Consider the following 257,156-nt stretch of genomic DNA (forward strand, 5'->3'; position numbering starts at 1 on the left):
TTACATTCTTTTAAAAAGAGAAATGTATAAGTCTCACTCTCCTAAACTCAAACATACTGGACTGAATATTATTTTATTAGTGTTCTTTAATAGTATATTTACACGGCTTATATATGACAAGTCATTTCTTAAAGAATTTGCAACCCCTGAGATATGGTGACATTGAAGACATTCTCTGTCAATATTTTATTTCCTCTAGCCCACAGTTTCAATAAAAATTCAGCCCAAGAGTAAGTGGAAATGAAGAATTAATTAGAATAAATACTTGAAAAAATTCATGGTATATTCTGTCAGGCACCTTAGATAGAAATGAGGCTCATTTGCCTTAGCTTTCTGCCTACCTATCTATAAAAAGACTCTTCAATATTTACTGATTCTCCAATAACATAAAAGGATGCCAAAATTGAATAAGGCATAAGTCCTCGGGGAACATACCATATCTAGTAGGATAAATACCTACTTTATTCAAATTCTAAAATGAGAATGTAAGTGCTACATGACAATTAAAGAGCTTATGGAAATTTAAAGGAGGGATAGATTTTACTGAGTAGGAGAAATCAAGAAGTCTAAATTTTGGAAGTGAAACATGTAGGAGCAGAGTTTCCAGAGTAGGGTCTTCTAAGGAAGGGTATAGACTAAATAAACGAGCGGAAAATAAAAATAAGGGATGACCGTTTTTTGACAACTTTAAGAGAACCAGTTTCTCTGTAAGGCAAAGGAGTAAGGGTAATCAATGGATCAGTGCATCCACTAAGCTATTTTTTCCTGTTTCTTTTTTACCACGTATTTTACCCTGGCAAAACACCTACCACTTATATGCACTTTTCTATGACTTTCACTTGTAACCCTTTAAAGCGGCGCCTCTCAAACTTTTGTGGTCATAGAAATCACGTGAGGTTCCCGCTAAACTAGAGATTCTGATTGAGTAGTTTTGTGTGCACCAGAGAAGCTGCATCTCTAGAGCTCCTGAGGCGATGCCTACGCTGGACCACATTTTAGCATCCAGACAGCCGTGTAAGCATCCCTTGGGAACTTGAAATGAGAATTCTCGGGGCCACTGTATCAGAAACACCGGAGCGAGGCAGGGCACTCAGCTACAGCTGGCCAGCGAACAGCTCAAGATCCTCTGCTAAATCACGGCTTTCCCACCGTGACCGCACAGAGTCACCTGCGGCTCTTCAAACACCAATAAGGCCGAATTTCGCTCCCTCACCCCCCACCCAGATGACGTGGTGTGGGCTGGGCAGTGACCTTTAAAAGCTGTCCCAGCAGCTTCTCATCCGCAGTAAAACTGAGAACTTCGTGAGGTAAGTGCTTCGATCCCACGGGCCTCGCTTTCCTACCATATAAAAAGTGGCCACGTCCGGGCGGCCCCCGACTTCGCTTCCGCCGGCGGCCTAGCCCGGTCTGGGGAGCGTCCCAGAGCGTCCGGCGGCGTGGGCTCGCGGGGGCTCCCTGACGGCGCCCCCAGGCACGCATGCGCGGGACCCGCCGACTAACCGACTCGCACTCCTCCCGCCGGAAGTGGGCGGGCACGCGCCGGGAGGAGCCGGCTGTGGCGTGGCTGCAGTGGGCGCGGGTCCGAGGGGCTCGGGCTTGCCTCTGCGCGCCATGACGCCGGCGAAGACTGCGACCGCGGTGCGGCTGCTCCTGGGCTCGGTGCTGTGGCTCTGGCTGCTGGGCGCCGGCACGGCCTCTGCGTCCAAGGCGGTGACGGCTCACTTGGCCGCCAAGTGGCCCGAGACGCCGCTGCTGCTCGAGGCGAGGTGGGTGCGGGCCGGGGGCCTCGGCCGAGCCCTGCTCGGGGGCGGGCGGGGGAGCGCGCCGGGCCGTCACGGCCCCACTGACCCGGCGCCTTCGAGCAGGCGGCCGCGTTTCCCGCTCGGCGCCTCGCTTCTCCCGGCGCCCTGATGCCTAGCGTCCGGAGCATCCACGCCTCTCCCGCGCCACCTCAGTACTCCCCGGCAACTCCTTTCTCGCTCAGGGCGTAGTCAATTTGTAGTTCTTAAAAATTTGGTTTAATTCATGTGGCTTTTATTAGCATCTACGAAAGAGGAAAAGATAGAGCGGTGGAATGTGGCATTTACTGCAGCACTTGGACAGAGGCGACAGTTAGATCCTACTGAAAAGCATCTAGTTTATAATTGATCCTTTTGTCCGCTCCTAGTTCCTAGGTTCGCTGTTGGGAAGACAATGGCTACAGAATTTTTCCATCTCTTCCACTGGAATCAATTCTTAGTTATCAGTTGCTGTGCAAGAACTTAACGACTAGATTTTTGCCCCTTAATACTCCAGTAAAACTCTTTTCCTTTTGTATGTTCACCAGAGCAGCAGTGTGTGGCCCCTTCGTTGCACTTAGTTTTTATTGGGTAAATGAGTCTATCTTAAAATATGCCCCTTCTCTCCTTTCCCCAGTTTCTCCCAGAACTTGGGCCTGGATTTGATCCCGCACCTGGTCACAAATCATTCTGACTTCTTCCAACCTTAGATTGCTAATTGCAATGCCTACTTGTCTCAAAGAGTCTGATTTGGAATTCCTGAAGCCTGTAGGATATCCTGAACATCCTTCACTATCTAGATCTAGTCAGATTTACTACCCTCTTTGCTTGTAGTGGGTTGAAGGATGGTTCTCAAAAAAGATATGTTAATGTCCTCACAAATGCACGTCACCTGGTTTGGATAAGAGGTTTTTGCAGTTGTAATTAGGGGTCAGAATGGGTTATCTGATGGGCCTCAAATCCAATGTCATTATAAACAGATGAATTTGGAGAAAGGCCATGTGAAGATGAAGTCAGATTGGAGTTCTGTACCCTCAAGCCATAGAGCACCTGAAACCACTAACCTTGAAGCAAGGAGACTATCTCCCCTAGAGTCTTCAGAGGGAATGAAGCCCTGCCAACACCTTGATTTTGGACATCTGATCCCCTGAATCTTGAACACATTGTTTTAGGCAACTGAGTTTTTGGTAACTTGTTACAGCAGCTCAAAGAAACTAATATAGATTTTGGTACACAAAAGTGGGTTGTTGCTGTAACAAATTACCTAAAAAATGTAGAAGGAATTGGGCAGTGGACATATTACACATACGTGGAGTGTAACTTCCCATTCTTGTGGTTGTACATCATGTGGAGTTATACTGTGTATCCATATATGAACACAAAAATTATGAAAAATTGTTTTAATAAACATGATATGAAAGTAATTTTCTATTTTATTTAAATACTTATTTACATGGATTTTAAAAAAAGGAAACTGATATATTGCACTAGGTCTTTAGCCTTAAAGCCTAAACATGATTCACTTTTTATGGAGTAGAAGAAATTTTGAGCAACATGCTAGACAAGTTTAAACAGCCTGTTTGCCAAAACATGAACAGTAAGGGTGATTCTGGTTGATATCTTAGAAAATGAGTAAGAAGCATGGTAGAACTAAGTACTCTCATCTCAGTCTATGATTTGAACAGGAGGTTAGTAGAAATATGAACATTGAAGGCAGTCCTGGCAAGGGCTCAGAAGAGGTGGTACATGTTGAAACTAGAATAAAGGAGAGAGGTGACACTTTTTACATAGTGACAATACTGGCTAACTTAAGTTCTGTAGTTTGCAGGATAACAGCGTGAAAGCAATGAACTTGATTATGATGATTTTCAAGCAGGGTGTTGAAGGTGCAACCTGGTTTCTGTCTTGCTGCTGTGAAAGATATGAAATTATAAGAAAAATTTAAGGCAAAAGGAGCCAACACTTGATCTGGAAGTTTCTCAGCCCTTTCATATTGTAAAGGATGTTCAAATTAGAAAATTCAGTGTGTTCTGGAGAGGCCAAGAGCATGACTTGACAACCTTGTGCTGTGATCACTCAACCATTTCAACTTAAACCTGGCATAGAGAAAGAAATTCCAGAAGTACGTAAGAGTGGTGGTATGTTGAGAGAACAAGTGTGAGTACTTAAGTGAACACTTTGAAGAATAATACTCTTATCTGTGGTTGAACAGTACAAGTCAAGTATCCCAAATCTGAAATCCAAGGTGCTTAACAATCCAGAAGTTTTTGAATTCTGACATGACTTCACAAGTGGAAAGTTAACATATCTGACTTAGGGACAGGTTGCAATAAAAATACAGGTAGACTAAAAATGATGTAAAATTGCCCTCAGGTTATGTGTATATAAAATGTGTGCTTAGTCTTGGGTCCCATCCACAAGATATAATATTCTGTATATGCAAATATTCCAAAATCTGGAAAAATTCAAAATACTTATGTTCCCAGCATTTCACATAAAGGATAAACAACCTATATATGAGTATATTTAAGGTGTTTGATCAAGTCAGTTGAATATTAAGCGTTGCTCCCTATTTAAGATTTTGTGTCTTTTCAGGTCTGGTCTTAATGTTTCTTTTAGATTTTTTTTTAAGTCATTGAATTGAACATCATTAATAGCAATAGTGGTTTTGCAGTTCCTTATTACTTTAAATTGCTGTCCTTGTCATATTTATGTTGATAAATTAATAGGTCTTTGTCACCTCCTTTTCCTATTCCTTACTCACAAGAAAGTCTTGGATGTCCTTAGTATCCCCCACAAGAATGAGAAGTTACACTCCATATATGTATAATATGTCTAAATACATTCTACTATCATGTGTAACTAAAAAGAAAAAAGCACTCCAAAAAACAATTGATGAAAAACAGGTGATCTCTGTGTGTATGTATTAGTATTTTCCTTTATATAATTCTCTCTTCATTGCCATTGTTAGTGGTATTTCTTATGGAATGATAAATTATCCATTTTTTTAGTTGCCTACTGAAGAAAAGCCAAAAGTAATCTTTTATACAATCATTTTTTCCTATGATTTTGTGTCTAATTGAGAATGATTCCTCAGGTAAGAATCATCAGTTCATTTTGTTACAATAAATGGAAATTAGTAATTTGACATTAGTTTTTAGAGAATTGTCATAGAATGATTTTTGTTCTAAATTGTAGTTTATAGTTTCTAAATTATTTTTCTTTTTCACTTATTAACTGATTACTTTTTTTAATAGTGAATTTATGGCAGAAGAAAGTAACGAAAAATTTTGGCAGTTTTTGGAAACTGTACAAGAATTAGCAATTTATAAGAAAACAGGTAGGTGATGTGCAAATATTGCCTTAACGAAATTTGTGTTTATGTGCCCACATTGGATATGTTTTTATTTAGTGGTAACAATTAAGTGTGAGTGCCTAATTGGGCTAGTAAATCTGAACATTAAATTTGGATAGGTGTTTTAATGGAACTATTCCTATCGTTCATTTCTAAAAATATAAAGCTTATTACTTTTTATAAGAAAACTCAGTAAAATTTGGATATTGCATTATATTCAAGAAGAAATCAGAATTGAGTTATGCTTTTATCTACTTTCTTTGAAATACTGTTAATTTTGCATCTACTAATATTTGTTGATACCTTATTTTTTTAGAGCAGTTTTAAGTTCCTGGCAAAAGTGAGCACAAAGTAGATTTCCTGTATGCTTCCAACCCTCACACATGTATAGTCAGCATCCCCCACCAATGTACATCAATTATACATTTGTTAGAATTCATGAACCTATTAAAGCACATGATTATTATCCAGAGTCCATAATTTACATAAAGCTCCACTATTGATGGTGTACATTGTGTGAATTTGGACAAATCTATACTGAACTGTAATACTGCATTTTTATTTCTGGAGTATTTTTTCCTTAAACACCTAAAGAGATTTTTTTAATTCTTGCTCTCAAAAAATCAGGGAATCAGTATTTTCATTATAAAATAGTAGTTTTTACATTTATCAGAGTACATCTGCAAACTTGTCCTTCTCAGAATTAAGAAGTGTTTATTGTGCTTCTTAGGGAAGGTCAAAAGATTAAAGATACTGAATTTGGGTTTTAGCAGAAGCTAAAGGTTCATTATTCAAAAGAAAAATTATTCTCAGATGGCATGAACGTGGAATCCCTTAAGAGTAAAATGTTTAGCCAATATGACAGAAGACATTTTGTGACTAAAAAGTTTATGAATTTTATTCCTGAATATATATATATAAAAGATAGTTTCAAATGTTTTAAATGTTCATTTGCTGAAGCCTGTTTTGCTCAAGCAGACTTGAAGCTTAACAATTTTATGGTTTAATAATATCTTTAAAATGGATCAAACATGCCTTTAATGATATTTGAAACTGAAATATTTTAAAAACAAGTAATTTTCCCTTTCAAAATGTTTTCCTGAAAAACTTCATTATTTAATCCTTATTTTAGTCATAAAAGATGCCAGACAGTGTCAGTTATACAGAGATGAGTAAATATGGTCTTGTTCTTCAGACAACAAAAATGTGAAGTGTACTCTTAGGTGATAAGAGCTTTAATAGGGGTATGCATAAAATGAGAGCACATTTTAAAAAACGCACTTGCTGATATTTCTGAGAAAGCAGGACATTTCCAGTGGTGAATGCTGGAGTTGAGTTGAATGATTTAGTCAGCTTTCTCACTGCTGTGACTAGAAGATCTGACCAGAACAATTTTAAAGGAAGAAAAGTTTACTTGGGGATCATGGTTTCAAAAGTCTCAGCTCATAGTCGCTCCATTCCTTAGGGCTCAAGGTGAGGCTGAACAAAATGGCGGAAGAGTGTGGAGGAGGGAAAATGCTCACATGATCAGGAAGCAGAAAGAAGAGACTCCCACTCACCACATAGGAGCGGCTTCCAAGTACATATTTTCTAAGTGACCCACCACTTCCAGCCACACCCAACCTACAGTACCACTCATTTCCATCAGGAGCTTAATTTACTGATTGGGTTAAGTCTGTCATAACCCAATCATTTCTCCTCTAAACCTCCTTGCATTGTCTCACATGAGACATCCAAACTATAACAATGATAAGTAGAGTTAGCCAGGTGGTAGGGATCATAAGAGTACTAGAAATGAAATAGAATGTGTGTGTGTGGGGGGGGATATTGACTACTTGGTAATCTTTCAGATCATGTGGAAAATTTTTGTTTTTGCATTTGTTGTAGTAAATTTAGTTGTAATCAGGTAAAAATAGACTAGATTTATGTGCCAGGTTTTCACAATAGTTTTCTCTCACCTAAAATCCTTAGTATACATATATCCTAGATCTGTTCTCAATACATGCTTTGACTTTATCCAGTGCTATTTTTTAATTGGAGAACCAATCTTAATTTGTCACTTTTGAGCTCTTCAATTGCTTAGCTATGTCAGCATATTTTTATACCTAAACAAAGAGAAACACTTGACAGTTTGATGGCAGATCATTAAGATAAATGGGAACCTGAATTCTTATTTCAAACATATATGCATTATTGATGCCTTAAGATTCAAGAGGCAAGATACTAGATAACCTTTATAGTTTTGTGTGGCGAGTTAGAAATGTCAGCCAAGATTTATCTGACTTCAAAGGCCCTGTTTATTTTTACTTCTCTATGCTCAGTATTTAAGAGTACAGTTGTTAAAGTCCTTGAAGATTTTAATGGTTTCTATACAAGTAAAGTGATCATATATGCCGCACCCAGCTGGGCACAGAAACACAAGCCACTCAAGCAGGAACAAAGCTTTATTTAAAAAAGCCGCCAGTGTCCCGTGTGCGCCCTGCTAGCAAGCCGGTCCACACACGTGTGTGTCTCCACCGGAACCCGGGGCCTGGACCTCCCCCGGAAATTCCCTCCTACTATCCTTCCCCAACCAATGGGAACTCTCCGGGAGTCCCGTAACAGGCGGAGGTGAACAGCAGGAGTCCAATTTCCATATGAATGTAAATCTTAACATAATCATATCATCTCAATGGCTAGCTGGCAGTCACCTAAACCAAAGGTGCCATGTATCATAATACTTTTGCTGTGGCTCCTAGCACATATATTTGGGGGAGAGGGTTCAGAAATTGTTACAACTTCTTCAGTTACTTGTGCACAAAAACCAGGTTTGGGATAGGAAGATGACTGCAGTTTGGATGTGTCCTATTTTAATTACTTTTGGAATGTTCAGGGGAGGTATTCAGTAAGCTGTCCTATGAGACAGAATTAGGTAAAAAAAAAGTACCTAAGATAAAATTTGCGAGTTGTCAATGTAAAGAGGTAATTGAAGTTATAGGTAGGAGGCATAGAATGAAAATAAAATGGGAACCGGAATCAGGATCCTGAAGAGCACCAATGTTGATGGGATGGTGAGGAAGAATATATTTAAGACTAAAGGACAGTACCTGTGGAGGTAGGTGGATACTTAAATGTGATGCCATGAAAGCCAGGAGAATATTAAATGGAAAGTGATCAATTATCAAATTTACTTAGCAGATAAAATATATGAATATTAAGTACTTCCAGCTTTTAAAAAATTAATGACTTTGAGAACCATTTCACTGGTATGGTAATCGATATTACAATAGGATAAGGTGTGAGTTGAGATTGAGAAAGTAGAGGTAACTTTTGAGTCCTTCAAGATACTTTATCGAAAGGAATAAGATGAGTTAGGAGTTAACTGTGTAGGCTGCTGCTTTTTTTTTTTTTTTTTAAGTATGAGCATGATTTTTGTGTACTAGGTGCCAGTAGAAAGCAATCAAGTAAAAGGTGAGGTTGAAGAGAAAGGAAAATAATATTGAAAAGGCAAAATAATTATCAGCAGGTTAGTTGGTGAACATGAATTTATTTAAAAACTTCTCTAAAATAGCCCAAGGCATTTGTTTCATTACAGATGATTTTACTATTTAAAGTACAGAATTGCACTTTCTAAAACTGTTAGATTCTATAACCATCACTATGTTAGGGACAACCTTGACAAATTTAATGTCTGCGGTCAGTCACTACATTTGTTTCTGTTGACTCTTGTCTGTGTCCAAGTCTTTTTGATTGATATAGCCATACTTTAGTTACATTATTTTTTGGCCTCCTAGCTATTATCTTTTAAGATCATTTTAAAATAACATTTCTGATCTGTTATGTGTTGCTTTTACTAGAAGGTTAATCTATCTTGCATTTTTTCCAGATTCTAAAGGGGAAAACTCACTACAACTCCTTAGTTCTCAGAGTTCACCTATAATTTGCTAAAGAAGTAGGAGTGAAAGAGTACACCTATTTTCATTTGTCTACTATTTAAAATTACTGGACTGTCTATGATGAAGAAACCCTATTCACTTATGAAATATAAAAGAAATTTATTAAATACATATTCTGTGTGTCAGGAGTGGAAATGGAGTTGAAAGGCTACAGAAGATCCCTGCTTTCAGTTGATAGCATAAATTGTTTACAGAATTAAACACCTGTGTAAAATTTTATAGTTTTGAGTAGTGATCTAAAGATGGTATAAAGTTCTATCAGAGTGTATAACATGAGCTACATGTGGAGATTAGTGGAAAATCTTTCCAAACAATTGATATTTAAGCAAACACTTGATGAGCAGGGTTTGACCAAATATGTATCTCCCCTTCCCTCCTGCATTTTATACCAAAGGAATGATATTATGTAGACCTGAGCCCTTGCTGCCTCTTTAATTTGTTGGTCCCCTACTGTAAGCAGTAATTAAATGACTAGTGACCCTTTATTCCCTTTGTCGATGTGATTTGGTTCACAATATCTTCTGTCTTTGTTATTCTTAAGTATATGTATGTGTCTACTACTTTGTTGACTTCAGTGATAGTCTTTTTCTCTGCTAATTATGAGGAATCACTGAGTTTATTTTAATTTCCTCTTTATTGCATTTTTGCCACTGGTATTTTTCTGCATAATGAGAACATACATTTACAGTTAGTCTTCTGTCATCATTAACCTCTTAATCTAGTCTTTTATTTCTGTAGTTAAGTATATTTAAAATTCACCCTTAGACTTTATGGTACAGTTTCTTTATTCCTTATGTATATGAAGTTTACTCTTATTTAGTCTCATGATAATGGCCCTTGAGTTCTTCACATACATACATAACTGCTCACGTATGAATAATACACTTTTATGTATACATTATAGGATTTTAAACTTCAGAGTCCCACAGTTTTATTAGGGAATGTTGCAATGCTGACATTCCATGTCTATTTTGTGTGTGTGTGTGCGCGCATTTGTAGGTATATAGATTCATTCTGTTTAATTTGGGAGACTGCTTGTATTATATATTTATTTCATTCTGTTTTATTCTCTTTATTTTTTGCTTTAGGGACTACAAGTATACATAATGTACATCTCCTTTGCTTAACTACTGTGTCTATCAGTTAGTCCACAATATTTTTCCCTTCTCCTTTTGTTTCATTATTCTTACTTTTCCCTTGTGTGTTGCTCTATTTTTTCCTGCAATTTTTATTGGTATTTACTCTTATGTTATCATATAATTCAGTTTAGCATTTTTTTCTATTTCTTCCATAACTGCTTTCCTATCCCCTTTTTTTGTCTCATTGTTGAGAAAGATATTATCTGCTGTTATAATCTGGTTTTAGCCACCCCCATTTGTGATCTTTCTTTGTTCCAGGGAACCATGATCCATAGGAACTTCTGTGAACTGCCTTAGCTCTGCTTTTTTAACATAAGTTTCTATCAGTTGGTAACTAGGCTGCATGAGTCTGAAATGGATGGCGTCTCTCAAATAGATTTTAATGGAAAGATTTACAGCCTGGTCTTTATTGATTCATTGGAAATCACTGAAAGATTCAAAATAAAATTAATAGAATAGAGAGCTTGATTCCCCCCCCCCCCGTTTTCCTCTAAGATCATCCAAACTTAAAATGTGACTGATGTTGATTAAGTTAACTATACAATGAGGAATGTGCAATGCATTGGGTTGGATATAAAAATATTAACTTTTTTTTTCTTTTTGTAGAATCAGATTATTCTTATTACAACTTAATCCTGAAGAAAGCTGGACAGTTTTTAGACAATTTACACATCAATCTCTTAAAGTTTGCTTTCTCTATAAGGGCATACTCTCCAACTATTCAGATGTTTCAACAGGTATGTAAAAATACCCAGACTTATGTTTAACAGAGAGGCATGTTACCAGTGTACATAAAGCTATATAATGTAAACATATTTAGCATGAAATTATCGAAAACTTAAAATACTTGGTTCAATAATCTATCATTGATTATATTAATGTTGATTATAATATATGTATAATTTTATGGTTTTGGAATAAGGAAATTATAAAGACACATTACAAATGAAGTTTTCTTTTTAGCAGATGGATGCAATACCTCTATTTTTATGTGGTACTGAGGATCAAACACAGTACCTCAAATGTGCTAGGGTCTACCACTGAGCTACAACTCCAGCCCTCTAATAAAATCTTACTTTTTTTTAAAGAGATAATTTTAATATTTATTTTTTAGTTTTCAGCGGACACAACATCTTTGTTTGTATGTGGTGCTGAGGATCGGACCCATGCCGCACGCATGCCTGGCGAGCGCGCTTCTGCTTGAGCCACATCCCCAGCCCATAAAATCTTAATATAATCTTTTTAATAACTTTGAAACATTTTTATTTCCTACAGCAAAATTGATTTTTATTAAAATATTTTAGAGTCTACTTACGTATGGCTGTTTTTTACTTTAATTAGACCAATAATTTAATAGTAGTTGATGGGTTATTTTAATCAAAGTAATGTGAGTTTTTAAAATCATATTGTAATTAACTACTGAAGCTAAATATCATCTTTGAAATCTTAGATTGCTGCTGATGAGTCACCACCAGATGGTTGTAATGCATTTGTGGTTATCCATGAGAAGCACACCTGTAAAGTTAATGAGATTAAAAAGCTGCTGAAGAAGGTTACTTCAAGGTAAAATAATAGCCAAAAGTGAAAGAAGTAGTTTATAAAGTAGCGAGTTGAAATAGCAGAAATTTTATTATAAGATGTTGTGATATACTTAAGAATGTGATATATGTTGAGAAATGAGATAATTTTGTCTGGATTACCTTTTATTTTGGAATACAGATTATACCAAAATATCATAACATATACAATGTGTGTTTTATATGAACATTTTTTTGAAGTAAATGTTAAACAATTTATTTGGAATATCTCTGTATATAAACTGAAGGCTTGGAAATAAAAAAATAATTTTAAAAATAATATAAATGAGATTGCTTTTGTAATGCATTATTCAAGACTTTTTACTTTTTGTATTAAAAGTGATAAATTAGAAGGAAATTACTAATTTATTAGTTTTTTAAACAAAGTAACACCTAGCAGTATGTTTTTTAAAAATTTCTTTTGAAATAGCTTCTCATAGTCATATTTAGTAACTCATGTTAATACCTATTTGTTACAAACCTTTTCTTATATTTTCCTATAATTCATATTGATTTTAATATACAGAAGGCCTTTATTAAATAGCCAAATTTTCCTGTGTATGAATTTTACATTGTTTTTATATTTATTTCTCTGAATTGGTTTTGTGAAAAACTAATATTTTCCAGTGGTTTTCTTTTTCCTGTTTTTTTAAAATTTTAATTCATCTAATTTATTTTCACCAAAAGATAAAGATCCAATAAAATTTTTTCCCGAAGATAATAGTCAATTATTATTTATTACGTTCATTATTTATTTCTTAGCTATTTGTTCTTTCCATTTATTCCTTTATTCCCCTGAGAATTAAATTCAGGGCCTTGCACATGCTAAGCATTTGTTCTATCACTATATCTCCAGCTCCACTTCCCCCAGTTTTGAGACAGATGTCACTAAATAGCCCCCAGTATACTCAAACTTGGAATCCTTCTCCCTCAGCCTCCTGGGCAGCTGGGATTACAGGTATGCACCACCGTGCTCAGCTCCAATTATGTATTTCTTTTGTTGTTGTTCTTGTTTTTTTAGTTTGTAGATGGACACAATGCCTTCTTTTTTTTATGTGGTGCTGAGGATTGAACCCAGTCCCTCACATATGCTAGGCAGGTACTCTACCACTGAGCTACAACCCTAGCTCCCAATTATGTTTCTTATAGCAATGCCATACTTGTTTAGTATTTATTGCTTTATAATAAAGTATCTGATAGAGCAATTTGTTTCATTTCTGCTGTCTTGTTTTTCCAAAACTTTCTTAGTACTTTGCATATATTGATGTTCTTGAATTAACATTCACATTCTTCCCTGTATCTCCCCCGCAAAATCCTAGCAGGGTTTAATTTGAATTATGTGAAATCTATTGGTTAAATTTGTATTATCTCTTTTGTCAGATAACATGGTATGTCTCTAATCATACCATCTTTTAAAATTTCTAAATAATCACTTTATCAGTATTTTCATCTATTAAGATGAATATAAAGTTTTTCCTCACTGGACATATTGATGTATTAGGTTATATTTTAAATGTTATACTTTGCATTTCTAAGAATTGCTCATTAATGTGTGGTATTTTAAATTCCTTTCTAATTAGGATTGCTTTGTTCTCATGTGTCTGTTTTACTGAATGAGATTAGCCATACATTTACTTAAATTATGACATATTTAATTTTTTATTAGATTCATTCTAGCTTTATAGAGAGAATTAGGTAACCACATTATTCTTATTCTGGTCAAGTTGATTGATATAGGAGTTATATATTCTTTTATAGTATTAATAGATACTATAAAATTGTTAGTATTAGTGCATTTTTTCTTGAATTTTTTAAAGGAAATGTTAATAATGTATAAAGTTTATTGTCATTGATTTCTGGTTTTATTTTTTTTGTCAGATTTTAGTTTTTTGTGGTGCTGGGGATCAAACCAGGGCCTGGCGCATGCAAGGCAAGCAATCTACCAACTGAGCTATATCCCCACCCCAGATTTTAGTTTTTTGATAGAAACTAATATATCCTGTCAATTAAAAAAAAAATCAAGCTGTTAGGAGAGGCCATCTGCCATTGGCCTTCTGAATCCTTGCATGTTCTTTCTTGACCTAACCAACAAAACATGCAAGGCCCTTTACCTGGGTCATTTCTCAGAATTGTCCTTGTAGCAAGCAGCTTTGAAGAATGAGATATTTCTGTTTTAGGAATGGGGAAGCAGTTTTACTGCTTACTGTAAAACAGTGGTTCCCCAAGTTCAGTATTCCTCAGGTGAGGCATTCACCCACTATTTGTGGTATGTAATAGCCAACTAGGTCCATATTTTGTCACTCTCTGGATCTTAGGAGGCAGACATGCTCATACTGCTTTCTGTGTCCTGAGCAATGAAGTCTTTTGTCTTTGCACAGGTCTTATCATGTCTTCTGCCAAAATCCCATGAATGTTACAAGGCTAACTTAAGTTTGCAGGTTGAGTAAAATCAATCTTTAGACTCGTAGAGCTCTTTTCAGTTTTGGAAAGCAGGATGGGATGTCAGTAGACACATAGCTTTCTAGGAGAGAAAAGATAAGGGACCCAGGGGCTGAAGAGAAAAACGGTCTATACTTTCATCACCACTGCCCACCACTCTCCCTCTGCTCTGATAACTGATAGGAGTCTTTAGATTACTGTCATAACTCCTGACCCACATTTTGTGACACATATGCATGTTTTTTGGAAAAGGTGCCCAAACTTACTCAATGTACATTGTTTTAGCTCCCACATTTTAATACGAATTTGGTATTTTAATTTTAGGTGCTTATTTGTGAGTGATCATGAAGGCTAGAGGGAGACTCTCAGGGACTAGCACATGGAGTATTCCTGGTAGTTCAGAAATAACAAAGAATCCCAAGAGGAACATGGATAATCACAACTTTAGTTATATGCTTAATAACTGCTGGACTATCAGAGAGGATGTTTCCAAGTACAATGTCACCACCTGCCTGAATCTGCCACCAAATACACCCTTAAAAGCTTTTTTTTTTAACTTCCTCTAAGTCTTAAGGAAACTGAACACCTGACCTCTGGTAGCCTCATGATTCTGTATCTGACTTTTAAATTTGGATATAGGTCAACTAGAATTTAATGACAAGGGACACTAAAAGATTCTCCTTTGTCAAATGTGTATTTAAGAGCACAGTTGCTTGGCTCTAACATGGTCTCAGGTGTAAGTGAAAATGTAGCAACGCCTTTGGAGCAAACCAAATGCCCCATTCCACTACTTGAAGTAAAGTGGCTCATTCAGAGGGACCCTCAGTTTACAGTATCTTCCCCCAAATACCTGAGATAGGCTACTGATATATTCAGCTAAGTTAAAGGCTGGTGATGTCTTTGGACTGCTGCAGCTGTCTTTCAGCCAAGCATCAGCTATGTAAAACCAAATGTTTATGTGGCCACTCCACTGGTCAAAATTCAAGCCAGTCTTCTTCTTCCTGACCCCTTAATGAAGCTTCCTAGATTTATACTGACTCTTGGGCTGTTGTTGCCTACGTTGTCTAGTCTGCCACTTGGAAGACAATTAAAGGCATCACTCTTTAGGATTATACACCATAAAAATAAATTGCAATTACCATTCTAGCAGTGTGGTTTACTCCTGTAGAGGCACACATGTGGGCCTATTTTCTAATAAATCTGAATAGAGGCAAGCTATCTAGCAAGATGGCAACAATCAGACTAGTGCTCTTGCTACCTTAATCTACTGTTAGACAGCAGCACAGCAGAGGACCATATGTTTGTGAAAGCTATCACAGTATACCCTACCTGTGACTTCTGTTTAGAGATGATTGATTTGTCCTATGGTAAAGGAGACCCCTCCCACTCATAGCAAACTGTCAGACCTTTGAACTTGATTTGGTGCTACCATTGGTACCACAGCACTGTCGTTGCTTTTTTAGGTTATACTTTCACCGCCTAAATCTAGACTGCTAATTCTGGCCACATACTGTGGCCCTTGAAACAGTAAACTGACATTTGTGGTTTTCCAGATCATCTACAAGCTGATAATCACGTACCTGAAATCACTGAGACCACCGACATTGGGTCAATAATTAAGTGTTGTTTGAATATTCCATGTTGTCCGTGATTCAGAAGTCTGAATTTTATGACACTGGAATGTTTTCCTTGAATATAAATGAAAGATTTGACTCTACCTTGCTCACCTCTTTCTGCTCCATATATTTTAGTAGAGCAGTTTGATATCTGAATTGATCACCCTCAGTTTTTCTCTTGTCTGCCTCCTATGAAATGATCAGGATGAATGGGGTGGGAGGTTACATAGTATAGTCCTAGCTTGAAAATTCAAGTTTCCACCCTGACCATTGCTGGGCATAATGCATCTTTCCTTCCCCCAATAGCAACCTCAATTTGGCCTGGTTGGTATATTGGTATAGCACTCATGTGGATGCCCACCCAAAAGAGCTTAATTAAGGATCCAAACTTTTGTTGTAGTCTACCCCTAAATTGTTTTGTTGGAAAAACATAGTTCTAGATCATGTACATAGCCGCTTGGTTGAGATTACTTGCCAAATCCACCTATAGTGGTTCACACAGGCCAAGGTAGGGAACATAATGGATCTTTGTAAGTTTTTGTTTTAATGCCCTTGTCCTACCTGAATCTAATTCTTCCCAGAAAGTATGTGTGCAAGTAGAGACTGGTTAGAAAATAGGTAAAATTACGTTGGTGTTAGGAAGAGAGACATTGATTTCATGGCTGTTGAAGACGACCTCAATCCTAGTACCTGGTGAGGGAATAGCTTAGACTTTGGAAAGTACAGGAGGGATCTGTAGCCCCAGATGCAGCACAGCAGCCTCTCAAAACCATCATGTGGTCTTTCCAAATCGGCTAGTAACTGCGACTAAAGATCTCACCTGTTGCTGGTTTGTCCTCATCTCTCTGATACGTGAACATGGCTGGTTCTGATCCATTATTTGTACCTGACTCCTGTCATTGACAGCTCCTGAGCCCATATTCCCTCTCCACTGAACCCATGTGTATACATGGCCTAGCACAAATTTGTTTAATCTTACCAGTACAAATTAATGTTTCTTCTGTTTCTTGAGCAACCTTGGGTTATGCCATAATGTTGGTTGAGGCTAGAGTTACCTAGATGATTCAAATCTAGTTTAATAGCAGTTTTCCTACTGAAGTGATGTGTACCACCTTGGGGTTAAATGTTTGTGTTTGGGCAAAGTGGGCCCAGAATGTTTCTACTAAGGATGAAGATTGCTTTGGGGCTCATCTGTTGGTCTTGGTAAATATTTTCAGTAACAGTGAAGTTTGGCAGGTTGGTTTAAACTTTTATGCAGGTTATAATGGATACTCTACTGGCCTTACACTATATCCTCTCTGTCAGAAATAGGATGTACTGACTTACTCATAGTTAGCTGTTTCTGGGACCCTAGGAGTGTGGTCAGGTCAGCACTGCAGATTGACTATCTCCTGCAGCCTGGATTCCTGATGGTAGTAGTCATAGTTAAATGCTAACAAATTCAATAGATTTATCCCCAGCAAATAAGATGTCAAATGGCCCTTATGATAAGGGTTACAAACATAGATCACAGGACTCCTGTTTCTTAGGTTATTCTTTTTTTTTAAATTTATTTGAAAGAGAGAGAAAGAGAATTTTTTAATATTTATTTTTTTTTTTTAGTTATTGGCGGACACAACATCTTTGTATGTGGTGCTGAGGATCAAACCTGGGCTGCACGCATGCCAGGCGAGCGCGCTACCGCTTGAGCCACATCTCCAGCCCCTCTTAGATTATTCTTAAGGATTTTATTACTAGTTGTTTATACTTAGTACTGTTAATCTTTGTAGAAATAGTGCCTTTGTATTTTTAAACAAATATTTGGAAACTTTTGTTGGGAAATGTGAGCTATAATGAAAAGTTATTCTAGTTAAATTTAATTTCATTGAAAATTGTGTTGTCATTGTGTTGTTATTTAAAGATGACCTTATTGAATACTCTCATACATTGTTGGTGGGACTGTGAATTGGTGCAACCACTATGGAAAGCAGTATGGAGATTCTTAGAAAACTTGAAATAGAACCACTGTTTGACCCATTTATCCCATTCCTCAGTCTATTCCCAAAGGACTTAAAAACAGCATACTACAGTGATGCAGCCACATGCATGTTTATAGCAGCTCAACTTACAATAGCCAAGTTATGGAAACAACCTAGGTGTCTTTCAGTGGATGAATGGATGAATAAAATGTGGCATATGTGCACAATGGAATATTACTTGGCCATAAAGGAGAATTTGCCAGTAAATGGATGGAACTGGAGAATATCATGCTAAGTGAAATAAGCCAATCTCAAAAAACCAAAGGCTGAATGTTCTCTCTGATTTGTGGATGTTATCCCAAAACAAGGGAGGTTGGAGAGGGGAATAATAGAAATAGATCAGACTAGACAAAGGGAAGGGGAGGAGAATAGGAAAGATAGTAGAATAAATTGATTTTAACTTTCCTAGCCTTGTATTTGTATACACAACCAGGGTAACTCCCCATCAGGTATGACCACAAGAGTGGGAACCTAATAGAATAAGTTATACTTTAAGTATGTATATTCTGCCAAATACCTTCTACCGTCATATATAACTAAATATAAAAAAACTAAAACGGTAACCTTATTGAGAAAGCATTTTTAGTCTTTAGTAGTGGTCACAGGAAATTTGTTTTCCTGTGATCATGTATATTATGAATCATTTGATAAGCAGAAGTTATAGTTATAATTCTATGTGTCTGATATGCTATTGACTTTCTTTTAAAAATTTGTGTTTGTTTTCATTTTAGGCCCAGACCTTATCTATTTAAAGGAGATCATAAATTTCCTACCAACAATGAGAACTTACCAGTGATTATTCTCTATGCAGAAATAGGTACCAAAGCATTTGTTGAATTTCACAAAGTATTGACTCAAAAAGCTCAAAATGGTAAAATTCTATATGTTCTTCGCCATTATATTCAGGTACATGCTTGTTTTTAGAATACTATTTTTGCTAAGTAAGCAGTTTTATTGATAATTTTCTTACTGGATTTACATAGTAATTTTCTCCAGAATAGCTGTTTTAGATTTTAAAGTATAATACAAATAGATATCCTTTGATTTCTTTTCAGTATTTTTTTTTTTTCCAATCTGTATATTTGGTTTTGTCCTTATTGGGACTTTCGGCTCAATGTTGAGTAGGAGTGATGAGAAAATAGCCTTGCTTTTATCATGATCTTTAGGGAAAGTGTGTGATTTTTTACTCTTACATGTTAGATGTAGGGGTTTTTTTTTCTTATAACATTAAGTTTAGGGAATTTCCTTCTAAATTTGCTGAGTTTTAAAATTAGTAATGTATGTTAATTAATAATGTATGTCAAAGGTTATCGAATGTGTTTTTCCTGCATTTACTGGTAATCATATAATTTTACTTGTTCACTGTTTACATGGTACGTTACTTTGAATCATTCAAATGTTCTAACAGCCTGGTGTTCTTTGGATGAATCTCATTTAGTTGTGATATAATATGCTTTTTTATGTATTGCTGGGTTAATTTGCTTGTACTTTGCTCGGGATTTTGTATGTGTTTCTAAAGGGTATTGATTTCTAGTTTTATTTTCTTATAATGTGCTTTTTAAAATATTGGTATTAGGTTATTGCAGGCCTTGTAAAATGATTTGGGAAGCATTACCTCTTCTGTTCTCAGGAAGAAATTGTGCAAACTTTGTATTACTTGTTCTTTAAGTGTCAGGTAGAAGTAAAACCATCTAGATCTGAAGTTGAGTTTACTTTTTAAAAAATATTTTTAACTAAAATTTCTTTAATAAATACCAATTGTTGAGGCTGTTTCTTCTTTGGTAGTTTAACTTCCGTGGACTTTCTCCATTACATTTAGATTGTCAGATTTATGGATAGAAAATTAGTATATTTTTATTTAATGTCTGATGGATCAGTACCATTTTTTTTTTCTGATTTTAGTAATTTATGTCACCTCTTTCCTCCCCCACCCCAAATTTTAGTAATCTCTGTCTTCTCTTTTCTTACTCTGGCTAGAGGTTAATTGATTTTACTGATCTTATACAAGAAATAGCTTTAGTTTCATTGTTTTCATTTTCACATAATATATTTCTTTTTTTTTTTTCCTTGTGGTGCTAGGGATTAGAACCAGGGCCTTACGCATGCAAGGCAAGCGCTCTACCAACTGATATCCCCAGCCCCATCATTACGTATTTCTATTCCAATATTTCTTGTTGGCTTAGGATTTAATTTCCTCATGTATATTTAGTTTCTTCAAGTGGAACTAGATTACCAGTTAGATCTTTTTTCTAGTCTTAGTATTTATTGTTTTATATTTCCCTGTAAGAACTATTTTTAGTTGCATCCTATTTTAATATATTTTACGTATTTTAATGTTTATGTGAATAATTTAAGTTTCTCTTGAAACTTTCTAACTCATGGGTTATTTAGAAGTGTTAAATATCAAATATTTGGTAAATCTTCCAGGTTTTGTTAAGGATGTAGTTTAATTTTATTATGATCTAATATCATGGTTTGTATTATGTTTGACAAAAGTTTGGCTTAGAATATGATTGTTTTGTGATATGTTCCATGTGCACATGAGAAGAATGAATATTTTTGTTTGGATTTTTTTTTGTAAATATTAGGTCATGTTGACTCATACATCATTTACTTCCTTAGAGATTTTCTATTTTGTCAATTACTGAGATAAGAGTGTTAATCTCTAACTATAATATAGATTTTTCTATTTTTCCTTTCATACCTGTCAGTTTGTCTTATTTCAAAGTTCTTTTTTAATGCTTACATATTTACATTGTACATCCAGATATAGAATAGAGCCCTTCATAACTATTTACTTCTTTGTTCCTGATATTCTGTTAGAAAATCTGTTTTATCTGAAATTAATATCTATTCCTACTTTCTTTCTTTCAGTTAGTGTTTTTATGGAATATATTTTTTATCCTTTACTTTGACCAAGTTTAAGGGTTAAAAAAATATAAATTACCAGTATTTATGAGAAAACATCAATAGTCTTTGAATTAGAAATTTGTGAAGAATAAGTCATCTCTTCTTCCTTCACTCTTTACACATTTATCAGAAATGTGTTTCTGAATTGCTGGGTTTTTTTTTTTTTTTATAAACAAAAAAACTTCTCAACTTGTGGCTAAGGCAGTAATTACTTCTACGGATTAACAGGCTAGGTATTTTTTTTCTGTAAGTATCACTCAGAGTGGTAGTCATTCAACACTGGATTAGGGTTCAAGGTTCAGGTTATCCTCATCCACCTGTCTGGCTTATGACTGGAGTTTCTTGGTTCTCTTCCATATAGCATCTTACCTTCTAATAGATTTGACTGCCATTCTTCACATAATGGAGGTTTATGATCCCCAAAGAGTATAAGTTGCAATGCTTCACAAGTGCTAGCCCAAGAACTCAGACACTTCTGCCACGTTATTTTTGTCAAGGCAAGTCACAAGGCCAGCTAGATTCAAAGATTGGAGAAACACTTGATTTATTGGTGGAAAGTGGCAAGGCACATTGCAAGAAGGTGTGACATGGGAAAGGGTTGTTCATTGGGGCGATATGCCACAAACAAGTTGGGTACTATGTTCAATATTAGTAATGGAACACGACCAGCTCATTTTAGTGTCTTAATTTTGTTTTCTATATTTTGATAATTTGTGAAGCAGGCTTATTGTGCACCAGGGGAGGACTATAAACAATCCCAGGGGAGGACTGTAAACACCTTGTCAATACTATGCACCAGCGTCAGTTTCCTTGTATGAGTCTAATGAGGCAGAAATTCAATAGGTTAAGTGAAATAACTTTATTATTCACACATTTATGGACAGAAAAGAACAATAGATGTTTAGGATTCATGTCTAACCATTCCCCTCAGGATCAGAAAAGCTGCCCAGGATGGATGGAGTCTGTTGTACATGTATTCCATGTCACACTGCAGCTGAGGGACTATGAAAGGGAACTTTGCTCTGGGTTTTATACTTGGGGGTGGGGGCACTGGACAAACTGGGCTAAGTAATTGCAGGACATGCTGTTCTAGGGGAGTTGAACAGAACCTGGGCTATCCCAGACTTACATCTGTGGCAGATGTAAGTATATGTTTATTTTTTTAAATGTCCTATCCTCCTTACCTCAAGATGTTGTGCTTCTGAGAACTACAAGTGAGAACCGAGAAAGAACTGAGTCACCAAGGCCATGTGGAGACTTGTCCTGCAATAATATCATATAAAATAGTAGTGATTTGGGGTATTCAGCAGTAGTGGGAAAATCTTAGTAACTATTCTTGAGTGTATTGGCAAAGTAGAATATAGGTATTTGCACAATCTACATAATGATTATAAAGTAAATAGAGAATGTGTAGGTGTTATATATTTGTAAGGTTTGTAAATATTTACATATCTAAATCATTAGTTTCATAAATATTTGAATACCTTTGTGCCAGACACTGTTCACATAACAGTGAATAAGAGAAACATTCTTTGTTCTCAGAGAACTTCAATTTTAGTAACAAGAGGTGTAAAACAAATAGATTTGTGGTAGATGATAAAGTGTTACAAGAAAAAAATGAATCTGAAGAAAATAAGGGGATCAAGATTGATGGGGCTAAAGTATGCAGTAAAACATTTTATATATTTTAAATCAATAATTCTTCATCTTTTTCTGAGTTTGCTAGTATAGATAAACTCCCATAAGTGGCATACTAAAGCTGTGATTCTCTACTGGGCAGGGCACAGCAGAAAGGCAAATTAGAAAAGGAATAGGAGAGTATATGTTCATTTTTTTTAAACATCCCCAAGTGTTGTAATGTGCCCCATAGAGGATATGCCTATCTTTTGAGAATCCGTCTCAAATTTTTGTTTGGAGAATGTGACTATATACTGTGAAATCATATTAACCAACTATTAGGGTATTTTGTTGCATCAAATTATAGCCTTCTGTTTTATGAAATCATGTTCATAGTTGCTATAATGTAAATTTAGTCAACATAAAATTCTGATAAAAATACTTTATCCTACCTTTGAAACAGGTGCTTTTTTGTGGAGGAAATAATAAATAGGAAAAGGGATATTTTTTTCTTAGCAGTCATGAACATTTTAGTTTGCAAATCCAAGCTTATTAAACTACAATTCAAATTTTATAATTATACACTTTGAAAGAAAAAAGTAAATATGAACTTAATAAACACTTTTCTTTTTATTATTGAGGCACAAATAACTTTCTAGAACTAATAATAGAAATTGGTTATGTAGAATTACATTTCTTTTATGAACTGTGACAAGATTTGTGGCCTTATAGCTTCAATTTACTAAGCTACCAGTTGATTGTCAGATTCTGAGTGGATATTCAAAATGTGTCTTTAAATTGAGCTGTATGAAATTGAAAATTCTTTTAAAGGTTTTCAGTTTTGTCAGATTAGTTTAATTATAAATAACCCAGTTTCCACATGCTATCTTTCTTTACAGTTTGGCCTGAGACAAATGAAATTTTAACGTGGGCGGCAATGTTAAATAATTTGTATATCTGGAACTAATTCTTAACATACTCTTGTTTGGAAATAGAAGAAGCCAAGGAGAGTAGTCATTGTGGTCATTTATTTGAGTCTTAGAGAAAGTTCAGAGAGGAAAGAGAATAAAAAGAATACACAATTTTCATTCCCTCCTCTCTTTACCCCTACAACCTCTGTCATGTTTAGGATTGCAGAACTGCTCCATGCCAACCTGAATTAAGCAAAGACACAGTATCTTCTGAGAGTTTGCTAAGGAGTGGTTTAAGTGGTTTCTTAACCTCTCACATAATTTGTCAAAGATACTGGTTACAGCACAACTGATAAGAATTCAGTGTCGGGCTGGGGATGTGGCTCAAGTGGTAGTGCTCTCGCCTAGCTTGTGTGAGGCACTGGGTTCAATTATCAGCACCACATAAAAATAAAATAAAGACATTGTGTCCACGTTTTAAAAAAAAGAACACTTTTTAAAAAAGAATTTCAGTCTGGAAGCTGGAAAGAACCTTAGAAATCTTTTAAAATATTGTGTATATTTATCTTGATTGCTTCCTTTTGAACAAAATTATTTTTCTTGCTTGAAGGAGTAATCTCTAGATGTACGTTTTATATTTGTAGACAGAGGAAAACTTAGGTACCAAAATTCTGATCATAAGTACTTAAGACAACTCACTTTTAGTCGATTATGGCCCCTCATTTAAAAAACAAATATTAATTTAATTTTATAAAATGTGTTTAAACAGAAACCAAGCTCACGGAAAATGTACTTATCTGGATATGGTGTGGAGCTAGCAATTAAGAGTACAGAATACAAAGCATTGGATGATACCCAAATTAAAAGTAAGTTTTTTTTGTTTGTTTTCTGATTTCTGCATTTGAGTAGAATGAGAATATGGAGGCTTACATAGTTTTGTTTTTAAAAAGATTATCCTATGTGTGTCACTTGAGGCTGGAGGTGAGATAAACGTGTTCTTCCTTAGTTTTGAATTTAATTTTAAGCTGAAAGAAAGGTATTTAATATTACTGGATACTCAAAACTTCTTTAAAAATAGTAAATTGTGTATTATACCCAGTAGCTTCCCAACCATTTTTGGCACCACTTAACAAATGGTAGTATATGTAAGGTACATTGAGGCAGCTAAGATTAGGCTGCTTTATGGCTAGCGATGACTGACTGGCCCAGGAATTCTGTGAAATGGAATTTCATATTGAACTCTAATTTTTTATTACTTGTTATTTTCCCTGTCTGAAAATATTTTTGTTTTGTTTTTCTTTCCAAAATGTAGCCATGACTAGTACTATAGAAGATGAAACTAAAGCAAATGAAGTTCAAGGATTTCTTTTTGGGAAACTAAAGTAAGCCTGAATTGGAATGAAACTGGTATTATTATAACCCTTTGTTTCTAAAGGAATTAATTCCATGTACTGTGTTGGCACATGTTCTTTTTATATATATACATTCCTTGTTACTATAAAAATAACACAGAGCTAATGTGAGAAATCTAGGGAAAGCAGAAGAGCACAAAACTAAAAAAATAATGACCCTAATTCTACAACTGAGAGATAATTGTTATTTTCAATGTTTTAGTGTCTATCTTTGCAACCTTTCTGTGTGGGTCTTTATAGCTATAAATAAATGCATGAATAGCATATTGTTTTGCATAGTACAACAGTATCATGTAACTGCTTTTTTCACATCCTGTGGAATATTCCATCATTTGGAAAAGTCCCACAATATAGGACTTTAGATTCTTTCCCTACTATTTAATTGAATATTTTTTGTATCAATTCATGTGCGTCTCAGATTTTCTTTAGCACAAATTCTAGGGGAAAAATTGATAAATCAAGGTATGTATATTTTTTAAAGCTTTGATGTCTAAATTTCCTTCATTGAATTGTACTAATAATACTTTTACTGTTTTATATGAATGTGTCCATTTCCCAAAACTTTACTAACCACTGATACTGTTTTAAAAATCTTGGCCAATTTAATAAGTGATATGATATTTCTCCTAAATTCTACACTTATTTCACTGGACTGAATCATTTTGTAATTTAAATTTAGAACAATCAACTATTATCAATTTATTATTTTAAGGGCTTAATATTTAAGGATTTAATTTTTTATGTAAGTTTACTGGTCTTTTGAATTTCTTATATAAATCGCTTATTTCTGACCTTTGCTTTTGTTTTTCTTGATGGGTTTACTGTTTTTGCTAATTTATAATAGCTCTTTATATACTAAAATTGTGAGTCTTTCACAATTATTTATGTTAGTTTATTTTCATATTAATCTTAAAGGTGGAAATTTATTCATTGGTTAGATATAACCGTTTCAATTGAGTAGAGATTCTATTTCTAATACTAATATAGCATCCCTGGAATAAGTAGGAAAACAGAAATTTAGAACTTTGGATAACCTGTGTTAAGGTCACTGTTAAATGTGAATTTCTTTCTATTTACCCAGTAAAAAAGTCCACAAACAAAGGCTTGGCATTTATAAAATTGTCTAAACCTTGAAAATATGAACCAGTGAACATAAGCCAACAAATAAATTGCCAAGAATTTATTAGCCTTGTAGCATTTTTTATTCCTTATTTGTACCATGTGATGCCATTCCATACTTGAAAGTAGTAACTTGTTTTGCTTAATTTTATTCTAACACTGTTGCCATAATAGGCAAAAAATACTTGGTTAGAAAGTTTTTAAGTTTTGAAGAGAATAAAATAATGTACTTTGTTATTTGCTAATAAGTGTTACAGCAGTTCATGACACTTAAGATATATAACTGTTAACTATAATTTTCATTTGTTTTATTTACTTTTATGAAGTTATTATTAATGTAATTTCTTTAAATAATACTAAAAAAAAGCCAGGAACAATGGTGCGTGCCTATTCCCAGAGACTCGGGAAGCAGAGGCAGAAGGATCATAAGTTCAAGACCAGCTTCAGCAACTTAGTGAGACCTTGTCTCAAAATAAAAAAGACTAGGGATGTATCTCAGCACGAGTATAATGCCACTGTGTTTAATCCCCATTACTACTATTACTACTACTACTACTACTAATAGGAATGCCAAAAAGAGGATACTGCCTGAAATTTTCTTTTTTTTCTTCATGATGCTGGGCATGAAACCTAGGGCCTTGAACATGTTAGACAAGCACTCTACCAACTGAGTCATATCCCCAGCCCCTGAATCGAATCTTTATTTAAAAAAATAAAAATATCACTGACTTTCAAAATAGTATTATTTTTATAATATTTTAAAAAATAATCTTAGTTTACTAAGCTGTGGAAAATGCTTCAAAGGAAGTTCTAATAGTGAAAATATCAGATAAAAAATTTTAATAACTATATAAATTTGATTTAGTGTGCTTAGAAAAACACAATTGAAAAAATAAAACTTATCTCGATCAGAAAATTTCAAAATTTATTGTATCTAAAACTTTATAGATATGTTACAAAAATCATGAAAACTATTGGATCTTTAGCTTAAAGAGATTTATGCCCCACCAGAAAGAAATATTTCCTTTAATTTCTTTGTCACAGATGGACATTGAAAATCTTTTAACATCTGGTCTTAATTTTATATACTCATATATACCTTTCAAATTAAAGTTGTGTCCTTTTTTTCTGCCATGCCGACTGAAGACAAGGAATAGGATGGTGAGTCTTCTCTGAGTACTAGTGAATGGGGGTGGTTGTGATTTTATATACATTTTAACATTTTATGAGAAGGGAAATTTGGATTCCTTTACACAGGCAAAAATAAAAATGTTCATTAACTCCTCTAGTTCTTTGTAATTTACATTTATAATATTAACTAAGGACACTGAGTTAGGTTTTCTTGGCAAATGCATAACTGTATATACAGAGAGTGACATTGTTGGGAACTATGCTTATGCAGATAAATTAATTAAAATTTTTAAAGCTTATTGGCCAAACAGTATACTAGTGGCCTTAAAAAGTTAATGCACCTTACAAATTTGTCCTTATTCAGTTGTTTCAATGTCTTGAAGAAATGTATAATTTTTTTCCTATTTTTAAATACAAATTTTTGCAGGAATAATGGCAGGCCTCCAAAACTCCCTTGGAATTCTGGGTTGTTTTTAAAAGGAATACTTAGTTCTTCCATGGTGACTCGGTGGCTTATTTAAAGCAAAGATTATTTGCTTTGAGGTGTATTGTATGAATAATATACATATTGCCTGAATTATGTAAAACTCAGTAAAAAAAAATTATGATTTTTACTCAATATAAAGCATGGTATGGTAGCTCTTACATTATTCTGTAACATTAAATATTCATAGTGAACTTTAGGAAGAAATTGTTTTTTTTTTTTTTTTTTACCTTGAAAGCTGTCTTCATTAGTCTTGATTTATTTTCAAACCTTGGTCCCACGTAGTAGTAAAGTTAGAAAATATTGACAGTGTACTATGTATTTTTATCTTTAACTATAAAATTAATGCATTTCTATATACATCTGTACATTTTTCACTTCACTTTTTAAATCTTCAATTTACTGTTGAAAATGTGTTTAGTAAGTTTTGCTGAAAATGTCTTATAAATTAGCTGAAGTTGTTTTAATTTTTACTTTGAAAAACCATCTTTTTTTGTTTTATATTTTAATGGACCTGGAGATAAAATCCAGGGCCTCATGTATACTAGGCAAACACTGTATCACTGAGTCACATACCTAGCTAAAGTTATATTTTTAAAAGAATTCTATTTAATATGAAATGACATCTTTTTTTTTTTTTTTGGTACCAGGGATTAAACCCAGATGTGCTTTACCACTGAGCCACATCCCCAGCCCTTTCTTATATTTTATTTAGAGAGTCTCACTGAGTTGGCTAGGGCCTCAGTAGGGCCTCAGTAAGGTACTGAGGCTGCCTTTGAACTTGAGATCCTCCTGCTTCAGTCTCCCCAGTTGCTGAGATTACAGATGTGTGCCACTGTGTCCAGCAAAATGACACCATTTTTGCTTTCATGAGTGATAGAGGAAATAAGATTATAGTTTAAATGATATATATAGTAAAATGCTATTCTGCTTCATTATTTGTCTTTCTCTTTAAAATGCCTAGATATGTTTAATATTGGGCAGAATTATCCTATTAATTTTTTATGAGAGTCAGAACTTTTCAGAAATAAAACAAACTCTGATTCTTTAAGAAGAATCTTTTTAGCCTTTTGGCTGAGATCAAGTGAAGATTGTATAAAAAGCAGTTTTTACTTTCCTTAAAAAATAGTTATTATTTTAAATTATAAAAGCAATACTTAAAATTTTAAAAGTTGTTGAAACATAAAAACTCAATAATTCTGCCCTCATTCTGCATCCCTAATAGGTAATATTAACAGTTGAGAGAGTACATCCTTCCAGATTTTGTTTTATATAACAAAGGAGGCATATATATGTGTATACATATGTGTCTATATAGCCCTCATTTTAAATTCTATAAATATAGCTGTATCAATTTATTAATGATCCATTATTAGTTTGTGTTGAACTGTTTTGAAGACAATTTCAAAATCATACTGGTTGTTTAATTTGTAGTAGATTATTAACTTTAATTACTATTTGATTCAGAGAAATATATTCAGATCTTAAAGATAATCTGACAGTATTCCAAAAATACCTGATTGAGAGCAACAAAGAAATGATGCCTTTGAAAGTCTGGGAACTACAAGGTATAGTATTTTAAGCTACCTGAACATAACACTTTGATAACCAATTACTTTTTTATTAAATAAGCTTTTATAAAATGATAAATTGTGAAAATAATTACTGTGAATAACATAAATTACATTTTGTAGGAAAACATATTTGAGTAAAAGATTATCATGAAAGTCATAATTTTGTTAGACTTAAAATTCTGAGGTAGTTATTTTATATTGTCTTATCATTTTCAAAGTATATAATGATTTATGGTTTCGTTTCAAGTGTTAAATCACATTTCAGAGAATCTATTAAAATTGCTTAAAAATCTTGACCAAGAAGTCAGGATAAATCAGCACTAAACCTTAGTTTTCTTGATTAAAATTTTTACCTTGTTAGTCCTTTGCATATTTCCTTGATAAAGTCTTAGAGAATACATAGTTCCAAATTTAGAGCAGCTTCTATGTGAATAACCTATAAGCGATTTTTGTGACTGTAAGTCCTTTTCAATTTTCCTTATTTAAAATAATTTAGTAGGTCATGGGGACATATCATTTTTCTACATGATTCTTAACTTTAATTATATCTTCATCAACCTTTTTAATAAATACATTTTATTAAGATATAATTCACACATTATTTACCTGTTTAAACTATAAGGTTCATTTGCTTTTAGTATATTTTCACAGTTCTGCAATTCTTACCAATTTTAGAACATTTTCATCACCCCAAAAAGCAAAACATTAGCAGTCATTTCCCACTTATGCTAGCTTCCCAGCTGTGAGCAACTACTAATCAGTTTTTAATTTTTGAAATAATAGGGTATTTATCAGTATTCTATTGCCAGAATAACTTGCATATAGTGTACAAAAATATTTTGCATTTCATCTGGATTAGCATTTACATGATCCTTTAATATAAATTATCTTATTTGACTCTCAGTGATATTCTGAAAGTGCATGCCCCCTCCCTTGTCACTTTGTAAATAAGAAGAGCGAGAGTTACTGGTTTGGTGCAGTCATTAAAATTGTTATGATTTGGATATGAGTTGCCACCAAAAGCTCCTGTTAATAGGAATATTCAGAGGTTACATTATTGGATTGAGAGCTATAATCTAATCAGCCCACCTTAGTTTGAATGGACTGACTGGGTGACTAACAGTAGGCAGCTGTGGTGTGACCAGAGGAGGAAGGTCACTAGGGCTGTGTCCTGGATGGATATATCTTCCCTTTGGCCCCTTATTCCCTCTTTGCTCTCTGCTTCCTGACTTCCACCATGAGCTATGCAGCTTTCCTACGCCAGACCCTTCCTTCATGATGTACTGCCTCACCTTGGGCCCAAAGTAATGGAGTCAGCCATCTGTGGACTGAGAAGTCTGAAAACATGAGCCCCAAATAAACTTTAACTCTTCAAAGTTCTTTTCATATTTTGGTCACAGTGACAATGATGCAAGTTAATCAACACATCCACGTAGCTAATAAATGAAGGTTTTTCAGTCCAAGTTCTTTTTTTCTTTTTCATACTCGTGAAAACATTTTTTATGGATCATTTATTAAAGTTGAAAGAGGGCCTTTGTCATCTTAGGTTGTTTTATGTAGTAATGGCCACTCAAGCTTTTGATCTTGTTCTGTTTTTTAAATTTAATTTATTATATATGAGAGCAGAATTACAATTCATATTACACATACAGAGCACAATTTTTCATATCTCTGGTTGTACACACAATAGTCACACCATTTATGTCTTCATACATGTCTTTAGGGTCCAACTTCTTTATGCTCTACCATATGGTATCTAAGTGAACTTTATTTATACTTAACAGATCTTTGGTCGTATTTTAAAATTATAGTGCAATGTGCATTATAACTTATGTTGATATGTTCTATCAATTCAGTACTATATCATTGAGTATCATATTTGATAGAATATCATATTTGATAGAATATCATTTAAAATAAAAAATTAGATGTTTAAGAACACTGTTAGGATAAATTCACTTTGAAGAATCCTCTTTGAACTGACAGAATCTATTCTCCCTGGACTATTATGCTAGTACTTCAGTACTTTTTCTTTCCAGAAGTTTATGCTAGTACTTCAGTACTTTTTCTTTCCAGAAGTTTTCCCATCACAAAAGGATCCTAAGAGACTTGAAATATACCTATTGTGTTTGGTAATTAGGACACATTAGTGAGCACTGGTAGTTTCATTGCAGTACTTGGGCTGGAAACACTTGAGTCCATTGAGGAAATCATAATTTCAGTTAATTTAGCTAGTAAATGATTCAGCTGGAATTTGAACCCTAGTCTGTTAGCCTCTGCAATCCCATGGGAGGCCATCCTAAAAGCATTTTAGGCTATGCCTTCAGGCTGATTCACCACTTTGCATTGAGAACATGGAAGCAAAACTAGCAGTGTTATGTCAAATTGGTTATTTTAGTATTCCAACTCTGGTGAAGTCTTAATGTATTTTCCTGTTAAGTAATGACTAAATTTGACTTTAAAATATATAGTAACTCTTGACAAAGTAGTGCGATTAATAATGCTTCTGAGATATTTGAGACTGACTATAGTTAGCCCCTCACATTTTTTAATAGAATTATAATTTCAAAAAATACTTTTATTTCAGCATGAAGGCAAAACAATATTGGAAAAAAATGAATATTTCTTACTGAGTTAAAGATGTTGGGTTTCTTTTTAAGCTGTTTTCAGAATTAGCTTTTCAAAACTTTTTTCAGATTTATTTTTTTCATCAAAGCTTTTTGTCACATTTCATTTAACCTAAGTATAGGGGAAAAAACTGTCAGTGATTCTTTTTGTATCTCTCTTTAGGATGAAATTCTATAATTTGTAGATAACAGATAATAAATAGTAAATGATAATTACTCATTCATAAAAGTATAAGACTACCTTATTTGAACATAAGTCAAAACTTTCCATTTAAACTTAAAATTGTTAAATATGAGTGTTGACATGTTTACATATTAATATGTGGTATAGGTTGAGAAAAATATTTAAATTTCATGGAAATATCTGAAGATCTAACATTCCAAATTCCTAAATGTTGGGTTTTTTTTCCTTACAGATCTTAGTTTTCAAGCAGCTTCTCAAATAATGTCCACTCCAGTATATGACACCATAAAATTAATGAAAGACATCTCACAGAACTTCCCCATAAAAGCCAGGTACTTTAAAGTGCATTGGTTTGTTTGTAACTAGAACTCTTTTCATTAAGTAAATTTTATGGGAGTAGCTGATTTCATTTAACATGAGGATGTCAATTCTAATATCTGTAGCTTTTTGAAATTGGAAATTTTCATCATTTATGGTTTTGTTTTTTAATAACTAAGCACATGTATTCACACTACAAAAGAAAACTATTGAATTAGAGGCTTATGAAAAGGGAAAAAATTAAGAGTTTAACAAAACATAATCTAAGAAAAAACATTTATGCAATAAATAGTAAGGGTAGTTTTCTCTTTCCTTTATGGAAGATAATGAAAAATATTATTCTGCATAGAAGATCTATACTTGGAGTGTTGTCAAATCATGTTCTTGCCTTTTAGATTTCACTTAATGACATCTCAAATGTATGGAGTTTTTTGTATAATACTTTTTTTTTTCATTTTTCAAGTAAAACATCTAATTAAATTGCTTCCAGAATATTGATGTTATCTTTATTTCAATAGATAATACTTTTTGCATATCTGAAAGTGACCAATAGGTACATTTTAGATTTTTAGGATTTACAACATAATGTGACTTGTATTCATTTATAATTTGGTTAGAAATAGCAGTATAAAATTATAAGCAACAAAATATCAACAAAGTTAGCTTGTATTGGAGAGACACCACATGTGACAAGTTAGAGGTGCATATACAACAATAGTATTTTGAGGGACATTGGAGAGAAACTTAAGCTCTCAGCACATATTAAGCATCCAATGATTGTTAAGTCTCTTTTTGTCAAACGCTATTTTATACATTTATCCACAGTACAAACTACAGAATTTTAAATCTAGGTATTCTTTACCTTTGAAAGATAAATACAGCAGCAGTAAGATATAAAATATCTTTTAAAGGTACCCTGAAAATAGAAGTGTTTGTAGCTTTACCTACAGAATAATGAATATGTTGATATGACTTCTTTCACCAAATTTATAGTCAGGAATTAAATAGTCAAGAAAAAATACTGAGAAATCAGTATTTATATATTAAAACATGAAATATGTTTGGGTGTATATAAATACATATATTTAGCCTCATGATTCTTAATTAACAGCTTTTGAAATTATTAAGTCAAATTTAAATTAAAACAATGTTAGTTTTAATGATAGTTAATCAGTATGACTTTTTAAGAATTATACTAAATTCTGCTCTTATCTGTGGTTGATCATTAAGAAAAATTTGCAGAATATGCTAGCATTGCTTAATGGCTAAATTGTAGGTTTAAACATGTCTGAAGTCAGACATTTAGTAAATGACTGTTAAAATGAAATATTTGTTAAATTAATGGAAAATTTACATTATTAAATTTTGTTATAATTTCTCTTAATGCTGCCAAACTTTATGAGATGATACACATTTGTGGGTTTCTTCTTGAACTTTCCTTAAAGCAGAACTTTGAATTAACCATATAAATTTTTATACCATTTTTAAATGGATAGATGTTATAACTAAGCATTCTTGGGAGCTTTCAAGTTAAATATAGTCCACAGGAAATATATTTTAAAATTGTATTTAAATTATGAGGAAATTTAAAACTCTTCGAGTGAATAATGTAATGTCAGTACAGTTATTCCCCCTGCAAATGTATGTATCACATTCACAAATTCAACCAACCATAGATGGAAAATATTCAGAAAAGAATTGTCTGTACCAAACATATACAAACATTTTTGTCATTATTCTTTAAACAATATGGTATCATTTCCATAGCATTATGTATATTAGGTATCCAAAGTAATCTAGAGATGTATTCAGGAGGATGCGTGTAGATTATATGCAAATATTGTACCCTTCTATATAAGGGACTTGAACATCCAGGGATTTTGTTATCTGGGGTTGAGGGGATCCTGGAACCAATGCTGTACGTACTGAAGGAAGACTATATCATCTATTTTAGAATGTACGTACTGTAATAAGATCCCAGGTTAACAAATTCTTTATGTATAGCTAATTCTACAACTTGCCTGTTTGCGTTTACACATATGATATTGGTAATTTCATACAAAATATCTGTATGAAAGATATCTGTGTATGGGCAAACCAATACAAAATAGCCTTTTTCAGCCTAATATATTTGAAAACATAATTATTCAATAATCTGTGACTTTATGCAGTTAAGACATTAGAATTTTGAGTCTCTGTTCCACCTAAATCAGATACTATGTTGAGTAAAAACTATAGTATCATTGTCCAATTAGGCAATATGGAAATGTACATTCTTGAAGCATTGGGTTTTTAGTTTCTTTTCCAAAGTATTATATTAACAATTAATTATTGGTCCTAAAAATTTAAGGAAGAATGAATTACATCAGTATTGATTTTTCCCAGATCTCTGACCAGAATTGCTGTAAATCAACGAATGAAGGAAGAGATACAGGAAAATCAAAAGGTTTGTTGGAATTCCTTTCTTGAAAATTTACCACACTAATATCACTGTTTCACACTTTGGATCTTCAGTTTTCATAAAAGTTGATTTATTCTTTTCTGACTATGTAAATGAGTTAAAAGTTTTATTTTTTTATTATCTACTAAATATAGCATAAAATATAATTCTGGCCAATTTTTCCTGAAATATTTTCTACTTATTTCACCCTGTGCTCTAGATTTTATGTCTTTATAGGGTAAATTTAATGATTTTTTTTATATCTGGTTTCTTAAATTCTTATGAGGACCCTGTTTTAGTCAGCCTTTTCACTGCTGTGACTAAAATATCTGACCAGAACAATTGTAGAGGAGGAAAAGTTTATTTGAGTGCTCACAGTTTCAGAGTTCTCAGCCCATATATAGCCAGTTCCATTCCCCAAGAGCTCTGGTGAGAGTGAACATCATGGCAAAAGACTGACAGAAGGAAGCAGTTCACATTATGATAAGGAAGCAGAGAGAGAGCTCCATATACAAATTGCCAAAGCCACACCTCTTATGCCCCACCTCCTCCAGCCGTACACCTGCTGCCTTCAGTTATCACTCAGTCCCATCAGATGATTAATTCACTAATGGGTTAAAAGTCTCATAACCCAATCATGTCTACTCTAAGCCTTCTTACTTTGTCTCACACATGAACTTTTGGGGGACACCACATCCAAACCATAACAGACCCAATCAGTGTTAAACTGCTAAAGCATCGTAAGAATCCTATGGCAAACAGGATACAATTGATCAGATGTTTGATAAAATCCTGCCAGAGGGCCTCTTAAGTTACCTTTAGAACCAAAAAAACCCTAATAGTTATAAAGTGTTCACACTGGCAATGACCTCACTGTAGTTCATAGGACTGGTTTGGCTTTAAGTAATTAAATACCAGATTCGTAGGGCTGTAAAGAGTATGAGTTTATTTTTCTTACATAAAAAGTCTGAAAGTAAATGTCTATGGACATTATGATTCTGGTGCTCTAAAAGTTTCAGGGAGCATTCATGAAAACACCTTGGTCCGTCTTTTATGATTTCAAGTGGCAACCTTATCTACAGTCTTATTCAAAAGAGGCAGGAAGAATGGAAACAACTATATTCATCCTTAGTAAAGCCTTCTTGAACCACTTTAACAGACTTTGATTTCCATCCCATGACCAAGATTTTCATGTGGCCATTCATAGCTGCAGGGTAGAGTTTGCTTTTCTAGAAATCATGGTAAGCAGAGATCTGGACAAGGTGTAAAGCAGAGTTAGCAAGCCAACAGTATGTGTTATACTTGGACAGAGTCAGCTGTCTTATCAGCTGTTTTGATGAAGGTAACCAATTATGATTATGATGATAATGAGGAAAATGATGCACAGTTCTTTGGAACATAGGTGTTAGGAAAAAGAACACATCCTCCTACCTCAGACAGTTCTTTATCTCATTGACCATTTTAGAAATTTTTATTTTTCAAAACTGAGTTGTATAATTGTTCCTCTGTATTATTTTTATGATTGCTAACACCATTATTCAAGCAGAATTTTTTTATGACAGTTCCTGCATTTGTTTTTTTTACAATGCCACCTGCAATAAGAAGGAAGAGGGGGTGGGAAAGAAGAGGAAAATGAAAGGAATCCAAGGGTGTTAGTGGCTTTACCCAATCAAGATTGTTTTCTCTGCTCACTTAACAGTCCAGAGTGGATAATCTTTAGAGCTTTCCTTCAATTTGGGTCAAGAAGCCGAAGAATTTCATGAGGTTAAAGAGGAGATATTGGGGGAATAAAGGATAATTGGAAGGGATGAAGACTCTGAATCACTAAATGGAGTGAGTTCAGAGGAAGTATTTGAAAAACTGGGTAGTAACCCTTGGGGACAAAGTGACTGGTGATTAGAACCCCTGAACCAGTCTGGTGTTTGAAAATCAGAGGACTGATTATATTAGGTGATTCAGCTTTTAAACTTTTGATCACTATAAGGAGTATTCAAGCTGAGAAACCTGGTAAGCCAATTTTGACTTTTGCACCCCAAAACAATCTAATGTCTCTCAAGAAAGTGTAACTTGTATGATAACTAATCAAGAAGGTAAAACTGATACCTACTTAAAAGATTTACTGTATAATAGGGAAAGCAGCAAAACCACTGGATAGGTGAGGGAACCTCATTAAGTGGAAAATTGCCATACAGAATTCAGACATGAACTTACACTTACATTATTGAAGCTAAAAAGCAACACAAGTTTTGAAAGGCAATAACTCAAAGGTGGACAAATACTGTGATATCCAAACAAAAGGATGTAAAACCCCAACCAGAAGAATTTTGCAAAGGTATAGAAAATAGAGATAAAACAATTCAGAAATAAAAGCTATATTACCAATAAAAGGGGAAGTGACTTTATAGAAAACATGGTAGATGACAGTGGATTAAAAATAAGTGAAACACCACCAGTAGATTAGACTCCCACATTGAAGACAGATTTTTTTCAGTTCTCGAAGGCAAAGTATATAATCTTAGAAATAAAGTTGACCATAAAGAAAAGATGTTTAGAGATCAGGAACAGAATATTCAAGAAATCTGGGATAACATTACAAGGAAAAATTTTAAGATTCATTGGGATAGGGCTGGGGACGGGGCTTAAGCAGTAGCGTTCTCGTCTGGCATGCGTGCAGCCCGGGTTCAATCCTCAGCACCACATACAAAGATGTGTCCGCCAAAAACTAAAAAATATTAACATTCTCTCTTTCTCTCTTTCTCTCTCTCTCTCTCTCTCTCTCTCTCTAAAAAAAAAAAAAAGATTCATTGGGATAGATAAAGGCTCTGAAATCCAAGCTAGAGAACTGCACATAATATTGTCAATGAAATGATATCCCCAAATATTCGAGACTTTTAGAATGAAGTGGTAATTCCAACACAGGTGGCATATAGGACTATAGATATACAAAAATCACAGTAGATATAATCTAAAACATATTGTTATGAAAGTCCCTAACATACAGAATAAGTATAGTATTTTAGAAGAGAAGGAAAAACTGATCACATTTTGAGATAAAACAATCTGTATTTCAACTGATTTCTCAACCCAAAACCTACAAGCCAGGAGGATTTGGAATAATATGTACCAAGCTCTGAAAGAAAATGGATGCCAGCCACAAATACTATGTCCAGTAAAACTGAGATTTAAAATTGAAGATGAAACAAAAACTTATCAAAAAATGTTAAAAGAATTTATAATTGGAAATCTTTATTATAAAACATATTTCACAAAAAAATGAAAATTAAAGTGAAAATCAGCATAGAGAGGAATTACACTAGAATAGTCAACTGAAGGAGAATCAAGTCCAATTTAAGCATTTGAAATATATCAGAATGGCAGGAAATGAAAATCATTTCTTATTATCATTGAATGTAAATGGTGTAATCTCTTCAGTTAAAAGATAGGTTGGCAGATTGGATCTTTCATTCTTCAAATGAATTTTAGGACTGTTTTTTTCTAGTTATGTCCAGAATCTCATTGGTATTTTGATGGGGATTGTATTAAATCTGTCTGTTGCTTTTGGTATAGCTATTTTGATAATTTTGTCTATCCATGAACATGGGATCTCTTTACATCTTCTAAAGTCTTTTTCAGTTTCTTCAGTATGCTATAATTTTTATTATAGAGATCTTTTACCTCCTTGATTAGATTAATTCCCAAGGTGGTGTTTTTGTTCTGAGGTTATTGTGAATGGAGTGGTTTTCTTGATTTCTTAACTGAGTTAGTGTTGGAGTATAGGAGAGCTGTTGACTTTATGGGAGTTGTACTTGTATTCTGCTACTTGACTGAACTCATTTGTAAGCTCTATAAGTATTCTGGTGGAAATTTCTGGGACTTGTAGATGTAAAATCTTTTCATGGGTCAACATGTTCCTTTTTTTTTTTTTTAGAGAGAGAATTTTTAATATTTTTTTTAGTTTTTGGCGGACACAACATCTTTGTATGTGGTGCTGAGGATTGAACCCGGGCCGCACTCATGCCAGGCGAGCGCGCTACCGCTTGAGCCACATCCCCAGCATATTCCTTTTCTTGCCTGATGTCTTTTATACAGAGGACAGCCCTGTCTTGTTCCTGATTTTAGAGCAAATGCTTTTGGGTTTTCCCCAATACATTCCACATTGTGTGGAATTATTTGCAAAATATGTGGCAAAGGATTAATGTCCACAATGTATGAGAGTTCTGCAAATCAATAAGAAAAAATAGTGATCCATTTAAAAAAGCAGCAAAGGACATGAACAATTACCAATGAAGAAATAAAAAAGGATTATATTAGTCCACTCATGTTACCATAACAAAATAGAGTAGACTGGATAGCTTAAATAACAGAAATGTGTTTTCTCACAATTCTGATGTATGATGTTGACTTTGGGATTCTCATAAATAGCCTTTAAAATGTTGACGTAAGTTCATTCCATCCTCAGCTTCTCCTACATTTTTAACATGAATGGGTGCTGGATTTTATCAAAAGCCTTTTCATATCTATTAAGATGATTCTTGTCCTTAATTCTATTTAAGTGGTGAATTAAGTTTATTGATTTGCATATGTTGAATCAACTTTGCATTCTTGGAGTGAAACCTACCTGATCATGGTATATTATCTTTTTTTAATTTATTTTTCAGTTGTACACAATACCTTTTGTTTTGTTTGTTTTTATGTGGTGCTGAGGATCAAACCCAGGGCCTCACACGTGTCAGGTAAGCGCTCTTCCGCTGAGCCACAACTCCAGCCCTATCTTTTTGATGGGTTTTGAATGCAGCTTGTTAATATTAAGGATTTTTGTTTCTTTTCCTCAGGATATTGGTCTGTAGTTTTCTTTCCTTGATGCATCTTTGTTAATGGTTTTTGGTGTCAGGTTATACTGGCTTCATATAATGTATTTGGGAGTGTTTCTTCCCTTTCAATTACATGGAGTAATTTGAGAGGGACTAGTGTTTTTCTATAAAGGTCTGGTAGAACTTTGCTATAAATCCATCTGGTCCTGGGTTTTGGGGAAGATTTTGAGTGAACTTTCAATTTTATTACTTGATATTGGTGTGTTTAGGTTTTCTATATTTTCTGATTCACTTTGAGCAGGTCATATGTCCAGAAGTTTTTCAGTGTCTTCTAGATATTCTAGTTTATTGGAGTATAAATTTTCAAAATAGGTTTTCATAATCCTCTGAGTTTCAGAAGAGTCTATGGTGATCTTTTTTTCATCTCTAATTTTATTGATTTGGGTCTTTTATTCTTTTGGTTAGTTTGGCTAAGGAATTATATATAATTTTAAAGAAGCAATTTTGTTGCATTGATCCTGTGTAATTTTTTTTATCCTCAATTACATTGATTTTGGCTCTCATCTTAATTATTTTTCTATCTTATTTTGGAATTCTTTTTCTAAGGCCTTGAGGTAGAGCATGTTTATTTGGGATTTTTTTTTTTTAAATATGGCACTGAGTACTTTAGATTTTCCTCTTAAAACTACATACTGTTCCAGAGATATATTATATCTCTTTTTTGTTTATATTAATTTCTTGATTTCTTCTTTGATCCATTCTTCATTTTAAGAGTATTATTGTTAGAAGCCACATAAACACATGGAGATTTATTTTTCTTGCAGTTGATTTCCAGTTTCATTCTATTATAATCTGATAGAATGCATTTTTTGCTAAGATTTGCTTTGTGACTAGAATATGGTCTATTTTCAAAAAAGTTCCATTGCTGAGAAGATAAATTCAGCTCTTTTGGGATGAAATATTCTGTAAATACTTGTTAGGTTCGTTTGATTTATAGTATTATTTAGGTTGGCAATATCTTCATAGGTTTTATGTTTTGATGACCTGTCTGTTGGTGATAAGGGTATGTTGCAGTAACTTACTATGATAGAGTTGGAGTCTGTCTGGGATTTAATGTCAGTATTTTTTTTTTCCTTTGTAATTTGGTGCATTGACATTTGGAGCATGAATTTTTTTTTTTTTTATCGTTATATCATCTTGTTCTCTTTACCGGGATGTAGTATCCTTCTTTGTTTCTTCTGATTAATTTTTGCTTGAAATCTGCTTTGTCAAATATGAGAATAACTGTTCTTGCTTGTTTTCAGGGATCATATGCCTGGGATATTTTTTTGTCATCCTTTTACCTTCAGCCTTTTTGACTTTGCCTATGAGATGAGTCCTGTAAACAACATGGTTGGATTTTGTTTTTTGATTCATTCTGCTTATTATGTTTTTTAATTGGAGAGTTAAGACCATTAATATTCAGTTTTAGTATGGATATGTGTTTGTGGTTTCCTGCCATATCAATTTTTTTGTTAGATTTAATACCATGTTGATTCTCATTCATGGATTACTTGTCTTTTGATCTTTCTATACTTGAGAGCTTTGGGATTTGTTTTTAGTTCCTATGTTACGGTTTAGCTATTAGATATCCCCAAAACCTTATGTGAGAGCCAATGCAAGAGGGTTTAGAGGTGAGATGACTGGATTATGACAACCTTAACACAACTGGTGAATAAACCCCCTGATAGGAATTAACTGAGTGGTAGCTGTAGGCTGGTAAGGTGTGGCTGAGGAGGTGGTGACTGGGGACAAGTTTTGGGTATGTGTTAAGCTGAGCTTCATCTGTCTGCATGTCCTGTGCCGCTCTCCTCCACCACATTCTTCCATCATAATATTCTGCCCTACCTCAAGCCCTTGAGGAATGGAGCCTTCTGTATATGGACTGATACCTCTGAAACCAAAAGCCCCAAATAAACTTTTCCTCCTCTAAAATTATTTGTCAGGTCTTTTAGTCACAACAGCAAAAAAGCTGACTAAAACATTCTGTGAGCAGTTTATGTTTCAGATTCTTTGTAGTGCTGGCTTGGTGATCATGAATTCTTTGTTCCTTCTTAGGAAAGATTTCTATTTACTCCTCAAATTTGAAATAGCTTTGCTGAGTATAGTAATCTTGCCTGACAGTTTTTTTTCTTTTAGTGCTTGAAATACCTCAATCCAGGCCCTCCTTGATTTTAGGGTCTGAATTGAGAAATCAGAAGTGAGCTTCTAAATTGATTCTAAATGTGACCTGATGTTTCTCTCTTGTAGCTTTTAACATTTTTCTTATGTTCTATGTTACACATTTTTGGTTATGATATGTCTTAGCTTCTCATTAGAGTAGGTCTATTTGGGGTTCCATAAGTCTCCTGAATGTGGATGTCTCTCATTTCTGATGGGAAAAGTTTCTGCTCTTTATGCCTTTATCTTGTATCTCCATGTTCTCTTCTATCTCACTGATTCTCAGATTTGATCTTTTGAAGTTGTTCAAGATTTCTTGTATATTTTAATCATGTACTATTATTTTTTTTTCACTTTATTGCATTTGGTGTACTCAAGATCATGTGCATTGTCTTGAAGACCCAAAGTCTTGTCCTCAAGGGCTGAGGTTCTATTTTTTTTTATGCAATCTAATCTCTGGTACATTCAAGGAAAGTTTTAATTTGATTGCCTTTCATTTCCAAGAATTCTGATTGGTTTCTTTTCACTGTTTCTTTTTCTTGAAGTAGTCTTTCATCTGCTGTATTTGCTTTTTTAATCTATTCCTTAGATTTTCTTTTAGTTAATCAGTTTTTTATAATCTTTCTCTGGGATTTTGTCCACATAAATTGGGGTCCTTTATTGGGGGATCATGAATTTTTAGAGGAGAGTTTGCTGGTTTCCTTACGTTTTAGGAGGTCTTGGACTTGGTCATCAAATGAAATGGTTCCTCTTGCTCTTTTTTATGTCTGTTCTTTTTTATGTGTGATTATTTTATTTGTTCTGAGACTTCTGTTTTTGATGAGTAGATGTGAAGGGTTAGGAACCATGGTCTCTCTCTGATGGTTCTTCTTGGATCCTTGTTGTTGGTTTGGAGTTTTTGCCTCCTTATTCTTCAAGTTGGAGTAATGTTAGGGCTCAGAAGGGATTAGATTGTGAGTAGGATGAAATTCACTGTTGCTTGATTGAGATGTGATTGTTTTCTCAGCTGCAGAATCTCTATTCTGTGATCTCAAAGAATCCCAGTCTCTTTCCAGCACCTCTTAAGAGGGAGTGGGGAGCCAGGAATGGCACTAATGTCAGCAACATATGTAAGTTTTAATATAAATATCTGGTATCTACTTTTCTATAACCCTAATTGTCGCCTATGTAGGAATGGTGGGGTCAGCATTTAATGATAGTGCCAACAATAAAAAATTATGAACTAGGTATCTACTGTGTTTTCCTCTATATTAATAATCATAACAACTTGAATGGGGTAGTAATTTTATAGTCTTTATAGGTTGTATTTAGTGGGATACCATTTGTTAAGAAAAAATAGGGGGAAAGACAAGAGAAAGTTTGATATGATCAAGAAAATGATCAAAGGAGAGGCATAAGATAGAGAGCAGGTGTCAGCTATAAAGATAGAGAAATAATAAAGTAACTGAACATAATAGAAAAGGAAGGAATAGGAGATTCTGGCTATTACTGGGGAAAGAGGAAGGGAGAGGAGATGGGAGGGGTTAGAATCTAGATATAAAATAACCAACAAATGTAAGATCAAAACATTTTGAACCCTTGTATAATTGTTCCTCACCTAAGTCTAATCTAGGCTATAATGAACACATGCAGGAGAGAGCTATTAATGTGTAGGGAAAGTTATGAGTATATATGTTCAAACCTATCCATACATGGAGAGTACACAAAATCATGCATAATTTTAAAAAGTAAAGAATAATAGAGTATAATAAAATGGTTGGGAAAAAGAGTTTGAAAAGTAAACAATGGGAATATGGAGAAAAAAAAGAAATAGGAAAAGAAAAAGGAAAATGAAAAATATATGGAGGATAAAAGAAATAGGAATAGAAAAACGAAAATGAAAAAAAATCTTAATGAGAGATAAAGTTCTTGTTTCTGCTGTGGTGGTCAAATCTTCTAGCAGGAATAGATTTTCAGTCTTTGTTTTAGTTCTGTATTTCTGGCCACTGTCCTTGTGATCCTTGCTTAGCTGCCAGCTAGGCTTAGTAGCTTTTAGATTCTAGTCTCCCAGGGTTGGGTGGGATAGACTGAGGAGTGCTGATGAATTGTGGAACTGGGTATCCACAAGGGAGTGTAGATGGCTTGCCTGGCAGTGAGCATCTCCATAGTAGCTCCTATGGGGTGCCAGCCACCATAAATCCCTTTATCCCTTAGAATCCAGATGCTAAATGGTCCAGGCAAAATATTCCTTGTGCCTGTTTCAGTTTCTCCACTATAGGCACCCTGGGGGTGGGTGGTAAACTATTGGTAACTTTCTGCACAAGTTCCCATTTCCCCCATCTGCAGTTGCATGAGCTGTGTGGGGACAGCTTTCAGCTTGTAGGCTGACAGATGAGGAAAATATTCCTATTTCACATTTGGGGAGGGCTACCTTGCAGGTGGAGTCTTTCCACACCATCCTCTGGGAGGGCTTGCTGCCCCTAATGCACACTTTCACCTGAGCGGACCACATTGGATTTGTTTTCACTGAGGGGCTTGCTGTATCAGCTGTGTGTGCATTAAAATCAGCCCTCCTCTATAAACCCCAGGCTTCCCTAGGTTGATTTCTCTTTATTTTTTAATTTCTTTACCTGCCAGCCACATGTTTCTTTGTCCATGGTCCCTGCTCTGCTATGATGGCAGCCAGAGCTAGTGTGTCTCTAAGGTAGTTCTTATGCTCAAGTTACCCACTTTTCTGTAGCTCTATGAATTTTTTTTTTAATTACAGTTCAATGTTGTGTTTCAGTGAGGTTCCTTTGCCACTTACCTTGTTGAGAAGAAGCCTTCCTGTTTTATAAGTGGGGTACTGCTGAGCCAAGCTTCCTTTCTCTGCTCTACTATCTTCCCTCCCTCTGGATCCCTCCCTCATCTTCAACCAGTCTTTTGATATTCACTCAGTTGGAATTTTCTTAGCTTCAAGTGATATAGTTCAGTTTTATGATTGTTGAAACATATTGGACTAAGCAATTCCCTATTTTTTAAAAATAAGTTTATATTTCTTTATGGGGATTTGGATTTATTTCCACTTAACACTCAAGAATGCTACCAGTTTAATTTCATTTTAAATAAGAAGTCTGAGTTTATATATTTTTTTGGACCATAAACTGTGAAATCAAAACCCAAACCCAGTGAAGCTAAGCCTGTGGGCATGAATTTGTTTGGAAGACAACTTCTTCCACCAGCAGGCAAGGTTGAGAGATAAGTTTCTAGCTGTTTCTGTAGGACATTAGGTTCACCTTTTCCTTGTGAGTATAGCACTTCTTTATATGGGCATGAAGAGATCTCTGATCCTACTCCACATCCTTTGCAGCTCTAAGGCTTTGTTCATCCTTCAAAACCCAAGCCTTGGGCTATCTAGGAAATTGTGGATTTCCTCAGAACAGGGCCTTCACTGTTGGTTTACATCTTTGAATTCATATTTTCCTTTTTCTCTGCTCTCAGATGAATTCTTTAATTTCTTGAAAACAAAACCAAGGTTGGAAGACATTTTTAATATTTCATCTAGGTGTATTTTTGCGCTTTCTTTTAATAAGAGAATTGTAGGATCTTTCGTTTGTCACATTACTAAAACTTGAATTCTTACCCCTTATTTATGAAAGGCCACTTTGAGTGTTAGACTAATTTGTCAGGATTTAAGGGTAGCCTTGTGGGGCAGAGGGGAATATAGCAGGCAATATGAATTTACTGGCATTTGTAGATTTTGAGGTTGAAATATAGATTCTTAAATTAATTTTTTGATAGAAAGGACCAGAAGTAACTAAAGACAAATCAAGTTCCCCTTTGAACCTTGTATTAGGGTTTACTTTCTTTCCAATATTCTGTGTGAAACAGTGTAAATATTTTGTTCTTTTACAAGTTTTATTCTTCCTCTCCCTTCTCTGTATGTAGCTTACCTGTCATGTTGACCAGTAATCATATAAAATATTCATCTTTGTCAATCTTTCTCTGAATTTTTTCAAATCAGTTATTTCATTTGCCTTTTGAGAATATTTTTACACATTGCTATTATGTCACAATATTGAAATGAAATGTTTAAAATTGATTTTCCTCCTAAACTGGTTAACCTATTGCAATAATAGTAAATAAAAGCTTTCGTGGTACATGTGAAAAGGCACATATATATCGGTAGCCATATATAATATAGTTAACCTGTGAGATAGGTAGAATCATTCCCATATTATAAATTAGGAAATTGAGGATTATTAAAGCTAATTGGATTTGTCCAGATTTTATAATAAGGAGCCAGACCAGGATTTAAACCAGGTGTGATTACTCTAGGAATTGGCCTGTGCTTGGAAGAATGTTACCTTTCCTTTCTTTTGTTATTACTGTAGTGCCAAGAGTTGTTTCTTTTTTTTTTAATTATTAAAGTGTTTGTTTATTGTTTTATAAATCACTTTGACTAAATTCTTTTTTTTTTCCAGTTGTATACAAAGTATATTCACACCAATTCGTGTCTTCATACATGTACTTTGGATAATAATGTCCACCCATTCCACCATCATTTATAACCCATTCCCCCTTCCTTCCCCTCCCACCCTTCTGCCCTATCTAGAGTTTGTCTATTCCTCCCATGCTCCCTCTCTCTATCCCACTATGAATCAACCTCCTTATATCAGAGGAAATATTCGGCATTTGGTTATTCAGGATTGGCTAACTTCACTTAGCATTATCTTCTCTAACTGCATCCATTTTCCTGCAAATGCCATGATTTTATTCTTTTATTGCTGAGTAATATTCCATTGTGTATATATGCCACGTTTTTTATCCATTTGTCTGTTGAAGGGCATCTAGGTTGGTTCCTAGTTCATGGCACACAGGAAATGCTTACTGAAAGGCATGAAAATTCGAACATTTCTTTAGTAGAAACTTCATGAATTTAAAATGAGATTCAAATATTTACAAATATACATCGAAGTTTTACTTGGGATATCATTGTATCAAGGAACAGGAATGTGCCACCTATTAAGTTGTGTGTGTGAACATACACTCACTATGTAAAACATATAAGAACTTTAATGTCATCCATTGCAAAATCAAAATGTTCTGGTATTGAATTCTAACCTATCAAAAAGTTTCATCACTTAGATCAGGAGAGGCTAAATCTAACTTGCCAACTGTTTATTATAAATGGGTTTTATCATAGCATAATCATGACCATTTGTTTACGTATTGTCTAAGGCTGCTTTTGTGCTACAAAGGCAAAGTTAAGTAGTCACAGAGACTGTATGTCTTACAATGCATGAAGTATTTACTAGAAATAGTTTGACCCCTGACATAGATGACTCATCTTGTAGCATTTGTTTAACTGTTTTGCTCTATTTCAAGGATCTCCAAGATAGATTTGAAATTCAGCCAGGTGATGCTCATCTATTTATAAATGGCCTTCGTGTTGACATGGATGTTTATGATCCTTTTAGGTAAGTGTTAATATTATTAATACAAACTATGGTTTATGTGAAGGTAAAAATTGTCCTGAATTTAGTATGTCAAAATGCCAAGAATGGCTTTAAATATAAGTGCATTTTAAAAAATTTTAATTGGCAATAATTGTACATATTTATGGAATACAAAATACAGTATTTTGATATGTATGTACAATGTGTAATAATAAAATGAGGGTAGTTATCATTTCCATGACATATGTTTATCATTTCATTGTATTGGGAACATTCAAAATCATCTCTTCTAGCTATTTTGAAATACACAGTAAGTTATTCTTAGCTGTCATCATTCAACTGTACTGTAGAACAGTAGCACTTATTCCTTCTATCTGCTTTACTCATATCCTTCCTCTTTTCTTCCTCTCCATCAAATGCATGTTTTTGATTGTGTAACACAACTCTGTTATTTTGGTAGAATATTTTACCAAAATATACAAGCCCAAAGCATAATAAACTGTGAATAGTTGTGAGAAACCTTGGAGATAATTGTTCCAGTGAATACTAGACCTGTACTCATCCCACTATTCTAAACTGTCTTTCAATGAAAAGTAGGTTGTTAACTTAGCAGTCAAGTTCTTGGGGACTAGACTGAGCAGCCAGAGACATATACCCTCCAGAAAGAAACTGAAAGCAACACAAGGTGTTTTCCCAGAAGAGAGAAATTAACAAGGATAATTTAAAGTGCTATGTCAGGAAATTTGAAATTATGGAATTTTGAAATTATGAAATTATGTGCCTAGTGCATGGCACACACTTAGGAAATGCTTACTGAATGAAAGGTATGAAAATTCGAACATTTCTTTAGTAGAAACTTCATGAATTTAAAATGAGATTCAAATATTTACAAATATACATCAAAGTTTTACTTGGGATATCATTGTATCAATGTGCTATCTTGTGCCTTAGGTCAAAAATTCTTCAAGTGCTCTAAGGCAGAAAGAATTAGGAATTCTTTTGTTAATCAACGGCCTCTCACCCATAAATCTAAATTTACGAGTGAAAAAGAAGAGAAAAAATGGAATTTGTTTTACTCTTGTAGAGAAGTTTAAAACTGATTTAAAAGTTAATGTCTGCACCATAAATTAATTGTTTGTTTTGCTTCTATATGGGATGATTGATCCTGAGCCCACCAGCGGCAAGCTGGCCCCGGACTTCTCCAAATCCACATTTCTTTTTCCTTTCATTCAAAGATCCATTTTCTTACCAGTTTGGAAATGTAGAAAAATGCAAGAGAGATATAGAAATAGGATAGTTCATTTGGAATTTTTGCCATTTTATAATTTTTATCTCAAGCTGGCTTTTCTCTATATTTAATTGAATCCTTGGACCTAACAACCCGAGATACATAGCATAAACATTATCGATAGAAAGAATAGCAGCTGTGTACTGTAGTTCTGTTCCCTAGTGATGTGATGCCTACCATGATTCCCTTAAAAGAGAAATAGCAAATATATAAGGATAATTGTATTTTCTGATATTTTTCAGGTAACATAATCAAAGAGATTTTCTGAAAAAGATGACAGGATATAGAATAAAATCAATGAAAAACAGGTGAATGAAAGAAAATTACATGGAAAAATAGAGAAATGAAAATGTTCTATTACAGAGACATTACATAGGGAGAGTTTGTTTTTGCTACTAGTACTCAGAATTGTCCATTTGAGGAAGAAAGGAAATGAATTATTTTTTTCCCCATCCTCTGTCAATAATTGCATTTCTGGATTGTGGAGAATCAATATTATATCTCAGATATGGCCCCATCTTTCTTCCAAGTCACAGAAGGAGCTTAAAGTCTCGGGTTCAGGGTCAGGACAGTGTTGGTCTCATTCCCAGAGAGGCTGAGACGGTGAGAACCACGAGACTGTGGCTGGGGGAAAGGCATCCAAGATATAAATGAGGCTTTGTTTCTCTACCTTAGAATATACTATCCTAGTCCATCAGGAAGGCATTATTGCTTGTCTGCCTCAGCCACAGACTTGCCCAGTGAGAAATTGACTCTAATACAAATTAGGTATCACATTTTGATAGACAGTCTCTTCCTACTTTAGCAGTGCCACTACCACCAGAAAGATGTGACAAAGTGGTCTTGATATCACCACTTTTATAGTTTTTCTGTATTTTCATAAAATTATGTGCTTACAATTCTTTTGAGTTCTTGCAAAATATGTATTTTAATGCATGAAGTATTGAAATCCAATATTATAAAATCAATTTAATATTAAAATGCAATTCATGTATCTGAATCCTGCTATGTTGTTGGAACTGCTGCATGTTGGGGATATAGTGGTGAACAAGACAAAATAGGTCTTGCCTAAGTGATGTTTTCAGTCTAGATGGGAAATACACTAAGTAAATAAGAACAGTGTGATAAGGCTTGTAAAAGGTTAGCTACAGTGTTTGGGATTTATAACCCCAGAGATTTATACTATTTTTTGATGGAACTTTGGGACTTCAAAGAAGTGTTTTATTTAAGCTAGGCTTTAAAGGATGAATTGGACAAAGGGGAAATGGAGGTTGTTTTGAATGAAGGCATGTTTTGAGAACTGTAGAGAATGAGGAGGAGCTAGAATTAGTCAAGGTCACACAGATAGGCAAAGATCAGATTGTAAAAACAAGTTATAGATTTGGCCTTTTGTCTCTAAGGCAGGAGAAGCCATCAAGACAAGTCCAAAGATAGTTTCTGATGCTTCCTTTTTAAATACTATTTGTAAACCCTAAGATACAGGAAGTTTCCTGATAGATAAATCAAGTGTACTTAGTTTTTATTTATCATCCAAAATTCAAGATTTAGGAAGATCAAGGAACAAACTAGTGCTTATTAAAGACAGCTGTGTGCCTGATCATCAGTTCATTCAGCCTTAATTCTCTGGAAAGGGATTATTGGTTTTTCTTTTTTAAGTAGATATGAAAACTGAGACTTAGATTTTATACAAAACTAAAGACACAAATAGTAAATAATGGTAGTTTCAAAATCCCACACCCTTTCCAATGTACTGTGCTGTGGGTCTGATTTTCCTTGAAAACAAGTTTGAGAAGAAATAGCTATGAGAAATATTGAAATTCTACCATACCAAAAAAATGGGTCTGATCAGTGAGCATCACCAAATTTTTGGAATGGAAAATATGTTTACAGGGTACTCTGAAATTCTTATTTTACAAATTAGGGAACTTAGACTAAAAAGTTGAAATACTTTAGGAAGCCACACATGTATTTTTTGCATGTCTGAGTATATTTTTATTACATATATTAATAGAATTATAAATAAGCACATTTTTTGAATCTCAGGAGTGGAACCTGATCTAAACATGAAAGTCATTTATGTTCATGTATACCTTATATATTTATATATACTATACATGAATTATATTTTAAAATTTATTTTACATTTTAACATGCCTGCCCTATTTTGAGCATACTCTGAGCTTCTGTATTTTTAACATGCCTGAGTTTTTACTACAACCCATCCCATAAGATCAGGTGTGAAATTTTCCATTTGTCCTATCATGTCAAACTACATCTTATTTTTAAATTGGTGATTTGGGATATTCAAGCTAGTATTATTTATAGTGCCTATTTTCTCGTAGATTTTTGTTATCCTGGTAATAAAGCTTTCTTTTTGTGTTTAAATCTGTCTGGGATATAGACATGAAAAGCCAAAGTCATACATACAGATCAGCTTGAAATTATATAACAGCCTTACTAAGAGTTTTGGTATTAGATCTCCCCGCTGTGGATCTCACTAGTTTCCCTGAGAACTGTATACTAAAATCCATACTTTGCTTTTCTCTTACTCAGTTTACTTGTTGAAAGGGAAAATGATTTCTGTGACTGAATTTTTTGAATGAAGCCCTTAGGTTAAATATAATAAATATCAATTTTAGCAGTTCCTTTAAAAAGTAAAAGTTCTTTCTTGCCTAGAAAACTTATCGTTTTTAAAAAACAAGTACTCTAAAGTCTTGACATTACAGACAAGGCCAGACAAGCAGAAACAGGGAAGCACTGCCTTCCTCTAGCATTTCTGGGCCAGCTCTGAGCTCCACTAGCTGAGCAGCCATGGGCAGGACACATTGCCTGTGAGCCTCAGTTGAATCATCTGAAACTTCCTATGGTGGTGGTTTTGAGGCTCTGAGGAGCTCTTTTCAGAAAGTACTTGGCACTTTTCTGGCATACACAGCTTGACAAAGAGTAGTTTAAAGATTCAGATTACCCAAACTTTTTGTGAATAGGGTTACTTACTATTAATATTGTATGAATAGTAATACTCTCATATTTTGAGAATATTTGAATTTATTTATATTGATTTCCTCTTCTCCAGAATGCTTAGGACTAAGTGTGTCAGATTTCAGATTTTTTTTTTTAATGCTTACATGCACAAAATGAAATCTCGGGAGTGGAACCCAGTGTAAACATGAAAGTCATTTATGTTCATGTATACCTTTCACATATAGCCTGTAGAGTTGTGAATTTGGAGCATTTTGGATTTTCATATTAGAACTGTTCAACCTGCATATACAATAAGACATTTTAATTTGTATTCTAAACAGATATGAACTTTCACACACTTTAATGGGGTTTTCTGTATACTAAAATTTTATTTTTATGTCTATCTGATCTTTTATAGTATGTTTTTCAAGAGTAACCTAATGATTTTTTTTCCTTATTTGTTTTATATGGCTAATCTGATCTGCACTACTTTGGTAAAGAGTACAATATTGTTGCTATCTTTTAAATGATAGGATTGTTATCACCCCCCTCCGACAAAAGTATATATCCTGGATAACTAATTAGAACTGTTTATGAATAATATATTTTTCCACTATAAATAAAAGTAGGAATGGAACTTATATTTTTAATGCTTTGAGAAATCTATAACACTTTAAAAGATTCTTAAAATTTTGGCAAAACAAAATAAAACATTTCTTTTTTTTTAAATATCAAGTATTTTGGATATGCTGAAATTAGAAGGAAAAGTGATGAATGGCCTTCGCAATCTTGGGATCAATGGGGAAAATTTGAGCAAATTTTTAAAACTAAATTCACATGTCTGGGAATCTGCCTACATACTAGATATTCGGCATTCTTCTATAGTGGTAAGTGCATATTATTTATTGTTGTAAAACTTTAATATATTTAAGGCTTAACATGAAACCAAATACTGGCAGACTTTAGAAAAAATTTAAGCATTTTGGAAGAGTATTCAGTGAAAAAAAAGACATTAGACCTACCTTCTCCCATTTGGTAGCTTCTTATAATACCCACTTATCCAGTATCCTTTTAGCTTCAAAGATAGTAAAAACAGAATAATCACATGACAAATAGCAGAAATAAAACACTAAACAGTTGAGAGCTGAGGAATTAAGAATATTGTCTTAACATAATGAAAATCTTGCCTAGACAACTTACAATGAACTCGTAACATTCTGGTGTGTGTGTGGGGGGGGGTGTGTGGAGGGGAGCAGCCTAGATGAGTTTTTTCAGAAATCTGATCTCATCTCCCTCCTTTGCTTAAGCACAAAAGTGATTGTTAGTATGATTTGTAGGCTGCAAACAGCCTGTTCTCTTCCCACCTCCTTTCTCCCCTTTCTGTTCTTTAACTGAGGTATTCTTATCACTCTACTTGTCTCATCTTGGAAATTTCTTTTCTCTGTCCTCTTACCTCCTATTTTTGCTTTCAGAGTTCAGTTCAAACAGTCCTTACTGAGAGAAACTTTCCTTAATAATCCATATTATCATATTTTTGTAAACCATGCTCATGTTCAGTGGTTTTTCCAGCAGGACTCAGGAGGCCCAGAAGTTGTTACAGTCATGGTTATGGATTTTTAGAACAAAAGAATACAAAATAGAATCATCAGGGATGAAATTCAGGTGAAACCAGCTGCAGGTTTTCAAGAGTTTTCTTCTGGTATATTCGGCAGAATGTGGTTAATTTGGTATATGGCAATATATGCAAGGTGCTTCCAACTAAGGAAGCTCAAGGCACCTAGGAGTTCAGGGTTGTGAAGGGGGATCCATCACATGGGCATACAACATTCTGTACCTGCCCTCAGTTTCTGAAGTCCCAGACTCTCAGAGGAAAAGCAGAAGTTCATTATAAATATAAATTCCATTGTTTGTATAAATTTCTCTAGACAAAACTGTTAGGCTCAAGGCCCTAAGCATGTGAAACAGCATTCCAAGAGCTCAGTTCCCAGAAGAGACAGAAAAAGACACCCTTCTTGAGAATGTATAAGGTGTGAGCACTCAGAATTGTTGAGTTAACCTCTTCATATACACACTTGTGTTTTGTATGTTCTTTATAAGCACACATGTATATGTACATATATGGATATATTATGTCAGAACTGTCCCTTGTCAGTTATAATTTTACAGTTATCTTGCGATTTTAGTTTAGTTTAAAAAATTTTGATTGACAGTTATACTTTATGGGGTACAATGTGATGATTCAATACATGTGTATAATATATGACAGTGAAATCAGCATATTTAGCATTTTACTCTTTTTTTGAGAGAGAATGAGAGAGGGGGAGAGAGAGAATTTTAATTATTTTTTAGTTATCGGTGGACACAACATCTTTGTTTTTTTGTATGTGGTGCTGGGGATCGAACCCGGGCTGCACGCATGCCAGGCAAGCGTGCTACCGCTTGAGCCACACCCCCAGCCCGCATTTTATTCTTTAAACATTTGTTGTTGGGAATCTTTGAACTCCTATCTTCTAGCCCTTTATAAACCATATAATTTTTGTAAACTCTACTTAACATATTATGCTGTGGAACTAGAACTTATTCCTCCTAACTGTATTGTGTTAGCTGTTATCCAGCGTCTCTCCCTCATCTCTACCCTGCACCTTTTCTGGACTTTAGCAACAAGTATTCTACTGTATACTTCAGTTAAATCAACTTTTTTCCACATGAGTGAATACATACTGTTTGTCTTTTTCTGTGTCTGGCACATTTTATTTTATGTCTTCCAATTCTAGTCATGTGGGTATAAATTAGGGTTTTACTCTTTTCGTGGCTAAATAGTATCTTTAGCAATTCATCTGTTAGACACTTTGATTCCATATCTTGACTATTGTGAATAGTGCTGCAGTGAACATGGGAGTGCAGGTATCTTTATTTCCTTTGAGTACATGCCCAGTAGTGGGGTAGCTGGAACACACAGATTAGTGTGAGAAAATTCCATATCATTTGCCGTAATGACTATACTAATTTATCCTCTCATCAGTTGCATATAATAATTCCCCTTTCTCTGAATTCTTGCCAGCATTTACTTTTTTGTCTTCTTTATTATAGCTATTCTAGCTGGAATGTGATGATATCTCTTGGTGAATTTGATTTCCCTGGTGATCAAAAACATTTATGTCATATCTGTTACTAGAATATAAAAACTTCTTGCTGGTGCATAAAAATATTACTGAATGTTTGTTAGTCCCAGTGGGATTTTTGAGCATTATTTTGAATTTTCTATGTGTAAGATTGTCATCTGTAAATAAAGATAATTTTCTTTCTTTCTAGTCTTACTGTTTATTTCACACTTGTGGAAATGTTCCACCTAGAATTTCCTTACAGTGTTGAATAGAGTAGCAAGAACTTACCTTGTTTTCATTCTTTAGTCAAAGCTTTTAGTCTTAACAAAGTATCATGTTATCAATTGTAAGATTAAAGCATTCTATTCTTAGTGAGTTTTTTTTTTTTGGGGGGGGGGGTGTCATGGGTAAAGGGGATTGAACCCAGGCATGCTCTACCACTGAGCTATATCCCAATCCCTTTTTATTTTGAGACAGGGTCTCACTAGGTTGATGCTGAGACTGGCCTCAAACTTGGCAATCTCCTTTACTTGGCTTCCTGAGATTACAGGTGTGCACCACTGTACATGTATTGGGTACTTTTATCATGCAATGGAATTAGACTTTTATTGAAAGCATTTTTTTTTTGCATCTGTTGAGATGATAATAGGATTTCTTTTTTTTTATTGTTGGTCGTTCAAAACATTACATAGTTCTTAATACATCATATTTCACAGTTTGATTCAAGTGGGTTATGAACTCCCAATTTTACCCCGTTGGTTGTTCAAAACATTACATAGTTCTTTTTTTTTTTTTAACATTACAAAGCTCATGACATATCATATTTCATACATTAGATTGAAGTGGGTTATGAACTCCCAATTTTACCCCAAATGCAGATTGCAGAATCACGTCGGTTACACATCCACAATTTTACATAATGCCCAATTAGTAATTATTGTGTTCTGCTACTTTTCCTATCCCCTAATATCCCCCCTCCCCTCCCCTCCCATCTTCTCTCTCTACCCCATCTATTGTAATTCATTTCTCTCCTTGTTAATTTTCCCATTCCCCTCACAACCTCTTATATGTAATATTGTATAGCAATGAGGGTCTCCCTTCATTTCCATGCAATTTCCCTTTTCTCTCCCTTTCCCTCCAATCTCATGTCTCTGTTTAATGTTAATCTTTTCTTCCTGCTCTTCCTCCGTGCTCTGTTCATAGTTGCTCTCATTATATCAAAGAAGACATTTGGTATTTGTTTTTTAGGGATTGACTAGCTTCACTAAGCATAATCTGCTCTAGTGCCATCCATTTCCCTGCAAATTCTATGATTTTGTCATTTTTTATTGCTGCATAGTACTCCATTGTGTATAGATGCCACATTTTTTTTATCCATTCATCTATTGAAGGGCATCTGGGTTGGTTCCACAGTCTAGCTATTGTGAATTGTGCTGCTATGAACATCGATGTGGCAGCATCCCTGTAGCATGCTCTTTTAAGGTCTTCAGGGAAGAGTCCGAGAAGGGCAATAGCAGGGTCAAATGGTGGTTCCATTCCCAACTTTCCCAGGAATCTCCAAACTGCTTTCCAAATTGGCACCACCAATTTGTAGTCCCACCAGCAATGTACAAGAGTACCCTTTTCTCCACATCCTCGCCAGCACTTGTTGTTGTTTGACTTCATAGTGGCTGCCAATCTTACTGGAGTGAGATGGTATCTTAGGGTGGTTTTGATTTGCATTTCTCTGACTGCTAGAGATGGTGAGCATTTTTTCATGTACTTGTTGATTGATTGTATATCCTCCTCTGAGAAGTGTCTGTTCAGGTCCTTGGCCCATTTGTTGATTGGGTTATTTGCTATCTTATTGTCTAATTTTTTGAGTTCTTTGTATACTCTGGATATTAGGGCTCTATCTGAAGTGTGAGGAGTAAAAATTTGTTCCCAGGATGTAGGCTCCCTATTTACCTCTCTTATTGTTTCTCTTGCTGAGAAAAAACTTTTTAGTTTAAGTAAGTCCCATTTGTTGATTCTTGTTATTAACTCTTGTGCTATGGGTGTCCTATTAAGGAATTTGGAGCCCGACCCCACAATATGTAAATCATAGCCAACTTTTTCTTCTATCAGGCAAAGAGTCTCTGATTTGATATCAAGCTCCTTGATCCATTTTGAGTTAACTTTTGTGCATGGCGAGAGAAAGGGATTCAGTTTCATTTTGTTGCATATGGATTTCCAGTTTTCCCAACACCATTTGTTGAAGATGCTATCCTTCCTCCATTGCAAAACATTACATAGTTCTTGATATATCATATTTCACATTTTGATTCAAGCGGGTTATGAACTCCCATTTTACCCCGTATACAGCTTGCAGAATCACATCAGTTACACTTCATTGCTTTACATATTGATAAACTCATGTCTGTTGTATTCTGCTGCCTTTCCTATCCTCTACTATCCCCCCTCCCCTCCCCTCCCCTCTTCTCTCTCTACGCCCTCTACTGTAATTCATTCCTCCCCCTTGTACTGTTTTTCCCTTTCCCCTCACTTCCTCTTGTGTGTAATTTTGTATAACCCTGAGGGTCTCCTTCCATTTCCATGCAATTTCCCTTCTCTCTCCCTTTCCCTCCCACCTCTCATCCTTGTTTAATGTTGGTCGTCTTCTCGTGCTCTTCTTCCCTAGTCTGTTCTTAGTTACTCTCCTTATATCAAAGGAGACATTTGGCATTTGTTTTTTAGGGCTTGGCTAGCTTCACTTAGCATCATCTGCTCTAATGCCATCCATTTCCCACCAAATTCTATGATTTTGTCATTTTTTACTGCAGAGTAATACTCCATTGTGTATAAATGCCACATTTTTTTTATCCATTCGTCTATTGAAGGGCATCTAGGTTGGTTCCACAGTCTTGCTATTGTGAATTGTGCTGCTATGAACATCGATGTAGCAGTGTCCCTGTAGCATGCTCTTTTTAGGTCTTTAGGGAATAGACCGAAAAGGGGAATGGCTGGGTCAAATGGTGGTTCCATTCCCAGCTTTCCAAGAAATCTCCATACCGCTTTCCAAATTGGCTGCACCAATTTGCAGTCCCACCAACAATGTACAATTGTACCCTTTTCCCCACAACCTCGCCAGCACTTATTGTTGTTCGACTTCATAATGGCTGCCAATCTTACTGGAGTGAGATGGTATCTTAGGGTGGTTTTGATTTGCGTTTCTCTGACTGCTAGAGATGGTGAGCATTTTTTCATGTACTTATTGATTGATTGTATATCCTCCTCTGAGAAGTGTCTATTCAAGTCCTTGGCCCATTTGTTGATTGGGTTATTTGTTATCTTATTGTCTAATTTTCTGAGTTCTGTATATATTCTGGATATTAGGGCTCTATCTGAAGTGTGAGGAGTAAAGATTTGTTCCCATGATGTAGGCTCCCTATTTACCTCTCTTATTGTTTCTTTTGCTGAGAAAAAACTTTTTAGTTTAAGTAAGTCCCATTTGTTGATTCTAAATGTTAACTCTTGTGTTATGGGTGTCCTATTGAGGAATTTGGAGCCCGACCCCACAGCATGTAGGTCATAGCCAACTTTTTCTTCTATCAGATGCCGTGTCTCTGATTTGATATCAAGCTCCTTGATCCATTTTGAGTTAACTTTTGTGCTTGGCGAGAGAAAGGGATTCAGATTCATTTTGTTGCATATGGATTTCCAGTTTTCCCAGCACCATTTGTTGAAGATGCTATCCTTCCTCCATTGCATGCTTTTAGCCCCTTTATCAAGTATAAGAAAGTTGTAGTTTTGTGGGTTGGTTTCTGTGTCCTCTATTCTGTACCATTGGTCCACCCGCCTGTTTTGGTACCAGTACCATGCTGTTTTTGTTACTATTCCTCTGTAGTATAGTTTGAGATCTGGAATCGCTATACCACCTGATTCACACTTCCTGCTTAGTATTGTTTTTGCTATTCTGGGTCTTTTATTCTTCCATATGAATTTCATGATTCCTTTCTCCATTTCTACAAGAAATGCCGTTGGGATTTTGATTGGCATTGCATTAAACCTATAGAGAACTTTTGGTAATATCGCCATTTTGATGATGTTAGTTCTGCCTATCCATGAACAGGGTATGTTTTTCCATCTTCTAAGGTCTTCTTCAATTTCTCTTTTTAGGGTTCTGTAGTTTTCATTGTATAAGTCTTTCACCTCTTTTGTTACGTTGATTCCCAAGTATTTTATTCTTTTTGAGGATATTGTGAACGGCGTGGTTGTCCTCGTTTCCATTTCAGAGGATTTGTCGCTGATATACAGGAATGCCTTTGATTTATGCGTGTTGATTTTATAACCTGCCACTTTGCTGAATTCATTTATTATCTCTAATAGTTTCTTTGTAGACCCTTTTGGGTCTGCTAGGTATAGAATCATGTCATCTGCAAATAGTGATAATTTAAGTTCTTCTTTTCCTATTTTTATGCCTTTAATTTCTTTCATCTGTCTAATTGCTCTGGCCAGTGTTTCGAGAACTATGTTGAACAGAAGTGGTGAAAGAGGGCATCCCTGTCTTGTTCCAGATCTTAGAGGGAATGCCTTCAATTTTTCTGCATTCAGAATTATGCTAGCCTGAGGCTTAGCATAAATTGCTTTTACAATGTTGAGGTATGTTCCTGTTATCCCTAGTTTTTCAAGAGTTTTGAACATAAAGGGATGCTGTACTTTGTCGAATGCTTTTTCCGCATCTATCGAGATGATCATATGGTTCTTATCTTTAAGTCTATTGATGTGGTGAATAACATTTATTGATTTCCGTATATTGAAGCAACCTTGCATACCAGGGATGAATCCTACTTGATCATGGTGCACAATTTTTTTGATATGTTTTTGTATCCGATTCACCAGAATTTTATTGAGGATTTTTGCATCTAGGTTCATTAGAGATATTGGTCTGTAGTTTTCTTTCTTTGAAGTGTCTTTGTCTGGTTTCGGAATCAGGGTGATGTTAGCCTCGTAGAATGAATTTGGTAGTTCTCCCTCTTTTTCTATTTCCTGAAATAGCTTGAAAAGTATTGGTATTAGTTCCTCTTTAAAGGTTTTGTAAAACTCTGCTGTATACCCGTCCGATCCTGGGCTTTTCTTAGATGGTAATCTTTTGATGGTTTCTTCTATTTCCTCAATTGATATTGGTCTGTTTAGGTTGTCTATATCCTCCTGACTCAATCTGGGCAGACTATATGACTTAAGAAATTTATCGATGCCTTCACTATCTTCTATTTTATTGGAGTATAAGGATTCAAAATAATTTCTGATTATCTTCTGTATTTCTGAAGTGTCTGTTGTGATATTGCCTCTTTCATCCCGTATGCTAGTAATTTGGGTTCTCTCTCTTCTTCTCTTCGTTAGCATGGCTAAGGGTCTGTCAATTTTATTTATTTTTTTCAAAGAACCGGCTTTTAGTTTTGTCAATTTTTTCAATTGTTTCTTTTGTTTCTATTTCATTAATTTCAGCTCTGATTTTAATTATTTCTTGCCTTCTACTTCTTTTGCTATTGTTTTGCTCTTCTTTTTCTACGATTTTGAGATGAAGTATGAGATCATTTATTTGTTGGTTTTTTCTTTTTTTAAGGAATGCACTCCAAGCAATGAATTTTCCTCTTAGAACTGCTTTCAAGGTGTCCCATAGATTCCGATATGTTGTGTCTGTGTTTTCATTTAACTCTAGGAATTTTTTAATTTCCTCCTTGATGTCTTCTAAAACCCATTGATCATTCAGTAACCTATTGTTCATTCTCCAAGTGATGCATGATTTTTCCTTCCTTCTTTTATCGTTGATTTTCAGTTTCATTCCATTGTGATCAGATAAGATGCATGGTATTATCTCTACACCTTTATATTGACTAAGAGTTTCCTTGTGACATAATATATGATCTATTTTTGAGAAGGATCCATGTGCTGCTGAGAAAAAAGTGTAGCTGCTTGATGTTGGGTGGTATATTCTATATGTGTCAATTAAGTCTAGGTTGTTAATTGTGTTATTGAGTTCTATAGTTTCCTTATTCAGCTTTTGTTTGGAAGATCTGTCCAGTGGTGAGAGAGGTGTGTTAAAGTCTCCCATGATTATTGTATGGTGGTCTATTAGATTCTTGAACTTGAGAAGAGTTTGCTTGATGAACGTAGTAGCCCCGTTGTTTGGGGCATATATATTTATGATTGTTATGTCTTGTTGGTGTATGGGTCCCTTGAGCAGTATGAAGTGTCCTTCTTTATCCCTTTTGATTAACTTTGGCTTGAAATCTATTTTATTTCATATGAGTATGGACACTCCTGCTTATTTCCGCAGTCCATATGAGTGATATGATTTTTCCCAACCTTTCACCTTCAGTCTATGTATATCTTTTCCTATCAAATGCGTCTCCTGCAGGCAGCATATTGTTGGGTCTTGTTTTCTGATCCATTCAACTAGCCTGTGTCTCTTAATTGGTGAGTTTAAGCCATTAACATTTAGGGTTATTATTGAGATATGGTTTGTTCTTCCAGCCATACTTTGTGTATTAATGCTATTAAACCTGATTTGTTTTCCTCTTTGATTATTTTCCCCCCTTTACTGTCCTACCTCCCACTGTTGGTTTTCATTGTTGTTTTCCATTTCCTCTTCCTGTAATGTTTTGCCAAGGATTTTTTGAAGAGATGGTTTTCTAGCTGCAAATTCTTTTAACTTTTGTTTGTCGTGGAATGTTTTAATTTCATCTTCCATCCTGAAGCTTAATTTCGCGGGATACCCGATTCTTGGTTGGAATCCATTTTCTTTTAGCGTTTGGAATATGTTATTCCAGGATCTTCTAGCTTTTAGAGTCTGTGTTGAGAGATCAGCTGTTATCCTGATTGGTTTACCCCTAAATGTAATCTGCTTCCTTTCCCTTGTAGCTTTTAAAATTCTCTCCTTATTCTGTATGTTGGACATCTTCATTATAATGTGTCTAGGTGTGGATCTCTTATGATTTTGCACATTCGGCGTCCTGTAGGCTTCTAGGATTTGGGATTCTGTCTCATTCTTCAAGTCTGGGAAGTTTTCTTGTATTATTTCACTGAATAGATTGCTTAATCCTTTGGTTTGGAGCTCTGTGCCTTCCTGTATCCCAATGACTCTTAAGTTTGGTCTTTTGATATTATCCCATAGCTCTTGAATGTTCTGCTCATGGTTTCTTAGTAGACTTGCTGAGCTATCTATGTTCTTTTCAAGTTGAAATACTCTGTCTTCATTGTCTGATGTTCTATCTTCTAAGTGATCCACTCTGCTGGTAGTATTCTCAATTGAGTTTTTAAGTTGGTTTATTGTTTCCTGCATTTCTAGTATTTCTATTTGTTTGTTTTTTATTACCTCTATCTCCCTGTGAAATTGATCTTTTACTTCCTGGATTTGTTTGTCAATGTGATCTTTCATTGTCTGATTTTGCTGTCTCATGTCTTCCTTGAGACTCCAGATCATCTGAAGCATGTATGTCCTGAGCTCTCTATCTGACATTCCATCTGTTGCAGCTATTACCTCTTCTAAAGTTGAGTTGACCTGCATTGCCTGTGGTCCTTTCTTTCCTTGTCGTTTCATACCGCTGGCGTTTCTTTCTGCTTGGTGAAATTGTTGTGTCTTTGATATTTTCCCTCTATTTATTTATATTGCTCTTGTATAGTTGAAAAATCACCCTTGCAGGGCAGGTACTGGCTGTGATCCTCCTCCAATTAGTGTGATCCGTCTACCATGCTGGCAGGCCCTAGGTCTGCTTTGCTGGTCGGTCAAAGGTCCACCTACCCAGCAGGCGCCAGGGGCACCTGTGTCACTCCGTAGGTTGCTGGGCCTAACCTCCCGATGGGTTGCAGGTTCGCCTCGCTTGCAGGCACTGGGGGAGGGGCCAGTTCCGCCCCTCAGCAGGCTTTGGGCCCGCTCTGCTGGTGTTCACAGTCCCCCGCCTACCTGCAGACACTGGGGGAGGGTACGGGCCTAGCCCTCAGCCGTCCGCCGGACCTGTCCTTGTGGGTCCGGTCTGCGTTCCCCGCCGGCGCGTGTAGCTGCTGTCACTTGGCTGGTTGTTGGTCCTGACCCGCCCGCCCGTGGCTTGCCATAATAGGATTTCTTAAAAAATTCTATTTATATGGTGTATTTTATTGGTTGCTTTCCCTTTTTTTTTTTTAACTGATCTTGAATTTCAGGGATAAATTCTACTTGGTCATGAATTATTGTTTTACGTGTGCTGAATTCAATTTATTTTTGCATGTATTTTGTCTGTATTTTTAATGGATATTGGTCTACATTTTTCTCATCTGTCTGGCTTTGCTATCAGTTAATGATGATCTCTGAGTTAGTATTCTCTATTTTTTTGGTACAGTTTGAGGTTGGGTGTTACTTCTTCAAATATTTGGTAGAAATAATCAGTGAAACCATCTGTTCCTGGACTTTCTCTCTTGGGAGGCATTTAACTATGGTTCAACCTCTATTCAGATGTCCTATTCTTTTAAAATATTTTTAGTTGCAGATGGACACAATACCTTTATTCATTTTTATGTGGTGCAGAGGATTAAACCCAATGCCTCACGTGTGCTAGGCAAGCACTCTATCACTGAGCTACATCCCCAGTCCCAGATGTCGTATTTTTTAATATTTATTTTTTAGTTATAGTTGGACACAATATATTTTGTTTTTATGTGGTGCTGAGGATCAAACCCAGCTCCTTGCATGTGCTAGGTGAGCACTCTACCACTGAGCCACAACCCCACCCCCAGATGTCCCATTTTTGAGTCAGTTTTGGGAATTTGTTAAATGATCCAATTTGTTAGCATATAGTTGTTCATAATATAAGGTTGGTACAAGTGATAGTATCCCTGCTTTAATTATTTTGATTATTTTAGTTATTTGAGTCTTTTCTTTCTCTGTTTTGGTCTAGCTAAACTTTTGCAGTTTTATTATTGAACAACTGCTTCCTTTGCATTTCTCTTTCATTTGTCTTTAACCCACATTATTTCTTCTTTTTTGCATTTAGTTTTACTCTTCAAGTTACTTCAGGTATAAAGTTGTTATTTTGAGATCTTTTTCTTGTAAGATATTTTTTACTGGGGAGGTTCCTTAAGTTTTGATGTTTTTTAAAAATTTCAGTGTTTTCTTATTTTCCTGATTATTTTTTCTTTTACCCATTGCTTACTTAAGATTACATTGTCTAGTTCCACATATTTTTAAGTTCTCTAAATTTCTTTTTCTGATTTTAAATTTATTTCATTGCAGTCAGAGAGCTACTCTGTACAGTTTCAATCTTTTGCATTTGTTAAGACTGTGTGCTAGTATATCATCTATCCCAGAAAATGTTCCATGAGCACTGGAGAAGAATATGTATTCTGGTATTGGTTAAAATATTCTTTTACTGCCTATCAGTTATAGTGTTATTCAAATCTTGTTTCCTTGCTGGTGTTCTCTAGTTCTTTCCATTATTAAAGTGAAATATTGAAGTCACTGCTTATCTGTTATATATTAAACTTAGTGGTCTGCTAACAATTGGACAGAGATTAATTTAAATTTTTGGAACTAGGAAACCTCCAGTCTCTGCAGAGAGGCTTCCTGTAGCAGGTGGGAGGAAGGGGAGAGTAGCACATAAACATTCAGCCAGGAGTTTACATGTTTGCTTTAGCTCCCACTTCTTGCCTGATTAGAGTGTCAAGGTCAGCCAGGTAAGAGGGCTTTCTCAGGTTGTTCCCAAGTATGTACAAATTCCAGGACATGCATGTAGCCTTCAAGATTTCAAGGAATTGTCAGAATTTTTCAAAGTCCTATTTCCCAAAGCAGTCCCCAGAGTTTCCTTACTAGCTTTTTGGTTTGTCTCTTATTGTCCCAACTGTTTTCTACTTCCTCAGGCAGTAGTGACTAAAACATTTGCCTGTAAATGTTTTCCACAAATTGGGGTAGCAACTTTTCTAAGACTAGAAAAGTCATGAGTTAGGCAAGGTGTAAGATAGGCCTTTTAAGCAGATTCTCCAGGCAGTCATTGGACAGTTCAAAAAAGGTAATTACAGTTCTTTCAGAATGTAGTTCATTTTACTCCCTCCAGTTTCAATATTGAAAATGCAAGCTCTTATTTTCAAGGTTACTGGTGAACTTGGGAGCAGGAGATGGAGATAAAGTAAATTATATAACAACACATCTCTTGCCAAAATTCAGCTGTTTTTCATAAATAAGCATCCATGAGTTTCCCGCAAGCTTCTGTTTAATTTTCACATTTTTGAAAGAAGTTAATCCTACATATTTGCCAATTTTTTATTGCTAAATTTTAGAGGATGAAGATTTGGAGTTTCTTAGCCATCTTACCTGATTTCAATCTCTAAAGAAAATCTAGAAAACATGATATTTTATGTTCTTTGCTTCTCCCAAAAAGAGTCATGCATTAACACCATGACCAATTTTGTGTTAATTTGTTTTTGTCCTTGAACATTGAGGAGATAATCTAATACCTTGTAATTTATAAGCAATACTTTCTTTTACTCAATGTGTTGGGAACTCAATGGCTATGATAGCCAGGGTTATAACCAACAGAACTAATGGAATCCCGTGCTAGTTCTTCATGCAACTTTTGTGAAGCTGATTTTCCGTGGTGTTGCTCCTTCTGTATATTTACCTGAGACCAAAGAAGTGGTCCAGTTGGTATAAATTGACTCCATTTGGTACTGAAAGTCTGTAAGATGCCTATTCCAAGTGGTTTTCAGTGTTCTCAGGAAATTTCCAAGATGAATTAGACTATCACCTGTGATTACTCATACTTGGTTTTATATATTATTTCTTTTTCTGTGTTCTTTAGTTGGTATAGGTGCTATTGACTTGTTATCTAGTTTACTAGATCTTTTTTTTCCTTCTATGTCCAGTCTGCAATTAATCTCTCCTAATAATCTCCTACAATTCATAATTTTAAAAATTGTGTTTTTTGTTTTTTTGTTTTTGGTACTAGTGATTGAACCCAGAGGTGTTTAACTACTGAGCTACATCCCCAGCCCTTTAGAGATGGTCTCACTGAGTTGTTTAAGGCCTTACTAAGTTGCTTAGACTGGCTTTGAACTCGTGATTTTCCTGCCTCAGCCTCCCCAGCCACTGGGATTACTTGCATACACCACTGCACCCGACTACATTTGTTTTTGATGCTGAGAATTGAACCTAAATCCTTGTGCCTGAAAAGCATACAGTTTACCTTTGTGCTCCATCCCCAGCCTACACGTTACATTTTTAAATTCTCAATTATCCCTTTGATTCTTCTTTAATAGATTTTAGTTTTATTAAACTTTCCATCTTTCTACCTATTTCTGTTCTTTTTAAAAATATGTTAATCAAACTGGGCATAGTGATGTTTGCCTGTAGTCCCAGATATTTGGGAGGCAAAGGTAGGAAAATCACTTGACCCCAGGACTTCAAAGTTAGATCAGGCAGCACAGGGATACTTCATCTCAAAAAAATTTGGAAAAATGTGTGTGTGTGTGTGTGTGTGGATATATACTTATACATATATATAAATCAGTTATTTGACCACTTTTGGTAAGAGCAAGAAATTGGCAAAAAGCTCTAGAAGCAAAAAGTATTTAGGTTTTCTCTGGAAACCCAAGTATCAGATGCTCGCTTACTTCTGGTGAGGCTTGTTTTTAGGCTTTGCAAGTTCTCTTCTGTTTTATCTTTTTTTTAAAACAAGTATTTCAATTTTTTTAAATTCGGAAGAATTTATTCAAATGTTATATTTATTTAAAATAGGTGTGGAAGAACTTACAAGCTTTGTCAAAGTTTTGTTAATAAGTACATTTACCAGGGAAACATTAGGGCCTATGTTAGCAAGACTTCTTCAAGAATCAGGGTAGCGCTTTTTTTTTCTTTTATTTTTATTTTTTGCATTACAATTCCTAATACACCTTTATACCACAATTATCATATCTCTGATTGTATTATGTTGACACCAAATTCACATCTTCATACATGTATTTTGTATAATGATGAGGGTCTCCTTCCACCATCCATGCTATTCCCCTTCTCCCACCCTCTCCCTCCCACCCCTGTTACCTATCTAGAGGTAATCTTCCTTCCTTGCTCTCCCTTCCAACCCTTCAGTGGATGAATGTATAAAAAAAAATGTGGCATTTATACACAATGGAATATTATTCAGCAATAAAAAGAATAAGATCATAGCATTTGCAGGGAAATGGATGGCATTAGAGAACATTATGCTAAGTGAAGTTGGCCAGTCCCAAAAAAACAAATGCCGAATGTCTTGTCGTCGTCTTGTTTTATCTTTCTTCTATCATCTGGTCCTTACCCAATTTCAAATGAAAATCTGTAGTGTTTAGCACATGAACTCTAGTTTGAATCTGGCCTCTGTTTTTTCAGTACCATATAATCCTCTGGTTTCAACCTCCTGGTTTCCCTGTTCTCCTGGCTTTTTGGAGGGTGTTGTTAGTGCAGATTACAAGTCAGCAAATGACTTCAGAAGATTTTGTGTGGAGATGTTTTTAGTCTTCTCAGATTTCTGCTTTCTTGCTTTAGATCCCAACATTTTGACAGCCTTAACTTTAACTTCTGCTTTCCAGCCCAATGCGACTATCCTTTGTATTTGAACTCTGTGCTTCTAAGCTGCAGTTTTAAGAGTGCATACCAGGACAAAACTGAAGTGAAAGCAGAACTTGCCTCTTATGACTCCTGCTTTTGGAATGTTGCTTGATGCCCCAACCACATGTCCCTAAACAATGGTCGATATGTTTTCTTCAGCTTTTATAGTTCTTCAGGCAGGATAGCTAGTTTAACACAGGCTCTCCACTGTCTTCAGTAATAATAATGATTGTCCACAGTTTCCTAAATTTTTGTGGTAGTTTGTCCTTTTTACTGTTTTTTAAATTTCTAGTGGTCCCTCCCCCCCACATTTGCAATAGCTTTTTCATTTATATCAAATTTGCATTGGGATTCTCTTCCATGGTAAAAATGAAGTCCATCTTGATTGGAATTGGAAGTCTAAGGTGTTGATTATAACTTAACTTCTATAAGCCATTTTCTTTTCCTTATGCCCAGCCCTTTAAGAAAATTACTGTTGATAATTAAGATTTAATATTCATCTCACTTAATAATTTATGGGGTCCATTTTTATAGTTTTATGAGATGAAAATGTGAAAGGAATCAATTTTTAGGGCAAGTTTAATGTAAAAAAATATAGAAATATGTATATATAATGTGATTCTTAATTTAGGAAATATTGAACTGGAGTTTTATATTTAATCAAAAATATAGGAAATCTGTGTTTTTACTTGTCATTTGATATGGTAAAACTGACTTTGAAATTATTTAAATGTTAATATAGCTTTTATAGACTTCTGGATTCTTTTCTAGTGGATTAATGATTTAGAAAATGATGGTTTATATGTTACATGGCCTACAAGTTGCCAGGAGCTTCTGAAGCCAGTATTCCCTGGAACTATACCTTCTATAAGGCGTAATTTTCATAATTTGGTGAGTTTTACATTTTGATAGTTATATACAGCTTATAAAACATTCTTTTTGAATTACCCTTCTGTTAGTATATAGGTATCTCAGTTGTGGAAGTATTGGCCTGATGCAACCAGCTTCAGGTGCCATGGCTGACTTGGTATCCAAAGCTAGTAATGTCACATAATCTGCCTCTTATTTAGTCCTCATGGAATTTTATGGTACAAAAATTGTTACATTTGCTCAAAGGGATTTATAATAGAATTTTTCTTCTATATTATGAAGAACTAATGATTAAAGGTTAGTGTATTTCAGAGAAAAATGCATAAATACTATGTCTTCAACTGTGCATATAGGTTCATCCTTATTGGAACTTTGAAAGGTGGGGAAAAAAACACCCAAGGCTTTACCCTTTGTTTTTCACATTGGAAGTGATTATCTTATTTCCTGTAAGAATCTTGAGCAAGAAGATATGTTAATGCTATTTTTTGTAGAAATTTAATATCTAATTCTTTAAAAAAAATAATTTCTCAGAAAATCTGTGGATGTTGGCAATAAGGTATCTGACTTCATATAAAAACTATATGTTGTGCTTCCAAAAAAGATGAGTAATCTCATCATATTAAATTCCATTCATAATCATATTTGGAAGCTTTAAAAATCTTTTATAAATGGTGAAATTCTTATATATTCCTCAAAATTCTTTAGAATTGCTAGGAATTTCTTTAACAACTATAATTTCATACTGTAAGCTGCAAAAATTACACTTAATTTGAAATTTGTGGAAATTCAAAAGTGTTAAAATGGTGATTATGTAATTTCTTCCTTATAGGTTCTGTTTATTGATCCGGCTCAAGAATATACCTCGGATTTTATAAAAGTTGCTGAACTTTTCTATTATAATAAAATTCCTCTTCGGTAATTGTAAATTTATGTTATTAGGATATCCAGCGATGTTTACAATATGTTACACAGAATATTAATGTGGAATTCAGAACATCAGGTAGCTCCCATGCCTGGCACAGCATGGCTTTGTTGTGAAGTATGGTATACCTTTACAATAGACTCTTGTAATCAAAGCTGCCTAATAATCTCGTATACCTTGTTACCTTCCCAAGAAAATAATCTGGTCATTCTGGAAATTTATAGAAGGGCCCAGCTCTATGCAATTGTATTGAATTCATTTACCTTTTTTTTTGCCAGAAAAATGTCATTTGATGTCACCATCAGAGAGTATCTAACATTTTGCAGGAATTCAGTAGCTGTGGGAATTTTGGTGGTAGACATGACAATCAGACCTTCAAATAATTTTCCTTTTTCCCTTATCTACTAATGCATTTCCTCCATTTAGAGGTTGTAGCCCAGTACTTTTAAATAGTAGTTTATTTTAGTTCAAAGGTAGTTGTGACATTGCTTATTCATCTTCTTTTCCCAGAATTGGATTTGTGTTCATTCTTAATACAGATGATAAAGTTGACGGAACAAATGATGCTGGAGTTGCTCTTTGGAGAGCTTTCAACTATATTGCAGGAGAGAAAGGTTTATCAGAAGCATTTGCTTCCATAGTACATGTGAGTTTATGCGCTAGATAAAAATTCTTCAGAATGTATAATTTTCTTATATTATTAAAACACTTCAAATTCTTGAAAACTGAAAATACAATGATAAATTTAATCCCTGCAACTAACTCCCTATTAAGTACATAATATTGTCCCAACTTCATGAATTAGGTAACTGAGACTCTGCCAAAATATATTAATTTTTTAAGCTTACCTAGCCATTAAAAGTTGTATGTAGCCAGGCATGGTGAGGCACACCTGTAATCCCAGCAGCTCAAGATGCTGACACAGGAGGATCGTGAGTTCAAAGCCACCCTCAGCAGTGGTGAGGCCTTAAGCAACTCAGTGAGACCCTGTCTCTAAATAAAATACAAAATAGGGCTGGGGATATGGCTCAGTGGTCGAGTGCCCCCGAGTTCAATCCCTGATACCCCCCCCATAAAAAAAGTTGTATATGTGCTTAGAGGAAAACATAATAAAAATGATTATTTGGGGAATTATTGAACTAGTTTCTGAATAAAATCATTAATATAAAGATTATTGCAATGATAACTATTCCATATGATAAAGTATATTGATAGTTTGAGAATTTCTGAGGAGGAAGAAATCACTTAGTGACAGCAAATTGTGTGAAAAAGGGAAGATTGATACTGTGTCTGCCAGAGAGATTGTATAAGGAAAGTCACAAATTGGTAAGAGCCTCATCAGGAGTAAGAGCCTCATCAGGAGAGAATAGCATAATAGAAGATTGTTTCATCATTGAAGTCTTGAAACTATTGCAGCTCATCAAGGAAAAATAAATGTATTGAAGAGCATTGTTATTAAGAACAGTCAAATTATAGCTTAAAAATAACTTGTATTAACTTTTATATTCATTGGGCATTAGCTTATCAACCAGTATTATAATAGGTGATGGCTCATGTTCAAATAGAAATTTTCAAAGTGTATACATTTCCTACTCCACTTCTGCAGCTCCCAGAGAAATCACTAAATACCTCATTACTTTGCCATCCTAGGCATAGAAACAATCTACATGTCAATTATTTTGTAGTACAGTTCATAAGATGCTGCCGTGATATGTGTGTCAGTTTTATATCTTTATTAGTTTTACTAACTTATGGACTATAAGTTTGTAAGCAACTTAGTTGAATTGACTTAGATCTTTTATTAAGATCCAACTATTTTATTATAAAAGGATCCCTATGATATTCAAAATTGAGGATCCTGAAGACATGTATAGATTATACTTACCTATGTAATCTTAATTACCAGGATTAAATATCTATTCTGTAAGCTTTTTGTGTTGGACATTAATTTGCAGGTGATGGTATATTTGCCTATCTCTTGCCTTTTAAGTCGTCTACTATCATGTTAAGCAAAATATTATAATCTTTTGGAAAACCAAATTACACTTGAAACTGTAGGTTCAATATAGCTGCCTAAGAGAGCATGATTAAATGGGTGGTACAACCTATATGTTATATTTAAGTAGGAGGAAGAAGAGAGAAATAAATGAGGAAGGAATATATACAGGCTAAACTGACAGGTGGGAATCTTTTTCTGTTATTGACTGGGGCCATGGCTCAGTGGTAGAATTCTTGCCTCGCATGTGTGAGGCACTGGGTTCGATCCTCAGCACCACATAAAAATAAAATAAAGGTATTGTGTCCATCTATTATAAAAAATATTTAAATAAATAAATAACGGTGCGATGACAACTAAAACAAATATACTAAAAAAATTTTTTCTATGTTGGTGACATCAGAATTTTGGTTTCTCAGTATTCCGTAGAGAAATCATGTTGAGCCAATCTTCTGAGAATATGTACTTAAGATGATTTAACTTCTCTAATTTAGAATAATTTTAATAGAATGCGACTTTTAAGAAAATACATGAGGGGTGGGGTTTATAGCTCAGTGGTACAGTCTTGCCTAGTGAGGCACTGGGTCCAATCCTCAGCATCACATAAAAATAAAATTAAATAAAAAATAAAAGTATTGTGTCCATCTATAACTAAGAATATTTTTTAGGAAAGAAAATACATAAATTATAATATCTCATAAAAATCTTGAGCAAATTGCTTTTAGTATCAAGAGTGAGGAAAACTATTAAGACTAAAATTAAAAGAAAAAATACTAAAATTATAATAAAAATGTATGGTAATTACCAAAATGTGATACAGAATTATGGTAAATATACTATGCAGTGATTTGGATCTGGGATGTCCCCTAAAGTCCATGTGTATCAAGGTTTTGTCCCCAGAATGTGGGCCTAAAAGTCTGGGTATAGAGAGGTTTTAGGTCATTGCAGGCATACCTTTGAAGGGAATATTGGAAATCCAGCCCCTTCCAATATTTCTTCACTTCCTGGCTGCTGTGAGGTGATTTTCTTAGCCATATGCTCCTGCCATGATATACTACCTCACCACAGGCCCAAAACAATGGGACCAACTATCCTTAATGAGCTCCGAGTTCATATTTACATTTCAGGCTTAATTATCCACTTAGATTTGTCTTCTCTCCTGGAGAAAGTTGGTCCTCTTTCTTCATGCCTAGAAGAGCACCTGAGTCATAGTAAAGGATCTATAACTACTTATTAAAGAGAGAAATGAGAAAAAAAATAGAAGTAACAGCGTGCATTCTGCATATGTGTTTAGAATGTTTGAGACTGGGAGAAGAGTGTAAGTACAAAGAAAATTTAGTCAAGATATTTGCTGAAGAGCAATCAGGAATGTAAATAAACCATTTCTAAAGTAAGTCGTTTAAAAGTATTTTATACATCTTTTTAAAGAAAACCAATTACTATAAAAAGAAAAATTATTTTTTTCCACAGATGTACCAGAAAGCAAAGGATCAAAATATACTCACTGTGGATAATGTGAAGAGCATTCTACAAAATGAATTTCCTCAGGCTAATATTTGGGATATTTTGGGAATTCATTCTATATATGATGATGAAAGAAAGGTAAGTTAGGACATTATGTTAAATAAAATTAACCAGGCACAGAAAGACAAATATCCCATGATCTTATACATGCAATCTGAAACAGTGGAACTCGCAGGAACAGAGAGTAAAATGGTGGGTTACAGAGGCTAGAGGGTGGAAGGACTGGTCAAAGGAAATTAAATTTCAGTTAGACCAGAGGAATAAGTGTAAGAAATTTGTTATACATTATGCCGGAAATGGTGGTGCATGCCTGTAATCTCAGCCGCTTGGAAGGCTGAGACAGGAGGATAGTGAGTTCAAAGCTTAAATTTAAAAAAAAAAATCTGTTATACATTATGTAACTATAATGGATATCAATAATGTGTACTTGAAAAATCAAAAAAATTTTAAGTCCCTCTCACCACCAAAACAAATGATAATTATTCAAGAGATGCATATATTAATTGGCTATTACACAATATATACATATATCAAAACATTGTATACCATAAACTTACAATTCTTGTCAATTTAAATAAAAGGTAAATAATGGAGACTGAGCCAAAAGATTCTGAAAGAACAGAAAAAGCAAAGGCAGCAACATAAATTCACAAAAAGAAAAATAGCATAAAGAATTCTTAAAATTGATGGATGTGATTTCATTGGTAGAGCCCTACCAAATGTGCAATACGTTGGATGAAAGAAACACTCTAAGAGCTAAGGATAAGGAATACTCTTAGTCCTTGAGCAAGAGAAAAAGTTGGACAAAAGAGTACAAGTAACTGATTTACATTCCAGACAGAAATGATTGGAGGTCCTGAATTGTGAGGGAACTAAGAGAAGCTGTTGCTGCTACGTATATAGATTGCAGATGTGTGTTGCATTTGTGTTAGGGGGAAGTTCAGAAGATGAGGCTTGAGAAAGTAGACAAGGAGCATGATTGCATATGTCTTATAAACAATATAGTCGGCCCTTGGTATCCATGGGGAATTGGTTTCCAAATCTCACATGGATACCAAAATGCATGGACATCCAACTCACATAAAATGGAATACTAGTTTCATATGCCCTGCAACTAATCCTTCATAACTTTAAATGATCTCTACATTATTTATAATCCCTAAAGTAATGTAAACTATATGTGAATAGTTGTAATTCAGTATTTAGAAGAAAATGATGAATAAAAATCTGTACATTTTCAGTACAGGCACAATGTTTTGTAATCTGCATTTGGTTGAATCCTCAGATGTGAGACCTGTGAATAAAGGGACTCAACTGTTTAATGTACATGCAAAATGATTGAAGACTTTGGCAACAGTGAAAAACACGAAAGCTATCAGAGGTGTCATAGTGAGGTGACAGTGGCATGCATTTTTTTGTAAAGAACTTTCTCCATTGTTGAAAATGGATTGTTTAAGGGTAGGAGTGTACATGATGATACAGATTAAGAAACACAGAGGAGAGACGAAAGATGGGATAGTAGGCCTTACAAGAAGTAGAGGCAGAAGAAAGTGGACATATTCAAGTTATTTAGCAAGTACAAGTACAGGCCTGCTGCTGGATTGGGTATGTTAGAGAGAAGTTGATAAATTGTCAAGAATGGTTAGCAAGGTTCAGTTGAATAGCTGACTAGAAGAGATGTGATACTGTTGCCACAATGGAAAGGAGTGGAGGAGGAGAAACAGATTTGTGTAGATACTTGAGGTCTCTGTCTTCCAGAGGAGATGTGAAATAAGAAATTGGATATGTGTGTCTATAGGTCAGAAGTGAGGTATGGACTTAAAGTATAAAATTCGTTACTGGCTTATTTGTGGTAATTAAAGCTTTTGAATGGATAGATTGCCTAATTGGAAGTCATAGAGTAGCATCTAAAACCAAAAGATCTAAAACAAAGCCCATCATCTTCCTTATTACCTCAAACTTATGTTCCTTCTTTAAGCCTTACCACAGAGGATAGATTTCATCACTGTTCACCTAGACTACTTATGCTAGAAGCCTGCTAGTCATTCTAAACTACATGTTTTCCCTCTTATTCTCCAAAAATATATATACATAGATCATGAAGTTGGGTCAGTTCCACCTATTAAATATTTCATACAGTACATCATTATCTCAACTATTTATTGCCATAAATTTTTGTTCTGGCTCTTGCTTTTTCTTTCCTATACTACTGCAGTAGCTTCCAACCCAGTCTCTCTAGTATATGATCCTCTTGTACATTTTTTTTTTTTTGAGACAAGCTCTCACTGAGTTGCTTAGGGCCTCACTATTGCTGAGGCTGGCTTTGACTTGTAACCCTCCTGCCTCAGCCTCCCAAGCCCCACTGGGATTACAGGCATGCGCCACCGCACCTGGCACTATTGTGTTCTTAAAATAATCAAATCTAAACATATTTTTTCACAAACTATTCCTTGATAGCATTTACAAAATAACCCCTATGGTACTCTAGATACTATATTCACACTTGTTTTTAGTGTATCCATCTTTTCCTCTATTAAACTATAAGTATTTTAGGATAGAGTTTATATGCCTTTTATATAAATTCATAAGCCTAATATATAGCAGGTGCCCAACAAATGCAAAAGGGGACTGTAGTGCTGTGGTTAATAGTTCAGAATATTAGTTAGACAGACATGGGTACAAATTCTGGTTCTAAAATATAGTAGCTTTTTCACATGGAAGTGATTTAATCTCTGTTTCATCATATTATAGTACTATGAGTTGAACATCTCTAATCTGATCTCTGAAGTGCTCCAAGATCTGAAACTTTTTCAAACATTTTCTGATATTTGTGAATTTCTTTAAGTTCAGGTTTTTGGATTAAGGATGCTCAATTGGTAAAGTCTTTAAAGATATTCCAAAATCAAAATACTTCTGTTTCCCATTTCAAATAAGCTGTATTCAACTTGTACTTACTTTCTTAGACTACTCTTGAGAATGTTGACAATAATAATCATAATACTTAATATTAAATATAAATGAGTGAATTGTTGAATGACGTATCATTTGTAAATTAAATCCAACTATTGAGGACCTTCATTGTATGCTCTCTGACTTCATTATCCAACAGCTCTCCCCTTCATATCACACCCATATTCACTTGTCATTGCCTAAATATACCGTATTCTCACTTCCTTCTAGTCCTTACTGTGCTGTCTTTACTTAGAATATCTTTCTCCATTTAGTCTTCCAAACTTATTCACCCCTTAAAGCTTTCAGTGTCTCTAACAGAAGGCTTTTGTGATAACTTCCCCTCGATATTCAAGGTTGGTTAGATGCTGCTTTTCTGGACCCTCTTGGAACCTTGATATAACTGTTTTGCTTTCAGTATCAAAACCCATAAGGGAAGACATTGAGCTCTGTATTCACTGAATCTATCCAAATTGCCGGTGGCATGATTCAATATTGTTTTCTGAATAAATGAATGTAAGAATAAATTAAGTCTAATGCACATAAGTATTGTCTATATTGAGTTCAGCAAGCCTCACTGCTTGTTTTTGTGAACTATTTTGAGGGCACTGCCTTGCTCATTTGTTCATGTGTTGCTTGTGACTGCTTATACACTGTAATATCAAAGGTGAGTTATTGTGACAGACCAGATGGCTTACAAAGACTAAACTATTAACAGTCTGATCTTTTGCAGAAAGTTTCCCGACTCCTCTGTGCAGATAAATGACTTTCCTTTACATATTATTTGAAAAGGACAGAGAAGATTAGTGAAACTGACATTTTTTAATAAAAATATTTCTATAAAAATGTGCTAGTGTCCCTTTTTCTGTTTCAAACAGCCATATTTTTTGACGCTGATGTTTAATTAATAGGCTGGAGCAAACTTTTATAAAATGACTGGCCTGGGTCCTTTACCTCAAGCTCTTTATAATGGTGAATCCTTTAACCATGAAGAGATGAATATTAAAGAACTAAAAATGGCTGTTCTTCACAGAATGATGGATGCATCTGTATATTTACAAAGAGATGTTTTTATGGTAAGTAAACATTTAAGAGGAACTATGTAAATGATATCTAAAAAGTTATTTTCTTATTAAAAATTTTAATGGTCAAGCTAATTGTATAAAAATTTTCATTTTGATAATTTAAGTGATTTAAAAATTAATTTCTTATGCATAATTACATTTTAAAATTGATTCACAAGTCTAGTTTTTACAAGAAAGTTTATTACCAGTAATCCTAAGTTATATGCTATTTATTGATTTATTTTAGACTAATATTCAAATTATCTGTATAATTTTTAAATATTAATATATATGCTTATTTTTTAAATAATATTTTTGTTATCATAGGGCACATTGAATGATCAAATGAATGCAGTGGACTTTCTAATGGATAAGAATAATGTTGTACCCCGTATAAATTCTTTGATTTTGCACACTAAACCTCAGTATCTTAATTTAATATCTTCATCAGGTAAAATAACCCTTCACATACTATTCTAAAAATGCTTACTGTGAATATTTCATTAATTCATTATTGAACCTTTAATGTGAAATTTTTCAGTAACTACTGCCATTGAAGATTTCTCTACTTACTTTTTCTTGGATTCACAAGATAAAAGTGCTGTGATTGCAGAGAACATGCATTATTTAACTCAAGAAGGTAATGTTTATTTTATGAAATTTATTCTTAAACAGCATTTTAGTTACTTACATTATGTTGATATTTTTGACTGGAAAACATGATTTAGTTTGATAGTTTATAATTTATTACAACTTAGGGATTGTGCTGGGAAAATTGTGCCTCTTATCCTAACTAAGCATATATGCAACAGATATTCATCTTGGCTTTTTGCCTTATTTTAAAGTAAACTATTCCATTTTCACCTTTTTAAGAAAGCAATAAACTGATAAAATGCATGAATAAAAGTGCAGCTCCCAGATAGAGGAGAAAATAGTTTTATGTGCTGTGGTTAAACAAAATCTGGATGTTTGGCTTAGGTTAGGATCACAACCAAATGAGAGACCAGTGCAGTAACATTTGTGGAAATAAGGATTTAGCTTAAAGAAGTCTTCACTGAGACCACAGATTTGTTGTTGTACAATTAAATATTCATATAGATGGAGATAATTAGTACAGGTTTTTTGTTGTTGGTTTTGGAGGGCTTATTTTATTTTTCTGCCTGCTTTGTTTGGAAATAAAAATGGGAGCTAATAAGTTAAAGAAAGGCTGGTTTGTATTTCAATATGTAAGAAGTAACTTTGTAACAATAGGAGTGACCTAAAGATAGAGAACTGTTGCAAGGGGAAGAACTTAACATATGAAAGACTTAAATCAAAAGTCTACACAATTAGTTTTTAAGAATGCCATAGACTGAGGGGCTGGGGTTATGGCTAGGTGGTAGAGCGCTCACCTTGCTCACCTGGCTTGAACATGCAAGGCCCTGGGTTCGATCCTCAACACCACATAAAAAGAATGCCATAGACTGAGCCCAAATTGGCACCTGGATTACTTTCAGATTTCATGATTTTATGTTCAGAAAGTTATATGTCTATAAGAAATCCAACAAATAAAATGCATTTCCATATTATGGCATGCTGTGCCCTTGAATATATCAAGTAAAGGCAGAAGGAGTCAAAGATCAGATTCTGGGTTGTATTTCAAAAATGCCTCTGGGCATCTGACTAAGCCTATTGTAATGCCTTTTGGTTAAATCTCTTGCAAATTAAAGGAATAATAACTTAGACTCTAATCTTTTTATTTGTGTTTATGTAAATGTGTGAAGAAATAATGCAATTTGGTTAAGGTAGTGAAAGGCTTATATTAAGGCAATATTGGAATTCTTTGAAAAGAATGTGTTAGTGCCCTACTCTTGTTTCTAAAGATAGCAAGTGGAATGAGCTGTCCTTTGTGTATTTCCTTATTAACAAGGTCAGTTTTTGTAGATTGAGAAAGCACTGACTATGGTAATTACTGTAATTTTGAATCTATTCAGGAGTAAGTTTTAGGAACAGCAAATTTTTATTTTAAATTGGTGAACTGATCTAAAGGATTATTTTTTCTGTGGTTTTAGTTATGGCCAGACAATTATCATTGCAGATGTTACATACCAACAGTGGATGGAATTATACCCATTTAATGATCATAACCCATTCGATCATTCAAAAGAATTAAAAATGGATTCTTCCTATAGACTTAAAATTTTGAAATTCTTCTGAAAAGAGAATTACATCAACATAGGAAAAAAATACAAATTAGACCTTGCAAATGAGAACCAGAAATCAATGAATTATAAGATATTTTCTATATCTATTAGATAAACTTGACTGTCTTGTTTTTACAGATACGGTGGGGTATAAATACCAATTTTTAAAAATAAATATAGCTAGAAGACAATTTTACTTGCCAACACTGGGATCATGAAAGCTATAAAACAATTTCTCTATTGGTAAAAGAATTGTGCGCATCTGTTCCTTAGGGACTACACATGAAAGACTTTAAAATTTTTTTTTGTATCTGTATTTATATAAAGGATTACAATGAACTACTCTTCTAGCACTTTTATACTAGCACTTCTAAATGTACATTACATAATTCCACATACACACATTTTTCAGAAATAATAAGATATTTTGTGTTAATTGAAAACTTTCTTAGTTTTAGAAAGAATTAATTTTACTTGACTATTTGAAACTTTCAGATGATGATGTAATTTCTGCAGTCACTCTGTGGATTATTGCTGATTTTGATACACCATCTGGGAGAAAACTGCTTTTTAATGCATTAAAGCACATGGTGAGTTAGCTATTCTTCCTACAAAAATTGTACTTTATTGCAGTTTCAAGAAAGCAATATGAAGAGCATGCATTAAATTTTTATTTCTCTTTGCATACATTGTAACTTGATTAAAACACAGCACTAAAGAAATTAAAGAATTCAATCTCCATGTAAGACAGGTAACCTTACCCAGAAAAAGATAACCCATATATCTTCCATGACTCATGGTCTATATATTCTCTGTTAGCCTTATGATCCAATGTATACATGCCTAATAGTGACTCAGTAACCACAGTACTGCTTTTTATCAGTAGTAGCTAGTAATAGCAATTTTTTGGTTACGTAATGACACAGCACTTTCTCCCTGATTATTAAAGAAAAACTGAGTAAACTTGTTTTACCCAAAATATTTTAAGCTTTAACTCAATCTCGTTTTTTATTATTAGATAATTGTAAACCAATATGCTTGGATTCATTTTTATGTTTGTTTAAATGTACTCTTTAATGACTACCTGTATTTCTAAGGGAACATATTCCTGTCTTTATAAGAAATAGGAACCAAAATATTTTGTGAAATTATTGCTAAGCATAAATTTATTGTTGTATAACATATGGCCCCATAATTTAAGAGCTTAAAACAATGAACATTTATGTTCTCACCTGTTTCTGAGGTTCAGGAAATCAGGAGCAACTTGGCTAATTGTCTCTGTCCTCACACATCTCATGAGGATGCAGTCAAGATATGGCTTTGGTTGCCATCATCTGAAGGCCAAGTTTCTAAGATGGCTCACTTACCTGCCTATTGGCAGGAGTTTTTATCTGGCTGTTAGCAGAGCACTTTATTCCATTGCCACATAGACCTCTTTCTGGTGTTGCTTAAAATCTTCACAGCACAGTAGCTTTCTCCAGAATGAGTGATAGAGACAAAGACAGCCACAATGTAATTTATGAAGTACTCTTAAAAGCCACAAACTGTATCTGTTTGTTACACAGAGCACTTCTATTCAGTTTGAGAAGGTGCTACATGAGGCCATGAATACCTGGAGATGGAGATCATTGGGGCCATCTTGGAGGCTGGCTACCACATTAGGCATAAGTAATATATCTTAAATAAAACGTAACATTTATAGAAGGATTTTCACATCATATTAGACAATATCAGAATGCATGCGGGCTTTTCTCAGTGACCAGCAGACCAGCAAATTTCCAAAATAAGGTGGTTTGTAATCTTTAGGGAGAAATTAACTTCTGCTTAATTCTGAGAAATTCTGAGAGCATGTTCTCTGAGAAGCTTACAAACTGCCTTTCTTAAGTAGTTATATTATATATCACAAATAACTTTGATTTGACTTGGTTGCTGCTTCTGTAACTTTGAGAAGTGCTATCTTTATAATTTCTTCTTAAAGGATAGATGTTTATTTTCATTATATGGAAGCTTTTCAAAAATCAATGTATCTTTACAACAATAAATTAAAAATATTATAACATGAAGTACATTAATCTTGAAAAGTAGGGATAATTTTTAAAATATTTTAATCCTAATCAATAATACATGACAGCAGAATGATAATTTTGAATCTCAAATGCTATCTGTTAGAAATAGAAAAATTGAAGAAATAACTTTTGTATAATAAAACCATCATTTCACTGTAGTTTTTCTGATTTTTACTCAGATATTTTAAGTTTTTTTCCCCTTGAATTTGAGAATATTACACATTTCTTACAGAAAATTGAAAGTGTAGAACAGCAAAGATACAAGGAAGAAAAGTATTTAGGTCATAGAACCCATTACTTAGAGTCAGTCTATTAATGTTTAGGTGTATTTCTTGCCTCTGTGTGTGTGTGTGTGTGTGTGTGTGTGTGTGTGTTCATTTTTACATGGCTGAAATTATCACTTAGAATTTTATCCAAATTGTTTTCCAATAATAAAAATTTCATGTTGACAAGAATTTGAATGAATGCATAATTATCCATGTGGAATTATATAATAACAGTGAGAATTCAGGTGGTTTAAGTTTTTTGCTACTATAGATAATCTGTCATAAATAACTTTGAATATATTACTTTCCTGTATTTTTATTAGCTCTTAGAATAGGGTACTAAAAATCAGTGTCCTAAAAAGATGTTGCCCCCATTCAACATCCTGAATCTAAGGGTAGTTAACATTTTTAGATATTCAATAATTCTTAACAAATGTCCTTTTAAAGTGGCTAATTTCCAGTTTTAGAGCAGCTATGACATCACAATGTTAAGTCTTTATTTTTGTTATCTAATTCTTTCTACCAATTTAAAACATTGATAGCTTCTAATTTTTTTATTTATTTATTTTTTTTTTTTAGTTGTAGGTGGACACAATACCTTTATTTTTGTGTGGTGCTGAGGATCAAACCCTCACATATGCTAGGCGAGCACTCTACCACAGAGTTATAACCCCAGCCCCTAGATAGCTTCTTTTTTTTTTTTTTTTAAGAGAGAGAGGGGAGAGAGAGAATTTTAATATTTACTTATTTATTTTTTTTAGTTATTGGCGGACACAACATCTTTGTTTGTATGTGGTACTGAGGATCGAACCTGGGCCGCACGCATGCCAGGCGAGCGAGCTACCGCTTGAGCCACATCCCCAGCCCCCTAGATAGCTTCTTAATTGTATTTATTTTATAACTAGTGGCACAGAGCATTTCATTGATTGGCCAATTATATTTCCTCTCTTCTGAATACATTGTTTGCATCTGAACAAGTGTCTTTAGCATATGTGGTACTAAATTTAATAGCACATTCGTTTATCTAGTAAATATTCAACTTAGTTACTGGGGATATAATTAGTATACAAAACTAAGACTGTGTCCTTGTGCAGCTTAAATTCTAACAGAGGTGGGGTAGGTAGTCAAGCAGATACTCTCTAATAGATATAATAAGCTGAGTTAGATGTTAGAAGCTGGGAAGTACTATGGAAAGGAGAAAATCAGTCCAGAACCAGGTTGCAGACTAAAGACAATTTTACATAAAATTGGCAGAGTAGGCCTCAGTGAGATGGCGATATTTAAGCAATGACTTAAAGGAATTGAAAGAATTAACTATTTAAACACCAAGGAGAAGTATATTCTTGGTAGAGAGCCTTGTCTTTGCAAGGGTCCTAATGCAAGAACATACTTAAGTGTAGGACGATGGTAAAGCATGCAGCTAGAACACAGTGAGCAAGGAGGGATGACAAGAAATAAGGTAACAAAAATGAGGTGCCAAATCATACCAGGCTTATAGGTGTCAAGGTTTTATCATCAAATCATAGGAGCACTTGGTAGATTAATATTTTTGTATCTCAGCTTGTATTATTTCCAACATCTTATCACTGAAATCACCATGAGATTTTTACAGTTAAAAATACTTCTATATTTGGGCTGGGATTGTGGCTCAGCGGTAGAGCGCTCACCTAGCATGGGCGGGACCCAGGTTCGATCCTCAGCACCACATAAAAATAAAGGCATTGTGTTGTGTCCATCTACACCTAAAAAGTAAATATTTTTTTAAAAAATGTTTATCTATATTAGAACTATCAGACTTTTAAAATTCCTTTTGTCATTTTTAAAGTTTTAATTCTGTTTATTTTGTAAGTGTGTGTGTGTATGTGTGTGTGTGTGTATATACACACATATAATTATATATAATTTGTGATACTTTTCACAGGTTGTGCTTAAGTCCTCACACGTAGTTACTATAACCCTTTACCATTAAGTGTGTATGTGACTTGAAGACTTGTTTCAGTTCAAGGATTTTGTGATTTCTTTTGATCTATGTTTACCCTTGGAATAGTATCTTAGAATTTACTTTTGTAATCACTCCTAGGAAGCTTCGGCCTTTGGCATGAACATAGGCTTCCAGACTTCACATAGTAAGTTTAGTGGTATTTTTAAGCCTTATTATCTAGGAGTTACCCTGAGTCAGAGTAGGTTTTTGTTCAGTAATGTTTATTCAGAGGTTTTGCTTAAGTCCCTTAAACCAGTAATGGCTTCTGATCTTTTCATATTTTCTTGTGATTTAGGGAATGCTTTCAAATCTGCCTCATTCCCTGTTCTGATTTTTCTTGAGTGGAGCCAATATAGAATATATTGCAGTCTTCTGTACCTTCAGAAATGAGTGATACTAGAACAGTTTTTTACTATTTCTTTCTGTAATTCTCTACTAAAATCTGATTACTCTGCCATTTTACTTGCTACTAGTATCATGTACCTTCTAGCACCTTCTTAATTGCTTTCCACTAAGATCTCAATTATTTTTGACAGTGCCCCTTAGGTATAAACTGCTTTACACTATAATCAAAATAGCTATTGTCAGAGCTATAGAGCTCTGTCCTTGGGTCCTTCTCTTTCCTCAGATAGAACATCTGTGCCACTGCAATGAGACTGAGTGAGGAATGGCAGCCTTTTTCTTCCATAATGCCCTTGATCTATGAGTGGACATTAGTAAGGGAATTGTAATAGCTAGTCAACTTTGTTTGCCCCTCTTTGTGTGGGGACCTCTACCCTATCAGTGAGCTGGTGCTGAGGCAATTGAAATCCTAGTGTATTCAGTGGGCTATGCTTGGTACAGAGGTTCTGCCCAGCAAGTAGGGGGAAGGGAGCTCTAGCACTCTTAACCTGGACTGCCTCAAGTAAAGAGTTTATGCAACATAGACCTTGCCTATCCTTTGGGATGGAGCGTAAGTCTAAACTGGGAGCTGAAAACAAAGGGAACCCCTACATCTTGAAGCTGAACTCTGTAACTTGGAACTCAGAGGTAGAAAGGATGAAAGCCAGTTGTGGCTCAAAGGCCACAGATTCGTATGTTGTTTGTGACATTTAGTGTATTTTCCTGAAAACGTTTTTCTTTATAAGCTTTATGCCTTTGAGAACAACTTCCAGAGATTTTAATGATTGTTTTCTTAACATTTTTTACCAATTATAAGATTGTTCTACCAGAGAGAATGTCCACCAGACTTCCCCCAATAGCTTTTATAAGAAACTACAAATTTAACTGTTTTTTACTAATTTTTTTGTTCATACCTTGTAATACTACAACTTTATTTTTATGAAAGTAAATTTTTTGTTGGAGCCATCAGTTATATTTTTTGAAATAATTTATTGAGAGTGCATATTTTCTGGCCTTTTAAGTGTGAATATGTTCATTGTTGCTTTCTAGTTATTGATCAGAATTAGTTATAGGTGGACACAATATTTTTATGTGGTGCTAAGGATCTAACCCAGTGTCTCAGGCATGCTATGGGAGCCATCTGCTTCTGAGCCACAACCTCAGACCTGATCTTTTCTATTTTTATTGTAGAGAAATCTGAATACTTTTATGTAGGTTTTTTTTCCCCTTTAGAATTAAAGGAAATAGTATTTCTAAGTATTGATAGTTTTTGTTTTCTTCAAAAAATACACAGCCTTTCTCATTTGCAGCAGCAAACACGTTTTCCCCTAACTTTACTTTTATAATAATTTTTTCAATTTTATTTTTAAATAAAATTGAAAAATATTTCGTATGCTTTTCATCTTGTCATTTCTTCTGCACTCTGAAATAAAGATTCTTACTTGTCATCCAGAGGTCAACAAACTCTTGTCAAAGGCCAGGTTATAAAGGTTTTCAGTTTTGCATGCTATATGTAGCCTTCATCACATACTACTCTTTACTTTTAACAACCCTTTAAATTATAACATTTTGACCAGAGGACCACTTAAAACAGGCTCCAAGCCAGATGCAGTGGCACACATCTGTAATCCCAGCAACTTAGGAGGCTGAGGAAGGAGGATTGCAAGTTTGAAAACAGCCTCAGCAACCTGGCAAGACCCTAAGCAACTTAGTGAGATCCTGTCTCAAAAAGGTGGGGAGGGTGCTAGGAATATGGCTCAGTGGTTAAGTGCCCCTGGTTTCAATCCCCAGTAACAAAAAAATAAACAGGCTGCAAGCAAGATTTGATCTATGGATTATAGTTGCAGGCTACTGCTCATGAACTAGTTTATTAACTGACTTATTTGGGGGATAGGTCTTATTTTTACTCTTTCTAGTGCTATTTTTGACTTTCATTTTTATTTTCAAACAACTTATTTTTAATTTATGCTTTTCTCACTTGAGTCTCTTCTTTTGACATCCTGGGTGCAGTTTATAGAGGCCATGTTTTCTTTCACTGGTATACAAAATTTTAAAAACTAATATAATGGACACTGATATACCTAACACCTAGACTTAAGAATTAATATCTTGCCTTATTTGTTTAATCTATCTGGAGAGAAGGGGGAGGTGATAGTCTAGACCATTTTTAATTTATAGAAATTAGCATATCATCTCTTCGTACTTCATGCATTTTCTAAAGAATAAGTATATTCCTCTATATAACCCCAATACCACTATCATATTGTTAGTACTAAATCTTCAGTAAATTTACTCTTGGAAGTAGACAAAAAGAAGAAATTTAAAACAGTTTCCCCTGGTTAAGAATTTTTTTTTCCCTTTTAAGCCAGGATCCAGTTTTCTAACAGTGCATTTCATTAGTACATTTCATTCGATTTTTATTGTAGAACAATCTTACCACTTTTTCCACTGATTAAAGGGGAAAAGAGACCAAAGTCATTGTAGAAAAATCTCACATTCTGCTTTTTCTGATTATTTCCTTATATTATTTCAAGTAGTTCTAATAAACCTACATTTCCTCTATACTGGAAATTATTTTTTGTTAGCACAGATTCAACCTCAACATTTTTGGCAAGAAGACATAGGTGATGCTGTGTTCTTCATGCAGCATCACATTAAGAAACCATATGGGCTGGGGTTGTGGCTCAGTGGTAGAGTGCTTGCCTCACATGTGTGAAGCACTGGGTTCAATTCTCTGCACTACATATAAGTAAATGAATAAAGGCACAACTGAAAAAATATACATGTTTTAAAAAGTCATGTTGTAAGTGGTACATTTAAAGTGCAAAGTGGATATAGCAAGTCCCTACCATGTAAACGTGGTTTTTCCTTCTTCACATAAGAATTAATCTACCAAGTACTATTTTTATACCAAGTGAATAACATCTTGCCCACAAACTTTTAAGGCTTTTGGGATGTATTGACAGAACATTCTTGAATGTATTATTTTCTTTTTATTACTAAAGAAATAGTATTCTACTTTTATTAGCTGGTATTCTGAAATTATTTTTCTTTCCTTCATCAACCAAAAATGATGAAATTCTTCCTGAGAACTCGGGAAATTCTTTATATTGAGTAACCAGTTTTCAGAGAAAGAGTGGTGTAGTTATTTCTTGTATTGATGAGAAATAATTTTTTAAAATTTTCAAGTATCATTTGGTTCATGGAATTTTTTTTCAATGTACTTCAGTCATTCACTTAGTTATCTTTTTGATAACTACAGAGCCTATTTTGACTAGCAAGACCCTTTAAGCTGATTCCTATGTCCTTTTAACACCAACTCCCCAAAGTAATCTCTGGACACTTTTCTTGCTTTCTAAAAAGTTTTCCCTTTCTTACCTTGTGTACTCCTTGCCATGATCTACAATTATCCCCTTTCCAGAATTGACTTCTTTTAGTGGAAATGGTAGTTAGAAAACCAGATCTAGGCACTCACAGTACTTGTTATTAATAGGGTCTCATTGAATCCAAGTCATTTCAGTGGCTGGAATGTAATGTGTATTTTCTGCATAATTTTTTTCCTATAGAAAAGCATTTTCAGCAAAATAATTTACATCTTAACCTAGGCTCAAAGAATATAAAGTAAAATTTGACCAAATCTCATTGAGAATCGGACAAACCCATGAGTCATGAATTTTTTTTTAAAGAGAATTTTTTAATATTTATTTTTCAGTTTTCGGTGGACACAACATCTTTATTTTATGTGGTGCTGAGGATTGAACCCAGCACCCCGTGCATGCCAGGCGAGCGTGTTACCGCTTGAGCCACATCCCCAGCCCAAGTCATGAAATTTTATTACACCTCTTTAGGTAACAAGTTGAACAAGTATACAAAATCGATAGGGCATGTAGAAGAATGACAGAATTATCAAAGTTGACATAATGGATAGTGATAATGTAAGCAATGCAGTCTATATTCTTAAAAAGCAAAAATGTAACATTTAAGAAACATTTGTAGATGCTGGGCTTTGAAGCAAATCTTAATTTTAAAGGATTGAAATTGTAGTAAGTATATTCTCAGTATAATCGGAGATCAGTAGCCAAAAAAATTGGAATATATCTGTTTTTAGAAATTAAATATTTCTATATTACCTGTGCATAAAAATGCACATTTAAAAATAATTTGAAATCAGTGATACTTTAAATGACATTAAACCTGGGTGAATATATAAATCTGTTGTCTGCATTTGAAAAAGAGGATGCAACAAATTAAGCACTTAATTTTTTTAAAACGCAGCAGCAACTTAAACTTCTATAAAATAAAAAGATGGTGGAATGTGATAGACATCATTATCCAAAGTACATATATGAAGACACGAATTGGGTGTCAACATACTTTATATACAAACAGAGATATGAAAAATTGTGGTATATATGTGTAATAAGAATTGTAATGCATTCCACTGTCATTATTCTAAATAAATAAGTGTAGATAGATAAAAGTCAAGAAAAGTAAGACAAACATGTAGCAGTTAAAATTCACCAAGGCAAAATTTCCTCCTTTACAAGACTATAGTAGTTAATAAGATACCTGATTAAACTAATCAAAAGATACATTATCAAAAAAATTTAACCTGTAATTTAAGTGTTCCAAAGCAGAAAACTCCCATATGATAATAGTAGTGAATTGTACCAAACATCAGTCTAACACACTTACTTCTACTAGCTAGCACTACTTCAAACAAAATGCCTAAAAGGACAATAAAGAATGGAAGGTTAAAGCACTTCTTTTCATGACCATAGATAAAAAAATTTTAAGTAATAAACAGTATGAAAATCCTAAGAAAGCTCATTTTTTTGTAAATTGTTTACACAGAAAATGCATATACTTTTATAAAAATTATTAGAATTTTTCAATTTAACTTAGTAGTGCTGTACCAGCTCAGTATACAAGAATTAGTGATGGACATTATTATCTAAAATACATATATGAAGACACGAATTGGTGTGAATATACTGTGTATACAATCAGAGATACGAAAAATTGTGCTCTAGGTGTGTAATAAGAATTGTAACGCATTCTTCTGTAATATGTAAGTAAAAAATTAAAAAATAAGTAAATATGCATTAAAAATTCTGAATGGCAAGAAACAAGTACAAGTTAAATAAAGATACAATTTACAGTGATATAAAAATATCAAATATTAGGAATAAATGGTTTTATTGAAGTATGTTAAAACCTTTTGAGATAAAAAATGAATTTCTACATTAATGGGTGATTTGCCATAATCTTTCATTGAAAGTCTCAATATTGTAAAGATGCCACTTTTCCTATAATTGATATATGGCTTTATTGCTATGCCAGTAGGAATCTCTGCAGTATGGAAATTGTCAAGCTGATTTGCAAACTTGTAGAGATTCAGAGGACCTATGTTCGCTAAAATACTCTCCTTAAGCAAAAGGAGGGATAATTACTTCACAAGACCTATGGAACTATATAATTGAATACAGTTTGCTCTTGTGGACAGAAAAATAGAGCGATAGAAAAAAACAGAGCCATATATATATATATATATATATATATATATTCACATTTAGTTTATGATGATGTTAGCCTTGTAGAACCCTAAAGGTGATCTTTGAAACCCACCTTTGACATCTATACAAAAACTGATTCAAATGGAATCTCTAAGATCTAAATGTAAAATGCAAAACAATAGATTATTTTGAAGATAATGTGTGTTTATGACTGGAGAGTAGGGAAATAGTTCTTAAACAGGACACAAAACCCAGTAGCTATCAGTTAAAATATCAGTAAATTGAACTAGTATACACTAAGGCACTGTTTTTTGTCAAAATACACCACCCATGGAGTACAAAATAACCCACAGAATGGAAGAAGATATCTGTGATCAAAAACACTGAATATTTAAAAGTCAAACTCCTGCATGTTAGGGGGAAAAAATACAGTAAAAACTGGCAAAATATTGACCAAATCAGAAAAGAACCAATAAACATATTAAAGGATGTTTGATATTATTAGTGATGAGGGAAAAACAAGTTAAAGCACTGATGAGATATCTTTACCTAAGCACCAAAATAATTGAAATTAGAAACTTTGGCAATACAAATGTTTGAGTCTGTGAGGCATTGGAACACTTACATGTTACTAGTGAGATTGGAAACTACAACTGTTTTGAAAACTTTGCTTCTAAAATTAAGGCTATCCATATTCTATCTGTAGTGCTCTAAATTGGAAGATGCTCAAATGTCCAGCAACAGTAAAGACTATTATATTCATACCAGGGAATTCTGCAGATACCAAAAATAACTACAGCAGCAGAAAACAATATTGATGACTCGCATATATTGAGCAGGAAGAGAACAAAATATTACATACTTTATAAATTCTATTTAGATGGGTTTCAAAATAGATTCCATGTTTATGATGCAAACTTGGGGAATAAATTATAAAGAATAACAAGAATGTTAGCATGTATGACAGGATAGTGGTTGTCTTCAGAAAAGTGAAATGGTGTAATGATGGAATCTAAGGGGTGTCTTAGGGTTATTGACAGTGCTTTATTCATTAGGTGGTAGTTTTATGATGGTGTAATTCAAGTTCTAATTTTTGCGTATTTTATGTGTATTGTTTCACCACACAAAGTTTAAACGTTGTATTGACCACAAGTCTTCACTTTGAAAAAAGTCAAAACTACCAACCGACGTCACTCTATTACTCCACAAAAGAATCTAGGCTGATGGCCAAACATCATATTCTAATAAATTTGCAAATTTCCCAAGTTTGCTTTCAAGGTAGCTGTAGAAAAGAGTTGGGAGTTTACATGAGTAGTTACACTCACAAACTTCAGCCTGCCAAAAGTGTCTTAATTTCATAGCATATCTTAACTTTTGAATTCTGGATAGAACTGGAAAGGCCAGAGACACACCATCAGGTCATCACACAGTATATTATCCTTAGAAAATGGCTGGAAGAAGAGCTAGAGGAAGATTTAAAACTGTAAAAAAGACTAAGCAAACAACTATATCTGTATAAGAGCAGCATCCCCAGCATTCTTTTTCTCAGGCAGTAGTCTCTGAGACACAATGAAGAAAAGATTTAAGGGGAATATGAGTGTAGTTCCTTGATTATTCAAGTCTGATTATTAAACAGAGCTGTGGTAGATATAAAATACAAGTATTTAACATTTTTTAATATTTATTTTTTAGTTGTAGTTGGATACAATACCTTTATTATTTATTTATATGTGGTGCTGAGGATTGAACCCAGGGCCTTGCACGTGGTAGACAGGCACTCTACCGCTGAGCCACAACCACAGACCCAGTATTTCACATTTTTAAAAAAGTAGTATAGTGCTTTTTAGTTTTAGGTTTACAGAAAAATTGATCAGAAAGTACAAAGTGTTTCCACAGGCCTGATCCCCTTGCTACAGCTTCCTGTCTTGGGTACATCATGTATTAGTATAATCCATTTGTTAAAATTGATTAATGAATATTGATACTTTATTATTTTGATCCATTTGGAAAAACTGATTAATGAAGATTGATACTTTATTACTTACATTAAGATTTTCTTTTTGTGTTATTCTGTGGGTTTTGAATATAACATATATATATCATTATGTATCATACAGAGTAGATTCACTGTCCTAAAAATCTCCTATGCTTCACCTGCTCTTTCCTTCCTAGCTTATCACCCTTACCTTGCCCTCCTGGCAAATACTGATATTTTTAACTGACTTCATAAATTTTCCCTTTTTGGACTGTCATATATTTGAAATCATACAGCACATAGTCTTTCCAGGTTAGCATTTTTCACTTAGCAATATCCTTTTAAGGATATCTGTTTGTGGCTTGATAGATCATTTCTTGTTTCATTGAATAGTCTTCCATTGTATGAGTGTATCAGTTTTTTTATCCATTCACCCATTGAAAGACATCTTGTTGCTTTGTTATGAATAAAGCTGCTATAAACATGAAAAAAATAAATCCAATTGTATCTCAAGAAAAAAAAACAAGTTCTTATGCAAAGTGGTGAAATAAGTAGAGTTAATAAAATGATTGTTTTTCAAGCTGTTTTAGTGATTTATCACATTCAGTACAGTCATCATAGGAAGACTGATAGTCAAAGGTAGTGAACATACTACAGATGAGAAAATATGTTGAACTATAAAAGGATACATGAGATACTGGACTTCCTAACCTATAAATGTGATTTGCAGAAAACAAGTGTTCGTAGTCGGCTTGGGGTTATTTATAATCCTACCTCAAAAATAAATGAAGAGAACACAGTGATTTCTAGAGGAATTTTGGTAGCTTTCCTTACACTGCAAAACAGCTTTTTGAGGAGCATTCTCAAGAAACTGGCAAAGGAAGAAACTGCTACAGCTCTTTACTCTGGAATTAAAATTAAAACATTCCTTACTGAGGTGAGTAACTATTTGAAATAATAAGTGTGTTGGATGATTCAAAACTGTGTACTTGTAGATGTGTTAATGGAAAAATATGAAGAAAAATTGGGAATAATAAGCATTACTTGTGTAAAGGGAAAAGATAAATGATAATACTACATGGAGCTACGTAACAAATCAAATTTCATATATTTCACTATTTCATGACCCTTAAAATCGATGATATTCTTACAATATGTACTCAAGAGTTCGGGACTAAAGAATTATGTAAATAATCAAGTATGTCACTGTCCAGTATGGGGAAATTCTAAAGTTAAAAAATTATCTATTTGAAGAAAGATTTATCCTTTCAAAAAATATTTTGTCATCTACTGGAAAATGGTGATGTCCTTGCTGAAAGACATAATCTCTGTTGTGGCTCTTACATATAGGTGAGAAAGATGGACAAAATAAGTGATACTAGATATGTATTTGGAGAATGCTATTTTAGTTGGAGTGGTCAGGGAATTTGTCTCTAAAAAGCTTTAATTTGAGCAGTTTTGCAAGAAATGAGATCAATCATGTCAAAGTCTGTGAGAAAAGTGTGTACCAGGCTCAAGAACATCTGAGGACCTGACAGAAACAGTCATGCCAGGTCTGAGGTAGGCAGAAGACAGTTTTGACCAGAACAGAGGAATGGTCATGTGGAGAATATTAAGACATGAGGTCAAAGAGCCCCAGATACTTCAAGTACCTGTAGGCTATGATAAGGAATTAACATTTTTTGAGTTTATTGAAAAGCTACTGGGAAATCTTAAAGAGGTGAGGAATCTAAAAAGATAACTCTGGGTGCCAGTGAAGATTTGATTGTAGGTAGACAAGAATAGAAACAGGATGAACAATTACAATACTCTTGCAGAAATCTGTGCAAGTTATAATGGTGTTAGAATAGATGATAGTGGTAGTGGTGATGAGATAATTGATACATAATATTTCTTGCCCTTTTCTTGCCCTGTAATCAACAGAATTAGTTGACCAACCGTATATGACATGTGAAGGTAATCTAGGATTTGGGGCTTGAGCAACTGGAATTAATAATGGTGTCTTTTTTGAGATGAGGAAGTCTAGATGAGAACATTTGGACACAAAATCAAAAGTTAAATTATGTACATGTTAAGCTGGAGATGCCTCTTGGACATTCAAGTGGAGATTTTGACAGTTGAATAAATGAGTATTGAATTCAATGGAGGGCTTTAATGTCATTTTTTAAAACAGTTATCAATATTGTATCATATTTAAAGCTAAGTGATAAGATTACCTAGGAAGTGAGCACGAGTGTCCCAAGTGTTCTTAAATGGAGGCCTCATATTGTCACCATTATATTTGATCAGGTGGTCGTGGGTGACTGATTAGAACAGTTTCAGTGGAGTTATATGTATATAAGTTTATAACTGAATTAGATTTAAGAGAGAATTAGAAGGCAGGAAATAAAGGCAGCATACATAGCTGCCTTTATTCAAAGAATACTTACATAGCTGCTCATTTATTCAAAGAATCTTTACTATTATAGTTTATCATAAAGAATTTTTTCTTTTGGCATGAATATATTTCAAATATTAATTTTTGACTCTACAAAGTTTCTCATTGTAATTTTTAAGACAGGTTTGAAAACATGTATTTTCCACTGTGTGATTTCCCCCCCCCCTTTAGTTTCTAAGGTTTAGTTGCTGCATTTTGACACAATTGTAATAGCGTAGAATATAATTTGCCCTGATTCATTTTCTACTACTTCCCTTTTCCTCTCCTCCTCCTTCCCATTCTTCCCTTCTCATGGATAGCTCTTTTTAAGGTATTTTCCTACATAGGGGAACAGAAATAGGACTGTATTCAAATGAAACTTGAAATGAAGGAAGGATTTCTAAATTTGGGAAATGTCACACTTTTGTGTGCTAATGGGAGTAGTCTATCCAAAAAATGACCAAGTGTGTCGTTCCAAAGAGCAGAAGTCATCCATTTTAAGCAGAAGAAAGGTAGGATCTGTGCTTAATAGATATAGTTTAGATTTATTGAGTGACAAAATGAAGTATTTCTCTTCTGGTTGCTTTCATTTTTAAGTCCTGTCATTAGCTGAGTATTAGGTTAATAGTAGGTGTTAGAGGTTTTAGGGGGAGAGGAAAAAATATCAAATTCTCTTTTCTGAAACTGAGAAAGTGAAATAAGCACATTATTGTAAGAAAATTTCTGGTTACTGCTGAAAGTTCACTTGAGGTTGATGACTATAAACAGATAAGCATTTGTTGCGTGTTTTTCCTCCAGTTGTGTTCCACTGTTTGCATCCAGTTGCAGAGAAAGCAGAGTTGTATTTAACCAGATTTGAGGCTTTGCCAGGTGAATATGACTGAGAGAAACCATTAAATGGAGATAAGCATGGACAATTTTTGTTATAGTAACTGACTCTGGGATATACTTGGAAAATTTTACTATGGTAGGCTTGATGAACCCTAAGGTAGTAGGGTTTGTGGACTGAAAAGTTGAGTAATGATTGATCTGGTGATGGGACATGTCTGGAGGTTGTGGACAAAGAGAAGATGATTAAAATAGGGATTTTGGAGAAGAGAGTTTGTACAATTACACTATCCAATGCTGTAGCTACTAATTGGCTGTTTTATACTGAAATTAAATTCAAATTTAATTCCTCCATCATGACACATTTCAAAGGCTAAATCAGTGACGGTGTCTGTGGCTTCAGCTACCATATTGGACAATGCAGTGGAACATTTCTATCATCACAGAATCACCCAGGAATTTACTAAAAAATCAGAGTTTAAGGCTCCATCATGGTCTATTGAAATAGAATCTACATCTTAATATAAGGTATACAGGTGGTTTGTATAGACATATTAAAGTTTGATAGAAGTGTGCCACATGTAAAGGTGTAAGGACATTGTTTATGGCTGATTTTATGTGACTATTCATATTATTTTTTGACTCTGACCAAGGATTACTTTCAGTATTTCAGTATTTGCATACACTGTTACTAAAGTGGTCTTCTGGAATTGGTACAATGGACTAAGATAAGGTATCCCTATTTAAGACATTTTTTTTTTTAGAACAAAATGAGGGGTACTAAATTCAGAACTTAACAGCTACTTCATTTATTTAATGTTATTTAAATTGATATCACTAGCATTTTATTTTAGTATTTCCCCTCTTTAAAAAAACCCACAAAATTTAAACATACTATGATTGACTTGGCAAAAGGGAATTCATTTTTAAATGTTGTATCAGAAGAAAATAATTTTAAAATGATAATTTAGTATCAAATGTATACTAATATTAATAAAAGTGGATTTGTTAAAATTAATGTTTACTGTCCTATTTTATCATTTGTAATTTGTAGGGGATAGATAAGAATGCTTTTGAGAAAAAATACAACACCATTGGAGTGAATATTTTCCGAACTCATCAGTTGTTCTGTCAGGATGTGCTAAAATTGCGTCCTGGGGAAATAAGTATTGTCAGCAATGGGAAAGTAAGTAGAACAATCAATTGCTCACTTTTTTCATTGACACTAAGGTATTGGATCTGAGATGTTTTTATGTTACAATACACCTGAAGTAACACAGAAAATGCCATTCATGATGAACACATCAGTCAGGGGTTAGTATAAATTAAATGGGTGCATGACCCCTGCCTATTCCTTGCTCTCTTCTTCCATGCATGATAACACTCCCCCATTTATGAATATAGATACAGGTAAGGAACTGTTCTTGATGCATCTAGCTCCTACTTTGTTCTAGTATATTAGAAAAACAATATATATTACAACATTTTTGAGAAATCTGTGTTACAGTAGATATAGTAAGTATGTTGTTACATCTTTTCTCTACAGTTGTTTTTCAATTGACAAATACTTTTGAAGTATAAACAAGTTGCTACATAGTCTTAATTAACCTAATCTTTTTTAAAAAACTACAGAAAAAAATCACTCCCACTATCGTAATAAAATGAGCTTGTTTTACATTCCAGTGCTTTTTCTACCATAGACATTTGGTTCTTTTAAATACATTATTATAGTCCTAATATCTATATATAATTTTACACCATTTTTCTCTTAATATATCTCAAGCATTTTTTCTGTGAAAGTTCATAGTTAAATTGTTCTATGAGCTAAAAGAAGACATACAGAGTGAAATCAGAGATAAAATACAAGATCCCTTTAATTAGGAGATAGAGTCTGAAAAAGAAACAATCAGAAATCCTCAACAAAGAAATCAATATACCAAATAAAAGTTCAATAGAAAGCATCACCATAGATGCTTTGAAGATAGAAGTCTCAGAGACAAATTATATAATCTTGAAAATAAAGTCTGCCATAAGAAAAATGTTAAAGAGACCAAGAGTGGAATATTCAATAAATCTGGAATAACATTAAAAGGACAATTTTAAGATTCAATGTAATCAATAAAGGCTCTAAAATACTAAAGGATTGCACAATCTTTTCAATGAAATAATATTAGAAAATTTTCCAAACCTTTAGAATGAAGCAGAGATTCAAATACAAGCATATATAGAACTCTGAAGTATTAAAAAAAATCACACTCTAAGACAATTATTATGAAAATGCCCAACATACAGAATAAGTATAGAAATTTAAAAGCTGCAAGAGAAAAATGGTCACAATATGGATTTCAACTGATTTATTAACCTAAACCCTAAAAGTTAGGAGGTCCTAGAATAATATTATTCTGAATAATGGATGCCAACCAAAAATACTATACCCAGCAAAATTAAGCCTCAGAACTGAAGATGAAGTAAAAATCCTTCATGATAAACAAAAACTAAAAGAATTCTTAACTAGAAAGCCTGTACTTCAAAATATAATAGAATATTTCATATAGAAGAAATGCAATATACAAATGAAAACCAGCAGAGAGAGGAACTACACCAGAAAAATAGTCAAAGAAGAATTAAATTCAGTTGAACACTACAAGTAAATCAAAATGACAGGAAATAAAAATTACCTTTCAGTAATAACACTGAATGTAAGTGGTCTAATCTCTTCAATTGAAATACATAGTTTGGTAGGTTGGGTTTAAAAAAAAAAAAAATACCCAAAGAATATGCTGAAAGAGACTTGCCTCATAGGCAAAGACATCCACAGACTGAAGGTGAAAGGATGGGAAAACATACCATTCACATGGATCTTATAAACCAGCAGTGGTTGCTATCCTCATATCAGATAAAGTAGACTTCAAGCCAAAATTAATTAGAAGAGACAAGGACATTTCATGCTGCTGAAGGGAATCGTACAACAAGAAATAGCAATCATAAATATTCATGCTCTAGACGATGGTGCATCTACGTACATCAAACAAACACTTCTCAAAATTAAGAATCAAATACACCACAACACAATAGTACTGAGTGACTTTAATATGCCTCTTACCACTGGATAGATCATCCAAACAAAAACTAAAGATTCTATAGAACTAGAAAATATAATTAACAAAACACCATAGAACAGACACCTATAGAACTTTCATTCATCAGACTGAATTTGCCTTCTTAGCAGCACATGGAACATTTTCTAACAGACCATATTATATGTCACAGAACAAATCTTATCAAATAGAAAAGAACAGATAATACCTTGCATTCTATCAGATCGTAATGAAATAAAATTAGAAATCAGCCATAAAGTAAAAAACTTCTAGAAACCACTAACTCCTGGATATAATACACTTTTTAATGATGATAGTAGAAGAAATTGAAATAAAGAAAAATTCTTCAAAGAGAATAGGAATGCAAAATATCAAAATCTTTGGAACACTATGAAAGTGATTCTCAGAGGAAAGTTTATATCATTGAGCTCATACATTAAAAGAATAGATACAAAATCTAACATTATACTTCTTGGGCATAGAAAGAGAACAAACCAAAATCAGTGGAAGACAAGAAATAATTGTAGGCAAAGTCAATAAAATTGAGATTGTTTCATTGATCTTGTGATTTTTTTTTTCACAAAAAGTTGGTTTTTTGAGAGGATAAACTAAATTGATAAGCCCATAGTCAAACTAGCCAAAAGAAAGAGGAAAAAACCTCAAATTATCAAAATCCAAGATGAAGAAGCAAATATCACCACAGACACTACTGAAATTCAGAGGATCATCAGACTGTTTTGCAAATTTATACTCTAATAAGCTAGAAAATCTTGAAGATACAAATTCCTAGAGACATACAACCTACCCAGATTGATGTAGGAGGATATAGAAAAACAGTTCAGTTTCAAGTAATGAAACTGAAGCAGCCATCAAAAGCCTTCCAAAGAAAAGCCCAAGATTAGATGGGTTCTCAGCCAAATTCTACCAGACATTTAAAGAAGAACCAGTATTATTCACAAATTCTGTAAGAGGAAAGGAGGGCTAAGGTTGTGGCTCAGTGGTAGAGTGCTTGCCTAGCATGTGTGAAGCACTGGTTTGATCCTCAGTACCACATAAAAATAAATAAAAGGCACTGTGTCCATCTACAACTGAAAATATTTAAAATAGGATGGGAGGGAAGGAACAGTGCCAAACTCGTTCTGTGAAGCCAGTATTACCCTGATAGCTAAACCAGACAAAGACACAACATGGAAAGAAAACTTCAGACAAGTATCCTCGATGAACATAGATGCAAAAATTCTTAATAAATTATTGGCCAATTTCATATAAAAACACATGAAAATGATAGCATAATCAACGAGGGATGCAAGGGTGGTTCAACATACAGAAATCAATGTAATTAACTAAATAAACAATAGACAAGAATTACATGGTTATCTCAATAGATGCAGAAAGAGCGTTCAACGAAGTGCAGCACTTATTCATGTTTAAAACATAAGAAAAAATAGGGATAAAAGAGCTTAACATGGTAAATCCTATATGACAAACCCAAACTCAACATTATTCTGTATGCAGAAAAATTGAAAACATTTTCTCTAAAAAAGGAACAAGACAAAGATGCCCACTTTTACCACTCATATTCATCATACTCCTCGAAACTCTAGCCATAGCAATGAGGCAAGAGGAGGGAATTAAATGTATACAAATAGGAAATGAACGGTTCAAATTATCTGTTTGCCAGCAACATGATCCTATATTTAGAAGACTCCCCCAATACTTCAAAAAGACTTGGAGATCTTATAAATGAATTCAGCAAAGTAGCAGGTTACAAAGTCAACACCCATAAATCAGTTGTGTTCCTATTCTCCAATGGCAAATCTGATAAAGAAATTAGGAAAACTATCCCATTCACAATAACCTCAAAACAAAACAACAAAAACTTGGGAATCCATCTAACAAAAGAGGTGAAGGACCTCTACAGTGAAAATTATAGATCGTTAAAGAACGAAATTTTTGAAGAAGATATAGAGATGGAAAGGCTTCCCATGTTCTTGCATACGCAGAATTAATATTGTGAATATGGCTGTAGTACCCAAAGCACTGTACAGATTTAAAGCTATTCTAATGACATTCTTCACAAAATTAGAAAAAGCATTCATGAAATTCTTTTGGAAAAATAAGAGACCTAGAATAGCTAAAGCAATCCTTGGTGAAAAAAGCGAAGCTGGGTGCATAACAATATCACAATATCTCAAATAGTACAGAGCTATAATGACAAAAGCAGTATGGTACTGGCACCAAAGCAGGCATGAAGACCAGTGGAATAGAAGACATGGAAAGAAAACTTCAGACAAGTATCTTCGGTGAACATAGATGCAAAAATTCTTAATAAATTATTGGCCAATTTCATATAAAAACACATGAAAATGATAGCATAATATGATCAAGGAGGGATGCAAGAGTGGTTCAACATACAGAAATCAATAATGTAACCCACATAAATATAGTTCTCATATTTGACAAGGATGCCAAAAAGAGAAAGTATAACCTCTTAAACAACTAGTGATGGGAAAACTTGAAATCTATATGGAGTAGAGTGAAATTGAACCTGTGTGTCTCACCCTGCACAAAACTCAAGGTGGACTAAAGACCTAAGAATTAGACCAGAGCCCCTGTACCTTCTAGAAGAAAATGTAGGCCCAAGACTGACTTCCTTACAAAGACTCCTAAAGATCAAAATTTAATAAGTAGAATGGCATGAAATTAAAAGCTTCCTCACAACAAAGAGAAACATACAGAAAAAAAAAAAAACATACAAAATGGGAGAAAGTCTTTACCACCTGCACCTTAGAGCATTAATCTCCAGGATACTAAAAAAACTCAAAATTTTAACACCAAAAAAACAACCTGATCATTAAATGAGCGAAGGAACTGAATAGGCACTTCACAGAAGAGAAAATACTAGTGGCCAACAAATACATGAAAAAATGTTTAACATCTCTAGCAATTAGAGAAATGCAAATTAAAACTACACTGAGATTTCATCTCACTCTAGTCAGAATGGCAATTATCAAGAATATAAGTAACAATGTTGGTGAGATGTGGGGGAAAGGATATACTCTTACATGATAGCATAATATCAAGGAGGGATGCAAGGGTGGTTCACCATACAGAAATCAATAATGTAATTAAGTAACTAAATAAACTTAGACAAGAATTACATGGTTTTTGGTCATCAACAGTTGGTGGAGATGCAAATTGGTTCAACCACTATGGAAAGCATTGTGGAGATTCCTCAAAAAATTAGGCCTGAGATCACCATACGACCCAGGTATCCCACTTCTTGGTATATATCCAAAGGATTTTAAATCAGCATGTTAGAGCAATGCAGCCATATTAGTGTTTATAGCAGCACAGCTCATACTGGCCAAACTATGGAGCCAACCTAGGTGCCCTTCAACAGATGGATGAAGAAAATGTGCTATATATACACATTGGAGTTTTACTCAACTATAAAGAAGAATGACTTTGACATTTGCCAATAAATGAATGAAATTGGAGACTATTATGCCAAATGAAATAAGACAGTCCCAAAGAGTCAAAGGTAGAATGTTTTCTCTGATATGCAGAAGCTAATCTAAATAAGGCATAAAAAAAGAATAGAAGAGTATTACTGAGTAGACAAAGGGTAATGAAGGGAAGTTAATAGGAATGGGATAGGGAAAGAAAATGAATCTGACTTCACTTTCTATGTACATATGTGAATATACCACAGTGATGGTGAATCTCACCCTCATGAATATCTCCAAAGATGTTAATTACAAAAAAGAATAGCTGAAAATCAGTAGAGGCAAGGAAATGGGGAGGGAGAAGAGAAAGGGGAAGTATTGGGGACTGAATTAGAAAAAATTATATTCCATGATTTTATAATTATGTCAGAATGTATCCTTTTTCCCTACATGACTAGAAAGAACCAATTAAAAAGTAACTTTGCTATGCTGTAAATAATTTTGTATAGCACTCCGTTGAAGATGGATTGGTGTTATAACCATGTGATTTGTCTCTTTGTGCTATTTTATTTCTTACATATTAATTCATATGTACATAATAGACTTCAATTTATAGATAAACAAAAGAAAATTGAAATTTAAAAATTTATAAAATACTGATTGCTTTTCCAATTTATAATGAAAAAACCTAAATATCTGGAAGCATTATGATTTCAAAGTAAAACTTTCTAAAGGAAATAGTTGGTACTTTTTAGGGTTAGGGATATAGCTCAGTTGATACAGTGCTTGCCTTGCATGCGCAAGGCCCAGGGTTCAATCTCCAGTACCACACAAAAAATAATAATAATTTGGTACTTTTTAAATATGTTGTCACTTTGATTTTGGTGTTTATGCAAGTGTTACTTATAAAATTCAGAGTGAAAAAATATTTTTGTCTCCTTTATTTCCTAATGGATTTAGTAAATGATGGAAATAATTGGTATCATCTGTTCAATCGCTAATCAATTTTTGCTTAACAAAGAAATATCTATTTGAGGAGAAAATAGTTTTCCTAAACTGTAACCTTCTAGGAAATTTACAGTAATTTAGCTGCTTTCATTTTAAGTTCTTAGGACCTTTAAATGAAGATTTCTATGTAGAAGACTTTTACTTGTTGGAGAAGATAACATTTAGTAATTTTGTAGAGAAAATTAAAGAGTTTGTTGAAAATATGGAAATCAGCTCCAAAAAGTAAGTGCTGGAAATCAAGAGAGTAATCATTTGGGGTTTGGCATTTTTCATTTGATATTTTTTAAGATTAGGAAACATTTCAGATATGTAGATAAAAGATACATAAAAATATAGCGAATATAAAGAAATAATAAAACATTCATTTATTCATCATCACCAATTGTAGATATTATTTTATTTGCCTAAGATCTTGTTCTTTTTGTGTTTTTTTACCTCCATATCCTTCCCTTCCCAGAAGTTAACCATTTTCTGAAAGGTTACATAGCCTATTTCCATAGAAGCTGTAACCATGTACCAATAGAGAGTCTTTCTTGAGGTGTTTTTATAATATGAAATATGAAACTTTCACTTCCTTAAAATTTCATACATTGTTTTGTTTTGTTTGTCTAGCATGAGTGACCTTATTATGAAAGCTGATGCCCTTGTTTCCTCTTTGCCTAAGCAGGCATCTAGGTATGATGTCACATTTCTTAGAGAGAATCACAGGTAAGAATGTAATATCATCTGGTTTTTTTCTGTCATGCTACTTTCAGTTATTATTTCCATTTGTTTCCATAACACAGTAAAATATAAAGTAGAATTAAAAATTCTTTGTTGGAAGATAAATATATTTGACAATGTCTGGAAAAGAAATTCAGGTCTGGGGTTGTATCTCAGCAGTAGATCACCATTGCCTCAATGTGCAAGGCCTGGGCTTCAATCTCTAGCACAGAAAAGAAAAAGAAAAAACTAAATTTCAGTTAGTTGTGTGTTTTAGCTGACGAAGTATGAGAAATACAGGATATGAAGTTTTAAGAAAGACATACCTAACATATTGTCTTTTTTCATGCTTAAGATCATTTTTAGGGGCTGGGGCTCAATGGTAGAACACTTACCTAGCACATGCAAGGCACTGGGTTTGATCCTCAGCCCACATAAGAATAAATAAATAAAATGGAGGTATTGTATTCAACTACAACTAAAAAAAATATTAAAAAAAGATTATTTGCAATTTTTTACAATGTCTTGAAATAATCATACATAATCTTTATACTTTCAATGTATAAAAAACTTAGTTACTAAAGAGTTCTAGTTAATCAAATGTAGAAGTACCTTGCACAAAGATACCACATATAATCTTATGAAATACTAAATAAAGTATTTTATAACAGCGTGCCCCAGAGTGTGATCTACAGAACACTGCTCTGTGATATTGACACATATTCTGAGGGGACAACTCTTCTCTGGTTAAGTGGGTTTAAGGGTCTCTGCCTTAAAACAGTTTTGTTGTTTTTTGTGTGTTTACATGTGCATGATGTATTCATCTAGATTGGCTTAGATCATGTGATATAAGATGAGCTTTTATGTCATTAAAAGGAAAACATTTGAGTAGCAGTCTACTACTTAACTAGCCATAATCTCTTAATCTTAATTTATAATCCATAAAGTGTACCCTCCAAGGATTCTGTGAAATGCAGGCCTACTGCCTTGTATATAATAGATATTTAATGACTTATAGCTGTTATTTGTATTTTTTATAGAATTAAGTATTGGAAATTTAAAAAAGAATACAATTGAACTTGAAAGTTAAACCATAAAATAATCACAAATAGATCATGGAAGAAATATAAGCATCTACCTGAAATGGGGAACTCAGGTCTGCAAGACATAACGATATCATGATCTAAAGCACAGTTGCTCATACCCCTTTTTCACTACTTCACTTTCCATGGTTCCAGTTACCCAAGGTCAAATGTGGCCCTAAAATTGATGAGTATAGTACAGTTACCACAAAATAAGCTATTTTTGAGAAAAAGACCACATTCCCATAAATTTTATTATAGTATGTTATAATTGTTACAGCTTGTTATTGGTTATTATTAGTCTCTGTGCCTAACTTACAAATTAAATTTTATCATAGATATGCATATCTAGGAAAAACCACTAGCTTTTGGGCATCCACTAAGGTTCTTAGAAAAATCCCCAACAAATAAGGAAGGACTTCTATATTAATCTGTTGAAGAAACTAAAACTTCGTTGGATTTTTCGTGTTGGAATTCTAGGAGAAGTAGAGAGTCATTTGCAATGCTGGATTATAGAATTAGGTTTCATTCACAGCTGTAGAAACACTGTGGACATAGATGGGTGTATGTATCTGTATGAATATGATAATTCATAATCACATGAGTTTAGGAAGTATTTGTAGGACTTGATCTTTTTTTTTTTTTTTAAAGGATTTGCACAAATGTGGGACCTGGTTAAATAGTCTCTTCAAGACTACTGATTTCTGATACTAGAACTTGAAATTCATAGAGCAGGCAGATAGGAAGTTGGTTCTAAAGGTGGGGAATCCAGAGCAAGTTGAAACTCCAAAGCATAGATGGAAACCTGTGTCAACCCTTGTTGCCTCTGACTTTGGTATATAATGGGCATCCTACCAAAGATGGGAACCCTATTTCACAAAGCTAAGTCCACAGGCCTGACCAGGAATCAGAGGAATGGAGGGAGAGGACAGGAAAAGTTGAACACCCAGCTGCTGCCTCATGTCAACGGGGTGAATCAGCAGAGCAGAAACAAGCATGTGTGATGCAGAGTGGCTGCTACTGCCTCTTGGCCCTCTAAATCTGCTTGCATCTCCCTTATGGCTCATTCAAACCAGAAACATTCTGGGAAATGGAGTTTAGCCTGGTTAGCTGAGTCAAGTTGTCACATGAGAAAGCTCCTGAGTGGATGAAGGGTCCAAAGATTTGCTTTGCTAGATTCCAATGGTGAAATGTAATAAAACAGTTTAACCATTATCACATTTGATTCCTTAGTCATTTTTAAGCTCATTTTCTATGAGTGCCTGGTTAATTATAAAAGTAACTACATAGCCTTCTTTATACTATTAAAGGTTACCTCAACTCAACCAACTATATTAAAATTATCACATTTAGTTATTTTCTCTAGATATACCATTTTTTACAATGAACATGCTTTTTTTCTATCAAGGAAAATTATAACTCTTAAGTTCAATTCTGTGTTACAAAATTTTCTGCATAGAGCCACACATGGTTAATTTTAGAAAATATCAGTGAATCTTTGGAAATTGATATTAGGATAATATACTCCAGAGGTGAACAAGTACTTCAAGTCACTTTTCATTTGAATATGCATTATCAGTATGATTTCTGTAGTAATATATGAACATTTTAGTCAACCTCTTCATTGTTGTGGCCAAAAGACCTGACAAGAACATTTAGAGTAAAAGTTTATTTTGGGACTCCAGTTTCAGAGGACTTAGTCCATAGATGGCCAACTCTATTCTTTAAGGCCCAAAGTAAGACAGAACATCTTGATGGTAGAGTGAGGTGGCAGAAACTGGCTCAAGAAGCAGAGAGCGAGCGAGCGCGAGAGCGCTCTCCTCACCATGACAAAATATATACCCCCCAAAGGCAAAATATATACCCCAATGACCCACTTCCTCCAGCCACACCCTACCAGCTGGTTACCATCCAGTTAATTTCTATCAGGGGATTAATGCACTCATTAGGTTAAGGTTTTTATAAACCAACATTTCACGTCTAAACTTTCTTTCATTATCTCACACAGATGCTTTTGAGAAACTCCTGATGTCTAAATCTTAATAATATTTTTCATGAGCATATGTATCTACTTCTGTAATCACATGAAATACACTCACAGGTTTTTAGGCAGTTCACACTTTTTTTTTAAACACAGCATTGTATCTTTGCCACTGTGTTTCTATGTTTGTAAGGAGTCATTTTATAATACTAAAAAATGTTAAAACAGGTATTATAAATCTATTTTTGTTAACATGTTTGATTATTATATTAATTCTAAAAATTGTAATATAAATATTTAAATTTGACAAGGTAACTTAAATTAGAAGGTTTGCAAATGTAAAAAGAAAAGAGTATGGAGGCTGGGGCTGTAGCTTAGTGGCAGAGTGCTTGCCTAGCAGTGTGTGAGGCACTGGGTTCAATCCTTAGCACCACATAAAAATAAATAAAAGCATGCTGTCCATCTACAACTTAAAAAAAATTAAAAAGAAAAGGTGTAGGTAAATTGAAATCACAAAGTGAAAAAGTTTTGAAAAGTACATGGATTTTATGGTCTTCTAACATCTTCATCAAAAACAAAAATAGCAACCCTAACCTATCACTCCATCATGCCAGGAGTTTGCAATAACAAACAGTTGTACAGGAGTATACAACATGAAACCTCTTACAACTTAGTTCTGAGCTTGCCAGTTTACACGGTTTCCAAAGTTCATGAGATGAAAACAAACTCATTGTTCAGGTAGAATGTGACTATTAGAAGATGGACAAAGAAATTTCTCCCAAGGGTCTTCATGACAAAGATACTGTATAATGAACAGTGTTTTCAACAACATTCTTAAACTAGATTTTACCTGTTTTATAAATAGATTGACAGCATCATAACAAATGCAATTATCTAAAAGAGCTGATGAATTCCACATATCTTAAACAGTTTTTCATTGTTATTTCTATGCCCCCCACCCACTCTAAACTTTAATAATTGTTGCCACCAATAAACTTGACATTTTTCTCCTGGCTAATGGCATGAAATTTATCAGTAGTTTCTTAGAGATCCATGATCTTAAATATGTGGTAGAGGTGGCATTAGCATCTTAATGTTGCATGGAAAAAAAGACTCTACTTCCATTCTTGGGTCAGTATCAGTATCCACTATTGGGCTCAGGATTCTGCTCATAAATTTAAGTCCCAGATTCAAGACTCAGATAATTAGATGATGAAGACTAAGGAATTCTGACTTATAACCTAACAGAATTAGCAGTCTTCTAGGGGGAAAACTTAAAGCAACAGTAAACAGATGCATACTTAAAATATAATAAATCATCTCAAATTTTTTGAGGGCTGCTACAGGTATAACAGTAATTTGACAGTTTTTCACAAGATAATTTAAGTAAGCAATGTGTTAGAGAGTCATATTAATATTAGGATGTCTGATTTATAACCCTAATTTCTAGCAATAATTATCCAGCAAGAGTTTTTGTCTGACTCTGACACTCTCATTTTAATATAATGAAAATAAGCTATTTTTCATCAATTTCATAAAATTGATGAAAAATTGCTTATGAAAAAGCAATTCATAAAACTACATATAGCCAAGATCATGATTAGCAAAGTGTATAAGTCTTTTATCTTGTTTTTTCATTTTTCTAGCATTATAAAGATAAATCCTCAAGAGAATGATATGGTCTTTGATGTCATTGCTATTGTTGATCCCTTGACAAGAGAAGCACAGAAGATGGCACAGTTATTGACTGTAAGAAAATATAGACTAAATATTTTTATTTGAAATTTATCTTTTCAAGTCTATAAGTATAATCAAATATTTGTGCTCTAAATTTTTTATATTATCCACCCTTTTAATAGATTGTCAAAATTTAGCATAGAAAATAAAATGATAGAGGCATGCACAGGGTGTTAGAGTAGAATGGAGAGTAAATGTTGCTCTAGATTGAATTGTGTTTTCAGTCAAATTCATATTTCAATATATGAAATTTATTTCAGTTTCAAGCCCTATTCTCTAGTGTGACTATATGTGTAGATACAAGTTTTAAGAAGAGAAGTTAAACAAGATCATTGTAATGGGACACTACCCTGTCACATTGGTGGCCTTAAGAGGAAGAAAGATCTTTCTTCTGCCTCCTTGAGCACACAGCATAGTGACATGATAGCCACATCAAAACCAAGAAGAGACCTCTTACCAGAAACCAAATCAGTCAGAACTTTAACCTGAACTTCCCAGCCTCCAGAACTGTGAGAAAATAAATTTCTGTTGTTTAAACCACTTAGTCTGTGGTATTTCATTAAGGCAGTTTTAGCAAGCTAACACAGTTGTTATCCCCATGTTGTGCAGGATGCATTTGGGAGAAGCTGATTTTTAAGCTTAACTTTTTGAAGTTTAAAGTGCAGTAAGTAATGTTATCCAGTCAGCTCCCAGATCATATTCAGTAGGTTTGGCTTCTGTAACAAAGGCCAAAATGACAATACTTTCAACAAGATGAAGTTTTCTCTCATTTAACAGTCCGCATGAAGGTACGCGGGACTGCTAAAGGCAGTTTCACAATCACTGTCTAGGTGTTCAGCCATTCTCATGAAGCATCTTCTATCTAGTGGTCTAAGTCACTTCAGGCTCCTAAGAATCTCTCTATATGTTGCCAATGTGAAGGGGAAAACAAGGCCCAACCACAAAGACATATTCTGTCCTATCTTTCCTCACTGACAAAAATGTAGCTAGTCATCTGACTGCATTTAATGACAGGGTGGGCTGAAAGTATGGCCACAAACCGTGCATAAAACTGAGGATTCTTTTACTAAGAAAGTAGGGGAAATGAATGTTAGGAGCTACTGATCTCCAAAAGGGCATGATATAGCTCAGCATTGCACTGAGAATTTCAGAAAGTCAGATTATGATGCAGTCTTCAGTAGCTGGATTTGAATAAGCTAGTTAGATTTTAAAACTGTTTTTCTAGTGATACTCAAAAATTTGGCTGGCTTCTATTTGAAATCACCCAATACCTTTTTTTAAAAAAAAAAAAAATATTTTTAGTGTTGATGGACCTTTATTTTATCCATTTATTTATATGTGGTGCTTAGAATTGAACCCAGTGCCTCACACATGTGAGGCAAGCACTCTACCACTGAGCCCCCACAACCCCAGTCCCTCAATACCTTTTTTAAAGACACCTTTTTAAAATCTACTTTGGGAAATAGTTCACTTTGCTTTTGGGAACAGGCAAAAGTAATTAGATATTAAATAATACCTGATGAATAATACCTAATGAATACTGGTATACTATCAAAATTTCAAATTGTAGACAATTTTGGAAAGACTGTTCAGTATATGAATAGAGCAAACTTAATCCCTGATTTCCCTGTTGTTTTAGCATTTGTATACCTGCAAATTTTTACTCTTGAGATATACTATAAAGATTATTCTTAAGAAAGCAGCCATCAGTAGTCATCTGTAAGGATGGGAGCCAGTACTATGCTTTTTAGTGTACAAATTCCACATTCTTGTGGAATATGGGTCATTTTTTCAGAAATAAAGATTATTTACATTTGAAATGTTTTATGTGAAGGTAGAATTTAGGAATAAGAAATATAGAATTATACAGATATAAAATGTGAAATGATACTCCAGTTTACATTGTTGGTGATAATAGCATATTTAATCTAGGAAGAAAAGAATGGGAGTTAATTCAAATTAAGCTCTTAAATCCTTTAATCCATAGATCTAGTTTAGTATCAAACCTGTATCCTTTCTGTTATATACATCTGGTTATTGGTGTGTATTTTTTTTTCACTTTTTCACTTATTCTTCATTGTCTAAGAGCTTTCAAGTCTTCAGTGCTTTTATTTCTTCATGTAGAAATGGGATTTTTAAAATAATTTTTATCTTATTTTAGGGAAATAAAATAGAGTATTTTGTGTGTATAGAACTTCCTACATCTTTTAAAATGTAGAGTGAAATTCCAAAAGGATCAGGGTACCCTGGCCAATGTTTTGAAGTTACTAATTGGTGTTTGCATGTCAAAGTTATAGTAATTATTTTACTTATTTTCAGTACTAAGAAAATTTAGATACTGTGAAAGAAAGTTACTTGAAACAAAAGGCAAGTGGCTTAACCCTGGGGTAAAGAAATCAGTTGAGTTCAAATCTTATCTCTGCCATGACTTACTCTGATCTTCAACAAAGTATTTAGTTTCTCTCTTCCTCAAATGTAAGTGTTAAATGTACAGGTGTTATGAGGATAACATGAGATAAATAAAGTGTTAATACAGTGCCTGGTACATAGTACATACTCATTAAATGTTAGCTATTAATATTATTTAAAATATGGGAATTTTTTAAATAGGTACTTGGCAAGATTATAAACATGAAGATAAAGCTGTTGATGAACTGCAGGGGTAAGCTTTCAGAAGCCCCTATAGAGAGGTGAGTCAGAATGAACATAATTTTATTTTGAAAGGTTTGCAAATGCTAAAAAGAGAAAAGCAGGCTAATGTTTACTGGACCTGTTTTGTTTTTTCTTCCTTAGATGCTTCACTGATATGGATTAGAAAGTCAGACAATTTATTCCCCTTAATGAAATAAAACTTATATAAAAGTAAAGTAACCTAACTCAATAAATATATTCTATCTTATTGCAGAATTTATATGGATTTATATTTATCCATAGATATTTTTAGAAATCTGATCTAGGAATACCCATTTAGAAATATTTCAGCGGGGCACTGAGGTTGTAGCTCAGTGATTGAGTGCTTGCCTAGCATGTGTGAGTTACTGGGTTTGATCCTCAGCACTGCATATAAATAAATAAATTAAAAGGTTAAAAAAATTTCAGTGGGAAGTAAGGTAAATTCATTCATTTTTTATTTATTTCTTCAGATTCAATTTCAAAATGATCTCTTATGTCATTACATTTACTATTTGGGGGTTAAGATGAAAGTAGTTTAGAATAATCTTATCAATGGTTCAGGAAATGTTTTTCATTATACACAAATATTCTTTATACTTTTGTGTTGAAATAATCTGTCTCTCAAGAAGGGACAAAAATATATCCTTCATTTTTCTGAATCAGAATTACTATCATTATAAGCCACTTACTAGTTGGAATATTTAGTATCCTTCAAATGTCATTGAGCAGAAAAAAAGATAAGCACTATTCAACTAGCTTTGAAAAGCTTGCTAATGTACTTTTCCCTTCATTTAATTATATAACTCTAAGCAAAAAATAAATGCATAAACAGGATTGAGTTATTCCCTTGTTTACCTGTCAAATTGTGTTTGTTATAATACATATAATTGTATTTGTCTTGAGTGGACATTTTGATCATGGTATGTTGTGTGGGTTTGTTTTTGTTTGTTTTTGTTTTTACTTTAAAAGCAATAAAATAGAAGATGTGGAAAATGAAAGTTTAGGGTTCATTCATTGATTTCCACCCCCACCCCCACCCATTTGATTTTATAGCTCATTCTGTTCTTATTTATCTTTTGTGTTTCTGAATAAAAGCTGTAAATTTTTTAGCCTCTAATTGATAGGTCTGTTAATCCCATGAGTGTAGCATTTTTATTCACAGGAATGAGGATCCTCTTCAAAGTATCACTATAAAGCTTTGGACATATAATAAAGAATGGAATGTTGGCTTTATAAACAAACATTCTGTTGAGGGGAAAAGAAAGAACTTGACCTCTGTAAGTGAAGTAACACCTAAAGTACTAAGTAGAGAGCATACAGTTAAGGTATCATTTTTAAACTACAAGTTCAACAGACTTTTACTTAGGATTATGTGACAAGCAAACTGGCTTACATGTATATTCCCAGTCCTTTCCTTTGAGTAAATGCCATCTCATTCTTCTCAGAGGTGAGAGCACTAATGAGCAGGAATCCCCTCAGCTGCCTACTGTACTTCCTGTGCCTCCGCAGCCTTCCTGGGTTGCAGGGGAGGAGTGCTATATCTGTCCCCTTCATTAAGGTGAATATTCACTCCCTGTTTTTATTCCACGGTTCCCTGTTTGTTCTTTTTTTTTTTTTTTTTTTTTTTAAGAGAGAGGAGGGGAGAGAGGAAGAGAGAATATTTTTTAATATTTATTTTTCAGTTTTTGGTGGACACAACATCTTTATTTTATGTGGTGCTGAGGATCGAACCCAGCGCCCCGCGCATGCCAGGCGAGTGCGTTACCACTTGAGCCACATCTCCAGCCCCCCTGTTTGCTCTTGATCCTTGTTGTATCACATACTCACTCTGTTCTGTATCTTTAAACCTATTAACCTTTTACTTTAGTCCTTAAAATTGTTCAATTTTATAAAATTTGCTCCCTTAATTTTTTCACCTATACAGATCAGCTTTTCTATCTCCCCTCCATTTTCCCCTCTTTCTTCCTCTTTCTCATCTAAGACTCTTCAAAGAATAGTTATATTCTCTGTTCTTCTGTCATTAGCATACTTCCACTGCAGTTCGGCTTTGAACTACTTCTTTGCCACTGCAGTTGTTTTTACTGAATCACACACACAAAAAAAAATAATGTTTGCAGCATGCATGGGATACTTCTTCCTTGGCATTTCTGCTGCATTTGACAAATGTACTGAGTACTTGTTTTGTATCATTTATTTCACAACTGTACTCTTTCCTGTGTCTCCACTTAATCTCTCTTTGTTTTAAATATGGGCCTACTTCTGTGATATGGCTTCCAATGATCATCATCACCTGGATTCACGCTGTATTGATTCTTCTGGAGTGAGGGCTAGACTGATTCTTCTGAACAAAATATAGCAAAAATGATAGCGTGTTTCTTATGTACTTTGTAAGACTGTGACTTGTGTCTTGCTAGTGTGCTCATGGTGTGTGTGTGTGTGTCTCTGTCTCTCTCTCTCTCTCTGGCTCTTCTTGCGTGTTTCTCTGTGAAGCATTGTGAAGATGTCCTTGTAATAAGAACCTGTGAGCAGTCTCCAGCCAACCACAAGCAAGAAATGCAACCCTCCTCCTTGCAGCACAACAGGGACAAAGCCTAGTAGTAGTACATCCTCGATCCAACAGCATAGCTGACACTCTTGATTGCAGTCTTTAGCTATTCTTTACCTGTAACTAATTCTTAATTGTATGTGATAATGATGCTAAAATACAATGAAACTGCAGCTATGTCTAAAAGCTGTACTAAACAGCTGCATTTAACTCAGTCCTGTTTGTTTTTAATTCAAGTTTTAAATTGGTACCAAAACTACTTCTTGAATTTTACTTGTTTCTTGGGTATCATTTCTCTTCATATTATTAGGAGTGCTAAGAATTAATAGCCAAAAAAATAGACCATGGTCAAATGTGACGAAGGATCAGTGAGCCAATTAGATTATAAATTGCATTAGTCAGTATATCTTAAAGAGACTCAAATCATGTTCATTAAGAGAAAATAAGATTATATATTATACTGTAATAGTCTTATAACAGTACTGAAAGTAATTGTCTACTCTTTATAAATATTAATATACAGGGCATATTTAACCTTTTTGATTTAAGACTTTGATTTTGTTTATTAAGTCATTTTAAATTTTAAAATATTTTAGAATAATAATTTCAATTTTGGTCACAGTAATTTTATGTTTTATTAACAGCTTTTACCGTTTTGTCCTGGAACCAGAACTGATGTCAGGTGCTAATGGTAGCCCTCTTGGACCAGTGGCAAAATTCCTGGACATCCCTGAATCACCTCTTCTGACCCTCAACATGATTACTCCAGAAAGCTGGTTGGTTGAAACAGTACATAGCAACTGTGATCTTGACAATATTCACCTTAAAGATGTAAGTTATTAATGCAAAGTCATCTAAAAAGAGAGGAATAGAATGAGTTCTCAGTAGTATTACAGTTGTGGCAAGTGAAGTATTGTACTACACAGATGCTCACCAGCATATTCTTTGTGTTTCTAGCTCTTATTCTTTAACGTCTCTTAACTTCCAAATTCAGCCTCTCTCATTTTCCAGGTTCCTAGGTGCCTTCACCTTTTTAATTGTCTCATATACCACTAGCACACAAAGACTATGCTAAGATGAATGCACAGCAACTTAAGAGGACACTGTGAATTACCTATTTTTGTCTTCACGTTTAGTTTTTAACTTCAGGAAGGATTCTCATTCAAAACTTTTTGTTATGCATGGTTCACAGCCACAGAAAGCAGTCCTTTCTAGATTAGGGTAAAAAGCAGGAAACAAAATTTATTGCAGGCTGGCTACACCTGCTTCCTATCTGTTTTAGTGAGCTTTGTGTTGCTATGACCAAAAGACCTGACAGGAAGGAAGATGAAAAGTTAATTTGGGGCTCACAGTCTCAGAGGTTTCAGTTCATGCATGGCTGACTTTATTCCTCGGGACCCAAGGTGAGATGGAACATTATGGCAAAAGGATGTGGCAGAAGAAAGCAGCTGGGGACATAGCAACCAAAAAGCAGAGAGAGCTCCATTCTCCAAGGACAAAATATATACCCCATAGGCACAGCCCCAAAGACCCACCTCCTCCAACAACACCCTGTCTGCCTACAGTTATCATCCAGTTAATCCCTATCAGGGGATTAATGCTGTGACTAGGTTAAGGCTCTCATAACCCAATCATTTCACTCTGAACTTCCTGCATTGTCTCACACATGAGCTTTTTGGGGACACCTTGATTCCAAACCATAGGTCACCTCCAACGTGACCTTAGTTTAATAAATATTGAAACTTCTCTTCCTCATCTATTGTCACTCATATATAACATAAAAAGAATATTTTAAAATACACCAAATTATTCAAAACATTGAATTCAGAATGAGGGGATTCCAAAACCACAGAAAAATTTTTAGGACAGCTTAACTAATGTTGATACTCCGAAACTGAGGAGAAATGCTTTCTTCTCATTGTCTTCCCTCAGACCTGTTTCCAGGTGCTGTGATGATTTAGTTAAGATTGCTCATAATATTTATTATGCTTCTCAGTTGTTACTTTGTGCCTTAAGCAAATTTCTTTTGATTTTTTTCATGAGTAGATTCTGTGGGATTCTAATGATTGTCCTGTAACATTCTCTCTAATACCCCCACTCTGATCCACTCAAAAAATAACCTAAAACTGAGTCATAGCCAGCATCTGAAATCAGTCCTTCAAATCTAGAAAGATTAGAAAAGATTAGGAAAAATAATAAAATCTATGAGGAAAAGATCAGAAATGAACTTTGCAAGGAAAAAAAAAGACAAAAAATATCTGTTTTTCTCCATGATCAGTCAGGTCTCTTTCATTTTTTAATATTTATTTTTTAGTTGTAGTTGGACACAATACCTTTATTTTTATTTATTTTTATGTGGTGCTGAGGATCAAATCCCAGGCCTTGCACATGCTAGGCAAGTGTTCTACCACTGAGCCACAATCCCAGCCTGATCAGTCAGATCTCCTAACAGTCAGTTGGAATCTTTGTGAAGAGAGTGCAACAATATGTATTGGTAAAATAACTTCAGATGCTAACCAAACGTTAGGGAGAAGTTTGAAGTTTGTAGCAGAGAAATAGTAAAGTTAGAAAAGAAAGTGGAGCTTACTGGTGAGTCTCAGCAGCTGTGGAATAACAGAAGTTAGCTAAACACTTGTAGTGGCAAATCCCATGCTGTTATTTTAGAAGTTGTTCAATGAGTAGTGAGTGTCTTTAAAGTTAAAAGAGTGAAATAAACCAAAATTCCCTGTATCTTCATACTTTAGGTGAATATAAAGAAGGGAATTAGAAATTCTAGCATCCATAAAGGTTTACTGCCTCTTCAAGCTCTTCTTTTCTATACTTACATTTTTCTAGAATAATTGCAGATATTATTGTTGTCAAGTACATTCTGGCAAGAATGAGAATAACAGAGATTTGTCTTATGCACTAGCTTACACAAATATTCCATACAACATCCAGTTTCCAAATATTGCATAAGTGCCTGGAAAATAAATTGATCCAGAAAAATTCTCTTAGTAGGACTTCATTCATGTGATTGTAACTAGACTTTATTGCACAACCAGTATCAATATCATAATTAAAGAAGGAAGTGGTTATAGGAAAGCTAAAAGTGAACAGTCACTCTTACTCACTTGAGGGCTGGGGATATAGCACAGTTTGTAGAGTGCTTGCCTCACATGCACAAGGCTCTGGGTTCAATCCCCAGCACCACCAAAAAAAAAAAAAAAAAAAAAAAAAAACACATTCACTTGAAAGACCTCTTTTAAGAAGGAATTCGTGACTAGAAAGCAATATGGAGATGCCTCAAAAAACTAGAAATGGAACCACTATTTGAACCAGTTATTCCATTCCTTGGCAAATATCCAAAGAATTTAAAATCGTCGTACTACAATGACATAGCCACACCAATGTCTACAGCAGCACAATTCACAACAGCTAGCTATAGAGGGCAACTTATATCCCATCTCAAAAAGAGAAATAACGTATTTCTTATGGGGATTTAACTTGGCCCATCAACAGATGAATGGATAAAGAAATTGTGTTACATATACACAATGGAATATTACTCAACTACAAAGAAGAATGACCTTGACGTTCGTCAGTAAATGGATGGATCTGGAGACTCATGCTATGTGAAATAAGCCAATCCAAAAAAAAACAAAGGTTGAATGTTTTCACTGATATGTGGAAGCTAAAGCACAATAAAGGAGGGGAGGGGAAGAAGAGAAGTTCAATAATTAGACAAAGGAATAGGAAAGACAGTAGAATAAATCTAACATACTTTTCCTATGTACACATATGAAAATGAAGCCCACCATCGTGCCCACCCACAAGAATGGAGCCCTAATTAGAATTATACAAGCATGGCATATATCTGTCAAAATGGATTCTACTGTCATGTATAACTAAAAAGAACTAATAGAATAATTACTATAATAGTCACTCTTGCTTAAATAAACATCATAAGACCAAAAAAAAAAAAAGGAATTGGTTATTTTGGTATTGTAGTTTGAATAAGTTAACAGAATTAACTCTTATGTAAACCTGTAGGATTGAGAAATTTTCATATTAATATAAATTGAAAAAGAATTAGTCAAACTGGTTAACTGATTCCTTATCTATAATGTGAGAGTTGAACTAGATTATCTCTACAATCTCTTTCTTAAATAACATTTTCTTATGCTAAGTCTTTCCCGTGGAAATATTTCCATTCAAGCAAATTGCTATAAGGATTCTGGATACAGTTTAAGTATATGAAGTTTGTCAATAGAGTAGTAATAATTAAAAACTTTTAAAATCTAAAGTTTTGAAACAAATATTGTTTTCAAAGAAGTTATTAAATCACTAAAATTATGACAGGCTTAAATGTGATGCATAAATACTCTATTTCGGGAGATAATTCAAGGAAAAACATCTATACAACATAGAGTATTTCTAAATATTCCATCCTAAATAGACTAAAAATAATGCAAAAACCTCATGTTAAAATAAAATCACACTAATAATATCATTTATTATTGTAACAATTCCCAAAATGTCAAAATTACCATTGATTTATTTTCATATTTGGTTATGTTTATATGAACTAGAGAAAAGCTTTATCCCTGAACTATTATAATATTTGTAATACAAAAAAAAATCTGGAAACAGTTGGAATGTACAGCCATATAAAAAGATGTTTGTGAAGGCTGAGCATGGTAGGTCACACCTGTAGTCTCAGGTCCTTGGGAGGTAGAGGCAGGAAAACTGCTCATGGCTATCCTGAGCAATATAGTAAGATCCTGTCTCAAAAATAAGATTTTTATGAAAGACAGGGACACATTCTGAGAAACCCATGTTTAATGAAAATGCAAGTGGCACTTTCTTGGGAAATAAATTATGGAAAAAAGAAAAATCAATGTGTTTATGCTTACACAAATATTTAGTCTGTAGGTGCTTTCTATCTTGCCACTGTTTTACTTTCAAAATTGGAAGATTAATCTTAACTTTTTTTTCATTAAAAGAAAACTGTCAGGTGTGTTGATATACACCTATCATTCCAGCTACCTGGGAGAGTGAGGCAGAAGAATGGCAAATTCAAGGCCAGCGTGGGCAACTTATATCCCATCTCAAAAAGAGAAATAACCTGTTTCTTATGGGGATTTAACTTAGGTCAGACACCCTGGGTTCTGTCGCCAGTACTGAGGGAAAAAATTATAAGAAACCTAAGAGATGTTATATTGGCTTTTTGCCCAATTTGAAATGAGTGCCCCAGAGCAACAGCAAACTGATGATTTTTCTTTAAAGACTATCCCATCTAAATCTAATTTTAAAAGATCCTTTGACTACAAGTTATAGAATGCCACTCCATGCCCAGGATCTGTTCCACTTGGTGATATTGCTGCATATGTCATAAGATTGGGGAAATTCAATATACTAGAAAAAAGTATTCATCATAAGTTTTTGTCTTGAAGAAATTGATTTAGCTAAGCAGTTTACTCATGTAGAAAATGCAAACTTAATTGACCTACTGAAATACATTGGCTAATATTAAAACAATCACATTATTAAATTATTAAATTTGTATTAGGATTGCTAATACCAAAAACAATGATATGCTCCCTTCACAGATTGAGGGAGCTGTTACAGCAGAATATGAACTGGAATATCTACTACTTGAAGGACATTGTTTTGATGCAACAACCGAACAACCTCCTCGGGGTCTGCAGTTTACCCTAGGCACAAAAAATAAACCTGTTGTGGTTGATACAATAGTGATGGCCAATCTTGTAAGTATCCTAAATAGCTAAATTGATGATATTTAACTGAATGTTTTGGTGAAATTCTCCCAAGTATTCCTACTAGCAAGGTGAAACTAGGAGACTAAACCCAGGGCCTCACACGTGCTAGGTGAGCTTGAATAAGATAATTAACTAAAAATGAAAAAAATCATACTTTTAGAATAGGCTTTTTGTTGTTGTTGTTCTTTTTAGATATACATGACAGTAGACTGTATTTTGAAATACACGTGGAGTATAACTTATTAGGATTCCATTTTTGTGGTTGTATGTGATATAAAGTTGCACTGATTGTATATTTATATATGTACATTGGAAAGTTATGTCTGATTCATTGTACTGTTTTTCCTATTCCCCAAATCTCTCCTCCCTTCCCTTCATTTCCCTTTGTTTGATCCAGTGAACTTCTATTCTTATCTCCTCCCCGAATACTGTGTGTCAGCATCCACATATCAAAACATTTGGCCTTTGTTTTTTTGGATTGACTTCATTTAGCATGATAATATCTGGTTCCATCAATTCACCAGCCAATGCCATAATTTCCGTTCTTCATGGATGAGTAATATTCCATTGTGTATACATACTATATTTTCTTAATCCATTCATCTGTAGAAGGGCACCTTGATTGGTTCCATTGATTCTATTATGAATTGAGCTACTGTAAACATTGATGTGGCTGTGTCACTGTAGTGTGCCAATGTTAAATCCTTTGGGAATATACGGAAGAGTGGGATAACTGGGTCAAATGGTGGTTCTATCCAAGTTTTCTGAGGAATCTCTATGCTCCTTTCCATAGTGGTTCAACAAGTTTGCATTCCCAATAGTAACATATGAGTGAACCTTTTTCCTTACATCCTTCCAACATTTATTGTTACCTGAATTCTTAATAATTGCCATTCTAATTGGAGTGAGATAAAATCTCACTATAGTTTTAATTTGCATTTCTCTAATTGCTAGAGATGAATATTTTTTCATATATTTGTTGACCATTCTTATTTCTTCTGTGAAGTGCCTGTTCAGTTCCTTTACCCATGTATCGTTGGGTTATTTCTTTTTGTGTGTGTGAAGTATCTTAAGTTCTTTGTGTGTCCTGGAGATTAATAATCTGAGGGACAGGTGGAAAAGGTTTTCTTTTCATGTTCTTCATTGTTTTGTTTGCTGTGAAGAAGCTTTTTATTTTGATACTATTCCATCTATTGATTCTTGCATTTCCTTCTTGCACTTTAGTAGTCTTGTTGAAGAAGTTGGTTCCTAAGCTGACAGGATAGAGATTTGGGCCTACAATTTCTTCTAGTAGGCTCAGGGTTTCTGGTCTAATGTGTAGGTCCTTTATCCACTTGGAGTTGGTTTTTGTGCAGAGTGAGAGATAGGGGTTCAATTTCATTCTACTACATATGGATTTCTAGTTTTCCCTGCACCATTTGTTGAAGAGGCTCTCTTTTCTCCAATGTATATTTATGACGCCTTTATCTAGTGTGAGATAACTATATGTATGTGGGTTCACCTGTCTTCTGTTTGGTTGCATTGGTCTTCATACCTGCTTTTGTGCCAAAACCATGCTGGTTTTGTTACTGTAGTCCTGTAGTATAATTTAATATCTGGAATTATGATGCCTCCTGCTTCACTTTTATTCCTAAGGATTGCTTTGGCTCTTCTGGGCCTCTTATTTTTCCAAATGAAATTCATGAGTGCTTTTTCTATTCCTATGAAGAAAATCTTAGCATTTTAATAGGATTGCATTAAATTTGTATAGCACTTTTGGTAGTATGGCCATTTCACAATATTATTTCTATATCCAAGAACATGGGAGAACTTTTCATCTTCTGAGGTCTTCTTCAATTTCTTTCTTTAGTGTTCTGTAGTTTTCTCTGTAGAGGTCTTTCACCTGTTTTGTTAGATTGATTCCCAAGTTTTTCTTTTATCTTGTTGAGGCTATTGTGAATGGGAAGTTTTCCTAATTTCTCTTTCAGCTGATTCATCATTGGTGTACAAGAATGCAGTTGTGTTAATTTTATATCCTGGTACACTGCTGAATTTGATGAGTTCTAGAAGCTTCTGGTGGAGTTTTTTGGGTCTTTTAAATATAGAATCATGCCATTGGCAAATATGGGTACTTTGAGCTATTCTTTTCCTATTCTCATCCCTTTAATTTCTGTCTTTTGCCTAATTGCTCTGGCTAGTGTTTCAAGGACTATGTTGAATCGAAGTGGTGAAAAAGAGTATCACTGTCTTGTTCGATTTTTCTCCATTTACAATTATTTTGGCCCTAGGTTTAGCATATGTATATAACTTTCACAATGTTAAGGTATGTTCCTACTATTCCTAGTTTTTCTAGTGTTTTGAACATGAAGGAGTGCTTTATCTTTGTCAAATGCTTTTTCTGCATCTATTGAAATAATTATGTGATTCTTGTCTTTAAGTCTGTTGATGTGTTGAATTATGTTTATTGATATCTGTATGTCAAACCAAGTTTGCATCCCTGGGATGAACCCCACTAGATCATGGTGCACTATCTTTTTAATATGTTTTTGTAATGTAATTTGCCAGTATTAAGAATTTTTACATCTGTTTTCATCACGGATATTGGTCTGAAATTTCTTCCTTAATGTGTCTTTGATTTTGGCATCAAGGTGACACTAGCTTCATAGAATGAGTTTGAAAGGGTTCTCTCCTTTTCTTTTTCATGGAAAATTTTGAGGAGTATTGGTGTAAGTTCTTCTCCGAAGGTTTCATAGAACTTGGCTGAGAATCTGTCTGGTCCTGAGCTTTTCTTTCTTGGTAGGCTTTTCATGGTAAGTTCAACTTCATTGCTTGAAATTGATCTGTCTAAATTTTCTATGTCCTCCTGATTCAATTTGGATAGATTGTACATCTCAGAATTTGTTGATGTCTTCATTATTTTCTATTTTGTTGGAGTATAGATTTTCAGTAGCATCCATCATGATTATTTTCATTGTGAATTTTAGTAATTTTGCATTTTTTTCTCTTTTTGTAAGTGTGGTTTGTTGATTTTATTTTTTCAAAGAACCAACTTTTTTCATTAATTTTTTGAGTATTTTTTGTTTCAATTTCTTTGATTTCAGCTCTGATTTTTAATTATTTCCTGTCTTCTACTGCTTTTGTTGTTGATTTGGTCTTTTCTAAGGCTTTGAGATGTAATGTTAAGTTATTATTTGGTTACTTTCTATTTTTTTTTTAATGAGTGAGCTCAATGCAATAAACTTTCCTTTTAGAACCACCTGCATAGTGTCTCAGAGATTTTGATATGTTGTATTGCTATTCTCATTTACCTCTCAGTGCTTTTTTTATTTCATCCCTGATTTCTTCAGCTAACCATTGGTCATTCAATAGCATATTATTTAGTCTCTAGGTGTTAGCGTAGCTTGTATTTTTTATTTCATCATTGATTTCTAATTTCATTCCATTATGATCTGATAAAATATAAGGTATTACCTTTTTTTTGTATTTGCTAAGAGTTGCTTTGTGGCCTAAAATATGATATATTTTAGAGAAGAATCCATGTGCTTCTGAGAAGAAAGTGTATTTGGTCATTGATGGATGAAATGGTCTGTATATGTCTATTAAATTTAAATTATTATGTGTTTTTTAGTTTATTTAGTTCTGTAGCTTTTTTTATTTAGTTTTTGTTTGGAGGATCTTTCCAGTGATGAGAGAGGCATGGTAAAGTCACCCAGAATTATTTTGTTGCAGTCTAGTTGATTCTTGAAATTGAGAAGGGTTTGTTTGTATGTAGATGCTCCATTGTTTGGGACATAAATATTTATTACTACTATGTCTTTTTGATGTATAATTCCCTTAAGCAGTATGAAATGCCTTTTATCAATTTAATAAACTTTGGATTGAAGTCCACCTTATCTCATATGAGGATAGAAACCCCTCTTTGTGTACACACTCCATATGAAGGATATGTTTCTTTCAACCTTTTACCTTCAGTCTGTGGATGTTTTTGTCTGTGAGTTATAGCCTCTTAAAGATAGCATATTGTTGGTTCTTGTTTTTTAATCTAGTCTGCCAGTCTCTGTCTTTTGGTGGATGAGTTTAGGCTCTTACTTTCAGTGGTATTATTGAGAGATAATTTTTATTGTCTGTCTGCTTGAGTTATTTCTGATTTTTAATTTGAATTAATTTCTCCTTTGATTGACCATTCTTCCAGTTTAGTTTCTCCCTTTCTTGTTTTCACTTATTTTTCATTTCTTCTTCATGAAATATTTTATTGAGTATGTTTTATGTTACAGGCGTTGTAGTTGTAAATTCTTTTAACTTTCATTTATCGCGAAAGGTTTTTTTTTCATCATCAACTCTGAAGCTTAATTTTGCTGGGTATAGTATTCTTGTTTGGGATCCATTTTTTTTTTTTTTTCAGTGCTGGGTATATATTCCAAGACCTCCTATCTTTGAGGGTCTGAGAAATCAGCTCAGATCCAGATTTCTTTTCCTTTAAATGCAACCTGTCGTTTTTCAGAGGCAAACTTTAAAATTCTATCTGTATGGTTAGACATTCTCATAATAATGTGCCTTGGTGTGGTTCTGTGTAATTTTGTATATTTGGGGTCCCGTATGCCTCTTGTATTTAATTTTCCATTTAATTCTTAAGGTTTGGGAAATTTTCAGGTATAATTTCATTGAAAAGATTTTGTATTCCTTTGGTTTGTATCTCTGAAATTTCATCTTTCCTGATAAATCTTAAGTGTGGTATTTTCATGTCATGTCATATTTCTTGGAATTTCTATTCTTGGTCTCTTAACATCTTTTCTCTGTGATCAGCTTCATTTTCAAGATTATTTTTATCTTCATTGCCTGAAACTCTGTCTTTTAGGTGGTCTAATTTGCTGGTGATAACTTTCCAATGAATTTTTAAATTAGTTAATTGATTCTTTTATTTTAAAGATTTCCAACCTATTCTTTAGGATTCCTATCTTCTTATTTTTTTATATATTTTTTAGTTGTAGTTGGACACAATACTTTTATTTGTTTTTATTTTTTGTGGTGCTGAGATCAAACCCAGCACCTTGCACATGCTAGGCAAGCACTCTACCGCTGAGCCACCTCTTCAATCCCCTATCTTCTTATTGAAACAATCTTTCACTTCTTGAATTTACTCACTAATTTCATTTCTTACATTATCTTTTATCTCATCAATCAGTTTAACTGTGAACTTTCTGAATACTATCTCTCACATTTCCTCTGCTGTGATGTCTTTGGAATCTGTTGTTGAGGTATTCTGTGTTGTTTGGGACAGTTTGTTCCTTTGCTTTTTCTGTTTGTCTACCCATCTATCTAGATGGATCTAAAGCTGTAGAGTTTCTACCTTATGAGTTTATAGTGTCTATGTTACTAGTACCTCACAAATTTGGGAAGAGCCCAATGATAGCAACAATCTATGCAAACCATATATAGCAGTAGACCAGGTACTTAGTTCCTATTTTGATATTTACAGTGTTATTGATACAATACGCATAAATGGTAGGATGAGCAATCCATCAATAAAAACGGTAAATAATCATGAATTAGATCTGGCATAAGATCAAACAATAGGTGTTAACTATGACTTCTACTGTATTAGTGATTGTGTGCCTTTGGTGGCAGGGGCAGACATTGTATACATCAATTAATATTAAGAGGTGTTAAGCATAGAATTGAGTATGAGGAAAGAAGAGAGGGTGGTAGAAAAGTGTTTGCACTTTCAAAGGGTGAATAGGGCAGATGCAGCAGTAACTTAGGATTTGTTATGAAAGGGGAAGGGAAATAAAAAGTAGAAGTAAGCAAAGTGGATCAAAGCCCTAGGAATTAATTACACCATGCGTCTAATAGAAGAAAAAGGCCCGAATCTCCTCATGTCGGATTAGGCTCCAACTTCCTATTGGAGTCTTATTAGACTCCTATAGCACAAGAATTAAAACCAAGAATCAATAAATGGGATGGATTCAAACTAAAAAGCTTCTTCTCAGCAAAAGAAACAATCAGTGAGGTGAACAGAGCCTACAGAATGGGAACAAATCTTTACCACAAGCACATCAGATAGAGCACTAATCTTTAGGTTATATAAATCGCTCAAAAACCTTAACACCAAAAAAACAAAATAACCCAATCAATAAATGGGCCAAGGAACTGAATGGACACTTCTAAGAAGAAGATATATAATCAGTCAACAAACATGAAAAAATGTTCAACATCTCTAGCAATTAGAGAAATGCAAATCAAAACTACTCTTAAGATTTCATCTCAAGTCAGAATGGCAGCTATCAAGAAGACAACAATAAATGTTGGCAAGGATGAGGGGGAAAGGCACACTTATACATTGCTGGTGGGACTACAAATTGGTGCAGCCAGTATGGAAAGCAGTATGGAGATTCCTTGGAAAACTTGGATTGGAACTACCATTTGACCCAGCTATCCCACTCCTCAGTTTATACCCAAAGGACTTAAAAACAACATACTACAGGGACACAGCCACATCAATGCTTATAGCAGCACAATTCATAGTAGCTAAATTGTGGAACCAATCTAGATGCCCTTTAGTAGATGAATGGATAGAGAAACTTTGTGTGTGTGTGTGTGTGTGTGTATACACACACACACACAAAGTGGAACATTACTCAGCATTAAAAGAGAATAAAATCATGACATTTGTAGATAAATAGCATTGGAGAATATAATGCTATATAAAGTAAGCCAATCCCAAAAAACCAAGTGCCAAATTTTTTTTTTTTTTTTATGAGGATGCTGACTCATAATGGCTGTGGGAATGGGGGAGCATGGGAGGAATGGAGTAACTTTACATAGGGTGGGGGCGGGGGAGAGGGCAAAGGGGTAGGAATGATGGTGGAATGAGTTAGATATCATTATCCTAAGTACATGTACGAAAACACTAATGGTGTGAAAATACTTTGTGTGCAATCAGAGACTTGAAAAATTGTGCTCTATATGTGTAATATGATACGAATTGCATTCTACCATCTTGTACAACAAATTAGAATAAATAAATTTTTTAAAAATAGAAGTAAGAATATAGAGGAGGAAAGAATGGAATTTGGCTATCAGCAATAGAAAAAAGTGAGGGAGACAAGGGAAATAGAGTAGTGGCAAAGACTTTACAAAATCAAAATATACTAATCAAAAACCCTGACCCTCAAAAAACAGCATGGGAAAATAACACCTTCAAAAAAAGGCTAGAAAAGAAAAAAAGAAATATGTATAGATGTTCTTGAATCAGTACACAAATAAAAACCAAATATAGAAATACAAATACAGAAAAACAAAAACAAAAAGCAAAACAAAGCAAACCAATAATCAAAAAAAAGTGAAAAATCTTGGTGAAAAGTTAAGAAATTAAGGAATTGTTTCTACTATGAAGGATAAAATAGTCAGAATATGTGTTGACTGTATTACCCATGTTTTTTTTTTTTTTTTTATCTTGATGTGTGAACTGAGCAAGGGAGAATGGACTGTGGGCTGCAAATCCTGTGTATTGTGTTGCTCACTGAACTGAAGGTTCAGGTTTAAGTCTTCCCACCTTCCCTTCTTGGAAGATTGCTGTGGGTCGGCTGGGCTGCAGACCAGGTGGCAGAGCCACTGGCTGAGGCAGGTGGGCCTGGCAGTGAAGTGGCCTGTTGGGCAAGCTGGGCTAAGGCCTGGTGGAAAAGCAGTGGCTAGGCCAGGCAGTGTAGTGGTTTGTCAGGTGCCAAGATTGGCAGGCTGGGTGGTGAAATGGATGGCTTGGTCAGGTGGGTCTGGATGCAAAGTGATTGGCCAGCCAGGCTGGGCTGCAGCTGAATGGTGAACAAAGCATCTGGTTTTGTCTGGCTGGCCTAGCCGGCCTGGGCCAGGAGGATTAGGGCTGGGCCATGGGTTCTGTAGGCCAGTGGCGAATCTATGGGCTGGGCCAGGTAGGCCTGGTGGTAAAATGGGCCAGTGGCAAAGCTGTGGGCTCAATGGGCAGAGTAGGAGGCCAGGTGGGGGAGCTGGGGAAGCCCCCATGTGTGCCAGACTGTTGCCAGACTTGGAGGGCACCCAGGACCCAGGGACCCAGTGGATGCTGGACTGGGTGTGATCTGGGGAAGGGCAAGTACCAAGGACCAAGTGGGGTGCCACACTGGGTGGGTGCTGGCTGAGTTCTGGACCTGACAGGTGCTGGATTGGGGAGTGCCCCGAGGACTAGGCTGGTTGGTGCCAGAACCCAGTGGGTGCTGGGCTAGGGAGGGTGCTGGGGGGTAGGCTGATTCTGGGACCACCCAGGTGCCAGCCTGGGTGGGCCCTGGGTACTGATAGGTGCTAGGACTGGTCAGCCAGGCAAATTGAGAGCCAGGTGCCCTCAGACCCAGCTTTCCAACTTCCTGATCCTCTGTAGCCTTGTTAGCCCCTCTGAGCCGCAGGACTCAGTCAGGAGAGGGCCAGGTTCTCTCTAACCTCTCCAACTTGTGTTTCTCAAGTGAAATGCTCTCAGTTTCTGATTTTCCACATGTTTGTTAGGTTCAGTTACATTTTGCTAGGCTCAGATAGATTTATGTGGATCTAGCCGTGAACTCATGGATCCGGGTTTCCAGTTTCCATTGGCACTGCCGTGTTGTAGTCCCAGCAGTGCTGTAATCCCAAAATGGCTCCTGGATCTGCTCTCTGTGGACGATTAATAAACTCAGAGCGACTTTTTTTTTTTTTTTTTTTTAAAGATCCATGTAATCAGTTGAACAGTCTGGTTTGGCTAGGGCAAACTGCCCCTCCAGTCTCAGGATTTTTCGCTCTAAGCGTCAGGGAGAAGCAGTACTCCTGCTGCTTGAGTTCTGGGTAGCTGAGTTAGGAGAAAGGCTACCTCACTCTAATCTGCTGTCTTGCTCCCTCCCCAGAACATGCTTTTAAAGGTTATTGTAAAATCTCCTTTCTTAGTACTCATTTGTAGAATTTTTTTCCACATTTAATAAATGCATTCTTGAATAATTTATTTATAGCCCTTTTGGATAATTGGATGTGGGATGTGCTTAATTATGTAAGACAGTGATTTTTTTTTTTTCATCTTAAAAGGGCTATTTTCAATTAAAAGCAAACCCAGGTGCTTGGATGCTGAAATTACGCCAAGGAAAATCAGAAGATATTTATCAAATAGTTGGGTGAGTTATGTGACCCTCTTTAAATTATTTTGTATGTCAGTAATTATTTAGTGCAACATAACCAGTATCATCAAAACAGCGATTAACATGTTAATACTGGCCTAAGTCCAAATATCATCAAGGTGACAGAATACGATTTTTCAGGACTTGTCTATCCCGTAAGAATTTGAACAACTATCCACATACAAAAATCCCTTCATAATAACTAAAGAAATCGAGTAAGATATACAACACCTGATTGTAGCACAGAAATAAGGAAAAATGTATTGAATAGGATAGGAAGACCAGTTTTGTCTATCTTTAGTATCTTCCCACAACTCCTGCGAGCCCAGCCCAGAGAGAAGAAAGTGAACACTGAACTTTGTCCTGGATCCAAAACCCAGGCCCACTTTAGTAACACCCAGCACCAGTCGGGCCTCAAAGCCATTATAGTCCTAGACTCCAGCCAGTACCCACAAGCTGATCCTCCAGGACCTGGTTTCAAGCAAGATTCTGTAACTCCAGGTTTTAGACCTGCCTGGTATACTAAGTTTCCAGGTCTACTCCACTATTAAGCCTACCCCAGCACACTAGGCCAGCTCCCAGAGTGTTCAGGTCAATCTTAGGGCCAGGCTAGCCCCTAGAGTTCAGAGCTCCAACTGCCCCCAGCCCTAGGATACCCCCAGGTCCTAGCACAAGTCCAGCCCAGTCTCTGCTGTCCCAGCTCCATGTTCTAGATGAACCCAGAGTCTGGGCAGTGCCATAGCTCCTCATGCTACTCATGGTTCCAGGCTGTACACCTGTTCCAACATCTGACTGGACCCCATGACCTAGGCTCTAGTGAACCTAGGATCTAGCCCTGCCCCACTAAACCCCAGTGTGTGGCTGGCTCCCACCAACTGTTGACCCCCGTAGACTCAAGTTTCTAAGCAGCCCATGTGAACTCAAACTTCAAGGATCATCCCATATACTGTGGCTCTAAGACCATCCTAGTGGACTCAGGTGCCAGGCCTGTGCTGTAGACCCACTTACTAGCCCTAACCAGCACCATGTCACCCCTTGTGAACCAAGGTATTTAAGGCCATTTTCTGAAGATTCAGGTTCCATGTCCTCCCTACAGTAGATGGTACTACTCGGGCTACACAAAATCTCTGCATAGGCTGACTAGCAAAGGTCTCTCTCAAACAAAGCCAGTTTGCGAAGATTGGAATAAGTCCTTAATTTCCTCAAGTGCACAGACACCAACCTAGAGCCACAAGGATCATCAACAGCCAGGGAATTGTAACACCACTAAAGGAACCAAACTTTGTAAATTCTGCCATTTTTGGCATTATGGATGAACTTGGAGGAAATTGTTAAGTGAAATAAACCATACACAGAAAGCCATATACTGCATGATCTCATTTTATATGTGGCCCTAAAAAAGGTTAAAATTAGGACTGTGGCTGTAACTCAGTGGTAAAGAGCATGCCTAACATGGGTGAGGTACTGGGTTCAAGCCTCAGCATTACATAAAAATAAATAAATATGTCCATCTACAACTAAAAAAACATTTTTTAAAAAGGGTTAAAATTATAGAAGCCAAATATAGAGTGACTGTGACCAACAGGGATGAGGGTGGAGTGGGGAAGGGATGGAGTTGGGAAGGGATTGGTTTATCTGATCATTTAGGAAAAGTAAACAAGAGCTCTATTGTACATCATGATGGCTGTAGTTAATAACAACATATTCTTGAAAATCTCAGAGTAGATTTTAAGAGCTTTTTCTCTTTGTTACATGGATGCTGACTCACAATGGGGGTGCAGGTAGTGAAAATTCACTGGATTGGATGGGGTGGGGGAGTGCAGGGGGATGGGAATGGAAAAGACAGTAGAATGAATTGGACATAACTTTCCTATCTTCATATATAAATACACAAACAGTGAAATTCCACATCATGTACAACCACAAGAATGGGAAATTATACTCCATGTATGTATGATATGTCAAAATACATGGTGCTCACATGTACAACTAAAAAGAACAAATAGAAAAAAATTTGAAGCAAGTTCTATGATAATTAGCTCAATTTAGCTATTTCATGATGTTTCTGTTTCAAAAGACGCATAATAAAAATATATCTTTTTAAAAGTTTTTTTTTTTGGGGGGGTGAGACACAATACCTTTATTTTATTTATTTTTATGTGGTGCTGCGGATCGAACCCAGGCCTCGCTTGGCGAGCGCTCTACTGCTGAGCCACAACCCCAGCCCCAAAATATATTTTTTAATTGTCAATTTTAAGATATTTTAAGAAAGTTCACAAAACTATAAAATACAAACTACCTGTAAAACTGTTGCTTTTACATTATTTTATTTCAAAGATAAATTTATTTTCTCAGTTTTGGAGGCTAGAAAATCCATGATCAAGGGTCCAGCCTCTGGCAAGGACCTTCTTGTTGTGTCATCCCATTACAGAAGGCACAAGGCACATGACAGAAGGTACAAGAGAGGGCCACACTCACCTTTAAAATGGCACAAAACCCACCCACAAGGATGGAGCCCTCCTCACAGCCAAATTCCTAAGGGTCTTACCTTTTATTAAAATAGGTTTTGGTTTCTTTCTTTAGTATTTTTTTAGTTGCATATAACATTAGGATAGTTTTTGACATAATAACAAAAATATGGAATATAATTTGCTCTAAGGGTCTTATTCTTTAATAATCTGTCACAATGGCAATTAAGTTTGAACATGAGTTGTAGAGGGGCAAGCATTCAAACCATAACAGATGGCTGACTTCATATATTATCAAAGAATTTAGCAAAAGGAACTGGTTGCTTTTACATTGTATTAGGAAAAATTGAAAAGGAGTAAGATCCAGGAGGGATGGCTCCCAGGAGCCTTCGATAGTACAAAACTGAGGAAGTGACCAAGGAGAGAGAGCTGTACCTCTCCTAAGATTCTAAAAGTGAAAAAGCAAAAAACTGCTCTTAGCTGTCTGTCCATGACCAGAAAGCTATGCACTTGATGCTAGAATACTGATGTAGAAAACCTCATGTACTCCTGACTGTACTTGCCAAAAGAAACTAGCCAAGAATAGCATATAGCCCCACTCACTTCTATGGTCCAGATGCTATCTGTTTAGCAGAATCTAATTATCAACCAGAACCATAGTACAAAAAAAGTTTATAAACAACCACCAAAAAAGTGTTCAACTTTCTGACTCCTGCAGTATAAGGAAGTTTCCTGCCTTATTTAATACACACAACATTTCCACAAATAAATTCTTTCCAGAAACATTTGTGGTGTCATTGATCAGCACTACTAAGTCTGCCACCTAGTAGAGTGGGAAAATGTAATCAAATCATAAATAGTTTCTACAATAGAAGGTTTTAATACACAGTAAAAATACCAAAAGTAACTAAGCACAACTTCATACTCAGTTGTTAAGCAAGTTTGAAAATTAAAAGAATGATCTGTATTATATGTAATATAAAAACAATGAGGTAATATAAATGGACATCTGTTTTGTGAACCTTTTCATCACTGACCAAATACCTGACAAGAACTGCTTAGAGGAGAAAATGTTTATTTGGGGATCAAGGCTTCAGAGGTCTCAGTCCATAGATGGGTGACCTCATTCTTCTGGGCCCGAGATGAGGCAGAACATCATGAGGGAAAGACCCAGCCTAGGAAAACTGTTCTACTCATGGGGAAGGAGCCACAGCAAAAAGCAGTCCTTCTAGCTACACCCCACCTGCCTTCAGTTACCTAGTCAGCTCACTCAAACCAGGGTGGACTCATTAGATTATAGCTCTCATAATCTATTTTGCCTCTGAATATTCCTGCATTAACAGGAGTTTTGGGGGGACACCTCATATCAAAACCATAACATTAGACACATTTTCAGTCTTGTGTGTTTTACAATACCCTTCAATTTTAGTATTTGAAAATGTTTATTGGTTATTTAAAAAGTCACAATGGAGAATTCATTTAATATATAAGAAAACTTTTAAGTCTAAAAAATGTTTTACATTTTAATTATCATTGTGACATATCAGATTTGAAAGATTTTAATATTGTCATATCCTTGATATACACCAGCAAGGAAAGCAGTAGTTTAAACTTTCCAAGTGATACTCAGTATTGCATTTAATCAGCTATTTTTGTGCAATTTAAAATTATATTAAACATTACTGGATGATTTCTTAAATATAATGTATATCTTAACTGAATATAGAAACAAAAAATGATAGTTACACAAGTAATACCACACACGTTTATAGCGAAATGAATTGTTATTTGTGTCATCATAATTGTATGTGTACTCTTGAATTACAAACATCTGTGTTTTTCTGATTTTAGGCATAGAGGAACTGACTCTCAGCCAGACATTGGAGATGTCATTGTTGTATTAAATAGTTTCAAGAGCAAGATACTGGAAGTACAGGTATGTGAGGCTGAAGCTTTTTATAGGTTTTTTTCTTTTTTCTTTTTTCTTTTTTTCTTTAGGATTTATTTTTAATATTAACAGGAATCTATTTTTCCTTCATTTTTAGTCGATAAAGAATTTTATAATACTGCCTCAAATGTTGTATTGAAACTCTTAAAGTGAAAGGAAGGTTAATGTCATAAAGGGAAAACAGAGCTTGTAGAAAAAAGGAATAACTTTCTCGTTTTGTTTTTGTTTTTGTTCTTTAGTCTTGCTATATTATTGTGTTTGCCTTTTTTGTAGCCAGACAATGTTACAGATTATATTATAAAGATTAGCTCAAGAACACAGGTGGAAAAATTAATACTAAAATGAAAAAGTGATGTTTCTTTCCTTAAAGAAACATTTTTTCTTTACTTTTTAAAAAATGTTTATTTTTGTCTTTTCATTTATTGTCTACTATTACAAAGGGAGTTTTCAATATTGGCTGGTATAGTTCTTTTAAACAAACCAAACTTTCTACTTAAGGCTACTAAAAACATTGGATAAATGTTTAAATCTTAAAAGCACTTCAGGATCTGACAATAATGAAATAATAAGGATAGTAAGGAAATAAAATTAAAGGGAAATTGAAAAAACTAGAAAATTAAGCAAGCACTGAAGCTTCTCTTGGCCCAAGAAAGCCACTGTTCCCTGGGAACATTTGTTCTGTCACATTTGAATTGTTGTTTTGATTTGATAGGTTACAGGAATAGAAATTAAAACCTGGGACCCAGATAAAGCAGGTGATTTTTTTAGAAGACCTCCTGCTTTGATCAACTGGTCCTATCTTCATGGTAATGACAAAATATAGTAAATATCCCATGTAATCTTTTAGTCCAAGTTTGTATCAACAAAATAATCCTGGGAATTCTTAACTTTAATTGGTACTAAAATAGTTCCAGATTGATAGCATGTACAGACACCTGGCAGAAACATCCATAAATCTCTGCAGTAAGATTAAAATAGCCTAAACTGCAATCAAAATTTTCAAGTGCAGAGGCCAGCACATGGCCAAAGATAAGCAAATACACAAAACCAGGACAAACAACAGAAAACAGACATGAAGATTCCAAACTTTTTGTTGACACAGACTCTGAAACAACTGTGCTTATTTTATTAATTTATTTTAAAGACATTAAAACCATGTTTGAAAATAACTCCAGGAAATAGCAAACTATAATAAGTACATATCTTTTTTTTTTTTTTTTTTAGTAGAAATCAACAATGCAGCACCAAAATTAAGCATTCAATGGCTGGCCTTCACATGCCTGGAGTGAGAATTAGCAAGTTCAAGGGTAGATAGCAAGTATCCCAAATGCATTAGGAACAGGAACAAAGGAAAATACAGCAGAAAGCATAAAAGGTGTAATGAATGCAGTGAGAAGCTTCAAGGTGGCAGGAGTGGGTATAATACTGGCTGTTTCACTCAATAGCTGTCTGATCTTGGAGAGATCACTTAACCTGTTCTGTCTCATTTTCCCCATTTACAAAATGGGTTTTTACAACACAACTTACCTTATTATTAGAACTGTTAGGATAAGACAGTTTAGCTTTGTAAAATGCTTCATGAGTATTTATTGAATGAATCAAATCAGTTTAAATGGAATTCCAGGAGATAGTGAAAAAAATGAATATTATTGCATTTGAAGCAATAAATGGCTAAGAATATTCGGGAGTTGTTAACAAATACCAGTTAAAAATAGTCTACAACTACGGGGCTGGGGCTGTAGCTCAGAGATGGAGTGCTTGCTTCAAAAGTGTGAGGCACTGGGTTCAATCCTCAGCACCATATAAAAGTAAAGATATGTGGTGCCTAGGATTGAATTCAGTGCCTCACAGGTGCTAGGCAAGCACTCTACCACTTGAGTCACAACCCCAGCCGCCTCAGCACCACATAAAAATAAGATACTATATCCATCTACAACTAAAAAAAATATTTTAAAAAAGTCTATAGCTTAACTATACCTATGTCCTTGAGTTGTTTTCTAGTAACAGTTTGATTTCCTAACCCTCTGACAGAATTACAGCAAAAAGACAGAAAAGGGAGCAGAAAAAAAGCAACTTAAAGGATCAGTCCTAAACACCAGTAGCCCACTAAGAGGAATTCCAGAAAGAACAGATAAAATGGAGGGGAGAGAGTATCCTATAGATAAGGAGAGAAAATAAATGTTCATGTCAAAAGAGACCACAAATTACCAAGTAGGAAAAGTAGAAATGGCTCACAAAAATCCTAAGAGCTACTAAGGAGAAAAGGCAGGCCGCTATGATAAATACACAGTGTTAGACGTAGAATTTGCAAAATTAGTGATAAAATACAACCATACAAAGACTTCAATGTTTTGAGAATTATTATTTTGAATCTAGGATAATGCATCTAGCCAATTTCTTAATCAAATATGAAACAAAGTTATTTTCTAAAGTGAAAGATTTAGAAAAACTATTTCTCACATCCCTTCTTGAAGATGTTCATAATGAAGATGAAGACTAAGAAAGAGGACAGGTAGATCAGGAAATGGTGAAACTTCACCTGTAAACAACAACAACAACAACAAAACCATCTAGTAAGAAAAAGTTAATTGTAAGCCCCAAGAAAAATTTCCTGAAAAATTCCAGACAGCAAGAGTAATAAACTGTGGAGTATTAAAGGTATGGGAAGGAGACATGTATGTAACTCTCTCCACAAGAAAAAATAAAATGCCAAGGGGAAAAAAATGTTCTCCTTTGGTAGAACATAAGAAAGAAGAATTCATTTGAAACAGCAAGTCTCTTATGAGTGGCACAGTTGTGGTCTCATTGTAACTATACAAAGGAAATAGAATTTTAGTAGCTTTCAGACTATTCAGTGAGTAGAATTTACTTTGTCAAAATCAGCACCAAGTACTGTTTACTGACTTGCAAGTCTCAAGAGTCAACATAACAAAATACAAAGAATACAGTTATGTTTGCCAAACAAATGTGTTAACTATATTTGCAAATTCTAAAGTAAAGGTTTTAACTAATGTAAGTTGGAGATGAAGGCAAAGGGTAGAAATATTAGTATCCTTATAAATAGGATGCAAGAGAAACTGTTTAAGTTGCTGGAAAGAATGAATAAATAAATATTGTTTAAAGTTACAAAAATGCTCATTAGAAGAACTGAATAAAGATATAACTACCAAAACTTCTAGATGAAGAAGGGAAGGAAGACTGAGTCGCTAATCCATCAGCACAGTAAATGATGACTCAATTTTCGTGCACAGAAATATCTAGCAGATAATGTCTACAGTTGGTAAATGAACAAATCCAAGTATAAACACAGTATTTAATGGCCTAGAAGTAACCAACAACAACAAAAAAAAAGAAGTGAATTGATAGTTGAAGACCAGACTTAATTTATAACCTTTTGCTTAGATATCTCCTGGATTCTGGCTCTGTTTACAGCAACTATTCTTAGATTTCCTAATATAATTCACTTTCTAACTAAGCATTATAACCTTTAAGGCTGACAAAGTCTAAATTTTTTTCTTTACAATGTTATCTAGGTACAAAAAAAACCGGACAAAATAAAGGAAGATATCCTTATTGATAACCATGAGAAAAAAGGAATGTGGGACTCCATTAAAAGGTATTTACTATGAATAGTCTAATATAACTAGATTGGTAGAGTTTACCATATGGAAACCCTGCATATGGTAAAAATGTAAGTACACAGATACTCTTCTCAAGGAGAAACTGGGGACAGTTGAACATGTGTGTTCTACAAACCAAAGGAGAAAAAGGATATATCCAAAGGAACCTCAAGAAAGACTTCTTGTAATAGTGTATGGCTAAGATCTGTTTTAAAGGAAAAATAGGATTCAAAAGTTGGAGATAGTGTGAAGGTACCCAATTGCATGAAGGCAAGAAGACTGGGTATGTTCCTCAAATAACAGAAAGTAGCCCAGCTTAGCTACAACACTGAGTATAATAATGTGGAATATATAAGTTTCAGTGTTTATTAAAAGAAGAAAGCATTGGCTCATGTAGAATCTAGGAGTAGACCTGGCTTTAGTCATTCTGGTAATGTGGTCTGAAAAGTTTCTCCATCTTAGTTTTACTATTTCTTAGCCTTTTTCCAAATAATACCAGCAAAAGTTCCAAGGATGTTATGTATAGCTATAACTAACTAACTAAAAAATAAATTAAGGACCACCAATAGAGTAGCAAAGGGCTCAGAAAAAGGGAGGAGAGAGGGAAGTGGATAGTATTGGGGATTAAAATGGAGAAAATTATGTTATATACATTTATGAATATTTCAAAATGAACCCCCCACCATTAGGTAAAACTTTAATTCACTATTAATACATAATTTTTAAAAAACTTAAAAAAAAAAGTTCCAAGTATGACTTATTAGTCCAAAACTGAAATAAGCACAATAACTTTAACTGAGCACACCTGGGGCACATACCTATCTCTATAGCCTGTGGTAAGCCTGTCCCACCTAAACATCTTAGAATTAAGTTGGAGGATAAGTTGTTCCCCCCAAATCATTGTACTACAAGAGGAATGGATGTTAGGCTGGTAAAAAATCAAAAGTTGTCTGCTATAGAGAACTTTGAAAATATGTTTTATCAAAGTTAAGAAATAAAAACTTCAGGCCAAGTAGATTGGACAACCTAAATAGATTTTGTTATACCAGTCAAAAAACATCCTCATGGGGCTGGTGTTGTGGCTCAGTGATACAGCACTTGCCTAGCATGGGTGAGGCCCCAAGTTCAATCCTCAGCACCACATAAAAATAAATAAATAAATAAAGGTTAAATTCATAAAAAAAAAAAAAAAGCATCCTCATCATTTTGAACTTTGCCCAGTTTAGCTCTCTTTTCCTATAAGTGATTTGTTTGGTAAGAAAAACCATGTTATTTTCCCATAAATCAACTATTTTCTTACTTGGAGGATTATAATAAAAGATTGGAGGGCAGGGGCTATAGCTCAGTAGTAGAGTGCTTACCTAGCATGTGTGGGCCCTGGGTTCTATCCCTAGTAACCAAAAACAAAAAAAAAGATTTGAAAAATACTTTTGATATAACAATTTGTACTTGAAAAACTATCTACCAGGATGATTATAAGTTGTTGAGTTTTCCAAATTTTAATTATTCTAAACGTGCTTATATAAAAATGATATTTTAAATAAGAAAAAGAAAAATTATATACAATATGAATACCCCTGAGTAAGAGTCTATCATTTTTGTAGATGCAAAAATGAGATATGGCTTGTCTGGGTCCAAAAGTAGAAATGACAGCTGGCCCTGATTAAGCTCTGGGATGTATACCTTTGAGTGGACATAGCTCCCTAGCCTCTCTGTTCTTTATGGAGGGCACTCAGGATACGGAGATCTTTGTAGCTTGTGTAATCTGGAAAACATACCTCATCAGAGGAGCTCCAAATTATAGGAAAATTTTAAATAATATTTTAGTGTGAGGAAGGTTTGTTAGCAGTGCTCGTAGACTTACTCTATTACCACATAAATCCTTGATGTACCATAGTTACACTTATGTGTTTTATTCATTCCCTCATTATTAGCCTGCATTTAAAGTTTCAAAAGACTAGATATGGGGCTGGAGCTGTAGCTCAGTGGCAGAGCACTTGCTAGCATGTGTAGGCACAGAGTTCCATCCTTAATACCACAATAAAAATAAAATAAAGGCATGCTGTACATCTACACTAAAAAAAAAAAAAAAAAAAGACTGAATATGGCCGTGGCAGAGTTGGTTTTAAGACAACTTCTGCAACTCAAAATGATTCAAAGATACTACCTTATTAACATGGAGACAGTATAATGCATTCCATTTATTTATAAAAATACAAGCTTTCTGGGATTGTAGCTCAGTGGTAGAGCACTTGCCTAGCATGTGTGAGGCCCTGGGTTCAATTCCCAGCATCACATAAAACTAAACAAAATAAAGTTCCATCTATAACCAAAAACATTAAAATAAATAAATAAATAAAAATAAAAGCTTATAAAACTTAAAGTGATATTGTCCCATGTTTATACAAAGAACTCATAATTGTCCTGATAAGTGTTTGCTTTAAGATAATAACTACTTTGAAAAGCCTTCATATATTTATTTTTACCAGATGTAGTATTTAGTTATGTAAAATTTGCAAATATATATTAAACTTAATTATACTATTTTTATTTCAAGTTTCACAAGAAGATTGCATAAAGATAACAAAAAGGAAAAAGACGTTCTAAACATTTTTTCAGTTGCTTCTGGCCATTTGTATGAACGCTTTCTAAGGTAGGTACAATTTTTATCTAATGTTTTAAAAAAGTAATTCATGGCTCAGTTCCATTAAGAATAAAGGAATGGGGCAGGGGTTGTGGCTCAGTGGTAGAGTGCTTGTCTCACACATTGAGGCACTAAGTTCAATCCTGAGCACCACATAAAAATAAAAGTATTGTGTCCATTTACAACTAAAAAAAATATATTTAAAAAAGAATAAAGGAATGTATAGGTAGGGGAAAAATTTTCTACCTCTTGTTTCCTTGATATTTAGTTTTATTTTGTACAGAAAACGAATAGTATTTTTATATCCTGCCAGATATATACTATAGATAAGCATTTTTTCTTTTATTTTTTACCCTAATAGTAGTAAACTGTATATTGCTCTGCACCTTGATAAGTTGACAGTTATAAGGTAAGTATATTATTAAAATGCAGTAAAACTTCATGAGTTTGATTTGATTTGGAATAATCACTTTAAGGCTAGAAAATATGTAATTTGTAACAAGTGATAGGGAAGAAAAAATATGTACAGTGAATTTTCCTGTTTTAAAAACAGGAGGGGGATGGGAGAAGAGGATACATTTACAAAGTACAAGCGGATATTTTTTAACTGTATATGTAGAGGGGTCACAATACCTCAAAAAAGTTTGAATTGTAGTGTTGATATTTTAACATGGATCTTTAAAAGTACTTTTGTACCTCTTTGATTAAAAGGTCTAGAATAGAAGAAAGAGGATCAGGCCTAGTCACAGGTTCCTAGGTACTCTACCTGCAGGGGGGAGCAGATGAAACCCTGAGACTCCAAGGAGGCTGCAGGCTTATGAGGGCTGAGGTCTCCTCCGCTCTCCTCCCTGTTGTTTCCTGCCTTTATTTTCCCTGGGCATCCCTGAAGATTCCCCTTTGGGGGATGTTGGGCATAGTTAAAAGGGAGGAAAGAAACTGGGCACAAGAAAGTAGGGAACCACTTTAATCATAGGACCAGAGGGGAAGAAGCAGGTAGAAAAGCCAGTCAGAATCACTGTGAACTTCTTACTCTCACAGACTTGGATGAATCTTCATGATAAGCCACAGAGACAGTATTGCAAGTGAGACATAGTGGCAGTACACCTGTAGTCCTAGTAACTGAAGAGACTGAGGCAGAAAGATCACAAGTTCAAAGCCAGCCTGGGCAACTTAGTGAGATTCTGTCTCAATAAAATATACGAAGGTCTGAGGGTGTAACTCAGCAGTAGAGTACCCTTGGGTTCAATCCCCAGCGGGATGGTGGGGTAGGGAGATGGTTTCCAGCTGCTATAGGAGGGTACATGGTAGGTGAAGCAATAAAAGGATGGGAGGGGATTAGACAAGAGGGAGGGGGGGGAAAAGATCTAGGATAGCAAGAGGGTGGCCTGTGCAGTGAATTTACCAGTGTAGACAGGCATGTCATTCCAGGTTTGCTGACCTGATTCTAATCACAGCAGCGGAGCCATGGTTAGGTTGTGGCTCGGCTAGATACCACCATTTCAGACTGGCTTATTTGTCAGAAGAAACTAAAGCAGTTTTGTCTCTGCCAAACATAGATTTCCACCCTTATACAGCACATATTTGATCAGGCATAATATTTGGAAATACTTCAGTTCGATTCTCCACAATTCATAATAGAAAACTACAGATTCATGCCTTTAAATATTGAAGAGCTTTCTTAAAAATAAGAGGGACTCCTATTAAAGTTAACTTATATTGAGTTTAATTTTTTTTTGTACAGAATTATGATGCTTTCTGTTTTACGTAACACCAAAACACCAGTGAAATTCTGGTTCCTAAAAAATTATCTCTCACCAACATTTAAAGTAAGTACATTACTCTTTTTCTAGAATAGCTAAAATTAAATTCATATAACATTTTCTTTTTTTAGAATGGGCCTTTTGAAATGTATATTTACTCAGATAACTATTTTAATGAATTTTAGAATATATTTTTATCTAGCTGAAAAAAAAATTTTATGCAATTCTTATTTAAAGCCATGTTGAAAGAAAAATCACAGCAGGAAAGTATGTTTAAGCAAGTCAAGATCAAATGATTAGTTGGTTTTTATGATAACGAATATATAAATAAAATGTGACATAGGAAATATATAAATATTTTCAATTAAGAAAGTTGGATTTTGTCATATTTTTATAAAGATAGACAGGAACATTCATAGTACCAATGGGGAAAAAAAAGAAAATTGTATTCTAGAAAATAGTTTTATAGTACTGAGAACTATCTTTATCAGAGTTGATTGATTGCTGAGATAGTGTGGACACTCTAGGCTCAGGCCATCAACATCTGTTACTCTTTACTGTGCCCCACACTTGTTGTGCAGAGTGCACTGTTTCTCCTTATTCACAGGTTTCTAGGTACTCTATGTATTATTTAGTTGTTCTTCATAATAATCTCATGTGGTAAGAAAATCAAGACTGGCCTAATCTAAGACTACCCTTACCTTCCATAATTCCCTAGGACTCTTACAACTCAGAAAAGCAGTTATACTCAGTTTATTACCCCAAAAGTGTACCCATAAGATCAGTAAAGGAAAAGGTACAGAAGGTAGAATCTATAGTCTCCCTGCTGTCCTCTCCCAGTGCAGTTGCACATACAGCATTTATTTCTCCTAGCAATAGTGTGGCAGTGCTCATGGAATATTGCCAACCAGGGATCCTTACTTAGACTCTATTCTGACATTTTTTAATTGGGGGTCAACCATGTAGACCCAGCCTGCCTAACAGACCTCAGCTCTAGGCCCTGCAGAGGATATATGATGTCTTGTGACCCAAGGTCTTTGGTAGCATAGACTATCTGGTGTGGCCTAAGATCCCCATAGGTGGGGTTATCTTCTAGGAGTCAGAGTAAAGGGCCGTGTGTGTGTGTGTGTGTGTGTGTGTGTGTGTGTGTGTGTGTGTCTCCCCTTGATAGCACAGGCCTGAAATAACTTACTAGGAACCTAGCTAAGATTTGAATCCAAGCATTGTGACTTCAAAGGCCAGGTGCTTAACCACATAAAACAGCCTTTCTGTCTCCCACCACCAACAGGGCATCCTATGCTTATCTAGTAATAGAAAAGGGGGGGAAAAAACCTGAAAAATAAATATAGACAAAAAGTTATAGTTTTGTTATTCTATTGAAAGTATTATTCTACTAACCAAATACTGCATGGGTGCTGGGTAACTACATAAACTGAGATAATATAATCTAAACATTGTCTTAGCAGAAAATTATATTACTCATTAAAAAATAGTGCTAATTGTGAATTTAAAAATTCATGTCACTTCATGGCCAAAAGTAGTATCCTGTTTGAAATAAGTATTTTTTTCGACTGTAATTTGTATCTTTCTGTTGAAATTTGTCTTTTGAAACTTCTTAGTGAAATATAACATGTACATAGAAAGGTACAGAAACCACAGGTGTGCTGCTTTCCTGAATTCTGAGTTGAAACACCTGTGTCACCAGCAGCCAGATGCAGAAGTTGCCAGCACTCTAGATCCATGCCCTCCATTATGGAAAGCCACCCCTCCTCTCTTCTTTCACATCTTTGCTGAAATTACACTTCCTTTGCTATAATCCTTTCTTGATTGCACTATGTGAACTCTACTTCCTTCTTACCTAATCACTTTATTTTCCTCCCCCACCCCTTTTTTTCTCCATAGCATCATCTTCTATAGATAACAATAATTTCATTTATTTTTTTACCTGCTACTTCTTGAATGTAAGCCTCTCAAGGGCCATCATTGTTTTTTTTTTTTGTTTTTTTTTTTTTTTTTTTGTGTGTGTGTGTGTGTGTGTGTTTTAACTACTATATCCTTAGGGACTTCTACAGTGCCTGGCACATAGTTTGTGTTCAATATGTATTTGCATAGTTGCTGAAAAAAGTTTTTCTAATTTCTCCTCATGTTTTATTTTTTTTTAATTTTGATTTTTTTATTGATTGTTCCAAACATTACAGAGCTCATGATATATCATCTTTCATACATTTGACTTAATTGGGTTTTGAACTCCCCAAATACAAATTGCAGACTCACTTCTGTTACATACTCACATTTTTACATAATGGCATATTAGTGACTATTGTATTCTGCTACCTTTCCTATCCCCTACTATCCCCCCTCCCCTCCCCTCCCCTATTTTGAAACCAAATCAATGACTTTCAGCAGATATTCTAGCCAAAATTTTTAACATTTCAGTTCACAGATAAAATCAGTCTTTACAAAGTAAAAAAAAAAAAAAAGTTAATTGAGCATTATTATTTTAAATCTACATTGTTCTTTGCAAAAACAGATTGAAAAAATACAGTCATATAACCAGCAGCTCATTATGGATAAAAATTAAAGGAGAAAAAGCAAATTTTATATTTCCTAGCCCACCTTTTACTACAGCTTTGCCATCTTCCCTGTTTTTGTCCTCTTGAATGAAACTGAACCATTAATGTATTTCATTAGCTACTTCTGGGCTAAACAGGGAATAAGATGCACTCATACGCCTCATAATGTTTCCATTAGACAACAGAACATACACATGATGGTGGTCCCATAAAATTATAATAGGAACAGAAAAATTCCAATAGCCTAGTAATGTCAAAGCCATGTTAATATCTTGGCACAACATATCACTCACATGTTTGTGGTGATGCTGATGTTAACCAACTGTGTCGTATAAAATATAGCACATACAGTTATGCTCAGTACATAATGCTGCATAATAACTACATTACTAGAGTATGTATTTACATTTTTTCATTGTTTTAAAGTGTATTCCTGCTTATTTAAAAAAAAAAAAAGTTACCTGTAAAACGGCCTCAGGCAGATCTTTTAGGAAGGTATCCAGAAAAAGGCATTGTTCTCACAGGAGATGACAGCTCCTTTTTGGGTTACTGCCCCAGAAGACCTTCATGTGAGATGAGAAGAGTGTTATTGATGATTGTGACCCTGTGTAGGCATCCTAATATGTATGTTTTTGTCTTAGTTTTTAACACGGCAGTTTAAAAAATTGAAAAAGTTTTTATAAAAAAAATAGAAAAAGACTTTAAAAGTTTATGAAGCAAAAATGTTTCAGTAAGGTAAGGCTAATTTATATTGAAGAAAGGATAAAATTTTATAAATTTCATAAAGCCTAAGTGTAGTGCTTAAAAAGTCTGTAGTTGTGTTCTAGGCCTTTACATTCCCTCATCACCCATCTACTCATCCAGAGCAGCTTCCAGTACTGCAAGCCCCATTCATGGTAGTTGCCCTATAGAGGATGTCAGTTTTTATCCTTTATGCTATATTTTACTGTACCTTTTCTATTTAGATACAAAAATGCATATTATTTTATTTTAGTTGCCTCTAGTACAGCAGCAGACTGTACAGGTTTGAAGGCTAGAAACAACAGACAATACCATCTAGGTTTATATAAGCAACCCTGTGACATTTGCCATGACATAGTCACCGATGACACATTTCTCAAAACATATCCTTATTGTTGACACAGAACTGTGCTGCTAATATGTGCAAAGACATTGAACCAGGTGTCAGATATTCTGACTATGGCAACCACCTTTTATGTGTAATTCCTGAATTAGTCATAAATCTCAAACATGGAACTTCTGAAGAGGATCTGATTTATCAATTTATAAATCATTTTGTACTTTTTTTTGCATTTCTCTGATCAACCAATGGGTTAGCTTAATTATAAACTGTGTGATACAAGAGTATTCACAGGCTTTTCTTTCTGAAGTCAGGTTATCTCCAGTCAGACATGAGCAGTGAAATTATAAAAACATTTATCTTAACATTAATAAACTTGCTCGTTAACATTGTCTCTTGCTTAATGAAAGTATATAGTTTTATGTATTTGTCACCATTTTCATATTTGTCATTAATAGATGGTGTTGCTCTGCTTCCTGCTAAACTACAACAAACACTTAGGATAACCAACTTGGAAGAGGGGTTTATTTGGGCTCACAGTTCTGGAGGTTTCAGTCCATGGTTATTTGGCCCTGTTGCTTTGGGCCTGTGGTAGCACTGAATGTCATAGCAGGAGCACGTGGTTGATGAGGCCTTTTCATGTTATGTTATGGGAAACAAAAAGGAGTCCCTTCAAGAACACACCCCAATGACCTAACTTCCTAGGCTCTACCTCCTAATGGTCCCACTACTTTTGAATAGTGCCATAGACTAGCAACCAGGACTTCCACTCATGGACCTTTGGGAGACACTTCCCAAAGAATTATTACTATGGTAATAGAATAATTTATAGAAGTAATATTTAGAAGTTTGTATAAAACTAAACTTCTTTCTCTTCCTCAAGTGTATATGATTTTGTGTGTATGTTTTTAGGAGATAATTCCTCATATGGCTATGGAGTATGGATTCCAATATGAACTGGTCCAATATAAGTGGCCCCGCTGGCTTCATCAGCAGACTGAAAAACAACGAATTATTTGGGGTTACAAAATTCTTTTCCTTGATGTCCTTTTTCCACTAGCAGTAGATAAAATTATTTTTGTTGACGCTGACCAGGTAATAAGATTGTTTTTTAGTAGTGAACAAGTTTCTTTTACACTTCTGCGTGAATATAAGGGGTTAATTTATGTTGCTCACGTTATTGTCTTTGTTGCCATGCTACATAAACATGTAAGTCATGATTGTAGTGCATTAGCAAAGTACCTATAATTGAAAAATAAGAGGTCAGAATTCCAAGTGAAAATTGAAGGAATTGCAAGAAGTACCATTTATTATTTAGGACATGACAGTTTTCTATCTGTAATAGTTTAAGTCTGGGAATAAAAATGAATATATTAATCATAAGACTAGTTAAATGAATTCCTACAAATATAAGCTGAATTTTTTAAATTAACTATTTTTTCTTCATGGAAAAGTTAACAGCAATGACAATCATCCGGTCATTTTTACATCTACAGTAGCATTCTTTGACATTAAACTAGTAACCAAATCCTCATCACTCTACTACTTAATGAAAATAATGCCTTGAATTTGCCCTCCCCATTAATGTTCTAAGCTTTAAAATTTATATCTAAAAATAATGACTTTCCCCTTTACTCTTTTCACTGCCTTTGTAATCATTAATTTGAAAAAAAAATTGGAAAACATAGAATTTCTAATAACAGTGATATATACATGTAAATGTAACATAAATGTTATATTTATGCATATTAATTCAAATTCATGTCCTCTATTAGAACAAAAGGAATATTTTAAAGTTCTATATTAGAATTTACTTATACTATACTTTCATTATACTAGTTTCCAAGTTGATAAATATGAACCATTGTAATTAAAACAAAAACGGGCAAATGTAGATGAAGAAGTAAGCATTTCTAAACATTAGCTGATACAATTCTTTCTCCAATCTTCCCCTAACATAAAGTAAAATAAAACAAAATCTAACATTTTCCTTAAAGCTATTTAAAATAATCAAATTTTTCTTTGATTCAAATTTATGATTTTTAACATAATGATATTTATTATAAAATTATTTTCAAATATTACTCCACACATTGAGAAACTGAGGCCTGTGTACTTGGGTAATATTTAAACCCTTCCCAAAATGTATCTTATGTTAAAAAAAAAAAACTTTCTTACAAATGATATAACATAGTATTCTTACTGGTAAGACTACTGTTTTATAGACTGAGAACATAAATTTCATGTTTCTTTTAACATGTAAGGACAGGAGAAATAAAACATTCAGTAAATTCACAGCAAGTGAAAGCAACTTGAGGAAAATGTATCGTGCTCTATAGCTATAGTAGGGTGATAATGATTGACAAATCCATAAAAAGGAAATATGTTATTTTACATTCTATTTTAATTACTTAGATAGTGAGACATGACCTAAAAGAACTCCGAGATTTTGATCTGGGTGGAGCTCCTTATGGGTACACTCCATTCTGTGATAGCCGCACTGACATGGATGGATATCGATTCTGGAAAACAGGATACTGGGCATCACATCTTGTGAGAAGGAAATACCATATCAGGTGAGAAAATTTAAATAAATGATGTGTTGAATTATAGCATTCACTTTTCTTAGAAATTATGATAATGATAACCAGTTACATAGTGCTTATTACATGCCAGGTAAAAAATAAGTGTCTTTACATATATTAACTCATAAAATCTTTGTATCAGGTTTTGTAACACTATTATTATCTCCATTTTATAGATTTGGAAACTAAAGCATTCAGCAGTTATGTAACTTGCCAGGCTACCCTTGCTAGTACATAGTTTAGCCAGTTAAACCCAAGTGATAGGGCTCAAGTATAATGCTCATAACCACTGTAGCACATTTAAGCTTGGTTTACCAAATACTTAAATAGTCATTTAAGTAACTATCTTCATAGCTGTTACTCTTTTGTAGGGCCATGAATTTTATGACAACTTGAAAATAACTTGTAGTAACTCTAGAACATAGGTCCTACTAGAACTATAACACCTTTCATACTCCATGGAAATAGTATTAGATATTGGGAGCAATTTTATGAAAGGACTTATTATTATTAGATCATAGGATGTTTGTAGTTAAATGAATAGCATAGCATCTCTGTAGACATTCACTGGGGAAAGTGCAATTACATAAGCAGCATAGGCTATCAAGAAATATTCACTTTTGCAGTGCCTTATACGTAGTGGATCTCAAGAAATTCAGGAGAATTGCAGCAGGTGACAGGCTTAGGGGCCAGTACCAAGCTCTCAGCCAAGATCCGAACAGTCTTTCAAATCTAGATCAGGTAAGTAAAATGTTAACAAAAATGTTTTAGTACATACATACACAGCTTAACATAATCATCATCATCTCAATGGCTTGCTGGCGTCACCTCTCACCCACTGCGTTCTGTCAAAAATGCCATGCGTCATTCCGACTCGGCTATGGCTCTCAGCAATCATCATTAAACTTACTCAGAGCTGGTGGTAGAGCACTTGCCTAGCATACATAAGACCCTGGCCCCAGCACCACATAAAAAAAAATACATATATCATACTTGGTTCCTCCCTGTGTGTATATGGCGGGGCAGCAGGGAGTGAACAAGACTTGAAGCAGGGATGCTTAACCACTGAACCACATCCCCAGCCTGGTTTTTTGGGGGTTTTTTTGTTTGTTTTTTTGAGACGGTCTCACTGAGAGCCTTGTGAAGTTGCTGAGGCTAGCTGTGAACTTGGCAATCCTCCTGATTCAGCCTCCACAGCTGCTGGGATTATAAGCATGGGTCACCAGACTTTGTTTATACTCGATTCTTTCATGTTCCCCTCCCATCCCCCATCTCAAAGACAAACTTGCTTCATGCAGTGTCCCTAGAAACACTTTTTGTCCTTCCTCGTAAACACCTTTTCCGCTTATCCCATGAGATTCTTCATTATTGCATCTGTTGCTTACCTGGTAAGTGCAAGACACTCTAAGACCTGAGATAACAGAAAACAAAAGGATTCTTAAGTACATGATGCTTTCATTTTAATTGTAAGATAAATTTTTTAAAAATATAATTAAAGGTAATCAGTATCCCAGAGGAAAAAATTAAAATAGGAAATGATGATAGTTCAGAATGGTGAAGGAGTTGGGGTTGTAGTTGTAAATTGGGCACCCATATATCCCTACAAAGGTGACATTTGAATGGATTTCAGATGGAGATGTAAAACTGACCATACAGATGATGTGACGATTCTGCACGGAGGGAATACCTAGTGCAAAATTTCTACGATGGGAATAGGTCTTTACATATTTGAGAAATAGCAAGGAAGGCCATTTAGCTATCCCTAAATGCCAAACCTGAAATAAAATTAGGGTGGAGAGGAGTATACCATGAGGGAAAAGGGTCCAGGTTATGTATAAAGCTTAGGCATATTCTTTAAAAATCTAGTAAATGAAAACTTAGATCAAAATATTAATGACTAGACCACACTGGTAAGGGACTAATTAAAATCATTCTTGAAAATTAGGAGAACTCCTAGTACTTACATATGCACATACAAAATAGGATCTTTTCAGTACTGCCAGTTAGTAGAAAACTGATTTAGGGTCCTTGGTAAACACCAATAACATGCCAAATTTAGATTATGATTACCACAATTTTTGTAATTTTTAGTTATTTTACCAGTAGATTATTTATTTATAAGTAATGTTTAGTCTTAACATATAATTAAAAGCTTGTGAATTTGACTATCATCTGCCTATACTAAAGAAAGGATTCATTTTTTAAGCTTTCCAAGAACTCTGTGTTCTCCTAATATTGCATCAGCATATTTGGGGGATCACTGCCCTTATTCTGATGCAGTTTCACTTTCAATCCCACCAATCCACTAAACACTTCTCACTAAAGTCTATTGTCTTTTTACTAGGTAAAAGTATACAGTGAACTCCTCTTTATTCTCATGTGCTTTCTTTACAACATGAATTTGTTGGCTGCCATAATACATACCAAAATTTCAAGGTTCTTCCCTGATATCTGTTCGTTTCCTATAGTAGTTGTGTTGGTGAACCACTACTTTTTCTGTGCTTTCCAAATAAATGTTGCTATGCTTTGAGTCTCAGCTTGGCCCATTTCTCATTCTGTACCAACTCTATTAGCAATCTTACCTTCATTCATCCTTTTAGTTTCCATCTTCCTACGAATAATTCCCAAATTTTATCTGTATCTTAGCTATCCCTAAATGCCAAACTCATATTTAAATCTACCAGCATCACCACATTAATGCCCCAAACTATCTCAAAGTTAATAACTCAAGTTCTTTCCTCTTCCATTACCTGCATCAGCAAATACCACTTAGCTGCCTATCACAGGTTGTATTTCTCAGGAAACAAACTGACTAAAATGGAAACTAGTTTGCAAAAGGTTTACTAGGAAGTGCTCTAAGGACCAGCAAGTTCAGGGCAAGGAGTGAAATAGAATTGGTAAGATTCTCCAAATTCAAGGACTTGGATGAGTGATCCCTAGGGAGCTCTGAAGCTGTGATGGTCTTTCTGAGGTGACAATGCACAAAGGTGGGCAAGGAACCCTTGTATTTATTTCTTCACATCAACAAATCATTGTATATAGGCTTTCCCAGGAAAAGGTTTGACCTTGGTGAGACAACTCTTCCCCCAGTGGTAGTTCTTAATGATAACTGACAGTTGAAAGTTGTCGGCCAGCAGCTAGTAGAAGTTTTCAGACTTGAATGGAGATGTGGGTGCTACATCATAGCATCTGTTATAGTGCACACTGTTCTATGTGAATCTACCTCTTTGAATAAATTCAACAGAAAACTTAAGAATGAAGTTAGTGGGACAACTTCAACTTGTATATCTGGAGCTGATTTGTAGCCCATACTTAGACCCATTGTCTCTGCTCTCCATTCTGGATTCCCTTAACATAATGAATCGCAAAGTGGTTCTGGATTACTTGGTTGTGGAGGTTGTGGGGATAATAAGCACAACCTCCTTAAAAGAATCCCTGGGGATGATAAGAAGGGTCTTATCACCTTACTTTGTTCCCTTGGACCTGTGTAATTCTTATGAATGGTAACAGCACTATATGATGGTTGTTGATGTAGAATATAATGCTGCATATGCAGAATGGCACCTTACCCTTGCAAAGTACTATCATCAAGATAGCACCTCTGGTGTCTTCAATAGACTGTTCAATTGCTCTTTCAGGCCAGCATCTTCTGTGTGGTATCATAGTGTGATAGGATTGTGAAATCTCATGGTCATATGCTCTCTGCCATGATATCTTTGCTGTGAATTTGGTCTCTTAATCTAATACAATATTATATCGAACCCTGTGTCAGTGGATGACTCCTTAAGCTCTTGGATAATGAAAGCACAGAAAGCAAACCCATACACAAAATATGTATATAGTTCAGTTCAGAAGAATTATGCTCTTTCAGGGCTGAAGGGGTCCAATGTAGTTAATTTGCCACCAAACTGCTGATTGATCTTTAAACTGCTGATTGATCTTTTCAAAGTATACATTCAGTATTAGACCAGTATTGGTCTAATCTCTTGGCAGTTGTAAGAGTTAGATCAGACTTGATGGGCCCATGCACGGTCTCCATCTCTGCTGTCATTCTACTCCATGCATGTGCCTATTGTGCCATTGAAGTAGCCAGGGACCAAGTCTAGCAGACATCAGCAGACTATCGTTTTGTCTGGTTTGTCATTTAGTGCAGCATCTCTATTGAGTGCTTTCTGGTGATGTTAAAGGTTCAGTACCCAAAGATTCATCCATAAACCTCCACTCCAGAATTCCTTTTCCTTAATCTTTCATTATTTGTCTTTCTGAGCCTCTTTACCATGACATTGGTAAATGTTACATCATTTACTATTTCAAGTGAATTCTGATTACATTCCGACTGTAGGCTACTTTTCTTTCTGTGCAAATCAAATGATGAAGAGTGTCATGTGAAGCAGTTAAAATAGTGCTTAAATATAAACTCATATTACTAAGTACCTCTTTTTTAAAAAAGAAAAAATGTCTGAAATAAATTAGAAACTTAAGAGGAAAAGAAAAATTAAAACCAAAGTAAGGTCTCTGCTAATGGAGTAAGACGAGAAAAGCAAATATGGACTAGAAAGAAAGAAATGATCATGTCTAGTAAGTGACGTTACCTTCTATGTGGAAAACCCAAAAGAACCATCAACAAAAACCTTGGAGTGATAAGGAATGATAACTCAGAAACAAGATAGTAAGTTAATATACCAAGGTGAAATCACTTTCCCATGTCATCAATAAACAAGTGGATTTGAAATTTAAAACAATAGCATTCACAATAGCATTTAAAAAGTGAAATACTTTCTCTGCATCTATTGATGATCATTTTTTTGCATGTATTGAAAATCATTCGACAAAATACAGCACTCCTTCATGTTCAAAACACTAGAAAAACAAGGGATAATAGGAACATATCTCAGCATTGTAAAAGTTATCTATGCTAAGCCCCAGGCCAACATCATTCTAAATGGAGAAAAATTGAAAGCATTTCCTCTAAAAACTGGAACAAGACAGGGATGCCCTCTTTCCCCACTTCTGTTTAACATAGTTCTTGAAACTCTAGCCAGAACAGTTAGATGGAAAAAATGAAAGGAATGTAGATAGGAAAAGAACTCAAACTATCATTGTCTGCCAACAACATGATTCTATACTTGGAGGATTCAAAAAATTCCACCAGAAAACTTCTAGAAGTAGAAAATAAATACAGCAAAGTAGTAGGATATAAAATCAGCACCCATAAATCAAATGCATTTCTGTATATCACTGATGAATCCTCTGAAAGAGAAATTAGGAAAACTACCCAATTAACATTAGCCTCAAAAAATAAAATACTTGGGAATCAACAAAAGAGGTGAAAGTTCTCTACAATGAAAACTACAGTACACTAAGAAAAGAAATTAAAAGAAGACCTTAGAAGATGGAAAGATCTCCCTTGTTCTTGGATAGGCAGAATTAATATTGTCAAAATGACCATACTACAAAAAGTACTATAGAGATTTGATTCTATTCCAGTCAAAATCACAATGACATTCCTCATAGAAATAGAAAAGGCAGTCATGAAATTCATCTGGAAAAATAAGAGACCTAGAATAGCTAAAGCAATCCTCAGCAAGAAGAATGAAGCAGGTGGCATGACTATACCAGACCTTAAACAATACTACAGAGCAACAGTAACAAAAACAGCATGGTATTGGCACCACAACAGACTGGTAAACCAATGGTACAGAATAGAAGACACAGAGACTAACCCACATAATTACAGTTATATTAGAGGCATCAAAAACATACATTGGAGAAAAGATAGCCTCTTCAACAAAAGGTGCCTAGAAAACTGGAAATCCATATGCAACAAAATGAAATTAAACCCCTATCTCGCACCATGCACAAAACTCAAAGTGGATCAAGGACCTAGGAATTAAACCAGAGAACCTGTGTCTAATAGAATAAAAAGTAGGCCCAAATCTCCATCATGTCAAATTAGATCCCTTACTTCCTTAACAAGACTCCTATAACACAAGAATTAAAGTCAATAATTAATATGATGGATTCAAACTAAAAAGCTTCTTAGAAAAAGAAACAATCAGTGAGGTAAATAGAGAGCCTATAGCTTGGGAGCACATTTTTACCACTTGCACATCAGAGGGAACACGAATCTCTAGGGTATATAAAGAACTCGAAAGGCTAAACTCCAAAAAAACAACCCAATCAATAAATGGGCCAAGGACCTGAACAGACACTTCTCAGAAGATACACAATCAATTAACAAATACATGAAAAAGTGTTCAGCATCTCTAGTAATTAGAGAAATGCAAATCAAAACTACTGTAAGATTTCATCTCACTCCAGTCAGAATGGCACTTATTAAGAATACAAACAACCATAAGTGTTGGCAAGGATGTGGGGGAAAAGGCACATTCTTATACTGCTGGTGGGACTACAATCTGGAAAGTGGTATGGAGATTCCTTAGAAAACTTGTAATGGAACCACCATTTGACCCAGCTATCCCACTCTTCGGTCTATACCCACAGGACTTAAAAACAGCATACTACAGGGACATAGCCATATCAATGTTTAGAGCAGCACAATTCACAGTAGCTAAATTGTGGAACCAATTTAGATGCCCTTTAGTAGATGAATGGATAAAGAAACTGGTATATATACACAATGGAATATTACTCAGCATTAAAAGAGAATAAAATCATGGCATTTGCAGGTAAATGGATGGAGTTGGAGAATACAATGCTAAGTGAAGTTAGCCAATCCCAAAAAACTAAAGGCCAAATGTTTTGTCAGATATGTGGATGCTGATCCGTAATGGGGATGGGGATGGAAAATGAAAGGAATGGAGGAACTTTAGATAGGGCAAAGGGGATGGAAGGGAAGTGAAGGGACGGGGATAAAAAAGACAGTGGAATGAGATGGACATCGTTACATGTATGAAGACACAAATGGTGTGACTCAACTTTGTGTACAACTAGAGACATGAAAAATTGTGCTCTGTATGTGTAGTGTTAATTGAAATGCCTTCTGCTGTCATGTATAATTAATTAGAATAAATAAGACAAAAATTAAGCTTTTTAAAGACTTTACTTTTTAGAGCTGTTAGGTTTACATAAAAATTATACAGAAGTTAGAGAATTCCCATATTTCTGGACTCTATTGTCTGTTTTTCTATTCTTTCAGATATCACACTGTCTGGATTACTGTAGCTTTTTGAAAAAATTATTTTTATTCTAAAATACATGATAGCAGAATGCATTTTGGTTCATTTTACACAAATGGAGCATAGCTTTTCATTTCTCTGGTAATATACAATGTAGAGTTGCACTGTATGTGGCAGTCATACATGTGTCTAGGGTAATGATGTCCGTCTCATGTAGCTTTTATAGTAAGCCTTCAAAAGCAGTAATGAATAAATTTCTCATGCTAATGTAAATGGCATAGTGGGTTTCTTATTTCAAATTCCAGTTATTCATTTCTGATGTATATAAGAGTAGTTGACTTTTATGTATTAACTTTGTGTCTTATAACCATGCTATAATTGCTTATTAGTTTCAGGAGATTTTTTCACTGATGCTTGAGATTTTCTACATAAACAGTACTGTTAGTTGCAAATAACAGCACTTTTATTTCTTTTTAATCTGTATATCTTTTATTTCATTTTCGTACTGTATTTGCTAGGACTATATCATGTTTAATCAGAGTGTTGGAAGAGGAACCCTAAAATTGTAAATCCTAATTAGAGCTTATAAAAGACAGCTAATGCAGGTACCTGCATGCCATTGGCTATGGAATGTGAACATCTGGGGAAAGAAACAACTGTCTCTACTGAAGTGTCCCTTAGTCTCTCCAGAGTTCTCTAACTTATTAGTCTCATTTGTCAAACATCCTTGAACCCATGTGCCAGCAGTCTTTCTTAAAAAAAAAAAAAAAAAAAAAAAATCCTGAGCATGCAGAAAGGAATATATTCATGGGCATTGTTTCCAACAGGGAGATGAAAGGTCACCTCAGAATCAGGAGAATGTGGTAGTGACCAACATAAACACCAATAGCAGGCACATGTGAATAGTTTACTTTTGACATTCCAAAGCAGATCAAGATACTGAGGCTGTCCACTGGGGGAATATGAAGTGGTGGATTTCAGGGCCTCCCTTCTGGGATGAAGCCTTAAGGGGTTGTGGATATAGTTCCAGTGCATATGTTCATTCATAGGACACAAGAATATTGGATCAAATTAGGCATTTAGGGCTTAAAAATATGGAGATACCTCAAATTGACATGTTTTTATGATCTGTTTGTAGTCTAAATGATATCTTCAGCTTCTTTCCTTCTGACTCTAATTTGTATACCTCTGATTAAATCATTTTTTTTCTATAGGATCTTCCTAACAATATGATTTACCAAGTTGCCATCAAGTCTCTTCCTCAAGATTGGCTATGGTGTGAAACCTGGTGTGATGATGAATCCAAACAAAGAGCCAAAACTATAGATCTGGTGAGTGTCTGTTTACATTTATATATAAGTAGATGGGGAAGTGTTCAAAAGAGAAATATTTTGTTTTACAAATGGATGGCACATATATTACCTCTTTTTCTGCTGCTCAGTTTGCTTTGCATTTTTCTTAGGTTAGCAAGTAGAGGGCTGTGTTGGGGGAACCCCCAAGACCACCCTCAGGTTTGCTAATTCAGAAGGAAGAACTCAGAGGATGCAAAATATACTGTACTCATTGGCTATAGGTCATTGCACCGAAAGGATAGAAAGCACAGTCAGCAAAGGGAAAAGGCATGTAGGGCGAAGACAAAGTCAGATGCAGATCCTGTCTCTCTCTCTCTCTCTCTCTCTCTCAAGTCACACAAGACAAGCTTAAAAACTCAAAGTCTTAAATTTTGCAGCATATATGAAGTGTTGCCTCCAAAAGATGCTTATTAGAAACACAGTTCCCATGGCTTTTCTGGGGAACTTGTCACCATGCAATCACCCTCTGCCTGGCACACGCCAAAATTATCAACTCCCAGAAGAAAAGCAAGTGTTTGGCATAAACCACATTTGCACAGTTTAGGCACAATGAGCCACTCTTATTAGGGAATGTGAGACCTGTCTGAAACCTGAGTTCTTAGATGCCAGTCAAGGGACAACTTCACAAGCAGGCCTATCTAAGAATAGTGGTAACAGTTTTGCTGTGGAACATCTTTTCTACTTAGGGTCTTTTGAAAGGAGGACCATGAGCTAACTGAAGATGTTTATAAATCGGCTATATCATCTTAACAATCCTCACATCAGTTCTCTCATCGGTATTCTCCCCAAAGGAGATTACCAAGATAATTTTGTCTATTGAAATTATCTTACACTTGTCTTTTTCTATAGTCCTTCCTTATTTTTCAGAGATTATTTCTTAGATTTACATTTTAAGCTACACAGCATAGTTATGCTTTCCTAAACACAAAATATTTGAAGCCAATTTGTTTTTCCAATGCCTAGAACATACATTCCAATACTGTAAGATAATACAATTATTTCTCTGACCATAATATTGTTAATGAAAGTGCTTGAGTATAAAATAATTATTTACAAGGTCTTCCTTGAAGAATGAACTACAAAAACATAGCATTTTTACTATTTTGAACAAAATAAGGGAGGACCATAAGGTCCTGGGACATTTACCCAGATATATGTAGATCCATAGATTATTTTTAAAAAGTAGCAAACCACCATGGTCGAATGCAGTCAGAGGTGGTAGAATATAATAGAAACAAATAAAATTGCCTTGTTAAGAGGGAAGCAAGAGAATTTTATGAAGCAAAGTCAAGAACATTACTGAATATAAGTATTAAGATGTTAAGGTTGTATTGTGAAGATAAGGTTGTGTCTGATGTGTTAGTGCCACAGGTCTCCCTGAGATCTTCAGTACTTGGTTTAACATGAGCTACTATAGCAAACCCCAAAACTTCTGTGGGGTCACACTTATGTAGCCAATCTAAGTAAGCATCCCTGTCAGCAAGTAGCTTCCCTGTGCTCTGGCCGTGACTCGGGGACCACTCCCCATCAACCTATGCCTTTTTCATCTTCTCAGCTCTTGTCACCATCTCTGTTCCTCTGAGGCCACTCCTTCCAGTACAACAGCCAGTTGCACTTATGGCTTTGGAGCACTTAAAATTGTTGCTAGTCTGAATTGAGGTGTGCTATAAAGGTGTAAATAATACACATCAGAGTTTGAAGACTCAGTGTAATGAAAAGAATACTAAAATATGTCATCAGCTATTTTTATATTGATTACATGTTGACTAATTGCATTTTGGGTATATTAAGTTAAAGTATACTATCAAATTTTATTTTACCTATTCATTTTATATTTTATAAATGGCTACTAGAAAATATTCAGTGGCTAACCTGGTTTCCATCATACCTCTATTGGATAGTGCTGATCTGGAGAAAAGTAAATAGGAGTGTAGAAAACATGTCCTGAATCTTAAAGTCCTGGATTCTTAATAGGTGTTGGTCACACTTCCAAATTTTAATGTAAACAAGCTGAAAAAGTTTCATTCATGAATGGATATCTACCTCCTAGCAATAGTGCTGCACAGAAAACGAAGGGTGTCATACATTTTGATGTTCAGAAAACCACCTCTCTCTCAAACACTTAAAATGGAAGAGTGAGCTATTCTTGGGGAAAAAAAGTTAAGGGAATGCAGAAAAATCATAAGGAAATGGCCTGGAAGTGAGTAAAAGAGCATGATTAATGGTATTGAAGGTGGAAAGGAATGTTGGGCTGCTGTCTCATTTTTTAATCCAGGTTTGTTAGTCTTAGCATTTGGGGCTAGATAATGCTTGCCTGTTCTATCTGTTGTGTAATATTCAGCAGCATCCCCTGACCATTACCCACTAGATGGCAATAGTACCCCACTTCCCCTCAGTAATGACAACTAAAATTCCCAGACCTTGCCAAAGTTTCCTCCTGAAGGATATGATTCCCTACTTAGAACCACTGATAAAGAGGATAGAAAACACAAATGCCAACCCACACACGTATTGTAGTGCACAACACACACAACCTAAAGAAAACAGTGTTTTTATTTTAGTAGTTGCTTTCACGTTAAAAAGAAGGTAGTCCCATAACTTTTACTTTATAGAAAATGTTGCCTGTGAAGTTATCTTCTGTAAAGAAGATCCCATTTCCATTTGCTTTTGAAATATATCACTCTAAGGAAAATTAAAAAAAAAACACAGTGTAATTAACTGAATATATTTGACAGCAAGCTTGTGGCTGATGACTAATAGCTTTCCCCTTGGCAGTAAGAGAAAAGCCAATTGAGAAAGTGTCACATAGAAACTAGCTTCAAGACACTTTCTGTATTAATGAGTTGTACATAGCAGATGGGCTGCCTTTGTAACTTGATGAAGTTGTCTTTTCTCTCTCAGTAAGCATTAACTACATTCTTCACATTGCTCAAGCCAAAGGTACTGGGGTCATAAGTTTAATGCCTCTCTTTTCTCACTGCTTATTCAGCACATGAGGACATCCTTCAGCTGTGCCTTCAGAAGTAACCAACATCAGATCCTTATCAACCTCATCCCATAACTTTTTCCTTTTAACCTTTTTTTAATTAAAAAAATAAACACTTGATAGTGGGACCGAGTAGTTTAAATTGATGGTATATCAGCAAACACTGGAGATTGTTATTTTAGTTTCTTTTGGGGGTGAAGAAATGAAGACTGACCCCTGCCACATTCCTTTACAGTATGGTATGCAATTTAGATCTTTCATTAAAGCATTATAAAGAATTGTTTGACACTCTTCTTATGAACCAACAAATTGTCTTTCAATTTTTTTTAAGTTTCTGATTGAGTACTTGTATTAAGCAATTATTACTTATATAGGGGTGTGTGTGTGTGTATATGTAAATATATATATATATATATATATATATATATATATATATATATATATAATTTGTCATTTCATTTAATCCTACCTATATTAAATTTCTAGTGTTCAAGTTCTGAGTAGGGCTCTGCTTTTTGTAAGATATATTTTGTTTGCCCTAGTAAAATAGAAGTGTTGCCAAGTATTTCCTTTATGTTTATTTACTAAAAAGCATGGTTCTTCACTAACAAAATTTTATTTAAACTTTTAGTGCAATAATCCCAAAACAAAAGAACCAAAACTAAAAGCTGCTGCCAGGATTGTCCCAGAATGGATAGAATATGATACAGAGATACGACAATTACTGGATAATCTTGAAAATAAGAAGAAAAGTGCAAGTAAGTCATCACCTTGCAATGATATCTGAACCATATTACACTGACGAGATGAGAATATTGAAGATTACAGACAGTATTGAGATTGTTCTTAATTACATTCTCAAGTGATTCAGTTTTTATTTTAAAATGTCTGTACAAAAGGGGCCAGGGTTGTGGCTCAGTAGTAGAGCACTTGCCTAGCATGCGTGAGGCACTGAGTTCAATCCCTGGCACCACAAGCAAATAAATAAAATAAAGGTATGTGTGCATTTAAAAAAAAAAAAAAAAGTCTGCATAATGATTAAGAATTTCATTTTTATTTAAAAATGGATATGTTATCCCCCAAGGATCTTCAATTTATACCTCTATATAGCCAAGTAGTATATTAGTCTCCTGATACAGAGGTGAAAAATAAGTGTTGTCTTTATGATTACGCTGAATTTGCCAGCCATGGTGGCACATACCTGTAATCTTAGCAGCTTAGGAGGCTGAGGCAGGAGGATCACAAGTTCAAAGCCAGCCCCAGCAAAAGTAAGATGCTAGGCAATTCAATGAGACCCTTTCTCTATAAGTAAAATACAAAATAGGGCATGGGATGTGGCTCAGTGGTCAAGTACCAACTCAGGTTCAATCACTGGTACCCAAAAGAGGAAAAAAAAAATTATACTGAATTTCCCAAATGTGAAAATCCAAAGTAGTAAGAGCTTTAGGTAGCTCAATAAAAACATTACCTCGTGTCTTCTAATTAATCTTTATTATTTCTCTGGTTTTAGTAATCTTAGTTGTGGTTTGAAGAGTGACCTGGTTTGGGTTAGATTTGCTTACATTTCTTAGTATTTGAAAAGTTGTTTTTGCCTTGGCATTTTATCACCTTATAAAAGCTTCAACAAATACATGTGCACTTCTATGTTCATTTCACCTTAAGTTATACAAATTGTTGTCATTTAATTGTTCATAATACTCTTATAATTTTTTTCTGTAAAATATGTAGTAATGTCCCCATTTTTGTTTCTGACTTTTGGTAATGTCTTTTTTTTTTTTCATAATGAGTGTAGCTACAGGTTTGTCAATTTTGTTAATCTTTTCCAAGAACCAACATTTAGTTTTGTTGGTTTTCTCTAGTATTTCTAGAGAAATACTTCTTTATTAAGTTTATTTATTTTATGGTACTGGTGATTGAACCCAGGGTCTGGTGGTGCTAGGCAAGCTCTCTAGTACTGAGCTATTGCTCCATCTCTGTTATTTATCTTGATGTCATTGTTTGTAACAATCTCTATCACTACTCTCTTTGCATCTCATCAGTTTTGTTTCCTAAAGACTCATCTCTCTCTGGCCTTTGACATTTTTTTCATTGTACTTTTGGAGTTTTGAAAAATAATCATTCCATTTTTTCTGTTCTCTTTCCAGAATTCTAATTAGTTGAATTTTTTTAACCTCTTGAATTAATCCTCTACATTATTGATTCACTTTTTATTGTGGTAGAAAAAATATAGAATATGAAATTTACCATCTTAACCATTTAAAAAGTATACAATTCACTAATGCTAAATATGTTCACATTGTATTGAGACATATCTCCATGATATTTTTCATTTTGTTAATCTAAAACTATATCTGTTAAAAAACATTTTCCCTTTTCCCCTTATCCCCAACCTCTGATAACCACCACTCTACTTTGTCTCTATGCATTTGACTACTCTAGAACCTCATATTAGGTGGAATCATACAGTATTTGTTTTATTGTTGCTGACATTTCATTTAGCACAATGTCCTCAGGCCCTTTCTGATTTTAGTAAAAGTATTTTCTTTCCTTCTAATCATCTTTTTTTCCCCCCTTGTAGTTCTGGGGATCAAACCCGGGCATCATACATGCAAGGCATGCTCTTTACCACTGAGCTGCACCTCCAGCCCTCCTTCCATTTAAAGGCTTAGTAGTATTACATTTTATGTGTATGCCATATTTTGTTTATCCATTCAGCCATCAGTAGGTGTTTGGTCTACTGTTAACTGCAGTGAATATGAATGTGCAAATATCTTTTGGAGACCCTGCTTTCAGTTCTTTTACATACCTACCCAGAAATGGGACTGCTAAGCGCATGATAATTCTACTTTTAAATTTGATGAGTCCCCAATAGCGTTTTCCATAGTGGTTTGCAACATTTATGATCCTACCAACAGTGCATTAGAGTTCCAGTTTCTCTACATTCTCACAGTAATTGTACTGTTTTTTTTAAAATGGTTGCCTTCCTAATGAGTCGGAGATGAAAGTCTCATTGAGTTTTTGATATCCATTTTTCTGATGATCAGTGGTGTTGAACATCTTTTCATATACTTGTTGATCATTTGTATATCATCTTTAAATGTCTGAAAATCCTTGCCCATTTTTTAATCAGGTGTTTTAATTTTTTGTTGTTGAGTTGTATGAGTTTTTATATACATATATTCTAGATATTAACCCCTTATCAGACATTTGACTTGTAGGTATTTTTCTCCTTTGGTAGGTAGCCTTTTTGCATTCTATTGATTGTGCCCTTTGATGTAGTCTCACCTATTTTTCCTTTGTTTGCTTGCACTTTTGGTTTCGTATGTAAGAAGTCATTAACACATCTAATCTCATAAATCTTTTCCCTATGTTTTTTTCCCAGGAGTTTTATAGTTTCAGGTCTTACACTTTAAATGAATCAGTTTTAATTTTTTTGTGTATGGAGTAGATTAAGAGCCAAACTTCATTCTTTTTTTGTGGATATTTATTTTTATGTGGATATTTATTTTTCCTACCTGCTGTAGAGACTTATCAAATTTTCTCTTTGAGTGACCTTGGTATTTTTTTGAAGACAAGTCAATCATACATGCCAGGTTTTTTATTCCTGGGTGCTCTATCTCATTGGTCTACATATCTTTCTGTCTTTTTGCCAGTACCACATTGGGTTTTTCCCATATTTTTATTTAGCGTATTACAACACAGGGATTTGTTGTTACATATTTGTACATTCACATAATATGACAATATAACTTGGCTAATATTATTTCCCAGTATTTTTTTCCTTCCCTGCTTCCTACCCCCTGAGTCCATTTTCTCTAACTCTAGTGATCTCCCTTCAGTTTTCAAGAGATTCTTCCCCATATGCCTTTCTTTTTGGTTTTCTTCTATAGCTTCCATATAGATAAGAAAACATACAACCCTGACTTTCTGAGCTTGATTTTTTTTTTCATTTAACATAAGACAGACACCTGATTTCATAGTTTGACTATTATGAATTGTGCTGTTATAAACTTGGGTTTGCATGTATCACTATAGTATGCTGACTTTAATGGCTGGGTCATACGGTACTTCCATTTCTACTTTTTTGAGGAACTTCCATACTGATTTCCATTGTACTAATTTACAATCTCACAAATAGTAGAAATCCATTTCTTCACATTGTCTCCAATATTTTTTATTATTTATATTCTTGGTGGCTGCCTTTCTGACTGGAGTAAAACTAAGTTTTTTAATAACTAGCTTTTATTTGCATTTACCTAGGTGCTAAAGATGTTGAATACTTTTTAATAAATTTGTTAGACATTTGCATTTCTTTAGAGAAGTACCTGTTTAATTAATTTGCCTTCTTATTAATTGGATTTTTTTTTTTTGGTGTTTGAGTTCTTTATTCTGGATATTAATCCTCTTTTAGAATAAAAGCTAGAAAAGATTTTTCTCCCATTCTGTAAGTTCTCGCCCCACATTCTTGTTTCTTTTGCCATGCAGAAGCTTTTTAATTTGATGTCATCCCATTTATTAATTCTTGGTATTATTTCCTGAGCTTTAGGACATATTCCTATTGAGAAAGTCATTGCCTGTGTCCGTATGTTGGAGTTACTTTTCTTTTAGAAGTTATATAGTTTCTGGTATATTTCATAGGTCTTGATGCATTTTGAGTCGACTTTTGTGCAAGGTGAGAGAAAAGGGTATAGTCTCATTCATCTACATATGGTTAATCAGTTTTCCCAGCACCATTTGTTTTAAAGGATATAATTTCTCCAGTGTATCTTTTTGGAACTTTTGTCAAGGATCAGATGACTATAGATGGGCAGATTTGTCTCTTTGTCTTCTTCTTTGTCTCTTTGTTTTTCAGGATTGGCTTATTTCACTTAGCATGATATTCTCCAACTCCATTCATTTACTGGCAAATGCCATAATTTCATTCTTCTTTAAAACTGAGTAATATTCCATTGAATATACTCTTGGTCTTCGAGTCTGTTTTTATGCCAGTTTCATGTAGTTTTTGTTACTGTAGCTCTGCATTATAATTTGAAGTCTACTTTGAAGAAGGCTACATGAAGAGCTGTGAAAGTGAATTAAGCTGTTGTTGGATGAAATAGTCTAAAGATTTAAGTCTATTTGGTTTATAATGTATTTCAGATCTGAAGAGTCTTTGCTGACTTTATTTCTAGATGACCTATCTATTGGTGAGAGACTTGTATTGAAATCACCCAGTATTATTGTACTGGATAAGTCAAGTAGTTTCTGTTTTATGTAATTAGGTACATGAATATTCTGGGCATAAATAATTTACTCTCATTATATCTTCTTGAATTGTTTCCTTTATCACTTGAATTGACCTTGTCACTAATTAATTTTGGCTTGAAGTCTGACTTGTCAGATATGAGAGCAGCTACTACTCCTCATTTTTTGATCCATTTGCATAGTATATCAGTTGTTATTTTTTCACTTTCAGTCTGTGGCTGTCTGCCTGTTAAGTGAGTCTCTTGAAAACAACATATAGTTAGGTCTTATATTTTTCATCCATTCTGCAAGCCTATGTCTTTTAATTGGAAAGTTGACACTGTGTGCAATCAGTGTTTTTATGGAGAGATGTTATTAATTTCTGCTATTTCAATTTATCCCTAATGTTTACTTTGGTCCTGTTTTTCATTTGCTTATTTTAAAACTCTAGGGCATGTTTTTTATTTCTTCTGTGTGTAGTATTTCTTGAACTTTTTTCTGTAGTGCCAGTTTTGTATTCATGAATTCTTTGATTCTGAAGGATAGCTTCTCTGGATATAGCAATCTTGGTTGACAGTTATTTTTTTTAAGGGCTTGGATCACATTATTCTAAGCCCTCCAGCATATTAGAGTTTTTGCTGAGAAATTGGAAGTAATTCTTATTGTCTACCTCTAAATGTGACCTGACTTTTAAAATTTTTTAATTGTTTTAATTAGTTATACGTGACAGTAGAATGCATCTATGCATTTTGATACATCATACATGAATGTTAGAATGTTTAGAATGTTCAAAATATGAATAGAGAAAGAAGAAAAGATGTAGCAAGTAATGGCTATAAAGAAGGAGAGAAAAAAATAAGAGAAAAAAGAATAAGAGACTTTGGCAATTGCAGAGTGAGAAGAAAAAGAAGCAAGAGAAACATTCAAAAACAAAATCAAAATAAGCAATCCAAAACATAATCCACAAAAGACAAGACAGAAAAGTAATTTCTTTTTTAATTGTTTAAAAATGCTAAATAGGAGAAAAAAAGAAATATATATATCTTTTTTTTTTTCATAAACCAGTCAGCACATTAAGAACAAAAATGGGCTGGGGTTGTGGCTCAGTGGTAGAGCACTTGCCTAGCACATGCGAGGCCCTGGGTTTGATCAGCACCACATAAAAATAAATAAAGGTATTGTGTCCAACTACAGCTAAAAAATAAATATTAAAATAAGAACAACAATAATAGTAAAAAAGATTCTCATTTAAAAAATGAAGGAATTGTTTCCACTGAGGTAGTCAAAACTGTCAACAAGGATGGCTGATCACTTTCTGTCCCCGACTGTCCTATTTGTTTCTTCTGGGCTGTGTACTCTCTTGGGCAAGAGATGGGGGTTATTAAAGCCTTCCTCTTTTTGTGGTGGTCACCAGCTGGAGTATCCTAAAAAACTAGTTGAAATAGCTCTCAACTTTCCTTCTCACCAGTATAAGGTAGGATGGAATGTGAAGTACTGTTGATTGGAGTTTTGTCTACACAGACCAGATCCATGCACTTCCACAGTGGAACTGCTACAGAGTTCTAAGTGGGCACTTCTAGTGCTGGGGCTTAGCTCTGATCAGGCCTTTGAGACTTTGCTGGGTGGGTGTATCTGTTCTGGAAAGATCAGATCAACACATCCCTACTGCTGGGCAGCTGTCAACTGCTGATCTCAGGAGCCTCCTGAAATTTCTGCTTGTAGGGCTGGGGAGCCATCCCTCTACAGGCCCATGCCCATGCATGTGACCTACGTAGGCTTGGTGTATTCACACCTGCATGTTCAGTGTCCTGATCTGCTTCAGCTGGTTGCCTGAACCACCAGACTCAAAGAGAAAGCAAATTGCATTTCTCTTTGTATATCTGACTTGCTTCTCCCCGAGTACAGTTTTCTCTGTGCCTGTTCACGTCACATTCCACTATACTTGCATGATAGGCCATCTACCATGGCTGCTTTCTGGGACAGTATGGCATTGTTTGCCATGATCTTAAACACTCCCACAGCAGCAAGCTGCAGCATGGTCCCCTCATGACTGCCCCCCATCTCAGCTGTCCATTTGGCAATTAAGAAACACAGAGCACATTTCAAACACCAGTTCTCTGTGCAAGCTCTGGATCAGCCAAGTTCATGCTGCTTTTCTGTTCTACAGGTTTTTCCTTACCAAATTTGTACATTGTGTTTCTGTCTGTTGTACCAATTGCAACTGCCACACCTGGCTTGGCTCCAATGTACTCCTCCTTGTTCCTTATTCAATGAGCCCATTTTCTGAGTCTCTAAGAGACTCTGATTGTCTGATGCTAAATTTCAGTGAAATACCCTCTTTCACCCACCTCACTGAGAAGCAGGTCTCCTGCTTGAATCCCAAGCCATGGAACAGTAAGGAATACAGCCTTCCTGTAATCCACCATCTTAAATTACATCACACTGTTTTGATTATTTTAACTTTGCAACGTGGAAATTGGGAAGTACGAGTGTGCCAACTGCGTTTGTCTTTTTCACAATTGTTTTCAGTGTCCCAGGGACTTCATATGAATTTTAAGATGAGTTATTTTATATTTCTACAGAAAAATGTCACTGGGATTTTGATAAGCATTGCATTGAATCTGTAGATTGCCCTGGGTAGTACAAACGTTATAACAATAGTCTCAATCTGTGAGCATAGATGTCTTTCCATTTATTGCATCTTTCATTTCTTTTGGAAATTTGTAGTTTTTGGTGTGCAGATGTTTTACCTCCTTGATTAGATTTAACTTTGATCTTTTTGGTGCTGCTGTAAATAGAATTATTTTCTTAAATATTTTTTTAGTTGTCAATGGACCATTATTTATTATTATATGTGATGCCAAGAATCAAACCCAGTACCTCATGCATGCTAGGCAAGTGCTACACCAGTAAGCCACAACCCTAGCCAGAATTATTTTCTTTATCCTTTACATTATAAAGTATATATCTCTAGTATATTCTTTCCGTCTCTCTGTTTTTGGTAAATTATTTCACTTAATCTTCAACTTTTTAAAAAAGTTGGGTAAATATTTCTTAATTCTCAACAGATCTTTTCCCTGCTTGCTTCCTTTTAATTTCAGTTTTGTTCTGTTTTTATTGCTTCATTGGCTTATCTCTTGAAAATACTAACTAGCATTATTTTAGGTGTTGCTGTAGACCTCTAGGTTACTATGTTTCTTCAGGGTGAGCTTTTTGGTGAGTGAATCTTGGTCTTTTCTCCTTGTCATTTGTCTTCCTCAAATACTTGGAGATTCTTGGCTGCTTGTTTATGTTTAAGAATGAAAGATTAGATTGATAAAATATATAGCTACCTGTGGGAGTTCTGTGTTTGGGATTGGGGGTCTACAAACTTCGTGATTGTGACATGCTTGGTGACTAGGAAGTTTCTGTGCAAAGATATAGAATGCCCGACTGCTAGGATATACCTGGCTACTGGGAAACTCCTGTGCAAAAGCACAGGTTGCAAGGCTGCCATACAATGTCCTTCATGAGTTTACCCTGCTTCCCAGGCCTAGGATGCCCAGCCTCACCCTCTTGAGGTAATATAACTATGCAGGCACTATCTGGTCTCCATGGTAATGCCCCTGGAGGATAGGGACCCCATGTTTATTCTAACCTGGACCTTATCTCAGTTAGCTAACACTCAGGGTTAAAGAAATACTAATTAGAATGTAGTCATGGTAATGGTGGTATGTAACTTTTTTAAGTTAATAAACTAAGCAGGAGGGAGGAGCAAACACTTCACTTCTGCACTACTTCACTTCATTCTCTCTGCTCCATCCTGTCTGCCTGCTTGTGCTTTTAGTGTCTGTGCTTTGTGCGCCTCCTCACAGGTCTCCCTGTGCAGGTATTTCTCCATAGGTATTCATTACAGCTAGCATGGTTTCCTCTGTCATGGTTCAAATGTGTCTTTCTCAGTATGCTTCTTCCCTGAACTGGAGTGATACCTATAGGTGTGTCTAACAGGCTTCCCTCTAGGAGTGTGGACAAGGAACATACCAAAGCCCATCCCACACAACCACTCCAAGAACCCAGGTGAAGGCCTTTTACTCTAGGGCATCCACACCCACCCAGAAATACCTCTCCCTGTCTTCCTCTTCACCATCATCTTTCAAGAAAAAGTCTTCCACTTTTTAATCTTGGATTAAATACCGACTCTGTTTCTCCCTGCAGTGTGAGGGCTTGATGGGCACAGATTTCCCACCCAGTCCTTCAGTCCGTGGCTTTACCTACCTAACTCCTGATCCCCTAGTGTGCTCTGCTAGAAGGGCCTCCCAGGAAATCAGCTCATCATCTCAGCTGTTATATATCAGCATGCTTCTTCCGTTTCTAGAAATTCATTGATAACTCTGGCACTTACCTCATTATTGTCATCCCCTTTTATACTTATTATCTTTCCAATTGAATATAATGGAGAGAGAAATGTAGTCTGACACCTTGGAGAACAAAATGTGTTTAAATAATATTTGAATCAATTCCTGCCAGAAAATACCAATATGTACCTGTTGTGCAAGTTGAATAATTTGTTAGATTTTTTTTTTTCTTTGTACCAGGGATTGAACTCAGGGGCACTCAACCACTGTTTAGAGACAAGGTCTCAGTTGCTTAGCACCTCACTATCACTGAGGCTGGCTTTGAACTCGTGATCCTCCTGCCTCAGGGATTACAGATGTGCTCCACCATGCCTGGCAGGCAAGATCTATTTATCTTAAACTGGGGTTTTAATCCTATGATGTATTTATGTTATGGATTTTTTAAGTGTTTCTGGTTTTATTTCATAAAATAATGTTTGTGAACATATCTGGGTCTTAGAGATAACAAAGGTAAATAAGGCATGCCCCTTGTCTTCTAGGTGGTTAAAAAGACAAATAGTTATGATATAGTATAATGGGTACCAAGATGTACAAAGAGCTACTCTCATGTCAATGTAATGAATATATAGAAAAACTAGGGGGCTAGGGATGTGGCTCAAGTGGTAGCGCGCTCGCCTGGCATGCGTGTGGCCTGGGTTTGATCCTCAGCACCACATACCAACAAAGATGTTGTGTCCGCTGAAAACTAAAAAATAAATATTAAAAAAAAAAAGAAAAACTAAGACTAGGATTTTCAGTTAACACCAGTGCTAAGTTATATACACACATCCCCATCCCATTCCTTGATGAAATTTAAGCTAATTTAATATTTAAGGTTTCAAGAACTAAATAAACTTTCCTTCCCCCACAGTATTGGCACACGATGAGCTCTAGCACTGGAACAGGAAGAGGAAAGTACGAACAGAAATCTGCCACCTGCTGGGAAGTGTGGAACTACTGCTAAGACTATCAAGAAGTTTCTTTAATAAGTGACATTCTTCAGTTTTAAAAACTTTAATTATTTAAAATACTTAATGTATGGAATAAGTCTAAGTTATGTAGAAATGACCATTTATATATTTAAAACTGGATCGTTCCTTTTTCCTGATGGCCGAAACATTGGATTTCTGTCTGTTGAGTTTGGTGTTTTGCCAACTAACCTGGTAGAAGACATCTGACCAGCTGGTGTTTGTGGATGTTTGTCAAACCATCAAGATCCTTTTGTATTCCAGCTTTATGTGCATCCCTATTCCTATTCACAAAATGTATTAAAAATCAGAAAAATTATTTTTTCTAAGAAAAAGGACTCATGGTAATCTCTGAATAATAAAAGCAATTAAACCCATTTATATCTACTATTTTTTAAAATGGAATTTAATGTTACAGTATAATCATTTATTTTTCTTAAGCCCTATAAGGTTTTTATCCTAGACTTATTTATGTTGCTTTCTAATGCTTATAGTTTTATTTCATAAAATTACATTCATGGGCATATGTGTATGTATTCTTTTTTAAAAAGGACTGGATACTTCTATAAAAACTAAGTTATGGATATAAACAGTTTGTTTTCCTGTTTTAATGATAGGAAATGGATAAATAAGAATAGTAAATATTAAACTACCCAAATATTCTAGAATCATTGGATCTTGGGACTAGAAGATAGATATTTCAGATCATTTGAATCTCATTTCCTAATGTCTGATTCAGTAGGTCTGAAATGAATATAGGAAATCACAATTGTTTAAAAGGCTCTCCAAATGATTTGGTGAGTAAAGTTTAAGAAACATTTAATAGAGTTTAGTGGTTGCCCAATGTGCCAGCCACCATTTCCAGGGCTCTGTCACATAAAACCTCAGGTCATCTTGGAAACCTCCAGGACAGAGGAAAACTCTTTCTCTAGTCACAGGCCATTCCATCTTTGGATAGCTCTATACAGAGTTCCACAGTGAGCCCAGAAGCTCTCTGCTTACTCTTTTGAGCTCTTACAAACTGGACTAATCATTGAATATTTGAGCACAGCCCCTAGAGTATTTGAAAAATACCTGTTAGCTTTCTGTCACTGTGATGCCTGAGATAAACAACTTCAAGAAAGAAAGATTATTTGGTTCATGGTTTCAGAGGTTTCAGTCCATGGTTGCTGACCATGTTGCTTTGGGCCTGTGGCAGCATAGTATATCACAGTAGAACTGTATGATAAAGGAGGCCTGTTCACCTAATGGCTGCTAGAGAGCAAAGAGGAAGGAGCTGCACCCTACGTCACCTTCAAGGGCAGGCCCCAGCTGACCTAACTCCCTTCACTGGGCTTGAACTCCTGAAGGTTCCACCACTTCCCAGGAGTGTCAGAGGCTGGTTACCAAGCCTCTTAGCATATGGGCTTTTGGGGAACATTTAAGATTCAAACCAAGATAGTACCTTCCCCTAGCAGCTCTATTCATTCCTAATAAGAGAACACTTCCCTGCCCCTCTCCCCTTGTCACTTATTTCGTGCTTATGATAAAACAGTGCTCTAAGTGTGGCCAACTCTGGTAGAACTGTTTTTTTCCTGTGGGTTTACAGGATCCTAGCGGGAGTTCAGAGGCTTCCAGGGATATAGGTTGGCCTACAGTGGCTAAAACCATGTAGCTCTTCAGCTCATTTTTCTTTGGAGTTGGGTACAATGCTGGGGCTTCAGGGAGAGGCAAGAGACTGTAAGGTCCCAGCCCAGGCCAGATACACCATCTAGCTTTCCAGGAATCTGCCATGGCGCCTGGGACAGAAGACCAGTTGACTGTCAGGTGGTACTTTGCCTGCCTTCATCATCAGCCTTTGTTTTCATGTCTGTTGTTAAGATTCTTACAGAAAGAAGAATCAGCTGGGTAGACATCTGAGTCTGTCCTCAATCCCCATTACTAACAACCAGTCTGAAATTCTAGAATGTTTCAGAAATAAGCCCAAATTACAGAATAATGAAGTCTTGGTACCTCCTGATTGTTATCTTGTGATTTGAATAACCAAATTTACTTATTTCCAGATCATTGATACCTTTTATTTGAAAATCTGGGTTTGTAAGTAAGGTATTTCTTTATAGGGACATTCTTTGATAAAATGACACATCTTGAAATCCAGTTATTTTGAGCTTTCATGCCTACAGACTGCCACACAAAAACCTACCCGCTTCAGGGACACTATACATAACTGTAGGTCTAACCTGAGTATGAAGATGAGAAAGCAAAAATATAGCCCTTTGGGGATGCTGAACAAATGTGGCCCAAGGGCTACATTCAGGACCCTAGGTTTTGGTTTTCGGGGATAGGCCTTACATCAAATGTTAGCAAAAATGGAATCTTGGGGAGGTGGGCAATCCTGTAACTTTGAGAAATTGTTATCTTTCTTCTCAAAATAAGTATGAGCCTATCTATAGAGTTTGAACTTGAACTGTGGTAACCCGTGAGGTTTAGGTTGGCAGTAGACTCAGAACATGAGCTGAAGACAGCCAAGTCTTCGTAGCACTTGATGCTTGGGGTATGAAAAGTTTTATTGGGAAAGTGCTCATTGTATGGTTCCACTTAAGTTAGTTCCTAGAGGGATAGAATCAAATGCTTCCAAAAGGCACCACAGGCCACATATCAGCCAGAACTAGGTAAAATCTGACCTCATTAATCTTAAAAATGTAGGTTGACCACATGAGTGGGAGCCTGCACAAGAAAGGATGCTCCTCTGTGGCAGGCCCTGAACCCAGCATCTGAGGTAGAACCAGACAGGAAGTGGCCACCACTCAGAAGAGGTTTCAGGGACCCAGGCAGAAGAGCTCCAGAGGTAGTATGTAGCAAGTCAGAACATCCTCCTGTAATTAAAAGTATGGCTAAGAGAATTTTCTTTTCTGAAATATAGAAGCAAAGAAGTTCATGGAATATAGCTGCTCACAAGTAAGACTGCCTCAAAGGACTGATGGATCTCAGATATGTGGGTCCAGAGATCAAATGAAAGATGCTGAGGGAACCATGCTCGGTAGTGGAAAAGTGTAAGTAATACCCCTATACCATCCTGCCCGATTCTTTTACTCCATAGAACCTAAGGAGTGCACAAATTTCCAAAGAACCAGGTGGTTGGATAAAATCTCACTTTTGGTGGCAAGTGAAGACTTTGAAGGCCATAGGTGGAATTGCAGGCAACTTTATTTAGAGGTCCTTGGTCACATGTGCAGGTCTATACCACAACCATATTTTTCTAAGCCTTGAAGTGTTGTGATAATGGGACAACTGGCCCCATTTTGCACTTTTATTAACCCAGTTTATCAACTATAAAACTATTTTCTTAGAAATTCCTGATTTACAACTTACTATTAACAACCTTGTAAAAAATTCAAATTTGCCAATCTTACCCTCTATAGTTCTTACTTGAATTTATTTTGATCATATAGATCTGACGTGTCTAATAGTACAGAGTTGGTATGCTTCCTGACGTCTTCTACTTTAGAAGTTAGAGGGTTTTATTAGAATTGAAAATTACTCATATTTTAAAAGAATGGCTCAAAACCAAAATGTTCTTTGAATGATAAAGGGTCCAAATCAATCTTGTTTAATTTAAAATTTGGGAGAGCTGGGAGCTGTACGGCTGGAGAATGCAGTCTTTCTGCTTCTGTGAGGCTTTGATAACTTGGTTACAAAGACACTCAAGTTGCAGGGAATGAAACATTGCAACAGGTGGTGTATGTGAAGAGGAGTACTCATAAAATCCTAAGACAACTACACCCTTCACTCGGGAGACAAAAATAACATCCTTTTAGAGAAACCAGTGTAAGGGAGGAAAAATCTTTTTAACTGTAAATGGTATACCTGTGCTCAAGGAAATATCCAAATACCAAAATATGGTTGAAGTCTCTCGTGCTTTGTAAAAATGTTTGATTTTTATTTTCTCAGAAATACCTGAGGCACTAACATTGCTGGTGGCCTTTCCAAGACAGGACTGCTCATTCCCTGGGAGTATCTTATCCCAGGAGACTGACCCTGGTCAAAAAACAGACCTGAGTGAAGGGTACAAGTGTGTTGAGAACAGATGCTGGAACTTGAGCACTCTCACTAGAAAGTGTGCTGGTCATAGAATCCACACACGTTTATGGCTCTATCATCTGTTACACCCCCATTCCAGAGGGAGGATTTGCTAGCTGAAAAAAGGTTAAGGGCCTCCTGGGTGTGAAATGTGTGCCTTAAGACTAGAGTAATTGGGTTTCTTTTTTAATGTTCATGAAGCCTGACCCAGGCCAAGAAAGGGAGGGAATGGAGCCAGAAGCTCTGGAAAGAGAATCTGTTCCTCCCCAGTCTGATTTTAGGCAGACCGCATGCCTGCTGCTCTCATTTACCTCATCCTTACACAAGGCTGACTGCTCATATGTTGACAGGATGCCATGAGGATTATTAAGTAAGGAAACTGAGCTTCACAAGAATTTCTATACAAATTTAAATGTTCTAATTCTCCCTTACATCTTAGGATATGCAGAATATATAACCAAGAAGAAAAGCTACCTTTGTTGGTAGAAATTTGAGATAGGCTGAAGCATATCTCTCAGGACAACACAAGTAAATAGAGTAAAAGGGAAGGTCTTCAAAGCTATTTGAGTGTTAGTTTTAATATGAAAATGGAAGAATTTTCTTTTTTCTGCTATCTATAGGTTATCCTGTTGATGTGTACTTAGGACTTGAAAGTTATAAGATTCTAGTCATTCTTGCCTTTGTGCTCTGACCTTCCTGCTCAGCTCATACAAGAGAGTCTATCACTGGTTTTACTTCACGTGAAGTAAGTTTGGAAATAGATTTCTAAGATGGACTTTCTTAGAACTTTTATATTCAAAAATGACTAAACATTGAATCAAAAGAAGAATATGACCATAAATAATATGACCATAAATATTTTTATTAAATGTGAAAATACACGGGCATAAAAATAGTACCCATATTTGTAGGTATGTCTGAGATCCATTTCAAATAATTTTAGGTTCCTTTTTTATTAAAACACTAAATCAAGATGGATTAAGTTAAGTCTTTTCTCTTATTCAAAACAAACAACCTTAGGGTTAGAGTAATAGCTTAACTTCTCTAACATCTCCAATTTTCACCTCCCCTGTGCTCTGCTTCCTTCTGCAGGTAAGTGTTTCATCCACAGATGAGTACAACAAAACCTGTTACTATACACAAAGCCACGCAGTGGCTAATTTTACTCTTGAATCATTCAGCAAATGAGATCATCTGTTTTAAAAAAAAGTCATCCCACCTCTTAACATCATTTGAAATTACAGAAAAAATTCTGCCTCTAACAGAAAAGGAATGATCTGATCTAAAATAAGGATACTGGTTGTTACTGACAAATTAGCATTTGCTTTCTTCTCTCTTTATAAATATGGAAGAGTCAACTACATTCAACAAAGTTGCATAAATTTCTCAACAGGTTATCCTGTTGATGTGTAGTTCGTGAAAACATTTTGCAAGGACCATCACCAGTGCCCTGTGTATGTAATGCAGGTGGTTCCAACACAGACCAGAAGAATAATTTTGAACTTGCACTTTCTTCCTGGTAAGTGTGAAATACAACTTCTGGCCAATTTCATGCCTTTAAAGGTGAAATTTGTCATTATTCCCTGTGAGTAAAAAATGATATCAATTTCAAATTGTGATTCTACTATTTTTCTATTTAGTTATCAACTTTTTTCTCTTAAAAAAAATCATGGGTAGTTTTTAGATTCCATTATCAGAGCTCCCACAACTTATTTTCATACTGATATTTAACTAGAATATACTTTTAACACTGACTAATGAGAAAGACATGTTAAAATTAATCATCACATCCGATTCATATTATTAAACTACTGGAATTGTTTTCAATTTTTCATCTATTCATGGTAAGAAAACTTTCAGAACTAAGGAATGATTTAAATGCTGTCTCCCTTTTTAGAACATTTTAAAACATAACTAGGCTGACATGTTTTAATTCCTGCTACGGAAAGTGTCCGCAGTGTAATAGTCCAGACCAGTGACCCTTCAGTAGCCCACCAAAAGGGAAGGGAGGAGTTGAGAACAGAAGACAATATGCCCCTCTCTGATACTGTTCTTTCCAGAACGTTCACAAAGGTTACCTGCAGCATCTGCAGTCCCTAAAGAGACTGGAATGTGGAAGTCATCCCACAGAAAAAGAAAAATGTTTTTTACAGGGATATGTTTTCACACTGCATATGAGCAATGGAAGAACATCTTCTTTGTACCTTTACACATCCAGGGTTTTTCTCAGCCACTGTTTGAGAACACACAATGACTGTATTTCTATTTGAGTGGACACCAGAAGACTACTGACAACCATCCAGGCTGACACCTCAAGCCCTTTCCTCCCTCCTTCATCAGCACAAGTGATCCCAGAGAACTTGTTTCCCTATGTGGCACTGACAACTTGGCACCAAAGCTCTGTTGTTCTCTTCACTGAAAACCATCAAGTAACTACACAATTTGATTAAGTTGACTAAACTAAATCCACAGTGATTTTAGTTGTTACAAGTGGAGAAAAAAATGAAATGCAAAAGCCCTCTGGGCAGCCAGTTAAGAGGCAGCTAGGCCCAGCCCTCAACCGTCTGAGTCCCCGCTGGCAAATTTTTATGCTCCCAAATGCAAGGGTGAGTCACTTTACTATTTCCCTTGATCTGTGTGAAAATTCTTACTTTTGAAAATAAGTAGAGGCCGTCATTATTTCAAAGAGTGATAACCACAAAAGGAACCAGTTTAAAAAAATATATTGCTGACGTAACTAGTGAAGTAATGAGATTACTAAGATTACAGAACAAAATGAATTTACTTATTATTTTCATATTGCCTTGAATTTTGAGACATTAAATGAAAGCTGCAAGCTGTTTACTAGTTTTCAAAATGCACTATTTAAGTTTATCAGTAAGAAACAGATTTCTAAATAGATGCACAAAGCACTTAAGTGTTATGTGATTTATGTCCTTCAGTTAAAAACGTTTTTCTCTAGTCACATGGAAAAAAAAATAACTTGTGCATGGTTGTTGCAGTCCTTTGTGGTCGGGATGGCCCTACAGGAACTAAAATGCTTGATTTCACAGAAGCCATATATTAGAACTTTTAATGTTTAAAATGTTTCAAATGCTTCAAGGCAAAACCAAAAACCTTTCTAGAATGAAGGTAATTCTTATCTAAAGTAATCTTAGATTTTAAATTCAGCATTAGCAGTTCCATAAATATTCACTGTTCTTCATTTAGAAACATTTTTTAGGGTAAAAACTATCCAGTATACAATGACTTAATAGTATAATATCTTACCTTCCCTTCCTTTTGAAGAAGGTAACTATCTCTGAAGAAGATGCTACGTTGTGAAGTGAAATGATAATGGATGCAGAGCCAGCAAAAACCAACCAATTTGCAAGCCTGTATTTTCTGTTGGGCAGAACTAAGAGGCACCCAAGCCTGGCTGGTGAGGGCAGAACTGCTGTCCAACACACCAGCAAACTACTCCCATGGGGAAGTTGCTCAGAGGGTCAGTCCAGATGTAAGAGAAACTGCCCTACGGTATTGCTTGAAAGTAGGAGTCAAATAATACCACTGCTTTATCATATAACTAAACATAAAATGTAAAACAGGTTCCAATTGTTCTGTTTAATGTTAAGCAAAAGGGCCCATAGGTTCTTAGAATTAAATTCAAGTTTTTTTTCAGTATCCTGTAGGTACTAAACAAAAAAATGTTTAACATCAATCCATTCTATACCAGGATATATCAACTACCATTTGGTGGCAAATTTCCTAAAAGACTCTGCCCCTTCCTCAGTGACAGCCGTGTTGACGCTTGCACAGGAATAATCAGATATACCTTAAAGGAGGCATAGCAATTTAACATTAGCAAGTGACTGAACTGACCAAAATCTAAGCATAGTTGTTCCTAAGAACAATAAAGCTCATCTGTTCATTTTCTCTTTAAGAACTGAAACACAACCCCTTCTCATGAAGATCACATCTCCTTCACAGAGGTACTATGCAAGGCTATGAAGAAAAGAATCTACATGCTCCAGTGCTGAAAACACAGAATATGTGAGCACATCCACAGGTGAGCTGCTTCAGACTACTTCTTCCAGACATTCATAAAATGAATACAGACTCTTGTCAGAGATAGAACCATCCTTGCCCGCCCCCTTGCAGATCCATCAACCTTTGGTCTACAGTGGATAAGAACAGATTTTTTCCTATTAAAACAACTCTTTGGTCATGGACAAAGATTTGAAATTTTTTTTCATTAGGATCCCAGAACAAGATTTTTTTTAATCTTTAAAAAAAAATTAAGGAAGAGCAGAAAAAAGTTGGTTTAATTGAAGTGGAATTTAAATCTAAATGGTCCGCCTGAGCTGAAGGGATTGAACCCTTGCCATGAGTTCCAGCTTCTGTGAAAAGGGTTTCCACCACCTCCTTGTTGGCTCTCTGCATCCAGGGGATCTTCTCCATCATCAAACTTCTTCCTCATTTCTAGAAAAGAAATCAACAACTTAAGATCCGGGCATTAACAAAGGTACATTGGCAGGGAGGTGTCAGGAAACTACTTTTTAGTAGTGCTCTTTGGAGATATCTACAGACTTCCAAAAGTTGCACTCTTCTGATAAAATAGCTATATTAGCACCTTAAGCCCCCAAATTAAGTGTGCCAGCAATAAATTCACTAACACCCTCTTCCCCAAGCACAAAATGAACTTCCTAGAACCTCACTATTCAACCTGAGCAGCACTGTGGTTCCTCAGGTACGGGGGGGGGGGGGGGGGGCGAGCAAGGCCCCCTTCATGCACCCTCCAGCAGGCTCATTTTCCCTTCTGTAACTGGTGCCCCACTACTGTGCCTCTCAGCCCTGAGCAGAGACACCATGCAGATACAGGAATTATATAGAGATAGGAAGAAGCTGTTCATCTCGAGAATAAGAACAGGAACTAGGGAAAACACCCTGCAGTGTTTTTCTCTGTGCAGAGCTCCATGATGATAGGCTCCACTCCAGAGTACCCTCCCTCAAAAAAAAAAAGGAGTTGCCCCACACTGCATGGGCCTAACCATTTGAGGGATATTGTAGGCACCTGATAGTTGCCAAATAACAGGACAGTATGTGTTCCTACTAAGTCAAGTGCAGTTCTTTCTCCCTTACTAGGTTATACATTACTTAAAAACAAAGGATCATTTAACTTCCATTCCATGGCATAAACAGGTGTTCAAAAAAGATTTGCCAGAGTGGTAAAACTTGAATGTCTCTTTAAGTTGTAGGTGGACACAATATATTCATATATTTATTTATTTGTATGTAGTGCTGAGGATCAAACCCAGTGCCTCACATGTGCGAGGCAAGCACTGAGCTATAATCCCAGCCCCCTTGAACGTATTTAGCTCACATCAAGGCTTCTAATTCCACTGACAAGGAAGGCCACAAAAAATGGTAGCTTAACATCAAACTTCTGAAATGAAAAAGCATTATTCATTATTATCTCAGTTCTCAGCCTGTCTCCAGGCCATGTTAATATATGATAAAAGAACTGACCAACCAGTTTAGGATAAGATTGCTGGTGATCACACCCAGAGATGCAAAGGATGACCTGACCAATTGTTTCCTCACCGTGTTCCGGGGAGTTTAGAATTCATTACTGACCTGTGAAGATGGAAAGAACCTAGATGGTATTGTGATTATGCTCAATTTTATCAGATTTGGAAAGAGGAAAAAAATAACCCATAAGGCCTAAAAGTTGTAGAAAAGATTCGAGCTCAAGCTTCTGACTCCACATTTGATCTGAGGGACCCAGATCAGATGAGGCAGATATAAAACAATTTCTAAAACTGCAGGACCAGTCACAGACCCACAAAGACAACTTACCATGCTTTCCACCCTCCACTTCTGATACTGCTTTCTGAGATGAGGCAAAGGAATAAGAGCTAATAATCTACTTTCAAGAGACTGGGATGATGCTGAGGGCAAATAATACCTGGATCAGAGAGAACTTCTTTAGCAGCTGCTATGTCAATGAACTTTTTCTCAGCCTTTTTCTTTTCTTCTTCATTTTGGAAGTTATCTGGGTGCCACTGCAGTGCTAATTTTCTATATGCCTTAATGATTTCTTGCTTTTTGGCATTTCTGAGGTGTGGTAAAACAAACAATCATTAGTTAAGTAGCCAACCTTCTTCCATAAAAAATGAGATTAACTGCCAATGGGATTTTATAGTTCCCAGCTCTGTGTGACCATTAAAATCAGCCAGGCTGCCTCAGATACCTGTTCACTAAGAATTTCTCTGAGAATAAAGTACTGATTTTATAATTTAAGATACCTTGATTTGATTGCTGTTTGGCATTAAAAAGGCTTTGAACCATTTGCCTCGGAATTAGTTTACTTATTAAGAACAAAGTTTCAGGCTTTGGTTTGAAGATTGACAGTTTACTGGGTCACAGAAGATGGTCTTATGATAAAAGTACAACTTTATTTTTAGGCCTAAGATATTTTTCTTTTCCTCATTCCTTCTCTCCCCATCAAAAGAAAGTTCACTTCTACTACTTTAACCTTTCCTAATAATAATAATAATCTATGTCTAGAACCTGGTGTGTACAGCCTTTGTCACCAACTTTTAATTCTCTATTATTGGTCTCTATCAAACTTGCCTGTAGCATATTCAAAATAGCTTTATGTTATTAAGGATTGTTAGAATAATAGTTGACCAAAATTACATAAATAAATGAATCAGGGAGAGAGAAAGAGATGATATGATTAGCTTTAAGACAGTAGCAATGTAAATTTTAATAATTTCACCTTTTTACTCCCAAGATTTTATAATAATCTCGTTTCTGTGACTGTTTCAATAGTCTCTGTGCTTTTTCTAGACCTTCCCGAATCTGCTGATCATTTTCATTGTGTTCCTGAGCAGCTTCATAATCTTGAATAGCTGTAAAAATATGTTTAAGATAATGCTGTTAGGGGGGATTACAATTTATTGCCTCTACACATCCTGCAGAATTGATACTAAAGTCATGCCCCTTCATCATTATTGCTAAAAGCTTAAGTAATAACTTTGTTCACAAACTTACAAAAGACAATTAAGGCTGAAGTCAGGTAGCCTGTTTAAAAATGCACTGCTCTTGGTTTACTTGCCCACCCTCCCACATCATCTCCGAGTGCCTTCTTCAATGTACTTTAATATCAGTACTCCACATTACACACAGTAATCTTCACTGAAACTGAAGTGAATGTTCATAGGAAAGTAAGGCATTGGCAAAGAAAATCTGAGTGGACAGTTTAATAGAGATGCTAGAAAGGTATCAGGAAGAACATCAGCAGTCAGGGTGACCACGTCAACTATAGGTTTCAACACACACAGTAGCAACAGTGATTTTGGGCCAAGGATTTTCAGTTTAACAAGCAAGAAAAAATTAAAGGCAACCATCAGGATAGTCTAAGATGAAAACAAGCCTGCACAAGCTCTTGACCTGGCATGTGGAGCAGCTGCCTGCAGCACTATCCCCCCTGGGGCCCCCAAATCTGCCTCTAAGCAGAGTGAAACATGTGCAATGTGGAGGAACCCCTGACATGGCAGCTTGGCAGGTACCATAGAGGGGGCATGTTTATGTGAACAGTTGCCACCCACTTAAAGCCTACCTGAGCTCCCCAATACAGAGAAGAATTTCAAGAAAACAGCAAGTGATTTTCTCCATTATTAAGTCCCAAATTAGTTTTTATTCAAACTAGAGCTAAACCACTTCTCACCTTTCCCAGCTACCACTGGGAAGCCTTCGCTCTTTTAGTGCAAAAAGAGATGTGCCTGTTTCTGAATATGAAGTTTTACTGGAATACAGCCATGCCTATTCATCTGCCTATTGCTTTTTCGTAGCAACAGCAGAATTGATAGTTGCAACAGAAACCATATGGCATGCAGAGCCTGCAATATTTACTATCTAGCCCTTTATACAAAACATTTGCCAGCTTCTGCTCTTAAGCAATAAAAAGAACTACCAAAGCATGTAACATAAATCTCAAAAAAATGCTGAATGAAAAATTTATATATATATATATATATATATATATATATATATATATATATATATATATATAAAATCTGTGGAGAAAATCTGAACAACAGTTGCCTATGGGATGGGGACTGACTGGTAGAGGACCAGAGGTAATGCTGTATTCTGCATATTGACAGAGACTCTCCTTTGACCAAAACTTTACACAGACTCTTCTAACTAGATCCCAACCTTGGGATTCTCCATCCTGGTAGAATCTATTTTGAGCTAGAGTCTTGCTAAGCCTGTTTAGAAAAAAAAAAAAATCCCCCAACCTTGGTATCTGACCACAATTTTATCATATTCCTTGTCCCTAGGTTCTATATCTTATCACCCTGGCATCCTTTCAGCTGGAAGTTTCAAAAACATGTGCTTTATATAAATGGGTCCACAGTTGCTCTACTCAGTGTGTGAAAATATATAAGCAGCTTTTAACTTAGCAAGCCAAATTTCTATGATCCTAATATGACCAATCTCTTCCCCATATATAGGAGCTAGGGACCTAAGTCAACAACCTGGAAAGAAGAATCAGCCATGAGAACTCTGAAATGCTCCCTAGATAAAGTATAGCAGGATGCATCAGGTGCTCCTCCCCTCAGGTTCTAGCAAATATAACTGCTTAACATTTTGGTGTCGGTTTAGTGTCACTTTGTTCCTGTCAAAAGCAGCCCCAATGAGATCTAAAAAGAGTTCCCCTTCATTTTTCCTGACATCGAAGGCATCCTTGAACAAGAATGTTTGTGTTTTGTTTTATTTTGGTACTGGAGATTGAAGCCAGGAGTGCTTAACCACTAAGCTACATCCCAGCCCTTTTTATTTTTTGAGATGGGGTCTTGCTATACTGCTGAGACTGGCTGCAAACTTGAAATCCTTCTGCCTCAGCTGCCAGGTTGCTGGGATTATAGGCATGCACAACCTCGCTGGGCTCAAACAATAGTCTTTACTTACTTTCTATGGATGGATCCCCAAATTAATAAAGCCCCATATTCCATTATTCACAAAACTATACCTATCAATGCTTAAATATTTTTAAATTGATTTTTAAAATGGTAAAGCCAGTAAATAGAAGAATATGGAAAGCCTTCATTTTAACTGAAGTATTATCTAGCCTTCTTATCATGATTGCTCCTTTACATCATTTACTTTCTCTTCACTCCCTTTGTCCCCATCTTAGATTTAATTTTTATACTTGTAATAAGACAAAGAATAAACTCATGTTTAAATTAGTATTAAGCCATTAGATTTCCCTAAAAAGCAAAACCTGCTTTTTTCATTACAAAAGCACCTTTTGAATTATATTTAACAGCTAAAGAACTCTGACCTAACAGCTAAGCTTTTTCTACTGCGGTTTCCCTAATTTTACCATTAGAGCTAAGGACTTACGTAGAGATGACAAGATGTTCCTTTGATCAAAACTAACTGGAATGCAAAATCCTAGCATAAAGTCATCTCTTCATGGGGACAACGTAGCTCAAAAAGGAAAGGAGCAAACTCAAATGATCTTCCATGTGGACTCCATTCTAACTTAATTGTTCTGATTGCATACATTTTTAAATCTCACTGAAGCTTCAAGGTCTGAATGCCCCACAAATGGTCACCAGAGTTGTCATCACCACTGAAAACTGTAAGATTCTTTGCAAATCGGGGAAAGCAGGAAAAGAATGACCAGTTTATTTTTTTAAAAGTGAACCACAAACCAAATTTCACTGTAACAGAAAACTTAATTTAAAATGTTCTACCTGATCTGAAACAAACAAACAAAAAAAATTTTTGCAATAAGCATCTATAAGGCTCATTTCTTTAATTAAATAAATGTTCATGACATACTGTCACACAAAGCTACAAAACAATACATAGAATTGTTTTTTTAAAAAAATGTATATTGCTGTATGTGCCTTACTTTCAGAAAATAGGACACTGCCTGTATTCAGCATCCTCATAACATCTAACAGGAATCTCTCTTCATTTCTTCAACTTCAAGTTGGGAAAAAGCAGCTATCCTAATGTTAGTACACAATATGAAGGTCACAGCGGATCATTTTTTATTAGACATATGAATTTTCTGTATGCTTTATGTTTATATTATACAAGCTGGGCATATGCACAGGATATGTGGGTATATATGTATATACATAAAATATAGACTAATGTGCTTAGACAAAAGTCTGGAAAGATATAAATCCAAAATGAATAGTGTTTATCTCTGACTATGAGATCTATAAATTATTTGTTTTGTTTTTTTCTCTAAGTTGACTACTTGCCTGTACCAACCTACAGCAAAGAGAGCTAAAATTTTTATATTATACTCAATTAGTTTTCAATAGAACTCTTTCCATAATGTACCTTTTAAATTCCACTAAGAAAGAATAATTTCACACTTACTACCACTTTTCCAAAATTGTCAACATTTCCAGGTATGCTGGTAAATATGTTCTAAATAAAAGGCAACTGAACATTGCAAATTTGACATAATGAACCTTTAGATACTGCAAATCAAATTCCTTAAAGATTTACCTTCATCATACATTTCTTCTATTAAATAGGCCTCTGCTCGATCTTTTAGTGCATTCACATTGTCAGGTTCTATCTGTAAAACTTCAGAACATACTCTAATGGCTTCAACAGGCTTCTCATCCTAAAAGCAAGTATGAGAAAAGAATTTACGGTTGTTATTCATCATGTTAAATATTTACATTTCAGGGAAAAGTCAACTGTTACCTTAGAAAAGCAGTGACAGATCCTTTCTTTTGAACGAACTGTGTATTCAGCAATGCTGGGCTCTGTTTTCATGACAGATTCATATTTGCTGGTTGCATCTGTGTATCTATTAAATGAGCAAAATGTGATGAGTAACCAATAAAATTCTATTTCCAGAGCTGTGCAAAGGACCCTCTCTCTTCACTGTGGGTTGCTTTATCAATTCAAGTAAATGAGCACCTGCCTTTAAACACTGTTCAGACCTTGTTAACCCAGAGTTGCATGGAAGGTACAGTCCAGAGATAAACACCTGGCCACAGGAGGTATACCCAGACACATCAAGGCATGCCTATGAACACCAAACCCAGTGACGAAGTCCTTTACAGACCAAAGCTCAGATTTTGAAACTCAAAACACCTGAAGTTTGACTTAAATTGAGCACTTTCAAAACAGAATTCCAGTTTTATTTTTTGGCTACTACACATTTTTATGAAAAAAAAAGGCACATAATGGGCTGTTATTATCAGTAAATGCCAATATTCACAAATAAGTATAATGCAGTTCCTTATAGAAGGAACCTGTTTAAATTCCCAACTTTCCAAGCTTTCTAAGAGCAATACATTTAAAAGAAAACCTAGTTTTTAGGAGAGTTGATAGATGTACTTTTCTCAGTTTCTCCAGTTAAGTACAACTAAAACCCCTAGATATTAAAAGTCTAAAGAGGGGATAAAAGATAAACTATCTAGTAGCCTTAGGAGCTGAGGAAAAACATGATGGTAAATTCCCTGGCTTTATTTTTGGCTTCCTATAGCCCAGACTTGGAGCTGAAGATGTCAGCAACCCAAAAATGTAAAAGCAAAAATAAAAATCCAAAGTCTCCCTGACCAGAGAACCTGAAAAGGGCAGCCCAGCAAAGCAGTAACTGCCTTAGTCCAGCCAAATACCTCAGAGAACACACCTGAGACCAGCAAAAGCCAGTGGAGAATCTAGACATCTCCTTGCTGAGGCTGAATGGGGTTCCCCTCCATCTCTACTAAGGCAATAACAGAAAAGGCCAAAAGGGAGCCAGGACTTTCCTCCACCCTACTCCTCCAGTGGTGGTGTCAATGGAGAAGACCATGTGAGGAGCCAGAACTCTTGCCTGTACCAACCTATTTTCTAGTAAGAAGCCCTCCCCACCCTCAGGTATCAACAAAAGCCAAGGAGGAAACTTTTGTTTCCATCCAGCAGTAACAAGGTGGTGCCACCCTCCACTTTGCTGGAATTATGTTAGGAAAAACCCAGCCAAAAGCAAGGTTTAAATTAAAACCAGAGCCTTATAACAAAATGAGAATTCCTTGTTTCAATTAAAAACCATTCATATCAAAAAATGGAAAAATCTCAAACCAAATGAGAAAAATACTAAACCCCAATGAAACAGAGGTATTAGAATTATCTGATAAAGATTTTAAAGCAGCCATGAAGAAAAAGCAATCACAAATAAAGTTTAACTCAAGTGAAAAGCACAGGATGGCTGAGCAAAGAAAGACCAAATGGAGTTTTTAGAACTAAAAAAATATTAAAACCCTCATTGAATGTACTCAATAGCAAACAAAGAGAACAGAGAAAAGTATTCCGTTAACTGGAACAGAAATTGTCAAATCTGAACAACAAAGAGAATACAGTCTTAAGTGAATACTCCCAAGGACCTGTGAGATTCTAACAAAAGATCTAACACTTATGTCATTGTAGTCTAAGATGGAGAGGACAAAGATCTAAAGAAGTATTTAAATAATGGCTAAACCTACGCGTTGCTTAACAATGGAGCTGCATTCTGAAAATGTGTACTTGGGTGGTTTCATCATCGTAGAAGTGTCAAGTATACAAAACCAGATGATACAGACCTGGCCTCTAACACAATGTTTTAAGCTACTGCTGACATAACACAGCATGCTGTTTTATAGTCAACTTTAAAAAAAAAAACAAAAACTAAAAGGAATATACTCTGTATATAAAAACCAGTAGTATAGTTATCCACTATCATTACCAACTATTATGCATTATATATAGTTGTATGTGCTACACTTGGATACAGCTATCAAGTCTGTTGTGGTCAGCATCACCAGCAACATCTTACCTGACTAATGTGTTACAATGGTTATATCATTAGGCCATCTTAATCTTAGGGGACCATCATTACATATGTGGTGTATCTTGAGTGAATATTGTGATATGGCACATAATAAATTTGAGAAACTAAGTTTAGACTTATGAGTAGAGTAACAAGAAATCCAGGCCAAGACACATCACAATTAAACTTATTAAAGAGGAAAATCTTGAAAACAGAAACCTGAGACTCTAGAGGGGAGAACTATAAGAATGACATAGAATCTTATCAAGAGCTATGGAGGCCAGAAGATAGTAGCACAAAATTTTCCAGGTGCTGTATTAACTCAGAATCCTATACCCAGAGAAAATCTCCTCTGGGAATTAAAGGGAAACCAAGATATTCTCAGATACAAGAAAACTAGAAAATTTTATCACCAATAGACCAACCCTAAAGGAAAGGAAAAGACACAAGGGTTGGGGGTATAGTTCAGTGGTAGAACACATGCTCAGGCTCTGGGTTCAATACCCAAAACTTAAGGAAAGAATAAGAGGTGGAATCTTAGAACATTAACAAGGAAAAGAACACAGCAAGCAAAATATGAGTGCATACTTGCCATGATCTGTCCCCCAAAAGTTCATGTGCTCAAAGTTTAGTCTCTAGTGTGACAGTGCCTTTAAGAGATAGAACCTAGTGAAAGGTAATTATTAAGTCCTGAGGGCATCACCTCTAAAAGATATTAATGAAGTTATCCCACAACCAAGTTAATTCTCTAGAAAGCAAGTTATCATAAGGCCATCCCACATGCTTCTCTGCCACACTGACATAGTCAGGGAGCCCTCATAGGATGTTGGCCCCATGCTGTTTGGACTTACCAGCCACTAAAATAATGAATTACACTATAAAGTGCCAGCTTCAGGTATTTTATTGTAGCAGCACAAAACAGACTAAAACAATATTCTAGACTTTCTTTCTTCTTTAGGTTTCTAAATTGTGTTTGATGTTGAAGCAAAATTTATAACATTGTATTGTGGTATGGAAACACAGGACAATTATAAACAGTACAGGGTAAAGGCTATTAAAGGAAAATAAGGTTCTTTTACACATAAATTACTAAAATGATGCTATAGACTCTAACAAGTTTTGTCAAACCCATAGCAAACACTAAAAAAGCGGGGCAAAGAGATACATGCCAAGATTCCATAAGTGAATAAAAACGGAATTCTAAAAGTGTTCAAATAGCCAAAAGGAAAAATAACAAACAGAAAACAAAGAAGAAAACAGCTATTAAGCCCCTAACCTATTACAATTACATTAAATGTAAAGGTAAATGGTCTAAATAAAGTGATTAGAAAAGATTAGCAGGGTACATTTAAAATCATGACCCAACTGAAAGCTGTCCTCAAGAAACTCCCTTCAAATGCAAGCTGAAAGTAAAAGGATAGAAAAGACCATACCTTGTAAATAGTAATCAGAGGAAAACAAGAGAGACTATACTGTCATATAAAGTAACAGAAAATTATCAGAAATGAGCAATACAGAATGATAAAAGGGTCAATTCACCACACAGCAATCCTAAACGTGTATACACCAAACAAAAAACAATTAAGATGAAAAGATAAAGAGTGAAAGAAAAGCTTGGCATGATGATGCACATGTGAAATCCCAGCTACTGGGGAGGCCAAGACAGGAGCATAACTTCAAGAACAACCTGGGCAACTTATATACTCTCTCAAAAGTAAAAGAGGGGGCAGGGGTTGTGGCTCAGTGGAAGAGTGCTTGCCTAACATGCGTGAGGCACTGGGTTCGTTCCCTGGCACCGCATAAAAATAAAATTAAAGTATTGTGTTCATCTACAACTAAAAAAAAAACATTTAAAAAAAAGTAAAAGAGGTTGGGGATATAACTAAGTGGTAGAGCACCCCTGAGTTCAATACCCAATGCGGGGGGTGGGGGTGGAATAAAATGCTATTATGACTTTCAATGGGTGAATGGCTGAAGTGTAGTCCACGTACACCATGGAAATTTCAGCAAAAAATAGGAAGGAAATACTTATGCACATAATAATCTAATAAATCTTCAGAGATTTATGCTGAGGTGGAAAAAAGCCAATTCCAAAAGTGTACATATGATTCCATTTCTATAACACTTTTTTTTTAATTTTTTTTTTTTAGAGAGAGAGAGAGAGAGAGAATTTTTTTAATATTTATTTTTTAGTTTTCCGCGGACACAACATCTTTGTTTTGTATGTGGTGCTGAGGATCGAACCCGGGCCTCGCGCATACCAGGCAAGCGCGCTACGGCTTGAGCCACATCCCCAGCCCTCTATAACACTCTTGAAGTGACAAAATTATAGAAATGGAAAATAAATTCATGGTAACTTGGTATTCAGGAAGTGGTAAGGACAGGAGAGAAATAGTTATGGCTATAAAAGGGCAACATGAGACATTCTTATGGTAATGGAATTAATCAATATCCTGATTATGATACTGTATTATAGTTTGCCAGAAGCTGGAGGAAATTGGGTAAAGCATTCTCATGTGACAGTTTCCAAAAGTATTAGAAATAGGGAATTCAGAGCCTACATTCTACTAAGCACTGTTGTGTGGAAGTTCTCCATTTTCTTCAACTCCCCTGCCCCAACCTACAAACCACCTATAAACAATACTTATACAGACACAATCTATATTCTGGCAACTTCTATGTATTTTTTAGACTTAGGATTTAAATACCTATCACCTTCTCCAGCAAGCTTCTCTTTTTAACTTCTGGCCTTAATACCTTGGACTGCATTAAAAAGCCCCTCTTTGGTATTCCCATCATACTCTATACATTCTAGCAGTTTGGTATCATATTATCCGTTAATCAGCAAATTATATGTCCGTCTTCCACACAAAGCAATAAACTTAAGACCAAAAACTTATAGTCAAATTCATTTCTATACCCTTAGTACATAGCTCTATGCCTGATATAAGAGACACTCAATAAAATAAGGCCTAACAGGACTGGGGCTGTAGCTCAGTGGCAGACCACTTGCCTAGCATGTGTGAGGCACTGGATTCAATCCTCAGCACCACATAAAAAAGCAAATAAATAAAATAAAGGCATGCTGTCCATCAATAACCATAAAAAAAAAATCTGGCCTAACATAAATCTGCTGATAAGGATACTATACAATTAATATTTATATTCTACCTTATTCTAAAAATGTATAATTCTGGTGGTTTTGCTAAAGCCCAGTGCCATCTAGAATACTTCACCCTCAGTGACAGAGAATAAATGAGCTTGGTAGAGTTCAGTAGTTCATTTGTGCCCATAACCTGATGTCAGAAGGAAAGGCTGGGTGGTTAGGATAAACATATTCTTACCTGCCATCTCTGATGAGCTCTTCAGCTGATTCAATCAGCTTATTAAGTTTTTTTACTTGTTTATAGTGTGCAAAACACCTTTTATGATCCTGATCAAGTTTTAGACATTCACGAACTTCACTGCTCATGGAATTGAAAAAAGGAAAATGCTCCAAGTCAAAATATTCAGTTTTCCATATTAAATACAAAAATCACAAAATAGTATTTTGATTTGTAACAAAACATACTTAATAATCTACTACGTACTTGTATATGACACTATACCATGAACACATTTTCTAATTCAAAGTAAAATGACTTATATAGAATTATACATTAAACAGTATTTTGTTTTTAGAAAACAAATTACTTCTTGTTTACTTACTTTCATGAAATAAACACTTTTCACGAAAATAAACTATGAAACTAGAGTAATGTAAGGAATGATATATAAAGAGTATAAAATGTCAACCACATATTAATTTAATATTAAAATCTTAAAACTGACCTGAGGGATAATTCATGGTCTCCAAGTTGGTAGTACAGTGTGCTGATTTTATAAAATGCTTCAGTATTATCATTCTTCAGTTTTGATGTGGCTTTTAAGTCACTTATAGCTTTCCTAGGTTCTCCTTCTTTTATAAAACACTCAGCTCGAAGTTCCCGCAGTTCTGCATCCCAAACACAAACCTTGAGAAACAAAAGAACTAGACTTTAAGAAACAATAAATTATGAACACTCATTACTGTATCCCACATATTTTTATCTGTATATTTATAAACATCCTCAATGTGATGACTTCCGTATTGTAAACAGTGTTTAAAAGTCCTTTACAATTTAAATATGATTAAAAAAAAGATGGCACCCACCTGTAATCCCAGCTATTTAGGAGAATGAGATAAGAGGATTGCAAGTTATAAGACAACCTCAGCAACATAGCAAGACCCTGTCTTGAAATAAAATGAAAGGAAACAAAAAGGCTGGGAATATGGCTCAGAGATAGAATGTTTCTGAATCCAATCCCAAATACTGGGGGGAAAAAATTGTGGCAATTGCTCCAAAAATATCTTAAAATTCTAATCTGGCCCGTTTCTTTCCTCCTTCAATTATAATTCTAAAACTGAATAATAATAATTTTAAAAAAGGCAACATAGCATTTACTATCCATGGTTGTTCCCAGTGAAGCATATTTGGAGAGAATTTCCAATAGTCAGTTCTTTTTATTTAACAATTCTAATGTCTAGTCCAGAAAATAAATTGAGTAAAATATGCTGGGAAATGTGTATTCTACTGATAACTAAATTCTCTCTTTTATAAAGTGTCATTTTCTTGAAATTAAATCCTCTTATCAAAAAAATAAAGGAAAAATAATGTGAGAAGGCTGGAGGCTTCACCATTTGTTTTATCAAAAGTCCATAATGTTTAGAAAATATACTGGCATTCTTTAAAACATAAACCCAAAAGCTCAGCAATGTGACATATGGGAGTATCTTTACATAATTTATTTGAACTGCTCTAAGTCATGCCCAATTTTCACATTAATGAAGATGAAAATCAACATCATATAAATTAAAGAATCATAGACAGTGAGGAAGGTCAAAATGGACAATCTAACTAGTGTTAGAAAGTAAAGGTCATAACTTTACATTTCCTAATATTGTAAAACATAGTTTAGTAAAACATAAATTCCACCAGCTCATATCACAAGATTTCCCCTATATTTATGAAAGAAATGCCCATTCTACACACAAGTTTACTACCAAGATTTAATGAAACTGTACATCAAAATACTGTGAAAATGGTAATTAAGTATGAATTATGACTACTTCCACTTCATTACTTTAGACTTTCTTCTAAAATTATGTGTCATTAAATCTTTCTGAGGCAGGGAAACCCTAGATTTAAGTTTCCTATCTAGAACCCTTTGGGTCCTGTCAACTCTGTCTGCCTTCTTTCCTACAGCACTCCTTTTTTTCCCAAATATAATTTTTCCTTTCCTTTTTCTTCAACCAACTGTCATCTCTTACACCATTATGTAATCTCCAGAGTTCTTTTCCCTCAAAAATTGAAAAATCAAACCAAAATAGCAAAGCAAGTAATGTATGAAAATATGTAACTCTCGCTCCACAGCACATTCAAAACATTCTGAAAACCTTAGTTTTCAGCACATTCTGAAAATTCAGTTGCAAATTATGTTCCATACAAATACAATCTTTCACTTAACAGCTGAAAGTTCATTTTATTCTGTCTAAGTGTTTTGTGGTATATTGTATGTTTAAGTGATAAACATGTCTTACAGTAAAAAGCAGTAAGTGCCGCTTGTCAGCATGGTATCTAAGAAACTTACCTCTAAAATCTTATCAAGGAAGGTTATAGCAGCAGTATAATCTGCACTTTCAAAAGCCTCGAGTGCTTGTGAACGCAAACGTTGCATTTCATCAGACTTGAGAAGTTGTGACTGGGCTTCCTTTTCTTCATTTTCACTTGGATTAGATTTGAGCTACAAGAACAAATAAAACCTTAAATTCAGTACTCATAAACAAAGTCTGACCATTCCAAGTAAGTTTGAGCAGACCCTGAGGCAGAGGACCCCAGTTAATTCCCATATTCCTAACCCCATAACTTTTAAGGTAATATAAATATGTGTTTTAAGCTGTTAACTTTGGATAATTTGTTATACAGCCACAGGAAACCAATACAGCAGAAACACAGGGTAAAAGTTTTACCATTTCTCTGTGGCCAGGTTATGAACATTTTGAAAAAGATTTTGTACCATTTATGTTCCTAGTCTAAATAATTAATAAACCCAAATCTGGGGCTGGGGTTGTGACTCAGTGGTAGAGTGCTTGTAGCATGGGTGAGGCACCGGGTTTGATCCTCAGCACCACATAAAAATAAAAGGTATTCTGTCATCTACAACTAAAACATAAATATATATACATATATAGACATACATATATATGTATTACGCACACACATTTTAAAATAAAACCCAAATCCTGAATTAATCATGTATCTCCATGTTATCTGGATTTTGACAATAAGATGGAGATAACAGTACTTACACCCTATGGAGTAGTTGTTGAGAGATTAAAAAGGTACTCTACACATAACACACATAAAGTATTCCAAAAACACTAGTGAAATTATAGATTCTTTTTGTGATCTTTTTTCTTTTTTCTTTTTTGTTGTTGTTGTTGTGTGTATGTGTGTGTGGTGGGGGTATGGAATTGAAACCAGGGCCTTGAGCATGCTAAGCCTATGTCCTACCACTGAACTACACCTCCAGCCCCTTTTGTGATCTTTCTATAATAAGGATAGATTGCAAAAGATATATACTTTAAAAGGATGCTCAATTTGTTTTCCATTATATACATCAGCCAACATAAACTGGATACTATTATAGTAATTGAAGTCCTAGGTTAATAGAACGTAAATTTGACTCCTTTGAGGACAAAATAAAATTAGACTATGATGTCTATAGTCCCACTTATTTTTGTACTTTTATAACCTGAGATTTTAGGAAACAATCAAAAAATGAAAAGACAATCTACAGATAAAATTTTAAAAACTATAAACCAGAAAAGTGATTACTATCCAAGATTTATCAATAATTCATACAACTCAACAGCAGGAAAATATATAACCAGATGAAAAATGGGCAAAGGACTTGAAAAGACATTTCTTCTAGAATGTGCCCCAAGGGTCCATGTTTTAAAGGCTTTATTCTGAGCATGAGGTCTAGAGGAATTTAGGTCATTGGGATCATGATGTCAAAGGAGACTGTGAGACTCCAGTCTCTTTCTCTTCTTCCATCCTGCACATGAAATGAACAAGCTTCCTCCACCAACCATCCTGCCATGATATATGGCCTTGGCTTGTGCCCAAAAACAAGCCAACTGATGGATAGATACCTCTAAAACTGTAAGCCAAAATAAGTTGATTATCTCAAGTATCTTATTATTGCTAACAGGAAGCTAACTCACACATCCATTACCAAAAAAGAGATAAGAAGTTTTGGCAAGGGTGTGGAGAAAAGGGAATCCTTCTATATTGGTGAGACTGTAAATTGTTATAGCCATTATGGAAAAAAGTATGGAGAGGTTCCCAAAAAAATTAAAATAGAACTACCATATGACCTAGTAACTTCTCTCCTTGGTATATACTCAAAGGAAATGAAATCACCACTTTGTAAATATATCTATAATTTTATGTTCATTGCAGCACTGTTTACAAAGGCCAAGATATGGAAACAACTTAGATTTCTGCCATATCTTGGATCTTGAATGTCCCCCACCCCCAAAGGTCCATGTGGTAAAGGTTTGATCTCCAGCATGATGCTATTGGGGGGAAGTGGAAACTCTAAAGAAGTGGGGTGTAATAGAAGGTCTTTAGGTCATTGGGAGCATGCCCTTAAAGGGAATAATGGGATCCCAACTCTATAGTTATGTGTTATCCTGACACAGGCACAAAGCAACAGATTCTGGACTAAAACTTCTAAACCTGTGAATGAAAATAAACCTTTTCTAAGTTGATTTTTCTCAGGTATTTGTTAAGTAACAGCAATCAAACAGTGTCCATCAGTGGACAAATGGACAAAGAAACTGACACACACACACACACACACACACACAATTATTCAGCCATAAAAAGGCAGATATCCTGCCATTTGCTACAACATGGATGGACTCAGAGAACATTATGCCAGATATAACATTATGCCAAATATATGAAATAACCAGATACAGAAAGCAAAATATTATATGACTTCACTTATATGTGGAATCTTCGAAAACAAATTTTCAGTCTACATAGAGAATAAAACAGTGGTTGTAACACCAGGGTCTGTTTGAGAAATAAGAAATGGAGAGTTGTGGGTCAAAGGATACAATATAGCAGATATGTAGGATTGACAAATCTAATGATTAATGTACAATATTAGGAATATAATTAATAATAATATGTGTGAGTCATATTCAGGATTTATTACTAAATGAGTAGATTACAGCTACTCTTGCCACATGGGAAAAAACATGGATGAAGATATAATGGATACATTACTTTCTTCCAGTTTAGTAATAGTCACTGTACTATAAATGTATCTTTATGCTGTCGTGTTGTATACCTTAAATATACACAATAAAATTAATTTCAAAAATTAATTTTAAAAAAATAAGATGTTAGAGGCTGGGGTTGTGGCTCAGTGGTAGCGCGCTTACCTAGCACGTGTAACGCACTGGATTTGATTCTCAGCACCACATACAAGTAAATAAACTAAAGGGCGATCAACAACTAAAAAATATTTAAAAAAAAATAATAAGATGTTAGACTTTGGAATAACATATATTCATTGATCTACTTGTTTTTTAGATACTAATATTGCCAAGGCTAAAAAATTTAATTATAGTTTAGGGAGTAAGCAGCACAAATTTTAAAAAATTTATACACTTGATAATATATAAAAAAGTATGGAATACTTAAGTCACATTCTCTAGTGACTTCTGGAATTTGCCTTTATATTCTTTCTGAATGGCAAAAAAAGAAACCAAGAAAAGAACCAATTTTTAAAAATGAATATTATACAAATCAGAGAGAAGGAAATTACATGCAAGCACTCTAAGGTCCTTATGTTATCCACAATGTTAAAGCTTACTATTGTTAAATAAGCACAAGGCCAATGGCCTGAGGTTATCACCTACAGTGAGTTCCCACTTAAAGTAACTGCTAGATTTCGTATATAAAAAACAAAACTAAAAACCTAACAAAATCAAAGAACTTCAGCCAATCACAAGCAGTAAACCTCATCCAATTGCAGGCTGTCAACTCACTGACCATGTCCAAACAAGGCAAAGGCAGCACTCTCACTGATCAAGCTATTTCTATACTATTTCTTTCTATAAAATAATCATGGCCACATTGCAGAACGCAGCTCTCTGAACCTTTTCTGGTTCTAAGTACTGTCCAATTCATAAATCCTTCTTTGCTAAAATAAACTGCCATATTTAACATGTTGAAAGTTTTAATACTATTTAGCTATAGTAATCAAGAGCCTAAGAATGGCAAAGGACAGACACATTGAGCAATGGAACAGAATAGAGAACTCAGAAGGACCCACACAAGTACAGCCAACTGAAAGAGGTACAAAAGCAACTCACTAAAGGAAATTGCTAGAGTAATGGGACATCCAAAGGCAAAAGAGATCAAGCTTGACTCTAACTTCATATTATTATACAAAACTTAATTCAAAATAGGTTACAGACTTAAATGTAAAACTTAAAAGCATAAAGCAGGAGAAAAGTTTTATAACTTAGAGCTTGATGATTATTTCTTAGAAATGATACCAAAAGCACCTTGTATTTTGTGCTTTCCATAGAAGTGAAAAAAAAACAACAAATTTTGTCAAAATTAAAGCTTTTGTTCTATAAAAGACACTGAAGAAAACTAAAATATGCACTGGCGCTGGGGCTCAGTGGTAGAGCACTCATCTCGCATGTGTAAAGCTCTGGGTTTAATCTTCAACACCACATAAATAAAATAAAAAGGTATTGTGTCCACCTACAACTAAAAAAAATATTTAAAAAAAAGAAAACTAAAATATTTGCAAATATATACACATATCTGACAAAATACCTTAAACATAAAGAACACTCATAACATCACAATTTTTTTTAAGTAATCCTATGAGAATATGGGCAAAAGACATTAACAGATATTTCATTGAAAAGGATTTACAGATGAAAATGTAAATGCATCATTAACCATTAGGGAAATGTTAGATTAAAATCATAATTTGATGACAAAAATAAAAAATAACAGTGATATCAAATCCTGGACCAAGGATGAAGAGGAATGTAAAATGGTACAGTCACTCTAGAAATCAATTTGGAGATTTCTTACAAAACTAAACACATAATTAATATACAATCAAGCAACTGAACTCTTGGGCATTTACCTCAGAGAAATTAAAATTCATGTTTACATAAAGACCTTTACAAGAATGTTCATAGTAGCTTTATTTGCAGTAACCCAAATGACAAAAACAATCCAAACATCCCTTAAGTGATGAATGGAAAATTATGTCATATAAGTACCATGGAATGTTGAGCAGTGAAAAGGAATAAACTAAGTGATGTATGCCAAAACTGGGATGATTCTCCAGAAAATTATGCTGAATAAAAAAAAAGTCAATTGCAAAAGGTTATATAACATTTTTTAAATGTCAAAATTTGAAAAATGAATAATAAATTAGTGGTTGCCAAGAATTATGGATAGGGACCCAGAAGAGCAACAGAGAGGAATCTGGTGGTGATAGAACTGTTTGGTACTGCTTACTCTGGTGGTGACCACAAAAAACAACATACGTGATAAAGTGTATAGGGAGTGAATACACACACACACACACACACACACACACACACACACACACACAGCAATGAATAGTAAAACAGAGAGAATCTAAATAAATTGGTAAACTGTATGAATGTCAATGTCCTGGTTTTCATATTGTAATACAGTTTTACAATATATTGCCATTAGGGGAAACTGGGTAAAGAATACATGGGCTCTCTGTATTACTTCTTTGTATTACATGTGAATCTACAAATACGTTAGTAAAATTTTCAAATAAAAATAAAAGATGATTCAGTACAGATGCACTCTCACGGAAGAATCTCTACAGTAATAGCAAGGGTAGTTTTAAGAACACATTTGCAAGATGACAGCACCCAGCAATCCAAAAGTAGAAGGTAGAAAGTACTACTTCTTATTTCTGAGAGGTTTTAATATAAATTGTAGAAAAGACATTAACAGAAGCCAAGATTCCAAAATCTCACTTTTCTAAAATGTTATAACCAATGCCCACTAACAATTACTCTGTGCTAAAACTTTATCCAAAATTATTGTGTTGCATCTAAAGGCTACTATAAAGTTGTGAATGGAAATAAATTCTAAGTTTTACATTTAAGCATTTGCAAGAAACAGAAACATTTTCTCACCATCTATCACTCATCCATTTGACACATTCACACAACATTGGCTCTGAATAAAGGCCTGGCCCAGGAAGAGTTAGTCCAGCACTATTGCCTCCCCACCAACCAATCTTCCACCTGCTCTCCTGAATTATTAATTTAAGAGCATCATCTTCCCAAGTAGGCAGAGAAAATAGATAAATACAAAATGACAGCCAATTTAACTGAGACTACGAAACAGCTTCTCATTCAATACAATTAATATTTTTTGGGGGGTGGGTTATCTGCAGATGACTAAGTATTATGACAGGATTATGACAATGTTATAAACTTTAGTTTTGTTTTTGTAGTAGTTATCAGAGTAAGCATTTCAATAAGCTGCAAAAAATGAAAATAACAAACAATGAGTTATATCTTCTAAGATCAGTCCAGAAACAAATCCGCATTAATCAGAAATGTAGATCTTATGTCAAATACGGGCAAGAGATTGGCTGATTCTCTCCTTCTAAATCATTTTTCAATATAAACCCCTTCACTGACATACAATCTATAAAACCCACCACCCCCCATCAACAAATCCAAAGCACTTGATGGCTGTGAATTAGCCATAATGGATGAAATTGCAAATTCTTTGTTAAAAATCTGTTTCCACCAAGCAAGGTGGTGCACGACTGTAATTCCAGAAGCTCCAGAAGCTGGGGCAGGAGGATCACAAGTTTGAAGACAGTCTTAACAATTTAGTTAAGCCCCGAGCAACTCAATGAGACACTGTCTCAAAATAAAAAATAAAAAGGGCAGGGAACTGGCTCAGTGGCTAAGCACCCCGGTTCAATCCCTAGTTCCAAAAAACAAAAAAAAGTTCTGTTTCATGATTGTTCTCAAACAAATGAAACATCCCTTAAGTCACTCAGACTTTAAGAATACCTCAACATCCCATTTATTAATTATTTTATTACTTATACTTTAGGAATCTTGTGGAAGAAGTCTGTTCCTAAGTCAATATGATGGAGAATTGGGCCTAAATTTTCTTCTAGTAGGTACAGGGTTTCTAGTCTAATGCCTAGGTCCCTTATCCACTTTGAGTTGATTTTTGTGCAGAGTGAGAGACAGGGATTCAATTTCATTCTACTACAGATGGATTTCCAGTTTCCCCAGCACCATTTGTTGAAGACGCTATCTTTTTCCAATGTAGCCTTTGTCTAGTGTGAGATAACTATAGTTATGTGGGTTTCTCTCTGTCTTCTATTCTGTATCATTGGTCTTCATGTCTATTTTGGTGCCAATACCATGCAATTTTTGTTACTATGGCCCTATAGTATAATTTAAGGTCTCGTATTATGATACCCCTGCTTCGCTTTTCTCTCTAAAGATTGCTTTGGCTATTCTGGGACTCTTTTTTATTCAAATGCATTTTATGACTGCTTTTTCTGTTTCTATAAAGAATGTCATAATTTTAATAGAAATTGCATTAAATCTGTATAGTGCTTTTGCTGGTATGGCCACTTTGACAATATTTTCCCTATCCAAGAATGTGGGAGATCTTTCCATCTTCTAAAGTCTTCTTCAATTTAGTTCTTTAGTGTTCTGTAATTTTCATTGTAGTGGTCTTTCACCTCTTTTGTTACATTGAGTCCCAAGCATTTTATTTTATTTTTTGAGGCTATAGGACAGTTTTCCTAATTTGTTTTAGCTGATTCATCATTGGTGACTAGGAATACAACAGACTTATGGATGTTAATTTTATATCCTGTTACTGTCCTGAATTCATTTATGAGTTCTAGAAGCTTTCTGGTGGAGTTTTTTGTTTGTTTGTTTGGTTTTGGGGGGGGGTCTTCTAAATATAGAATTATGTCATTGGCATATAGAAATACTTGGAGCTCTTCTTTTCCTATTCACATCCCTTTAATTTGTGTCTTCCACCTAATTGCTTGACTAGAGTTTCAAGGACTATGTTTAATTCAAGTGGTGAAAAAGGACATCCCTGTCTTGCTCCTGTTCTTAGAATGCTTTCAATTTTTCTTCATTTAGAATGATGTTGCCCTTGGATTTAGCATATATAGCTTTTACATTGTTGAGGTGTGTTCCTACTATCCCAGTTTTTCTAGTGTTTTGAACATGAGGAGGTGCTGTATTTGTCAAATGCTTTTTCTGCATCTGTTGAGATAATGTGATCTCTCTCTTTAAGTCTATTGATGTGAGGTATTACATTTATTGATTTCAAATGCTTTTTTTGCATCTATTGACATAATGTGATTTCTCTCTTTAAGTCTATTGATGTGAGATATTACATTTATTGATTTCCATATGCTGAACCAATCTTGCATTCCTGGGATTAATCCCAGGAATTGATCATGGTGCAGTATCTCTTTAATATGTTTTTGTATGTGATTTGCCAGTATTTTAAGCTTCTTAACAACAAAGGAAAAAAATCAAGAGCATGAAGAGAGAAAATCATTGCCACCTGCACCTCAGATAGAGCTATATAAAGAACTCTAGGATATATAAAGAACCCAAAAAATTTAACATACAAAAACACAAATATCCTAATCAATAAATGGGCAAAGGAACTGAACAGGCACTTCATAGAAGAAATAAGAATGGTCAAAGAATATATAAAAATGTTCAACATCTCTAGCAATTGAGAGAAATGCCAATTAAAACTAGATCCCATATCTCACTCCAGTCAGAATGGCAACCATCAAGAATACAAATAACAATAAATGTTATTAAAGACGTGGGGGGAAAGGTTCACTCATACATTGCTGGTGGGAATGCAGGAATGCAAATTGGTGCATCCACTATGGAAAGAAGTATGGGATTCCTCAGAAAACTTGGAACGGAACTACCATTTGATCCATTTATCCTACTCCTTGTTATATACCCCAAAGACTTAAAATCAGTATACTACAGTGCCACAGCCACATTAATGTTTACAGCAGCTCAATTTACAATAGTTAAGCTATGGAACTAACTTAGGTACCCTACAACAGATGAAGGGATTAAGAAAATGTGATATATATACATAATGGAATATTACTCAGCCATAAAGAAGAATGGAAATTATGGTATTTGCTGGTAAATGGATAGAACTGGAGACTATCATGCTAAGTGAAATAAGCCAATCCCCAAAAACCAGAGCCAAATGTTCTCTCTGATATGCAGATGCACACACAATGAGTGGGGGAGAGGGAAGAATAGATTCATCCTTAACCCACTGGATTAGACACAGGTAGGAAGAACATGGCGGGCCACCAGCAATGATGGCCATAGGAGACCCACTGACCTTCAGCAGAGGGAGCAGTGCCAGGGTGCAAGCTTGGCACCATGACCCAGAAGCCCACCTTTGGCAAGCCTGAAGTAGAACTGCATGTCCACCTTGATGGGGCTGTCAAGCCTACAACCATCTTATACTACAGCAGGAAGTAAGGGATTGCCCTCCCCAGCTAACAAAGCAGAGGAGCTACAGAACTTTATTAGCATCAATAAGCCACAGTGTCTAGCCAAGCTGGAGTATTACTTTTCTGCTATCACAGGCTTCAGAAAGGCCATAAAAAGAATCACCTACATGTTTGTGGAGATGAAGGCCAAAGAGGGCGTGGTGTATGAAGAGGTGCACTATAGCCCACACCTGGCTGGCCAAATCCAAAGTGGAACCGATCCCCTAGAACCAGACCAAAGGGGACCTCACCCCAGATGAGGTACTGGACATAGTAGACAAGGGCCTGAAGGAGTGGGAGCAAGTCTTTGGGATCAAGGTGCAGTCCATCCTGTGCTGCATGTACAGGTCCCTTGAAGTGGGGGAGCTGTGTAAGAAGTACCAGCAGCATACTGTGGTGGTCATCAACCTGGCTGGTGAAGAGATCAAAGGAAGCAGCTTCTTTCCAGGGCATGTGGAGTCCTACCAGGAGGTGGTAAAGAGCGGCATCCATCACACCGCCCATGCCAGGGAGGTAGGCTCTGCAGAGGTGGTGCAAGAGGCTATGGAGACATTCAAGTCCAAGAGGCTGGGACATGGCTACCATGCCCTGGAGGACAAGTAACTTTATAACAGGCTGTGGCAGGAAAACACTTTGAGGTCTGCCCTTGGTCTAGCTACCCCACAGGTGCCTGGAAGGCAAAAACCGAGCATGCAGTCATTGGGTTCAAGAATGACCAGGCCAATTACTCGCTCAACACAGATGACCTGCTCATCTTCAAGTCTACCCTGAACCCTGACTACCAGATGACGAAACAGAACATGGTCTTCATCAAGGAGGAATTTAAGTGAGTGAACATCAATGCAGCAAAGTCCAGCTTCCTCTCAGCAGATGAGAAGAAGGAGCTCCTTGACCAGCTCTACAGAGTCTATAAGATGCTTCTGGGCAGGACCCCTGATGATGGCAGAGCCATCTTCTGAGCTCTGTAGATGGATTCTTCACAACTCTGGGATCAAGCTACACTCTAACCTGTATTCCTTCCAGGAAGACAAAGATTTTAAAAGCTACTGATGCTCTCAAGACTACATAAACACAGATCTTGGCATGGCCACATCTCTCCTCTGTTTATGTGCCCTGGGCAGGGACCAGGGCTCTGGCCAATGCCATGGATGATTCTGAAACCCTCCCCCTACAGCAATACTTGCTGAAAATCTGGTGCTCAATAAAGCAGCTGGTGGCTGGTAAAAAAATAAAAAGAAGGGAGGAGGGACGGGAATAGGAAAAACAGTAATGAATCAGGCATAACTTCCCTATGTACATATTTGAATATATAACCAGTGAAACTCCAAATCATGTAAAACTGCAAAAATGGGATCCCAATTAAAATAAGTTATACTCAATGTATCCATAATATGTCAAAACATACTTTATTGTTATCTATATCTAAAAAGAATTTAAAAAAGAATACCTCAGCAGACATTTTTAGAGTCTCAGGATAAAACAGAGTAAGTTATCTGTACAAACTGAATTAGGATCATATATTGATTGTATGCACTTTATCCTCCAACTGTTAATTAAGGTCATTCTTTGATGTCAGTCACCAAATATTAATTCAGAAACCTGTGATTCTTATATAAATAAATCAGACAATTTTCCTTTTTAGCTATAGAATTACTACTAAATGTCTTAATACAAAGAAAAAAAAAGCCCAATATGTTTTCTCAAGATAACACATACATAGAGCCAGGTACAAATTAAACTTACCACTTTTTTAAAATCATCTTCTGCTTCATCAAGTTTTCCTTGTTTAAGTAATAAGTGACCTCTCTGTAATCTTGCCTAGGGAAAAGAAAAAAAAAGAGAATTGTCCTGAGTACTATTCATTTCTAAACTTTCTTTAAAATACAAAGAATAAAACTCAGTAAGATAATGATGTAAATAATACTCTTCCAAAGCTCATTTGACTTGGCACTAAAAATATTTCCTGGAATCAATGAATATATAAAATTTTTGTGAAAGTGTCCCTCCTTAAAAATACTTTTTTCTCACTGGACGCAGTAACACACCTGTAATCCCAGCTACTTGGGGTGCCAAGACAGAAAGGACCACAAGTTCAAGGTCAATCTAGGCAACTTAGTGAGACCCTGTCTCAAAATAAAAAGGGCAGGAGATGTAACTCAGTGGTAGAGTACCCCTTGGTTCAATTCCTAGTACCACAAAAAATAATACATTTTGCTCTATCCAAGAAAACTGAAAACATATTTCCACACAAAAACTTGTACATGAATATTCATAGATGTAAACTGAAGTTTCCATCAGCTAATAAATCAATAAATACATTTGATACATCCAGGCAATGAATTATTTATTATTCAGTCATAAAAAGGAATGCCTGGGCTGGCGTATGGCTCAGTGGTAGCATGCTCACGTGACTAGCAAGTGCAAGGCCCTGGGTTCGATCCTCAGCACCACATAAAAACAAATGAAGGTATTGTGTACAACTACAACTAAAAAATAAATATTTTTTAAAAAAAGGAATGCAGTGTTGATACATACTACAACATGAAAGAACTTTGAAAACACCCTCATTTTTATGAAATATCCCAAAATAGGCAAATCCGTGATAAGCTATTGCCAGGGACTAGGGTAGAAATGGGGAGTGATTGCAAATAGGTACAGAGTTTCTTTTGAGGGTGACAAAAGCATCCTGGAACTAGACAGTGATGATAATTACACAACTTTGTGAACATACTAAGAACCACTGAATACTTTAAAACACTGACTTTGATGGTATGTGATTTATATTCAATTTTTAAAAATACTTTCTGCCACTAATATGAAAGTTGTATTATTTTGAGATTTTATCAAAGATCCAGAAATGGGTTTGCTTTATATTAACTCTCAATGCAAATATTTACTCTGCTATAACAAGAAGGATAGTGCCTCTCCTCTTTCATCTCTAATATTCCTCCTCTTCTAATGAGCATAATCTCATCTCTTCCAGTATCAACTCTCTGATGACCAATGTCTACCAGAAAACAGAAATCACCTTGATATTCCACTCATCAATTTTACAGTACATAAAATTTCCCTAATCCTCTGTCAAATACATCAATACATGTAAAAAGCAAAATTAAAGTTACTTCAACTAGCTAATAGCTAACACTAGGAAAATGAGCTACTTAATCTTTGTGAAACACTGTGCTTAGCTGTGTAGAGTTAACAGATTCAATAAAAATTTGACACTTGAGAACTGCACCTTTAAAAAAATGAAAACATTTCAAACATTCACTTCATATATAATTGTTATCTCAAATCCTTTTTGAAGTATGGCAGGATATAAATACTAAATGGTCACCATATTAATTCTGAAACCATCTAATTGGTCATTGGTTCTATCTGTTCTGCCTCGGAAAGCACCAACTTGGTTCCATCCAATGAGTTCCCTGTGCACACATCACAGCTCTTACAGTGACATACCAATCTTCACAGAATCACATTAGACTGTAAGTTCTACAACTCGGAAGCTTGTGCCTTGGTTCCAGGGAGAGCCCTGCTAACTCCTCATGGTATCCTCACCAAAAATCACCACTTAACTGAACTTCCCTCTTTATTCTTTCTGCTACAGACTTAACTAAAACTTGTCAGACAGATGACAGCCTCTTAATTCAGCCCCTTATTTCATGCCTCCCTCACATCTTCCCCTACATTCCATCTCCACACAAATTTGTGTTTCTAAACCACAAAGCTAATATTATTGCCAGGCCTCTTCCTGAGGGATTGAACACAGAGGTACTCTACCACTGAGCTCTATCCCCCAGTTCTTTTTGTTTTATTTTTTATTTTAAGACAGGGTCTCACTGAGTAGGACAGGATGATCTCAAACTTGCAATCCTTTTGCCTCAGCCTCCTTAGGAGGGATTACAGGTGTGCACCACCATGCCCAGACAGACTTCGTTATTTTTTGTGTTACTACTATATGTTTTATTTCTCCCTATGTTGCCCCGGCAGCCTTTCAATCTTGGGAATCACGAGATCCTCCTGCCTCAGCCTTCCAAGTGGTCAGGACTAAAGGTACATGACACTATACCCAGAAATTCAAGGGACTTTGAATTTCTCTTTGTCCCCAGTAGTAGCTTTGATATGCTCTGGTTATGCGTACCTTTCCAATTCTCACAATAAGAAACAATGACCAGAGGCTAGGGTTGTGGCTGTGTGGTAGAGCACTTGCCTACCATGTATGAGGCACTGGGTTCAAAACTCAGCACCACATAAAAATAAGTATTGTTTCCATCTATAATTTAAAAAAAAAAAAAGACCTCTTCCAAGTTCCTTAAGCTCCCCTTTAAACAAAGTGTAGATACACTTACTGCAGTGAAATCCATCTTCAATTCAATCACTTTAGTTAAATCAGGAAGTGCTGCTTTCGATTTTCCCATAGCTAAAAAGACTGTAGCTCTTCGATAGTATGCAATATAGTTATCAGGATCACCATCTGAAAATTAAAACAATATCATTAACTCTATTCAAAAAAATTAAATCACCTGAATAGTATTAGAGTTTATAATGCTATTAAGAAAGGCATTAAGAAAATAATTTCTTCATCAAAAATGAGTCATGAAGGGGCTGGAGTTATAGCTTAGTAAAAGAGCACATTCAAGGCCCTGGATTCCAACCCCAACACCAACCTCCACCCAAGAGAAAAAAAAAAAAAACACCTGCAAGTTCCACCCCTGAAAGACTTATCATCTAGGAAATAGTATATTAGGGGAATGTATGTGGCAGGATAGTACATGATCATTTAAAATTATAGTTGTCAATGGCACTGAAAACCATGTGAAGTACTGCCAAGGAAAGGTGGGACAAGATGAGAGAATAACCTATAAACAAAACCAAACATGAAAGGAGACATGTAAATGGCCAGTATGCACAGGAAAAGATGCTCACTACCACCAACCATTAGAGAAATGCAAATTAAAACCATATTGAGATACTACTTTACAACCATTAGATGCCTGTTATTAAAAAAGAAGATATAAATAACAGTTGAAAGCAGGATTCAAATATATATTTGTTCCTCTGTATTCACAGCAGTATTATTACAATAGCCCAAAACTGGAAACAACCCAAATGTCCATCAATGGATGAATAAACAAAATGCGGTATATACATACAATGAATATTATTCAGTCTTACAGAGAAATGAAATTCTGATTTATGCTAAAACATGAATGAACTTTGAAAACATTATGCTAAGTGAAGTAAGCCAAGACAAAAAAGGTAAAACGTTTTATGATTCAATTTATGTGTGAGACTTACATTACTCAGATTCATAGAAAGTAGAATGAATGATAGTTGACAGGGAATGGTGGAGAGGTCAGAAATGGGACATTACTATTTAATAGGTACAGAATTTTAGTTTAGGATGACAAATCCTGGAGATAGATGGTGATAGTTGTGCAACAATGTGAACACACAATGCCACTGATCTATACAATCAAAAATCACAAAACGGTAAATCTTGTTACATATATTTCATGCTAGAATAAAAAAGTAAAATAGTCTTTTTTGGAAAAAAGAATTTAGGAGTATCAACAATGAAAATGGATTTTCCTTAAATCTACAAACAAATTTCATATATGACCCCAGCTAAGTGTCCCTGAAATTTTTTTCCTGATCAATTTCCCTTGAAAGACTTAGAAAGAAGAGCAAAGCCAGCAGCCTGTGTATACAGTATTTCTTATAACATAAGAAATTAGCTTGAGGAAAGCAAAACAAACAAAGTTACCATACTTAGAACATGCTTGATATAGAATATTTTCAATTCAGTTTATATTTTATTTGGAATGTGCAATAAATTAAAATTTCACAGATCTTGTCAGCATAACTGACCATAGTTGCACCTGAGAGCTACATGTCTAGGCAGCTATCTAGGCAGAGGTACCAGTTTTCTTCTACTGTCCATATATTCCAAAATGTTTCACAATGAACACAGGTTACTTTTATATTCATTAACTATTAAAAAAATCAGAGGCATTATAATAAAAAATAAACCATTAATATACTATTATAAGCCAAATTTTATTACATACTAATAGCAATTTCCTAATCACAGAAGTTAAAAGAAATAAAGTATATCACCATATTCAGAAGTTGAAAAGTATAAACATTTTAGTGAATGTATAACCATCTCAGTGAGTGAATAAACATTCAATGAACTTTTTTGTAATCAAGCAATGTACTAATACATGGATGATATCACAAATAGCTTATATTTTCAAAGCTCTGAAAAAGTTATTTTCTGATAAACACAAACACCTCAGAAGAGATCCAAAAGGCCAATATATATTCAGTATGTTTTAATATACTGAATATTCCCATCATATAAAGTTTAAACTTTATTTCCTATATTATGAATAATCCATGTTTTACATAAAATGATAAATGTTCTTGAACTAGTGTAGTTCTTCAGAGATTATACTGAATCACTGCTATTTGCCAAATCATAATGAAATAACACTCCTACTCAAATCTGGAATGTACTAACAGTATTTCAAATCCTCCTTTTCACTCAATTTCACCAATCAATTACCACCTTTACTGTTTACATCTTTCAGTGAGTGATATTTTACTGAGTATTTTGGAGAAGAGTCATCTCAAGGTCTTATATTGCATTGGTAAACCAAAAATAGTCACCTGAAATTACTTTAACAATATTCCATAGCCCCTGACATTTCTGCTAAATGTGAGACTTCAAAAGCATACTTTGAATTACACAAAGGGGAATAAAGGTAAGGCAGAGGGAATGGGAATAGGAAAGATAGTAGAATGAATCAGTTATTATTACTTTCTTATGTGTAATTATGAATACATGACCAATGTAATTCCACATCATGTACAACCAGAAGAATGGGAAGTTATACTGTTTATATGTACAATATGTCAAAATACATTCTACTGTCATTTATAACTAATAAGAATAAATGAAAATAAAATAAAATTTTAAAAAGCAGATCATAAAGTACATAATAGGTATTAAGTATAAATTTCTGCAAATATTCTAATAGCAATAGTTGTGTATTTTAAGAAATGCTTTTTTGAAGACACTAACTGAAAATAATTTAAATTACCATACTGCAGCTCTGATGACAGTGAATCACAAGAAAAAGTGCAGACTTAGTAGTGATGTGGTCATACAGTAAATGGCCCTTAGAGAAAAGTAACTTGTGCAAATTGTTATGCCAAGTAACTACTACCTATCAAGATAAATTAATCCCTGAAATACAAAATTCCTAGTGGAAACTCCACATAGTTAGAAAACTCTTAGGTACACATCAAACTCATATATAGAAGAGCCAATCTCTTGAGACAAAAATTTAGATTTATTAATATATATTTTATGTGTATGGTTATATCTTACTTCCAAAAAAACTTTATATTCATTATTCTCACCTAATCTTCATATAAATTCCTTTGGGTGGCACACTGAAAACCATTAGGAATCTGCAGCTAATTTATTTAGATCTAGACTGTCTTACACAATTGGACCAAGGTCACAGCATTATCAAATGATAAAGAAAAATATTAAAATGTATGTTTCCTATTATTCCAGAGAGCTAATTACATCAATAAAAATATAAGCTGAAGAAAATTATTGCCAGACCAATCCCTACCTGCTTTTTGTTTTTATAGTAAAATAACAATGAAATTATAATTCTCTGGAAGCACAAGTGTAACTTATGAAAAATAAACTACCTCCTTACCTGTTGAGTAGTTGACTAGTCTCTCTTAAACTATCACAAATCAAGATGAAATGTACGAGTAAATAAAAAAGGGCTCTAAGGAAAGTCAATATCAAAAAATCCTCACATAAAAGTTTAAGCAGTGACTCATAAGAAAACCCTTCAAGCCCTCACTTTTAACCTATTTATTGTCATCTCATTCTCAGTCCTAACAGATTAAAAGCTGCAATGACATCTGATGCTACAGACAGACATAAGTACGCACAAAGAAGTAACAGCATCAAGAGTGGTTGGAATTTGACCAATACTGAAGAGTCAATGAACCACAGAATCTTCCAAGGGCATCAAAGTAATTACCATCCTGATAGCCCCAAGACATCAAGAAAATTAAACTGTATTAGGTGAAGTCTGTGTAAGAAATCAGAAAACGATTTAATACATTAAGTATTCTGTCAAAATGTTGAGTTATTCTTGGTACTTATAGTAAATCTCATTACCTCTTATGTTGGGATACATATGCGTTCAAGATTTATTAATCTATTTCATCCAGAATCCTGCAAATATCTTTAATGTTTTCTTTAACATGAAACAATCCTTATTTGAAATTTTATCCATAAAAAGAGCTACTAATTAGAATTCACTAAAACAGCCACTGAGTGATTTGGTTTATAATACAAACCTACTGCGGCATGAAATTGAGATAAAGCATCAGCTAGCTGTCCAGCTGCAAGTAATTTCTTGCCCAATTCAAGATGTTTCTCAACATCTGCATTTACTCCACATTCAGCACCTAAAAATAAATAAATAATCAGTTAATTTTCCATGAGCCAAATTTAATTCTCAAAAACAAAACTTAGTTATCTGGCTTAGTCATCTACTGTTATGAGAAAAGCCACAGAAGCTAAAAATCCTAGAGAAAGTAACCATTAAACTCAAACAGCCCTTCATTTTATAAAAGAAGCCCCAAAATTTACCCATATCAACCTAACCAGTCAAAAGATTATAGCCAGTATACAAACTAAAATAATTGCCTAACACCCATAGTGAAAATATTTCAAATAAAATTAGAACTACTTTGTTAAGCTAGAATCTCATCTTAACATTCAAGTTACTGTGCATCTATAATGCACCAAACACTGTTCTAAGTACTTGGGATAAGTGTACCTGACTTTATGGTGGGAGGAGATGGACAATAATTAGTAAGTAAATAATGTCAGGTAAAAATTACTTTGGAGGGCTGGAGGTATAGTTCAGTTGGTAGAATGCTTGCCTCACATGCATAAGGCTCTGGGTTCAATCCCCAGCATCTCACACACACACACACACACACACACACACACACACACTAAATAAATAAATAAATAAATAAATAAATAAATAAATAAATAAATACTATGGAAAAAGTCAAGTGATCTGAGAGGATTGAGAGTATAGGGTGATGGGGCCAGACAGAGTAAATAAGGGGGTCAAGAGCAGGCATCCTTGAGAAGCTGACATCAAAGCGACTTAAAGAAAGTGAGGAACTCATCATGCAGAGATCTAGGAAAAAAGCTTTCCAAGAAGAACCAGCTAGTGTAAGAGCCCTAAGCCAGGAGAGCACGGACATGTTCCAGAAACAGCAAGGAGGCCTGGACAACTGTAACAGAGCCAACAGAGAGTGATATGAGGTCACAGAAATAGCGGGATAATTATGTAGAGTTTGGGATTTTCTCTTAGTTAAAAAAAGGGGGGGGGAGGGGGTACTACTGAAGCATCTTGAATAGAATAACATGATCTGACTGACCAGGCCAATTATCACAAATTTCCTCTCAACTCTGAATTCCTCCTTCAGCAGCTGCACTAAAATTAATGGACTGGAGTTTTTAAGCATTTCTTGTTTTACACTGAGCACAATGTTATGTTCTGTCAGTAAAGGGCACTGAAGAGAACTGAAGGAAAGGACACTTCCTGGTTCTGCTTGCTGCATTTTATTTTTTTCTGGCTCCTGCTACATGGTCTGTTATGCCACTTCTACTACATGGTATGTATGGGGAGGACATCCAGTGTTGCTCTGCCCTAGCCAGAGGCCATGTGTCCAGAGGCCCAACCCCAGCAACCTGTCACAGCCTTGGCCCAGGCACCTCATAACAAGGACACTGTACATTCTAGCTACACATACCCACAGCAGCTCCCAATCACCTCTACAAATAAACCAACCAGCTTTGGCTCACCTATACCTGACAGGGTTGTTTCCTATCTGCCCAGCTACTATGGCAACAACTCAGCCAATTTCACCATTAACAAACTCAGGCTACTACTATACCTTATCCAATAAGGCCTGAATCCCAGCCTTGAGAAAGGGGCCCCTGTTCCAAGTTGGCTCTTCCTTGGGACTGTCAGCTCTGGAATATCTTTTAGCATTCTCTTTGCATCCTGTGTTACTCTCCTATCATATCTTAATAATTTTTTTACAGTAAGTCTTCCCTTTCATATTATTGTGTGCTTTGGCTCCTGAATGGACCCAAACTAATACACAGTTGGTATTGGAATTCCCAGGAGACAGACCCACAAAAGGCGATTTGAGGACTGAGTTGGAAGTACCCTTGGAACTTGAGTTAGTTCTGAGCTCCTTGACAATGGAAAAGGAGATGTTGGTAATCCATTGTAAGTACTAGAATCACAATTAGGTCACCACTTATGGTTGATCATAACAAAGTGCTGAGACTTTGGTCTTAGAAGACTTCTAAGACTTGGTCTTAGAAGGCCAAGTACCTGCCATACCTAACCATATGGCAGAAATGGTGAAAATAAAGACTGCAATGTGAGGTTGATTCTTCTGAATACTTTACTAAAACAGAGAAAAATAACAAATCTCGAGTCCTTATAAGCCTCTCTTCCTTGTCTGAGAAGACTAGCCTTTCAAACTACTATTTCAAAAACCATAAGACAATCTTATAAGGAAGAAGGCTGAAAAGGGGGACACATTATTCTCAAAACTGACCATAACTACTCCTATTATCTATAATTAGAGTCAAATCTCAGCAGGCTCTTGAGAGACAGATATATGCTATGATCCAAAGGACATAGCAAAAGTCTTTGCTGATAAACAAGTAGAACCCTATAGAACATGTATGAGAATGGATTCTAAAGGTGCTAGACCAAGAAAAGTGAAATGAAACACAATACTAGGTCTAACTCACTGATCAGTGCACACTTACTGTTTTTGTGAATAAAATTTTACTAGAACACAGTCATATCTATTAATGAATGGGCCATATTATCTTTGGCTGCTTTTATGCCACAACAACAAAGTTAGGTAGTTGTGACAAAACCCACGTGGCCTGTAAAACCTAAAATATTTATGATCTGATCCTATACTCAAGATCCTATATGGAATGTGTTAACTCATGCAGCTAGAGTTGGCTCTATCATTTACTTGGTAGGCTGACAGAAATTTGGATTAATAATGGTTTACATTTAATAAGGCAGAGATTCCAGAGTTTGCCTATCAAGAGGAAGGATCCAATTGCTGAGAAAGATAGGAATGTTGGACTAGATTTATCATTTGTCACCTACACACCAACCTCCGACCTTTGTTCCATGAAACAATCCAGAAGACACTCCCTTTATTAAAGCACTGAAAAACATATTGCTGAGAGACTATCTGCAACCTTAAAAAAAAAAAAAAAAGAGAGAGGAGAGAATTTTAATATTTATTTTTCAGTTTTTGGCGGACACAACATCGTTGTTTGTATGTGGTGCTGAGGATCGAACCCGGGCCGCACACATGCCAGGCGAGCGCTCTACCACTTGAGCCACATCCCCAGCCCCCATCTGCAATCTTTTCAAAGCTCTATGGTTACTCCCATATATAACAGCTATGACTATGAAGGGATGCCACCACTGAGATGGGCTTTCTGATTTCAGGGGAATGATGGGATCCTGGAGTAGTAGAAGCTGAAGTACCAGTACTTAATTATCAGACACTAAGTGGACACATCAACTAAAAGGCATCAGGTAGATAAAATGACATTGTCTATGCATATCACTCAACTTATACAAAGGACCCATGAATAAAATGGCCTTGGTGACAAAGATGGAAGCTTTGAATGAGTTAAAACCCATAAATTAGTCCTGACCAAAGCTGACCTTATTAAAGTTACTGCTGGTATGTAATCTGCCAACACCAGAGCACAACATTGGGTTCCCAATATGGCATCTCTGGTAGAGAGAGGGAAACATCCAGGGCAAGGGCAGACTTATTTTACCTAACTCTCTTCCATAATAGATTTCCTTCTCATATTTTTGATATAAATTTGCCTAAAATGCTTCTGCCAGCACACCATTCATAGACACCAAATGCATTATCCACCATCACAGTATTTCACACAGCACTATCTCATCAAAGAGCACATTTCACACCAAAGGAGGTATGCGGTGTGCACATTACACGTATGTGGTAAAACCAAGGGATTAACTGCTTTTACCACATACACACATTTCCTACGAATTGGAAGGTGAGACTGCCGCCTGGACATTTTGTATTCCCAGTGCCACTGAAACCTACAGGCAAAAAAAACTGCCCAATTCAACTGGTTTGAAAAATTGGTCCAGTTACCAAGGGGAAATGAGGTTGCTGGTAAACAGTAGAGGGAAAGCAGGCTAAGAGGAACTCAAGAGATCCTCCAGGGCACATCTTAGTACTTGCATGCCCAATACTAACAGTCAATTTGAAAAACTACAGGAACCAAAAATCAGGCAGAACAATTAAGACTAAGACTCTTCAGTTAGGAAAGTTTGTGAGTTAGAAGAGCCAGAAGCAGAGATTCTAGCTAAAGGCAAGAGAATTACAGAACAGATAGTTCATGAAGGAAATCACAAATATCAATAGACTTTGTGACCACTTACAGACTATAGTAGCTTTGCATATTTTCTCTTTGCTTGTTATACATGTGTGTTTATTTGCATAATCATCCCTCAACATTCAAAAGGAATTGGTTCCTAGACAACGACAACGACAATACCACCACCACCACCACCACCACCACCTCTGTATATACCAAAATCCACACATATCTTAGTCCCTTATATAAAATGATATGGTAATTGCATATAACTTTAAAATATCCTCTGGTTTATTTTATTTTTTTATTTTTTTTAACAAGTTAAAAAAGATTTATTGCCAATTCAGGCTTCAAATAAGCCTGGCATGTGGGGCTGTCCATGGTTCAGAAAGAGATCACAGCACAACAGGGTAGTGGACAAATCCAGGAAGCCTGACCTAGAATCCACCTTCTCTTCATCAGATCTCTGCTGCACAAGGCAGCTGCTGGAGTGGCCAATTCTTCAGCATCAGTCCCTCATCTGAAGGGGCTCCAATGCTGGAGCAGGTAGCCTCAAGATCCATGCAGGTCACTGCTGAGAGGCCACCTAGACCTCTTCCAGCACTGGCAGATCTCCTTGGGGCCAGGCACTATGGATCTGGCCCTATGGAGGGAGAAATGGTGCTAGTGGAGTCGTCTTGACAGTCTTATCTTGGAGGTTGCAAACTGTCCATCCATGGGCCAGATTTCCCCAGACAAGTACATTTGGCCCCTTTGGCCCCAACAGTGTATAAAAAAGAACAAGTAGTTGCCAATACATAAAAATCGTAAAATTTCATATTTAAAAATCAGCATTTTTGGCCTCTCTAGGGGGAAAAAAAATGTGACTATCTGGCGTTTCTGGACCCAGAACATTTTTATTTGGCACTCATCGGCTAGAATGCAATTGCCCCTTATGGACTGAAGTACATCCTCCACTATATCATATCTCCAACTGCAGACTGGAACTCAGCTGCCTTGTATCAGTGCAGCTATTTATTTATTTATTTATTTAGTATGAGGAGTGCTTATTGTACCCATGGCATGTATTATCTTTATCCAAAGGTCACACCTGGAAGCAGCATGTTTCTAGTGCTCCTTCTTGCTCACGGATGTCTCTTGCTTGGCCCTTGAAGCCACCAGAATTGGTGACTGATTGTAAACAACTACAGCATTCCTAAAATAACTCCTGCAAGGAAACCTCAACCACATACACCTTGCCTCTCCAGGATACACTGTGCCCCAGTGTCAGGCAAACCTAGAAAAGAGTGCAAAATTAATTATAGAAGTTAATGGAGGAACAGATGGAGATCAACTACTTCAGCCCCTTTACTATAGGAGGGGCCTGGAGAAGGATGAAAAATGTTAAGACCCTGAACTCTACTTTTCAGTTAGTGACAAAAAGAAAGAGAAAGTTAAAAAGGTACTTCTGGAGGCCAAGACTGGGTCAGTCTGAACTTAAAGTCCCCAAACATGTTGGTTTCCTTTCCTTGGAAATAAAAGAAGCTCTTAAAAAGTTATCTGGATGGGGAGGAGAATGATGTGGCTAACCCACAGACATCCTGGGCTCTTGGGAACTGCCACACTCACCCTCCCCTTAGTTCAGAGCTGCTTGTCCCAGCTTGAAATGTAAGTGGCACATAAGGATATTCAGTGAGGGCAGCGGAATCATCACAGAAAAGGGCTTGAAGACCCGAAGAGAGTCAGAACTGGGCCTTGGCAAACAAGACGAAGGAAGACAAAGGCCTTCCTTCTATCCCTTCATTCTGCTGTGGCTGCTGCCACTTTATTTGCCCTTTAGAGATGCAGAGATCTTGAGCTTCCTGCCGCTTCCTGCCACTGCTCAGGACGCTCTCCATGTGGTAGTTCCCGGTGCTGAGCCAGCTGGGAAGCTCCAGGTCACGCACTGTGCAAGTAGGTGCCTTCCTTGAAGGGACAGTGACAGGGAAGTCCACAGGTATGCAGGGGCTCTGGGCAGGACTCCCCAGGGGGAATTACAGTGTTAAGCACATCACAGAAGTCTTCATAGGTACAGCTGCCAAGCTGCTCCACACATGGAATCTTGACCCAGAAGCCAGCCACTTCCTTCTCCACCGTTAATTCTACCTTCTGAGGCGAAGTGAGGGGAACACTGGTCTTGCCCTCAACACTGACAGTCACATTCCCAGGAACGACAATGGGGTCAGGTTCCAACATCAGGCTTTTGATCACAGCAGGGTCCTTCCCTTCATCACAGTTATCCCAGGAAAAGCTACCAAGCTGGGGGGTGTGGTTTAGGACTGTGCGCACCCAGGCCGCAGGGCCGGCAAGAAGCAAGCCCAGGAAGATCAGGAGCAGAGTACGCATCAAGGGATGCATTGCGAAGAGTGGATCCGCGCGGAGTTAACTACAAGGATTGAAGCACCAGCGGCGCCTTTAAATGCCTGTCTTCATTGGGTCTCCTCTGGTATATTTTAAATCATCTTTAGATCTGTAATTATAGAGCTTTACATCTATAATTCCTAATACAAAGTAAATGTTGTTAGTTGCTATACTTTTTCATTTAAAGAATGATGACAAGGAAAAAAGTCTATAAATCTTTGGAAGAGATGCTAATTTTTTTCCTGAATGTTTTATATTTATGGTTGGCAGAAACCACAGACACAGAGCCCATAATATATTAACTATATACCTACAGGCAGCCCTCTTCAGATTCTATTTGAATTCACCCACTTAATAAAATTCATTTGTACTCAAAGCACCTTTACAACGTTTTGGGAACAGGTGCACATGCAGGCAGTACAAATCTTGAGCCAGCTGTTCCCAGCTAAAGTCAAACAAGCAACACTGCCTTGTTTCAGCTTTCCTATTATAAATAAAGGTCCTTTCCTTAGTGCAATTAGTGTCATTTTTTTGTGTTCATTTTTGTAATTTCATCACTTTTAAAAGGCTCCTAAGCATAGTACTGAAGATCAATGTTAATGATTCAACACTATATTTTAAATAAGATTTATTTTAACAGAAACACACAGAAAACAAGGTTGTCTTAATCTGTTGACAAAAATGTTATGACCTGAGGCTTGCAATAACTTAACAATTTTATTTTCCCCTAAAAGTAATGCTTAGTTCAACACTTGTTCATTCAATGTTTGCAATGATTACACAAATAATTTCCTACCAAGGCATATTATAATGAAAATGCCTAGTATACAGAATAAGGAGAGAATTTTTTTAAAAAGAGAGAGAATTTTTTAATATTTATTTTTTAGTTTTCGGTGGACACAACATCTTTATTTTATTTTATTTTTTTATGTGGTGCTGAGGATCCACCCAGCGCCCCCGCGCATGCCAGGCAAGCACGTTACTGCTTGAACCACATCCCCAGCCCCAGGAGAGAATTTTTAAAAGCCATGAGAGAAAGGAATCAGATTACATATAGGGGGAAAAAATTGGGTTATCTGCAGATTTTTCAACCCAGGCCCTGAAAGCTAGAAGATCCTAGAACAACATATATCAAGCTCTGAAAGAAAATGGATGCCAACCAAGAATCTTATATCCAGCAAAATTAAGGTTTAGATGAAATAAAAACTTTCCATGATAAATAAAAGTTAAAAGAATTTACAACTAGAAAGCCTGCACTACAGAACATCCTTGGCAAGATATTCCATGAAGAAGAAATGAAAAACAACAATGAAAATCAGAAGAAGGTACTACACTAAAGTAAAAACTAATCAAAGGAGAAAGCAAGTCAAGTTGCATATCAAAAATAAACAAAAATGGCTGGGAATACAAATCATGTCTCAATAATAGCCCTGAATGTTAATGGCCTAAACTCACCAATCAAAAGACATAGACTAACAGATTGATTTAAAACAAAAATCCCAACAATATACTGTCTCCAAGAGACTCATCTCATAGAAAAGACATCCATCCACAGATTGAAAGTGAAAGATTGGGAAAAATCATACCCACTTACATGGACTGTGGAAGCAAGCATGGGTTTCCATCCTCATAGCAAAGGAAGTAGACTTCAAACTAAAGTTAATCAAAAGGGATAAAGAAGGACACTACATACTGCTCAAGGGAACCATATACATCAACAAGACACAACAATTTTAAATATATATGTCCCCCAAAATGGAGCATCTAAGGTCATCAAACAAACTCTTCTCAAGTTCAAGATAGACCACAATAAAATAATTCTGGGTGACTTTAACACACCTCTTTCACCACTGGATAGATCTTCTAAACAAAAGCTAAACAAAGAAGCTCAATAATACAATCAATTACAGACATATATAGAATATTTCATCCTTCAAGGAGAGAATACACTTTCTTCTCAGCAACACATGGCTCTGTCTCTAAAACAGACCATATATTGTGCCACAAAGCAACTCTTAGCAAATATAAAAAAGTAGAGATACTACTACCCTGCATTCTATCAGATCATAATGGAATGATATTAGATATCAATGATAAAAATAAAAAATAAAACCTACTCCAACACCTGGAGACTAAATGATATGCTATTGAATGAACAATGGATTGCAAAAGACATCAAGGAGATTTTAAAAAATCTTAGAGGTAAATGAGAACACTGATACTGAATATTGAAATCTCTGGGACACAATGAAGGCAGTCTAAGAGGAAAGTTCATTGCATGGAGTTCATTCCTTAAAAGAAGAAAAAGTCAACAAATAAATGACCTAACATTACATCTCAAAGCCCTAGAAAAAGAAGAACAAATCAACACCAAAATCAGAAACAGGAAATAATTAAAATCAGAGCTGAAATCAATGAAATTGAAACAAACAACAACAACAACAAAAAAAAAACAATTGATAAACCCTTAGTCACACTAATAAAGAGAAGGAGAGAGAGAAAACTCAAATCACTAACATACTTGATGAAAGAGGAAATATCACAACAGACACTACAAAAATACAGAAGATAATTAGAAATTAATTTGCAAATTTGTAATTTAAGAAAATAGAAAATATTGACGGCATCAACAAATTTCTTGAGTCATATGAGTTATCCAAATTGAATCAGGATGATATACAGAATTTAAACAGATCAATTTCAAGCAATGAAATAGAAGACACCATCAGAACCTACCAACCAAGAGAAGCCCAGGACCGGATGGATACACAGCTGAGTTCTACAAGACCTTTAAAGAAGAACTAATACCAATACCCTTCAATTTATTTCATGAAATAGAAAAAGAAGGAGCACTTGCAAACTCATTCTATGAGGCCAATAGCACTCTGATTCCAAAACCAGGCAAAGACACATCAAAAAAAGAAAACTTCAGACCAATAGCTAATGAACATAGATACAAAAATTCTCAATAAAATTCTGGCAGATTGAATACAAAAACATATCAAAAAGATAATGCACCATGATCAAGTGGGGTTAATCCAAGGGATGCAAGGTTGGTTCAATATATGAAAATCAATAAATGTAATTCATCACATCAATAGACTTAAAGAACCATATGATCATTTCAATAGATGCAGAAAAAGCATTCAACAAAATACAGCACTCCTTCATGTTAAAAACACAAGAAAAACAAGGGATAACAGGAACATATCTCAGCATTGTAAAAGCTATCTATGCTAAGCCCCAGGCCAACATAGGAGTTTAAAACGTAATTTATGTAATTAAAACTATTATAAATAATAAGGGAAACAACTTATGCAAAGTATATAAAGAAAATAAGATATTTTCAGTATTGAACATTTTAAGGAATGAGGATTATTTTTGTTTTGTTTTGTTTGTAAAGGAAAGGAGTAAGGAAATTCAAGGAAATTCACAGAATGCATACAGGCAAGTTCAGGTTTTGGATAATCATAAGGTAACATTAGTTGGGTAAGAATCTCCAGAATGAAGAAACTCATTAGTTCATAAAACAGCTAATTAAAGATCCAACAGAGGGTGGGAGTTGTAGCTCAGTGGTAGAGTGCTCGCCTTGCATGTGGAAGACACTGGGTTCAATCCTTAGCACCACATAAAAATAAAATAAAGGTGTTGTATCCATCTACAACTTAAAAAAAAAAAATTAAAAGATCCAGAACAAGAAGTACATAAAACTGAATGAATTGATCAAAAGAAATTATGGGGGTTTTCCTGACTTTGCTGTTTGATGCCCTGCTTGTTGTTTGTTTTGTTTTTCATATTTGAGGAAATTTTTCTCTCTTCTCTCTAGTTATCTAAAGCTTACAAGAAATCTGATAGTGGGGCTGGGATTGTGGCTCAGCGGTAGAGTGCTCCCCTAGTACAGGTGGGACCTGGGTTTGATCCTCAACACCACATAAAAATAAAGGCATTGTGTTGTGTCCATCTACACCTAAAACAATAAACATTTAAAAAAAGAAAGAAAAAGAAATCTGATAGGGTATATTTTTGAAAACAGAATTTTCCCTACTTGATCCCTCAAGAATTCCATTACTGTTAATGGGTATTCTAATTTTTATGGCAATATAGTATTTGCATAAGTGTAATAAGAATCTTTTAACAGGAGTCAATTTGAAGCACTGTCTATACTACCAAAGCTTTGACTAGAATGTCATCATATTTGAGCATGTGTATAGAATAAAATATGAACAGTTTTAAGAAACTAAGGTTGACTTTATGGAGACAATAAAAGCCCCTTGAAGTTGGGGGAGAACTGGAACATACAAGATTCCCTTAGTTGGTTCCTTACATGTGAGCAAGAAATTTCATATCCTGACAGTTTTAGGAAGCTTAAGATAGTTTGGGGATCTTGAGAAAGGGGAATTGATCCAAACCTACAGGTATTGCAGGCCAAATCTGATGGCAAGTCCTTGGCTCCTAGCAATAAGAGGCTTTTAAAAGCCCAATTTGAGTTTCCCTACTAAAAAGTCTAACAAAGCATATTTTAAAAGTATACCCATTATTAGATTCTAGTCTCATTCTTTGAGGTTTTGTTATTCTACCTATATAAATTGGACTGACCTCTGAATTCTTCTTGTTTACTTGCAATATCTGGCTATGACAAACAAACTAGCATTTTAATTTTCTTATACCCTCTTGATATAGTATCACTAAGAAGAAAATCTGCCCTTTTCCCAAAGACCTGGTAGCTGAAGCTGAGTGATCTGACATAAACTTCAAAAAGAGATCATGACAAAAGCTCATATCTATACACCCTCATGCCTGTTGCCCTATGAGTCATTCCGACATGCTCAAATGGCAAAAGATGCTTCAAACCCAACATCTAGAAATCTTCTTCACTGGTTGATCAAAAAAACTGGTTTATAGTCTGCTCTACTCATTAAGTTCTGTTTTTGTTTCCACAGAAATACACCTTCAGTGGGCTATGGGACAATCTACCAATCAGTTCTAATCATCTGGCCCTTTTCTGAGTCTCATGCACAGGACTCCCATATAATGTATATGTGGGTATGCAATTTTTTCCCTATTACTTTGTCTTATAATTCATAAGAATTATTAGATAATAATTTATACTTTTTAGTCATTCATAATGTATAATTCATAGAATTATTGAAATTACTGTCAATTTAATTTATAACCCAGCCAAAGAACAAAAATGGTAGAACAAAGTCACTTTTCCCTCCCCAAAAAAGGGAAAGAGGAAACCTTAACTTAGAAGCACCCAAAACTTAAGAGTTAATCAGGACCTATATGAGGCAACAATTTGAAAACATTTGGCTTATTAATGAGTGTGTTGGTAACATCTGGAGAAGTTAGTTGTGGGTTTTCAGGAAGCTGGGAATGCACTGTTATTTGTCTCTTTTAAAATAATGAGGGGAGTTAAGTTCAAACTCTGCTGCTACAAGACCCCACTTCAGTGATCCTTAGATCTCTCTGTGGCTAGCTTTGAGTCTTCCTTACAATCTTTGTAAATAAAAACAAAATAATGAGGATATAAGTTGCAACTATGAAAATTCACCATGTAGGGCTCGGGTTGTGGCAGAGTTCTTGCCTTGCACATGTGAGGCACTGGATTCAATCCTCAGCACCACATAAAAATAAAAACAAACAAGATAAAGATATTGTGTCCATGTATAACTAAAAAATATTTTAGAAAAAAAAATCACTATGTAAAGAGATTTGGAAACTGATTCTATTTAGCTAGGTACAGTAGCCCACACCTGTAATCCCCATTACTCAGAAGGCTGAAGCAGGGGGACTTGCAAGTTTAAGGCCAGATTGGTTCATTTAGTTGAGACTGGTATCTCAAAATAAAATGTAAAAGGTGCTGGGGATGTAACTCAGTGGTAGAGCCCTTGCCTAGTACGTGTGAGGCCCTCAGTTTAATGCCCAATACAACAACAACAAAAAAGAAAGAGTAATTGAGTAATTGATTATATTTAGATAGGGAGACTCACCTCCTGTAGATCCAGCCAATTCCTTATTACATCCAAAAATATAACCTGCTTTTTTTTGGTCCTGGGAATTGAATTCAGTAGTGCTCTACCACTGAGCCCTTTATATTTTTTATTCTGAGACAGAGTCTTTCTAAATTTCTGAGGCTGGCCTCGAACTAGAACATCTGCTACCTCAGCCTCCCAAGTCACGACAATTATAGAACACTGAACCTAGCCATGTAACCTACTTTATATAATGAACAGTATAGAAACTAATACTTGTTTCATTAACAATTATTACTGAACATATAGTCTGCATAAAACTGTTGAGTTTTAAAACAAAGATGAGTAGTCATCTTCCAAAGAAACAGGACAATCTTTAGGGTCTTCTGAGAGAGAGCACCTGTTTTCTACAGCATTATATTTGAGTCCCTACCAACATGCTAATATGTTTATAGAACAGTAGGATGAATGAGATTGGCTTCAAAATCATCTGAGAGAAGGGAATAAGATAATAGACAAGATTGGTTCTCTGTTGATAATTTTTTGAAGCTGTGCAAAAGTGGTTCTCTCTACTATTCCATTCTGTTGTATTTTTTAATATTTTCTAAACTCTACAAGATTTTAAAAAAAAAAATGAATCCCTTCCCAGTCACTGAGCCGCCGCCGAGGACTCAGCAGCCTCCCCCTCGAGCCCCCTAGGTTCCCGACGCTCCGTCCCCCGCCCGCCTTCTCCCACAGCCGCCTTCCACCTTTCCACGGAGGAAAAGGAATCTTATCGTTTGTCCGCTATCCATAACCCCCCCTCTTTCAACCTCTTTGCTGATGCAAGTAAGGGTGATGACCTGCTTTCTGCTGGCACTGAGGATTATATCCATATGAGAATTCAACAGAGAAACGGCAGGAAGACCCTTACTACTGTCCAAGGGATCGCTGATGATTAAGATAAAAAGAAACTAGTGAAGGCGTTTAAGAAGAAATTTGCCTGAATGGTACTGTAATTGAGCATCCAGAATATGGAGAAGTAATTCAGCTACAGGGTGACCAGCGCAAGAACCTATGCCAGTTCCTGGTAGAGATTGGACTGGCTAAGGACGATCAGCTGAAGGTTCATGGGTCTTAAGTGCTGTGGCTCACTGAAGCTTAAGTGAGGATCTCCTTGCAATGAGTAGAATTTCCCTTCTGTCCTTTGTCACAAGTTTAAAAACCTCACAGCCTGTATAATGTAACCATTTGGGGTCCGCTTTTAACTTGGACTAGTGTAACTCCTTCATGCAATAAACTGAAAAGAGCCATAAAAAAAATGAATCCCTTCAACTAAGGAAATTGGCTAATCAAAAATTCTCTTACATTAAAAAAAAGTTTTAAAGAATGGGCCACAGAAACTATATTAAGACAGCTAACTAAGCACATGAGTTTGCCTCCCAATATATTATGACAAAAGTTATTTAAACAGATAATACATAAACTTGGTAGGAAAAAAAAGAAAAGGCACATTAAAAATTTTAGAAAAATTCTGAAAATATATAAAATACAGGATTGCAGTAGTAGACAAAACAACAATCAATCACACTCCCAGAAGTGTGCCAGGCAGATGGCTCCAAGTTCTCTACATGCCCCAAACTCAGATCCAAGGAATAGAAAAGGGCCCTGTAGACTTCTTAGCCTCCAGCTAGTAAAGTACCCTTCTCCCATAATCAGCAAAGATTTGCAAGAGGCACTTCTGAAACAAAAAGATGTCCATGAACCCAGTTCTTAAAGACATCAACACTAAATAAGAGAATTAGGGAACAAAAATAATGGTGCAAATAAAAATCTAAAAATGAATATAACTGATATAAATTCAAAGGACACAACATCTGCTAAAAAAGTTGTGTTATCTTTACACTCACAGCTCTAGCAGTAGGGATACACTGGAGAACAAGACAAACAAGAAAATTTAAGTGTCATGATGCTAAGGGGACACAGTGCCTAAGGAAAGGAGAAGCTGTACTTAATATGATAAAGAGAGGAGCAAAATAAAGCCTCCCTAAGAAGATAATGTTTGAGTTAAAACATAAATAACAAGGGGGGAATCTCCAATGACAGGAAGTCCCCATCATGCCCAGACAAGGAGAACAAAACCAATGCAGAAGGCCTGGGGAGGACCAAGCTCAACTTCAGGGAAACTACAGAAAGCTCCCACATGGTAAGAAAAGGGACATGACATAGGATATAGATAGGCAAGATGCATCACAAAAGGCCTTGTGGGCCACAGTAAGAAATTTAAATTTTATTCCAAATAAAAAAAGGAAGTCATCAGAATGTAATTTAGCAAGGAACTGAAAATCTGATTTATATTTTAATTTAATTTATTTATTTTTGGTACTGGAGAATGAATCTAGGTGCTTTACCACAGAGCTTATATCCCCTTTTTATTTTTTATTTAGTGACAGAGTTTTGCTACCTCAGCCTCCTAAATTGCTAGGATTACAGACAAGCACCACCAAAAGATGTATTAAGAACATCATCATTCACTCCTCCACTACTTACTTACGTTCCTATAACAACAAAATGAACTGGTTGTACTTCCTGGAGCCTACTGCATTCTCATTCATGCCTCATGCTTTTTACATTTGCAAGCAGGCATTCCCCACTTGCCCACCTAGAAAATTCTACTCATCTATCAATATTCTGCACTCAAATGCTCACTTCTTTGTGAAACCTCCCCAACCTATTTTGGGGCAAGGATTAGGGACAAGGGTATGGGTCCTTCTATACACCCACAGTACTTTGCATCCCCATAATCACATATGCATGACTTCACTTTGGAATACCACTCTCTTAATACACTGCTTTTCAGTTTCCTTGTCTTTTACAACCTTGACACACACCTCTACCACCACCAAAATTGACTCAAACTGATTAAAATCAAGTTTAAAAGCAGCAACTGTCATTTTTTCCTTTATATCATCTAGTTTACATATACTTTACACAGTGGACACTCAATATTTGTAATATGAATTACTTAAATATGTTACAATTTTTCAGAATATTAGAACCTGAGATACATAACAGTCATCAAATCAAACTAATCAAACAATGTCATAAAGATACCAATATCAGGGAGAAAATTTATAGATTGTTGATTATTTTTACAATATATCAACTTTCTTTTAAGCCACAAATAACTTGTATTCCTAAGCTATATAGTCTGTGAGGCAATTAAACATCATGCCACTTTCTAATAAGCATTAGAAATATAATTCTTCTGGACTGGAGATACAGCTCAGTGGTAGAGCACTTGCCTACCACAGGTGAGGCCCTAGCTTCAACTGCCAGTACTGCAAAAGTAGAGTTCTCCTTAGACAAGCATCAATCACATTTCAACAAAGGAAACAAGAAGGATAGGAAAAAAGGGGGAAAGCTAATCATGTCATTCACTGAAGTCAGTATTATAATCTGTTATATTCTGGCAGACAGGGGTTAAAAGTATGATGGGGGGCAAGGGATATAGCTCAGTTGGTAGAGTGCTTGCCTTGCATGCACGAGGCCCTAGGTTCAATTCCCAGCACCACAAAAAAAAAAAAAAAAAAAAAAAAGTATGATGGGGTAAGAATCACAATCAAGACTGGAAGAACCAAAGTAAAGAAGGCAAGAACTGATGATCAAAGACACTAAAGTTCAAGCCTGGAACACCAACAAAGTAGCAATTCCAGAGGTAGGCAGTCAGGTTGGAATGCACTTAGAAATGTGAGGAATAACAAAAATTCTACAAAAGTACATAGGACTGAGTCCAAGACTCAAGGAAGGTGAGAAAGTAAGGATGAAGTCTCATGGCAGAAACACAGAAGACAAGTGGAATCTAGCTAACAAAAAAACAGGCAGGAAATTCAGTATCTTGGTAATTCCATAGTTAAAAATAATAAAAGTTGCAATAGAAATACGTTGAGCTGGAGACCTTAGACCTTGCAAGCATCTTTCCCCAATCATATGACCTAAAAAGTGGTTTAGTCCATCTGCACAGTCAAACCAAAAGAAAGAAAAGGTTAAGTAGTTATATAATGGATTTTCATAATATCTGTACCAAAATTTTCTTAAGTGAATTTGGAAAATAAAATCTATTGTAAACAGGTACCTTAGTCCATTCAGGGTACTATAACAAAATACCTTAGAGTAGGTAATTTATAAACAACATAAATTTATCATTCACAGCTCTGGAGGCTGGGAAGTCCAAAAGCAAGGCATCAGCAGAACCCATGTCTGATGAAGAAAAAACAATTCTCTGCTTCATAAGTGGCATCTTGTTGCTGCATCATCACATGGCAGGAGGGACAAGAAGGTGAAGCCCTCATAACTTAATCACTTCCCAATGGCCCCACTTCCTATTACCATCACACTGAGTGTTAGATTCCAATTATTTGAAGTTGGGGGGGGACACTAACATTCAAAACATACTACCTTTAATTGAATAAAAGCCTAACATTGTAATAGGATTCCTTTCTCAAGGAATTTAAACTTGGAAAATAAATCCATGCACAAAAAAAAAAAAAAAAAACCCTCAAAGAATCAATTTCACTCATACATTTAAAAAATACTTAAGTGGGGCTGGGGATATGGCTAAAGTGGTAGCATGCTCACCTGGCATGAGCAGGGCACTGGGTTCGATCCTCAGCACCACATAAAAATAAAATAAAGATGTTGTGTCCACTAAAAACTAAAAAGTAAATATTTAAAAAAAATTCTCTCTCTCCCTTAAAAAAAATACTTAATTGAATGTAAATATGTTTTAGATACAGAGCCCTTTCCATAAAACATATTCTAAACAGAACAAGAAAAATGAGATAATTAGCTGTCTTTTATTTTTTTCATAAAACCTAAGTGTTAACTGAAGACATTGTTCTTTACATAGCATGTTTGGAAGGCCTCTATGAAACATGAAGGTTCATTTGGAGATTTTAGAGAAAACAGCTTTCCAGATAGTGGTAACAGCAAGAATAAAGACACTTCATAAGAAATGGGTCTGACATTTAAAAAAAGAAGTCAATGCAATGGGAATGTGGTGGTAGAGGTGAAGATTATGATGGAAAGAGAGTGGAGAAGTAAACAGGAGTCAAGTACATAGGGCTTTCCTAACATTATTTACTAGTGATTGGAAAAGAACAGAAGAAAAAGAGACTAGAGGCTACAAATAACTCTTTAAAATTCTGCTCTTGAAGGCACAGTGGTGCATGTCTGTAATTCCAGCAGGCTCCATAGGCTGAGACAGGAGGATCACAAATTCAAAGCCAGTCTTAGCAACTTATCAAGGCCCTAAGCAACTTAGCAAGAATTTGCCTCAAAATAAAAAAAATTTAAAAAGGGTTGGGATGTGGCTCAGTGGTTAAGCACCCTAGGCTTAGTCTCTTGTACCTAAAAAAAATAAACTCCAGCTGTCAAAAAAACAAAAAATATAGTTCAGTACCTTCAAGGACAATTGACATGAGCAAATAGACTAAGATGTAAAGGCTACAGCATGTTGAGTTGCTAATGGCAATGTCCAGTAGAGGGGAAGGAAATGATGACACAGAGGAGAAACAATTTGCTACGATCTGAATATCCCCCAAAATTCATGTGTGGAAACTTAATCCATTATGGCAATATGAAGAGATTTGGGAATTGACTAAGACATGAGAACTATGCCCTCGTGAATGGGTGTCTTATAAAAAGGCTGGAGAGAACAACCTGGTCCCTTTTGTCCTTCCACCTTCTATCAAATGAGGTCATAGAATTTGCCCATTCTGCCATGTGAGGACACAAGAAGCTTTCATCAAACATTAAGTGATCTTGGACTTCCCAGCCAAAAAGGCAACAACTGTTGGTCAAAGATGAGTTTCAAGCCAGGCAGACCCAGACGAGGTAACAGGCTGAGAGGTGTTTAATCTAAATGTAGAAATAAATAATTATTTTTTATAAACTACTCAGTCTAAGGCATTTTGTTACAGCAGCACAAAATGGATTAAGACAACCATAGCAGTAACATTTTCAAGAGTTAAGGACATCAGTATAGAAATAAAATTGTCAGGAACAGAGATATTTTATGCATTTTAATATGAGAAATGGTAATGAAGTATAGCTAAGTTATGGTAGAAAGCTGAAGAAATTGTCCTGTGATGGCTTTCACTTTCTCAATAAAGACAAGGTCTATGGGGCTGGGGTTGTGGCTCGGAAGTAGAGTATTCACCTACCCTAGCACGTGTGAGGCACTGGGTTCAATTCTCAACACCACATAAAAATAAACAAATAAAATAAAGTTATTGTGTTCTTCTACAACTAAAATAAACATTTAAGAAAAAAGACAAGGTCTGGGGCTGAGGTTATAGCTCAGTGGTAGAGCACTAGCTTCACACATGTGAGGCCCTGGGTTCAATCCTCAGCACCACATAAAAATAAATAAAATAAAGGCACTGTGTCCATCTACAACTAAAAAATAAATATTAAAAAAAACATTAAAAAAAGAAAAAGGGAAGAAAGGAAAGGGAGTTTTAAATTGAAGGTTTAAAAAAAGAAAAAAGTTTAAAATACTGATTTTGTTTTTCTTTGGCAGATCTGAAAGACTGATATATTATGTTGTAGGATGAGACAATACAGAAATAATACAACTGCAAATGTTGAAGAAGGGAGAAGGAGAAAGGAAAGGAGAACAAGCTTATTGATCAACATAGAAGAAATAGATAAGACTTGAAGAGTATAGTTAAAAACTGTCAAATTCATATAACAAAATTAAATAAAAAGCCAGGGTTTAGGGAATTTTTTTTTAAATAGTTAAAGTACAAAGGTAACTTCCAGAACAAAAATTCAAACTTGACTACCAAAAGTTTTTGTCAATAAGATTAAAGAGCAAAGACTATATATCTCATAGAGAGGAGGCATAGCAAATTTAACAATGCCTTTTTCATAATACTAAAATACTGATTTTCAAGAATAGACATACTAGGGGCTGGGTTTGTGGCTCAGTGATAGAACGCTCACCTAGCACATTCAAGGACCTGAGTTCAATCCTCAGCACCACATAAAAATAAATAAAATAAAGGTATTGTCCAATTGCAACTAAAAAATAAAAATAAATATTTTTTAAAAAGAGTAGATATACTAGGGAATTGTAGGAACATTAGCAGTATTGAGAGTACATTTGAGACATATTGTGCTTAGAATGAAATGAAAAAGTTGTTTTGCTCCATCTATATTCAAATCTGAATATAACAAATTGGCCAAATTAGATTTAATCAATTTTGGGATTTCCCAGATGAGCAAATTCAAACAATAAATTAAGGGCAGGAATTTAAAGGGTATTTGCAATAAAGTGACTACAATGATGGACTACTAAGTCCAAACTAAGAAATGGGGTAAAGAGGACATGAATATTTCAAAATGCTTGCCTTACATTCCCAAATAGTCTATAAACTCCAGGGCAAAACCATTAACTTTATACTCTGTATACCTCACAAAAGTGCAAGCCTTTGCTAACTGACATATATTCTCTATATTCCAGAACTCCGAGTGACTGAATCAGACTCCTTTAAAAAAAAAAAAAAAAAAAAAAAAAAAAAAAGTTGATTTCTAAAGATATGGAGAGTAAATTTAGGGTTGAAATGTTTGAGTTCTAAAAACTAGGAGACTGGGTTCCTATGATATTTCCTTGTAAACAAAAATGAATTGCTGATTAGTTAATCAAAGGAAGACTATGACAATAGACTAAACAATTAACTTCACATGGGAAAATAAAACTTAATTGCTACACAGCATCTATCTCAGAACTCCTACTATCCCACAAATGAGAATTACTGCATTTCTGGCACTCTCTCAGCAAAAGCTCACTATTCAGATGAAGTGAAACTTTGATACTACTTCTAACTATAATCTAACTTACTATGAAATTTAAAATAATTCTAGAAGTTACCTGACCATCTGCTATAATACTTACATAATACATATAAACTGCTTAAAGTCATTCATTTTCATTGCTTGATTTACACTCTCCATATTTAACTATGTCAAGGAAATATATACTTTTAATAGGTTAGGATCAAATAAAAATTATCACCATCTTGTATGCATATAGATTTTCAACTATTTGTTTCACTAAGACCAAAATATATAGCTTAATCAGTTCAGTTCAGTAAAATAAAGAAAATAGATCCAGATAACAACATATTAAGAAAAATAACTTTGATAACAGAAAAAAAATGGTTTGTTTTTCAGTCTATGTTCCTACTCAACTCACTAAATAGAATAAGCAAATAATTAGCAAAGAATTGAAATACCTTTCTAATCTGTAACATAAGAATACTAAAGTAGATAATGTTAAAGTTTCTTTTTACTCCAAAAATTCTATTTCTAATCTAGTGCTTTGGCTTTCTTTCAAAGGCCTTTGAGAAAAGGATGTTAAGAGTCAAGTTTTCAATTCATGATACACTCCTTCCTTCTCTGCATTACACTTAACAGAAAACTCTAGAATAAAGCAGACAAATAGGCCATCTAAGTTAATTATTAGTAACATACTCCATAGTATGAAACTGTTTCACATCCATTCTTTTCACACTTTTTTTTTTTTTAAATTTCTCTCTCCAAGCCTCAGGCCTAGCAGTGGCACCACCTGACTGTCAGGCCTCCCTAAAAACTTCGAGTTTAATGAACACAGACACAGAGCTTACTTGGGAAAACAGAGGTTTCTTTCTTATCTTTCTGTTCCCATCTCCAAGTCTAGGGTTTAATGCATAGCAGATCCCTAATGTAATTCCTCTGAAAAATGTATTAACCAGTGCAGTTAAAGTGTGGTCACCTGAGATCTTCTTAGAATGCAGAATTTCAGGCCCCACCAAGATCTAGTGAACCTAAAACTCTGGAAGTGGTACCCATAACTTTATGCCTTTAAAAGAGATGTGAAATTCCGGTATATACTTTTTGAGAATCACCATATTAAACTTGCCAGGAAATCATCTTCCTGTTAATTACTGCTAATTAACTAGCTAACAAAAAAAAATAGAAAGAAAGAAAAAGTTGATTTTTCTCAGCTGCCACCACTTAGAAATGCTTGAACCCACATGACATTGTCAACAATTTAATTCCTGTCTGCCCACAAAACAAACTTTAATTAAGCTCTTTGAGCCTAAGTTCCCTAATTTGTAAGGTAGGAATAATTCATACACCTCAATAAACAACAGAGCTTACAGGTTCCTTTCCTTTCTTCTCTAACTTGCCTGTACCAGGTCCCTGCTACTTTACAGAGGCAATGTTTCTAAAAAAGACAGCACTCTGGCACTCTTTTGAGAAATGTCATCAATGCTCCCTACACAGAAAAGCTCTCTAATGAGGTTTTCGTATGGAAAATACCATAGTAGGGAAAAGAAGTGCTAAGAGTATTACAGAATCATACAACGAATAGAAATACTAAAAAGGTGGTCCACAGCTAGGAGAAAAAGTAAATCAGACAAAAGTGCGCACCTCTATAATTTTAAAAAAATTATAACACTGACATTACATAGAAGACAGGCAGCTTTCTCTTAGGTGTTCAAAAAAAAAATCATTGATGACTGCACATAAAAAATATGGGGCTGGGGTTGTGGCTCAGCAGTAGAGCACTTGCCTAGCATGTGCTAGGCCCTGGGTTCGATCCTCAGCACCACATAAAAATAAATAAATAAAATAAAGGTATAAAAAATATGGAAGGGGAAAATATAAAAATGCAAGAGAAACTAAAATATATAACCCATATTAAAATGGTCCAGGCCTTCAAATTCCAATTTCCTAAATTTTCTGGGGCAGCTTCTGTCAAACTCTTTGTCACCTTACATATTCTGTTTTGAGGCTGTAATATAAATATAAATATATATATTATAAATATATATACATACACACACACACATATGTATATATACATTTAGTCATACATAGTCACCAACAAAACAAAAAAGACACTGCCATGAATGAGACCTAAAAACTGAATAGGATTACTTTTTCGAAAAAGTTGAGAATTTTGATAGGATATCTCTATAAATAATTCCCAACTTCAGTTCCTCACTCCCTCTTAATGGAATGTTCAAACGCTCAATTTGACCTCCTTGACAACTATAACCTTTTACTGAGATGAAAACAGATCGGATGTCATTATAATCGAATATTTAGCACAACAGTCAAGCTGGGGGCATCCGTTAAATTGGCACTTTCAGCTTTAATTCTTACTCCTCCCTGCTGACACCCAAGATGGGACAGCCCTCGATTTTCGCCATTCTGTTGGAATAGGCAATATTCCAAGTGAAGTGAAATTTAAGCGCTCCCATCTTTCTCAAGGGACCTTTTTCAGAGAACTCGGAAAAGTAAAGCCAGCCCTCAGCTGAACGACACCTTACTGGTAGATGTAAACCACAAACCTGGTGTCCTGCCCTCCGCGAGCTCAGATCCCAGCACCGACTCAGGATGCACTAACCTAACAACTTTTAAGCCCGGCACAAGGGTCCTAACGTGACGGTCACTCACTTTTTAAACAGTCAATGCAGTCCCCTTCACGTCTCCCGGCCGAACGTAACACGCCACCCCCTGCCACCTGGGAACTCCAAAGCCAAAGAAGCCTCCCATTTTGGCCACCTTTATAGCCCCCTCCCAGAGCCACTGACCAAGCGAGAGTCCCAAGCGAGGCCGGACCCGATGGAAGCGCGGGTCTCCGCGTCCCATGACGCTCCTGAAGTCGCTGCCCTGTGCCCTATTCCCTGCCACGCTGCCCGGGACCCGGGCGGCCCCACTCCTCACTCCGCACCCTCTGTCCTGGCCTCGCGGCCCCCAGCGCCCTCGCTTTTCCCCCCCAGACAAACCCGGAACCGGGTGCCAGCCCCCGCCCAAGCCCGGCTCAGGCCCAGGTCGCGGCGCCGAGCCCCGGCTCCCGCCCGCCGTCCCGAAAGTCGCGGCGGGGGCCCTGGCCCGGGAGCCCCTGCCCCGGAGGGCAGAGCAGGACTCACCTTCGTACTGCAGGTCCACCAGGACCAGCAGGAAGGGGAACACCGCGCCCAGCCGGCTGGTCACAGAGCCGGGGGCCACCATGTCCGAGGGCGCGGCGGGTGAGGAGCAGGAATGGTGCGGGGCCCACCAGCCCGCGCTGGCGCCCAGGCAGCAGCTACGCCCGCCGCCCGCGGTCGGCTCTCAGTCAGGCCTCAGAGGCGACTGGCGCCCACCGAGGAAGGCAGCGGTGGGCGGGGCCCCGGCGACGCTACGCCCCGAGCGCCGCCACCGCCCAATCGCCTTCCGGCAGGTCGCTGTCCTACTGGGCTCGCCTGGGTCGTGGTTGGCGCTGATAGGCTGCGGAGGCGGCCGCCCCGCCCCGGCTCTGATAGGGTAACGTGGAAGCACGAGACAAGGCTGCGTCCTCCGGTGGTGGAACTGTCAGCCGGTCCCAAACCGCTGCGGCCGGCGGGAGTAAGGCGGCCCCGAGCCTGGGCTGCGGCCGCCGAGTCCGCATGCGCGGGCCGCGAGAGCGCTTTTGGGCCAGTCCCCGCCCGACCGGCCAGGTTGGCAGGGCGGAGGACTGGAGCAATCCGAGTTAAAAGGTGCAGCTGCTGCGCCCAGACTGGGAAGGCCAAATGGGGTCCCAGGAAGTCTGACGGGGGATTTGCGGCACCTAGAATTGAGTTCTTGGAAGCAGCACTTAACACCCTCTCCCGGAGCATCTCGGAACCAAGAGGCTCAAGAGGAAGACAGAAAGAAACAGGAGAAACTGGGGGTCTGTTGAGCTGGGTGGTCTAATGGAGAGAAGTACACCATCGACCTAAGGCAGGTAAGTGATAATGGCTTGGGAACCCCTCTCCTCGACTATCCATCAAACCATCGTGTCCAGAAAAAAGGAGCAATGTGGAAGATTCTGAGACGAAGAGAACATGGACACTGAGTGGCTAAAGAGGACAAGGGGCTCCTGAGAGTGCTGCCAGTGTCAACATTAAGAAATAAGGAGACCTACCAGAACCGATGTTGCATTTCTTGCTCACTGGAGGAAATTCATAAGAGCTGGGAACTTAAACAAGATAAGCTCAAGTTATTCCGTTTGGCATTAAGCTTGTTCATGACCATTTCCTCTAGCATAAATATGCACACTATACACCTGCGATGTTTTACACAGAACAAGGTTTTCAGTGACAAGCACTAAGTGCCTACTTACTACTTTGGCCATGAGTGTGTATTTGCTACTATAGTGTTATTTCATGCCATAGATGAACTCATGAATTACACATTGGATAATGAATTTATGATTTCCTGAAGATATACTAGTAGGACAAAAGGAGAATGGCTTCTGTATCAAACGAAGCTGAAATGAATAAAGGGTTTCAAGGAAGAAAAAACAAAAATCACTGAGTCCTTGATTATTTGTAGTGAAGGCAGCATAATATAATGTGAAGAACAAAGGATTCCAATAGAGTAATTGTAGGAAAAATTACTCTATTGTTTGCATTTATATATGTAACCTTTTAAAAAATTAAAAATTAAATTTCTATGCCAACCCATACTACTATTAATTATAACAGCAAAAGACTTAAAATAGTGGTAGCATATTTAGAAAAATTATGGTATGTCCAAAATTTAAAATATTGTACAATTTGTAAAGGTTGACCTATGTTTATTGACCAGATTGATATGTTTATTTAAAAACAGTGCTGTGTTTTCTGATTTTACATTAAATTAATGATAATATTTTATATAGAGTGAGTTAAGTTTAAAATCTTAAACTTTATAAATTCTAAGCTAAGTGACAGAATGTAATGACTGGTGTCCTTAGAAAGGTTTGATCTTATAAAATTTCTCTTATAATTTTTTTTTTCTTTTTTGGTACCGGGGATTGAACTCAGAAGCACTCGGCCACTGAGCCACATCCCCAGCCCTATTTTGTATTTTTTATTTAGAGAAAGGTCTCACTGAGTTGTTTGATACCTTGCTTTTGCTGAGGAGCCTCTTGCCTCAGCTTCCCGAGCCACTGGGATTACCTGCATGGCTGATCTTATAAAATTTCTGTAATTACACAAATCATAAGTGCTTACTATTTTCCAGATCCTTACATCTAAAGCCAAACATTAAATATAAATGTTATATGAGGAGATATTCAATGGATATAAGTTTTAGTTTTTCAAGATGGAGAAAAGTTCTAGAGATCTTGTTTTCATCAATCTTTTCATTGCTGTGACCAAGAGACCCAACAAGAACAACATAGAGGAGGGAAAGTTTATTTGGGGCTTACAGTTTCAGAGATTTCGGTCTATACATGGCCAACTCCATACGTCTGGGTCCAAGTTGAGGGAGAACATCATGGCAGAAAGGCATGGCAAGAAGGAAGCAGAGAGCTGCACTCACCAGGGACCAACTGCATGCCCCCAGTGACACCTCCTCCAGCCACACCCTACCTGCCTATAGTTACCACCCTGTTAATCCCTGTCAGTGAATTATATCAGAAATATAATGACCTAATCATTTTACCTCTGAAATGTTTGCATTGTCTCACATATGAGCTTTTGGGAGATACCTTGTATCTAAACCACAATGTCTATTGCACAATAATTTGAATCTACTTAATGTTACACAACCATACACTTTAAAATGGCTTTAAAAAAGTAAATGTTATGTATTTATCCCCACAGATCAAAAAAGAATCAGCACAGCCATGGGAAAAGGCATAAAAATAAATATTTTTAAGTAAAGTTGGGGCTAGGGATGTGGCTCAAGTGGTAGCGCGCTCGCCTGGCATGCACGCGGTCTGGGTTCGATCCTCAGCACCACATACAAACAAAGATGTTGTGTCCGCGGAAAACTAAATAAATAAATAAATAAATAAATATTTAAGAAAAAAAAACTCTCTTTAAAAAAAAATAAAGCTTAAGTGGCTGATTATATTAATACTAGAGTAGGATTCTGAGCAAAGAAAATTACCAAAGAAGGACATTACAAAGTGATTAAAAAAAGATTAATTTGCTGAGAAGACATAACAATCCTAATGGGATGTACAATTATAGTTGAAGACTTCAACACTACACTCTGAATAATAAAATGAATAGACGAAAAATCAGTACAGATCATTAACCATCTGAATCTACTTGACACTTATAGAACACTCCACCCAACAAGAACAGAATGTATTTTCATTTTAAGTGCACATGAACACTCACCAAGACAGATCTTATTCTAGATCATAAAACAAACAAATCTTAACAAAGTTAAAGAATTGAAATCATAAAACAATATGCTCTGATTATAATGCTGTTAACCTAGAAATCAATACAGTAATTGGAAATGTTCAAACACTTGTTAACAACACACTTCAAATAACACATTGGTCAAGAAATTGCAGGAAAATTAGAAAATATTTTTTTAATATCTTTATTTTATCTATTTTTATGTGGTGCTCAGAATCGAACCCAGGGCCTCGAACATGCTAAGCGAGAGCTCTACCACTGAGCCACAATCCCAGCCCTAGAAAATATTTTGAACAGAACAAAAATAAAAATATGAAGAACACAAAAAATATAGAGTCAAAGTCCAGGGCAATTCCTAAGACATTCCAGAATAGCTCCCTACAAAATGGTGAACAACATATATAAACTGTCATGGCTGTGTCATCTCCATACCAGGTCTTACAGTTACCCAGATCTGGAAAGAAAAGAATCTGGATTCAGAAGTGATGTGTACCATTTACATTTATATTGGCTATAACTAGTGACATGGCTACACATAACTTCAAAGAGACTAGTAAGTGTGTTGAGGGATACAGTCAATGAGCCCTAAAATTCACGGCAGCACTAGTGAAGACAGAATTTTGTAGGATTCGGAATCTATTCTGGAGGCAGATTTAACAAGATTGCTAATAAATGGTCATGGTGAATGAGATTTGACTTATTAAAAGGATTCAGTCATTTTAGAAGCCTGACAGAGAAAATAGCAAGTGCAAAGGATTTGAAATGGAAACAAGCTTAGTGTGTTTTAGGAATAATGTGTTGCAGTGTACTAAACCTGAGACAGTGGTATCACATGGTATCATCCTGATAACCCATCATATTTTGAAAATGGAAAATGCACTTACTACATGGAACCTACTGAACACCATAGATTAGCAGCACAGTGGATTACAGAGTATCGTGATCATGTGGCCAACTGGGAATTGCAGCTCACTGATCCTGCCCAACATATGGCAAAAGAATATCACACCACCTAAAGTTAGCCCAGGAAAAAAAAAATCAAAATTCAAAATTTGATACCAATACTGAATGTGTATTACTTTCACACTATCAAGCTGAAAAAACATAAGTTGAATTGGCTTAAGCCACCAAAGGCTTTCATTTTAATTATTTATTTTTTTGCATATATTAGGGATTTAACCCAGGGTGCTTTATCAATGAGCTACATCCCAAGCCATTTTTATGTTGAGACAGGATCTCACAAAATTGCCCAGGTTGGCCCAGAATCCTGCCTCAGCCTCCTAAGTAGCCAGGACCATAAGTGTGTGCCACCACACCTGGCTTTAATTCACCTGGCTTTTAAATGAAAGGCTGACATTATTTGACTCTTGTAAAATGAATTATGGAAGGACAAGTAGTGTGCCCTGTTAGAAGGTTATTGCAGTAGTCCAGGTGAAAGGTGATCGAGGCTTGAACTATGGTGGTAACAGCAGAGATGGAGAGACATCAGCAGGTTCCACGTGAATTAAGTTTGTAATAAATTAGATGGATGGGGATGATACCAAAAGACAATGAGGAAAGATTCCTAGAGTTGATTCAAGTAACCAGGTGGTATTAACTTCCTGACATGAACAGGTTTGAGGAAGGGAAGAGAGGAAGATGAAAATCAAGAGTTCTTTTTTAGCCATGTTGTGTTTGAAAAACCTCTTGAATATCAAAGTACATATGTCAAATAAGAAATTAGGTTTCTGGGTGTGGAGTCTAGAGAAGAGAAGGGGCATATAAAGTTGGGACCTGTAAGATTAGATGAGATCATCTAAAGACAATGTATACATAGTGGCCAGAACAGAGCACTGGGACACCATACATTTAAAAGTAGCTAAAGTTGGGAGGAGACTAAAAAGTTGACAAGAGATGTAGAGGGAAACAGGAAAGTGTAGCTCCACAGAATATAAGAAGGAAAGCATTTCTAGGAGAAGTAAATGAATGCTACTCAAAGGCTAAGTAAGATGAGATTCAACTGATGACCTCTGGGTAGTGACTCGGACAAAGGAGTTTGGGTGGGGAAATGAGAACAAAAGTCAAATAAGAGTAGATTGGAGACCAAATGGGAAGTGACAAAGTGAATCTGACAAATAAAACTATTTCAAGAAGTGTTTGTAACTTTGGGCAAAATGATGATAATTGTGTATTTGAAATTTTCCATAATTCTTTTTGTTTTTATTGCTGTTTTAATGGAGTATTACTTAAAAGGCAACAAAGTTGTGAGACTTTACTTGAGGAGGGTGAGGTTCAAGGAAAAACATTAATTCTTTACGATAGAAGATTTTATAGTATGTATCCCAATGGTCAGGATCTAATAGCAATCCTCAGTGAGTTAGGTTGACAATCACTTAAAGAGCCAACTCTTGAGAAATAGAGGAAAGATATTATAATCCAGATTATACCTATAATTGGATAAATTATAATTATCCATTTAATCCCACTGAAGGAATGATTCCCTGCCTATTGTTCAGGCTATTTCTCCAGCTGTACAGCACAAGAGAAAAAACAAAAAAAGTAATTAGAAAGTGCAAAATGCATTCCTATTGCCACCAGAGGTCACTAAAAGCCAATTCTGCCTTTTGATTAGGAAAAAAAAAAAAAAAATTTTTAGTCCTTAAATTAGAAATGTGATGATTATATAAAAAATAATTAGTGAAACTATGTTATATATTTCATTCCCTTCTTCCCAAATGATCTCACAATTAAATGTATAATTAGGAAATATGAGAAAAACACATTTTAGGAGGGAAAAACCCCTTTTGTTGTCAATTCCCAAACAGCTAGAACCTAAGCTGGAAATCAGCAAACATGATATCTTTTGCTACCACTACCATGTACTGTAACCTTGACATGTAAGTTTTCTCTAATCTGTGATTTTGTGTCCTTGTGTTTTAACACAGCAAGTGAGACAGAAAATAGACCTAAAGCTAGAAAATAATAAAAAATTTAAAGTTCACATTCTATTATGGAAAAAGAAATAAGGCTATTGAAAAATTGGATTTCTTCAGAGATTATGTTGCTTTTCCTAGTGGAATGAATAATGTTCATTTGATCTGATTATCTTCAGTTTGCTTAATTACTGCTTAATTGCAACATAAAAATACAATGTAAAGTATTTTTATAGCTATTTAGGCTCTGAAATGACCAATTGGTGAGAGGGCATGAAAGGTTCACTTGCTGGATCTCTATTACAAATTTCCTATTTACATATTCATAGCAATGATGTGTAAGCTAAATGGGAAAATAAGCAAGCAAGCAAAAAGGATCTAGCTAGAGTATAAGACAAGAGCCAAGGTAAATATGGCCATGGACTTGAAACATAAAAATAATGATAATTCAAAAAAACTTTTGGGAACTGTCACTTCCCACTCCATACATTTTTTTAGGTACAACACTATGGATAAGTCCCTTCATCACAGCCTGAGGCTGAGACCCTAGGAAACAGATTCAGGACCCTGGCCAGTTAAAGAAAATGCATGGTGCAGTTGGGATAGTAGACATAACTTAATTAGGAGGTGGCAGCAACCACCGGGGCCCACCCCTCCAACTCTTTCCATAGGTCTTTTTGATATGCAGGTCAAAGAAGACACTGTGCCAACAGGTTACACAAGTTATTATATGCTCACAAGCAAATGTTTATGACCTTGAGTACATATGCTGAATCAGGGTGTTTTATGACCTTGGCTACATACTGAAAACATAACCTGCTGGAAGCCCTGGCAGGGGAGCTTAAATGTAGCCATCTTGGGCCTTCCCTACCCACTTTTGCCAATACCAACACCATGGGCATCCATCATATCATCTCTCACAGCAATTCAAATACTGTGCCAAAGTTCAAAGATCCTAAGGCTGGATGGAGCTGAATTATCTTTGTAGCAGTGAGATTGTCCCAAAGTTACAGAGAATTCTAAAGTTTACCTGGTTACTATCTTTTCTGAGGACTGTCTGGTTGTTCAGTTTTTCCTTTAATAATGTAAGTTTTCCAGTATCCTGTCAACAACCTTACCCTCCTTAATTAGTATTTAGTTTCTGTTACTGATAAGCAAACAATAATAATGAAAACTTAGCTGGTACAGATATTGGTGTCTCGTAATAGGCACCATCAGGGATATGTGGGATCTGAGGAATTAGTTATTGGGCTAATATCTAAAACTTCAAATAGGAGCATAAAATCAAATCTCAAAAATTTACTTCAATTGAGCCCAGATCCACCCACACTGGCCTATGTGGGTCTCAGGCACACAGAAAGCCTGGCCTATCCCGCCCCAGGTGGGGCAGACACCCACCATAGCCGAGCCTCCCTGATGCAAGACCACTCCTTCAGACCAGCAGACTACCTCAGGAGGTCAAGCCAGTGGCTCAGATCCACCCACACCAACTTGTGCCGGACCCAGATCCAGGATGCAGTAGTATTCATTGAGGGACACCAGCAGGGTCTGGAAGCCCAACATCAAGGTGAGGTACAGAAAATCTGCATGGGTACTACAAGAATATAGGGAAGAAACTGTAATATCTCAGATCCACACTGCAAGAAAAAACATGAAGACAACATGAAAAAACTAGGGGGGAAAGTGCCCCAAACAAACCAGAACACTATAATAACAGAACCCATGCACAGTGAAGTTGATAAAATGTCAGAGAAGGAGTTCAGACGGTTCAAATTAAAATGATCTGTGAATTAAAGAATGACCTAAATGAACAAATATATGCAAAAATTGTTCAACAATGAGATAAGAGAGCAAATACAGGTAGCAAAAGATTACTTTGAGAGAGAGAGAGAGAGAGAGACTCTGAAAAACAAAAACAACAACCAGAAATCCTTGAAATGAAGGATACAACAAATCAAATAAAAAACTCAACAGAAAGCATAACCAACAGACTAGATCACTTAGAAGAAAGAATGTCAGATAATGAAGATAAAGTACACAACCTGGAAAATAAAGTTGATCACACAGTGAAGATAGTTAGAAACCATGAACAAAAAAGAATTATGGGTCAGCATCAGGGCCAAATCTAAGAGTTATTGGGATAGAAGAAGGCACAGAGTTTCAAACCAAAGGAATGCACAATCTCTTCAATGAGATAATATCAGAAAATTTCCCAAGCATGAAGAATGAGTTGGAAAACCAAATATAAGAGGCTCATAGGACACCAAATGTACAAAATTACAACATATCTATACTAAGGCACATTATGATGAAAATGCCTAGCATACAGAATAAGGATAAAATCTTAAAAGCTGCAAGAGAAAGGAATTAGATCACATGTCGGGGGAGACCAATTCATATCTCAGCAGATTTTTCAACCTAGACCCTCAAAGCCAGGAGATCCTGGAACAACATATACCAAGCTCTGAAAGAAAATGGATGCCAACCAAGAATCTTATCCAGCAAAACTATGTTTTAGATTTGATGATGAAATAAAAACCTTCCATGGTAAACAAAAGTTAAAAGAATTTACAACTAGAAAGCTTGCACTACAGATCATCCTCAGTAAAATATTCCAAGAAGAGTAAATAAAAAACAATGATGAAAATCAGCAGAGGGAAAGATTACACTAAAGAAAAATCTAATCAGAAGAGAAACTAAGTCACGTTAAATACCAAAAATTAAAAAAAAATGGCTGGGAATACAAATCATGTCTCAACAATAACGCTGAATGTTAATGACATAAAGTCACCAATCAAAAGACATAGACTAGCAGATTGAATAAAAAAAGAAGAAAAAAATGATCCAACAATATGCTGCCTCCAAGAGACTCATCTCATAGGAAAAAGACATCAAGACTGAAAGTGAAGGATTGGGAAAAATCATAGCACTCACATGGACTACAGAAGCAAGCAGGGGTTTCCATGCTCATATCAAATGATACAGACTTCAAACTAAAGTCAATCAAAAAGGATAAAGAAGGACACTACATACTGCTCAAGGGAACCATACACCAATAAGACTTAACAATTATAAATATATATGCCCCAAATAATGGAGCATCTATGTTCATCAAACAAACTCTTCTCAAGTTCAAGAGTCAAATAGACCACAATAAAATAATTTTGGGTGACTTTAACACACTTCTTTCATCACTAGATAGATCTTCCAAACAAAAGCTGAATGAAGAAACTATAGAACTCAATAATACAATCAATAACTTAGACTTAACTGACTTATTAGAATATTTCATCCTTCAATGAGAGAATACACTTTCTTCTCAGCAGCACATGGATCCTTCTCTAAAATAGACCATATACTATGCCACAAAGCAACTCTTAGCAAATAATTAAAAAGTAGAGATACTACCCTGTATTCTATCAGGTCATAATGGAATGAAATTAGAAATCAATGATAAAATAAGAAATAAAATCCACTCCAACACCTGGAAACTAAATAATATGCTACAGAATGAACAATGGGTTACAGAAGACATCAAGGAGGAGATTTAAAAAGCTTTTAGAGGAGATTAAAAAGTTTTTAGAGGTAACAGATAAAACATATTGAAATCTCTGGGACACTATTAAGGCAGTTCTAAGAGGAAAGTTTATTGCATGGAGTTCATACCTTAAAAGAAGAAAAAGTCAACAAATAAATGACTTAATGACTACATCTCAAAGCCCTAGAAAAAGAAGAACAAATCAACACCAAAAGCAACAGAAGATATGAAATAATTAAAATCAGAGCTGAAATTGATGAAGTTGAAACAAAAGAAACAATTGAAAAAATTGACAGAACAAAAGTTGGTTCTTTGAAAAAGTAAATCAAATTGACAGACCCTTAGCCTTGCTAACAAGGAGAAGGAGAGCGAAAACTCAAATCACTAACATACTTGATGAAAGAGGAAATATTACAACAGACACTACAGAAATACAGAAGATAATTAGAAATTATTTTGAAAATCTGTACTTCAATAAAATAGAAAATACCGAAGGCATCAACAAATTTTCTACAGTCATATAATTTGCCCAAATTGAATCAGGATGATATACAGAATTTAAACAGATCAACTTCAAGTGACCAAATAGCAGACGCCATCAAAAGTCCACCAACCAAGAAAAGCCCAGGACCGGATGGATACACAGATGAGTTCTACAAGACCTTTAAAGAACTAATACCAATACTCTCCAATCTATTTCAGGAAATAGAAATAGAGGCAGCACTTCCAAACTCATTCTATGAGGCCAATGTCATCTGATTCCAAAATCAGGAAAAGACACATCAAAAAAAGAAAACTTCAGTCCAATATCTCTAATGAATATAGATGCAAAAATCTCAATAAAGTTCTGGCAAATCAAATACAAAAACATATCAAAAGATTGTGCACACAATCAAGTGGGATTCATACCAGGGATGCAAGGTTGATTCAACATACAGAAATCAATAAATGTAATTCATCACATCAATAGACTTAAAGATAGGAATCATATAATCATCTCAATAGATGCAGATAAAGCATTTGACAAAATACAGCACCACTTGGGATAACAGGAACATATCTCAACATCATAAAGGCTATCTATGCTAAGCCCCAAGCCAACATCATTCTAAATGGAGAAAAATTGAAGGCATTCCCTCTAAAATCTGTAACAAGACAGGATGCCCTCTTTAACCTCTTCTATTTAATATAGTTCTTGAAACTCTAACTAGAGCAATTAGATGGACTAAATTAAAGGGATACACATAGGGAAAGAAGAACTCAAATTGGCACTATTTGCTGATGATATAATTCTTTACCTAGAAGACCCTAAAAGTTCCACCAAAAAAACTTCTAGAACTAGTAAATGAATTCAGCAATGTAGCAGTATATGAAATAAACACCCATAAATCAATGGTATATCTGTATATCAGTGACAAATCATTAGAAAGGGAAACAAGGAAAAATACCCCATTTTCAATAGCCTCAAAAAAAAAAAAACCACTTGGGAATCAAGTTAATGAAAGAGGTGAAAGATCTAAACAATGAAAACTACACAACCCTAAAGAAAGAAATCAAAGAAGACCCTAAAAGATGGAAAGGTCTAACTTGCTCTTGGATATGCAGAATTAATATTATCAAAATGACCATACTTCCAAAAGCACTATGCAGATTTAATGCAATTCCAATCAAAATTCCAATGACATTCCTCATAGAAATAGAAAAAGCAGTCATGAAATTCATCTGGAAAAATAAGAGACCCAGAATAGCTAAAGCAATCCTTAGTAGGAAGAGTGAAACAGGTGGTATCACAATACCAGACCTTAATCTATACTGCAGAGCAATAGTAACAAAAATAGCATGATATTGGCACCAAAACAAACGGGTAGACCAATGGTACAGAATAGAGGACACAGAGACTAACCCACAAAACTGCAATTATCTTTTATTAGACAAAGGTGCCAAAAACATGCACTGGAGAAAAGATAGCCTCTTAAACAAATGGTGCTGGGAAAACTGGAAATCCATATGCAACAAAATGAAATTAAACCCCTATCTCTCACCATGCACAAAACTAAACTCAAAATGGATGAAAGGCTTAGGAATACAACCAGAGACCCTGCGTCTAATAGAAGAAAAAGTAGGCCCTTGTCTCCATCATGTGGGATTAGACCCCAACTTCCTTAATAACACTCCTGTGGTGCAAGAATTAAAATAAAAATTTAATAAATGGGATGGACTCAAAAAGTTTCTTCTCAGCAAAAGAAACAATCTGTGAGAGAGCCTACATCTTGGAGCAAATCTTTACGTCTCCCACATCAGATAGAGCACTAATCTCTAGGGTATATTGCCGCAGTCTGGCTGGGCACAATTCAGGAGCCACTTGTCAAAAGAAACTAACTTTATTTTTAGAACTACAAACGCCAAGCAAAACAGCTCCTCAGGAAAAACCCTCAGAGCCCAACTGCCACCACCGGCTTCCACAAGCCTCTCCCCCCCACACCAACCACCACCTCCCACAATCCTCCTGCTCTTGAGGCCGATTGGCTAGGTCGTGTGGGCGGAGCCAAAGAAGTCCCCCAATGAGCAGTTCCGTAGTCTGAAGGGCAGGGAAACAGCCCAATGAACATCACCGCAGAGGAGCCAATCAGCTAGATGTTGCTGGGGCCGCTGTGAGCCAATCATCAGCCGGCAGCTGGAAGTTTGCTGGCACCTGGAAGTTTGCTGGGGCCCCTTTGGCTGTGGCTCTCAACAGTATATAAAGAACTTAAAAAGCTAAGCACCAAAAAAACAAATAACACAATCAATAAATGAGCCAAGGTCCTGAACAGACACTTCTCAGAAGATGATATACACTCAATCAACAAATATATGAAAAAATGTTCATCATCACTAGCAATTAGAGAAATGCAAATCAAAACCACTCTAAGATTTCATCTCACTCTAGTCAGAATGGCAGGTATTATGAAGATAAACAACAATTAAGTGTTGGTGAAGATGTGGAGAAAAAGGTACACTCATACACTGAAAATTGATGCAGCTAATATGGAAAGCAGTATGGCGATTTCTTGGAAAACTGGGAATGGAACCCCCATTTGACCCAGCTATCCTCTCTTCGGATAGTAGGACTTAAAAACAGCATACTACAGGGATACAGCCACATCAATGTGGCTAAACACAATAGCTAAACTGTGGAACCAACCTAGTTGCCCTTCAATAGATGAATGGATAAAAAAAATGTGGCATATATATACAATGGAATATTACTCAGCAATAAAAGAGAATAAAACCATGGTATTTGCAGGTAAATGGATGGAGTTGGAGAAGATAATGCTAAGTGAAGTTAGCTAATCCCCCAAAACCAAATGCTGAATGTTTTCTTTAATATAAAAAGGCTGATTCATAGTAGGATAGGGAGAGGGAGCATGGGAGGAATAGATGAACTCTACATAGGGCAGAGGGGTTGGAGGGGAAGGAAGGGGGCATGGGGTTATTAATGATGGTGGAATGTGATGATCATTATCCAAAGTACAGATATGGAGACACAAATTGGTGTGAATATACTTTGTATACAACCAGAGATATGAAAAATGTGCTCTATATGTGTAATATGAATTGTAATGCCTTCCGCTGCCATGTATAAATTTAAAAAATTTACTTCAGTTGAGGCTGGGGTTGTGGCTCAGTGGTAGAGTGCTCGCCTAGCAGGTGTGAGGCACTGAGTTTGATCCTCAGCACCACATTAAAAAAATAAAGATGTTGTGTCCACATGCACAACTAAAAAATATTTTTTTAATTACTTTAGTGATATTCTGGTTCTTTCAGTGGCTTTTGTGGGGAAAAAAACCAATTCCTACCTAAAATTCTTAGAATGAGAACATAGAAAACCAAACACAGAAACTTTAGTGAATTGGGTTCACACTTTCTTTCCTATGAAGGTTGGACAGCCAATCAGAAGACAATGGATCCCAATGAGTGGAAATGGCAACATCTAAGAGATTTCTGAAGATTTAGCACAGTGCTTATTAACATGATCCCTAGACTAACGACACTGGCATCACCTGGGAACTTGTAGAAGATGAAAATGTTCTGGTCCCACCCCAGACCTACTAAATCAGAAATTTTAGGTGTGGGCACTCTGTATTTTACAATTCTCCCAAGTATTAAGGAAGGCTCAATAATAACTGATTTCAAGGATCTGAAGTCCTCAGACTCTCCTGCATTTTCTCTTTATTCTGACTCTATCTGTTGAGGAAATTTCGCCACTTCCACATGTGAGGACAAATAATTCCTTTCTTAGGAGGCAAGCCACAATCTTACTAGGGCAACCAGAATACAAATACTCCTGGTCAGATGCGGTGGGTTGGGGATGTGGCTCAAGCAGTAGCGTGCTTGCCTGGCATGCGTGCGGCCTGGGTTTGATCCTCAGCACCACATACAAACAAAGATGTTGTGTCCGGCGAAAACTAGAAAAATAAATAAAAATTCTCTCTCTCTTTAAAAAAAAAAAAAAAGATGCGGTGGGTTGGTGTGAATATCGGTACAGAAAAGTAAAGAATATAGAAAAAAGTTAGGAATTTTCTAATTTATATGTGACCATGCTTCTTTTTTTTTTTTCAATTGGTTGTTCAAAACCTTACAAGGCTCTTGACATATCATATTTCAGACATTAGTTTCAAGTGAGTTATGAACTCCCATTTTTACCCCAAATACAGATTGCAGAATCACATCAGTTACACATTCACCTTTTTACATAATGCCCTATTAGTAACTGTTGTATTTTGCTACCTTTCCTATCCTCTACTATCCCCCCTCCCCTACCCTCCCATCTTCTCTCTCTATCCCATCTACTGTAATTCATTTCGCTCCTTGTTTTTTCTTCCAATTCCCCTCACAACCTCTTTTATGTAGTTTTTTATAACAATGAGGGTCTCTTTCCATTTCCATGCAATTCCCCTTTTCTCTCTCTTTCCCTCCCATCTCGTGTCTCTGTTTAATATCAATCTTTTCTTCCTGCTCTTCCTCCCTGCTCTATTCTTAGTTGCTCTCATTATATCAAAGAAGACATTTGGTATTTGTTTTTTAGGGATTGGCTGGCTTCACTAAGCATAATCTGCTCTAGTGCCATCCATTTCCCTGCAAATTCCATGAATTTGTCATTTTTTAGAGCTGCGTAATACTCCATGGTGTATAACTGCCACATTTTTTTAATCCATTCATCCATTGAAGGGCATCTGGGTTGGTTCCACAGTCTAGCTATTGTGAATTGTGCTGCTATGAACATCGATGTGGCAGTATCCCTGTAGTACGCTCTCTTAAGGTCTTCAGGGAATAGACCAAGAAGGGCAATAACTAGGTCAAATGGTGGTTCCATTCCCAGCTTTCCCAGGAATCTCCATACTGCTTTCCAAATTGGCTGAACCAATTTGCAGTCCCACCAGCAATGTACAAGAGTACCCTTTTCCCCACATCCTCTCCAGCACTTGTTATTGTTTGACTTCCTAATGGCTGCCAATCTTACTGGAGTGAGATGGTATCTTATGGTAGTTTTGATTTGCATTTCTCTGACTGCTAGAGATGGTGAGCATTTTTTCATGTATTTGTTGATTGATTGTATATCCTCCTCTGAGAAGTGTCTGTTCAGGTCCTTGGCCCATTTGTTGATTGGGGTATTTGTTGTCTTATTGTCTAATTTTTTTAGTTCTTTGTATACTCTGGATATTAAGGCTGTGTCTGAAGTGTGAGGGGTAAAAATTTGTTCCCATGATGTAGGCTCCCGATTTACTTCTCTTACTGTTTCTCTTGCTGTGAAAAAACTTTTTAGTTTAAGTAACTCCCATTTGTTGATTCTTGCTGTTAACTCTTGTGTTATAGGCGTCCTGTTAAGGAATTTGGAGCCTGATCCCACAATATGTAGATCGTAGCCAACTTTTTCTTCTATCATAAGCAGAGTCTCTGATTTGATATCCAGGTCCTTGATCCATTTTGAGCTCACTTTTGTGCATGGTGAGAGGAGGGGATTCAGTTTCATTTTGTTGCATATGGATTTCCAGTTTTCCCAACACCATTTGTTGAAGATGCTATCCTTCCTCCATTGCATGCTTTTAGCCCCTTTATCAAATATAAGATAGTTGTAACTTTGTGGATTAGTCTCTGTATCCTCTATTCTGTACCATTGGTCCACCCGCCTGTTTTGGTACCAGTACCATGCTGTTTTTGCTACTATTGCTCTGTAGTATAGTTTGAAATCTGGTATTGCTATACCACCTGATTCACACTTCCTGCTCAGAATTGCTTTTGCTATTCTGGGTCTTTTATTTCTCCATATGAATTTCATGATTGCTTTATCTATTTCTACAAGCAATGCCATTGGGATTTTGATTGGCATTGCATTAAACCTATAGAGGACTTTTGGTAATATCGCTATTTTGATGATGTTAGTTCTGCCTATCCATGAACAGGGTATATCTTTCCATCTTCTAAGATCTTCTTCTACTTCTCTTTTTAGGGATCTGTAGTTTTCATTGTATAAATCTTTCACCTCTTTTGTTAGGCTGATTCCCAAGTATTTTATTTTTTTTGAGGATATTGTGAATGGAGTGTTTTTCCTCACTTCCGTTTCAGAAGTTTTGTCACTGATATACAGAAATGCCTTTGATTTGTGCGTGTTGATTTTATATCCTGCCACTTTGCCGAATTCATTTATTAGTTCTAGTAGTTTTTTTGTAGACCCTTTTGGGTCTTCTATGTATAGAATCATGTCATCTGCAAATAGTGATAATTTAAGTTCATCTTTTTCAATTTTTATGCCTTTAATTTCTTTCATTTGTCTAATTGCTCTGGCCAGTGTTTCGAGAACTATATTGAATAGAATTGGTGATAAAGGGCATCCCTGTCTTGTTCCAGATTTTAGAGGGAATGCCTCCAATTTTTCTCCGTTCAGAATGATGTTAGCCTGGGGCTTAGCGTAGATAGCTTTTACAATATCAAGGTAAGTTCCTGTTATCCCTAGTTTTTCTAATGTTTTGAACATAAAGGGATGCTGTACTTTGTCGAATGCTTTTTCTGCGTCTATCGAGATGATCATATGGTTCTTATCTTTAAGTCTATTGATATGGTGAATAACATTTATTGATTTCCGTATATTGAACCATCCCTGCATCCCAGGGATGAATCCTACTTGATCATAGTGCACAATTTTTTTGATGTGTCTTTGTATCAGCCTGTGTATGTCTTTTCCAGTCAGGTGTGTCTCCTGGAGGCAGCATATTGTTGGATTTGTTTTTTTAATCCATGTTACCAGCCTATGTCGCTTTATTGGAGTGTTTAAACCATTAATGTTTAGAGTTACTATTGATATATGGTTTGTACTTCCAGCCATGTTTGATTATTTATCTCTCTTTTTTTTTTTTTAATATTTCGTTTGTTTCTCCATGATTAGCTTTCCTCGCTCCGTCTGTCTTTACTGAGGTACTTCCCACTGTTGGCTTTGGTTATTGTTTTCCATTTCTTCCTCGTGAAGTGTTTTGCTCAAGATGCTTTGCAACGCTGGTTTTCTGGCTGCAAATTCTTTTAGTTTTTGTTTATCGTGAAAGATTTTTATTTCGTTGTCGTATCTGAAGCTTAATTTTACTGGGTACAGAATTCTTGGTTGGCATCCGTTGTCTTTCAGTGTTTGAAATACGTTGTTCCAGGATCTTCTGGCTTTCAGCGTCTGAGTTGAAAAGTCCGTTGTTAACCTTATTGGTTTACCCCTGAATGTAATCTTTCTCTTTTCTCTTGTAGCTTTTAATATTTTCTCTTTGTTCTGTATATTGGATATCTTCATAACAATGTGTCTTGGCGTTGGTCTACTGTGATTTTGTATGCTCGGTGTTCTGTATGCATCTACAATTTGTATATCTGTTTCCTTTTTTATTTCTGGAAAGTTTTCTGCAATTATTTCATCTAGTAGATTACTCATTCCCCTGGTTTGAATCTCTATCCCTTCCTCTATCCCAATGACTCTTAAATTTGGTTTTTTTATATTATCACATATCTCTTGTAGGTTTCTCTCGTGATTTTTAACCAGCCTATCTGAGTTGGCTGGACTCTTTTCCAGATGATATATTTTGTCTTCGTTATCTGACGTTCTGGCTTCTACTTGCTCCACTCTATTAATGATACTCTCATTTGAGTTTTTAATTTGGTTTATAATTTCCCTCATTTCTAAGATCATTGTTTGATTCTTTTTTATAGTCTCTATCTCCTGATAAAGATGCTTAACTTCTTCTTTTATCTGTTTATGTACTTCATTCTCAATGTGTTCTTTCGCTGCTTGAATTTGCTGTCTCGTATCCTCTTTAAGGTTCCGTTCCATCTGTCTCAGGTGATCCATGAGTTCTTTATATGACCATTTTTCTGGTGACTCTATATCCTCCTGAATATTTAGGCTGCCCTGCATTGTTTGCACTCCTTTTCTTCCTTGCTTTTTCATGCTGTTCATATTGTTTCTTGTTCTGTTTGACTGCTGGGTTACTGTTTACTCCTATAAATTTATTTGATGCTTGGGAGGAAAGGTATTAGAAGGGATGGGAAGAAGTCACTAAAGAGAATGAGAGTAAGCAGGTAGAATTCAAGGAAGGGGGAATAAGAAAATTGAAAAGAAATGTAAAGGCAGGAGAAAAGAAGGAAAGAACAAAATAGAAAATTTAAAAGAATTTTAAAAAATAATAATAGTAGAAATGAAAAATGAAATTAAAAAAATAGAATAAAATAAAATAAGATGGATTAAAAAAACATTTAAAAGGACAGCAAAAAAAAAAATTATAAATGTAGTCCTAGAGTTTGATTAACTGCTCTTCCAGTAGATGGAGCTATGCCTACCGGGCCAAGTCTCTCCTCTCAGTAGGCGGGAGTCAATCACTGTGCAGCAGTTCTTCCTCCCGGACTGGGCGAGTCTCCACTCCTGCTGTTCGCCGTGTGGGCGGGGCCTTTCCCAGAGCTGGTCAGGGGTCGTTTGCAGCACTGGGCTGGCAGGTGGGGGGTGGTCGTCTGTAGCTCCAAACCACCAGAGGAGGTTCACAGAGTCGGGCCGGCCAGGGCCGAGCAGGCAGCGCCAGCTCCCCCACTCACTGCAAGGTCGCAGGCAGCGGCTGCTTGGCGCCAGCCGGCAGCGGTTCACAAAGCCGCGGCGGGCGTGGGCCCTGGCAGGCAGCGCCCGTTCCTAAGTTTGCTGCAGCGTGTGGGCGGCGGCAGTTCACAGAGCCGGGTGGCGGGGGCCCAGGCCGTCAATGTCTGCTCCTACGTTCGCTGTAATGTGTGGACTGCAACCACCCGGCAGCGGCCGGTGGTGGATCACGGAGCCGGGCCGGTGTGGGCCCAGGCAGGCCACGCCCGCTCCTAAGCTCGGTGCACCCTGTGGGCCGCTCGTCTGGCAGCGGCCAGCAGCGGTTCACAGAGCCAGGCCGGTGTGGGCCCAGGCAGGGAGCGCCCGTTCCTAAGATTGCTGCTACGTGTGATCAGCGGCCGGCTGCAGTTCACAGAGCCGGGCGGCGGGGCCCAGGCGGTCAATGTCTGCTCCTACGTTCGCTGCAACTTGTGGGCTGCAGCCACCCAGCAGCGGCTGGTGGTGGATCACGGAGCCGGGCCGGTGTGGGCCCAGGCAGGCCCGCCCGCTCCTAAGATTGCTGCTACGAGTGAGCAGCAGCCATTTGGCGGCGGCTGGCGGGGCTGTGCCCCTGCTCTGCGTTGCCGAGATTCAGTAGTCTGTGACAAGCAGACACCTCCAATTAAACTTACTAGTTCCCGGTAGGTCTCCTTTCAGTGGAATTTTGCTTGAAGTTTCTCAGCCTGACGCATGTGGGTGTATTAATGAGTCTCTCTGATCCCCTTACCACGGACGCATTGAATGTGCTGCCTCTTCGCCGGCGGCCATGTTGGGCTCGTTCTTTTTTTAATATTTATTTTTTAGTTGCAGTTGGACACAATACCTTTATTATTTATTTATTTTTATGTGGTGCTAAGGATCGAACCCAGGGCCTCGCACGCGCTAAGACAAGAGCTCTACCAGCTGAGCCATAACCCCAGCCCATGACCATGCTTCTTGATCTAATAACCTCAAAATCTGTTCTAACATTCTATTAAATTATATATGTGTGTGTGTGTGCATGTGTGTGTATATATATGTTTATGTGTATATATATGTAGTGGGGATGAACCCTGGGCCTGGCACATACTAGGTAAGAGATCTACCCCTGAGCTATATCCCCTGCCCTTTTTTAAATTTTATTTTGAGACAGGGTCTCACTAAGTTGTCCAGGTTGGTCTTGAATTTGTAATTCTCTGCCTTAATATCACAAGTAGCTGGGATGACAGGTATGAGCCTGGTTTATACTTTGTATTCTTTTTCATTTCTTAAAGTATGTTTGATGACCTACAATCTCACTAAGTTGTCCAGGGTGGTCTCAAACTTTCAATTCTGTCTCAGTCTCCTGAGTTGCTGGGATTACAGGCATGGGCCATGGCACCCAGCTAAAGTGGGTTTCTTATTGATATATTATTGGGTTTAAGTTTTTTATCCACTCTGAAAATCTCTGCTTTTAGACTTATTTAGACAATTCATTTATAATTGATTATTTATATAATTGTGCTAATATTTTCTATGGTTTTAACTGTTTCTTATTCTTCAAATTGGATTACTAAAGAAAATAGTTTGCCATCTCACTTAGCTGAAAATCCAGATGTAGGACAGACAATGTGATCTTCTGCTCAATAATGTTTTTAAAGACTTAAGTTCTTTTCATCTTTCTGCTCTATAATTCTTTCTGTTAGTTTTATAATTCAACACATGTCAACAATGAATAATGCCCCCTTAGATGTGGAGTTTCTATGCAATGCACAATCTGAACATTCTCAGTAATCTGAATTGCTACTACTTTGATTTCTTAATGGATCATGAAATATAAAAATAATTTCCTCATCTTTTCTTTCTTCCTTTTCTATTCTTCGTAAAAGTTATCCATGGAGGTTAAGTTTATCTCTGACACCACAGATTGAAGAAATAAGACAGAATTTAAAAGGAGTCCAGGTAAAAACTGATATATCCAGAAATTGCCAACTCATGGATCTTCTTGGCATTGACAGTGGGAGGTACTATTCATTAGCCTCACAGTGAGGAGCACAATAACTGCATAAGGTATTTCTATTAACAAAAGATTTTTAAAAATAGTATAATGCTATTGTTTGGATATGTCCCCTCCAAAATTCAGGTATTTTTGCTAGCATGAAAATATTAAGAGGAGGGATCTTTAAGAGGTGATTGGGACATGAAGTTTCCTGCTCTTGTGCATCGGATTAAGGTACTTTAAAAAGGCTACACAAAGCATCTGATTCTCCTGCCCTATCCCTTCACCACATGAGGACAGAACATTCTTCCCCTTTGGAGGATGCAGCATCAAGGCATTATCTTGAAAGCAGAGATGGGATTTGCATCAGACAATCAAACCTGTTAGAGCCTTGATCTTATACTTCCCAGCCTCCAGAACTGTGAGAAAATAAAACTTCTGTTCTTTATAAATTTCTTAGTCTTGGGACTGGGGTTGTGGCTCATTGGTAGAGTGCTGACAAGGCTCTGGGTTTGATTCTCAGCACCACATAAAAATAAATAAACAAAGACATTGTGTCCAACTACAACTAAATAATAAATATTTTTTAAATAAATAAATTACTCAGCCTTATGTGTTTTGCTGTAACAGCACAAAATGGAGTAAAACATAAGTATAGAGAGAAGAGTATTCATGTTAACATGTGCCAAGGAGTGGAATGTCATGGACATTACATTTCTCTTTTTAATTTTAATATTATTTATTTATTTTTACTTTTTCTCTAAGCAGGGCAGATCCCTTCATTTCAGGACCACTGTCCTATTCTTCATATAATTCTGATAGAACATGTCTTTTTTTAAAAAAAAAAAATTTAGGGGCTGGGGATGTGGCTCAAGCGGTAGCGCGCTCGCCTGGCATGCGTGCGACCCGGGTTCGATCCTCAGCACCACATACCAACAAAGATGTTGTGTCCGCCGAGAACTAAAAAATAAAATATTAAAAATTCTCTCTATCTCTCTCTCTCTCTCTCTCTCTCTCTCCTCTCTCACTCTCTCTTAAAAAAAAAATTTAGTTGTTGGTGAACCTTTATTTTATTTATATGCAGTGCTGAGAATTGAACCCAGTGCCTCACACATGCTAGGCAAGTGCTCTACCACTGAGCCACAACCCCAGCCCTATAATATGTCATTTATATGCTGATTTTAACCAACTACTCAGTTAGGCACATTACTAATACAATTAGAATCTCTCTCCCAGAAATTTAATTCTTGAGTGGCAATGAAAGCAACTGGAGTTGAATTACCCCAAGAAGACCCTGTGATCATCAGAATAATCATGGGGTGTGGGAGGACTAGTTAACAGTTAAACAGATTTTTTTATTTTTATTTTTTTGGTAATGGGGATTGAACCCAGGGGTGGCTAACCCCTGAACCACATCCTTAGCCCTTTTTATTTTATTTTATTTATTTTAAGACAGGAACTTGCTAAGTTGCTTAGAGCCTCGATAGATTGCTAAGGCTGGCTTTGATCTTGCAATCCTTCTTCCTCAGCCTCCTGAGCCACTGGGATTACATGTGTGGGCCACTGCTCTAGCTAAAATTTGATTTTGTGTATAAAATAGAACACTCAAATAAGTGGCTTGAAAAAAAATAAGTTTACCTGACAAAGATGTGTAGACGCAGGCAGGTCAAAGACTGATATCGCACCTTTACAACACTGTCCTGCCCTACCAGTCTTAGTATGTGGCTCTCACATTCAGGTGCCAAGTTATGATGTATATTGAATATAGCCACCTAATTTTTCTCCCTGTGGAAACAGCTCTAAAACTATAGGAACATGATTTTCTTTTTTTTAGAGAGAGAGAGAGAGAGAGAGAGAGAGAGAGAGAGAAAGAAACACAACATCTCTGTTTGTATGTGGTGCTGAGGATCGAACCCGGGCGGCACGCATGCCAGGCGAGCGCTACCGCTTGAGCCACATCCCCAGCCCATGATTTTCTTTTTAAAGAAAAAATGCAAAGGAAACAGGTGTGGGGAACAATCACAACAAAATTTTGGAAGTATCTGTCATAAAAACCAAATACATCTTTGAGGATTTACTTATTATCTTCAATATTCTAGAACACTTGAGGTTCTCATAGTCTGAGAGAAAAAGATATCCATTTTTTAAAAGCTTAATAATTAGCAAAAAAAATTCAAGAATGTATGGCACCAAAGTTAATTGCTTCATCTTATTTATCGTGACTCTACATCTGTGGGATAATATATGGACAGTGGGAAATGGGGGCTCCATGTAACACAAGGGTTACTTTATCAAATAATATTAGTAAAGCAACCATCACACACACACACACACACACACACACACACACACCCCACTATAGGTTATAGATTTTGCAAAGCAGTGGTACTACCTGCCTCATATTGCCTGAAATTTCTACCTAAAAAACTTTACCCATAGTACTTAGATTATTTTGATTGGAATCTTAAATCTTCTTTCAAATTCAAAGCATTCTAAAATTAGACAAATATAAAATTCCATCACAGCTGTCCCAGGCCTTGTGATGATTTCAACTAAATCAAGGAACTCAACATGCATACTTATCATCACCTATATTTTAAGACTTGTGCATGGTATGATTGATTCAGTCAGAAAGAAAGCAGCACAAGGGAAGTCATCTTTACATATTGTCCAGTAAAAAAATTTGCAGCTACTCCTTTCTTTTTGTTTCCTACTCTAGACAATGATTTTGCAAAAGACCAATTCAAATTTCTCAAACTTTCTACCAAGAGAAATGCAGGAATCTCATCCTAAAGTGGGCAGAGCTGCAAGACAAGCGGAAACCAATCTGGATTTAAATCCTGGAGTGCTCTAGCACCCCAGTCTCATTTTCTACATCATTCAAATGCAGGGCTGCATACAGCCTCTTCAAGGTCCTTATCATCGGTAGACTTCTGTGGTTAAAATGCATCTCTTTTCGGATAAAGATTCACATAAGCCCTTGGGAAATTAACTAGCTGGGCTCGTCTAACATAGGGTAGGAGTGAATCTGGTTTCTTTTTGAAAAGTCTTCCCGGGGATAAAACCTCATGCCAGCAACAGAGCGCGCCCCAGCACCACGTGTCTGCTCCAGCTCCCGGATTGGAGGAGCGCATTTTAGCGCTGCAGTCTAGATGCGCACAGTCCCGCCCAACAGCCAGAGGAGCTGGGCAGCGGAGGAAGAGGGCCGAAGGAGATAGCTGAGGGGTTGGGGGCGGGAGGGGGGTGGGGGATTCTGAGGCGCCAGTGGCCTGGAGTCTGGAAGGCCCTGAGCGGCGCCAGGCGACCGGCCTCGCCACAACTTGCCCAGACGAGACACGCTTCATCTTGCACCCTGGAAGAAGGAGTCCGCCCGCCTGCTCCTCGACCTCCACGAGCCCCGCCTGAGCCAGCAGAGCCCCTGGGATCTGGGTCCCCTGAGACTCTCCGTCAGCCTGCAGCGCCCGGTACCCGCCCAGGAGCGCGCAGCTGGGGTAAGCCGAGGCCGGGGATGCGCCTAGGCGCCCGAGGGGGCCCGCCTTGGACAAGGGCATCTTGGAGCGTTTGAGACCCGGTCCTCCTCCCGCCTCTTCGGCAACGTTCCGCGCCACTGCGGATCGCGGTGACGTGGCTGCCGCATCCCCCATCCCCACTTGCTTTCTAAGAAGGTGCCAAGGCCCCACTGGACCCCGCATCCCTCTTTGTCTTTGCGGGTTCAGCAGGCCCGCGGTGCCATGCGCAGGGAAGCAAGACGCGGTGCAGGTCTAGGGGCTCTGCTGGGGCCCTGCCGGAGGGTCGGGAGACGGAGGGAACAGGAAAGCAATCCCCCTTCTTTCCTGTTCCGGCCATCTTGTGACAGAGCTTTGACCAAAGGGGCAAGGGTGGCGAACCGCAAATGCCCTAGATTGGAGTGGTGGCAGCGAACAGAGATGGGTGCCTCGGGCCTGCTCCCCTCCTCTCCAGGACCGCAGCGGCGGCGCGTGGGCCGCTTCCACGTTCTGCCCCGAGGCCTTTGATCCAGAACAAGGGTTGATCCCTCTAACACAAGGCGGAAAAAATAGGGACATGAGTCCAGGAGCTGACATCTCCTTAACTGAGCGCCTGATTCATAGTTCTTTATTCACGAGTCCAAATTCTGAACGCCCTCTCCGTGCCGATCCTGCGCTAGGTGTTGGGGATACATCAGTGAGCAAGAGAGACCACAGCCCTTGTTCCCGCTGATCCTGCAGCCCAGTGGATGGAGCCCTCAGTCCACAGACCTGCCAGGTCGGTATCCTGATACCCTTCAACAGATGGGGAAACTGAGGTCTAAGGCTGTCAGATTTATTCTAAATTAGACAGCAAGTAAAAGGAAGAATCAAAATTGTGAAACCTATCTATGTCTTTAAGACTTTTATGCTAGGCTGCAGTGAGTTGTTGATAGTTATTTTTTCCCAAAAACCTATTAGAAATTATCTGTCTGTGTGGTTTATACGAAACGCATGCTTTGTTTCCTGGTTGCTTTCCTGTGGGTTTATTTCTAGTTCACAATATTTTGTGCTAAAAATATTTGATATTATAACTTTGCTTTCAGTTACTCTGAATTGTATTTTCCTTTCTTCTGTTCACGCATTTGGCTGTTAGGAAAGAAAAAAATTTTCCTGGTGGTTGGTCCAAGCAGGGACTCCCCGGTGGATTGAGGAATGTCTGGCTTTTCCTCAGCTCCTTGATCTCTGTGGTAACCACTGGCAGCCCCCAGAAGACCCCCAAAATGAGAGGCCTGAAGTCTACAAGTTGCTACTAGAAATATTTTGGTCTCTCCAGAAAATAATGCAACCCCCACACAAGTTTATAAGGTAAATACGATGGCCTTGTAAAAACTGGAGGGAAACTTGATGACTGAAGTACCCCACCATCTGTTTTTTCCCTTCAGCATTTTGGCAGTGCATCTTTTTCAGAAGACAAACCTGGGGAGTTCTTTGGTTTGCACCTTTCTCAAAATGTTATGTTTAGGCTGCCAACCCATAAGAGAAGAAAAATTCCTTTAAAATGTATCTTGGATATAAGAAATCTTAAATTTTAAACAATTTTATTGTAGTATAATACATAAAATACAACCTTAATTTTAAGCATTCCATTCCATAAATTTTGATGAATGTATATTCTCTTGTAATCAGCCACAATCAAAATGTAGAATATTTCTACTACCCTAGATTT

At 35.7% G+C, this 257,156-nt stretch overlaps 2 protein-coding genes, 1 non-coding gene and 3 pseudogenes across 4 annotated transcripts; 3 read left to right on the forward strand and 3 right to left on the reverse strand.

Annotated features, from left to right (window-relative positions):
• Window positions 1–1,588: 1,588 nt before the first annotated feature.
• On the forward strand, window positions 1,589–168,116 carry Uggt2 (UDP-glucose glycoprotein glucosyltransferase 2). The gene is made up of 39 exons (XM_026399575.2): window positions 1,589–1,766; window positions 5,036–5,118; window positions 10,814–10,944; window positions 11,658–11,770; window positions 18,589–18,763; window positions 24,065–24,161; window positions 24,608–24,677; window positions 28,909–29,009; window positions 32,059–32,158; window positions 34,530–34,590; window positions 46,941–47,032; window positions 51,997–52,147; window positions 67,704–67,823; window positions 68,632–68,717; window positions 69,235–69,370; window positions 72,191–72,322; window positions 76,105–76,269; window positions 76,585–76,708; window positions 76,799–76,897; window positions 78,936–79,030; window positions 91,356–91,562; window positions 94,924–95,055; window positions 101,522–101,646; window positions 102,037–102,132; window positions 106,836–106,938; window positions 109,537–109,616; window positions 112,789–112,975; window positions 117,736–117,894; window positions 126,940–127,025; window positions 131,348–131,432; window positions 134,978–135,060; window positions 137,622–137,717; window positions 139,450–139,534; window positions 144,035–144,217; window positions 145,538–145,698; window positions 146,334–146,448; window positions 154,061–154,177; window positions 157,816–157,942; window positions 167,652–168,116. Exons 1-39 carry the CDS (start codon window positions 1,612–1,614, stop codon window positions 167,672–167,674), a joined length of 4,536 nt encoding a protein of 1,511 aa, XP_026255360.2. The 5' UTR covers window positions 1,589–1,611; the 3' UTR covers window positions 167,675–168,116.
• On the reverse strand, window positions 48,158–48,248 carry LOC113190966 (small nucleolar RNA SNORA38). The gene has a single exon (XR_003301846.1). It is a non-coding gene; the product is annotated as a small nucleolar RNA SNORA38 (small nucleolar RNA).
• Window positions 168,117–172,648: 4,532 nt separating the features above from the next.
• Window positions 172,649–231,430, reverse strand: Dnajc3 (DnaJ heat shock protein family (Hsp40) member C3). 2 transcript variants are annotated; one of them, XM_026399235.2, is made up of 12 exons: window positions 231,220–231,430; window positions 207,755–207,865; window positions 203,704–203,828; window positions 201,098–201,172; window positions 190,298–190,450; window positions 188,459–188,640; window positions 187,972–188,091; window positions 182,539–182,644; window positions 182,335–182,455; window positions 178,571–178,703; window positions 177,755–177,903; window positions 172,649–176,268 (listed from the first exon to the last, which is right to left on the reverse strand). In XM_026399235.2, the coding sequence occupies exons 1-12, from the start codon at window positions 231,299–231,301 to the stop codon at window positions 176,111–176,113; spliced, it is 1,515 nt and encodes a 504-aa protein (XP_026255020.1). In that variant the 5' UTR covers window positions 231,302–231,430; the 3' UTR covers window positions 172,649–176,110. The 2 variants fall into 2 exon arrangements, with proteins under 2 accessions (XP_026255020.1, XP_026255030.1); XM_026399245.2 differs by lacking the exon at window positions 231,220–231,430 and having other exon boundaries at window positions 207,759–207,837.
• Window positions 199,242–200,313, forward strand: LOC113190204 (adenosine deaminase-like; annotated as a pseudogene).
• LOC113190114 (ganglioside GM2 activator pseudogene) lies at window positions 213,703–214,275 on the reverse strand (annotated as a pseudogene).
• LOC113190876 (eukaryotic translation initiation factor 1 pseudogene) lies at window positions 219,564–221,372 on the forward strand (annotated as a pseudogene).
• Window positions 231,431–257,156: the final 25,726 nt, after the last annotated feature.

This window comes from Urocitellus parryii, chromosome 2, assembly GCF_045843805.1.
Source record: "Urocitellus parryii isolate mUroPar1 chromosome 2, mUroPar1.hap1, whole genome shotgun sequence".
Classification (NCBI taxonomy): domain Eukaryota; kingdom Metazoa; phylum Chordata; class Mammalia; order Rodentia; family Sciuridae; genus Urocitellus; species Urocitellus parryii.

Coding starts and splice junctions, on each gene's coding strand:
- Uggt2 (XM_026399575.2), top strand. CDS start 1,612: ATGACGCCGGCGAAGACTGCGACCGCGGTGCGGCTGCTCCTGGGCTCG. Junction 76,709..76,798: donor TAATTTAATATCTTCATCAG/GTAAAATAACCC, acceptor GAAATTTTTCAG/TAACTACTGCCATTGAAGAT. Junction 117,895..126,939: donor CAATAGTGATGGCCAATCTT/GTAAGTATCCTA, acceptor TCATCTTAAAAG/GGCTATTTTCAATTAAAAGC.
- Dnajc3 (XM_026399235.2), bottom strand. CDS start 231,301: ATGGTGGCCCCCGGCTCTGTGACCAGCCGGCTGGGCGCGGTGTTCCCC. Junction 177,904..178,570: donor AAAATCTTGGGAGTAAAAAG/GTGAAATTATTA, acceptor ACCACACCTCAG/AAATGCCAAAAAGCAAGAAA. Junction 176,269..177,754: donor AGAAGTTCTCTCTGATCCAG/GTATTATTTGCC, acceptor TTTCTTTTCTAG/AAATGAGGAAGAAGTTTGAT.